This window comes from Tiliqua scincoides, chromosome 4 (genome assembly GCF_035046505.1).
Source record: "Tiliqua scincoides isolate rTilSci1 chromosome 4, rTilSci1.hap2, whole genome shotgun sequence".
Classification (NCBI taxonomy): Eukaryota; Metazoa; Chordata; class Lepidosauria; order Squamata; family Scincidae; genus Tiliqua; species Tiliqua scincoides.
Genome location: NC_089824.1, coordinates 166006365 through 166294722, shown reverse-complemented (window position 1 = coordinate 166294722; position 288358 = coordinate 166006365).

The window sequence follows — 288358 nt, the reverse complement described above, 5'->3', positions numbered from 1 at the left end:
AAGTACATAAGGTTACATAAGTTACAGTAAGGCAGCAAATGCTAGAGGCATAACATCTAGGAAACGTATCAGCAATAAAATAATAAAGCTAGCTAGCTATCTCTATTAATCCCTAACTCTCACCTGGGTCAGCTTCTCTTGTAGATCTTTAGCTCCAGGCTACCTATGAGGCCAGGTGTCCATGTTGGACAATGGAGCTCGCAGTGTGCAGGATGTTGCACTCAGAAAACTCTGTCCAAGAAGGAACCCGCACACCCCTTGGGCACTCATTATTATACTTCTTATGCTAATAGTGCTGAGGTGACTTCATACTTATTTAGACTGTCCAATCAGAAACTTTTGAGGACAGAAGCTTCTTAAAGTTGGCCTGGTGGCTAGCCCCTCATAGTTCTTTACCCCTCCCAAGTGGAGATCCATAGCTGCATTCCATCATACTTGATCAGGCGCCTCTTTGTCTACTAAGGTGTTAAACATTCCAATGGGCTGTAATTCTTGTTATCTGTCCTTTCTGCCAGCAGAGACAACAATCTTTTTATTTACTCACATTCTCACAGCTAGGAACTGCTAGCCACTTCTCCGTTACTGACTTAGTTTGGTTCAGGCTTCACTTGCTAACCTAGGCCTAACATGTACATATTCATGACACTCCCCCTCAGCTACACTACTGTTTTGCTTCCAGTCCCCCTCCTGCCCTTTGGTGTTAGTAAGGGCAGGAAGGGAGTCAGAAAAAAAACAGTTCCAATGAAGCAAGGATGGGAAGTGCCAAACCTGGGAATCAAAGGCTCACAAAGGCTCACAAGGAGGTCACTCTGTCTCCAGGAGATGTGACCCAAAGGCAACAAAGAGGCAGCAACAATGACACAAGGTCAATCTCAAGAAGGATGGTCAACAGCAAAAGAGCATGAAGCATGGCAAGGCTTTGTCCCAGCACACCACTACTGTCCTTTCTGTCCCAGATACTCAACCACCATTTCATGAAGCAGCACTGGCATAACACTGGTGGCCACATGGTGCTGGTTGCTGTGACACCAGTGTGACTTAAGGCCAGAAAACACTGGCAGCCTTCACCACTTTCACCAAGCATTGCGGGGGCAGAGGCTCAGCAAGGGACAGGAACACCCCCGGAATGCTGGGAAGCAGCGTGGTAAGAGAGTCAGCATCCAACAAGCACATGAGTGTTGTGATCCCTATCCATCCATGCCCCTATTGCACTGCACTGTGCAACTGGTTAGGGAAGGTGATGACATATTAACTTTCTTCTAGGACATATGTCAGAATGGCATGCAGGGGCTCCTCAAGTGGTTTGGATGCAGGCTTCTCCAACCTGTGCTGTTATATTAAACTCCTTTCTAGTAGTGGGAGAGAGGATTGCATAGAGGCAATACTGCCTCTTAGAAGCTGGCCAAACCACCCTCTGGAGGCAAAAGCCTGGCTAGCTGATCTCTCTTTTCCCTAATATTTCAAGGGAAAGGCTAGGATCTCCTGTCAGAGGCTTCCAGTGGAGCATCAGAGACAAAGGCCGCATTCAACACGTGCATGGGTGCATAGGTGCATGGGTGCGTGATCCTTATCATGCATGCATGTGTGATCTATCAGAGAAAGAGCAAGTCATGGCATATCTGTCCAGTAGGTTCTTTCCATTAAGAATCTGGAGTATTCTTTTGCAAGGCTTGTAGAATGCTGGGTTTGAGTGCTGCTGTACTCCCTGAGCCCACACTGAAGGAATTTAGGGCAGGGAGAAGGCAGCATTCCCAGCAGCCAAGGATTGGGGCACGTGGTCCCATGCCTGCAATTATTTTAGGACAATATGGCTTCCAAATGGCAGACACCCCTGGGCACCTAAGCTCTAACAGTCACAGTCAAAAACTATGATGAATAATTAAAGCCTCCCCTAGTAGATGCTTCCTGTTGCTTCTTCAGTGTCAGGAGTGATCATGTCTTAAGATGGGAACAAGACATGAAAAAATCACAATGACAAAAAGAGCAAATTAATACTCAGAAAGTCGCATGAGACATCAGCCCTGGTTATAAGAACTTCAGCTATTTCTATGTTCACCAGGACCTTGATCCGGTGGGCAAAAGAACTTGAGGCAACATATCTGGGGAATTCAAAACTTTGCCAACAAACTGGTTGCTATCCAATTCAGCAATAGGACAATAACATCTGGCTTGGTTATACACAGGAACCTAAAGCTGCAAAACTGGAAGGTGGCTTTCAAATCTTGAATCAACCTTGAAGTCAGTCCCTTCAAGGAACACAAACTGTTAGGGGAGCCCACTGATGAAGAGCTCATGAGAAAGTGGGACAAAAAAAAAATGAAGATGCCAAAAAGGAGAGGAAGGGCTTTAAGAGCAACAGTAATTCTTTTAATCCTTGTATGTTCTCCTTTCGAAATAGATGCAAATCAGACAAGACTCTCTGGCAGGGAGGCCAGAATCAAAGCAGAGATGGTGCATCTCCCAAAGTTACATTCAAAGGGGCAGCAAGTGACAACAATCTCAATGACTGTTGCCATCAGACCCCAGTTCTGCTTGCAGATGAACAGAAGATGTCTTCCACCCTACACTGGGTTCTCTCAGCAGTTCATGATGGCTACACCTTGGACCTGATAATGACATTGAACAATTATTTTATTCCATCACCAATCTTTCAAAAGTTGGAGAAGTACAGATGTATCTCCCAAGCTATAGATCACCTGGTTAGCTATACAAGCCTTCAAAACAGTGTTCAGGATGTAAAAGTATTCAGGCAACTGTTCCATTTCGTTTATAGTACCACAAAATTACTGGGAATACAGAGGTGTCCCAGATTTGAAAGAACTAAACCAGTTCATATGCAAGAAAAAATTCCTCATGGAGGATCCTAGGGCCTACAGCAGGGAGATTTCCTATCATCACTTGACCTTACTGGAATATACCTGTACGTGCTCACACAGGTGATACTGATTCTTACCTTTAAAGACCTATGTATTCGGATCTGGATGCCTGAAGACCACCTTTTCCCACATCTGTCCATGCACTTCCTTCCACATTTGAGGCCTTGCTCTGGGTCCTGCCACCTGAGGAAGCATGGCTGATGGGAACAAAAGACAGGGCCTTTTCAGTGGTGGTACCCATTTTGCAGATCTTCCTACCCTGCAGGTACAAATAACTCAGGGTCTAATCCTATACAACTTTCCAGCACCGGTGCAGCCACAATGCAGCCCCCAAATGTTCCCTTACCTTGAGGAGCTTCTGACTTCCCACCAAAGGATGCAGCGCATACCCTATTGGCACCACTGCTCCAGCCCTGGAAAATTTGATAGGATTGAGCCCTCAGTCCCTGATGGTTTCTAAACAGGGAATCAAAATTTATTTATTTCAATTGATCTTTTTGCATCTGAGGCTGCTCATTTTAATACCCACTATTGTTTTTATCTGATGGTAGCATACCTGACACTCCAGCGGTGACCATTTATCCATACCTGGATGATCTGCTGACCAGGCCTCACATAAAGTGGAGCAACAGATGTGAAGACAATTTTGACATGCCTACACTATTCTTGGCCAACAAGCTGAAGAGCTTCCTGCTGACCAAAGTCACAGAGGATCTGCCAACCCAAAGATCTCTATCCCATCCAGATTCAGGGTGGCTGAAGCTGACCATGTGTTGGTTGAGCAGACAATTCTAAATCAACAGGGTTGTACTACTAAGATTCTGGATCCATTGTGAATCTACCAGGGCATTTATCAAGCAACCTAGTCAGTCTTTGCTAAGTGATATTTGTCAAAAAGGATGATGCCCTCAGCAACTAAGGGTGCAATTCAAACCCGCGCTGGAGCAGGCAAGACAGGAGGCTTGCACTGCATCCAACGCTGGTTTGTGGGCAGTAGCGGCTCAGCCAGAGGCAAGGGGAAACTCTTCCCCTTACCCCTGGGTAAGGGCTGCTGGCCCCAATGGGTCTCCTCGGACCTGCGCCACCTCTGGAGGTAGCACAAGTCTGAGGAGAGCGGAGCAGCTTGAAGACGCTCTGTTATCTGCGGGGACGGGGGTTGGGATCCAGCATAACTGCCGGGTCCCAGCCCCACCTCTGGCTCCCTGCACATCTGCCACCAGGGCCACCCATCACCCGCCCTCCCTCCCCCTGCCCAGAAACGCCACCTTCCCTCCTCCTCCCCGCCCCTGCACGCCTACCTTTGCCACTTGTGCCAGCGCAAGCGCACCGACACAACCGGCTGCGGGGAAGCCACGGCGGAGGCTTATGCCAGCCTTGTCAGAGCGCCGGCCTGCCTTCCCTGCGAGGAGGTGCAAACGTGCTTTATGGCATGTTTGCGACCCTCTTATGCCAGCCCAAGGGACTTGGGCTGGCATAACGTGCCCTTTGGATTGCGCCCCAAAGTACAGAACAACCCTGAATTCTCCCAAGATGACTCAGGTCTATACCCCAGTACACTCATGGCCCAATCCTATTTGGACACCACACTGACATCCATCATATCCTAAGCCTATCCTGGCAATTCCACACAGACATTTGGCTAGGGCCAAATGCCAAACATATCCTGGCAAAACTATGCTGGTGCAGCTCTTCCTAGTAACAATCAGTAATAGACACAGGGCCCAATCTTATCCATCTTTCCAGCACCGGTGCAGCCACAATGCAGCCCCCAAATGTTCCCTTACCTTGAGGAGGATTCGTTGACTGCCTCCCCATCATAGTATGCAGTGCGTGCCCCATTGGCACGGCTGCACCAGCATTGGAAAATTGGGTAGGATTGGGCGCATAGCCTGTTATCCATAGAGCAGCACATCATCACCATGACATCAGCATATCATTCGTATGCTACCACTGTGAAGTCATGGTCCATGTGGCATAAGTGTGTGATCAGAGTGTTGTCCAAGGCGCCAATCATTGCATCCCATCAGGTCCAACACTGGAAACCAGAGAAAGACCAATTAACCATTTGAGCCCTTGAGACAGTTATCCTTTAAGTCCCTTTTTGGAAGGTACTGTTCCTTGTAGCAATTGCCTCCACTTCCTAAATTTCTGAACTGGGCACACTGTCCACCTCAGTTTGGCTGTACTTGTCGTAAGAGGCAACTAAACAGCCACCGGGTAGATGGGACTCATTAGCCTGGGAAGGCAGCTCATTTGAGAGAAGGAAAACTCTGATCCCAAACCTCCACTGCCTTGTGGATACATCCAGTTATGGAAAAGGCTTCAGGAGTCAACCTCGAGGCAAAATCTGGAACCGGAGTCCCTGAGGCAGTTCATGGCTGAACACAGTCACGTTCTGGCAACTCCTGCGATGCCGCTGGAACCAACTGTATTGGCCTCTGCCTTTCCATTGGACCATTTCAGCGATGTGGAGAGGGGGGATTTGCTGCATGGGTAACAGTCTATCCTCCATATCTGCTTTACCCAGGCTTCGTGCACTGGAGAGGACACTCTGTTCCAGAACCACCATTCAGAGCGCGATACCATAGTCTTCTGAGACTGAAGGATGCCAACAGTGAAGAGTGTGTCCCTTGATATGGGATATTCAGCTTTTATCCCTAAGATTGAACGGTTTTCCATTACTTCTGGGAACCGGTACTACCAAACTCTTTTTGCAGCCAGTAGGAAAACAAGTGACACAAGCTGGACATGAGGAGAGCTACACACTAAGCCCCTTCTGTTGTCTTTTTTTCACATTCATGTTTTTCTGTCCTTGTTCTTTAGGGAAGAAAGCATCAAGGCCATTTTGGGGAGAGTGGATCCAAGCTTGCATTTCTTTGGACTATGAGACATCTGGGCTCAGGGTGCCTGCAGGTATTACCACACACTCAACCTGTAGTGTGGCAACTTCCACAGCATATGTTTGCCCCTGGCAGACATATGTAGGGTAGCTACATGGTCTTTCATGACTCTTTCTGTTCGCATCCTCAGAGGCATGTGTCCACATCTGTCAGCAGGTTGTGGACACATAAGGACAAGAATTCCTCCCTGAAATGGCACTGTTCTTAAATATCCCATCCATTGATACCCTTCTTCACTGCAGGAGAACAGAACATTGGGACGCACCTGATTAAATTCCTTCTTTACCATAGAATGGAAGGTATCCAAATTGTACATTGGTTATTATCTCATTGTTTTTCATTCCAAAAGTGCGGTTTTATCTCTAGGGGTATCTCCAACTGTTTTAGGTACTTCTCAAGTATTGTATTAGTGCTCTGCAGAGGGGATACCAAGGGGTGGGTAGGAGGATGTGACTAACTTTGCATCTATCCACTGTATTGCTTTAGTCATTATTGTACTGAGGTGAGAGTTGCAGCTGGAGTTTGTGCTTCTGGTAGCCAAAAGACATCTGAAATTGGGGGCTTGGCTGCCTGCTACTGCACCATGGGAAGTATGACGAGTGCAGGACCCTATCTTTGAAGAAGGCGGGAGAAGCACCCTATTCACAGCTATCCTCTGCTTCACCATCTGCTTCACCAGGCAAGTCCCCAAGTTCTGTCTTTGCTTTTCGTCCCCTCTCTCTTGGCAGTCTGCTTACTTGCCTACTGCCAGTACAGCAGCCCCAGAAACTGCTGGACCTGAAAGTCCCCTGTTCACATGTTGCCAGGAAAACGGAGGGAAGACAGCAACCATTCATGAGTGTCAGTATTCATTTTTTCATTATCCAGAAAAAAATGGAGGGGCGGGAGACACATGAATGGTTTCCAATAGCCACTCATGCTGTTTCCTCTGTTCCTCCTGCGAGTTTTATGCCAGCAGGGAAGTGGCAGGCCGCTTTATGCCTGGCAATTCCTTCAGAAGAGAGAAGGAAGAAGAGAGGACCCTGAGTGAGTCACAAGGACAGACACAGTTGCCGTGTGGTTTGCAGATGCTTGTTGCCTTTAAGGTCACAGTGTGCAGCCTGTCAACCCAGTAAGTGGCCCTAGGCAGCCCCCTCGGCTAATCGAGGTACCAACCACTGCCATATGGCAAGCCTCTGTTTTCTTTGCACTTTGTGTGTCTCTGAATTCCCTTGGGGAATAGGGACCTTAAATTACTCCACAGGCCTGCCCTCCTTTTCTTTGGACATTGTTTCTTCTGGGTCCAAGCTGAGTAAGCACTGACAAACAAATAATCAGCGGTTCTTTTGTCTGTGTTACCCTCAGAGAGGTTAAAACAATTTTCTTCTTGACTTAGGGAGGCTCATTATGACATTGTACGAGAACCCCTGCAGTGATGGGATAACTGCAGTATAATTATGTAAGGAGCGCAAAGCTTGCCCAGATTAGATACATTGTTTGGATTGATTTAGTCAGACTGGCTTTCTCCTTTCAGCCCCACACAAGGTTGAATAAGTGTTCTCTGATATTCGGGGAGAGCTAGGAAGCGGGTCAATTTACTGCCAATGAAATACCTCGGAAGCTGTAAAAAAAGGCATCACTTGAAATACACTCAAAGGAGGAATGCAACTGCAAGAGAGAAGATGAGAAGAAATGCCAAAGCACTAAATGAAAGACTGCAGTTGAAAGAAGGCAAAGGCCAAATGGGGGCAGCTGGGTGAAGGACAGTGATGTGGAGGGTGTACAGAGTGAAAAGATGCAGAAATTCAGCGAGGAAGCACGGCAAGGCTAAGGCTGTGAAAAACAAGATCTGAGTGCAGCTGGATAAGGAACTTGGAGAGAAGACAGAAAGAAAACTTGTTGCTTTTATTGGACATTATGATGGAGTAACTCCTTGGTTGTTTCTCCCCACGTTGGTGGCAGGAAAGGCCTGGGGCAGCAAGCGTGTGATGGCACTGTGGGCTCCACATGGGTGGCCTGCACAGATTGCCATGCCTGCATGACAGAATAATTCTATCATTGTTATGAACGTTTGCAGAATACAGCCTCAATGCAAGACGTGTGAACTGGTAGCCTTCATCTCTTCTCCAGTCCCGTCATTCTTTCGCAGTGGAGCACTTACCCCCAACCCAACCCCCTTCAGCACTAGGGGAAAATGCAACTGGCCCTCCTTCCATGCATTCCAGTCTTCTTTGTGTGCCTGTATCTCAGGTTCCATCAAGAATGAAAGGGCCTGAGGCTCAGCTCATTAGTAGGGTTAGACCACAGTGACTGCCCGTGGCACTAATTATACCACTGTGTGCTAGGAGACGCTGCAGCTCAGCTGGACCCAGTTGAGAAGAGGAGAGTGAGGAGCACGGAAAACGCCTGGCTTGCCCTTCTGCAGCTCATTACAGCAACACCATGACAGCCAGGCAGGGAAGGGGGTGGAGACGGCACGACTCTCCACTAGGTCTCCAGGGCACCTGGCTAATCCATGGCACCGAGCTCTGTTGCTTGTAATAGGTAGCAGCCTGTAAATGCCAGCACTCCAATTAGTCCTGCCCCTTGGCCCCATCAGTAAGGAGGATCTCCTTCAAAGCAGCATAAGCTGGAGATCCCTTAGTTCAGAGAAAATCTCACCAACTAGATGACAAGAGATGCCCAGGACCACCTTGTCAGGGACCATCTCTGATCACAAAGTGGCTCTGGAATCCCCCTTCTTGCATGCTTCTGTCAGCCCTGCAGGAACGTTCGCAGCAAGTTCCTTCATGCTCAAAGGCTGCTTTTCATATTCCTTTTATTGAAGCAGTGGTGCTCTCAGAAGCAGAATCTGTGTCTGAAGACGTGTGTAAAAATAATATGAGAAGTACAATACACATTCTGCCTCCAAGGGAACGCCCTTGAAGAGCAAGACTCCACAATTGGTCTGCAATTCCAAATCTGGCTTCTAAAATAGGAGATGTGGACAAGTGTTGAAGCTGTTTCTTTGTATGCGGAGTAGAAACCTGTAGACAGATACGATTTCTTATTTCAAATCACTATTCAGCCCCTTTATTGAGCTTCCTTGCTGCTGCTGACTCACTTGCTTAGCCTTCCCACAAACAGTACAGAGCCCTTTCTGTTCCAGTGCAAAATTTCTCCATGTATCCCTCTTTATCACTGCCCCCAGTTCCTAAATTCCTTGCCTCCTTAGGCTTTCTTCTTTCTGGCTTCTGCGGTTCAACCCACTGTCTTCTCTGGTCTCCTGTGGAGGTTCAACCTCCACTGTCTTCTTTTTTAAAGAAATAAAAATTTCTTTAAAAAATAAAAAGAAACTTCTTAACAGTTTTTGTAAACCACCTTTTCTAGGGAGCGTCAAAGAGATGCCCAAGGCAGCTAACATGCAAACAAAAGTAAAAGAGCCCATATGGGCAAAGAGGCACCTTTTCAAGTGGTGTTCTCTTATATTCAGCAGCAGGAAAGCAACTGTCTCTGTTCACCCCAGCATGGTGTCTTTTCCAGTGGCTGTTGCTGGTGCCTCTTCTGTGACTCTTTTTAGACTGCGAGCCCTTTGGGGACAGGGAACCATTGATCAATTTCTTTTGCTCTGTAAATCATTTGTGAGCTATTTTTTGTTCATAACAGCATTGCAGGCAAAAGGTCTGTCAAAACCTCCCTGCCTCCTCAGTCTCTCCTTCTCCTTAGCCACAGAGAGAGAGAGAGAGAGAGAGAGAGAGAGAGAGAGTTGTTGGGCTTGCATGTTTCTACTAATGAGGTAAATAGCAACCCATTGGGCCTTCCTTTGGCTGTTGTCAGGTGGATAGACTTGCTGGGGCACTGGGGGAACCCACCCCTCTGGGCAAGTCCATCCACCTCACAACAACCACAAGGCCCTGTGGGCAAGTCAACCAGTCCTGTATTGACATGCTTCTCCTGGACCAGAAGGGAACAAGGGAGCTGCAATGAAGTCAATGCTTTCTAGACAGGGCTTATGTCTAGGGAACTGTCTCTGGTTTTGTTTTGTTTTTTGTTACCTCAGATTTTAAGACAGCAATCCTATGCACCCTTTCCTGGGAGCAAAGCCCATTGAAGTCAATGAGACTTACTTCTGAGTAGCCATGCATAGGATTGCTCTGTAAAACCCAAGTTTCTCTTAATTTCAAGATATGTTTTTGTTAAATTCCAGGGACCTGTTTTTATCTGTTTGTGCCTTGCTCATTTCCCTTTGTATTTTTTTCTTAATGAATGCTTGTAAATTTTTACTAATGATCAGAGCCAAGAGCTGCTGCCCCTGGCCCTTGGACAGATTGCTCAGGATAATGGCAGGCAGGGCAAGTATGGGTGCAGAGGAATGGGTTAGTTGGTTTCCCACATCACTCTTCTGGCAGCCAGCTTCCACGCTGAGGGAAGCCTAATAACTGAACTCCCTAAGGTGGGAAGTGGTATGTTTTCCCTTCCTGGTGGCAGCCCTTTTCCAGATGGCTCCAAGTCACCCAGGAGAGTCCCACGAATGTGCAAAAAGGTCAGGTATGGGCTGCAGCAGCGTCACCACTATTGCCACTACTGCATTCACACACCTCCGAAGTCGCATCTATGTTGCTGTTCATTGTGACGGTCTCTAGGAAAGCTGAGAAAATGGCCTCTGACCACCTGGGGGACCATATTCAAAGCGACAAAAGTCAAGCATTTGGCTTGGTAGGCCTCAGCCTGGCCTCCAGGCCTCAGCAAGTGCCCCCACACTGCCAACTGCTCAGAATGGCCAAGCATAGGGCCCGATATGCTATCCAGCACAAATGGGCAGAACCAAGTTCTCTTTACCAAGTCTGGTCCATTAAGGAAAGAACAAACTGCACTGCAAAAATACCTGCCTTTCCACAAAGGGTATTTTTGGCCAGGTGTTGGCCAGATGTATCCAAAGAGGTGTATTAATTAGTTTCCTAGGGAGCTAGTCCATAACGACAGCTCATTAATGGAGGAAGCATTTGCTCTTTTCACTTAGACACTGCATATTTTGTCATAAATGAAATGTCTCAGACTATGCAGACATAAAATGGGTAAATTAATGTCTTTTTTAAAAAAATCCAAGTCTGTTTGCTGTGCAAGTCCGCAAACTTATATGTTATGTAGAACTCTTTATTGGAGAGACTGAAATGTAGTGACGGGTCACCTTTTGTTCTATTGACCTTATGTTGCTATTACTTGTCTAAAAAAAATGTAATCTCAAAATGGCTAGTTCTCATTGGAAAAACACATTAGAGAGTCAAAAACCTGAAGGAAAACATATGCACATTCTATATGTTTTCTTCTGACATGAGTTTTCATATTCATAATGGAAACTGTAATATATCCAGCCCTAATTCCATTTGTGTTGAACACACTTATATTCTAATGCAGATCTGTTTTGTCATGTCAGATCGATGGTGGTCTAATTTCAAATCATTTGAAAGGTCTGACACAACGCTTTGACTGCAGTGGTGATCTCACAAAATGGAGATCTTCCTCATCAGTCATCAAGGATTCCGAAACGTGCAGCTCAATCTTATCCACTGGGCTCTGACAGCGGGACACGCATTCTGCCAGTGGAGCTGGCAGGATCCAGGTGAAAGGAGCTGGATCCTGTGGGGTGTTGTGCAATCTGGCTCCACCTGTGAATGCAATAAGGCCACCATTGCAGTTGCTGGGAGCTGTGTGTGTGGGATGGCAGCAAGGCCTTCGTCTACCAGCACGATTTGTGCATCTTGGGGGCAGGATGGCGAGGGAGTGGGAACTGAGAATGGGAGGGGGGAGGGGTGGATCCAGCAGCAATGGTGCCCACTGGATCTTATCTCCTCCATTTAAAACCTCCCCATCATTTTCCTTTCCTCAGACATGCACAACTAAAATAGGTGATGTATGTCCAAGAAGACCCATTGTCCTTTGGGCAGCCGACTGGGAGTAAGCAGAAAATATACTTACCACCTGCAGGCTCTCCCAGTGCACACGCCCCTAACCCCCCTCCCCCACTATGGGATGGGGTCCATGCCTTTTTGATGCCCAAGCATCGGCACTGGTGGCAGGGAATAAGATTGAGGCATTAATTATTCACTGAATGGCCCTGGGCATTAAAGCAATATTTGACCCACAAATAAACTGGTAATGCTTTGTTAATGCTATTGGTAAATTTCTGTTTTGTCTTCTGTTTATACGCTGAAGCTAACCTCTGCACCAGCCTCCCACACTACATTTCCTTAGGTGATGTTTCAGCTGGAGAGAGTGAGACCAAGGGACAATGCCTATAAACATATAAATAGCTCCAGCTTATTGTCCTTGAACATATAAGACCCCAGAACTCTGTTATCAGTAGAGAAGGAATAAGTCAATGGAAGCAAGAAAATCCTTCTCACTAAGATCCGTAGCCTGAGATTTCAACCTGCCACAATTTCACTCACTTGGTAGAACAGCTTTGTTAATTGGGCAATGAGACTCTTTTTAAAGTGATGCTTTTCTGTCCAATCCTATCCTTGAGGTACACCATAGTATCATTTTCATGTATATCAGTGCAACAATGGCCCTGCCTGTGCAGAAGTCCACTGACTGATGGATCCACCATTGCTGCCAGCACAACACTGGAAAAGCACTGCACTGGCATAACTTGGGTGCCAGCTCAACTCTGCTGGCAGAGAGGTCAAAACAGGGAGGAGATTGGGGTGTAATGCAGGACTGGCATGGGAGGTATTTCCCAACCAATGTTTCTTACTTGAGCTGGCCTCAGGGTGGGATCTCAGGGTCTATAGCATGCTCACTCCATGACCCCTTGGGTGCCAGTGGTGGGGGGACATTGTGGTCATGAGCTCCCTGTCTTCTGCTGCCAGGACCAATAAGGCAGCCAGTTGCAGCAGGACAGGAGGACAGCATACTTGACAGGTGCCAGTAGGATGCCAAGAGCATGAGATATATACATGGTGTGGTTAGCTAGGTGGGCTGCTGCCATAGGAGAGCTTTGTCACATGCCAGCCCAGTGATTGGCACATGCAGTGCTCCCCTGATTGGTCCATGTGCTATAGCCTGCCAGCCAGGTGTTCCTGTTTGTGGTGATGCAGGATGCTAAACGTTCCATAAGATTCTCTTTGCTATTCTCCTGTTGTGGCCAAGTTGTTAGAGAGCATTGTAGAGTGGCCAGAGGTTCTAAACATGCCTCCCCTATTGTTTTGATCCTGTTTCTGGTTAGTCATGGAGAAGGTGAGTGTGTTGCTGGATGAGGCCAGCCTCCTGGGAGGGCTCAAATCTGCCTCACCTGCTCCCAGCCTGCATCTTTTTTTCAATGAGCTACTAGCACCCTTCTTGCCTGAGGACTGTTGAGGCTCCCCTTGTGACTTGCCCCTCCCTGGCAAAAGGGTTCCTTCCAACTGATGAACTCCCCAAAGGGACATCAACCATTGCCATGGAGCAACTTGTGTTTATTTCACCTGGCTGCCCTCTTGCAGCCTCTTTCTACCCTCGCTCTCCTGTAATCAAAAAGGTATTTCTTGAATGTATGTGCTTGTGTGAGGGCGCAATCTCAACCCCTTATGTCAGAGCTTTCCAGCACTGGCATAGCAGTGCCAATGGGACATGTGCTGCATCCTGCAGTTGGGTGTCACTCATGGAGGCCTCCTCAAAGTAAGGGAATGTTTGTTTCCTTACCTCAGAGCTGCATTGCCCTTATGTCAGTGCTGGAAAGCACTGACATGAGGGGTTAGGATTGCACCCTAAGTGGCATAAAGTGACTTGAGCCCTGGGTGCTGGGATTCCTAGAGGTTCTTTGCTGTTGCCCCTTTGCTGCTTGTGCCACAAGAACTCCTATAGGTGCTGGGTGCTATGGCATCTTATGTTGTGTGTTTGCTTGCTGTCTTGGGAGAATCTCCCTATGGTTGTTGCTCATTCCTAGGAACTGCCAGGAAGGGAATCACCTAGCGGTGGTTGCTCATTGGCCCTGTCTTTGCTCCCTGCTTGGTTCGCCCTGGCAGCTGCCTGCACTGGGGCAGGGTGGATAAAGTGAATGGCTCCTTGGATGTCAGACTGACATCTGACTATGTCACACTGATGTCAGTACACTGCTCCATGGTCAACAGGCTGTGTCAGAGTTTCCATAGATGCTGGGGGCATTTAGGAAAAGCTGCACTGGAACTATTGGGAGGGCTGCCCCGAGCATGATGGTGCCCGGATGGGCTTAGGATACAGTGCTCAGTATACTGTCAGTGCGCCATCTGAATTGGGTCATTCTTATATTTGACACAGGGGGAGAACAACTATCAACTGTTATCCTGCAGATGCCCAATCTCATCTGATCTCAGAAGCTAAGCAGGGTCAGGCCTGGTTACTGCTTGGATGGGAGACCGCTTGGGAATACCAGGTGCTGTAGGCCTATACCATAGTCTTTCAGGACTGAAGGTTGCCAACCAACCAGCACAGTGCCTTTTCCGGTGGCTTTTTGCTGATGTTTCTTCTGCTTCTTTTTCAGATTGTCAGCCCTTTGGGGTCAGGGAACCTTTTTTTCCCCTCTATGAACCATTTGTGAATTGCTTTTGATTAAAAAGTGGTGTACAAATTTTCTTAAGAAGAAAAATGGAATGCATGCAACCTGTTTTATGACATCAGTAGTACCAGAAAGGACAATCCTAACACTAGCCTGACATCCTACCAAGAGCAAGCCAAAGAATTCTCTCTATTCTTCACTAAAAAGATCTTTATGAAGAAAACACAATAAAGTACTTGTTTTGATAAGGCTTCTGTGAGGATTTACACATGGCTGGGATGGCCTATCCACCATACCACCACTCTTAAAATGATTTATTCCTCCCTTCACACACAAAAAAGTGCCATCTTCCAGAAGTTGTGTCCAAAGTCATGCTTTCTGCCTGCAAACGTGGGCTCCGGTCAGTAGCCGACCTTTGTGATCCCATCGGCCCATTCCACTGCATAAGCAGTTTTCTGCAGGTGACTGACTCGGGTCAATGCATGCAAGGGGATTAAAAAACAAGCACCAGTGGGCTATCCATTAAAGAGCTGCAACTCAATTAAGGCTATTGATTAATCAATGAGAGCAAGCATGACTCCACTCCTCAGCAATAATAAAAAATCTCGGCCAGTGATGGACAGTTGCAAATTACAGAAAGAAGTGGTAGAAGAAGTGGGGAGTGGGGTGGGCTTGGGGCTGGTGAAGACCACCAAGGGTATACTTAGCAAGACATAAGTGTGTTGATGCCACAACCACTTTGTAAAGCTGAAGCCCAGCACTTTGACATTCCTTTCATCCTCAAACAGTGCCAAACTCCTTAAAAGTCTGGACTTCTTGTGCAGAATGACGAGCTGAAAATGCTCCCTACTTTTTCTCTGTTTTGCAAGGAGTGAACCTGCTGGATGCAGACACTGCACGGGTTCCTGCAGTTTAAAGAGTTACTCATGTGAGGTGTTCAGTGTTAAAAGGGCTGAAGAAGCCACTGCTGGTGGGATTTTCCCTTGCCTGTAGCTCTCAAAGCCTTTTCTGGGTCTGCAAATTAACAAACCTGGTAAGCAAGCAGCTCCTATAGGAAAGGTGACAATGAAGTGCTCCTTCTTACATCTCTCCCTTGGCATTTGGGTTGCCATCCTGTCCCCTAATGGCTGGCAGAAGGAACATTGGCACCCCAGCATTCTCTCTATAGCATTAGAGGAAGTGGTGGGAGTGCTTGAAGCTGAAGCTCCTAGTGGCTGAGAGCTGAGAGCAGGGCTCTAAAATCCTCCTTCTGGGGCACTGTCAGCAGCCTTGAGACAAGCTCTTTGCAGTTGGGTTAGCTCTTGGAGCTAGCCAAGAGAGTCCTTGTCCTTTCTCACTCTGGTTCAACATAAGTCCCCTTTGGCATCAGAACCCAAGGTGGGGAGAGAGTAGCAGTAGCCCTCCTGCTTCTCTCAGGATGTCCTTCTTTGGACCTCAGGATTTCTCCACCTCTCTTGAGGGTCAAATAGTCTATCGGCCTTCTGTCTATCCTCACCTTATCACAGGCTCTTCTGTGGCTTTTAACTCTACCCAAATCTTGCTCTCCCTGCCTCTTCCTGTCCCTCCTCCATTCTTCCATTGTTCCCTTCCTCCTGCATTTCTCCCTATGTCCCTGTTGTGTCTCTCCCCTGTGTTGGAGGCTCTTATACTATTCATCCCTGCTTGGGGGGGGGGGGGAGGGTGAGGCAGGATCCTCTGATGCTGTGTGAGTGGCTCTTCCTTTGAGTGTTGGTACCAGAGGCCACAACACTTGGACCTGATCCTTCTACCACATCCTACACTCTTGCTCTGGCTCAGCATCATGAAAAGGCCTTGCAACAGTACCTGTGATGTGCTGGGCCTCTCTGTTGTCCCTTGTGCTGAATGCAGCTCCCAGTGTCACAAACTGTTGTTGCATGTGGGGTGTGTGGGAGGCCTCCTTCCCCCACAAGTAAGTCCACCAGTGTTCCCTCCACAGCCATGAGAAGAAGCAGAAGCAGCAGCTCTGGATACCAAGGAGAGCTGAAAGTGAAACATTGGGACTAGATCCTATAAGGTGTTTAAATCCGTGGCTTAAAGACTTGAGCAACATGTTAAATTATCCTTTAAACTCATCCAGCCATGAAAGCCTTAGTTTGTGTGCAGAAGTACACTCTCCTTATAGATGGGTGACTGGACCCCCACCTGTGCACACCATGGATCGTGCATGCTGAACGGACGGCAGAAATGGGGGGTTTCAGGCCGCAGTTCAGCACAGACAATTCCTGATACAAAATCTCAAATGCTAAAATATTCAAAATTCAAGTCACAGACAAAATTCAATACTCAGTGAAAAAGTTGCAAGATTGGTGCAATTGACAAGAAAGCTCTAGTATCATTATTTATATTAAATTGATTCTTATTTAAATATATAGGCGGGTTTTCCATTTGAAGGACCGAAGAGCAGCTTACAACATAAAACATCAAGTGCAGTTCAATCCTGTACTGATGCTGCAACTGTCTGGGAGGTGTATGTACACTGTGTTGCAGATGCCGGTGCAACTACAGCTCCACCAGTGCAGCAACTGGCCCATGGACAGATGAGTCTGAATGGAGAGGCAACGACATGCCAGCATATATCCAGCAAGTGGTCAGGCACAAATGGGACAGAGACATGAGCAGCATGGTGAGTATAATGAATGCCATATCCTAAACCCCCTTCAGATTATGGACACACCTCTGATGTTGAAAAAACACTACTCCAGTGCCAGAGCTAACGTAGGAAGGGGGAAACCCATAGGGAACAATGGGAGATTTAAGAAAACCAGAAGTCTTACCTTTTGCCATGCCCTCTGCCCCACCCAATTTCCTACAGTGCAGCATAGAATACAAACTATACCTGGCACTCAAACACAGTATACCAACTCCAGTACCAAACTGGAGTATGCATCAGTACCAAACATCAAGTATGCATCTTGATCCAGAAAACATGTGTTACTAATGCCGAGTCCAATCCTATCCAACTTTCCAGCTCTAGTGTAGCCACAATGCAGCCCCGCGATAAGGGAACAAATTATCCCATACCTTGAGAAGGCCCCGGTGACTGCCCCTCCACCACAGGATGCAGCGCACACCCCACTGGCACAACTGCACCAGCACTGGAAAATTGGATAGGATTGGGCCCTCTGCTTATTCCTTGTTACTCTCTCTGTGTTTCTCCTTGTTCCCTATAGGCCACAAGCAAAGACACCATACTGACTTCAAGGGAAGCCCACAACCTGCTTGTCTGCAGTGACTGAGTGAGCCCAGCTGCTGCTCAGTGAACTTGCTGACCTATTTGTTCCAGGCAGGCCCCTGTGGCTTTGCAAACTCCATGACAGACAGTGCAACCAGCCAGTGTAGCCAGATCTCACAGGCACCTGTTACGTGGCTGCCTGTTAGATTAGATAACTTGTGAGCCCTGCTGGGAGGATATTATGAACAACCCCACTTGCTGATTGTCTTTCAGATGCTGCTGCATCACTGAAACAGTTCAATACAAACATAGAGGGGCTCATACTTGCTGTCTCTTTCTTTGCAGATAAGGGATCCCTTCTCACCCCTGTTGTTTCTCATCAACAACATGAGGGGGGGGGGGTTTGCTCTGCAGGGGAGCAAGGAGAGGCCTCTCTGCTTCCAGGAATCAGGCTCAGCATCATCCTCACTCTCTGGCTCTTTTGGCCTCATCGGTGGAGGGAAGTTCTCAGTGAGGGAAAGCAGATCCTTGTTCTCTGCTGACATCCTGCAAAGGCAGATAATTGTAACAGGAGAAGGGGGAAGCATCCTGAAAGCTATATCAGGGCCACCGCGCAAGCAATGATGCAAAGGGGGTGGTGGTATTAGGTATGGGTGCGGCTAAATGAGAGGTCTGCTCAATAGAAGACCTGTGCCACATGACAGCCCAATGACTGGCACAGTAGCGGTGTGCAAGGGTGCGCGGCAGCTCAACACTAAGTTTTGCAGCTGTTTCAATACACTGTGTAAGTGGCCCCCCTTACTGTTGGAGCCATTCCAGGCAGCAAGAGCAAAGCAGAGGCATGCATGCAGAAGGTGAGTGCACTTCTGGGTAAGGCTAGCCTCTTGGCTGGGCTTAAAGCTGCCTTGCTTGGCTCCCAACTTGTATTTCATTTGCCTTCCCTAGGTACAATGGAAGCTTTGCTTCTGATTGCAGTCCCTCTTGCAGAGAAAAGATTCCATCAAGCTAGCAAATGTTCCCACAGGGTCTCAGTCTTGCTGCAGAGTCTTGTGCAGTTATTTCACCTGACTGCCCTCTTCCAAGGGAGATCTCTTCCATCCCTTACTCTGCTGTACTGAAAAGGGTATTTCCTGGAAGTGTGTGTTTCCATGAGTGCCATAAGAGGACTTGAACACTGGGTGCAGGGATTCCTAGCAGTTCTCTGTATCTTCCCCTTTGCTGCTTATACTACAGTAGCTCTTGTAGTGGTGGGGCTGCCATGGCATTCTTCTGTCCAGAGTGGTGTGTTATTGGGGCATTTGCCTGTGGTTGGCAGTGGTGACTGTTGCTGTGGTACTCATTTCTAGGGGTTGCAGAGGGGGCATTGTCCTAGTAGGGTCTGCTCACTGGACCTGCACTGGCACCACCTCCTGCATGGTTCACCTGGCAGCACTTCTCTGGCCATTGCCATTGGGGCTAAGTAGATGTTGTGATTGGTTCCTTGCCTGTTGAGCTAATGTTGTGCTGACATCAGGCTGCCACTCCATAGATGCTGGGCTGTGTTGGGGCTTCCATGGATGCTGGCAGCATTACTGGGAGGGTTGCACTGGCATGGAGTTGCTTGGACTCTGGTGTTCGTCCTCCTGCTTTGTTCCATATGGTTTGGCTATGGCAGTCATCCCACCAATGCCAGCATAGTGTCAGTATAGGATCAGGCCATATATATATTATGCAAGCAATCAAGAGTCATAAGAAAAATCTTTTAAAAAGCATCTATGTAGATCCAATTGAATGTTTCAAACTAAACGCCTGATTAAACAAATAGCATGTCATAAATTGTCCAAAAAGTCAATCTACATTAGGGATAAATGGCATGCCAATAAACTCAAATTCTAATGATGAAATAGATCCTGTGTCTATTGAATAGCACAGTGTAAAATAGATACAGTTAGAGGATATTATAGTCATTCATTAATTTCTAGTCTGCCTTCCACTATATGGTCCAAAAGCAGCTAAAAATATAAAAACATGAACAATTTACAGTAAAAATGGATTCAGCAATTTAAAATATTCAGAGATAGTGAAAAGTACAGTGCTTCAGCAGCAGAAGATACAGCCTGGCAACTGAAAAGACTGACAGAATAGGTGCATCCTTGCACCTCTTAAAAGGAAAGAGAGAGAGAGGCCTCCCACATTCCCTAAAGCAAAGAATTCCACATCAAGGGGCCTAATCGGGGTGATGTTTCTGTCCTAGTCGCATGCCAATTGAGCGTTGATCAGTGATCTCACACAGAGCAGAGCCACCCCTGAATGTCTTAATGAAAGGGTAGATTTATATGGCAGAAGGCTGAAGTGACTGAAGGCCCAGACCATGTTGGGCTTTAAAGGTAATAGCCAGCACTTGGATCAGGCTGAGACATGAATGCAGCGCAGTCTCTGCAGGATGGCAATAACATGCTTCACTCACGTGGCCCCCCATCAGCAATCTGGCTGTAGCATTCTGAACCAGTAGCAGTTTCTGAATATTTCAAGAGCAGTCCCATGTACAACACATTGTATTAGAGTCCAAGTGCAATTGTGACTGAAGCATGGCCAGATCTGCATTTTCAATGAAGGACCATGGCTGGGCAAAAGCACTCCATGCTGCCACATGCCTCTCTTGGAGCGGGACTATACCCAGAAGCACGCTCGATGTGTGTCTGCTTTTTCAGAGGGAGTGCAAACCCATCAAGAATCAGTTCTCCTCCTGAGGATCAGAACCTCTGTCTTGTCTGGATTAAGTCCAGACTTTTTAGTCCACTTGCAGCCCACCAGGTGCCAGTTCAGATCATCCACTCAGGTCTGGCTCACCTATGTGGCAGTGTGGAATGGCTGCTTCAATCAGCAGGCAGGAAGGGGAGATAAACTGGTGGGAGGGCACCCCTCAGCTGTCCACAGTTTCCCACAGCCCATCAACTCCAGTACCCCATCCTCTCCATCTTCAAGGAAAGTTAGGAAGAGACATTTATCTCAGCCAATCACAGCAGTGGAACTGGAGAAGGGGGAAGGAGCCTTCAATATCCAGTTTGTCATGGCTGGCCTGAAAGCAAAGCTGTCAGGAAGAGGATTGCTGCCTCCTTACCTCCTCCACTTGGCACTTCCAAGCAGGCTGGGCACAGAAGTTCCTGTCCCAAGATCCTCCACCAGTGCTGGTTGGAAGAAGCAATGAGTAGAGAAGGAGGTGAGGTGGTGATGGGCATGGAAGAAGCTCATCATCGCCATAGTCATTGCCTCCACTCCCTACCACTCCTGTTGCCCAGCTCTCCTTCTAAATAGGCATGTGTGAAGGATCTTAGCTGTGGAAGAGGAATCTCTTCTACTCCCAGGAACCCCCCTCACCCAGCTGGTTTCAAAGTGCTGGGAGGCAGAGAAGCTGGGGAAGTGAAGGCAGTGGTGGTAGAAATGGTGATGAAAGGATAGATCACCTGTGTGCTGACACATATGCAAAAAATAGGGGCATGAAATTTGGATACTGCTTCAGAGACCAATCCAGTTTCAGCTCTAGGCCTGCCTCCACTGACTCCTGGGGTTGCATTACACAGTGAGATAGAGCTGTGGGGCTGAGCAGTAGTCCCCTAGTACCACTTTCTGCACTCTCCCCACCAGGCATGACTGGGACCAGCACAATGCTGTGCCTCCCAGTCCCAATCCCAAGAGACAGCCCAGAAAGATTCCATAGGTTATGTTATCCAACACCACTTAGAGGTCCGCAGAACCAACAGTGACACAACATGTCTGTCCTCTTCCATTGCACAGTGTACCACTGTTTTCTAGTCTCTGGATAATCAAACTCAATTTGCTTCAAATTAACCACCCCAGTCTTTGTACCCAGTCAGTGTTCCAACCTTTGTCCTTGTGCATCCCTGTCAATGAGTGAGCGCACTGCCTGTTAATGCCACATGGGGTGACATTTTTGCTATAATCTGGGATCTCCATTTCCTGCAAGGGGCTTGTTTCTACCAGAGGGTTTCTACAAGCTCTCAAACCTCCATGTTTGTTTCTGAGATTCAGATTGTTGCCCAACAGAAGGGAATGGAGCGAGCTGTTATCACCAGAGCCTGATTATTCAGTGAGTCAGCTGCAATGAACAGTACGGGAGCCTGTGCCAGCGAATGCCAGACAGAAATATCAAAGAAAGCCATCAATTTTGTCTACCAGTGTTCCAAGCCATGAACTCCCTCCCTGACTCCTAGCTTACCTCAATCCTTGGCAGACGCTGATTAGTATAGGGTTTGGAAAGTACACATACAGCATTTTCCTAACTGTGTTCCTGTGGAAGCAAGTCTCATTAATTTCAATTTACTTTCAGCTTCAAGTAATTATGTTTAGGATTGCAGCCCAAGTCTGAGTGGTGATTTAGAAATGTAGCATCTCCAGAGCATTCCTGACAACAACCAGAGCAATTTCCGATTGTGTAGCTGAGGGGTTGCCAGGTCCTTACCCAGGGACAGAGCCTGTGCCTTTAAATGGTCAGAGGTACCAAGACTTGATGCAACCACTGTGCTTCCCACCCTGTTCCTCCAAATGTTCTCCTTTTGGCCCTTCCTTCCTCTCCTTCAAGTTGTGTGTTAAGCTGTCGCATAAAATGGATTTAAATGGCCTGACCCCTCATCTGGGGCTATTTACTGCAGAAAAGCTTTCTTTGACAAGTACGGAGTTCACCCTCCCAGAGTGAGTCCTGAAGTTTGTGGGGTTTAATACCCCTCTAAATTGTTGGGACCCTGTCCAGGAGAGATTAATCCAACCGATATCCCGTTCTTGTGTAGAGTCGGGCATGCCATGCCTGGGTTTGCTGAAGGTCTGCTTAATTCTGTACAGGATGAGGCTGCAAGTTTCTGAAAGCATTCACAGGAAATCCACATCTGTAGGTAGGTGAAGATGAATTTGGGAGAGGACCATTGGGTCCAGTGAGGACTTGAGCCAAGAGGACATCTGGAATGCCTCCTGTGCATGCTGTTTTGACTCTTTTGCCAGAGCTACTACTCCTGATTAACTTGCAGTTCCCCTTTCCAGTCCCAGCAGGGCTCCATGGTCCAAGGAACACTGTGAAGCAGGGACTTGCAGCAGACAGATCAAAAGGCCACCTCAGCCTCACTAGTTTTATCTCAGTGACATTTTTTTTTGTTCCAGCCTGTTAATGGAGTAATAAAAAGAGAAGCGCATGGCACAGTACTTGGGGCTCGGAGTCCCAGTGACAGTGAAGCCCAGTTTAGGAGAGACAAGGCAGCTGACTCCGGGTTAATTCTGAGTGCCCCAACCTTTACTGGAAAGACAGAGCTATGATATGCTTTGCTTCCTTTTCTGGTACCTTGACAAGAGGGATGAAGGACACTGCAGGGAGATCAATCTTGTTGTCCTCCATTTTTCTCTTATCTCTCACTATATTTCAAAACACAGCTTTGATCATTTTTTCCTTTCATGCAATGTAATTTAATTTAAATGGACTTTTTGGTGGTCAATAAGTCACAAATTCAGTAAAGCACACTGATGAAAGGCACTGGCAGGGAGGATCTGCAAGCAGGTGCAGAATCCTGCTACATTGGGGGTGGGAAAGGATAGGGTGGGGGAGGTAGAAAGTAGATTAGGTAAATTTCTGGGTGATATGCAATAGATCAGTAGGATTTTTTGACTCTCAGTTGAATCTACAAAAAGGTAGTACTCTTCTTGACATGATTTCTTGCTTGCTGTATGGACAAGGTGTATATTTTGGAGCCCTGTGCCCCATATTTTGTGCCCCACCTGTGAAATGGGACTTTTAAGTTTAAGGGCTCTAAACAGCCCAATATTATCTTACCCACCACTACCGATGCAGCAATACCAAAATGACTTCCATGTCATCTGGGGGGGCAGTTGTGGAGGTCTCCTCTGGGTAAGGGAACATTTATTCCCTTACCCAGGGGTATGCTTCCTTAGTGTGGAGGAATCTACTCAGACCTGTGCTTGCAGAATGTTGGCACGAGTCCATCTGGACCTGGGCTGTGGGATTGGGTCTAAAAATTTGGCTAAGATTCTGCAGCTGCCACAGCTGCTGAACCCACCCAATCCTGGGCCCAATCCACCCTGCCCCATGTTGTTCAACCCTCCCTTGCCCCTGTTCCACCCTCCTGTCAACCCATCTTGCCTCCCCTGCCAACTTACCTGTGTTGGTGGGTCCACAACAGTGTTCCAGTACATGGGGGAAGGCTCTGGCAGTGTGTGACTCCATGGACTGCTAGAGGGGTTTTACAACTGCCGTAAGGCAGTTAATACAGGTGGAATAGGGTTGGGCTCTGACACATCTTGCTAATCCTTAAGACTGCAAGTAAATAAAATATCTGCTCTTTTTGTCCTTATATTAATTGCTTATCAGTTCCTTCACTGCAGAACTGTGAGTATAAATTAGCTGCTTTTGATCAGGCCTTCGGGAAGCTTTGCTGGCCAGTTTGTGTTTTTTGTTAGAATTCCTGATGAGGAGTGTCAGGGAAGGTACTGGAAGAAGGCATGGTTACCAAGGGGAATATTGCCTAATTAGCATGTGCACCCCTTCCTTGCTTTCCTTTTTTTCTGGGTAAGCAGTTGAATGGGAAGATTCTTGGTAGTTTCTATACATGGCCATCATCCCAGGCTACCGAGACCACTAAACTCCAGGGGTTCTTGTTAAAAGTCAAAACCACAGTAACATCTGCAGGGTGATCAGATATGGCAACCCAATGAATTACAAATGAACTTGGACTAGGCAAGCAAAGAATCAAAATGTAACCGGTTTATTAAAAGTCCAAAAGAAAGGGGATTAAACAGACACACACACAAAAACCCACACACGCACCCAGGCAAGCTGATGGAGAATGCCTGAACTTGGCTAGATGGAAACAAAGCAAAAGCTTTATCAAATGGATGTAATAATCAGTAATGTTCAACAGAAGGGGCTAAGAAGGGAGTCATTGATCCCAAAAGTAAGTGGGCGACTTCTGTGTACCAGCATTAGGTTTCCATGGCAGACCATCCGAAAAACACACAAAATTCCCTTGTGCCTGGACTTGAGTAACTGAGGTTTGGTAATGTTATGGGGTGCCTGATTGAAAAAATGGAACCCACCTGGGCCACTCCATCACACCCCTTAACTAGACAGACAGGCTGCCCAATTGGCAGGGCATGTCAATCTCTAGGCAGGTTAGCTACTCCAGACAGGAAAGAATGTTCCGGAATCCACAAACACACAGGTAGAGTGTGGAGTAATGCAAGTAATGGAGTTTGAAACAAAGGACAAAAAAATGCTATAACAGGATGTTCTAGCTGCTTTTAGCTGCTGAACCTGCATAGGAGCTTTTCCAGAGTTAAGTTTCCCAAAACAAGGAAATATAGGCCAAAAAATAATAATAATAAGGGGGGAAAATAGGGCATTCACTACAATGACTCATGGGGTGTAGCTAGATCAATGCCTGCAAGTCTCACTAATAACTTCCAAAAACAGACAGCACTGAAGTAACATTGGGTGCAATCCAAATGCGCCCTTGGGCCAATGCAAGTCCCTTGCGCTCGCCCAGGAGGGTCGCAAATGTGCTGTAAGGCACGTTTGCACCTCCTTGAGAGGACGCCTGGCTGGTCCTCCAAGAAGCGCCGGCCTGCGGAGGTTGACATAAGCCTCCGTGTCAGCTTCCTCCTTGACACTTGTGTCGGCCCGGCTGGGCTAATGCAAGGACAAAAGGTAGATGGGGGGAGAGGCAGGAGGGAGGCATTCCTGGGCGGGGGAGGGCTGTTGGATTGCAGTTACGCCAGATCCCAACCACCCAGATCCCAACCACCGTTCCCAGGGAGAATGGAGCGGCTTAAAGCCTCTCTGCTCTCCTTAGATTTGTGCCACCTCAGGAGGTGGTAGAAGTCCAAGGAGACCCATGGGGGCCAGCAGCCCTTACCCAGGGATAAGGGGAAAAGTTTCCCCTTGCCTCTGACTGAGCCGCTTATGGCCACAATCCTGCGCTGGATACAGCACAAGCCTCTTGGCTTGCCTGTTCCAGTGCAGGATAGGATTGAGCCCATTATTAGGGAATCAATTTGCTTTCAGGTTTGTTTGCATTCACAGAATCATAGAATTGAAAGGGATCTTGGAGATCATCACTCCTGCTCAGTGCAGGGAACTGCTACAGAATCCTGACTGGTGACTATCCAGCCTCTGTTTGAAAATCTCCAGCAAGGGAGAGGCCCCAACTGAATGAGGCAGACTGTTCCCCTGCTGGACTGCTCTCACAGTTAGGAAATTACTCCTGAAGTCTAGCCTGAATCTACTTGCCTGTAGTTTCAACTCAAAGGTTCTAGTTCTGCCCTCAGGAGCCATAGAGAATAAGGCCTTCTGTGTGATAGCTGTGCGAAGAGAGAAGACAGAGATCTCGCTTCTCCACTCTATGCTAAACATACCAAGCACTTTCAACCATTTCTCAAAGAATTTGGTTTCCAGATCCTTCACCAGCTGTGTCGACTGCCTCGAATTAGTCCCAGCTAATCGACATCTTTTTAAAATGTGGTTCCCAAAATTGGGTGCAGTATTCCAAGTGACATCTGACTAGTGCAGCATAATTACCTCTGTGATCTGGACTTGATGCCTCTGTTAATGCTTCGTGACATTGCATTAGCTTTTTTTGCAGCTGCATCACACTGCTGGAACGTTTGACTTACGGCCTGCTAAAACACCAACTTCTTTTTCACATCTGCTGCTGCCGAGTCAGGTCTTCCCCATCTTGTGTCTGTTTTTGTATCTGTGCAGGACTTTACATTTGTCTCTTATTGATACATTCTGAACTGATAAACACTGAAACATCATAAACCCTCAAGAGGCTTGATCTGGAACATGTTCAACAAGAGAGCACTGGCTCTGCCCCCTGAGCCAGCATGTTATTCCTGGCTCCTTGTGCATACACTCTTACACGTGAGCCATTACATTGCACCAACTTCTGATTGGTGAGCTTCAGAGACTGAAGTCTGTGTATCCCCAAATGATAGTGACCAACCCTCTCTCTGGCTTAGCATGAGCATGATGGCTGTTGAATTTCCTAAACTGCTACACCAACACACTATTCATTGTAAGAAACCCTCCAAGCCTACTTCTTTGCTGAAAAGCACCATTGGGAGGGGATGGTTTTCAGCAAATAAATCATAGAAGGAACTTTTATTTTTTCCCAACCTACCATTTTTCTGCTGTAACACATACACACTCTCAACTGCTTTTTCCTCATGGGGCTGCAGACACGTCTTTACAATTGCAAACACACTTCTGAAATTCTGCAGGGATGAGAAGCATCTTGGCAGGACTACAGCTGCAGTGGAAAAGCAGCAGGCATGCACGGAAAGGCACCTCCCCCCCCCGCCCTGTGCCGACCCTCTTCAGTCCCCCTTTTCACTGGGGTTTTCTTACATACAATTATACGTAACATATAGTTTGACCTTTGTGAGAGGCAGTATGCACACATCACCACACTCGCGCACTAAGCCTCAATTGCTTTGGCATTCCCATCTACGTAGCTTGGCTGCAGCTCTCCTAGCAAACTATCACATACTGGAAAGGAGGGGGCAAGGCAAATGGGCATTTCCAGTGCAGGGAGCCCAGTTGTATTGGGTGATGTCACAAGTTCTTCAGGAGCAGAGAAATTGTCTCTATCCTGCTGTGATCCTCCCTCCCTCCTCTTCACTAGTATATCCAGGGTGGCCAAGAGCCTAGCTGACAGAAATGAGGCAGATGGAAGGAGAGCAGAGAGCAAAGGCAAAGAGCAAGTTGCTCTAATCTGCCTGGCACGGTGATGATGGATGCAGTTTTGATAGACCTGAGTTGACCGTTTCTGGAACCAACAAGGCAACTATGTGCCTCCTTGCTGCGGAGAGCAGGGGAAGATTTGCTAGACAGCCTGCCCGGACTTCTTAAAGGAATCGTGCACTCTTCAGTCTGTTCTTGTCAGTGAGAGAAGTGGGCAGGTGAGAGGGGGCAGGGATGAGGGAAGGAAATGATGAAATGAGAGAGCGGAAGGAGTGTTGCTGTACCCATATAACCACTGACCTACCAAGCCCTGACCTCCCTCAAATGACTGAAAACCACTGCTGTAGAGCCATCAAGCATTCTGCATTGAGAGACTCCTTTCTACATTGGCTTGTCTACCAACAAATTTTGTATGTGATGAAGGATTTGAGGTCCTACTTCAGAGCATAGCTCAGATCACAAAGAACATTAGCTGGGCCCCTTGGGGGATCTTACTGTCATCCTGTGTGGACTGAGCATAAGGCAGTATAGACCGTATAAGGCAGTTTTATACATGGCAATAAGAGTTAGACAGGTGGGATTAGGGGTGGTAGTAGTAGTAGCCAGAAGCAGATTTTTTCCCCCCTGCTATCTGAAGATCCTAGTGACACTCTGAACCCTCAAGCTATTGATATTGGGACTATGGCTTCATGCTCTCTTAAGCAGCAAGGAGACATAAATTTGGCTCCGTTCCCTCAGGAAAAAGCAGCAAACATGTGCTGTGCCCTTGGGGCTTGTAAATCATATTTAAGATTTTTAGACTGTGTCAAGTAAAGCCCTCCAGATGGTTCATGGCATTTCAGCAAGACTCCTTAAATCAGATTTCTTGCAAGTATTTGGTTTAATAAGGAGGGCAAAAGACAGGTAGGAACAGAACAAAAGAGAGGCAAAACTGTTTACACAGAAACAAATACGGTAACAATAATGGAAGCTGGCCACTTCTACTGAATAGCCTCATTACTAATGTATTCAAAGACTAAAGTTAGGTCTTTCATGAGTTCCACAGTTCATGTGGGTTCAGCTCCTCCCCAGATGACCCACTGCAGCTTGGAGTGGATACAGACAACCATCTTCCAGTCTTAACTTACCACATTATGCATGTAAGATAAATCAAGCAGATGAGAAAGGTTTCTGGAAGTGAAAAAAGCTCACCTTAGGGCTAGTTTGTCTATAATGCTGTCCAGCGGTAAGGAGAAATTTACCACATCAAGTGGCAATGTGTGGTGGAACATGCCATAAAACTATTGTCTGTATAGGTTTTCTTTAAAGTCCTAGAGTGATGAGAATAATTTTCCCTCAATTCTATCTAGTGAGAAATTGGGGGAAATGCTCCTATCATCATGGCACACATCCTCACAGATTATGTCCTTTGCCTCCAGTGCTGTCTGTGCCACCCTAATTCTCTATGCTTGACTCAGATACAAATCAAATTCAAATCTATGTATAACCTTTAGTATAATGTAGTAACATTTGCATCAGTAGAGCCTATCACAGGTGTGTACCTGCATGGCAGACTTTCTTTAAAGGATTTTTAAGTATGCCTACACTGGTGAACCTCTTTAATCAGGTAATAATAATTCAATTAGGACTATTGCATTCATTAATGCAAATTGTATTTTGATGGTGTTCGATGGAGATAACAGTTGCTCTCAATAAACACTACAAAAAAAAGTTTGTGTTTTGGTAAACCACCTTAAATGCATTGCTGGAATTCAGTAAGATGCAGAGATTGTTTCAAACAATACCACCAGCAATGAAACTTTCCAAGGGGATATAGCAGCAATTAACACTTGATTTTTAAAATCCATGTTTAAACTGCGGTTAATACATTTGATTAATCATATCAATTAATGGAATAATGCTTTCAGCTCTACTTTCAAGTTGTCTCTTTTCTTTTTTTTAACATGGCACCAGAAAGATAAACTTCTAAACCACATTTGAAATTTAAAAATGACTATCATCTGTAGTTTATGATGTAGCTCTCCTGACAGCAGTGTTTTACATTTGGCTGCTTCAGTGAACTTTTATTTTATTACCATAGCTGACTGCTTTAAAAAAAAAAAAGCTTACTATGTAAAACAAGTAGCACTTGAGTGCACCTATCTGACTATATGCAAATTTGCCCTTTTTCCCCCTAGAGGCTGTTGGCCCTAATTTTCCAATGAAAGAAGAGTGAGCTAGGAGCACTTTCCAAATGAAGGTATAACTGATTCTCATTGGCTGCACTGGCCCAGGGCATGATGGGAATGAAGGAACTGGGGCAGATGGTCTTTGATTCTTTCCTGCCAACCACCCCCCCCCCCCACACACACACATAATTTCCCATAGGATTGGAAGAGCTTGAAAGAGGTTTAGCTTGTGTGGGGAGACTTTGCAGGCAGTTGCTTGAAAGTGATTGCGTGGGTAATACAGCCAATATTTGCAATGCTTTTCCATTCAAGAGGAGCCAGCATCATCACATGTGTATAAACAGGAGAAGCTTGGAGCAGGCAAAGCTGGCAATATTATCAAGTATCTTGTTACTTTAAGAATTCATTCATTAAATTAAACTTGAACCCTCTAAGAGTTTCCTAACAGCTCTAAAGCAATATGTGAAAATTGCAAACGGTGCTCATTAGCTCAGTTGGTTGCAAAGAAATCCTCCAGACACACTGCACCAAAAGCCATAACACCTGAGAAACCAATCTGCATAAGAAAAAAAAAGAAAATATAAAGGTGATTATTTTTAAAGGCCTGTTATTTGAGTTCTGCCTTTGAATAGCGGGGGCCTTGGTGACCTTGCAAATATTAAAGTGCACACACACATAACAAATTACTTCCCACTTCACTCCTACACAGAGCCAGGCAGTTTGGTCTCCAAAGGGGAAGAGGAGAACAAGCTGCTTCTTTGCTGAGAGAACAAGGGAATATGTAAACATGGCATGTACCACTAATAGATCATGGAAAAGGAGCCCTGTACATTCTGCATTCTAGAGAGAGGTAAAATCAAGGGTCAGTAAGCAGACGTCTCCAGGAGTCTGCCAGGTGTGTCCAGAAGTTCCATATATCCTGATTCATATTCCTTTATGGCACACAAAAGTGCATACACTCTGCGAATGCAATGAACCCACCAGAAGTCAAGGAGTCTGGTGTGCACAGCAGGGCAGAGAAGAGTGCTCATTAGGTGTCTTTAAAGGGGCCCAAAAGGTCTTTGGCTTCTCAAGCAAACCATGGTCTCATTAAAAAAAAATCATCTGAATGAAACGCAAGCCTCTTTCCCCTCTTTTCTTACAGACTTGCTCACGTCCTTCAACTGCGTCTTTCTTGAGGACTCAAGCAATCTTGGATTGGCTTCTCTAATGTGAAGAAGAGAAGCGGCTACTGCCTGTCTACCTCTCTACATGTGCTACTAACACTGCTTCTAACAGCATAATGCAAAACACCCTAGCGTGCCAGGAAGTGGACAGGGCATAAGTGTTCATGGTGCGCTCGCAGCTGAAATATGTGAAAAGGGGCTGGTGGGCAAAGTATCATTGAAGCCAACCCAAGGCAACTGTGAAACTACTGTATTATGTTTATTAACTGAGATACAGCAACCAGCTAGCTGAAATTAACCACCATCCTCAACCAGGTTCAGACTGCACTGAACTCCCTCCCAAACTGCGGTCATTTGACTTAGGTCTGAGGCCCTGTGGGAGTTGCTCTTAAAGCAACAGACACATATTGTTTTAGCTTTTGCCGTTGCAGTGAGCACACCATAAATCTGCATGCTCTGTCCACTGCCGGGCACGGCAGGGCTCTTCAGCCGAATCTTGTTAAAAGTAGTATGTGCAGATTGGTGATCATCTCGTGGCTTCTCTGCTCCATGTGAGAAAGGCTACTCCAGAACTGCTGAGTCAGAATAGCTCCTCCATTGTTGGCAAGAAACAGAAGATCCAGCCAAAGAAAATTTGCCAGCAGGATTCCAAGTCACAGTGGCCAATGCCTGTTTATTTTCAGACTGTCCTCACAATCAGACGGGCCAGAACTGTTTTTCAGAAGTAGTATCCAGGGTGTTGGGCATATTGAAAATTCAGACACATACATTGTCCTTCTGTTTTTGAAATGGTGCAGAGATAAAAAGCAATAAGGGAGTTCTCTGGGCACAACAGTAGTGATCTCTAGTATAATTTCAATCAGAAAAAAAGATATCTTCCAAGCCAAACTAGATATTACACTCAGAAGCTTGCAACAGTTCCCCGATGGCCCTTTTTAAGAGGGGGGGGGGAGGCAAAAGGAACTGGAGGAGCAGTCACCTCTTGGAAATGGCTTTTTTTCTGTTTAAAAACAACTGCTAGGGTAATATTATACACATTGGTGTGTAGTTTGGTCTTTACGCCTTGCATCTGTTTCAGAGACAGATCATCCAAAATGTTTCCAAACACAAACATCAGTTTCTGCTCTGGTGTTATCATGTTAATAGCTCGAAGACTATAATTTAGCAATCCTCTCATCAAATTTACATAGACGAAGAAGCTTGCATACAAATACATACAATGTAAAGCTCATCCATAACTAGACTAGCAAAAGCACTAAGATTCACCTATCCTACCAAGTTTACTAGCAGTTCTCTAACACTGGACTGTCACAATGGCAAATATAAAGTTGTCCTTGCTTTTTATAGCCTTTTTGGCCTTTACAAGACCCAGATGGCAATGACAGGTTCATGATGCATTGAATAAATGCCACCTAAACCTCTGGCAAATTGAAACAAGATTAGGCAGCAGGCACAGGCGAATATATTAAACTGTAAAGACACACAAGATGCTCTGTCTCATCCACCTACTTAGGTTGTGACACAGTTCAGCATCTTTACTCTGCAGTTTCTCAGCTGAGCTTGCAAGTGCTTCAGAAAGCATCCTGTGCCAGGCACTAGAAGGCAGGTGGCAGGCTGCCAGTCAAGAACAGGAGTAGAGATTGATCACAGGATGCAGCAGCTTCATGGAGTAAATTACTGGAATCTTCAGGGGATGAACACAGCTACAAATTAATAGGAACCTCCCAGCTCACAAACAAGCAACACATGGCTTGCTCCATGGGAGCTCTTGCAAGCAGTGGGAAAGCATTGAACAGCCTTCTCCCTGTGCTTCTTATGGTTCTGAATGTACACCCGATTGCCACCATGCATTGGCAGCAAATGCTTAACAGCCAAGTGCTCATATAGTTCCAGATAAGTATCTTTTGTTAATATCTTTTCCCCAACACATGTGCAGTCTAATTTAACTCAATTTTGGTTTCTCACTGGCATTCCTGGGAGCCAGGCAGGACTTTGCTCTGCAAGGGGTGAGGTCAGACTAATAAAAGGCCATTATGGGGAAGGAAGGCTGTAGCTGAAGACATCTGTGTCTCCTTTCCTCTAAGACAGTGGTTCCTGAACTTACTGGGATCACGATGCCCTTATTTTGTGGCAGTGTACTCTTACCGGTTCTCCCAGGTGCAGCAAAATCCAAGATGGCACTGGGGACGTTATGTAGCACTCCTGTGAATTCACTGTGGCATTTGAAGGTGCCACATGCACAGTTTAGGAACCACTGCTCTATGGTCTTGAAAATTCAGGTGACACATCCTGATAAACATTGCTGCAAAAACAAGTCCTACTGCATACTAGTTTCGAGTTGCCCAGTGACAGGCCACCTGGATAATCTTTTCAGATTCCTATGTGAAGAAGCCTCTCCATCAAGGACAGGAGTCTGGGTGCAACACACCCCCTGCCAAGTCTTTTGTCTCTCAGAAACATAACTGATTGGGGTGCAAAATCAAGCCTTTGTTTGCTCCTGGAAGGACACACTCAGACTCCATCAAGTCTAGGAAACTATGGGTGCATTCCTTACCAACCTTCCAGCACTGACATAGCTGTGCCAATGTGGCATGCACTGCATTCTGCATTGGGGAAGCAGTCAAGGAGGCCTCCTCAATATAAGGGCATGTTTCTTACCTTACCTTGGGGCTGCATTGCAGCTAGGTCAGTGCTGGAAAGTTGGTTAGGATTGTGCCCTAAGCTGCATACCAAAAGAGAAGCTCCAAACTCCTTTTTCCATCTAGAAATACTCTTGTCTACTTTGTGCAAAGTCCTACAACTGTCCCTGCCCTGGAAGCAGAACTTTGTCACTTTTCCATCCCTTGGAGGTGTGCACACTGAGCATTTTATCATCTCTTTCCCCATCAGAGATATCCGTGCTGCTCTTTGAGTTTTCTCTCCCAGTAGAAACCTCCTCCATTTTAGGCCAAACCCTTCAGAAATGTACATGCTACATATTTTGAGGCTTCTTTCTCCATAGGAGCTTCCTTATTTTGGATCATCTCTTTCCCCAGTAGAGGTATCCATGATGAGTGTTTTTCTTCATCTTGCCATTTGCCAAGATGCCCATCCTACTGTGCATTTTGAGGGTTTCTTCTCCACAAAGACCCTCCTCTCCATTTTGGTGGCACTTTCTTCCTTGCTGAAATCCCCCACATTTTTGCTTGGCAATGCACCTTTCTGTGAAAAGTCCTTTATTTTTCTTCCCTGGAACCTAGACTGATGCAGCCCTACCCTTCCTGCTTAGAAAGACCTCGGTACTCAGAACCTGCCCAGCAGAATAGGATTGGTGATCTCTCCCCCCTTTGTTTCCTCACTCTCTTTCCCCCCTCCTACAAGCATTTCTTTCACTTGCAACTATTGAAAGCTTTGTAACGGATCCCTTAAGTAAAGTAGCTGAAAGTAAGCATGCCTTTTGTTGGAGTTGGTACAACTCCGTCTGCTTCCACAGGTGGCAGGATACTGTCCATTGAAAGGGTTAAGCCATAGCCCAGTGACCCTACCTGTCTCCTTTGGATGACCTATGTGGGGACGTGGCCCCAGACCCTATTTAATCTTCCCTTCGCTCCGAGCATACCCTCTTGCTCTCTTCCTCACGACCACTGACCAGACAAGATAGCCGCTCCCAGCAGGGCTCTGCTGGTGATGCCATCTTGACCACATGGCACGCAGGACAAGGCAGCTTCAGGGCCTTGTTATCTTTTAAGTTAGTGTACCTCTTATCTCAATCAGATGCTGTAATCATACTTCTAATGAACCGTGAGTAAATGAATCTCCTTGCAACTTCAACCAGCCAATGTTGTTTGTCTTTCTTGATTAGCAGTCAGCCAGGTGTGGGAGGCTCCCTGGGTTGATTCCCAGCAAGAGGGGGGGTCTGCTGCTGAAGCTACTCTGCTTCCCCCCTAAAGAGGAAACCAGTTTTAAGAGATTCCTCCAACACCTTTTACCTGTTATCTATATTTCTTGAATAAACTCTATCTTCTTTTGAAAAGCTCAGTTTCATGGTACTGGTAGCCTAATTTTGAAGCATTTTGAGGTTGTTTTCACTGCTCTCCCATGTCAATTATCCCAAAACTGTCAGACACTTCTGAATTTGACCTCTTGCACTAGAAGTATTGCTAATTCACCCAATTTGGTTCAATTTGAGTTAGTTACTGTGTGTGCACGCACATGACATGTGTAGAAGCTCTCATGCGCATGTGATTGAGCAGTATTGGCAATACCTTCTCACAGCCAGCCTCTTGAGCAACCATCCCATTGCAGACAGTGAGCTGCAGTCATCCCAGTCCCAAGTACTATATGTCTTGATGCTGTTGCACAAGCACAGGGTAGCCACTGTAAGCTGTAGGTGTATAGTCCCCAAGGTGGGTGAATTGGCTGATCAAACCCATAATTACACTGAATAATGGTAACTTAAGACATCATGAAGTGTGGGTTAAAAGGAATGACAAAAGGATGTCATATGAGAAACACTCTATACAATAAACTCTATAACTCTATAACTCTTTGCCCAAACAAGTCAAAAACAATACTACTAGTAGCATACTAGTATAGTGGCAGATGAAACCCAGTGTTGGTTTTACTAACCTCCTAAGGGAACCCCCTCACCTACATCAGAACTCTGTGGATTTTCAAATGATACCTCATTGGCACAGGTATGTTCAGAGGTCTCAGAACCTTCCAGAGAAAAGGGGCACTTCAATTGCTTATATAAGCAATATGATGGCACATTGGAGATATAATGCTCTGCATAATTATGTGTGCAAAGTGATATGTTGACATAGTTCCTCTCACCCCAGTAAGTTAGCACCGGGAGCCAGCCCAGTTTGGTGATGCATTTAAGGAGTCTCTATGAACACAAAGCATTTGCTAGAGATTATTTCCAGGAGTTTCATGCAATGTGCCATGAGACCCAGAGTTTCCTGATCAAAAGGCTTCTGCTTGCCTTTGTTCACATAACTTCAACCTGGTGTCTGGGTAAAGTAATGTTCCTTTTTGAACTGAAAGAAGTCTGTAGATTCCCCTGAGATATGATCCCTAGTTGAACAGAATAGAAACAGAATGAAATCAGTGGGGAGAGCTGTTCCATCACGTGGGGTAAAGAAACGGCAATTCTCAAGATCAGAGTTATGAAGAGTGCCACTGTAGCCAATCATGAATCCAGAGCCATGCTTTAGAATGCCAATAAGGAATTTAGTCTCAAGAACAGAACTCCAAATGTAAGCTAGGCTTGCATTTTCCTTATGGATAACATTTGCTGTTGTATGAACACTGGAAGCTGCTGAGTTAGATCTTCGGTCCATCTAGCTCACTGTTGTCTATAACAACTGACAGTGGCTCATCCATCCTGATACGGCTTAAGAAGTTTCGGTGCCTGCTCTCATCTCATTCTTTCCAAAACTGCATCAAACAAGGACATGCTTGAAACATCCTGTTCCTGTAACAAGGAACAAGGAGAAAGGCCCAGCAGGCAGAGGTCCGTTGTATCCAGTGCCAGAGCAAGGATTGCTCCACTCTCCAAACAGAACCCAGAGGAAGACATGAAGGAGGCAGGAAGGAGCTAAATCTACATGCAGGGGAAGGTGCCAGGAGGGCTAGCTCTGGAAGGGATTTGAGGGGGAATATAAAAAGCACCTTGCACCTATGATGAGGGGTCCTGGGAATGAGCTACCTCAGGGTACGATCAGAACAAAGAAGAGGACTAGGCCTGGCCAAGCCTGGGGAAGGAGCCCCCAGGGCATGGAGGAGGCAAGTGAGTGCTACAGCCCACTCCCCATGCTAATTTCTGAGGCCCAGGAGGGTGCCACCCCTCTCCTTGTGTGGCCCCAACTGGTAACCTAGCTGACTAGTATAAACCCTTAGGGACCAACCTGCTGGGCATCAGGATCCTTAAAAGGCTTGCACAACCAACATGAGCAGATGGGGCTTACTTCCTTGTTATCTCACAGTCCAACCACCTCCTTGGCAGATTTGCTGCTTCTGAACTCCTTAAATATTTTTTGTTTGTCTTAATGTTTTTATTTCTGGATGCATCGTATTCTTCACCTCCTTTATTGTCAGCTTACTTCTTTGGCCATGCTCCTCCTGTTTACCTCATTTGGGCCAGACTTCCATTTTCTGAAGGAAGTCTTCTTGCCTTTTATAGCTTCCTTGACTCCACTCATGAGCCATGCTGGCATCCTCCTACATCCCGCGGTGTCCTTTGAACTCAGCAATATATAATCTAGTTGAGCTTCCGCTATTATTTTAAACAACCCTCCTGCATTCAGGAGAGATTTGCCCTCTTGACTTTGCCTTTCACCTTCCTTTCTATAAGCTCTTTCTGAGAAGCCTCCTCTTCTGGATTGTGAGAAGTGTCTGGATTGGAAACACTCCAATTGCATATATGTTGAACTGGATAGCACTATGGCAGAGCCAGCCCAGCTATGAAGCAAATGATGGAGGTGGCGGAAGAAGCAGAAGATCTGGGGTGCCCTTGGTGCTGGAACAAGACCTGTGCTGGGGGTGGGGGGTAGAGAAATGACAGCCTGTAAGTCCTATGCACAAGAATAATTTAGCTGTCATGATTGATTGGAATGGCACTCCTGTTCCTGTCTGGCCTCATCTCTGGCCCCAACAAAGGGGTTGTTTGCAGCCTGCTGCTGGGTTGCCAGGGGATTCAAAGCCTGTTCAAACAATCCTGGAGGCTGTGAATGCACATAGCAGCAGCTGCTGATTTCCTGACCAGTGGGCCATGAGAGTCACTGATGGGAGAAGACACCCTGGGTTTTTCTTGGCATGCATGGCTTCTGTGAGGTTGTCATGACATTCCAACTTTCACCATGTGTTAAGCAGTGACTTTCATGCACAGTGTATTTATTGTTGGCAAGTGCCATTGTGACTGGTAGATGGTTGTGGCTGTCAGTGTTGCTATGCAACCCTGGTTTCTGCTGCAATTACTCTACATTCTGCTTTGTGGTTGAGAGTGCATAGGATTGCAACTACTTTTGACATGCTGCTATAAGCTGCTGCCAGCACACTGACCTGAGGATTAGCCTACTTAAATATAAAGTACCCTGTTCAAAATCTCACTGCAGTCAGCTTCTATTTCTCAGCCTCCTCATCTGCAATATGGGGTCAATATCAACCTATTTTACAGGGTTGTTGTCACAATTACTGAGCAAATGTATATAGCAGCATATTGAGCATTCAAATAGAAAAGCTCTGTTTAAAATGCAAAGTATTGTGTTCAGTGACCCATACATTAGTTGGGCTCATTAGAACCAGTACTGTAGGAAGAGATTGGACTCCAGAGGGCTAAAATCAAAAAAATTTCTGCAGCACTGTTCATGCACCCCTGAGTGATTAATGTAGCATTTGCTTTGTACCCTTTTTGCCTAATCCTAGATGACAGTTTAGTGGGGAGGGGTGCTGGTAGATGTGCCTGCAGTGGCTCAGAAATACACATTTCACAACTTGTGACGTTCTGAAACAGACAATGTAGATCAAAATCCAGTTCCTGTATGATTACTTCAACTGCATTTCCTTCACCAAAATACTTTATATGAGTAGATGAAACTTTTCCCAAACTATGGGTAGAATGAGCTCTGGAGCAGCTGCTTTCAATGACCCCCTCCTCCTTCACTGCTTTCTCCCAGTGCCACACAAAGCCCACCATTTCCACTCTCTGTGGTGTGGTTGATGCTTCAGGAAGCCTGCCAACCCCACCATGGGAATGACAGAAGCAGAGGGACGTGCGCATAGGATTGCAGCTTAGCAAGACTAGGCCAGGGTTTGCCAATGGGGAGCCTCAATAACTGACAACAGCTTCTCCAGGACATCAGCCCCTGCAACAAATATGAGACATTAACAAATTCTAGAAATCACTTGATCAGTCTATGTAGGTTGCTAACAACGAACAATGAAGCAGTAAGAAGTGGTTATTGAAATCCCTGCAGAGAGGAAGACATGTTGGATTATTAATTCCTCCTAACTCTTGCTGATTACTACCCATGGGGCTGAGTTTCCTTTCTGCAGTGGAGGAAGTGAGGAAGAGAGTAGAAACCACATCTGTGAAGGAATTATTTCACCTACCCACCATACAAGCTTATTATGACATTCTTGTTTTTGCTGACAGGGGACACTTGGAATTTCTTGTCCTAGAACCTGATTCTCTAGATGAGCTCTAGAGCAGCTGCTTTCAAAGACTCGCCCCCCCCCATTCACTGCATTCTCCCAGCACCACCATCCCCACTCTCTCCAGTGTTGCTGCTGCTTCAGAAAGCCTGCCAACCCCACCAAGGGAATGACAGAAGCAGAGGCACTACTACCTTATCTGCAGCATCAGGACTTTGCTGTCACTACCAGAGCAATTAGCATCTCATTTAGAGTCTTTAGCTGCCATAATCTGTCTCTCATGCTGATTTACTCAGAGCAAGGATAAGAAGGAGTTAGTAATGACCCCAGGGGATAGGAAGGAACTAGGAACCTGAGGGCTCTCCACTCCTAAGGCCAAGAAAACACTGGAGAGAACCACTGCAAATACTAATAAGAATACCTAGCATTTGTATAGTGCTTTGAGTGTTCAGAGTGTTTCTCATATCTTCTTGTACTTAATACTTTCGGTAATGCTGTAAGATGATGATGATGATGATGATGATGATGATGATGCAGGTATTTATATACCGCCTTTCATGGTCTTCAGATTTCTCCTCAGACTTTATTTCAAGGTGGTTTACACAGGCAGGCTATACTAAATCCCTATATGGATTTTTACAATTGGCAAAGGTTCTGTCTTTCAAGAACTACATTTCAGATGGATCCTTTTATGATCTGGTATCACATTCTGGCCTCCAGTTTCCTCCCACGCAAGCAAGATGAGACTTACTTATTATTCCATGTTGTGGATGCAGGGCTGTGACTGGGAGGAAGCAGCTTAGCTAAGGCCATCTAATTGCAACAGAGGTGAGGTTTGGATCAGACACTTTCTGATTTGTAGTTCCATCTCTTAGCCATTGTGCTACACCACCTTTCTCAGCTATCCCAGCTTCCTGTTGCAGAGCCTATAGCTAGAGATAGAAAGGCTATGTGCTATTGAACCCAAAGAGAACTAAGACCTTTGGAGTTCCTTCCTTCCTACATTCAAAGGTAGTTCACAGGAGTTCTGGATCCATCTCCCTCTGCACAATGCAAAAATCTCCCGTTCTGGTTGAGCAGGACCAGTACTTCTGGTGTTCTGTACATTTAATTTCCTAGTGCCCTTTTATTTTAAGGACACAATCACAAACCCTCCATAGATCAGGCAGTAGAATTCCAGAGCATTCTGCATCATTAAAATATACCTAATTCTAATTGTCCTTCTGTATAGGAAGCAAAGTCCCCTGCAAGCTATGCAAGCACGGGGAAGGGGGAGCAAGGGTACAACACGACTGTCTCTCCAGTTCCCCTAGGGAGGTTCAGTGGGAATAGCGATGTGGACTGCAGGAGACCATCTGTTTGCACCAGTAGCCTAAAGCATCCAGGCTGTTGCCACATGCTCTCTCAGCAGCGCTACATTTAGTTTTGCCCTGGAGGACATAGCTAGTTCCCACTATGGAGGCAACCAGCTAGAACCACCAGCACTTATGGGGAGAAAGGATCAAACTCTGTACTCTATTGCAATCCTGCTCTGCGCCAACTGCTGCTTCTCTGTATCATAGATGACACTATTCTGCTTCTTCCCAGAGCTCATTCGCAGCCCAGTTGGTGCAGCTCACAGAAGGCACCCTAGCAGCCTCCATGTATCATGGGCTTGTCACCTAAGTGGGCTTCCCCATAGTTCTGGTAATATGGAGAAAATCCTTCTTCCTATCGTGTTGTCTATCTGGGCCCCAATGCACTTAATTGGCCTGCCTAATGTGCTAAAATACAACAAACATTGTTTTTTCCTGCGTCTTGCAACAAAGCTCTTTCGTTGCAGGAGCAGGCTTCAGGCACATGATGCAACAACACTGCTGAGCAAATCTGATACTTTGATGGATGGCTTCTCTGGAACCCTGTAAGTGCAACTTGTAGTTCAATGATGGAAGAAAGGCAAGATATAAATACAATTCAATAAATAAATGTTGTGTGTGTCCTATACATGAACATAAGTCACGTACCTATATGGTGACTCTCTAGGGCGGTGATGTTCAACATTTTTCATTTTACAGCACACTGACAAGATGCTAAAATTGTCAAGGCACACCATCGGTTTTTTGACAATTAACAGGTGCACTGCTCTGCTGGTGGAGGGCTTATATCCCCCAACGGCCCTGTTAATAAATGACCCTCCCCCAAACTCCCACATCACACTAGCAGACCGTTCATGGCACACTGGTTGAAAATTGCTGCTCTAGGATCATCTCAAAAGTCTACTGAAAGGAACACTTCTTGAAGGGACAGCACCTTCCCCTGCATATCATAGCATCATTTATGAATTATATTTCTTGATCTTCATGTCTACAGAGTACAGGTATATCAAGTGGAAGCTGTTTTCTAGCAGGCAGCTCCCTATCATACACCACTAAAGACCAATTGGGGATGGCAGCCATTTTGAATTCTTCAGAAATCATGCAACAATGCCTAGAAATGTTAACTATCTAATACTAGTAAGATGGGGAGGGGAGGGTCACACTGAGCCTGTGGGTTTCTAGGATGCAGTTCAAAGAAGTCACAGAGCAAAGAAAGCCAGAACTAGGCCCTCGCTCTCCTTACCAGTAAGAGAGAATGCACTTCCGTACACCCTGCTCTTTCAACTTCAAGGGAAGCTCAGCCTTTCTATTTGCAGCCAGTTTTTCCCCCAAAGAGGCAGAGGGTTGTGAGCATTCCATTAAGAACAGAGGCAACATATCCCTCTGTGATTTACGCACAGATGCATTGCTTCTCTGACTCTTGGCTACGTTAAGGCTTCCCATGTGTACAGTCTTTTTGAAAATACTCAAACCTCCTAGAAGACAGAAGGCACACGACCAGCACATATTGCATTGCAATAGCAATGATTTTAAAATATTTGTATCCTGAATTTCTCCTCCCCACTGGAAAATGTCCAAAGCAACTCACAGTATTTTTTCTATACATTAATGCAGAAGTTTTCAGACTGGGGCATCTCGACGCCCCAGCCTGACAGCCCTGGCCTCTTTTCCCTTAAGGGGCGGGGAGGCCAGGAGGCAGGGAGGAAGCAGTGGTGCAATCCCCAGAATCGCACCGCTCAGGGGGCTGCAGGGGCTTGGCTGCACTTACCAGAGCCTCCTGCAGCCTCCTGGGGGTGCAGGGAGCCCAGCACGACAGTCTGCAGGGCTTCCCAAAGCTTTAGAAGTGAAAGCAGGGCAATTGCGCCCCGCCTCCGCAAAACCGGGACTGGAGCGTGATTGCTCCACTTACACTTCTAACAGGGCTACAGGGACTTGGGCACACTCACCGGTCCCTGCAGCAGCCTTCCCTGGGTGTGGGGAGCCCTGTTCAAGGGTCTGCAGGGCTCTCCAGGTCAGCAGAAGTGAAAGTGAAGCAATCACGCTGCAGAGGCTCACGCAGGGCTCCCCACACCCAGGGAAGGCTGCTGCAGGGACCAGTGAGTGTGGCCCAGTCTCTGCAGCCCCCCTGAGCGGCGCGATCCTGGGTATCGCGTCACTGCCTTCCCCCACCACCTCCCCCTACCCCCGCAAGGACTTACTGCGAGTTTCAAACTCCGTGAGAGTTTGAAAACCACAGCATTAGTATAATACAAAAATAGTGATGGAAGGAATAATACCTCTCTGACTTCTCCTCCTTCTCTTCACAGGACAGTGTTTCTTCGGGGGGGGGGGGGCAGGGACACTTCAAAAAGGCATGACCAGGTGGAGGTGGCAGCAGTGACTTGCTGCTTTGCAGCGGTCACCTTGACTCGCTGAAGTCGCCTTGCTGCTTTTCCTTCTTGATAACAGCTATACTTTCCTTCTTCATGAAGAAGACTTGCATTTTTCCAGGTAGAAAATATTGCAATTTTGAACTCAAAAAAAGCATTACCTCTGCAGCAGAAAGTGCTGCTTAAAACAAAGGCATCTGGCTCCTACATGACTACAAATCAGTTACAACTTCTCTGTTTTTTTGGCATGAAACATTGTGTAGAAAGCTCCTATAATTGGACTTTTAAGTGCCATTTGCCTCCTGAGGTGCTGGACTGAGGCAGCCTAATTATTCTCTAGTACCTTGGTTTCTCAAGAGATCTCTAATATTTCTGGTTGCTCTCCAAAGATCCTGGATTTACACTTTGCTGCAGAAGAAATCAAGGCAGAACTAGGGAGAACTCAAGAGGAGCTACTTGCTGCTTAGGAGGTCTTGGTGGAAGGATCACTTGAGTCTGGGATGCAAAAGACATTCTCCATACTATGTGTCCTTGAGAATCAATTCTTTACCTGAGAAGGCATTTCCTTCTATTTTCCAGATCAAGAAGGGTCAGCTGTCTATACCAGGGGTGCCCAAACCCCGGCCCGGGGGCCACTTGCGGCCCTCAAGGCCTCTCTATGTGGCCCTCAGGAAGCCCCTAGCCTCCAATGAGCCTCTGGCCCTCCAGAGATTTGTTGGAGCCCACACTGCTCTCAGCGTGAGGGCAACTGTTTGGCCTCTCGAGTGAGCTGTGGGATGAGGGCTCCCTCCATTGCTTGTTGTTTCACGTCTGTGATGCAGTAGCAGCAGGAAAGGAAAGGCTAGCCTTGCTTTGTGCAAGGCCTTTTATAGGCCTTGAACTACTGCAAGACCTTCATTCATTCATATAAGTTCATCTTTAATATATTCATTTATGTAAATTTATTCAAATTTGAAACATAAATTAATTCGGCCCCCGACACGGTGTCAGAGAGATGATGTGGCCCTCCTGCCAAAAACTTTGGACACCCCTGGTCTATACCAAGAAAGGCATTCCAGATTAACAGTTCTTTCCTGAGAGTGTATGCCCTTCCTTAGCTAACATTTCACTAATGCTAGCAATATCTGGTCTTTACACATCAGCCACATATACAGTACCGTACCTGGCTTTCCTCAGAGAGACAAACCTGAGCACTAGCCAGAAGGAAAGAAAAGTCAGGTGTGGGTACAAAGAAAAGAAAAACATACCATATTCTTAAAAACAAAGAAGAGAAGAGGTTTTTGAAACCTGAGGTGGGGATAGACAGGGGAGGGACCTATACAGAGCTGCCATCCATCAATAGATACTTGTGACACTAGTAGCACAGCCATCTTTCTTTCTGGAGTACTCAAGGGGCGTAACAGAGCATGGTTGAGTTACAGCTAGCCAGTTGAGTTATAGCTATGAAGTCCCTGTGGCAAAGTCATGGTGGCTGGAAAGGCCCAAGGAACCCTAGACAAATGAATAGGCAGCTCTGGCTCTCTTGCTTGGGGGTTGGATGGCTGCAAGCATCCACAGTTCTCTGACCCTACCCACCTGTAGGGTTATCACTAGGTAATCTGTATTTGTTTAACAAGTCTAGAATGAAGTACAGGACTATACACATTTTGCATATATTTACATACATATTATAGTATCTGTACAGTGTTTTCCCCTGAAACATGCCATTCCTCTCCCCCAACAGTAGGAAACATTTAGGGGGCCCCTTGGTGCCTAGGCATCGTGCCAGCCATCAGCTCACCCTTTTGCACAGCAAGAACTGTTTCCTGCACCCATGATGGAGAACTCAGGGCAACCATTTGTATGCACAGGCTCCAGGAAAAGCTGGTAATTACTGAAGCCCCTTTCATTACTCTTACGCAAATGTGATTAATTTCAGCTATGAATATGCAAATATTACAATTATGATCTAATTACCAGCACTTGTGATGGGGAACAGGCAAATGATAAAAAGCAGGCACGGCACCCCAGCAGTGCCAGATGGGCACAGGGGTGTAAGGTGAAGGGCCATCTGATATCTGGCAGAGAGGAACAGAAGAACCAGGAGAGTTAGGCAGGAAGTGGGATGCCTGAACACGACTAGCATGGGGCAGAAAACATATCATTTCACCTTTTATGTCACTTTTGTGTCCTTTGCTGATTTGTCATCTGTCTGAACACATAAAACTCCATGCCAACTTCCAGCTGCATGGTATCTACTAGACACAATGAGAGTGTGGTTTGTTGAAAAGAATGAGCTGCCCTTCGTGGGACTTGAGGTCATACACTAGGGGAGTCACCTTTTCCATTCAGCCCTGTTGTTGCATCTTTAACTGCACCCTGAGATAAAGAAACAACGTTTTTCCTGTCCCCCCCCCCCCCAAATTTACCTCCATGCCTGGAAAAGCTCTGCCTGCCAAACTGCTGTGTGTGAGAATAGGCTGCTGTCAAAGGCACAGTAGCTGGGTCAATGCAAAAAGGTGGCAACTTTCCACAAAAATGAAAGTTCCACCACTCTCATGACCAGCATTACAGGCAGTGGGGCATAATTTGAAGGAAGGCTCAGGAAGATCTTGTTTGGGAGAGCCCAATTCTCCAGCCTTCCTAACAGAGAGCAGGGTCCATTTCTTAGATTGTTCTTCTCTCCCCCCCCCCAATCTTGGTGACCCTATTTATGCAACTTCTGACTGTTTAATTCTGTTGAATTCATGCCACGAGGAGTGACTAAAGCAATCCCATGACAGAACTATTCCCACAGTGCCAGTGGGGCAAGGGAAGAACTGAGTAACAGAGCTAAGTGGGATGGAAGGAGTACAAAGCGGTTATCTTTCCTCCAATCTTAGTAGCTATGTTCCCAGTTCCTTTTAGTTTTATTTCTGGTGCACCAGCATCTCCAGATCTGCCCAGGAGTTGTTCTGCCCTCTCCTAAATTGCTTGGCAATAGGCTCCCTCCCTGGAGAGCCACTTCCACCCCCATGGAACTGCATGTGGGCTGGGTGGAGCAGCACAATCATCTGCCTCCATAGAGTTGCCTGGTATGCACGCCACATGCAGCTACAGAGCAGCAGCCCATATTTTATTTATAGATGCATAATTAGTGTTTTCCCTGAGAGAGGCAGAAGCTAAACATTGCTCATTAGAAGGGCTGAGTCTGGCACAGGCAAGTGCAGCTACATGCTGGCAGAGTTAGGGGCCAATCAGAGAGTTGCTTCCAGAGCAGCCCAGCCTAGACAGCAAGGGCAGCTACAGGACAAGAAAGATGCCCATGCTGAGGGTGAGAGTCCTAGGCTGCTGCTGCTGTTTTTCATAACCAGCAGCCAAGCAAAAGTCCTGAATACTGTATACCATGTGCTGCACTGAGAAGGAGCAAGAGAAACTCCTAGAAAAATCCCTCCCTCCCTTTATCCCTGGCAACACTTTAGGCCATATCACACATTTGGCAGAAGCAAACCTAAGTTTACCACTAAGCCAGTGGTTCCCAAACTGTGAGCCGTGGCTCCACAGGGAGCTACAGAAACCAGCCAGGGAAGCTGTTGAATCCTTGCAACAAACCTGCTGACCTATACAATGTATAGGATTGTTGCCCTAATGGGGAGCCATGGCCAATGGTCCTGTAGGTCAAGCGAGCAGCCAGTCAAAAAAGTTTGGGAACCACTGCACTAAGCATACATTCAACAAGGAGCTGCAGCCAATCACAGCTTCCTGACAAGTGTCCTTATACGGGACACATGCCTCTTCCAATCACACCTTAAGGCATATTCTTAAACTATCTTTAATGTACAACTAAAAATGTAAAGTATGGGGTGGGATCATACTTTATGATCACAGAATCAGGACATCTGTACCAATGTGGTTATGCACTGCTGATTGTATCCGCCCAGCACAGAATTTAGTGGCAACGCAAAAACTATGAGGAGTTCAGTTTCTCTTCAAAACAAAAGCCAATGTTTCTAGGCTTCATGGAGGAGGAGGAAAGCTTGAAAAAAAAATCAGAAAAAATATATAAGCTATGTGGAGTTTTCAGGAAGGAAAACATTATCTACATGTCCTCCTGTCTCTGTAGCCCTTATTACCCTTCATATTTCTAGTACATTCATTATTGCTTGCTGCCATGATGGTGGTGGTAGAGTAGCAGCCTATAATGACCTAAATAATCAAAGGGAGCGGCCATAACTCAGTTGCAGAACACCTGCTTTGCATGCAATACATGCCCAGTTCAATCCCTGGCATCTGCAGGTAGCAGCTGATGGACAAGTCCTCTAGCTCAATAGAACTAATGCTTAGATTTAGCCATGGTTGCACAAGCTGCTACCCAAAAATCTCGAAGTGTTGTTGCACTAATGGACCTGTAGGTGGTGCTCATGCTTCAAAGTCTGCAGAGGTCTAGGCGGGTGCTTAAGGGGTGCTATGAGTCCTCTGGATCTTGACACAGCATGCAGGAGGTTTGTCCCTTTCCCAGAATTAGGAGGCCCACTGCTCATAAGCATATGCAGATCCATTTAAAGTGCAGATTTAAAATTGCCCTCACAGGCCTGCAGTTTTAAAGTTGCTATCTTCAAGGAACCTTTTCCACATCAACTTATCTGAAAAGAACTCCCTGCACATCTACCACGGAACACTACTGCAAAGGTTTCTGGAGCATACACTAAGGTATACACTTAGTTCATATAAGCCAGCATTTGGCCAGGCTTGCTAGACCCCACCACTGCTCTACAAGAAAAGAGGGCAGTCCATATCCATAATGCAGGGGACGAACAGCTATAGTAAAGAAGCAGTCTTCCAAGGAAGTTTTCCACCACTGAGGAATCCCTGCTAAACTTCTGAGGAATGCCAGCTTTAACAGGATTGGCTCTAGTGTAAGAATACAAAGAATTGCAGCCTCAAAACAAGGTGGTTAATAGGACGATAATGAATTGCTCAAGAGCACCCATTAGCCATCTAGTAGCTAGGTGAGCACTGGATCCTGCATCCTTGCAATTCCAAGTCACTGTACCAGACTGCCTTGGGAAAGAGAGCACATTGTACTCGCCTAAACAGTACATAAGAACATAAGAACATAAGAACAGCCCCACTGGATCAGGCCATAGGCCCATCTAGTCCAGCTTCCTGTATCTCACAGCGGCCCACCAAATGCCCCAGGGAGCACACCAGATAACAAGAGACCTCATCCTGGTGCCCTCCCCTGCATCTGGCATTCTGACTTAACCCATTTCCAAAATCAGGAGGCTGCGCATACACATCATGGCTTGTACCCCATAATGGATTTTTCCTCCAGAAACTTGTCCAATCCCCTTTTAAAGGCGTCTAGGCTAGACGCCAGCACCACATCCTGTGGCAAGGAGTTCCACAGACCGACCACACGCTGAGTAAAGAAATGTTTTCTTTTGTCTGTCCTAACCCGCCCAACACTCAATTTTAGTGGATGTCCCCTGGTTCTGGTATTATGTGAGAGTGTAAAGAGCATCTCCCTATCCACTCTGTCCATTCCCTGCATAATTTTGTATGTCTCAATCATGTCCCCCCTCAAGCGTTTCTTTTCTAGGCTGAAGAGGCCCAAACGCCGTAGCCTTTTCTCATAAGGAAGGTGCCCCAGCCCCGTAATCATCTTAGTCGCTCTCTTTACACTCTCACATGTACAGCATGAGAACCTGGAATGACCAATATTCAAATGCTCACTTACTTCACACCATTTCCATGCATAGCACATGCTCTGAGCCAAAAGAACTTTTGCACCAGTCTTGTTGTGCATGTGTCAAGAAACAAATCCCACAACCAGGTCTGTGCTAAAGCTTCCTCCCCAATGGATTCACTGATGCTTGCAAACAGGCAATTGCCCCCTTGATCCTTCACCTTTCTACATGTGCTGAAGCTGTGGGGCAGCTAATCAAGTAACCAATTTCTTTGCTGCTTGGCAAGTAGCCCTTTGTCAGAGAGCAAAAGCCATTACACAAACGCAGAGGTGGAGCAAAGGTGGACTGCTAGTGGGCTAGAGCTGCTTTGGCAAAAATCCCATAATTTCCCCTTAAGCTTTCTTCCACCCACCCTGAATTCTCTTTGTGGCTCAGGGTCTGCCCTCACTTTGTCTTTTTGGCTACACAGCTGCCTAATCCCAGCCAAGAAGCAGCTCCATTTCAATGCTGCCTAGTCCAAGCCATCCCCGCTCTAATGCAAGCCATCCATCTCCATTCCAATTAGACATTACAGGGGAGTCACACGAGACACTCCGACACTCCTATCGGCAGCAGCATCTCAGCTCAAGCAGCTCTGCAGAGCTGGGGAATTAGGTAACCAGGCAACGGAGGAAGATGCAGCACCGCGGTGACACAGAGTTAAACCCAGCAGCACAAAGCACTGTGCAGCCCTATGCACCAACCCCTGCATATGCTCAAACAGGCAGTTGTGTTGGGTCTGCAACTTCGAAGACATCTTGCACGTTGTCTCAGGACAACAGGTATTCAATAATATTCCTCCTGCTACACAAATACACACCCCACACTCTGCCCAGCAAACTTCAACCAGTCTGCCACAGCACATTGGTGTGCCACAAAAAATCCACAGCTTTGCCTCAGGGATTTAGGAGAGGGCCATTGGGTTTGTGAACCCCCCACTGGCAGAACAGTGTGCCTTGTAAATTAAAAAGAAACCAATCATTTCACAACCAAAATCCTTGACAATTTTAGCATCTTGTCAGTGTGCCATGAGATTAAAAAGGCTGAAAATCACTGGCTTAACCCCTCTCAAATCCCATTTTCTAACACCAGAATTTCGCCATGGAACTTAAGGAATAATAAAAAATGAGTGCATGTAAACAGGTGCAAAGTGCCTTTTCTTTAGTACTGAGAAACCACAACCTGCTCCTCACATTTAGGGCTGCTACCTCACAACCTAAGACACATACCTTCAACATTTCTGATGCAGTGGGAAAGAAAGTCATGCAGCTCCTACCTGTCTAGTTCCAGGCACCTGCCCCACCCTTCCCCTGCCATGCAGCACACCTGAAGAACTACTTGCTACAGCAAAGAAGGGAGTGATTGGTAAAAAGACCAAAGAGAGAATAGGCAGAATGAACTGGTGCCTTCCTTCCTGATCTTGCTGCACTGAAAAGATTTAAAGGTACACATCCAGCATCCAACTTAGAAGGTGGTACTTGTTGAAAGGCTGAGGAATCTTGCCAGGAAAAATGTTGATACTACCAGTCTTTCCTCTCATTCAGCTGGAGTGGGTCTACTCCTATTAACTTTTTGAAGCCCACTTTAGTTACTATTTAAGGTACGCTACAAGCGGCATGATTTGGCCAAAATTGGATGGAGGGTAGAGCCTTGAATTTCATTAAAGGTCCCCTCTACCTCCTCCCTCCCCCATAATTTGAGCATTTTATAGGTAATACTGTACAACCCCATAGTTCAGGGATCTACCCTGCCCATTTACTTCAACAGCTCTTGCATACTGTCAGAGGCATAACTAATAGCCCTTGAGCCCAGGGCAGTGACATCATTATGTCATGTTGTTACATGACATCACTTCTGGGTTCACCCAGAGGAGGAGAAGGGGGTGGATACTTCACAATGTGGCTGCCACCTCTCTGTTCCTTCTGTGGGGGCACCCCTTTCAAGTGGGAGCCTCCACAGGTGTAGGAACAGGGACAGCAGCCACACTGTACCTTCTCCAGAGAACCTGGAAGTAACGAAGGAGGAGATGCTGGCAGAGAAAAATAATTGTGTGTTCCCCTTGGCATAGCACCCAGGGCAAATGCCCCTCAGGCTCTGCCCTAGTTACACTGCTACATACTGTGTCATGCCTATGAACAGCCCAATTCTATCCAATTTTACAGTACCGGTGCTGCTGTGCCTATGGGGCATGCACTGCTTCCTATGTTGGGGGTGCAGTCACAGAGGCCTCCTTAAGGTTTGGGAACATTTGTTCCCTTACCCTGGGGCTGCATTGCAGTTGCACCTGTGATGGAAAGTTGGATAGGATTGGGCTGGAAATCTCTTTCAGTCAAAAACTGAATGGTCAGGTACAAATGCAGCAGCCCTGCCATTGGTCCCAATCTCTCACCTTTGAGAGTAAGAAGAAACAACCTAGTTGGGCCACTGAGGTTGAGAAGACTTTCTGCCATTGCTCACACCTTTCCAGCCAAAAAAGGCCACAGGTCATTCAGAATGCTAATTTATGAGGGTCCCATTGCTAAACACAAAACTCTTGGCTAGGCAGGACAGGTGAGCTTGCTCACATTATAGGCACCCCGTTAGTTAGCCAGTAACATGAATCTCTTCCTCTGTGGCTGCTCCTAGCCAGGGCCTTTCTATAAAGGCAATGGGCTGCCTCCTCACCACCACCTGCTTTCATTCAACTCTAATTTGTGCTAATTATTGCCTGCTCTTCTCCCCTCAGGGGGCAGGATGAGAGGATAAACACAGCCATGCAGGCGGGAATTAACTGCCACACACACTTATCCCCCTACCTAAATGCTGGAGGCTTGCAAGGAATGGGCAAGGAAAACCTACCTTGCCAGGGTCACCCTTGCAGGAGCAGTCAAAACAGAGGCTGCCACGCACCCTGGGAGGCTTAGCATATGTGCCATTTCCAAGGCCAGCTCAGGAAATGATGCAGACAGGTTTTACACAAATTGGCGTTTGCAATAACATCCCATGGTAACCAAAGGCATTATGACAGAGGCATCATTACTGCCTCTGTGTCAGGGTGGACTACATTCATTTCTTGACATATGCACGCTCATGTCGCCCTACATGCACACACAGACAAATCCCCACCAAGCTTTATGGCTTTTTTTTATAATGAAGATAATGAGGGGGGGATCCAGCCCTGAATGGGAAGACACAGCAAATTCACCTTTCCAGTCCTGACCTTTCATTCACCCCAGATTACAGAGAGGAAGGATCCATTACAGTTGCCTAGAGGGACTGACAGTTATATCATTAATGTATGAATAAGCTTAACCCATTTCTGCCCAGTCCACAGGTGTACACATTTTGATCCCTGTTGTGTATATGCAACTTTGGGCAGAAATGGCTTAAAGGGTTGCTATAGCTGCAGTCTATGCATACTTACTTCAGAGTAAAACCAGCTGAAGTCAGTGGGACACACTTCCAAATATGGGTTGGGCTGCAAGTATCTCCGCTATACGTTTCAGTGCTAGAGTCAGATAGAAGAATTATAAATCATCATCATCATCATCATCACCACTGTGCATGATGTTCCTCCCATGGGGAGGAACCCAGGGGGTTGGTCACCCCAAGGGACAAGATCAGTCAGCATACCACATGACTTTAGCATTCTCCTATATTGCTCACAACAGAAATGGAGGAGTTGTTTCCTCCCTCCCTCAGGGTTTCTTTCCACCCTTTGTTCCCTGATGGAGGCCTGGTCTGGAGTACCTCACATGGAGGTCCATCTCCTATAATGCAGTCCTGGGTAGGGCCTCCTGGGATATCTCTGTGCCCAGGCTGCCTGTTGCCCCACCGGGGTAGCCAAGTCCCTTGTGAGGATTGGATCAGGCTCCCTGTGGCCTTGTCCCCGGCCCTCCTTTGAGGGTTCAGTGTGAAGGCCAATTGTTTCTATCTCCTACTCATAGCTCTGGAGCTGCATCCGTGCTACTGGGTCATGCAGGCGAACACCCAGCTGACAGGAGGCCCCAGATAGGCTGCTGCCCTGCTAGCTTCTGCTCCACCAGCCAAGGCCCCCTATTCTGGGCCCTGCTGGGGGCTCACACTACTACATACTGGAGAGGCTATTAGTCTTTGGCATTAAAGCCTGTGAACAGAAGCACTTTCCCTTCACTGGATAGTCACACAGAGATTTGGGGTAACCTACTAAAACAGAGCACAGATAAGTTCAGCTCCAGCTTGCCCCTATGAGAAGGACATTTTCTTCCTGTAGTACCACAACATGCTGCTTCATCACAGCCGGGGTGACAAGAAGTCAGTTCCTGTTTACTTTGATGCCAGGAACCAGGACAGGAGGCTTGTTGTGTCAGGCAACTCAACACAAGTCCAAACAAGGTGTATCCATTGGAACATGCCCAAGAACTGTCTGCACTATCAGTACGTTCTTGGGACAGAGAACCATTTTGTCATTCATTTTTCTCTCTCCTTTTACTTTGCAAGCCAGTCTGTGAATTTTTCTGTTGAAAGTGATATATAAATATTATTATTATTATTAGCAGTAGTATTAGATCCAGATAAAATCTTTCTTTTGCTTCCTGAGTTATCAGACTACATCTCCCAGCAAGCAGTGCTTCAGCTCTGTTGTTTACAAGCACTGCTATACATGGCAAGGGCTAGCCAACTTTTTTTCCCCCAGGCAGTGTTCCTGGGCCTTAAACAACTGCCTGACACGCAGAAATTTGGCAGATGTCACTTTATGAAGTGCTCCCATTTTTTCCATACCTGCTGGAAAAACACCACCTGCTAAATTTCTAGTTGTTAAGCAATTGTTAAATGCACAGCAACTCTGCCAGGAAAAAGAAGTTGGTAACCAAGTTTGTAAAAAGACAGTACTCCTGACCTGACTCCTGATCTGTATAGTTTTGGATGGGATATCACTAAAAAAAACTTTTTTTTGCAGTCACTCTTGTCTGAGCACGGAATATGTGCTGACTAAATATTATTTCTCTCCAGCTGCTGACACTACCCTTGTACTCAGGTGGAATCTCTTTCCATTTCCCACCTCTTTATGTGGGACCACCTATCATGGCTGGCATCAACACTCAGGAGGGTCAGGCAGCTGCCCAGGTCCCAGGGAGGTGGAAGAACTGCAAAGCATGATCTCAGCATGATCCCCCTAATCCAGCCCTTCTGCTGCTTTTCCTGCTCTTGGGAAACCACATAGGAATGTGTATTATGGAACCACATGAGCAGAGTAAAGGGAGGATAGCAAAGACCTCTGGCCCAGAATCCTACAAAGAACTGCCCTATTCCAGTTCATTCTCTGAATATTCTATTAAAGAGGAGAAAGCAAGCAAAGTCTGTTATTTGGTTTCCTTTGTCTAGAGTAGACATAGGTACACAGAGATGAGCTCTGGGGCCTCCCAGTACCAGCTAAATGAGGACCTGAAAGTGCAACTCTTTATTTTGGAACAGAAGACATCTGTGTGATTTATGATCATTTCTTGAGTCAGCTTTCAGGGCATATCCCTGCAGTAAGATACTGGCATTATTACTACAGCAAGCTAAGGAAGGTGCAGGGTCAGAGGTTCCATTCTCAGTCTTGTTGAAAGGCTGGAGTAGCTTCTGGGCCCAGCTATCACTCTTCAAATACAGTAGGTCATCACACAGTTGAATTTTTTTTTTCCACTATGGTTTCAATTGCCACCTTTTTCAGTGGCTCTGCTCTTTTACTTTTACTGGCAGCCCAACACACTACCATGCAGCTGATTAAGATTTTCTTACCATTTTTATCCAATTGATAAAAGCTTCACCAGTTGCATGTTATTGTGCCAGGCTCTATTAAAGCAGATTCTGAGGGGGAAGTTGGTAATTTAACCATGAGGCAGTGTAAAACAAAGCTACAATGCTATCCCCTATTATACTGACTTGATCCTGTTCTTTTGTATAGCTCTTTTAAAGAAGAAAGCATCTCAATCGCTGTAAGAATCTGCCTGCCTCTTCAGTGAAATATGGGGCCATGGAGACAGAGGATCTGTGGTGTTGGTTAAACAGAAGCCTGCCTCCTTCCCTAAAGGAACAGCACCAATGCACCCAAAAGTGAAAGCCTAAACATAGGTCTGCAAGCCCAGGAATAGGTCTCATTGCATTCAGTAGTCTTACTCCCTAGAAAGAGAGTTTAGGATTGCAGTTTTAGTTAGCTACAGCCCCCCCTGCAAAACACACAGGCTGTTGCTGCACTGAGCCACCCTGCTGGATGTCTCCTCCTCACCTGCTTTACCCTGACTGAATTGGTCCTGGCTGGCTGGAGAAGGAACAATTCACTGCTGCAATTACTGTCTTCTCTCCGACTGCAAGAAAAGCCGCAATTGAGAGTCTGATGCTATAGGCTCTTTCCAGAGCTATCCTGGGAGCTCATGCACAGGTTTTACAGCCCTGATATTTCTTGTAGAGCGAAATCTATCTATAAATCTGCCATTTTCCCTCATTGGTCTTTCTTCGTGCCAGCCTGCAGGGTCAGGGAAGTACTAATAGCCAGTGTAATGTAGGCTGACACCACAGCCCCAGTGTGTTGGCTCACCTCTCAGAAGACGGGGAGGGGGGGAGAAGAATGAATGCAGGAAATGCAGTAGGAAGATGAATCCTACAGCCTGGCCAACAATGTTATGGAAATACAGGAAGAAACTGTTGCAGCCACATCTGCAGACCAATGTGGCACTACCAAAGAAAGATTATTATTATTATTAACAGTATTTATATACCACTTTTCAACTAAAAGTTCACAAAGCGGTTTACAGAGAAAAATCAAATAACTAAATGGCTCCCTGTCCCAAAAGGGCTCATAATCTAAAAAGATGCAAAAGAATACCAGCAGACAGCCACTAGAACAGACACTGCTGGGGTGAGGTGGGCCAGTTACTCTCCCCCTGCTAAAAAAAAAGGAGCACCCACTTGAAAAAGTGCCTCTTACCCAATTAGCAGGGGGTTTGCTTGGTGCTGAACCCCCTTTAGCTTCTACTCCTGCCTCATTCACAACAGCTCAATCTGAATGCAGTAATGCTTATCTCCATGCAGTAAAAAACTTCCACTGCTGGTTTATGATAAAAGCACATCAGCACTCATTCTATTTATCCTGGTCAGTTGTCCAGGCAGGTCTTTTGAGGGGAGTAGCTATTTTTACAGAAGTCTAATGAAATTTGAAAACAGGAGCTATGCAAGCAGTCTGTCAGGCCTTAAGGCCACAGAACTGCAAGCTGAGCACACAGCTCTCAGAACCAAAGTTTTTTAAAGTGTCAGTTCTAAAACTTCATTCTTTGTCTCTTCCATTTGATCTCTCTCTACAGCATGGGTTCCCAACCCATGGTCCGCGGACCACAGGTGATCCGTGAGACCTTGCTAGGTGGTCCACGAGGTCTCTTAAAAAAAAAATCAGATCGCCTCCCATGGAGCAGAGCAGCAGAGGCGGAGACAAGTCTCTGCATGTTTCCTTCTTTTTTTCTACATGGGGTGATGGAGGGGCAGGCGATCAAACTTGCTGGCACTGATCTGGGCTTTTCCCTTCTCCCTCGTGCTTCTCCCCCTTTAATTGCCTCTTTCCCTTCCCCACTCCAAATTTGGCAAATTTGGCCGTGGCTCTGTTACAGCTGGGTATGTACTGGCTAAGCCCACTTACCCATGAGTAAGCCCAATTGAACACACTGGGACTTCTGAGTAAACATGCATAGGATTGCACTGCAAGTATATGTAAATACCTGCTGTACATTTGTTCATATTTGTGAACAAATATTTGTGAACTGTGAACACATTTCCTCCTTTTGTCTCATTAACTGTCCAAGCTTAGATTGGAAGTTGGCAAGATGCTTCTCATAGGGACCTGCTTTACACTGTGCCCTTTACACTGATGTCACATAACAGCAGCAGCTGTTCTTGTGATTATGGAAAGAGATACTGCAAGGATCTGGACCCAGGGAAAGGAGGACTGCCTGGTCTATATGTCAAAGATTGAGGAGCACTAACTTATTAACATTCTCCTTCCCTGCATGCTAGTTGTATTGTAGCATGCTTCTCAGCACTTGGGAAGTGGATCACAGTGATTATTAATTAATCTTCTCTTATTATTACATATTGTATGCAGGGGTGGGGTTAATTAATTGATTGATCTTATTACAAACTTAATTGTATTTTGGGGGGTGGAGAGTTGCATGTGGTCCCCGATGATTCCAGTTTTTGCTTCAGTGGTCCCTGGGCATCCAAAGGTTGGGAACCACTGCTCTACAGGTACTCGGCCCCTAAACAATGGTCTAGGTAGGAGAATCTCGCCATCATTCTTTCATGTTGCAGCCCAAGTTTGCTCACTCACTTACAGCACAGTTCTAGGCATGTTTACTTAGAAATTCCACTCATCTCACTAGGACTTACTATCAAGTAAATGTGCATAAGATTGTAGCATTAGTGTCTTAACAAACTCTGGACAAAACCTGTATTTTTCCTTTAATATGGTATTTATTCTATCTCCAGTCTAGCAGCATCATATCCAATCCCAGTGTAAGGGGTGGGGGGAAAGTGTAGAAATCCTCATGCTCACGTTCTCCTCTTTTGTTTAAAGCAGCAGAGATATGCACTGCAGCAACTGAAGAGTGGGAAACACAGAGCCTTCAAGGAATTACATTAAAAAGGAAAAGCTCACTGAACAATACAACATTGTTATTAAGCCCTGCTCATGTTCACTTTAAAAAAAAAAAGGAAATTAAAAGGGCTGAGCATTCCAGCACTTCAGCAATACTACAGAGAGACCATTCAAATGCCATGCCACACCCCCAAAATGTTGCAGGAAAACAAAAGAGAGAAAAAACAGCATTGGGCACAGTGGGAAGGGAGTCATTTGTCACTTATAGGCACTGGCTAGTAGGTGCCTGTAACATTTACAAAACCCCATTCCACACAACACTCACAAGTCATCTCCCTACAATTAAAGCTCAAGCCTGAGCTTAAAGGTCAGCATGTGATGAAGCAGCCCCATTTTTGTGTTGTTAAACTAAAAAGGCCTGTTTGCATGCACGCCAGCCAGGGTCAGCCCAAACTGCCTGAGGCAGCATGCCAAATGCTGCCCCCTCTTATCCACCAGCTACACCTCCTGCTCTTCAGTGTTCTAGCTCAGCTCTCCCATCTGCATTTCCCATTCCTCTCTGTGCTTGTCTTCCTTTCCAAATCCAGGGAGTGGGAGGCAAGTAGGCAAACAGGGATAGGTGCCCTTCCCCACACCAATCAGCTGCTTGAGGCAACCACTTCAGTTGTGCTCAAGCTGGCCCCTGATATCAATACACCAGGGCTTCTCAAACTAGGATGTTGCAAGGCTCCAGCCTGAGGGCCCTGGCCTCTGCCCCCTTAAAGAGTGGGGGCAGGGGGGATGCAGCAGCATGATTCCCAGGATCATGTCACTAAGAGGGCTGCAGGGACTGGGAGTCCTGCACGACTGTTCAAAGGGCTCCCCAGCCTTCAAAAAGTTAAAGTGGAGTGATCACGCTCCACTTCCTGTTTTTCAGAGGTGGGGTGTGATTGCTCCACTTTCACTTTCTGAAGCGTGGGGAGCCCTACGGATGGTCAAGCAGGGCTCCCCGCACCCCCAGGAGGCTGCTGCAGAGACTGGTAAGTGAATGCCAGTCCCTGCAGCCCCCTGAGTGACGTGATCCTGGGGATCTCATTGCTGCCTTCCCCCCATCCCTACTGCCTTCCCCGCTCCCATGCAAAGAACCACTGCAATACACCAATGTGACCAGTCCCAGAGGGTTCTGTACTGGGCACGGCCTTTGGGGTGAAATGCCCTGAACAACAACAGAACATGTCTTTGCACTGCAAAAGGACTACAGGGTTTCTCATTTCTTCTACATACTGTTAGGGCAGAAGAAAAACTGCAAAGGGGAAAGGCATTGCTGGTCCTTGTGGCATCTCTCCCAGCAGGCCCTGCTCCAGCCCTGGATAGCCAGGTGGCAGCAAGGCATGGAGAGAAGAGTACAATGAAAAAAAGATACCTGTGTCCAGAATACAGACTTTGTCTCCATAAGTCACAGCATTGTTTCGCACCATTCATTACAGGCAACTGGCCCGTGGCGTCTTCTCTCTACTGAGCCAGCTTTAATTACATCCACTGGAGACATGGCCTGTCAGCAAGGCAGCTTCTGTCCTGCAGCAGAATACCATGAGAAGATGAAATGGAAGGCCAAGAACTGCTTTGTGGAGGGAGGGGAAAGTAATCAGGAATCACTTACATGGGGGAAGAATCACATCACTAGGCCACAAAAGCTTGTGCCACAATAACATTATTACAATGCAATCCTATGCTTGTCTACTCAGAAGTAAGTTCCACTGACTGAGTTCAGTGAGACTTTCTCGCACGTGCATAGGATTGCAGCATTAGGGTCCAATCCTATCCAACTTTCCAGTACCAGTGCAACCTCAATGTAGCCCCGGGGTAAAGGAACAAATGTTCCCATACCTTGAGCAGGCCTCTGTGACTGCCTTCTCATCACAGGAAGCAGTGCATACGCCATTGGCACAGCAGCACTGGCACTGGAAAATTGGATAGGATTGGGCCCTTAGTCTTTAAGGTACCACAGGACTCTTGCTTGTTTTTGCTTCAGGAGTTCCATATGGCTAGTCTTATGAGAATGCATCATCTTTGAAGTATGGAATGCAGCTGAGGACAGTTCTGGTGCAAAGCTAGGAAGCTGGCACACATTGTCTTCATGGCATGTGTACTTATCACTAGATTAAAAGAAAGGGCGCAATCCTAACCCACTTTCCAGCACCGACATAAGGGCAATGCCGCTCTGAGGTAAGGGAACAAACATTCCCTTATTTTTAGGAGACCTCCATGAGTGCCACTCAACTACAGAATGCAGCACATGTCCCATTGGCACCGCTATGCCAGTGCTGGAAAGTGGGTTAGGATTTCGGCCAGAATCATATATCTGTGTCTTTTCCTATAAAGAGATAATATATGGCTAGGAGCAAAATAACTGCTGAAGTTGCTGCCTGAGCAGCAAAACTGGCCACATAAAGTGGACATGATCAACCCAGAATTCACACTCCATGTTTCATAATCCACAATTTTATACACACTCCAAAAAATCCACCCTCAGCAGAAAAAAGATTTGCCTGCTCTTCTGTAAGTCAACAAACGTGGGTATTTTCTAGTCTCTAGCATTTCCAGTTTCCCATTAGCTAGAACAGCCATTTTCAACCACTGTGCCATGGCACATTAGTGTGCTCTGAATGGTCCCCAGGTGTGCCAAGGGAATTTGGGAAAGGGTCGTTTATTAGTAGGGCCATTGGGGATGTGAGCCTCCCAATGGCAGCACAGTGTGCCTTGTCAATTGTCAAAAAACAGATGTTGTGCCTTGAATGGTGTGCCTTGACCATTTTAGTGCCTTGCCAGTGTGCCATGAGATCAAAAAGTTTGGAAATCACTGAGCCTCAGGGTCCTCAAAAATGCTAAGCTAAGAATAATCCAGTCTGCAATATCCAGTCGGGTGTCTCCCACACCAGTACAACAGAAGGGCAAGCCAGAAGCAAGTATATAGGCTCCAAAGCACCACCCAGCCTTGGCACACCGAGGCCTGGCACCTGAGGGCTCCCAAACAACACCCCATTGTCAGATGAGGGCAAAGTCAGTCATGTTCCCTTACTGCATATTATTTTACACACATGAGTAGTGATCTCTTCAGCATAACCGTGTCATAGAGACTGTAACTTAGAAGCATCACCTGACTGGAGCGATGCCCGCTCCCTGCACTACCACAGCATGACTCCCTGACCGAGGCAGCCGAGACTGTTTCTCCAGGGTGACAAGCCTGCCTTTCTTGTCAGCACATCCTCTTGCTGTTGCCATAGTTACCAGTACAGGGTGTCCTTTATCCTATGGAACTTGCCATAATGAGGGGCATAATGAAAGGAACATTTCAAAGAGAAAGGCAACCTTGCATTCAGCCACCACCTTCCTCTGTCCCCAAGGAGTGTGCATGGCTGAGCACCCCACATCTCCATAAGGCAAGATTCCATTCTTCAGCCAACAGAGAAACAGCTCTGTATCACCATTCCATATCATGCCACCAGTCATGGGATTCCACCTTCCACCTTTTCTCCAGCACTTCTGACACTGTTCCCTTCCTGCACTCCAGCATCTTGTTCTTGGAGCTGAGCTGTAGTCCCACACCAGGTTGGGGACTATGTCTGCAGGGCAAAGTAATCTTCCCCCTGCACCCTTTCAACTGCCACTACCTGTGCATAGTTTTTCATTGAGAGAGAGAGAGAGAGAGAGAGAGAGAGAGTTCCTATGACTTCGTCTACTGTATGAAAAGCAGAAATTCAAGAGGTGCTGTTTTCCCACCATGGAGATGAACGCATGGATAAAACTTCTTAATGTGTTTGGTTTGTATCAGGCATGCAGTCAGTGGCATAGCTAATGATCATGCCAAGTTCAAAATTATGCCGGAAGTGACGTCATGCCCAGGCTTTTTTAAAAAGTGAAAATGGAGGAAAATCCGCCTTCTCCCCCACAGCTGCTCACCACTCACTTGCTCTGCCCCTCTCCCCAGGCCCCCCTAGTATCAACACCTTTTTGGTTCCCTGCTATATTATAACAACACCTAACTGGCTCTTGGAACAATCAGTCTCATTGATCAGTTTTGAGTTTTAAAAATCCAGTTTTTGTTACATAATGCAGTTGTGTTTTTATTTTCTGGTTATTTGGCTATAACTTTTAGCAGACTAGAGATATTTTGACATAGTTTGTTTCATTACATTCTGCATGACATTTCACATTGAATGGTATATAATATGATGGTATTATCTGAAAATACCAAGGTTTTCACAATTTTGGCCACTAGTGTCAAGCTCAGGTTGTTGCCCTCCCCCCCAAAGCTTGTTGCCTGGTGCAATTTCCACCCCTGCATCCCCTTAGCTATGCAACTGCTTGCAGTTCTTAAAGGAAGAAGAACCCTGCAAGAAAAAAAGGTGGCTATCTTCCGTCCATCAACGATTTCCCCGTGCCCTGTTCCTGAATGGCAGGCATGAAGATATGAGAGCACAGGTTCCTAAGGTTGCCAGCTTTTTCCTGGCAGGCTTCCTAGGCCTTTAACAGCTTTGTGACAAGAATAATTTCAGCAGATGTCATGATGGGGAAAAGTGTTGCCTTCTAATTTCCTCCTGTGCTAAAGGTGTAAAAAGCAAAAGGAGCCTTGCCAGAAAAAAAGTTTGCAGTACTTCAGGTTCTAGAAGATACATCCAATGCCTTTGCGCCCTGCCAAAATCCTACAGCAGCAGAAAAACCACAAAGAAACTATACAAAAGCCAGCAAAAATCAACATCAGCTAACAAGAAATACAGGAAACCAATGAGAAGCAACAAAACCAATAACACTACAAATTAAAAGCCTGACAACAGAGAAAATGGGCAGCAGCCCAAAGTCGGCTCATTAAGGCCATCAAGAGCCATGAAACCCTCTGAAGGTGCTTGCCTTCTCTTGTCTCAGCTTCCTGAGTAAGGCATTAATTCATATCAACCAGGGGAGTCACTTCATATCAACCAGGGGGAGTCAGTTTTAATTCAGTGAGCATACTTCCTCATTCTTTTGCCTTGATGGCCCTAGTTCAGCACTTCTCAACATTTGTCCCCTGCCATACCACTTCGCGTGGTCCACCTATTGGAAGTACTACCAGAAGTAATGGTGATTATACCATCACCAATTACTTCCAGATTTGGAGGCTAGAAGCAACACAACAACAACAGTACAAGGCTCAGGGCAGACGAGAGGGCATGTGAAAAGTGCACACTAGAGCTCTTCCCACTGAGACGAGTCTCCTACTGCTAGTTCTCATGTTGCATTGCTGGTCTCGCTGCCAGGCGGAGGGGGTCTGGGAGTCCCATGAGTACCACCAGACACCACCTCAAGTATCACTGGTGGTACTAGAACCACTGGTTGAGAAACACTGCCCTAGTTGCATCCTGGTGCCACTTACAGTTGGAATATGGTTCTCATCTCTGACTCACGCATACTTGAATCTAATGTTTCTATTGCCTAGCTAGAGTGCCATGACTGAGGATGGGATGGGGTGGCACTACTGCTTGGGGGAAAATGTAGTGTGGCACAATAATTGAGGAGGGGTGTCAATGCCATAGGCTGACTAACACCATACGAACTAGAAAGCTGCCGTACACCAAATTGGATCATTGGTCTATCTAGCTCAGTAGTGCCTCCTGTGGCCGCACTGTACTGCACTGCCCTGTGCTGTTGCCAGGGATATTGTGATTAGTAGGGATGCCAAACAGCACTATTGCATTTGCAGCACTGTGATTGTGCCTAATAAGGCATTGTCATGCTAGAGCTCTTGTCTGGATGCAGCACTGTGATTAGTGAGGGTGCAGCACTACATGAATGGGAGGGATTGTGAGCATTCTTGCCTTGCACACAGTTGTGACATAGTAGCTGTGTGGAAATTGTGCTGCTACCTGTGCACTGGCTCTTGCCTACCTTGTGCCAGTGTAGACTGCACCAGCGTGGTGGCCATTTTGCTGGAGGTCATAGGCTCAAGCAGCTCATATTTAATTTTCAGATGCATTTGACCCAAAACTAACACCCTTCAGTAATTCACTTTTTGGCACTAGTAACAAGATTAGCAAAAGGATGAACAGGAAAGTGTCTCCTGGCAGGAGGTTAACTAGCTGCACTTAACCCATCCAAAAAGGGCTTCTGAATGATTCAGGTAGTTAATTAAACAGATGGGCAGTTCCTTCACTCAGGAGGAACTATTGAGCATTGGCCAAAGGGGCCACCAGGAAACAGTTCCCACCAAGGAAGAGAATGGGAACAGAATTAGTATTCTCGCACCAGGCATAAGAACATAAGAACAGCCCCACTGGATCAGGCCATAGGCCCATCTAGTCCAGCTTCCTGTATCTCACAGTGGCCCACCAAATGCCCCAAGGAGCACAGCAGATAACAAGAGACCTCATCCTGGTGCCCTCCCTTGCATTGGCATTCTGACATAGCCCATTTCTAAAATCAGGAGGTTGCACATACACATCATGGCTTGTACCCCATAATGGATTTTTCCTCCAGAAACTTGTCCAATCCCCTTTTAAAGGCGTCTAGGCTAGATGAGAGGCAGGCTTCTTGATGAGAGCCACTTGTTAAACTGAATCTGCATGGTGCAAACGTGAATGTCATTTTCCTCACAGTATACACAGGGCCAGCCCCAAACCTCAAGGTACCTGAGGTGCCAGGTAAAATGCTGCTGCCCCTGAAATGCTGCTCTCCCCTTACCTGATGAAGTGCCAGCCTTGGCTCTTCTTCTCCCTTTCTGGGTTGGAAAAGAAAGATGGAGGCAGAGCAGAAGAGGTAGTGTGGAGGAGAGGACAGGGCTAGAGTGTCAAAGACCACTTTCTTTTCTTCCTCTTCTGCTCCGTACCTTCTTCCCATTCAGGGAGTGAGTGGAGGCAGACCAGAGCGGTGGAGGCTGGGCTTGAATAAAACAGGCATGAAGAAGCTGTTGCCAAATGCGGCCTTTCCTTTTCCCAATCCAAGGCACACTTTGCTTCCCTGGCTGTCTTTTTATGAATCAATTTGACTGTGTAAACTGTGCTCAGTTGAGGCTACAGACTGTGAAATAGGAATGGCAGCCAAGACACTGAAGATGATGCTCTGGCTCAGTCCCAGAAAACCGAAAATATAAATCATGGGCTGGCAGCATGGAGATCCAATCCCAGAACTGGTCTCATTGTGAAAGGCTTTTTCTTTTCTTTTTTTCCCCCCCAACACAGTCTGGTTATGGGAATGGATCCATCCCCAGCATGAATAATTCACAAGGCCATCAATCTTTGTATCCAGATATCAATGCTACAGGGGGAGTCAAAGAGCACTTAGGACTAAAAGCTTCACTAAAAGGCTGGTCAGGCAGGGGCGGGGAATGAGTCTGAGGGCTTGCCCAACAGTGTGGGAAAAATTTATATGAAAGGGATCTGGCCACAAGTTCAGTTGCCAGATCAACATTTCAAAAATGAGGGACCAAAGGAATCTGCAAAGTATAGGAAGAGGAAATACAGAGGTGGGAAAGGAAAGGGAATATCTGGACTGATATTTTGGAAATACAGTCCATACAGACAAAGCAGAATTTGCGGGGTCCTGTCAGCCTTCAATGGCAAGAGGTGTTGGCACTGATCACAACACTTGATGTGGTTCTGAGGAACTCCTCCTCCTTCTTGTATGTCTGATCCTTCAATGTCACTCCCAACCTCTCTTACAGCAGAAATTAGTGGGCTTCTGGGAAATTGGATACCCACAAGCCCTAGAGACCATGAAGCCCACATCAAGGCAGAGAATAACATTTATGAGATCAGGGGTGGAGAGGGGGTCCATCTGGTATAAACGGCTTGCACTGTGCAGCCCAAGCCACATGCCTCCATCTGATTCATGGCAGCCTCTTGTGCCACTGGACAGACAAGAGCTGATGCTGTGTTTGCTGCAACATTAGCACGCCAGCATTGCCCCACTTCAGCCTCTGCAAAGAGTGAGGTGACAGAACTGCAAATATAGGCTTCTCTGGTCAGAGATTCCTGTGCCGCAGGGAGCGAATTAATTTGCTTTGTGTATCCGTTACTTTGCTAACTAGATATCAGCTCTTTAAGCTTCAGCCAGTCTACCTAGCTCCCCAGAGCATGGCCCCTGGCAACACTACTACACTCCAGTGTAGATGGGTAAAGAAATACTCACCCAGGGGCCTTGACACAGCCAGGGAGTAACGGACCCATCTGGAATTACCAGATGCTGTGTCCTAGCCACACACACATGAAAGGATCAGAGACATCCTTTTCACAGTCTCTTCTTTCACAGTCTCTACCCTCAGTAGAGGGTAGGCAGAGGCACAGGCGCTAGGCAGTTGCTATCAGCTCCTCCAGCCAACCTGTCCCACCAGAGAGCACTATAGAGGCACACAGACCATGGGTAGAGGTGTTCGAAAATGGTGTTATTTATTTTACTTAGACATATGTTGGCAACCTTCAGTCTCGAAAGACTATGCTTTCGCGCTTTGAATGGTGGTTCTGGCACAGTGTCTAGTGTGGCTGAAAAGGCCTATTCGGGAGTGACAATCCCTTCCACACTGGGAGCAAGTGCAGTCTGTCCCTGGTCTGCCTCCCTGGCTATGGGCCTTCCTTCTTTGCCTCTTTGCCTCAGTCTGTTGGCCAAGTGTCTCTTCAAACTGGGAAAGGCCATGCTGCACAGCCTGCCTCCAAGCGGGCCACTCAGAGGCCAGGGTTTCCCACCTGTTGAGGTCCACTCCTAAGGCCTTCAGATCCCTCTTGCAGATGTCCTTGTATCGCAGCTGTGGTCTACCCTTAGGGCGCTTTCCCTGCACAAGTTCTCCATAGAGGAGATCCTTTGGGATCCAACCATCGCCCATTCTCATGACATGACCGAGCCAACGCAGGCGTCTCTGTTTCAGCAGTGCATACATGCTAGGGATTCCAGCACGTTCCAGGACTGTGTTGTTTGGAACTTTGTCCTGCCAGGTGATACCGAGGATGCGTTGGAGGCAGCGCATGTGGAAAGCGTTCAGCTTCTTCTCCTGTTGTGAGCGAAGAGTCCATGACTCACTGCAGTACAGAAGTGTACTCAAGACGCAAGCTCTGTAGACCTGGATCTTGGTATGTTCCGTCAGCTTCTTGTTAGACCAGACTCTCTTTGTGAGTCTGGAAAATGTGGTAGCTGCTTTACTGATGCGTTTGTTTAGCTCGGTATCCAGAGAAAGTGTCAGAGATCATTGAGCCAAGGTACACAAAGTTATGGACAACCTCCAGCTCAGGGAGGTTGCAGGGAGGTGAGTCCACATCCTGAACCATGACCTGTGTTTTCTTCAAGCTGATTGTCAGTCCAAAGTCTTGGCAGGCCTTGCTAAAACAGTTCATGAGCTGCTGGAGATCTTCGGCAGAGTGGGCGGTGACAGCTGCATCGTCGGCAAAGAGGAAGTCATGCAGACATTTCAGCTGGACTTTGGACTTTGCACTCAGTCTGGAGAGGTTGAAGAGCTTTCTGTCTAATCTGGTCCAGAGATAGATGCCTTCTGTGGCAGTTCCAAAGGCCTGCTTCAGCAGGACAGCGAAGAAAATCCCAGACAAGGTCAGCGCGAGAACACAGCCCTGCTTCACTCTGCTTCGGATGTCAAAGGGGTCTGATGTGGAGCCATCAAAGACTACAGTGCCCTTCATGTCCTTGTGGAAAGACCTGATGATGCTGAAGAGCCTGGGTGGACTTCCGATCTTGGGGAGAATCTTGAAGAGGCCGTCCCTGCTGACCAGGTCGAAAGCCTTCGTGAGATCTATGAAGGCTATAAAGAGTGGCTGTCGCTGTTTTCTGCATTTCTCCTGCAGCTGTCTAAGGGAGAATACCACATCAGTGGTGGACCTGTGGGCTCGGAATCCGCACTGCGATTCTGGATAGATGCTCTCTGCAAGTACCTGGAGCCTCTTCAGTGCAACTTGGGCAAACAGCTTTCCTACAACGCTAAGTGTTCTGTAAGACTTGGGCTGTAATCCTATTTTACTCACTGGAAATAAACACTTCTGTGGGGGAACATCTGGCCAAATATATGTTACATTAAATATATATTTAATATATTTAATTAAATATATATTTAATGTATGTTTAATAACAAATAAATATATTTGTTCCCTTTTGCTCTTGCATTTTCCTTTTTTTATTTTTAAGATGCGGAAAGGAGGAATCAGGATTGGGAGTGCAGCACAGGAGAAGGGGTGATACTCCTTCCAGCCAAGTCATTGTTCCAGTAATAGTCTCTGAAGCTGGTGGTACCCGGAAGCTATTTCCCCCAATGTTAGGGTTACCAATGCTCCAGGACTGGCCTGGAGACTCCAAGAAGTGGCGTTAATCTGCAGGAGATTTGCCTCTTTGATGTAATGAAATTATATGATGTTGGGGGGGGGGGAGAAATTCCAGGAAAAGCTTCAGTCAAAGTTGACAACCCTACCCAGTCAGAAACCTACTACTTGTACCCTGATACTGTGAACACTGAAATGGGACAATGGGGCAACCTATTGCATCTCTGAGGGGTGGAAAATCTTTGGTCAGCTCATGAGGATGCTTGGGGGTAGTCAGGACTGCTTGTAAGAAACTCAATTAAGTTGGAATCTGACCTCTGAGGATATGCTGCCTGGCATTCAGTTCCTGTGGCCCTCTTGTGTTCATTCCTCCAATACCCAAAGGCAGACAACTATAGTACAATTTGTAGCGTATGCACTCTCGGTGGGGTGAGTGAGCACTGCTGTCTCCATAATTACTCCTTGTGCAGATGTAATTGCAGATGCTCCTAGCATAAGCATTAAATAAAAGGTTACAGGAAGGTGAAAAGTTTGCCATGGTGCGTATTGTGTGGAAAAAAAAATTAAGGAGATGGAACCAATCCAGAAAAGAGAGTACACTCACAGAATTGCTTGCAAGCCAATCAGGAAAGAGCGTGGTCCCATATTTTGTCCTGTGTTTATTAACCCTGTTTCTAAAGCACTGTCCAGGACTGCAGTACTGACAAAGCTGTAGACAGGTTCAAAGGCAGGAGCGCAGGTCAATTAGCAGGTCTGATCTGTCCACATCACAAATGAAGAACAGTCCTTCACTGCCTGGTTCTTTCCCATCCCTCTTCAGGAATAAATATGATGACATCAGCGCTGTACCTGTGGAAACACACCGTGAAGCTGGAAGCTCAAGTTTATGAGATCACTCCAACCAGAAAAACTAGCTAGAGGACTTGCCTATATTTGCCTGGATTACCTCCCACTAGACATACAGCTTTGGGTACTAAGAGAAAGTGGGCGGAGAGTAGCTTTTCATTACCAGACAAATTGTGTGATCATGCATGAGAGGCCGTGCCTGAACTAGCTCAAATCCCCAGGACACTTCAGCATTGCTTTCACCTGACATGCAAGTGAACCATGAGAACTGCTGGTTGCACATCAAAGGTGTCCTGTTGCACAAGTCAGCCACATGATCTGCACTGCAGACCAGTACAGCTGACTGGTCTGTGCCACTATTTGTACACTATCTGTCAGGCAGTGCCAGCCAGGACTGGGTCATTCCATGCCACATCATTTCTGGAGATTAATATGCATATAAAAATTTCCTATTACTCCAACTAGACTAAACAGGCAACACAGAGAGAATCAAATTAATCTCGATGAATCAGCACAAAGACTCTCCCTGCTAGCCTTGGTGATCCAATTGTGCAGACTGTAGGGGTTGCGGTCGCTCTACAATCAGCCTTGCCTGCCATGCAGACAGATGTAAGCTGCACTGAACTAGGAGGGACCACTACAAACTTCTATTTGGCATGCGGGGCTTGGGTGCATTGAAGAACTTACCCAAACCTTATAATGACACACACCAACACGCTCCTTTCTCATCTTCCTCCACACCAGCACTGTGGCTCCCAATGCTACACACACAATAAGGGGGAACTAGAAGACAGAGAGCAAACATTGCACCTGCACTAATCTGCATAGAAATGTTCATATTTCTTGGTGTAAATGGCATGATTAGTCAATGCCATTAGTCAATGCTCATGTGTCTTTATTAGGCTCTCTGCATTGAAGGAAGCATTTGATCTGGATTTGTAGAAACAATTATGCAAATAATTTTGTCTGTTCTGCATATGGGCTTACTAAGCTGTGTAAATTCTTAAAATATCAGTGTAGAATGCATTTATTTATAAGCAGCATCAATGTTCATGGCTATTTACAGAACGACATAAGACAGCGCCCCTACCCAAAGGAAAACCTAATCTATGGGCTGGTTCAGATGATATCTCAAACTAGCCCTGAAGTCTATGCAGTCATAGGCCTGAGTGTGCACATTCTGCTCCTCCTCCCCCCTTGCTATTCTCCTTTGCATAATTGTGGGGGTGGTTTGTTCAAACCAACCCCTCACACAAACTTTAAATTCTGCTACTATGGTTAGTCAGGGAGGAAGGAAATGACCTTTCTTTGGCCTTTTTCTATGTCTGTTCCTTCCCTGTGCACCATTCTAGGGGCTTTGTCATATACTGCTAGTGCAATCAGGGCCTGTGGGCTGGGTGCTCAATCTCTTCTCCATCACAGTAATTAATGGGCTTCAGGGCTCACTCTCTGCCTCTGACTTAATTGCTACAAGCTGCAAACGCCAGATAGATGGCTAGGAACATGGACAACAAGCAATAGATTAAGCAGCATTAAGCAGCAAATCACTAGTTCTCCATAGCTCTTGTTCATAGAGCAGTGGTTCCCAAACTGTGGGTCGGGACCCACTGGTGGGCATAATAAGACTTTTGGTGGGTTGCCCAAGGATGATGGAAAGATCAGATAACGAATTGTCTCAGGCCCTGAAGCTATTGAAACATCAGATACTGTAGCTGCTAACTACCCTGCAAACAGCTCAGCTCCTGCAGTTTGCAGTATAGCTGCTAACTGCACATAGATCAGAAATAGCTCCTGAGTTCCTGCAGTTTGCAAGCATGTATAAATATAAATAAAGTTTGAGGGTCTTTCCCTGGTTATTAAATAAATAAATAATTTCTTTTAAAAAAAAATTATTTTCCAAAAACAAATATAAACAAACATACATAACACAAAAACATAACAGACTTCACTACACAAAAAAGGGGGTGCAGGAAATCATATATCATTATCATATATCACTACAGCTAATAAATCATTACATATCTTAATAGTTTCCTCTTCTAAATCTACCTCTTAATATCATTTTTCATTCATCATTCATTTATTATATCATATCATAGTATATATGTAATACAATCATCTAAATGCCCTATCATATATTTCTAAAACTTCATTTTCAGCCAAGCATAAAATAATTTCCATTGCTCAATTTGGTGTTGGTTTTCGTTGTTGATCCAAATTTTCTGAAAACCTGTCCATTTCCGTCACATTCATTATTTTCTCTATTAATTCATTTTTCACTGGTATTTTACAGTCCTTCCAATATCTAACATATAAAATCCTCGCTACAATTAAAATCTTAATACCTAAATACAAATCTTTTTCTTTATCTATAACATCTAAAAATATACTTTTTAAAAAAATGTGTTGCTCTAATAAGTTTTATATTATGCTTCCAGATCTGTTCCCATTTATCTATTATAATATTATGGCCTATATTTTGTGCCCATTTAATCATACGTTGTTTTACTATTTCTTCTTGCATCTCAAAATCCAATATAAATATATACATTTTTCTTTTGTTTCTAGCAATAGTTATCAAATGGCATCTGTTCCATGTAAAAAACTTCTTATTTGACTTCCCCAAATCTTGAATCTAATTATAGGTGTGTCCACCAGCTCATCTCCACACCTTGCCTTGACAATTTTTCTTTTTTCTCTTCTTCCTCACTCTCCATGGAACATGTCTCAAAATTCTAACTTTATTATCATCTACTGTCCATTTCTTTTCCTGTGAAGCCTTCAGTAATTTATCTCTGCAAAAGTTTCTGATGGATTTCACATGAATTTCTCTTGGTAATTCATATTTTCTCATATAAAAAGTGCTCACTCTTCTCACTGAATCCAATTCTTTAGGTATCTTCTCCATCGGTGTATCAATCCATTCTAATATTAATCTGACAATCTGTTGCGACATAACTTCTCCTTTCTCTTCTGGAATATTTTGCATCCTCACCACTCAAGCTGCACTATCCATCTGAGTTTCCATTAACATTGTCTCTGCATCATACTGATTTTCTTCTATCTCTGATATTTTAGCTTGGTCTTTTCTTATCTTTTTCCCAATCTCTCAATCTCTTGTTTGTCTTCTTCTGATGTAATTTTCACATCTATCAGGTGTCCACTAAGTTCATCTAATTGTCTAATTAAAGCATCCACGCTGTCTTGGGTCTGTGCAGATTGATTTATTTGTTGCTGTACCATTGCCAACAGTTTTTCTATGTTATCTTGCATAGTCTGTTTCCAATCTTTCCCTTTCGCTTCCTCTTGTACTAATTTTCCAAATCCCATCTCCAACGGTGGCAAACTTTGTACTTTCTTACCCGCCATCTTCATTCTTCCTTCCTTTGAAACTCAAATATCTTTTGTTTGCAATGCTCTTTAAGACCACTAGATATCCTCAGTGTATTATCTTCCTTGCTCCTTCCTTGATAGACACAAATCTAGTTCTTGCAATGTCTTTTTAAATCCACTAGATGTCACTAGATGTCACTGGTGCACTGTTTTTGTTTCTGTTCTCTTATCTTATTTATAGTTGTAGCCTTGGCAACCACATTATTCTGTTCACAAGAATCTCAAAACATCCAATTGCTCTTTCCGGCAATCCCAAACAATAGTATCAAACCAAGGCAATAAACGCTCCAATGCACAAACTTTATCCAAGGACAGTTAATTTATAATCCACCGAAGTTCACAGTTATAAAGTAGTAATTATACTTTCATATATCCATAACGAGCTTGGCAAATCTCTTCTATGATTTCTCCTCACACCAATAAACAGCTGAGGGGGGGGGGAACCTCCCCCAGTTCTTTCCACAGCAAAAAAGAACCAGATCAGGCAATCAATTACTCAGTCCACGCCAGGCATACACAAATGGAATAACACTTACTCAAGTCTTTCACAGTCTCTCCCTGCTGGGGCCTTCAGCTTGATTCAGCATGAATTCTTCACCATTGCTGCCAGATGGCAAAATCTCCTGGGAAAGCCCCCCTGGCGGGGCTTATCTCCTCAGGAATCGTGCCATCACATGGAGGAATTTGTCTCTCCTGACAAATATCGCCAGGTCACCTTGGATCCGCAGTTTTTGGGAAAAACCAGAGTGCCTTTCAGGAGCTCAAGAAAGGCACGTCTGTTCAGCTGCTGGCTGGCCCCTCCCCCAATAAATAAATAATTTCTTACTAGATCTTCTTTTTAAAAAGTCTGGTAAACCTAGGTGGGTTCCAATAGAAAGTTGTTTTAAAAAGTGGGTCCTGATGTTTAAAAGTTTGGGAACCACTGTCCACCAAAGTTTGGTAGAACTTTGTGCCTACCCTCATGCTCTTTCTCAAATCCAAGTTTGTCACTTTAGGTTTGTCACTTAAAATCAGACTCTTTTTGGCATCAGGGCAACAAGTATCCCTGAATTTGATTGCACCATTTGGAAAATGGTGAGACCCTATTCTAGGGTAAAATTGGGCAAGAAAAGAGCAGCATCAGGGATGAAAGGAGAGGTGCCTGGAGAGTTTTCCCTTCTCTCATCACTGGGGCTTTTCAGGATATTTTGAAAATATTGATTGATTGCTCCTTCTAGAATCACACTGAATGCCAGGCAGGCACACATCCCAATCCTATCCAAACCCCTCCACCCCACACACACACCAGTGTAGCAACAGCACTGCAGGCTCCACTGCACCTTAGGAGTTGTTGGAATGCTGGTGGGATCCTTGAGGTAAGGGGACATTGCTGGCACAAGTCCAAGTGGATCTGGCCTAGGAAGGGGGATAGGCAATGGCAAGCACCACTGCCACTAATCCCGCCCCCTCTTGAGTCCGATCCACCACCCCCTCTTCCTCACCACCCCTACCCATTACACTCCTCCCTGCCTTCCCCTGCCTGGCACAGAGTTTACCTGCTCCAGCATGCATCAAGGCCTGCACTGGTGCCAGCAGGACAGCACAGGTCCTCCCACCAAGTCCTCCCAACTTCTGCGCTGTCGCAACATGCTTTACAGTGCATTTGTGACAGCCTGCACCGGCGGAGCACGCACTCCGCCAGTGCTAACAAAGAATAGGATTATGCCAACAGTGAAACTATGGCTGAACCAATCACTGCTGGACACTGATGAGAGGGGCAGGTCTCTTCTGTGCTCTTTGCTAGAATGGATTTGCAGGCCAAATAAGGAGACAGTCCACTTCCTACTAAAGAATCTGGGGAGAGGGAATTTTACTCTGAGGATGACCAACTGCTTGAGTAAGCAGGCATTTTGAAGCACCCCAGAGGGCTGTTTCTCCTTGCATTCTTCCAGAGAGCAGAGATCTTCACATTCCTTCTAAGCAGGCTCAGCAATAAGAAGGTGCTTGCAGTCCAACTCCACAGTTGCAATGTTACCTAGCCATGGTGGAAATGGAAAGAAAGAAACAGCAAATAAGTCACTTTAATTATGGTGGAGGCATTCATTTCTGGGATGCTGCGGTACGATGGGACAGGAAAGGGTCTTGAAACACACATTGATTAAGAGTGGAACAAAAATTGTCAGCCCTCAGCTACCAGCTTGTTTGGCAGGCAGCCCTCCAGCTCCCAGCTGCTCATTCCTGCTTGGTAAATATGCCAGCATGCACCACTGTGAGCCCCAATGGATAGAGCAAATGGTAAGTTGCCTGTCTGGGACAAATTGCAAATCGCATTATGGGACCAAGTCCAGTTCTCTAACATGCTAATCGTTCCCCAGCTCAATTAGACACTGACATACACACATGCCCTCAGAGGCCCCCAAGCGAAGGCTTAAACTAATATCAGAAGCTGTCACTGGCTGATTTGCATGGGACCAGAACAGGAGGGTGGAGCTCCCAGCTGTGCAATGAAAGGGTAGGAGGATTTTGGCTCTATCAGACCACACCTCTAATTGCCCAAGACAAAAAGCATTGGCATGAGGCCTGAGGAGCAATGCATAACACTTGTGGCAAACAGGACCAGGATTATGGAAATAAGTACTGGTATAGACATGAAAATTGTAAGGATCCAGAGATGCTCTGTATGATCTGATGTATGAAATTAATGTAGAAAACTGTGAAATGGAATTTCCATAACACAAAGCCACATAACAATGTCTCACATCATCAAATTTCAGAGGGAATCTCTGAAGCCAAAAAAATCATAGCATGGAGGAGAATATTAATTGAAATGTAAATGTCATGGAGAAAAGTAGAATTTGTGAGTGTCTAAGACAGAGCTTCTATCCTCAGAATTTGCCCACGGAGGGTCAAACTATGCACTGTGTTAGACATGTAGTTTGGCCTTTGTGTGCTTGTATTGTTGTTGCTACAAATCAGTCACGGGGGGGGGGGTCCAGTCTATATCAAGACCATAGTGGCAGTGGAGGGAGGCTTTTACCCCTTCCTGTTGTCATGGTTCCTATCTGATCAGAAGCCCCCGCAACTGCTATTTCCCCCAGGAAGGAAACTCCTTTTAGAGTGAATGGAATGGAAGCTTCCCTCCCAGGGTAAATAGTGGCTGCAAGGGAGGGGCAATCTGGATTTGGGCTATAGCAGAGGAAAAGGATTAAAGCCTCCCTTCACTGCCACTGCAGTCCTGATCTGGACCAGGCCCTCCCTTCATTTGTGACATGGTGGGAAAGGAGTGTAGCTTAGGAGGAACTCGTGCTCCCTCGGTGGTTGATCCTGACTGCTCCTGCACCAGCAGGAGCAATTAATACAAACAAAACAGTGGTGTAAATAAAAACACTACCAGTGGAGTCACTGAGAGCCCTAGACACCAGCACTAAATATCTACCATCCACACATACCACATCAAAGGAGAGAATTCCAACTCACTCAATAGTCAATCATAGCAAAGAGCTTCAGGAATATCAATGTCTGAACAAGGGAACAAAGCTCATAAAACAAGAAAAATGACAGGAAGTCATACTGTTCTGCACCCATGTCCAGTGGGAACTTGAGAAAGGGAGTAAACTGCACAATGACAAATATCCTAGGGTAACAACAAAGCAGGAAAGACAAACTGGTAAGACTGGTTTTCTCAGATCCTTTAACCCTTATTTGCCCGGCTTACAGATGTACATGTTTGGTCCCTGTTGCAATGTTGGGCAGAAATGGCTTAAGGAAACAGCTCAGGGCTCCACAAACAGACCCACCAAGAACCACAACTTTAGCCGAAGGACATAATATCCCATCTATGTACTTCTGTTAACTGAGCAAAGAGGCACCTTTTAAAGTGCTGTCCTCTTATATTTGCAAGAGTAGAGCAAATGTGCCTTTGAACCCCAGCACTGGCATCTTTTCTAGTGGTTGTTGCTGGTGTCTCTTCTGCATCTTTTTTTTAAGATTGTGAGCACTTTGGGAACAGGGAACCATGTATCAATTTTGCTATGTAAATTGCTCTGTGAAGTCTTGTTAAAAAGTGGCATATTCTTTAAAAAGATGAAGATGATGATGAACACAATGAGGCCCTTGCCAGGAAAGGGGAGGGCAGTCCTCAAATATAACTCCCCAGCTTCCTCCATCCCCCTCATCTAACATCCCAAGATAGGTAGGGCATCAAAACATCCATGACCACAGACATCAATTTGTGGGTGGGGGATGATTTTGATTACAGAAACAGCTGGCAGAAAGGATTTGGAAAACCCTTCCCTAGTACTACTGCTCCACCCCACATTTGGGTGAGGTATGGCTGCTTTTAAGGCTTTTTGTTTGTTAAGTGAGGAGATGCAATTACAGATTTCCCAAGTCATGTGCAGTTTGGCCCACAGAATAGTACTGGGATAGATGGACCAATGCTCTTAAATCAGCATACAACTTTCATCTGAGGACTTATACAGATTGATTTATATGGACATGGGTTGACTGAACCTAATTAATTCTGAAGGAAGAGCATGGCCTTACGGAGCTTCTGCACACTGCACCTAGTCGGACGCAGGAAAGGAAGAATACACAATAGTGGGTCTTTCGTTGGTCTTTTCATTTTATTCCAGCACTTGCCATCTGTGCAGCTGACAGTTTCCCAATATGTTCATGCTAGTGAGTGCTACTATCAGATGTGTCACAGTGTAACAGCAACCACTATTAATATTTTAGCACCAGGCAGAAGCAACCCTCCAACAAAGACTCAGCCCAGACAAGAAAACAGGCCTGACCTTTGGGGGCCACACACTGCTATGGCGGCAGTGGCATCAGTCACAGCTGGCTTCCTCTAATGGAAACAAGAATTCTGGATAACAAAACTGAAAATAAAGACTTCTGAACACTGACTTGGAGTTGGCTGTATCTCTGACTTTTTGAAGCTCTTCTTCCCCTGCCAGAAGCTTAGGGTACAACTAGACTTGATGTGAGAGATTCACGTTTGGCTCTCCTGTGATTAAAAAAACAGCTGAAACAACAAGAGCTGCATGAGAGAGGCACAGGATCAGGAACATGGTGCTGGAAAAGGAAAGATTAGGAGACCAATCCTATCCAACTTTCCAGCACCGGTGCAACCACAATGCAGCTCCCAAGGTAAGGGAACAAATGTTTCTATACCTTGAGGAGCCCTCTGTGACTGCATCCCCAACACAGGAAGCAGTGCAATACCACTTAGGCACAGCAGCACCAGCCCTGGAAAATTGGATGGAATTGGGCCCTAAACCTTTCCCCCTGCACCATTTCTCATTCAAGCCGCTGCCCAAACAGCCCCTCCTGACCAAGGAATTAAGTCAGATAGCAGTTGAAAGAGAAGATGTTTCAGACCTCATTGATAAATTAAAGATCAATAAGTCACCGGGCCCTGATGAAATCCACCCAAGAGTTATTAAGGAATTAAAGAATGAAGTTGCTGATCTCCTGACTAAAATATGCAACTTGTCCCTCAAAATGGCCACAGTGCCAAAGGATTGGAGGTTAGCAAATGTCATACCAATCCTTAAAAAGGGAAAGAGAGGGGACCCAGGAAACTATAGGCCGGTCAGCCTAACATCTATACCGGGTAAGATGGTGGAATGCCTCATCAAAGAATCTCAAAACACATCGACAAACAGGTCTTGCTGAGGGAGAATCAGCATGGCTTCTGTAAGGGTAAGTCTTGCCTCATGAACCTTATAGAATTCTTTGAAAAGGTCAACAGGCATGTGGATGCGGGAGAACCCGTGGACATTATATATCTGGACTTTCAGAAGGCGTTCGACACGGTCCCTCACCAAAGGCTACTGAAAAAAACTTCTCAGTCAGGGAATTAGAGGGCAGGTCCTCTCCTGGATTGAGACCTGGTTGAAGACCAGGAAACAGAGAGTGGGTGTCAATGGGCAATTTTCACAATGGAGAGAGGTGAAAAGTGGTGTGCCCCAAGGATCTGTCCTGGAACCGGTGCTCTTCAACATCTTCATAAATGACCTGGAGACAGGGTTGAGCAGTGAGGTGGCTAAGCTTGCAGACAACACCAAACTTTTGGTGAAGTGGTGAAGACCAGAAGTGATTGTGAGGAACTCCAGAAGGATCTCTCCCAACTGGCAGAATGGGCAGCAAAATGGCAGATGCGTTTCAGTGTCAGTAAGTGTAAAGTCATGCACATTGGGGCAAAAAATCAAAACTTCACAAATAGGCTAATGGGTTCTGAGCTGACTGTGACAGATCAGGAGAGAGATCTTGGGGTGGTGGTGGACAGGTCGATGAAAGTGTCGACCCAGTGTGCGGCGGCAGTAAAGAAGGCCAATTCTATGCTTGGGATCATTAGAAAAGGTATTGAGAACAATACGGCTAATATTATAATGCCGTTGTACAAATCGATAGTAAGGCCACACCTGGAGTATTGTGTCCAGTTCTGGTTGCCACATCTCAAAAAGGACATAGTGGAAATGGAAAAGGTGCAAAAGAGAGCGACTAAGATGATTACGGGGCTGGGGCACCTTCCTTATGAGGAAAGGCTCCAGCGTTTGGACCTCTTCAGCCTAGAAAAGAGATGCCTGAGGGGGGACATGATTGAGACATACAAAACTATGCATGGGAAGGATAAAGTAGATAGAGAGATGCTCTTTACACTCTCACATAACACCAGAACCAGGGAACATCCACTAAAATTGAGTGTTGGGAGAGTTAGGACAGACAAAAGAAAATATTGCTTTACTCAGCGTGTGGTCGGTCTGTGGAACTCTTTGCCACGGGATGTGGTGACGGCATCTGGCCTGGATGCCTTTAAATGGGGATTGGACAAGTGTCTGGAGGAAAAAATCCATTATGGGTTACAAGCCATGATATGTGTGTGTGCAATCTCCTGATTTTAGAAATGGGCTATGTCAGATGCAAGGGAGGGCACCAGGATGCAGGTCTCTTGTTATCTGCTGTGCTCCCTGGGGCATTTGGTGGGCCGCTGTGAGATACAGGAAGCTGGACTAGATGGGCCTATGGCCTGATCCAGTGGGGCTGTTCTTATGTTCTAAGCTCCCCACAATTAGCTGCTATTTGCCTTGTAGATGGAAACTTTCAGGTATAATTCAAGTTTTCCACTGAGGGGCAAATAGAAGCTTTGGAAAAGGCATTTTAATTAGGAAAAGAACATAGGGAAATTGATCAAATCCCCCTCCCTAATACTACAGCCTTACTCCAGTTCACATACATACACACCCCACGTGTGCGGCTACTACTGTATTAATATATTTTTTTAAAACTGCAGGCAATACTAATCACAAGTCTCTCCCATCACATTTAGCTTGGCCCTTAGTACCCAGCATCTTATGACTCCAGGTATGAGCAGAGGAAAAGGTGGGAGAAGGGCAGGCAATTGTTTTCCTCAACTAGCTCATTTTGACCCTACCTGACCAAAGGGCATCTCTCCAAATCTCCAGCTGCCCACACTCAGTGCTTACTTGAAGTGAAACTGGCCTTTGGGCCCCTTTTTGGATTCTAGTGGGGCATAAGGGAGGAAATCTGCACTGAAGTCATCCCCCCTCCCATTTCCTGCCATTGCTGGCTACCAAATCAGACCTTCCTCAGCTGGATGAATGCAAGTGACAGTGACTCATCCTTGCATACGTCGTGGGCTCGAGACGCTTTGTGTTTTGATTGTTCCTTGAATTACTAGTGAATATTTTATTGTAGGGATCAGGAAACTGTCACATTTCTATTATCACTCTCTATTCATTTCCGCGGCATCCTTGGCAAGCATCAGAGCCCATCAAAGAGTGACAAATGACATTAAGTATAGGGATCATTTTGCTGCACCCACTGATGAAATGAAATCCCTCTAGGTGTGGGATGGAGCAGCCACAGAACAACCCACTGTAGGCTCACTGAGCTTCACAGGGTCAAATAGGCATGATGTGGGAGTGCTATGACTGGAACTTCCGATGTCTTTTTCTTTTGCCACACACAGAGGGAGGGGGCTAACTTCCATTAGGACTGCAGTGCAAGGGGAGCAGGGTTTAGCCCCTTGCCCTACATCAGCAATTTTCAACCAATGTGCTGCAGAACATTAGTGTGCCCTGAATGATCCGCAGGTGTGCTGAAGAAGTTTGGGGGAGGGTCATTTATTAGTAGGACCATTGGGGGATGTATGCCCCCTATTGGCAGCATGGTGCGCCTTGCCAATTGTCAAAAAACTGATTGTCTTGACAATTTTAGTGCCTTATCAGTGTGCTGTGAGATGAAAAGGGTTGAAAATAACTGCCCTGCCCCAATTCTCTGTCTTAAATCTCCCTTTGAAGCTTCTTTAAGCCATGGAGAGAAACACTTACAAGAACAATTTTTGTCCAATAAATTGCAGTCTTTGGACTAATAGCAGCTTCAGGGGTTGATCTGAATTAGGGCCGAGACATGGGGAAAGGGGTAGAACCCCCTCCCCGGCGCTATAGCCCCAGTTCAAATGCCCCATCAGTGGCTGCTTTCTGAAAAACCTGCAGCGTTTCAGTCACATAACTCCCATGTTGCATCTAGTTTAGAACTTTGGCTCATTTTGCAAAATGTGTTGAACATTTCATGAATTTCACATGATGAACTCCACCCACAATGTCAGGGCCAGGTCGGGGCTGTGGGTGGTCAAACCTGAATTTAAACCTAGGAAGTGGGTTCTCCAGCACAGAATTCCTGGACTCTATATCTGGAACTGGAAATTGTGTCTGAAGTACAGGAAGTAGCAGCTGCTGATAAAGTGGCTTGCTAGGCAGTACAGTTGGTGACGACTGCATGGCACTCAAGGGGTGCGGAATTCCTGCCCTTTTCTGCTAGGAGATGGTGTTGGAGGCAGACATACCACAGCCAGTGACATGCAAGCCCGTGGTTTCCAACTGGATAGGTGCCTCCGCTGCACCCATATTGGGGCATATATCTGATCAGCAACCATACATTCATAAGATATGACAGTATCCCTCGTCTCCACTGTCACTTCCTAGTGCCAAAAAGTAAGGGCAGCAATTCATTACTGCCCTTGATTGCCATACAGCAGCTGTCAGCAGTTTCCTCTAGCAAACTACCTCACTAGCCACCACTGGCAGAAAGCCTAGGTTGAAGGCCCAATTCTATCCAACCTTCCTGAATCAAAGCAGCCTCACTGCAGCTCCGAGGTAAGGGAACAAAAGATTCCCTTGAGGAGGCCTCCATGACTTTCCCCCACCACCACAGGATGCAGCACAAAACCATTGGCACGGCTGCATCAGCCTGTTGGCATGGCTGGATAGCATTGAGATCCAAGTGTACTGTTCTGTTGACTAGCAGAAGGCAAAAAGCTAGACTTCTAGTAATTATACCAGTACTGGCCAATCCAAAGTCTTTATTCGTCTGCCAACTGTTGGCATCCTTCAGTCTCGGAAGACTATGGTATTACGCTCTGAATGGTGGTTCTGGAACAGTGTCCTCTCCAGTGTGCAAAGCCTGGGTAGATATGGAGGATAGACTGTTACCCATGCAGCAAATCTCCCCTCTCCATGTCGCTGAAATGGTCCAATGGAAAGGCAGAAGCCAATACGGTTGGTTCCAGCAGCGTTGCAGGAGTTGCCAGAACGTGGCTGTGTTCAGCCATGAACTGCCTCAGGGACTCCGGCTCTGGATTTTGCCTCGAGGTTGACTCCTGAAGCCTCTTCCATAACTGGATGTAGCCACAAGGCAGTGGAGGTTTGGGATCAGAGTTTTCCTTTTCTCTCAGCAGCAACTGTTACCCTGCACATGCCCAATCTTGTCTGATCTTAGAAGCTAAGCAGGGTCAGGCCTGGTTAGTATGTGGAAGGGAGACCGCCTGGGAATACCGGGTGCTGTAGGCTTATACCACAGTCTTTCGAGACTGAAGGTTGCCAACCATTTTTTCCCTTCTCTCAGATGAGCTGCCTTCCCAGGCTATCGAGTCCCATCTACCCGGTGGCTGCCAACTAGGGGGACCCATAATGCATACCTTTCTTTTTTATGCTTGAAGAGGCTCCTGAGACCTGAGCACCTGCAGTCCATGATAGCTCACTATACTGGCAGAACCATCATCTAGTGCAGGGGTGCCCCAACCCCGGCCCAAGGGCCACTTGCGGCCCTTGGGGACTCCCAATCCAGTCCGTGGGGAGCCCCCAATCTCCAGTGAGACTCTGGCCCTCCTGAGACTTGCTAGAGCCTGTGCTGGCCTGACGCAACTGCTCTGTGTGTGAGGGCGATTGTTCGACCTCTTGTGTGAGCTGCAGGCTGAGGGTTCCCTCCACTGCTTGCTGTTTCACAGTCTGTGAAACAGACTGTCTGTGATGCAGCAGTGGCAGCAAAGGAAAAGCCTTTTTATAGACCGTGAGCTATTGCAAGACCTTCATTCATTCATATAAGTTCCATCTCTAATATATTCATTTATGTAAATTTATTCAAATTTGAAACGTAAATTAATTCTTTTTTCCCCCCGGCCCCCAACACATTGTGAGAGAGAAGATGTGGCCCTCCAGTCAAAAAGTTTGGACACTCCAAGCTAGTGGAAGAAGGTCTTTGCCACATGATCTTTCTTTTTTATGAGCAATTCACACTGATCTTACCTGTTTCTGGTCTACCATTTGGACATGCAGGGACCAGTAGGAGACCAGTAGGAGATCAGTATTAGATGGAACTATCTCCATGTACTTGTGGATGTCAGGCTGCTTACATGCTGATTTGATATGCTTGACACCTGAAACTTCTCCATCTTGGAAGTACCCCAGGAGACAAAAGAAATTACATCCAGCTGTTGAACAGATACAATTAATGACAGCACTGAAGTTTGTAATTACCTGCTTCAGTATTCACATTTGTCCAACTCAAAATTCTTGGCTCTATTACAAATTGAGAATCATTTCTACAGAGGTTTTCCTCTTCAGCAGACCAGGCATCCAGGCAGCCAACAGAGCCACAGAATGGTAGGCGCATTTAATGTTTACTTAATGTTAAGCCTGTCCTGTCCTGTCAATGAAATTCTTGTTGACTGGTGTGAAGCAAAAAGTTAAACTTTTTTTAATGGTCATGAAGTTCACCAAACAATACCACATGAACAAATGAACAAATAAATTGGGAGAACATTCAAGTGACAGCATTGCAGCATCTGTTCATTACCACTTCAGTCATGCATGCAGGGTTAGCCCACTGATGACATGTCCTGAAGGCCTTATGTTGAGCCGCGAGTTCAATAAGGTGGTGAAATGAGGAGTGGGGTCCTTATGCTACCCCACCCCAGCTTCCCACTGATGGAGGCACTCCAGTCCACACTCTGATCCTTTTCCCACTTTCTCAAAGTTGCAGCCCCGTCTTCCTCTAAGAAGAAAGGGAAGAGAAAAAACCCTGCAAGTGTCTCTCCATCTCCCCATCCCCTGGCTGCTAAAGAAAGGCAGAGCACCCACCCCTTTCCCCGCATGCTCCACTATTCCAAGTCATTTTAAAAAGGCTCTAGGTGGAGCAAAGAGGCTGAATCCAGGGCAGCTGAAACTGGAGGTAAGGGAAAGGGATGGGGAGGGGGGCTCCGCAACTTGGTTCAGGTTCATTCTCCCAAGTTATCAAGAGGGAGAGGCAGGTGTGCACAAGACTTTTCATCTTTCATTTTACTGTTCAGGTCACCCATGAACACCAGCCAGAACTGCATGCATGTGATACCAAACTACAATTCCCAAGGGACAGTGCAATAATGTGCTTATATGCAGCACCAACAGTGAGCCTGCAATAACAACTTAGAGCCAAGGAAAAAACATAACACAGACAAGCTTTTTTCTGAATGCTCCCTAAGAGAAAGCCCTAAATAGTGAGCCAATTCCAAATCAAGCCAAGGAGAACTCACCCATCACTAGATAAATTATGTAAAGAGAAGAAGTATTCAAGCACAGCAACTTTTTCCACCATCTTATTTTAGTACTGGGGCCAGGCAGTGTTGTTGCTGAATTTTTAAGTTAGCTGCTGAGTTCCAAGCCTGTTTGTAAATCAGGGCCAGTCGAAGACTTCCTGATGACTAAGGGCCCAATCCTATCCAACTTTCCAGTACTGATGCAGCCACAGTGCAGCCCCAAGATAACAGAACAAGCATTCCCTTACCTTAAGGGAACCTCTGTGACTGTCTGCCCACCACAGGAAGCAGCGCATGCCCCATTGGCAAAAATTGGATCGGCACTGGCACTGAAAAATTGGATAGGATTGGGCCCTGAGGCAGTGTGCCAAATGCTGCCCCCTCTTACCTGGTGACCTGCCAGCTTCTGCTCCTCCCACTCCCTGGATTAAAAAAGGAAGAGGGGGATGGAGCAGAAGGAGTAGTGTGGAGGAGATGGTCTAGTCCACTATTCTCGTCTCCTCCACACATCCTCTTCCACTTCATTTCTCTCTTCCTGAAATAGAAGAGGAATAGGAGGAAGAGGATCAGTGAATGACAAAACTAAAGGATGGGTAAAAATGTCTCTTACAAACCCTCCTGCAAGCCAGCAAGGAGAGCAAACTCCAAGCTTCTAAGGAGGGGCAGGCCATTCTATGGCCTTAGGGCAATTGCTGGGCATGCTTTGCTTCTGGCTATGACATGTTCACCTCAGAGCACAAGGCAAGGCCTGATCAGCAGTCTGAGATATGGAGGGCCCAGGCTGAATTAATGCCAGTATCCTGAATAGAACCAGAAGTGCACTGGCAGCCAGCAGGGCCAGCCTTACCATGAGGGAGGGTAAAGTACATTGCCTCGGGCAATAGCTCTCTGGAGCAGCACAATAGCGCACCCAGCACCCATGCCACAGACTGCACCACGTTGCTTTTCCTTTTCCTCTTACTAACAAGGAAGGAAGGGAGATTTGAAAGAAGTTAGGAACTAGGAATTGTGGATTTTAATAGGCAGAACGAGAGAAGGAAGGCACGTCATTAGGTACTCTGCTTCAGGCTGCAAAATGTGAACACACTCATGTGAACACACTGTGGCACCCAGTGCAGTTAATAGCATGTAGGCTATGTACATTTTTGTGCCGTGCCATGCTCTCCTTGCTGCAAGGGAGAGAGACAGAAAGACAGACAGACAGACAGACAGACAGAGAAAGAGGAGTACATATCCCCCAGTGCTACATGAAGATCAGTTATATCTGAGAGAGAGACAAGGCTGCCTACCAAGTTCCCATTGATATTTTACCATTTCTTGCATGCTATTCCTAGTGTAGAATGGTATGCAGAATCTCACTGGCACAAAGGTCCATAGATTTTGTCTTGGTTTATGATCCCAGTATAGTCTGTGGTAGTTGCCAACTACTGTCCTCCAATACAGCCCCCTGTGTGTGCCAGAAGATTTGGAGTCGTGTTCTCTCTCACGTCATGCTGGGCTCTGCAAATGACAGACACCACATGAGAAACTTGCACTGCTTCTGCCTGCCACAAAAGCCGCAGGAGTGAAGTTAAACAAGACCTGGCGCTCGCCCACCCCAGTATATACAAGGACTTGGAGAAAGGGTGTGATACTCTCTCACTTCACACCAGTTTGGCAGAGAGAAAGAAGGGTTCAGGAATCCCCCCAGGAATCCTTCCCTCCCCTTTGCCTCTGAGAATCTCTCCAACTGTTTCTGTCTTCTGCAAAGCCAGCACAGTGGAAAAGACTGAGCCTCTTCCTTGAGTTTTCTGCAATTCACAATGAACTCAGGGAGATAGTCACCACATCGGAGAGACTGTTGCCCTTGGCAACCTAGTGAGTGAAATTAACTGTTGACTATTCAGCAAACCTTTCATACTCCCTCTTGTAGCATCAGGTAACTGCAATACCTAGTAACCTTCCACATGATCGAGATTGCTGTGGACTTGGTAACCCAGCATACATTACACAAAAACTCTGTGTAAGGCCCAGGAGTTCACTGGCTTTGTCACAGCTTTCCAGTCCTGAGCTCAAAATCTCACTACCATGGCGGCGGCAGCAGCAGCAGCAGCCACCTTCCAGAGTCAAGAAAGTGTCTGATCTGGGTCCTCAGATGCACTGTCTGCCCAGCCCAAGGCTTCACCCCAATGTGCACATGGTCACTGACTGGCTTTGAGGAGAATCTCTGCCTCTCCAGCACTCCCAGGCACTGGGCATTCACAGACAAATAATACAGTCTCTGCCGCAGTGTATTCAATCAATTGCAGCAGCACCCAAATCATGCCAGATGCCCTGTGCCCTGTTGGAGGGAAGAGACATCATTTCCTAACAGCTGTGGGCCGCAGGGGAATATGCACACTGAACAGTCACTGTAAAAAATAAAGGACAGTCCAGAGCTTTTGTGCCTATGAGGATGGCTGATCTTGATTATTTATATAGGACAATCAGAGCATGCTTTTTATTGAATTTTAAGTTAAGCAGGAAAAGACCCAAGGTACACACAATCTCATTGTTAATAGGGAGACAATAGATAGAGGGGAGAGAAAGGCAAGGATAACAAAAGAACAGAGGAAAAGAATGAGAAAGGCAGGGATGAAGGGTGGATGCAAGGAAATTAAGTGATTGCCACGCACTTGGGCTCTGTTTTGCTTGGGAAATAGAATTGAAGGTTTCAAAGGGAAAAGCATCCTGGAAGGGGAAGTTTTTCAGGAGAGATCCAAGGTATGAGTAGCATGATAAAAGTGTTCTGGGAATGAAATCCAGGCATATGGGGCAGCAAGGGAAAATACATGCAATCCAAAAGCGCCCTTGGGCCGATGCGAGTCCCTTGCGCCAGCCCAGGAAGCTCCGTGAGAGGAAGCTGGGCCGGCACTCCGAGAAGAGCCAGCCTGCGTAGGCTGACGCAAGCCTCTGCACCGGCTTCTTCCTCATGAGTTGTGTCAGCCCAATGGGGCTGACGCAAGGAAGAAAGGTAGGCGGGGGGAGGCATTCCTGGGCGGGGGGAGGGTGGGAGGTGGGCGACCCTGGGGGTGGGCAGACAGAAAGCAGGAGGCGGGGCTGGGATCTGGCAGTTATGCCAGATCCCAACCCCCGTTCCTGGGGAGAATGGAGCTGCTCCAAGGAGACCTATAGGGGCCAGCAGCCCTTACCAAGGGGTAAGAGGAAAAGTTTCCCCTTGCCTCTGGCTGAGCTGCTTATGGCCACTATCCTGTGCTGGATACAGTGTAAGCCTCTTGGCTTGCTTGTTCCAGCGCATGGTAGGTTTGCGCCCTCAGTGACTGAAGAATGCAATCCTATACAATCTTACCTGGGAGTAATACCACAATCTGATTTAAATGCCCCCCTCCCAGCCAGTGCAGCCATGCCACCAGAGTGCATGCTGCATCCTGCGGGGGCAGGGAGTCCCAAAAGTTTCCTCCAGGTAAGGGAGCATTTGTTCCTTTGTCTGGGGGTAAGCCTCCACTGCTGTGAAGCCTCCACTGCTGATGGGTTTACTCAAACCTGCACCAGCGAATTGTTGACACAAGTCCAAGTGGACCTGGGAAGGTAGATTGAAGCTGAGAAGTGAGATAGGATACTGGCAGAGCTGCATCCACCATACTGGTCCCTTCCTGGCCTCGATCCAGGTCTGCCCTGGTCTCCACCTCGTTCCCACTCTTCCCTGGTCCATTCTGCCCATTCTCACCCAACTTACCAGCTCTGAGGCTGTTCAGAAGGCCACTGGTGCACAGCAGCAGCCCAACCATGTGGAATGGTGGGTTGTGCTTTGCAACCACCAGAAAGCATGCTGTAGCACTAGAACATGAGTTCCAGTGGCATAGCGGGCCCATAGGCATAGGGCCCATAAGTCCCACTGAAGTCGTGACTTCCTTCTGAATAGTCATGCATAGGCTTGTGCTGTAAGACAGCTGAAGACCTTTCGATAGCAACGGGTGGTAGAATTAGAGGGGAGGCAGTCATGGACAGATATATCAAGAATGGAGAGTGATGTGCTAACAAAGTGAAAGCCTTAAACCAGTGGTTCTCACACATTTAGCACCAGGACCCACTTTTTAGAATGAGAATCTGTTAGGACCCACTGGAAGTGGTGTCATGAGCGGAAGTGACATCATCTAGCAGGAAAATTTAACAATCCAAGGCTGCAATCCTACCCATACTTACCCAGGAGTAAGTCCCATTTACTAACATTGTTAAAAGAATATACATAGTAGCTTGTTAAAAGTACAGGTCTGTAACATTTCCCCAAATGTAGTCACAGACCATGGGAGAATCAAGTCTAATATATTAAAAATAAAATATTGAAATGAATGGGGACCCACCTGAAATTGGCTCACAACCCACAGTTTGAGAAACACTACATTAAGCCACTTCTACCCAACACTTATACACAACAGGGCACAAATGTGTATATCTGGGGGCTGGGCAAAAATGGGTTAATTCATGAAGCATGCAGTAAAGAAGAAACTTGTGTCAGAATGACTCCTCCAAGAGTGTGGATGGCCCGAGCCAGACTGCAGAAAGACTTTATTCATTTTGCAAAATTGAAGGATGAACTGGCATCCTTTATTTTAGTTCCCTTCATTTAACCTCTTATGTTTCTGACTGACTGATTTGTATTGTTAGCCATCAGACATATGAGTGAGAGAGTGTATGTGTGTAAAAGTGTGAAATAGATGTTTTCTCACATATATTTTGCTCCTACCAGCAGCACTGGCTCCTACTGTTCTTGGGATCAATATTCGTAATCAGTATGGTGCTTTGTCTCTCCCACTAGCTCCCCTTCCCTGCTGCCTATGCCCAAGGAACTCTGGGACTGGTAGTTCTTGCAAGAGCATGTCACATAGAGAAGCACAAATCTCTCTCTCTCTCTCTCTCTCTCACTACAAGTTCTAATTTAACTGTTGCACACACACATGCTCTTTCTGAGAAGGGCCTTGGCCAGCAATTCACTGTTCAGGATGTTGTTTGTTCTGCTTCTTATCTCATGCGAGTTGCACAATAAGTGCTGGAAAAGATGTGGAAAAATGTGTCCACAAATAACCTTAAGTATTTTGGCTGCATTTTTTCCCCATTTGATAATGGGGGGGGGGGGGTTCCCTAGATTTCTGCATCTTGGCAAACTGTACCCTTTAACTCTTTCCCATACTTGGGTCCTGACCCATGGCACCATAATTGGAGGACAGTGATTGCTCCCTCTTGTATCTGCCCAGCAACACTGAGAATCCAGCAAGAATTTATTCCACACATCAGGGTGTTTTCCAGGGACAAAAATTAATAACAGAATAGCTAATTTAAATTTATACAGGGCCATCAATTACAATAGTATCATCTGGGAACTCTGCTGGCAGTGTCAAATTGCCAGTCACGATAGTTTTATTGGAATTTCATAATATCTGGATTATGTTGAAGGCAGGAAATTTCCTTACATTAATTAAAAATTTTTTTAACAAGTTAACACAATTAATCATGTTGACTTTCTTTGCAAGCCTCCAGATGTGTCCTCTTCCAGGTTACAAGGGATTCAACAGCTCTGAACTTATCTCTTTTAAGACATTCAGGACCCACTTATAATGCATGTGTGATGAAGGGAGAAGTGGGATCAATACTTGCTGTGTTCCCACCCCTAACTTCCATGCATTTATTATTCCTTTGTGAACCTAGCCTAGTCTCTCTGCACACAACCAGGGATCCTGCATTTTGTAAAGTCCCAGACCACACATACAGAGCCTAATTTTACAATCCTATGCACATTTACCTAGAACTAAATCCCATTGTCCTCAGTAGGACTAACAATTCAATCCTATTCTTCCCCAACCCCCCACCTATGCAACAACACCAAAATGGCTACTGCTGATTCGGGGGAGGGCAGTTGCAAACATCTCCTCTGGGTCAGTATATTGTGGCATGTGCACTGTGTTACAAATATCCTGCTCTAGTACTTTCCATGCTGCAACATATTTCCAGCTTGTTTTATTCTAAATGCAACAGACTGTCAATCTGAAATTGGAAAATGATGAAGTTGGCGTTTACTCCAAAGGTTGCCTAACACAATTGTCTCTTGTAAGGAAAGATATCTTACATGTAAAACATCCCTGCTGCATCCTTGACCACCCTCACCTTGAAAACCTTGGAAGAATGTACTCCCAAGGCCACCTAATGCAATTGCCTGCTGCAAGGAAAGATACCTTAAATGCAAAACACCCCTGCTGGATCCTTGGCCACCCATATCTTGAAAACCTCCAAGGAGATTCTAAGAAGGCTATTTCATTGCTGGACAGTTTTTGTAGTTTAAAAGATGCTTTTCTAATTACTGTCCTAAATGTATAAACCTAAATTGCATTTCCTGTCCTTTAAATGAATTGCAACTTATGTGCTTCTGTTGCCAATGGACATAATGAATAACTGTATTCCCATTTCCTTCTGATGTCTATTTAGGCAACTCAAAATGCCTTTCCCTATCATTTTCTTCTGTACAGGCTAAACATATCCCACTGCTTCAGCCTTTCCTTGCATGACAAACATTCGAGAGTAGACTCTTCATCGCCCACATATTTTTGTCTGAATCCTTTCCAGTTTGTTGACAACCTTCCTAAGTACTTAATCTAGGTTTGGCTAGCAAGTGGCATTGGCCTTCAGGGTTACAGCATTAAATTGCTTTGAGGCAGGTAAAATTTTGATGCATGGGATGGAAGCAAATTTTGATTGTCTATCATCGGTCGGGCAAACTTGGGAACACCCCTTACCATGGTACCAGCTGCCTTAGTAGCTATCACATGAAATGGCAGGATCTGTGTCTGCCTGATCTCCCCTCAAGGCCAGACCATCCGTGAGGCCAATGAAAGCAGTCACTTCCGGTAGCTGATAAGTGTGTGTGTGGGTGGGGGGCATCTCTGTCTCCCTACTTGCCTCAATTGATCCTACTTCTCCTTCCATTCCTTGGACTGAAAAAGGAAGAAGGGGTCAGAGAGGAAATATGGAGGGGAGGGGAGTGTTGAGCTAAAATTTTGGAGAGTGGGAGGAGCAGAGGCTGGCACATCATCAGGTGAACGGGGGAAGCATATGGCATGCCACTTCAGGCATCAAGATGAATTAGACCAACCCTGTATCTCCCATCACTGGCTGAGCAAGCTAAGAATTAAAAACAGGCACAGAGCATGGGCCTCCTGAATGCTACACAGTCCCACAGCCAAGCCAATACAGAAGGCTGCATCACAAATCTAATTGGGGTTGTTGAACCCCAATTCAACTCACTCTCGGTTCAAAGTTATTAGCAACACTGAGGACAGGAGGGAATGGTAATAGAGGCAACTGCAATGATCTTGTACAAGGGCTACTTGGCTGTTCCTATTCCTTGCTAAAGCCTGGCTGGTTTCAGGAAAATCCTGCTGATGCCTGGGAAAGAGAATCAGCAAGGAGAATTCATCCCTACAGCTCCATTTACAGCCTGCAAGTCTTGTCACAAGGATTTTCAGGAATCATCACCAAACACAGCACCCGTTTTCTGCAATGCCTAGCTGAGCCAGACCATGGGAGCAGAGGCATGGGGCAGCAGCTCCTCTGTTAAGGGCTCTGGGTCCAGCTGCTTTCCCTGGAGGATATCTCTGACCCTCCTCTTCTATCCTGTGGAGAAAACAAGGTCAAAGCATCAACAGTGCCCTGAAGGATTCCACCAGCTGCTAGGGCTGGAAGCACTGGCAGACAGCAGCTAAGGGACAATGTCCCCTCTGTTTAGTTCTGAACAGTCAGCAGTACATTGTGGCAGTCAAGTAGCAGCAAGAAAAAGGAGACTAGCAGCCAGTATGAATACAGGGCTCACACATATTAAGCTGAACCCTGGATATACATGTCCCACAGAATGAATATGCACCCACATGATATCCCATTCCATCATCAAGGCCTGTGCCAGAAAGCAACCTATAGAGCACAGAGAGGACGTTATCCTAGCAAAACTTTCTTTTCAGCAAGTGTTCTCCCTCCCTCCCTCCTCAAACAGCATGATTCTATTTCCCTCCCAGTGCCTAACTCTTCCCTCATACATCTGCATAAGCCATATAAACTACAGCAGGGATCTCCACTCTGTGGCCCACAGTAATGTATAGTGCAGCCCGTGGTCCACAACTGAATTGTCCTTCCCTCTTGGAATTCTCCACCCTGACCCCACACCACGAAGTGAGCAACAAAGTCATAGGCTTACTTCATTTGTCTGCCATGCTACAAGCAAACCAGCTTTAAGTGACAGGAGTTGCTCATGGACTTCCTAGTGGCTCCATAATACAGAAAATGGTGCCCCCTACTTCCATAGCAACAGAGATGCCAAATAACCATGCGGCGGGGGGGGGGGGAGGTGGGACTAGGGAAGGGAGCCTGAGCGGAATGCATCTGTGAGTTTAAAGCAGGGGTCTCCAAACCCCGGCCCAGGGGCCAGATGTGGCCTGCGGCAAGCCTCTATCCAGCCTGCAGCCAGCCTCTTGTCCCCTGAAAGCCTCTGGCCCACTTGGCCAAACACGACTGGAACTATGCTATGGTTGTGTCTGGAGTGTGTTCAAGAGCCACAGAGGTTGAATGAATGAGTCCATTCATTCATTTATTCACTCATCTAAGTTCCATCTCATCTAAGTTCCATTTAAATAAATTTTATATTTAAATTTTTTTTCTGTCCCTCAACACTATGCTAGATATTTGATGCGGCCCTCTGGCCAAAAAGTTTGGAGACCCCTGGTTTAAAGCCTCGACTGCAGCCCAGGATGAGGATGCAGGGCTGCTGAGAGCTGGCATTGGGCCTGAGAGATGCCTGATTGGGCCCTCCTTCTTAAATTTCACTACAAATCAGATGTTACAAAATTTTAAAAGAAGGTTTTAATCAACAGTTTTAACTTAGCATGAGCAAGATTGAAACTATAGCAAATGAAAACTTTTATCAGAATGGGACAACTTTCTTACTTTGAGAAGTGCTACCACATTTCTTTTCTTCTATCTCAGCAAAGTCCTCATTTGCTTTTTCTTCTTCTAATAATGCAGGGGCATCCAAGGACTGGCTTTCACTAGCTCCCTCATTACTATGTGATAATTTCTGAAACAAACCCCAGGTGAAATAAGTTTGCCTGGTCTTTGATTTTTCTTTCCCCCCTCTTTTTTTCTTCTTTTCTGTACTCCAGACTCCATACTGTTAATTTCATCTCCAAATAATGCCAAAACAGATGCATACTTGATCCAAGGTCATGTGTTCTGGGTACACACTAAACTAGAAGAAGGGGTGGAGCTATTGGGGGTCAAGGAATTTAGTGAACTACTTCGAACTACTTCTAGGGTAGTTCTGGTCTGAAGGTGTAAGTTTCACTTTTCCATGTTTGAATTGTACTATGGTGGTACTTATGGAAGTATGTACTATGTATGTATAGTATGTATGTACTATATGTAAGTATGTATGTACTATAGTACTATGTACTATGTGGTACAATGGTGGTACTATGGAAGGCGTTTGACACGGTCCCTCACCAAAGGCTACTGAAAAAACTCCACAGTCACAGAATTAGAGGACAGGTCCTCTCGTGGATTGAGAACTGGTTGGAGGCCAGGAAGCAGAGAGTGGGTGTCAATGGGCAATTTTCACAATGGAGAGAGGTGAAAAGCGGTGTGCCCCAAGAATCTGTCCTGGGACCGGTGCTCTTCAACATCTTCATAAATGACCTGGAGACAGGGTTGAGCAGTGAGGTGGCTAAGTTTGCAGACGACACCAAACTTTTGGTGAAGTGGTGAAGACCAGAAGTGATTGTGAGGAGCTCCAGAAGGATCTCTCCAGACAGGCAGAATGGGCAGCAAAATGGCAGATGCACTTCAATGTCAGTAAGTGTAAAGTCATGCACATTGGGGCAAAAAATCAAAACTTCACATATAGGCTGATGGGTTCTGAGCTGTCTGTGACAGATCAGGAGAGAGATCTTGGGGTGGTGGTGGACAGGTCGATGAAAGTGTCGACCCAATGTGCGGCGGCAGTGAAGAAGGCCAATTCTATGCTTGGGATCATTAGGAAGGGTATTGAGAACAAAACGGCTAGTATTATAATGCCATTGTACAAATCTATGGTAAGGCCACACCTGGAGTATTGTGTCCAGTTCTGGTCGCCGCATCTCAAAAAAGACATAGTGGAAATGGAAAAGGTGCAAAAGAGAGCGACTAAGATGATTATGGGGCTGGGGCACCTTCCTTATGAGGAAAGGCTACGGCGTTTGGGCCTCTTCAGCCTAGAAAAGAGACGACTGAGGCGGGACATGATTGAGACATACAAAATTATGTAGGGGATGGACAGAGTGGATAGGGAGATGCTCTTTACACTCTCACATAATACCAGAACCAGGGGACATCCACTAAAATTGAGTGTTGGGCGGGTTAGGACAGACAAAAGAAAATATTTCTTTACTCAGCGTGTGGTCGGTCTGTGGAACTCCTTGCCACAGGATGTGGTGCTGGCGTCTGGCCTGGACGCCTTTAAAAGGGGATTGGACAAGTTTCTGGAGGAAAAATCCATTATGGGGTACAAGCCATGATGTGTATGCGCAACCTCCTGATTTTAGAAATGGGTTATGTCAGAATGCCAGATGCAAGGGAGGGCACCAGGATGAGGTCTCTTGTTATCTGGTGTGCTCCCTGGGGCATTTGGTGGGCCGCTGTGAGATACAGGAAGCTGGACTAGATGGGCCTATGGCCTGATCCAGTGGGGCTGTTCTTATGTTCTTATGTACTTATGGAGAAGACCTGATTGCATTTCCAATACAGCTTTAATCCACTTTCAATGCACTTCCCCTAATGCAGGGCTCCTCAAACTAGGGCATCTTGATGTCCCAGCCTGAGGACCCCGGCCTCTGTCCCCTTAAGGTGCAACACCCCGGCACTCACTGGAAATGACATGCGGTGCCTGGAAGTGTTTTAGTTGTGGCACAATTACGTTATTGCATCATTTTGTGCGCTGCAAGTTGCTTCTGGTATGGTCATTTTTGGCCATTTGGAGCCTCAGGGGGTGGGAGGGCACATCCAGTGCCAAACATGGCACAGGCCTCTGCTCACCCAGCACACCCTTCACTCCTCAAGGGCATGTCACCCAACCCCCGCTTTCAGTTTCATTTGCTGCATCTTCTCTCCTTGGGCTTGTGGCTTCAATGTCACTCAGCACAAACATGGAGGAAAGGCTCCTGAATTGGTCCAACCAAATCCATCACCTTTCTGTGAAGTTCAGACCCCATCCCATTCTTTTGCCTCAAAATGGCACTCCCATTGACATCTTAATGACCTTGTTGCTTGAGCTTGAGAGCAAAAGCCTTTACTGTGTGCAAAAAGTTAAAGGATTACTGGGGGATTTCCAATCTGCTGCCTTTCTTCCCTGTTTGATGGCACTCTTCCCTTTTTCCTCTCTGAGAGTTGGATTATGAAGACAGCAAAGTGAACTCACTTTATATTATACCTATGAGTCTCAAAATGACTGCATTTGGGTAAATGTCACAGATCTGTACTTTTAAAAGGCTTCTTTGAAGATGCTTTTAATAATGACAGTAAATGGGACTTACTCCTGGGTAAGTGTGGGTAGAATTTCAGCCTAGGATTGTTAAAAATTTTCCTCCTTGATGATCTCACTTCCTGTCATGACATCACTTCCAGTGGGTCCTGACAGAATCTCATTCTCAAAAGTGGGTCCCGGTGCTAAAGGAGTGAGAACCACTGTCCTAGTCTCTTGGATAACCAAGGCAATTATGTATGCAGATGTTCAATTCCAAAGTTCCAGTATGTGTAGATGGTATTAGCTGTTTCTGCAGAAAATGTCACCTGTTGCTATTTGCACTGTTACTGCCAGAAACCACTTTAGTTAAATCTCTTCTGCACAAGAAGGCCAAGCCAGGCATTAATGATGATCCCTAAACGTGCTCCTGCAAGTCTTAGGTAAATACTCTCTGTGTATGCAAGGACAGTCTCAGAGTCTTGCTCAGCATGGCATAACTTGACTTCTACAGATGAGAAGAAAGTTGCTTTCATCTATTCAGTGGGATTCTGCATCCCTCTTTTAGCTAAACTCAGCAAGCCAAGGGGACTCCTTAAGGGCTATTGCGCAAACTTTAGAAATCACTTTACCACACATGATGGGGACAGTACCATCTGTCAGAATGTGGGTGGGCTTCACAGCTGTAAAACATTGTGTGAGATTTAAAGTGAAGGAGAATGACTGCTGAACCTTTCCCCTGCCAAGCACTTTTGCTCCTGCAAATGTTCCACCCTAAGATTGGAAACAAGACCAGCCAGAAGAAATGCAGCTATGGGGAAGCAGTTTGGGGATGAGGCAGCAAGTTCTAGAAGGATTCTATTCCTCTTTCCCGCCCATAGCTCTTCCACTTTAAATTGCTTCATTCTGCATTACAGTTGTGCAGCAGAAGCACTCACGTTCCAAGACATAAGCTGTGCCATGGCCACTTCTCATTAGGTACTTAGCCAGAAGGTACTTCACCTGCTAAGTCTCTGGTGTTAGGCTGCTGTTAAAGGCACAGAAGCAGAACCAGTGAAAACAAAAAAGAACCAACCCCTGCACTCATGAGTCTGCTGAGTAGAAAAAGTGGCAACCCAGATGAGGGCATCGTTTCATAAGTTGATGTGTCCCTTGTGGCAGTTTATCATGTCACATCTCACTGATGTGCTGCTCTTCCAATGTGTCCCTGGCATGGTTGATGCACATGCAGACCAAAGGCAGGGCAGTTCTGCGCCTCGTCTGTATGCTGGGCAGACAGGAAGCTCTTAGCTAAGTGTTGATGGACGATGCTGCCAGTCCAGAAGAAGATCTCTGCCCTGTTGCTCTGGGTAGCTGCTTGCTGTAAAGCAAAGTTCTGTAAGGCATAAATAGTTGCATCTGTGCAAAAACAAGACAGAAATGGCATTGGGATGTGGAATTTGTGTTGCTTCCATGCTCATATGCACAGTACAGATGCACCATGCCATAGTCCCAGCTGGCTGAGGCAGCAAATGCTGCCTGGTGCAAGCATGCTGGGTGAGATTGCTTTGACCTCAGCAGGTGTGTCATGTTGTCACTCTGCTTCATGGAGCAGATGCCTTCTGGTCAGGCTCCTCTGAACATGACAGGTGACTTGTATGAGAATCAGTGCTCTGCCACGCAGAACATGTATCAAAATGAGTACGAACAATGCGCTCTTGTAGACAAGCTTGCTATCTTTTGTTGCACTGCACATCCATCCTGAGCTCTACTTCAGTGTCGAAACGCACAGAGCACATTTGCTAGAGAGGTAAGAGTGTTATGGTGTGGAACGGATTCTCAGTTATTGCCAGATGAGGAATGAACCAGCCAGTGATGAAAGTGAATTACACATTTTTCTGGAACTCCCATAATACTACTGTATATCAGCATTCTACCTTATGATCAAACTAGATGCAGCAGGGATGCACATGTATAAAGCAACTTATATGGGGATTTTTTTTTTTAACATGGAAAGAAGCATATGGATGAGGACATAAAACTTTCCCCCTTGCCTGCAGTAGCATACCAAGGGCAGACTGGAGGGTGGTCCACTCTGGGTGCTTGCCAGCATGCCTATCCCTTCAGATATCAAGTAGATTTGGTCTCCTCTGTGGGGAATCTTGAGGCAGTGGCCAGGTCTACCCAGCATTTGAATACTGGATAGACCTGGCCTTTCCCTGGGGATCTTGAGATGGAGTCCAGGTGTACCTGCTGCTTCAAATTCCAGGTCGACCTGGCCTTCTCTGGGGATCTCAAGGCAAAGGCCAGGTTTACCCATGGCTTTGAGCAGCCAAGGGTGGGACGGTGGAAGCAGTCTGCCCTTGATCCCAGTGCCAAACCCTACCCAGCCATACTTCCTCACTGTGCTCCGTTGCCTTGGGCACTTTTCTCTCCAGCTCAGCTTGCCTCCAGTACCAGAGGCAGGCTGGAAGAAAAGTGCTCCAAGTAACGGAGTGCAGTAAGGTAGGCTGGAAAGGGTTTAGCTCCCCTCACTTTCATGCTCCTTTCTGCATAATGCATGCAGCGCTTCATGCACAAATACCTGTGTCCGTCTTTTCATTATTAACTTGGCTTTTACTGAAGAACTTGAATGAATTTTTGCCAGTACTTCATGCTGTCTATTTCCACTTTGTCCCCTGGAACAGGCTCAGATAAGTCACTGGTGCAGAGAAGCCATAGCACCTGTGACTCTGATGAGTATGGATGCCATAATGGCAGCCATAATACGCAATTAGATCTGGTGTTTCCAAGGTTACAAAGTCTTTAGAAAGGCATGCTGTCCTTCCTCATTGATCTCTAGATTTTCATTCTTACTTTTACCAGGACTTGTCTGATTGAGATTGCACTTCTCAGAACTCCCTCCATGGCATCATTTTGTGGACTTCTTTCCTCCTTTACAGCCTTGGAGCCTAAATCTCTTCTCCCAACTTTGCACTTGGGCAATAACTGTGGGTTGTTTTTTTTCCTGCTATCCTGCTGCCACTCAAACCTCCTGCCACAACTTCAGTATAGCATGGTCCTTCTTCAGAAGACTGTTCTGTAATGCCTACAAAGTTCTGAAGCTCCTAGATGAAGGTAGTGGCAGCAACACTTGGGTAGCCCAATCTCATGCACATTCTGCTGGTGCTGGCTACTATAAAGCAGCGGTAAAGTACGCTCCAGCAGCAAATGCATTGGGATGTGCTGGCTGTGCAGCAAATGCTGCTGGAGTACCCACAGGAAGACCAGAGCCTTCCTGTATGCAAAGGTGGATCAATGGAGACCTTCTTTGTGTGGTTCCTTTAAACCTATCAGGAAAAATGGAATGTGCTGGAAGCACTCCCAGCACATCCTGCACTTCCTGGTTTGTTTACTGCTCAAGGAAAGAACATGTGGAGGTAGAGGGCTGGATCTCCAAAAACAGATTGGAGCAGCTTCATCTGCAGCAGGGTGAAGCTGCAACAGATTAATCATGAAAGGCACCCAAGCCTGCTTGCCCCTCTCCATAACCTGCCACTTGATGAGAGCCACATAGTTTGTGTCATGCTGGGCCAGCCATATGATAGAGGCTTCCCTCCCCCCCCCTTAAGGTTCAGCATGTGCATGCATGTTTGTCGACCTACCTTGCCTCCCTCAGACAGCACAATTTACCTAGTACCAACTAAGTCTGGCTCAGCAACTTACATAATTATCCTGTGCATACTTACCTGGGAGTAAGCCCCACTGAGCAAAGAGGGGCTTCCTGCTAAGTAAACATGCAGAGGATTAGGCAGTTGGATTACAAGCCTGCTTTATTTCCAAAGGTGAGGATAGTCTGTAAATGGATCTGATATTCAGCCATTTAAATTCATGAGGGATTCCAACTGTACTGAAAAGACACCAGTGACAATATTGTCAAATGACAGAGAAACAAGGAGATGACTGTTAGGACTCGACCTATGAACCTCAGTGCTTGCTCTTCCTCTAACCTCAGATAAATTCTCAGTTTGGCAGCTTCCTACAGAGTTCTTCTCCGGAACCATAGCTAGCAAAGCCTTGTAGTTGGCAGTTGAGTCATAAAGAACAGGTATCACTTTCCCTTCTCTATTATCAATTGGTATTGACAAAGCAAAAATATTTTCTTCTCATCCTTGGGAAGGGCCCAGTCCCCAAGTAATCACTGGGGAGGCTACAGCCCCTCTGCTCCTACCATACTTGGCTCTCATGATGAGAGGGGCAGTCATGTTAGCCTGTTGTAGCAAAAACAATGAATAATCATGTGGCAAGTCAAACAGATTCATTGTGGCATAAGCTATAGTGGACCAAGCCCATCAGATGCATGATGTGTATTTTCAGCTGCAGGTAGGTAAGTAGGGGTGTGATTGAGTGAGATGAAAGTAAGGAGCAGGCTTTGCCCACCCAGTTGGTGCTGGAGGAAAACTGATTGAAAGCAGTTCAGTGAGTGACAGGGCAGGGGGCAAAGCAGGCAGGCACAGGGTGTGGGGTACTCCTCATCAGTTCACCATTCCCCCCAACTTGCCACTTGAAAGCAACCACTTCAGTCAGCCCTGACCAGGTCCTTTCACCACTCCAAACCACATGACCCTGGAGACCAGGATAGTGTAATGGTTCTGGAGTTGGACTTAGATCTGGAAGATCCAGGTTCAAATCTCTGCTCAGTCATGAAATGTCAGGGTGACCTTAAGCCAGTCGCTATCCCTATCAGCCTTGCCTATCTCACAGAGTTGTTGTGGGTACAAAAGGAGGAACTATGTATACCACTCTGATCTCCTGAGGAAGGGTGGTATAAAAAAATTAAAAGAATACACTGGCTTCCTGAGTAAAAGATACCTAAGTTACAGAAAGCTGCATTGTCACTTTTGCACAGTACCAAAGAACATTCTTTATGGCGGTTTCTCATAGCCATGATAGCGATGGGCTGGCAAGAGCTAGCTGTTTCAAGCTATCTACATTGTGATTTCATATAGACCTCTGGAATGGAACTAGTATATACACTGGTGTCTGAGCATATGTAAATGCATCAGATGAGGGCAGAACTACACATTCCAATCAGAGTTATTTTAGGGGAGAAAAAAAGTGTTAACACAATCCAGTTGGGGGGAATTTGCATGAGGAATTGTTTTGCCAGATTCCCAGTCCAAGCTCTGCCTAGAGAATTATGCCCATTTTATGCTAATTAGCTCCCCTTCTTTCCCCCAAAACTACCCTAGTTCTGCCTTGCAGCACTGCTGGACCCCACCACCAGGGTAGCACACCTGTTTAGCCTGCAGAGGTCCTCCCCTCTCTTACTAGCAGCTTCTCCAGCCACTACAGCAGCACTTTGGTCCTCAGCAGGCCTTGGGCAGGGCAGCCAAACACAATCTCAGTGTCTCCAAAGTTGATTCCCAATCTATCACCAGCAGTCCATTAATTCAGTCTCCTTTCCTCCTGCTACCCCCCCCCCTTCATCATGTGCTTTCATGCCTGAGGGCCCTATTGCCTTCAAGTGGCTGCAGCTGTGCAGCACACCCTCTGCTAATGCCTTAACCCTCTGCCTTAGCCCTTAAAGGGGCCACTGCTGACACTGCATCCCATCTCCTCTTAAGTATCTTGCGCATTTCCATTACAGGAATCACTAGACAGGGTAATGGTTAAGAACTTTGATCCTCCTCAGCCCCTATTCATACTTGTGCTAGAAGGCGAATGTGGGGTTGGGAAAGCCATGCCTGCCTAATAACATACATTCCTCCCAAACAACAGCATATTACATGATTCTAGCAGCTTATGGTGTGCTTCAGGTAAATAATTCTCTGCTCAGATTTTATCTTAGCCAGGAGCTCAGCAGGTAGACTCAGACATGTCATTCTTTCAGGAGTCAGCCAGATCAGAGAGTAGCCACAGCCCCCCCCCCCCATCAGACAGCCCACCTGGCTGGGCTCACTCCTGGACCCTCAGTACTGGTAGCAGAGGCAGAACCCAGTGCATCATTGGAGGGGCAGGGGGAGAACCAGGGGAGCCTAGTGCAGGGCTTTTCCTCAGCCTCCCTTCAGCAATGTGGGAACTAAACTCGTCTACCTTTTAGTACTGATAAAAAAAGACAGATAAAAAAGATCAGTAGAATAAAAACAATACTTAGAATTCATACAGCTTTTAAAGTGCTTCCAATAGATGGGCTCAGTGAGTAATCTATAGGAAACACTTTAAGCACTTTAAAGAGCGCTATGAATGCTAAGTATTGTTTTTGTTCATATCCTTTATTATTTTCCACTTCTCCCTCAAGGCTCTGGCTCCTTTCTGGGACAGCAAATGGGGAGGGGGAAGCGTAATCAGAGGCACAGGCTGCTCCCCCCTCACAGGTGCTCCCTGGGAGTCTCTTTCCTGGACCCCCTCCTCATTAGTCACTGTCTTGTTTAATGAGAGATGGGGGGAAGTGTCCCCAGGCTGACCCTTGGTCAGGAACTAGCCCCAGGCCAAGAACAGCCCTCCCACTGAAGGCTGGGAATGGCATGTGAAGGGGAGGAGGAGGGAGGGGCAGCGATAAGCACCCTGGAATGCAGACACTCCTGACAACAGCACCAGCATCCCAGCAGCCTGTGCAAATTCCTGCAGAGCCTTCTCTGGAGGAATGTTTGCTGTACCATCAAGAGCACTCAAGCTGTGAGGAGCCCAAGGGGGAAAACTATCCTCCTGATGGTATCATTGCACCTAAGCACTGAACAAAGGCAGAAAATCACAGTCATTCTGCCAACACAGAAACTGGGGAAGGACAGATGCCAAGAACCCAAGGATATTTGTGTGGCTCTGCACTCACCAACTAGCAGTGCCACCTGAGCTGTCCTGATGGGCTTTTACCTGTGATCCTTTACTGTCCCACACCACCAAAATAGGACAAGCTGCACACAAAGGCTCAGCAAAGTCGCCTCCATCGTCTCCTTCCACGATGGAGATATCTCCAGTAGCTTAAGCAGCTTGGATAAAGTGCAGGTGGCTGGCTGAAGGATGAAGACTGTTGTCCAGTGTGCTCACCAGGCCTGGCTCATGAGTCCCATTCAACCATCAAATATGATCAGGCAACACGTAGAGGAGGAGTGGGATCGTGCCTGCTGTCTACATAAACACACACAACTTCTGCCTATTCAGCAGAAAGTGCAGGAAAGGCTTCTATGAACATACACCTGTACGCTCACAGACTTTTCCATATGCAAGGTCCCCAGTCATATAGAAGAGCCTACACACGTACAGCTGCACATACACAGAAGTTCCTTCACAGAACAAGAATTCAGGGCAGACCAGCCAGCAAGTGTGATCCTACTCCCTCATCCATACCTCTTGAGTGTTTGTGTGTACTGAGGATGTGAAAAAGGTGATTGTGTTAATGGGGTGTGGTTCTCCATGGGATGTTATTCTCCTTCACTTCTAAGATGGTATTTCATATGGCTTTCCCAAAAGAAATGAGCAATCCAGAACTGTATTTACAAATATTGTACAGTTATTAAGGATTATGAAAACAAACTCTGTAATAAATCAAAAACATATGGTATGTATATAAGAAAATTAAGCAGAAAGGCCCTTCCTCCAAATTTCACTAAAACCTATTAGGAAAATCATTAGCAATCCTGCCCTCAAGGTACTCCTGTTGGTTGAGATGGGATTTTTACAAATCCCCTTGTACCAGTGAAATACTGGCACGACAGTGAAATGAACTGATGCCAGTGAGGTGATATCATTATGTTGGCAGTAGCATACTGCCAGCAAAACCTTACAGAAGAGGGACACCACCAGCACACAGGGAAAACATCCAATGGAGTCAGAGTGTGCCAGGAGAGGAATAAAGCTTAATAGGAATCCTTTGCTCCCTCAAGCTTGTTTTCTGCCTTCTGTGCTAGCATCATGTTATGCCAACAAAATAACTAGCATAAGTCAATACACAGTCATTGGAATCAATGAAGAACCCCAGACACCAACACCTACCTTTCTCTTTATCACATCTGAAGGATTCCAACTCACTCAAAAACCAATCTTGGCACAGTGCTAGGAGTACAAAAGCCCCAGCAAAAAAACAAAGTTCCCTATAACAGAATGCCTGGCATGGATCTGCAGCACACTCTGCCTTCATGCTTATTGAGCTGTTTGCTAGCAGGTGGCAACTTGGGTGATGGAGAATGAGGTGAAAGGGCACCTAGTACAAAGGGAATGTTTTGCATATACACCCAATAAAGAAGGCCAATTCTATGCTTGGGATCATTAGAAAAGGTATTGAGAACAAAACGGCTGATATTATAATGCCCTTGTACAAATCGATGGTAAGGCCACACCTGGAGTATTGTGTCCAGTTCTGGTCGACACATCTCAAAAAGGATATAGTGGAAATGGAAAAGGTGCAAAAGAGAGCAACTAAGATGATTAAGGCCTCATGATTAAGAGATTTGCAGCTTTGAAAGTGAAAGTGGAGCGATCGCGCCTCACCTCCGCTAAAGCAGAAGTGGAGCGTGATCACTCCACTTTCACTTCTGAAGCTGCGTGGAGCCCTGCAGAAGGTTGCACAGGGCTCCCTGCACCCCCAGGATGCTGCAGGAGGCTTGGGTAAGTGTACCCAAGCCCCTGCAGCCCCCTGAGTGGCATGATCCTGAGGATCCGTCCCCCCACCCTTGCTGCCTGCCCCCCAGCCTGCAAGAACTTAGAGCGGCTCAAACTCTCCCCAAGAGTTTGAAAACCAAGAGTATTGGAACGGCAGCATCCTGCACTTAATTTGATGCAAAACTTGGGAGAATGGAGGACAGACAGTACCCAGATTGAGGGGGGTGGGAAGTATAGTGTTCAATGTGGTTTGTTTTTGTAAAACCTGGCAGGGATGCACCCTTAATTAGTATGGTCTTGGTTGGGAGGAATTCTTATTCAGAGCCTTCTGCTATCACAGAGGGGCTTCAACCCAATATTGGGACTTCTGCTGCCATTCTGATTCAAAAACACCATGAGCCACATTTTCCCTCTCAATAACCTGGGGAAATCACCAACTATTTACCGTATATCTGCTATTCTTCATCCTCACCAAAAAGTATTTAGTATGTGGTTCTTCCATTTGTCTTTACATGGAGATGTTAATCTGTGTGAATGAAATGCATCTCTCCCAACTGCACCAAAACATTTCATTTCCCTCCCTGTAAAACATTATATTTTATACAGTCATTGTGAGGCCAACTGGATCCCCAGCTGACTGCCTTTGTATTCCAGCCCAGTTTTTCCTTGCTGTTGCTAATCTGGTATTCAGTTTGTCCATGAAAGACTCAGGCTAAAATCTGCTCAGGTTAAAAACTCACTGGATGGCCTTGGTTTTTGATGTAAACTGGGCCTAGTTTACATGTAAAATGTAAGACCCAACAAAAGCACAGCTTTCTCACAGGCACATTCTTCAGTAATGAATACACCCATCCCCAACAGGTTACCCTCCATCTCCTGCAGGGCCAGAGATTTACTCTTAAACTTACCACATCCTTATCTCACCAGACAGAGTTGTGAGAATATGTTTATTTTATTTTTATTGTTTGGATTTTTATACCACCAATCCAGAGTCTTGAGGTTGAGAGATATAAAGCACTTGTCTATGGGAAACAGCTTTAGAAATAAGAAAGAACAGTCTCAGGGACAGTCTGGAGAGTGCAGCTGTAACAACCCTGATTACCTGTAACACTAACAATAGGGAGGACAGGGTTGGAAGTTGGTCTTACTCCAAAGTGGTATGATACCTCCAGGGTGCAGGATGGCCAAGACTTTGACCTTCAATTGCCCTTTTTCAGATGCTGAAGTATCCAGAAGGAAGTGTGATGAAAGAGAGCTGTTAGGTTCACCAGCTAAAGCCAAGGAGCTTTGAGTTGCTTCAGTTTTTACTTTCTGTCTCCTTTGTCATTATCTTTGGCTCCAAAGCCATTTCACTGGTGAGCAACTGTTACCCATGAGCCAGGAGATCACAAATTTCAGCCATGGCAACTCTAATGACCTGGAAAGTACATTTTGGACAATTAGGGCATTAGACATTTTTGAATCTGACGTTTAAAAAGCTAGATCTCACAGACAGACACTCAAGCTTACACTCACAGATTGAGAGAGAGAGACAGAGAGAGAATCTGTACTGGAGCATTTTTTCCACTTACCCTTTTTCTGTTCCTCCCCCCCCCCAAAGGGGGGCAGTGGGAGACTCAGTTGCCTGAAGCGACTGCTTCAGTTTGCTTCATGATGAGGATGGCTCTAATTTTGGAGCTTCCAAGAGGACAGAAGCAGCTATAGCTGAATTTTGTGAGTTCCTGGGTCAAACTGCATACTGACTCCATGCACCTGATGAACATGGCTATAAGTAACATGAATCCTCAGAGGAAAGTGAGACAAACCATTTGAAGAGCCTAATTAGGAGTTTGTGGTGGATTCCTAGAGAGAGAAGGTCAGGCAGCTGTGCACAGAGGTGTTTTGGGTGAGGTATAGAAACAGAACTAGTTCAGATTTGGCCATGAGTTGTCTCAGCTTCAAGGAAGTTTCACTCCACACCAGAAGCAAAATGAATTCATGGCCTATCTCATTTCTGTGCTCCAGTCACAAACCAGTTTTTTCAGCACTCTGCTCAACTTTGCTCTAGGTGTATTTTGAAATGGCCCAGTTCCTATGCAGAGAACAGCTTTATCCCTGTTCTTGTTTTGGAAGTCACTCAGATCATGTCTATAAGGATGTCTGCAACAGACAGAATCTAGGAAAGCAGAAACTTGGCAGCTACTGGGTAACAAATTACTCCCAAGTACAGCCAGTTCACACCTTTTGGTACATTCCAGTTCCCCCATTTGCTCCTACCTCCCTGCTGCTGACACCAACCCCACTACCTCTCTCCTACAATCTCTGCAACCCAGGTAGGTTGACTCAGTAAGAATGTTTGCTATACAATTTTCTTGGTGGTCACAAGCCAATTCGCACTGTGCTGCACTCCCTGCTCAACACATTATAATAGTCACAGCCAAGCACAGTGTTGGAGCAGCAGGAGCTGCTGGGACAGAGTGATCGATGTCTGTGGCAAGTCTTCATTGACAGAACTTTTTTCCTGTGCAGAGTTGCCAGGTCTCCAGAGATGTCGGAGGCAAATTCTGTGGTAGCTCTTTGAGAAGAGCAAAGCCTGGAGGCAAGTGTGATTTAAAAAAACAAAATTCTATCTGATTTTATCCCTCCATCTGATCTCCAGTGCAGAATTATCATCCTTTTTCCCTATGTGTTTTCAAAATACCTGTAAATGTTTTATGCATACACACTGGTGTTCATCTTTCAGTCCCTGCTCCCACTAGAAGAGAAAGATCTAACACTGGAAAAACCTACAAGGAAAGGGGAGTGGTTTAAATGAAGAGGAAAATTTCTCCTTGTGGAAAAATGCCTTTCTCCTTTGATTCTGGCTTCTTATTCTATATAACAGTGGTTCCCAAACTTTTTCAGTTGGTGGTTCCTTTGACATACTGGGCCATTGGCTGTGGCTCCTCATTAGGGCTACAATCCTAGACTGTATAGGGTGGTGGGTTTTTTGTGAGCATTCTGGAAACCAGCTCTCCTGGCTGGTTTCCATGGCTCACAGTTTGGGAACCACTGCTATATAAGATATCCCACCACTGACCATGAGAATGAGGTGAATAGTTCAATCCTATACCAATGCCACACCAGTCTGAGCAGTGTAAGCCATGGCATATGTCATTGGATACTAGCACAGCTCCACCAATGCAGCAGCTAATCTGCTGGAGGACAGGCCCCACACGCTGGTGCAATGACACACTCAGATGCTGGAACAACTCCCTTTTGGGGGAGTGGCCAAAATGGGGAAGAGAAATGGGCAGGACAAGAGAAGAGGACATAAGCCATATCCTAAACCCCCTTCAGACAATGGCCCCTGACAGCAAAAACCACAATGACAACAACAACCCTGAGGGGGCCCATAAAGAACAATGGGAAAGGAAGAAACACCAGAAAATGCCAATTGCTGCCACCCTCTCCATTCTGCTCCTTTCCTGTGGTAGAGCATAGGATACAGATGTTGCACCATCACTGCTGCATCACTGGCAGTGTCAAGATAGAATTGGGCTGTTTGAAGCTTCGCATTAAACCCGGATATTAGGTAACCCTGTTCGTGTGTGATTATTCCTCCCTCTTGAAGCTGAAACAGGAATGGAACAATGCACATTCGCTTGCAGAAACTGAACCCATTGGTACAGAGATGTCAATTTTTTAATTTCAAAATGACTACCCCCAGGTAGGGCTAAGGGTGGGACAGAACAGAACCTTTTGGAATGGGGCAGCACGACTATGGAATTGAGTGGAAGGGCAGAGGTGGCGCTAGGAGAGACTCCTGATAGGTCATTCAGTGGGAGTGTGAAAACCAGGAGATGACTGAGCCTGCTGTCTCTTCAGGCGATAATATTGGTTACTTGGGTGAACACAGTTTCTCTGATTAGACCAGTAAAATACCAGCTGCTTGACTGTGGCATTCCCAGAGGAGGCACCGTGCTACATTTTGCAGGGTGCCTCAACACACTATGTAAGCGGTGTGCCTCCCTTGCCTTCAGAGCCATTTCGGGTGGCGAGAGCAACACAGAGACATCTCCTCTGCATTGCTCTTACTGCCTCTGGCTCTGATGGCAGGGGAGAGGCAACACCCTGCAAAACTCAGTGCTGTGCCCCCCTGGGAACACCACTGCTGCTTGGCAAATCTGCTACAGGCATCTTTGTTAGCCCTGCAGATCCTTCAAGTGAGACTTCAGAAGGTCAGGCTCCTGTGTGATATGAGAGAGATGACAGGGGCAGAGCTCAGAAAAAAACAATTTAGTGGCCCACATTACATTTTTAGCACAATGTTTTTGCTGGCCCCAAGTATGGATACCTTTGTCGCATTGGTACATGCATAAACCTGATCTTCCTGTCAATCTGCACTTTTCAAATTGTGCTGAGGTATTTCCTGGCTGCCTGGGTGCCAGAGTGCCTGGATCTTGAGGACCTCACCAATGACAGTGGCAAAGTACCTTGTGTTGTAAGCTCGAAGGCCAGAGTTGCACTTGAAATACAGCAATGGATGCAAATGATACTATCTTTTGCTGCCTACAAGAAAAGAGTGTATTAAAAATTTGTAGAGTGAGACAAGGGTAGATGTAGGTCCCTTGCATGGAATAATTTACACTTCATCTTTTACTATATAGGTTCCTGTGACTTTAAACAACTGTGGGCACAATCCTACCTTGCGCTGGAACAGGCAAGCCAAGAGCTTGGATAGGGGCCCAAAACGGTTCAGCCAGAGGGAAGGGGAAACTTTTCCTTTTACCTCCAGGTAAGGCATCCTTGCGCCTATGGGTCACCTTGGACTTGAACTTGGACAAGTTCGAGGAGAGCGGAGTGGCTTGAAGCAACTCCGAACTCCCCAGGAACAGAGGTTGGAATCCAGCATAACTTCCGGATCCCAGCCCCACCTCCCACTCCCTGCCTGCCCCCAGGGGCGGCCCACTGCCTGCCTTCCCCTGGCCCAGGAACGCCTCCCTCCCACCTCCTCCCCGCCCGCCCCAGAGCCTTGCATTGGCCCAGCTGGGCTGACGCAAGGCTAACCGCACAATCCACCATGTAGGCTGAATTCAGCCTCCGTGTGCCAGCACAGCTTACTCCTGAGGAGGCACAAATGTGCTTTATGGCACATTTGTGACCCGCCTAGGCCGACGCAAGGGACTTGCGCCAGCCCAAGTCGTCCTCTGGATTACGCCCTGTCTGATTGACAGATATGTAGTAAATTAATATTTCTATCACTGGATGTCCATGCTGGCAAAGGGTTCCACTGTGGCATTTCTGCCTCTTATGTACAAGGCACAGAAAAAGGTAGCAGTCCTACAATGAACGATAGTGTCTAACTTGACTTTATATCTCCTTTCCTCTGCTTTTTTTTGAGGAGGAGGGTTTCCAGTGTGTCTTAGGTTTGTTCTTACTCTTTGATTCCAAAACAACAAACAGAGGAAATAGGAGAAGATGAAACAAGGAAATGAATGAATGAATATGCAATACACATCGTTATTAGTATTAGTTTACATAAACTATATAAATGCAAATAAACATTTGTAATTTCAATAATACTGGCATGAAAGGATAAGTTCACAATGTTGAAATTTTTTAATGTAGTGCAAAAGAAAGGGGAAAAAAGAAGGGAAATGTATAAACACTGATACAATATCTTGAAAGTGCCCCCCCCCCCACAACACAGGCATAAATGGGAAAAGAAGTTGTGTTTCTCATCTCCAGTGTTGCCAAAGGACTATCGAATAGGTGATCTTCCTCACAGCAGTGGTACTAGTTTCAAAGAAGACATCAGGAATCACACACCACTGAATAACAGCTGTTCAATTATTGCACTAAAAGAAAATCATCCAAAAGGTTCCAAAAGGGTCCACTGACCTAGGCACAGCTGAACTGATCAGACAGCAATAGCAGCATCTGCAGAATGGGTGACCAAGCTGTGAGACATTCTCAGATCTGTTGACAGCATATCAGATTTGTTGATGGCATACATCAGTGCCATCTTATTCCAGCTTCCACAGACCAAATTGTTGATATGGCAACACTCTTCCATCCAGCAGCGCTCTCACCCCTTCCAATTCTTCACTGTACGCACTGCAGAGAAGGGGCAGGGGTCACCACCCAGGAGATCTGATGGTGTTGCACCTAGTAACGCCTGCCTGTGTCAACCAGATTATTTACTCAGGGATTTGTTGAACAACTTACCGACGATAGCTCCTCCCTCCAAAGAACACCCAACTGGCTGTGGAATAGGAAAACTCTGACTTTTGTTATAAACCAACAGGAGTTTGTTTTGTTGGTCTGAGAACACACTGATTAGTAAGGAAGTCAAAGTAAAGGAGAAGCCCCTCCAAGCTCCAGCAAATCCAGGTCTTCGAGGGTCTGGAGGGCCCTGTCATTCAACATTATTGTATTGCATGCCTGGGGAGGTTTGCTGGGGACACCCAAGGTCTGAGAGCAGAGCTAGCTGTCAGCACTTTAGATAACACTTTGGGAGCCTGCATGGAGCCGCCTGCACAATTGTTTGGGAACATTCAGGATTTGTTAAAGAAATGAATAGCTAACACAGCTTGACGTGGCACGAGGGAGCAGTGGAGTCTGTATTGCCAAGAAGGGAGATACTGCTAATTCAGAGGGAGCGCTCGCAGATCCAGGCACCAGGTGCATTTGGCCCTGGTCTGGCAGAAAGCCTGCAGAACACATGCCTCCTGCATGCAGCCCACCCTGCTATGTGGTTGGCACAAAGACGTTCCTATACTTCACCTTACATTCTCCCAGCAACTGCTGAGGCCTTCAGGCATCAGATGAGCTCCCTCCCCAGGAATGAGAGGTTGGGGGAATCAGTTGTTTCCCTCCCACCACTGGTACAGCCTCGTGCCAGTATGAAAGAATGCATCTTCCATGCCAGCAAGAGTCAGGATGGAAGCTGAAGCGAGAGCAGAGCTCCATCATTTCAATTACTTCAGAACAGGAAGGGGAGAAGTGGGGAAGTCAGCAGCCTAATAGCAGACTTTTAGCTCTCAATCATTTGCTTCTAAAAAGCTGCATTTGTACTCTATTCTGAGTGTCTCGCGGCAGCAGGCTCCAGCTCTTTAAACTCAAATGGTGCTTAAAATTAATTCTGTTAACTGATGGAAAGAATTCTGACTGATGAATTAAATCTCTCAGTTTGCTACACTTGGCAATGCCTTCCCCTGCGATGTCGGCACCTGTCTTGTGTGGTGACCTCATCATTTATGCTCTTCACAGGAGTGTGTGATGATGTCAGGGAGGACACCAATGGGAGCTCCCAGGGCAAAGGGAGGCAAGTTGGAGGAACAGGAACTTGTCTCAGAGACACAGAGAGATGCCTCGATTAAATCACTAGTAATAGTGAGGATAACAATGGTGAACATAATCCCAGAAGCAAAGCATGTCCCTGCAACTCAGATCATGAGAGGCTAAAGATCCTGTAGATCTTCTGAGAGCCGTACTGGTTGGGATTTGGGATTATTCTCCTTCCGACTCTGCTTTCTATATGGAATACTTTGTCACCGAGATTCTCCAAGTGGAAGGTCTGGGTCTGGGTCTCACCCAAATTTTTCCTAGTTGCTGCAGTCCTACATCTTAAGTATTTATAGTGAGTTACAGGAATTATTTAGGGACATTCGGAGTTTTGTATGGATTCCTTTCATTTCTCACTGTCTTCTTGGATCTGCATTTACAGAAAGACTCACAAGTGTGAAGTATCACTTGCAAACATCTTGGTGATTGTGTGCCTTGATAATTGATCTTCCTTGCTGACAAGAAATTGAATTGAGAAGTACTTGGCCATTTTAAAGTTTCATTAAAATTACATTTCATTTGATTTAAATAAATTCATATGTTGTAGGGGCCCCAGCCCCTCATGCTCTTCCCAGACAGAGGTTGATGTCATATGGTGAGGGGAAAGTCATGCTGTTCACTTACCTGAGCCCTAAGCACAAACAGAGAGGTGGGAGATGTTGATGCTGATGTCACCCCCTTTTTTATTTGCACTCTTACACTGGCAACTTGGGAATGGGGTCCCAGATACTTCTCTGGACTCCACATCTTTACATTGTCTTGCTGCCTTTCTGCTCCAGTCACCAGTTCCTCTACCCTGCAAGGCCCCTTCACCAAGTGTACTTCTCCAGACCTCCCCACAGCCTCTTCTGAGCAGTACCAATGTTCAGCACGTGGGCAGTGGCTTGGTGGCCCAGGCCCACTGAGCACCCATAGCCATAGAACAGGGACCTTGTCTCCTGTCCCCACAAGCGTAGCTCAGGAAGTTCCTCCTCTCTCCTTGCCTTGTCTCTTGCTTTTTCTCTTTCTTATTCTTTTCACCTACCTCTTCAGGTCTTCTGAGCTTTCCTCTTCTCTTTCCTCCCTACTTCAGCCTTCTCCTTTCTTGGGGTTACCTTGTCTCTCATTCCCATCTCACTGTGTTCCTTTTCACTTCCTTTTCACTTGCTCCACCTCACCTTCTGCCTTCCTTCCAGCCTTTCCTTTCTCCTCTAAATTCCTTGTTCCATCACAACTTGGCCCCCTCCAACTACAGAGTCCAAGAAGCATCCCTCCTTCCACTGTGTCCGGTGATGACATCATTGCCAGGCAACTCAGAGCACAATAGCCAGCCCTCTGGAGTGTTTCCTGTCCTTTGGGAATGCTGTGGGGCCTCAGATAACCACATACTGTATGGTTACTTAGATTTTTGCTGTTTCACACTGACTTACAATGGCATCCCTGTATACCCATAGGCTCCCACTACCATATGGTTTCTGGCTATGGGTCTCATGTGAGGCACTTATGAGTGCCTTACTCCACTAAGTAAAACTTCCTCACTCATAACTCTGTTGTTGGCATCCTTCAGTCTCGGAAGACTATGGTGTCACGCTCTGAATGCTGGTTCTGGAACAGAGTGTCCTCTCCAGTGCGCGAAGCCTGGGTAAAGTAGGTATGGAGGATAGGCTGTTACCCATGCAGCAAATCCCCCCTCTCCACGTCGCTGAAATGGTCCAACGGAAAGGCAGAGGCCAATACGGTTGGTTCCAGCGGCGTTGCAGGAGTTGCCAGAACGTGACTGTGTTCAGCCATGAACTGCCTCAGGGACTCCGGCTCCGGATTTTGCCTCGAGGTTGACTCCTGAAGCCTTTTCCACAACTGGATGTAGCCACAAGGCAGTGGAGGTTTGGGATCAGAGTTTTCCTTCTCTCAGATGAGCTGCCTTCCCAGGCTGACGAGTCCCATCTACCCGGTGGCTGTTTAGTCGCCTCTTACGACAAGTACAGCCAAACTGAGGGCCTATTCTTAAGCCAGCAGACAAAAAATGACAGCAGGGGAGAGTACAGGAGGAATTTTAGGAGGACTATTAGCACTTCTTATAGAATGCAGGACACGAGAGTGGTATAAGAGCAGACAAGTTAAGATGCTGCCCTTTCTGCTACCTAACAGCAAAGAGGAGGAGGCAAAGAGAAACTACCATGGAACTAGCCTAAAAAGCTGGTACCAGCATTGGCACTTTGGCAGTCCTGGGCTCTAAGGCAACTACCTAAAAGCCCACCAGCAACTTCCAGGAAGGCCTCTTCCTCTGCACCTTCTGATAAGACTTATGCAATATAAGGAGTCTGGTACAACACCAAGGTACTTACCAGAAATGTAGTCACTGCTTTCATGCCACATGTGCCAGTTTGGGTCCCAGCCCCAGCAACTGTTGTGGGAACCTCCTGAAGAACTATAACAGGAGGAAGAATGTTTTTCTTCAGCCCTTCAGTGTTTTGGTGTGTGTTCAGATTGCTAAGTGTTTCCTTTGAGAGCCATGGCATCTGTCCAGCTGAGCAGGAGAGTATACTTTTTCATGTGGGGGTGCAGGGCTGTGTATTCCTCCAATCGCTCTCACTGCCATAATAACAAAAATGCTTTTCAAAAGTGCAAGTGTTCTCCTTCTGCTTAGAAAGGTATCGTCTCCAGCCACAACTGTGGTTCCCTAATGGCTCTATCCAAATCTGGGGCACTAGCCTCCCTGATTCAATTAAACAGCATGTCACTCAGCTCCCATTCCATGGTATGTCATTTGTGCCATTTAGCTGTGTGCCTCTTGGTGTCATTGGTGAGATAAATGCTTCAAGCATGCCCCCCCCCCCGAAGAGCATTTCTGGGACATTGTTCCTCAGCAACAATCAGCTTAGCACGCAGCAGCTCACACTGTGGTCGAGGGACAGGGCAACCCAAGAAAGAGAATACAAGCTGTCACTTCTATAACTTGGTTGAGTTTGCAGTGAGACATAGTTGGAATGAATCCTCTCAGCGATTACATCCTAAGTTGAAACCAAAGGACAATGATCCTACAGCAAGATCCATTACACACTCTTGCTAATTCTTCCTGCTTGCATTTTCAGGCTGCAAAATAAATGGTGTGTGCATGTCCTAAACCTGGAAGGATAAACTCTTACAGAGCACTGAATTCCAATCACATTGCCACAGGATTGCCCTGTCTAAACAAAGGAGTGTGGCCTCAACTCAGTCCACAGTCATTCACTCATATACAAGTTCTAAGTAACCAGGTGGTTTCTTTGTCTCCTCTCTGCTTTGAATTCTGCTGCTTGCCTGCTTAACTCTTGGAGGTAGCCAGGCAAAGGCAATAGTCACCTTTCCTTGACCTGAATTACCAGTGTACCTGGTTCATACATTAACAACAACAACAACAGTATTTATATACCGCTTTTCACAAAAAGTTCACAAAGCGGTTTACAGAGAAAATCAAATATCTAATGGCTCCCTGTCCCAAAAGGGCTCACAATCTAAAAAGATGCAACACCAGCAGACAGCCACTAGAAAAGACACTGCTGGGGTGAGGTGGGCCAGTTACTCTCCCCCTGCTAAATAAAAGATGAGCACCCACTTGAAAAAGTGCCTCTTAACCAGTTAGCAGGGGTTAAACATTACTTGACTGATTCTCTTTTGTCTTGGTACTAACAACATGCAATTGACAACTGACCATAGACAGCAGTCTGAATAATCAGAAGGCCCTTAACATAAGAACGTAAGAGGAGCCCTGCTGGATTGGGCCAAAGGCCCTTCAAGTCAGCTTCCTGTATCTCAAGATGGTCCACCACCTTGCCCCAGTGTCTCTTCAAAACATTTGCAATCCTTTCCCTTCTGGTCCCAACTTCTTTCTTTCTTTCTTTCTTTCTTTCTTTCTTTCTTTCTTTCTTTCAGTAATCCATATGGTGATGTCTAATAAATTTTGAGGCAAGGAAGCTTTGCTGTTTCCTACCAACATGCTCAGGGAGTTAAAGCAACAGTGAAAATAGTTACAGGGCACCAACAGGCATTCCTCCTTGGGGACATGTGAGATGGAGCTAGAAATCATTTGAGCTCACCAGCAGCCAGCCCCATACCTAGAATGGATTGGCAGGACTTAACTCTGCAACATGTGTTACAAAAATGGAAATGATGGTCTCTGAACATATGCAGAATATCTTTCTTTCACCATTGAGGGATTAGGAGGTAGAATTTCCAAGCTTTTTGTTTCAGTGCTTCTGGCCCCCATAGGCAAGATGAGTGTGGTGTTTCTGCAGTTGCTGGCTTCCTACCAATCTGTATAGTCATAGGGAGTGGCACACACATTGCAATTCACATTACTACTTCATGCAATGTGCACAAGAGCATCTCAGGGGAAAAGGAACCTTTTTTTGTTCCTGGGACAATATGTGTGCTCCAAACTCTACTCTACAAACGGTCAGCCATGTGGTCTTCTTCCAGCACAGCAGTTTTCTTCTCTGTATATAGATATTCCCATTCAAAATGCTAATTTCCCATAAAAATCATTACAGGTTTTTCAGTTTGTACCGAAATTATTTGGCATCTGCCCTTCGTTGTAGAACATCCCCCTGAAATGTGCAAATTGACCAGATGTGCCTGTCAAAGATATAGACAGACTGACAGATGCCTTGCATTCTGAATTAGGTGGTGCCAACAGCTCTTGCCTACCCTGACGAAAATGCCGAGTTGGCTCGTTTTGAAAAAAGCCCTTGATTGACAGAAACACATATACAGCTCACACCTGGAGAAGTAGGTTCTCGCTCAGCTAGGCACCAGCTTAGGATATACTGTAAGTAACAGGCAGACTGCCTCAGGGTATAAAACAGGAGCAATCAAGCCAAAGCCTACCCCCTTATCTCCCACAGCCTCACTGTCACTCCACCATGAGCTCTCTCTCTGTGTCAGGTGGTAACTTTTGAGAACATAGTCCCATGTTGCTCAGTGAGACATGACAGAAGCCCATCCTCACTGTGACCAAACAAATAAAAAAAGGCAAATTTGCTTATCGGCAAGATGAAAGAACAGGCTTATAAGGATCTAAGCCTGCTATCTGCTAATGTGGCCAGCTAGAGGAGATGCAGTTAGCTAGACTAACTGCACAGGGGGCGTGTGTGTGCACAGGGGGCCCTCCTTTTCCATGGCCCTGTAAACATAGGAGCCAACTCCAGTTGTACTATGCAATTTTATTGGGAGCAGGAAACACAGGACATAAGCACAATATATGCTTTTTAACTGTGACATCATGACCTGCAGATCCTAGTGGATGAGGACGAATGCTAGAAAACAGCACATTTACTGAAGCCATAGCCATCTCTTCCCTGCACTATGTGTATATCCAGAGGCGGCCCTGACTTGAGGCCCACCAAAGCACTTGCTTCAGCAGTGGACTGGGGCATATAACAAACTAGCAACCACCTGCATCTGCCTGCCTCATCCACGGTCCCATCCTCTACTTGCTTGCTTGCTTGCTTGCTTGGGGGTGATAGTATCATACTTCCCCTTCCACAGGCACTTCATCTATGGTTCCGGTACCTAACTCTTTAAGTAGCTAATAGTCCAGAAGTCTGCCAGGCCTGTTTTCAACTGTAATTGGATGAGTTTTTCCAGACTGCTATTTGTCAGACTCCTGTTCTTCATTCTGTTTACTCTTTACCCCAGGATTGTCTGTCTCTCATTCCTGGCCCAGCACTCTGATCATAGCATAGCCAGAACAACATGCCTAACTGGCATGATTTTGAGGCACTTCCACTGCTGCTGCTCCTGCTGCTGCTACACCAGGGGAGATAAATAGAGGAGTAGACTGACTAAGGACACAATCCTAACCCCTTATGTCAGTACTTTCCAGCACTGGCATAGCGGTGCCAATGGGATCTGTGCTGCATCCTGCAGTTGGGTGTCACTCACGGAGACCTCCTCAATGTTTATTCCCTTAGCTCAGAGCTGCATTGCCGTTATGTCAGTGCTGGAAAGCACTGACATAAGGGGTTAGGATTGCGCCCATAGTAGGGTGGTTAACACAACTAGAGATTTTTAAATGACTTTGTTCCTGTTTCTGTGATATTTAGGGCGCAATCCTAACCAACTTTCCAGCACCAAGGTAAGGGCAATGCAGGTCCAAGGTGAGGGAACAAACATTCTCTTACCTTGAGAGGCCTCTGTGACTGCCACCCAACTGCAGGATGCAGCACATGCCCTACTGGCACAGCTATTTCAGTGTGGGAAAGTTGGTTAGGATTTGGGCCTTAGGAACCCAAGAGACTTCCACCTGGATTCGCCATAATGGCCAAGCAATTACTGTTCTTGGCTTGCTCCATTACATCATTAAAAAAAATACAAGGGGGAATAACCAACAAGCCTCAGACACACTTATCTAGGATGCATTTTTCTCACTGGCAAGATTATGTTTTCCAATAGAACAAGGCCCCCTGTCACAGAAAGCAGATAAGGACTAGAGAAGCCCATGAAACATTCATAGATATAATCAAGCATTAGGAAAAATGCTCAAAGTCCTCAGTAGTGTTTAGGATTTTCCTAGCTTAAAAGCTGTCAGATCAGGTAGTAGAATTCAAAGTATTATATGCTACTTGACTTACAAATGTCTGGATTAACCAATAAACTGACAAAGTAATACCATGCTTGTGCTCATTAATAGGTATGTACCAATAAAACATGTAGATGTAGATACCAATAAAAAACAAAAGTATTGCCTTTTAGACGTCAGAGAATTAAGCTGCTACTCAAACACAAAGCTTTATAAGTGGTCCTGGACAAGATTCAGTCTCTCAGTCTATCCCTACGTCAAAGGATGGTTGTAAGAACTTCTGACAGAAATAATATGTAGCAGCAGCAGAGGCAGCATCAGGGGCATAACATCATCCAGGTCTCTGTCATACATAAGTGCTTGAGGCTGGACGCATTAACTCTCTTGCAGCTCACTCTCCTCAAAGCATTCTCTCCTGTTGCTCTTCACAAGGAAGGAAAGGTGGATCAGCTCAGCTTCTAATAGAGATGTCTCATTGGCACTGGCTTTGTCCTATCCCTGCTGTAAGTACTTAGGTCTTGAGCCTGAAGAATATTTGAAGAAATTATAAAGGCAGGACACACGGACATGTGCAGAATATCTTTTCCTCTCCAATAAATAACCACTACAAGCTGCAACACATGAATTAAATGAGCTTCGCTTTCATTGGTTATTATGTGGCATATTTTATTTATGACCGTTTTACTGAGGTTTTATGGTTGATTGTTTTGATATCTTCTAAGCTACTTTGAGCCATTGAGAGAAGTGGGGCAAATATCTAAATCACAAAGCAACATCAATCTGGGATTGGGGCAAAAGGCTACCAACTCAAGAGGATAAAACTTCCAAACAAGCTTGAGGTTCTCTTTTTAGATATTAACTGCTAATTAATGATGAGGGGATGAAGGAGATGGCACAGAAGAGCCTGGCACACACAGCTATGAGGATGTTGCTGAAACCCTCAATGGAGCAGACAAGAAAAGCTCAACCTAAAGCCTTGAAAAGAGTTTGGCAATGTTATCCTAGAGACGTACCTCATGCAAAATTGCATTTGTTTTCAATCTGCTTCTCTAATATTTGCGGGTTTCCCTCATTTTCAATTTCAGTAAACAGTGCTCCTCTACTCCCCTCACTGTGTACTGTATGTGGCACAGCCCCAGAGCTATTTATATGGTAATTGATTTGTCCTGCCAGCCTGTGTTTCATGACCCCAAGGTCAAGTCATTATTTGCATTATCCCAGGTGGGACATGACTGAAGGTCTGTTCTCATGACCTCCAAGTGCCTGATTTTCAGGCAGTTCCTGCTGACCTTAGCTATGCTGCTCTGAACTGAGCTGTTCGTATGAATGCTGACACAGCGTGCAAAATCTGGCAGAGACTGGCATTGGAATGAGTGGTTTAGTGAAGCTGAAAGCTAGCAAGGATTAGCTGCTGCAGTGCTGAGCCCTCTGCTGAAAAGGTTGTGAGAACAGGCCTGATGGAATGTTGTGCCTAAATTTGGGTAAGGCCCAAAGGGGAGATTCTAAGCAGCAGAGGCCTGCTTGCTCAAGTCTCGGAGGCCAATTTTTCTGCTCCTGAAGGGGATGCCAGTGTGTCAGACTGTGCATGGATGAATCACATGTTGGAATGCAGACCCACGCCAGAGTCTCCCTGCACGCATGTAGTTAGGTTGGAACTTTCACCCTTCACCACAATGTGTCATTTTTGCACATGAAGGAAATTTTGATTTGTGGCCACTTTCAGACTTGCACTCCCCATCAAGGACTGTACTGTATAACTTTGGTAAACATTTGAATAGGCTCTCTGCAGCCTTTTCCCACTCTTTTTCAATAGGCAAAATTGAAGTTTAGGGCATCAGTATTCAAGACAAGGTCCACAGTTACTTTTGTTGTACCCCTCCAGGGGGGCTAACAGATGCCTTTCCTCATCAGGGGTTCTTTTCTTCCCCTTCCTCCCACCCTTCAAGTAACAATGTTCTGTCCTGTCTGTCTCCCCTCCATCCCCTTCCACTTTAATCCTCTTTCCCCAATTCCCTTTACTCCCATGTGCAACTCTCAGCAGAGTGGGAAATTATCTCCTAGCCACCACAGTAGCAGGGAGTAAAGAAAAGGCAGTGCTGCTGTAGCCTTGAAGGATTCCAATGACAGCAGGACTGCAGCCAGGGAAGGACATGCCACTGACTGATAATCAACACACCATCCACAAGTGTAGGGATGGCATGAGGTCAAGCGGAGGGTCTTGGCAATTGGACACTGGAACTGGAACTGAAGGAGACAATGAGGAAAAGCACTGGGAAGGTGATTTCTAATTTTAATTTAATTTTTTAAAAAAAGCAGGAAAGGAAGAGAAGGGCTATGAGCATGATGCGGTTTCACAAGACACACCATTCCTCTAACTTGCAGTGTTTTAGCTTCACAGTGATCTTGTGAGGCACATTAACCATGAGACTGAAATACAGCAACTTGCTCAATGTTGCCCAGTGACCATAACATTTTATCCTGAGTTTTCTGCTTCCAAACCTTACAATTTGCCACCACACTACACTGGCTGTATGTGTCACCACTATTCATTGCCTCCCTGTCTTACATCTATTAAAGGAGGCCTTCTCCCTGCCCCTAAGTGCTAAACTTATTCCGAGAATACCCACAAAGGTGGAGATTAGAACAGTAAGGTCAAGGTGCAGAGTGCTTTCCAGGAACAGTGATTTGGTGAGGACAAACAAGTTGAACAGCATAGCTAAGCAGAAAGCAAAGGAGAGTGTATCAGAGTCAGACTTACAAAAGGTCAGTGTGACACCTGTCTCTCACTGCCCTGTAGGAGGAACATTGGCCTCAACATTTTGAGCAAGCTGATTATAGTAGGTAGGGTTACCACTTGATTCTGACATATTCTTTGTGACTTTAATAACCGCATGGCAGGCAGAAATTCAACGTGCTACTTGTGTTATCATTGCATACCCTGCCAAGAAGGACAGACATCTGTGGATTTTCTACATGTCATGCCAATGTTGAAGGTAGGGAGCTGTTTTCTGGGGCAGAAGAACACTCTGATAGCAACACAAAGCCCAAATGGATAGCAAGCCGATGACTGGAGCAAAGTGGCAATGTGAAGAGGATAAAACACTACTAAATGAGTCAGGATTATCATTGTTTGAATAGATGGCTGTGTATGGCAATGTTGCAGGCAGACCTCTGGGTGTACTCAGACAAAGCAGAAGCTTTTGCTTTACAAATCTTCTTGGGAACCTGGGAAGGAATATTTGGCCAATCAGGGAAATAGAGGCAGCATAAAAAACAGTCTGCAGCTGCCAATTTCTGTGCAAGATCTAAAATAAGCAGGGTTTGTATATATGTAGTCCGTGGTCTTGGAAATATGGTTAGATGGTGCTCAAAAGATATGCCAAAATTATAACACCATAAGAATTATTAGCATTATTCTATCACAAAGCTTCTAGGAAAGGGAATTTCTAGTCCTGCAACTCAGGGTGGCAGTCTGGGCAGGGATAGGGCAGAGTACCTGGTGGCAGGAAGGGTTTCTGCAATTTGCAAAACTGCCTGGTCAAGGGCATCCCTCAGAATTTTCCTCTCAACTTTGGCTGCGGCTTGATAACCGGACAGTGGTCTGAGGAACAATATCTGGGCTATCTGAAAATACTAAAACTAAGGGGAATTTGAGCTAAAAGATAGTGCTGTTACAAGTGAAATAACCCAAACTAGAGATTGAAAGCTAACTTAAAGCTAAAACCCAGTGAAGAATTGCTGGCATCTTTTTACAGCAAAAGCACTGAATGACAGATGAGGGACTAAGGTGCTATGATCCTGTTCTGCTCTGCTCATTTGCATCTAGATTTTATATTTATCTCCTATCAAAATCCTTCTTGCCAATGCAGCTCACCACCAGAGCACATTCTGCATCCTGCAGCAGGGGGGCAATCCTGTAGGTCTCTGGATAAAGGAAAATTTGTTCCCTTCCACACCCAAGTCTCTTCCCTTTTCTTCCCCTTCCCTGTCCAGTCCTGCTCACTCCTTGCCTCCCTCCTGCTCCTTGTGTTGACTTACTAGTGCCAGGGGTTGTGGGTTCACTGCTGGTGTGTGGCCATGGCTACTTACCATTTACTGCAGCAGCCCAGCTGCACTGAATGCTATGTCACATTTTGCAACAGCATAAACTTGCACTGCCAGAACACTAGTTCCCATAGTGCAAGGCCCTCACAGGATTGAATCATAAAACATTTACAGGGGACCCCCATATCCATGGATCCCATACCCACGGTTTCACTTACCCACAGATGTAGGAGGGCATCCTGTCCCCCCCCCACGCCCTCCAGAGGCAAGGGGAGCTGTACTCACTTCTGGAGGGTCTTCTGAGCCCCACAGAGGCTGCATACATCTGCCCACAGCTTCTGTGGGCCTCAGAATGGTTGTTTAGACAAAAGCAAATCACTTCTTTTTTTGTAAAACCAGAAGAGACATTTTTATGCCTTTTAAAGGCATAAAAACATCACTTCCAGTTTGATGAAAAAACCAGAAGTGACTTTTTTTGCCCTAAACAGCCCTTTGGAAGCCCAAAGAGGGCAGATTTAGGTATCTGCGGAGGGTTCCGGAACAGAACTAATGATTAAATGCACTACTCATAAAAAAAAGCCAGAAAAGATTTTTTTTTTAATTGTTGTTGGCAACCTTCAGTCTCAAAAGACTATGGTATCGCGCTCTGAAAGGTGGTTCTGGAACAGCGTCTAGTGTGGCTGAAAAGGCCAATTCGGGAGTGACAATCCCTTCCACACTGGGAGCAAGTGCAGTCTGTCCCTGGTCTGCCTCCCTGGCTATGGGCCTTCCTTCTTTGCCTCTTTGCCTCAGACTGTTGGCCAAATGTCTCTTCAAACTGGGAAAGGCCATGCACAGCCTGCCTCCAAGCAGAACACTCAGAGGCCAAGGTTTCCCATCTGTTGAGGTTCATTCCTAAGGCTTTCAGATCCCTCTTGCAGATCTCCTTGTAGCGCAGCTGTGGTCTACCCTTAGGGCGCTTTCCCTGCACAAGTTCTCCATAGAGGAGATCCTTTGGGATCCAACCATAGCCCATTCTCATGACATGACCAAGCCAACGCAGGCGTCTCTGTTTCAGCAGTGCATACATGCTAGGGATTCCAGCACGTTCCAGGACTGTGTTGTTTGGAACTTTGTCCTGCCAGGTGATACCGAGGATGCATTGGAGGCAGCGCATGTGGAAAGCGTTCAGCTTCTTCTCCTGTTGTGAGCGAAGAGTCCATGACTCGCTGCAGTACAGAAGTGTACTCAAGACGCAAGCTCTGTCTCTTCAAACAGTTGGCCAACTGTCTCTTCAAACTGGGAAAGGCCATGCTGCACAGCCTGCCTCCAAGCGGGCCGCTCAGAGGCCAGGGTTTCCCACTTGTTGAGGTCCATCCGTAAGGCCTTCAGATCCCTCTTGCAGATGTCCTTGTATCACAGCTGTGGTCTACCTGTAGGGCGCTTTCCTTGCACGAGTTCTCCATAGAGGAGATCCTTTGGGATCCGGCCATCATCCATTCTCACGACATGACTGAGCCAACGCAGGCGTCTCTGTTTCAGCAGTGAATACATGCTAGGGATTCCAGCACATTCCTGTGTTGTTTGGAACTTTGTCCTGCCGGGTGATGCTGAGAATGCGTTGGAGGCAGCGCATGTGGAAAGCGTTCAGTTTCCTCTCCTGTTGTGAGCGAAGAGTCCATGACTCGCAGTACAGAAGTGTACTCAGGACACAAGCTCTGTAGACCTGGATCTTGGTATGTTCCATCAGCTTCTTGTTGGACCAGACTCTCTTTGTGAGTCTGGAAAATGTGGTAGCTGCTTTACCGATGCGTTTGTTTAGCTCAGTATCGAGAGAAAGAGTGTCAGAGATCGTTGAGCCAAGGTACACAAAGTCATGGACAACCTCCAGTTCATGTGCAGAGATTGTAATGCAGGGAGGTGAGTCCACATCCTGAACCATGACCTGTGTTTTCTTCAGGCTGATCGTCAGTCCAAAATCTTGGCAGGCCTTGCTAAAATGATCTATGAGCTGCTGGAGATCTTTGGCAGAGTGGGTAGTGACAGCTGCATCGTCGGCAAAGAGGAAGTCACGTAGACATTTCAGTTGGACTTTGGACATTGCTGCCCCTCCCCCCTGCATCCCGTTTGTCTCAGAAAAGATACATTGTGCATAAAAACCAACAAATTAAATGCTGTCCAAAACTGGGTCAAACATAGGCAGAATGACTAAAGACAGTCATGTAGGTGTCTGATTATCATACCTAGGGACAGTATTTCATAACATGGGTGCCATCACAGAATTGACCCTGTTGACATTAGCTACCGAAGAGTCAAAAAGTGTCCCGTCTGTGAAGGCAGGGAGATTGCTTTAGGGTGTTAAGAGGCAGACAAAATGTGGTGAGGAACTTTAAAGGAACAGCCCTGAAAAGGGACTTTCAGCTAGCCAGTGGGGTGGACTCCTGTTTGGCTGGCTTACTTCTTACCTGCTGCCCACCTTCTGGCTCACTCAGGTCGCAATCCTAACTTGTGCTGGAACAGGCAAGCCAGGAGGCTTGCGCTCTAAATTTCAAAAACCAGAAAGAAACTGACAGGCAGTGGAGATCTTTTAAGCTTGGAGAGAGAGAGAGAGAGAGAGAGATTATATATATATATATATATATATATATATATATATATATATATATATATATATATATATATATATATATATATTCACAATGCAATTCCTCTGGAAAACTGCAGCTATTCTTCAACTAAAGAACAAGGCAGCTTTTAACTGGTGCAAAATAAGAACAGGAACATTTTGATTTTGTTTTCCAGAAGGAAGTAAAAGAAAGAAAAGAAAGTCAGACACATGATACTTGCACAATTATCATGTGCAAAATAAGAACAGGAACATTTTGATTTTGTTTTCCAGAAGGAAGTAAAAGAAAGAAAAGAAAGTCAGACACATGATACTTGCAAATTTGACTCTAAAATTTAGTTTTTAACATTTAAAAAATCTGCTGGGGGTGGTGGCTGAACTGTTCCTCCCCACACAGAGGCCAAAAATGTCAAGTCTCTGGAGGAGCAGAGAGGAAGAAGTCCACAAGGCCAAGTGTCATTATCACCAACTCCTTGAAGAGGCCATTTGAAGGACAAAAACTGCCCTTTTACTATTTTAAATTGTTATTGTTTTTATGTAAGCCACTCTAGGAGCTTCGATGTCTGAAAAGCAGGATAAGTATAAATATGAGTAAAATAAATTCAGCTGTAACATATTCATCAATACAAACAGAATAAAACATTTCCTATGAATGCAAATTCTTTAGTGCTTTTGCCTTTTTGTGTGAATACTTATGTGGAAACTAACAGCCAAACTTTGCCCTGTCCAAGAAAAAAATAAAAAGGAAGACAATAATTGGAAAAAAATTCATTTCATTTACTACTTAGGCTGCCATTATTACAGGGGAGTATGTTCCATTGAACATAATTGAGACCTAATTGTGAACCTTGCACAACACCTCCCCCCCAGACAATTAAATATACAGTACTGAAAAGGTAAAAACAAGGACACAAATTTTTCCAGGAACAGGAACTGAAAGATAGGAACAGTTGGACTGGATGTGCTGGTACTTTTTTAAAATACGCACACTCCAAGTTATGGGTTTCTGAGAATGTGAGATTCAAGTCTCATCTATTGAGACAGCATGCTTTGAGGGAATAATTTTAATAACTGGAATAGAAGTTTATTTTAGTCCTAAAGAAGCTGGTACTCTAAAACTTGGTGGGCTTGATGTGTACTACTCACCAATAAACTTTTAGTCTTCTTTTTTTAATGTTCTGCCTCCTTTTCTTTTTCATGGCCATGTCACTCATGAGGCAGCCACTGCTTTTGGAAAGATTGGTTTAAAAGAAATCAAACCTATGTTGCAAGAGTTGCCTTCAAGTTGGATTTCTCTCATCTTTTGTGGGATGGAATAGGGAGGGGCCTGAAATATGTTTCAGCCATTAGTTGAAGCAAGATAGCATAAAGAAAATAAAAACCAGATGTGTGTTCGTGTCCTTGTGTCCTGTTTCCGTATCATTAAAAAAGGTGGACAACAAGAGTAACTATAACCCACTTCCTGTGTGAGAGTAATCAAAGAGCAAAGGCTGAGGAAAGCATACTTCTCCCCTGCTGCCTGGTTGCCCTGGGCAAAGTTCCTTGTTCAATACTTCTCTGTTCCCCAACTGCTTCAGAAGAGGGAATCAGTCACACAATGCCAGCTGCTGCTGCCATCACCAAGCAATTTAGCAGTTGCATCATAGCGAATTACTCCACACCTGCTGCCAATCAACTGCCTGTGCAATTGCTTTGCAGCCAGGGCTTGCATAATCAGCAGCTCTGCAAGGTGAGGGGACAAGGTACTAATGAGCCCCACCAGGTACTAATAAGGCAGCACTGCCAAAGTATCCCTTTGGCCTTAGGACAGCACTTAATGGTCTGGGCTCTGATTGGAAGGGGTTGGCACGTATTAAAGTCGTGGCCATCCATCCAGCTAGGGGGCACCACATGGCTATACAACAGCAAATGAGAGGGTTCCCTCATCTATTTGTAGTGTCTCAGGTGCATCCTTCTATGTGGCTATCTGGCCGTTAGTGCAAGTGCCAGCTTGCACAGCTTCTCTTTCTTTCATTCTTTTTGCATCATGAGTGTCTATGCATGAGTGGGTAAAAATATCCCCACTGGAAGCTTATGTTCAAGATTGTGTAGAACTTCCAGTGCTTCAGATTTAATTTTTTTCCAGGCATATTTCAAATGTTTCCTAATATGCATGTTTATTCATGACAGTTTGTGCAATTATAAGACAGCCTTTTAAAGCTCAGTAGGGAAACACCTTTTTTCCCCTAAGAGCACACTGAGAAATAAAACTCATCTAATCAGTTAAGCAAGTTTTCTAGGAACAACCAATGTTCCCAATGCAGCATGCAAGCTTATGAGTTTAACTAAAACAAGGTGATAGTCAAGACTAATAGCACAATCCTATCAATGCTTTATCAGAAATAAGTATTGTGTTGTGTTAGGTAAGTGATGCATAGAACTACAGCCATATTCTATACATGATTACTCAAAAGTAAATCTCACAGAATATTCAATGGTGTTTATTCCCTACGCATAGGATCACAGCCACAGTATGCAGAACTGAATTTTCAACTAACAATCCCTTATGTTACATCCCAGAACCAGGGTTCTTCCCAGCAATTATAAGACAGTCTGGTTCTTCCTTTATATTCCTTTTCCATCAAAACCTCTTACAGTCAAAGGATATTACTATTAAGAGGAAGAAGGGGTGGCTGAATCAGCTGCACCCTCGCTGTTGCAGGGCAATGGATTTATCAGAGGGCACTGTGTACTTGACAGTGTTCATTTCTGACCTGTTCCGTTAGTGGGGCTGACAAAGGCTGGAGACCAAGGGAAAGGAAAAAGCAGAATGCACTTTCCCAAGTAAGGAGAGACACAGGAAATTAGAAAAGACTGCAGATACAAAGTGAGCCATGACCCATTCATTAATGTGTCAAGAACAATGCAGCACTGAACAACATAGAGATCAGCAGGTGACAATATAATTCTGGATGTTGAGATATAATCATAAGCTCCAGCATGCAGCTCCTGGGCTGTTTCCTTGCTATTCGTGTGCGCAAACAGACTCCCACTAGTTCACAGTTTATCAGGATTATATTTCAATTAAAGCAACAGAACAGCATAACAGAAACAGCATTACAAAAAAAATAACAAGCGCATGGAAGGGGGAAGAAGGGAGACTGCCAGGATTCCAACATGAAATTGAGTTTAGCAAACCATTGTTGTTCATTGCTCACTGGTAATAAGAACAAGAGGGAAACTAGTACCAACAGCCAAAAATTTATTAGGCAGCAGCTGGAGAGGCCAAGAGCAATGGGGTGAAGAACAAAATGATAAAGGAACATCTGTCAAAACTCACCCAACCTCTTGTCTAGGTAGAGAGGCCTGGGGTAAAAGTGCCTGAGAGTTTCAAAAGGAACTTTGAAAGGTGATCCCTCAATTCCCACAAGCACCTGGGTGGGCACAGGAATGAGGAACAACTCCCTTCCCTATTAAAAAGACTGGGAAGGGCAGGCTGGGAGTCTACAAATCAGTCCATTAAACTATTCAGCCACATTTCTCACACTTTCCAAAATAATGCTCTTTCTGAACTCCAGAGAAATGCAGATTGGCCTCAGGCCAGTCAGTTCTGTATTTTAGATGAGACGGGTTAGACATGGCGTATCCATTTTTCCACTAGCATGTTTTAAAGTCTCATTGTGTTTTCTCTTGATTTGCTGCTCATAAAAAGATTTTTTTAAAAACCCAAATAGTTTTTTGCTGCATATCTCAAAGTGAACTCAATAATGAAGTCATTTCTTAGTTATGAAAATATAGTTCCCAAAAGATGATGTTCTCAAGATAGTGTTTTGTGTAGTTAATTTCTGTCTCTCCCTCGCCCTAGTCAAATGTTATGTACCTGGTTACTCTGTCAAAGATTACTGGGGGCCTAGGCAAATCCCTGCTGCTGCTACCATCTAATCCTCTGATGGTGCATTAGGTGCACTGCCACTGGTACTAAGGGCATAGGGATATATCCTATGATAGACATGCACCACTGCCCAGTCTAGCTAAGAGCTGATGTGCTCCATAGCTACGCCCCCCCCCACTCTTTCCAGGTATAGTTTATGAATGAAGAGGGCAGCCCCAAACCCAGGGTCACTTTTCCCCCATAATTTGGAACAATTTGCCAGCATTTCAAATTGGGGGAAGAAAATTCAGTACTGCTCTCCTAAGACCAATACTGTACCTGGGGAATGTACCAGAGGGAATGGCTATGATGAAGCACATCAGCACAAATTAGTTTGGCTAAGCATGCATTCCCAATCCCTCTATACCTGTGGGACTTGTTCTCGCTTCTGTATGGCTCTCTCTTGCCTAAGAGATTGTGAGACCTTTTTGGGCAGGGCCTGTTTTCAGTGTTATTGTTACAATCTAGAGCCCAGTTATGTCTAACTCAGTGCTGGATTGCAGCCAATGTTTGCACAGTGGTAGACTATGAACTACTAGTACTCTCGATATAGATAAGAAAACTATATGTTTTTGACACTGAATGCCACGATTTGACCTTTGGACTTTATGATTAATAAACGCTGTTTCGAGCAGCATTGAAAGTTCTCTTTCTTGCAGGGTTCCTGCACTTTGAAGAGCTTGATTACCAGCAGAAATTCATCAAGTTAGTGCTTTCCCAAATCTCCAGGCTGAGAAAAGCTGTTTGTGTTTTGAAGATAGAGGAATCCCAAGATAACTGCATCCAGTATGTAATATAGTAGAAGGAAACTGCAGGGAACTGATGTGTGTTCCATATTTAAAGTATCTCTGGAGTAATTTAGGAACAGAGTGCCAACTCAAACTAAAGTGGCTCTAGCACCCAGAACGGCAAGTTCCTATTTCTCAGAAAATTATGACCATTAGGTTGTTATGAAACCAGCAACCATGACGAAGTTGGAGGAGTAGTTAGACACTTTCCACCTCTCATTAGAAGACTAAGCCCATTAGGCAGTTGAGTGCATGGCTGCCTGCTCAAGGGAGCATCTTAGAGGCAAATTCATTTGAAAAGCTGCAGAAAAACTAAGTAGGTACCAGTATCTGTCAATGATGTCAAATAATTATCAGGTGTGCTGATAATTCAAGAATGTGAACAGAAAGTCATACCTTTAGCAGCAGAGCTTCCCAAGCGGGAAACATTCCAGGGAAGATACTGGGAGAGTTAGCACTAAGGTGATGCAAGATGTGTTGTCCAGTCATTTCTCCCCTGGAATACTTATAACAGCACTGAATCAAACATCAGCATGATGATCTTCTGTGCTGATGTATAAAATGCGCAAATCAAATGGAAAGAGTAATTGTATATGGAAAGTAATATGCTTAAGGCTGTTTCTGCACCTTCCCTCTCAGTTGCTGTGATGTGATAGGAAGGTAAAATTGCTGTGAGACCATATAGGCAAGAAGTAGCTTACTGTGTGATGACCCAAGACTATCTCTATAACCATTCAAACCCAGTGAATACAAACATACAAATCAATAATAATTGTCCCAGACTGCAGCATATCCTGCCTGACAATGAGAGATGCCTGAAACCTTGAACACTAATCTCAGATGCATGGGGAGGGTTGAGGGAGAGGAAGGGAACAGCAGCAAACACTGGCTGAACAGGCTCAAAGGGCACTTTTTAGTTATATAGAATGACAATAATGGTGATCCTATAGGGCAGTGGTTCTCACACATTTAGCACCAGGACCCACTTTTTAGAATGAGAATCTTTTAGGACCCACCGGAAGTGACATCATCAAGCAGGAAAATGTTAATAATCCTAGGCTGCAATCCTACCCACACTTATCCAGGAGTAAGTCCCATTGACTATCATTGTTAAAAGAATATACAGAGTAGCTTGTTAAAAGTACAGGTCTGTAACATTTCCCCAAATGCAATCACATACCATGGGAGAAAAGGAAGCAGTTCCAGTTGTACCTTCAGAGCATACATTTGCATGCTTGTGTGGGTTGGTACTTAGTATGGTTGATCACTCTGTAACTAGGTTTTTCACATCAAGCATAGGACTTTAAGGGCACAATCCTAACTAACTTTTCAGCACTGATATAGCTGTGCCAATGTGGTGTGCACTACATCCTGCAGTGCGGAGGCAGTCAAGGAGGCCTGCTCAAGAAGGCATGTTTGTTACCTTACCTTGGGGCTGCATTGCAGTTAGGTCTGTGCTGGAAAGTTGGTTAGGATGCTCCCTAAATCTCTCAATGCAGTGGGAGAAAAAGCAATTGCTACTAGTCATTTACTTACTGATCCTGTCATATGTAGGGTCCTGCTGGATCAAACCTCCTATCTAGCCTTTACAGCCTGGAATCAGGGTACCTCAGAAACCATCTGCTCCTGTATATTCCAGCTCATGCCCTAAGGTCATCTGAGGAAGCCCTGCTTCAGGTGTTGCCATTAGTAGAATTTTGAGTGGTGGCAGCAAGAAGCAGGGACTTTTCTGTGCTGGCATCACAGCAGTGAAACTTCCTCTCTTATGGGTTAAGAACAGCCCCTTCTACCAGAATAACTCTAATGGAGCTTTCTTTTCAGCTAACATTTGAGGGAGGTGCAGGGTGAGTTGTTTTTATTCTTGCTGCCACTGGTGTTATGGTTTTTATAGTTTTAATGCTGTTTTGACTTGTCTTATTTTGGAGGCTTGTTTTAATACTTATATTATTAATTTATGTTCTGCTCTACACTGCTGTGGTGATTTATGGGGTATGCACTGATGCGCTGGAATTTTATTGATGACCTGTTGTGCTTTATTACATACTTCAGGGTGTTTTATGACTGTGTTTTATTGAATGTGAATTTATTAGCCGCCTCGAGCTCTAGAAAGGCAGGATATAAAAAAGCAAACAACCTGAGATAGCCCTGTTTCTCCAGCAGATGGGTGGCACAGCTTAATTTTGCTGCTGGGCCACATGCTTTTGCAGCTGGACTTTCTCCCAGAACCAACATTCCTCCCCCCCATTTTGACACTCAGTGACATCAGCACACCCCTCCTCAGAAATCTGAGGTAAAGATGCATCTGAGCAGACAACCTGAAACTAGTCCAGCATTCCATTTCCTGCAGTGGTCACAGGCTTCGAAGCAGCCCACAGGCAGGAAATCTAGGCCTACCCCTCTCTGGCAGCCGCTCCCTTGAGGTCTATCTTTCTTCTTCCACCTGCTGTGTGAAAAGTGAAACCTGCTTGCCAGAGCAGGTGACAGAAGAAGATGGAGAATAGGACCAGGGAGCAAGTGTGCAGGAACAGCCACAGCTTGAGATTGAACATTTCTGTCCCTTTTGTGCAATTCATGCTGTGGAGAACATAAGGAGAAAATCTAGGGCTAGGGACTTTATTTTTTAAATATGTGTAAAGGCCCCTAGTTTCCATATACTACTGTAGCCAAACCTAAATGGCAGCCAATGGGTCCAATTTGCTTTAAAATTGAATCTCGACAAATCTGAATTTTGGACATACACACTCCCACGTACTCACAATGAGTCAAGCAACTCAAGAGATTAGCCTTTGTACCTAATAGCTGGTGATTAATCATTAATCAGATTAATTCAGAAATGGATATTCATTACTTGAGCTCACAAAGAGCAGAAAATGTAGTTTCAAGTATATAAATAACTGGAGGGGTGGGGAGTGGGGCTGCAGGGAGAAGAAAAACTGCATATAATATTATTCTGGAACTGGGACTGCTGAAGAGATTGAAGCAAGTCAATTGCAAGCCAATGCACAACCCTGCAGTATTTTGCGATAGTGCAGGCATCCTGTGTTCATCTCTCCTGTATATTGGGGGTGGGGGTGGAATGGGATTGCCTGTGTAACTAACTAAAGTGACCTAATTTAGAATGCTTGGGTGAAGCTCATATTCTGAAATATGTTGAAAATGCCAAAGAAAGCAGTGGCCGGGAGGGAGGGGGACAGACCTATTCAGGGACTTAAGCACAAGCTATGTAAAGAGAAACTTGAAGGATCTAGATTTATAATTTAGCTAGGGGAAGAGTCAGAGGGGACAGCCTCTCTGTCTATAAATACCTTCAAGGTAACCATATAAATGAAGGAAGGGAATTAATTCACAGGCTTAGAAGATGTCAGGACAAAGAATAATCGCCTGGAGTTCAGTATGAAATGTTTAGGCTAAGTATTAGGAAAATCTGTTATCAGAAAGAGCAGTCAGGCAGAACTGTGGATTCCCAAGAGGCGAAGATCCCAAGAGGCAAGAAGTAAAGTTGTACTGAAGTAAGGCCCCAACTAGTATTGGCAACCTTCAGTCTCGAAAGACTATGGTATCGCGCTCTGAAAGGTGGTTCTGGCACAGCGTCTAGTGTGGCTGAAAAGGCCAATCCGGGAGTGACAATCCCTTCCACACCGGGAGCAAGTGCAGTCTGTCCCTGGTCTGTCTCCCTGGCTATGGGCCTTCCTTCTTTGCCTCTTAGCCTCAGACTGTTGGCAAAGTGTCTCTTCAAACTGGGAAAGGCCATGCTGCACAGCCTGCCTCCAAGCGGGCCGCTCAGAGGCCAGGGTTTCCCACTTGTTGAGGTCCATCCCTAAGGCCTTCAGATCCCTCTTGCAGATGTCCTTGTATCGCAGCTGTGGTCTACCTGTAGGGCGCTTTCCTTGCACGAGTTCTCCATAGAGGAGATCCTTTGGGATCCGGCCATCATCCATTCTCACGACATGACCAAGCCAACGCAGGCGTCTCTGTTTCAGCAGTGAATACATGCTAGGGATTCCAGCACGTTCCAGGACTGTGTTGTTTGGAACTTTGTCCTGCCAGGTGATGCCGAGGATGCGTCGGAGGCAGCGCATGTGGAAAGCGCTCAGTTTCCTCTCCTGTTGTGAGCGAAGAGTCCATGACTCGCTGCAGTACAGAAGTGTACTCAGGACGCAAGCTCTGTAGACCTGGATCTTGGTATGGTCCGTCAGCTTCTTGTTGGACCAGACTCTCTTTGTGAGTCTGGAAAACGTGGTAGCTGCTTTACCGATGCGCTTGTTTAGCTCGGTATCGAGAGAAAGAGTGTCGGAGATCGTTGAGCCAAGGTACACAAAGTCATGGACAACCTCCAGTTCATGTGCAGAGATTGTAATGCAGGGAGGTGAGTCCACATCCTGAACCATGACCTGTGTTTTCTTCAGGCTGATTGTCAGTCCAAAATCTTGGCAGACCTTGCTAAAACGATCCATGAGCTGCTGGAGATCTTTGGCAGAGTGGGTAGTGACAGCTGCATCGTCAGCAAAGAGGAAGTCACGCAGACATTTCAGCTGGACTTTGGATTTTGCTCTCAGTCTGGAGAGGTTGAAGAGCTTTCCGTCTGATCTGGTCCGGAGATAGATGCCTTCTGTTGCAGTTCCAAAGGCCTGCTTCAGCAGGACAGCGAAGAAAATCCCAAACAAGGTTGGTGCAAGAACACAGCCCTGCTTCACTCCGCTTCGGATGTCAAAAGGGTCTGATGTGGAGCCATCGAAGACAACAGTGCCCTTCATGTCCTTGTGGAAAGATCTGATGATGCTGAGGAGCCTGGGTGGACATCCAATCTTGGGGAGAATCTTGAAGAGGCCGTCTCTGCTGACCAGGTCGAAAGCCTTTGTGAGATCTATGAAGGCTATAAAGAGTGGCTGTCGTTGTTCCCTGCATTTCTCCTGCAGTTGTCTAAGGGAGAATACCATATCAGTGGTGGACCTGTTGGCTCGGAATCCACACTGCGATTCTGGATAGACGCTCTCTGCAAGTACCTGGAGCCTCTTTAGTACAACTCGGGCAAACAGCTTTCCTACAACGCTAAGGAGAGAGATGCCGCGGTAGTTGTTGCAGTCACCCCTGTCACCTTTGTTCTTGTACAGCGTGATGATGTTTGCATCCCTCATGTCTTGAGGTACTCCACCTTCTCTCCAGCAGAGACAGAGGATTTCATGCAGCTCAGTGACGATGATCTCTTTGCAGCATTTTAGGACTTCAGCAGGGATGCTGTCTTTTCCAGGTGCCTTGCCAAAGGCAAGGGAGTCCAGGGCCACGTGAAGTTCTTCTAGGGTTGGTTCACTGTCAAGCTCTTCCAGCACAGGCAGGCACTCAATGTTGTTCAGTGCTTCTTCGGTGACTACATTTTCTCTGGAATATAGCTCAGAGTAGTGCTGCACCCAGCGTTCCATCTGCTGCGTCCGATCCTGGATGACCTCGCCTGTGGCAGACTTCAGAGGGGCAATTTTCTTCTGTGTTGGACCTAGGGCCTGCTTGATACCATCATACATCCCCTTGATGTTGCCCGTGTCAGCTGCTATCTGTATCTCGGAACAGAGCTGGAGCCAGTAGTCGTTAGCACATCTCCTGGCAGTCTGTTGGACTTTGCTGCGAGCAGTTCGGAGGACCTGCAGGTTGCGCTCACTGGGACAGGCCTTGTATGCTGCTTGAGCTCTCCTCTTTTCCTCAATGACTGGTGTCAACTCCTCAGAGTGGGCTTCAAACCAGTCTGCCGCCTTGTTGGTCTTCTTGCCGAATATGGACAAGGCGGTGTTGTAAACGGTATTCTTGAAATGTTCCCATCTGTTGGATGCGTTTGCGTCGGCCGGGCCTGGAAGAGATTCCTCAAGCGCTCGTGCAAATTCCTCCACTTTTCTCTGATCCCGGGTCTTGCTGGTATCAATGCGAGGTCTTCCTTCCTTTTTCGTGTGATACAGTCGCTTTGTTTGCAGTTTCACTCTGCTGCACACCAGGGAGTGGTCAGTGTCGCAGGCAGCACCATGATAACTGCGTGTGATCTTGATGCTGGGAAGGCTGGAGCGTCTGGTGAGGATCAGGTCGAGCTGGTGCCAGTGCTTTGATCTTGGATGTCTCCAAGAGACTCTATGTTGAGGCTTTGTGTTGAAGAACGTGTTGCTGACACAGAGACCGTGATGACAGCAAAACTCTAGCAGGCGCTGGCCATTTTCGTTCATCCTCCCAGTGCCAAACTGACCTAAGCAAGTGGGCCATGAACTGTTATCAGCACCAACTCTAGCATTGAAATCGCCGAGGATGAACAATGGCTCTTTTACAGGGATTTTCTTGACAGTGGTGGCCAGGTCATCATAGAATTTGTCTTTGGCTTCTGCTGGAGACGACAGAGTCGGTGCATAAGCACTGATGAGAGTGATAGGTCCTGCTGATGACTGGAGCTGCAGGGACAAAATTCTTTCACTTCCCACAGTAGGTGGGATGATGGATTTCAGCAGGGTATTTCTGACCGCAAAGCCAACGCCATGTTCCCTGGTTTCGTTTGGTGGTTTTCCCTGCCAGAAAAATGAGAAATTTCTCTCCTTGACAGATCCGGAATCTGGCAGCCTAGTCTCTTGAAGGGCGACAATGTCCATCTGCAGTCTGCTCAGCTCCATGTCGATGACAGCTGTTTTGCGTGCGTCGTCTATTTCTTGCAGGTCATCAGAGAAGCCAGGTGTCATTGTCCTAACGTTCCAGGTGCCCAGCTTTAGGGCAGTAGTTTTCTGTTTTCTGTTGCATGGTGCAGAGTTGTCGATCCGCTTGTCGGTTTTCACCCTAAACCCCACGCACCCCATGAGGTTAACGGACCGTGGCGAGGCAACACCTTACTGGCTGGGGACTGCCCAGCTTAAGGCGGGCGGTAGCTGCCCAATGAGATGCAATGATCTCTCCCACCGTCGGAAGCAGCCCCTGGCGTCATGCTCTACGCCAATCGAGCAAAGACTTATAACCGGTAAACTGCTGCTTCCCGTGTTGTGCCGACGCCGTATGGCGAAGTTGGAGTGTCCTCTCCAGTGCGCGAAGCCTGGGTAAAGAAGGTATGGAGGATAGGCTGTTACCCATGCAGCAAATCCCCCCTCTCCACGTCGCTGGAATGGTCCAATGGAAAGGCAGAAGCCAATACGGTTGGTTCCAGCGGCGTCGCAGGAGTTGCCAGAACGTGACTGTGTTCAGCCATGAACTGCCTAAGGGACTCCGGCTCCTGATTTTGCCTCGAGGATGACTCCTGAAGCCTTTTCCAGAACTGGATGTAGCCACAAGGCAGTGGAGGTTTGAGGTCAGAGTTTCCTTCTCTTAGATGAGCTGCCTTCCTAGGCTGACGAGTCCCATCTACCCGGTGGCTGTTTAGTCGCCTCTTACGACAAGTACAGCCATTCACACAGAATAGGCTGTAATAGCCATTCACACAGAAAGGCCCCAACTACAGGTTAGAAAATACCTGACTAATTAGTAAAAAGAGAGGCTCTTCTGACCCAAACAACATGCCCCTGACTTGAAGGGCTTGCCCACAATCCCCAGGGCATAGAAGCTGACTGTAGTTATTCAGTGCAGAGTGCAAACCACTCTGAACAAATTCAGAGGAACTCCCTTCTTGCATTCTTCTTTCATATGTTCCAAGTTTAAATATTGGCTTTGAGGACCAGCTGCAAAAGCAGATAGGGCTCCTGCATCTTTAATAGTCATATAGCAACAGGAATTTCAGCAGGTGCTGTGCAAAGGTGGACAAAGATGCACCTGCTGAAATTTCTTTCTTCTACATGACTCATAAAGGTACAGGAGCCCTCTCGCCCTTTGAAGCTGGTAGCCCTAGTGTTGGCTCAAATTATACCCCCAAGGGTAAAAAAAATTGACCTGCCTAATACTGGATTCAAGGCTGCAGCATACCAAGTTAGCAGACAGCACAGATTGCTGGGAAATAAAAGCAGAGAGGTTTTTTTCTGTGCTAGCTAAGAATTCATAATGTAGATAGAGTCAGGCTCTGCTGCCCATGACAGGTTTATTTGTTTTATTTATCGCTACTGAAAGGTACTCTCTTGGCAGACCCTGAAGCCTCTTTGGAGGAACAGGAGCTGCATAGGCAGTGGACGTGAATGCTGGCCTGTTAGTGGATCTGCAGGGAGGGGAGAGTACAATTTCTGCACATGTTCACGTCCTGCTTGTGGTAGTGATTTCACCTGGGTAACCCTATGAGTCATCTGGGCCTGAAGAGAGAGCAGCCTGGCTTTGAGTTTGGCCTCGGAGGACTATTCCATCTTGTGCACTGGATACTGCCAGTGTGTCCAGGATCTCTGGCAATCATGTTGCTGTCAGTGCAACCAGATCAACTTACTGTGGACAGTGCTGTGTGGTACAGAAGTAGTGGCTGTGAGTGTCTGTGCCACTTGGTCTTGCTTAAAAGATGCTCTCTGCAGCTGTTGGAGGCTGGTATTCCTTTGGATAGGTTAATTGTAGGCCTTAAAAAAGATAAGTTTCTACAATTCTATTTTAGGGGAAGTTTTTTGTCCTTATAGTCCTTTTTCTCTCTAAAGAAAACTAAATTAAATAAAACCAGAAAGAACATGGGGCGGGGAGGAGTGGGTGTGAGAGAGAGAGAGATGTAACACTATCAGGATTGGCAATGCTTAGAAGCTCACTTAGCCCTCTTAACTTTTCCAGTTGGGCTACGTGCAGAAGATAAGGTGCCACACACAACCTAACCTTTTTCCCATCTCTTCCTGCAACATTCTGCTTCATCTGCATGTCTTTGGACTTGGAGATTACAGTGTTGTAAACATAGTGTTTACCATGTCATTGTCACTTGTGGTTGTGGAGTACTGTATGTTCACTGTTTGACCTATAGGGCTGTGTGCTGGGTGAATACAGACAGACCTACTGATAGTGTGTGTGTTTTGGCTACAATGTTGTTGTTTTCTCCAGAACGTACCTTCCCTCACCCTTCTTCCTCAGATGATACAGGTGCTTGGCTCTGAAACCAGTGCTGATTTTTATTTCTCTACCATAGACAATTGTTTGGCTTCTTTATTTTATTTTATTTTTTTCCATACACCTGGTCCATTTATCCAGTTAAATGTCTATTGGTTGCTGTGAAAAAAAAAAAAGTCAATCCATTTTTTAATTAATTTGAAACATTGATCCAAGTGGTAGGGAGTGGTTTTGTGACTGTCAAAAGGGCCAACCAATCAGCACTCTGCGCAGCCACCTTCTCCTGGAAACAGAAGAAAATGATTAGCCCTAAACTCATTGGTCTGAGGAAGGTTGTATGCCCAGCCAGAAAGGAGTGAATGTGGATCCACAATGGTCTTGCCATTCAAACTACAGGTGTGCACCACTTAATGACAGGGATACATTCTCCAATCCCTGTTTTTATGTGATTAGGTTGTTAAGTGAACATTCAACCCAATCTAGTGCCTTTGTGTAAACAGGCACTAGCTGACTGTACAGGCTACTGGAGATAGATTGCCTCTTCTTTGCATTAAGGGCCTCTTTATTGTGTAAACAGACACTGTGCTGCAGGCTATGGGAGTCCTGACTGCCTCATTAAGAGCCTCTTTGTTGTGCTTTGTCCACCATCATATATACAGTCTGTTGTTAAGCAGAAAGTTGTTAAGCAGCAGATCTGTACACAGCCTTAAGTTAATATTCATATTTCCTCTGCAAAGTGTTCTCTAAGAACCAAATCCCAGTTCTGTCAGTCCACACTCTACTGCCTACTTCTCTGTTCCATGAGGCCTTGCAGAATAAATGCAGTTGTATACAGTAATAGCCATGATCTCTGGCTGCCTGAGTTCAAAGCAGGAGCTTGTTTGTGCCCTCTGCCTCTACTGCTAATGTAACCAATCATTTCAGTGGCTACTGTTCCTGTTCTTTAACAGGAGTTTCATGTGGCAATAATGCTTATCTCATGCCTTGAAAAATTTTACCTGCTAATTATGGTAAATCAAGCTTCTCCTGATGGTATAGGACAGTGATGGCAAACATTTTAGAGACCGAATGCCCAAACCGCAACCCAAAACCCACTTTTTTTATCACAAAGTGCCAACACGGCAATTTAACCTGAATACTGTTGTTTTAGTTTAGAAAAAACAACTCATACATTAGCATCTTTTACCTACTATTACTTGCAACCCATAATGAACTTTTCCTCTAGAAATTTGTCCAATCCCTTCTTAAAGGCATCTAGGCAAGTTGTCATCACTGCTTCCTGTGGCAAAGAGTTCCACAGACTCATTACATGCTGGGTAAAGAAATATTGGCAGGGAGGGGGTGACTGCAAGACCTTGCCTCCCAGCCACTCTTTCCTAGGAGCAAGCCTCATTTACTCTAATGGGGATTACTTCTGAGTAGACACGCACAGGAGCAGGCTCCAAGGCTGCAAGGTCAGCCACCCTTTCCTGGGAGCAAGCCTCATCCACTGTAATGGGGTTTACTTCTGAGTAGATACACAGAGGAGCAGGCTCCAAGGCTCCAATCCCAGTCACTCTTTCCTGGGAGTAAGCCTCATCCACTGTAATGGGGCTTACTTCTGAGTAGACATGCAGGACTTGTCTCTGGCTGCGCTGCTCACTCCCAGCTGCGCCTGTGCTGTGGAGGAAAAGCCTCTCCTGGTGCTGAGTGGGGAGCTGCTCACGGAAAGGCTTGCAATGGCTGAGGAGGAGGGCAGCTCAGGATTGGCTGGTGGTCTGCCAGTGAAGGGCCCTGAGCCATTCCAACAGAAAAAGCCAGGAGCCTGCTGGATGCTGATTGGCTGAGCCTGCTGGAGAGTTGGGGAAGGGAAAAACAGGGACCTTAAGCCTCCAGAGCGGGCAAAAATGAAAAGGGCAAAAATGAAAAGGGAAACAAACTCGGGGCAGGTGGAGGTGAAGAGAGAGGAGGGCAGTGAGTTCAGGGGGCGGAGGAAAGCAGCCCGCCCTCCCTGCCCACACAGGGAGTCTTGGAGAGAACCTCCATTTTCTTTAGAGCGACAGCAGCTTCAGCACCCCTCTCCAGGCTGCCTGGCTCAGCGCGCGTGCCCACAGAGATGGCTCAGAGTGCCCTCTCTGGCACGCATGCCATAGGTTCGCCAACACTGGTATAGGAGGTGGCCAGATCCATGGGCAACCATATCAAAATCTGAATGTAAAAGCAAGTATCTCTCCCTTTAGGGCAGCTTTTTAACTTTATCCTAGAGGCAGATTGAGAGATGGTAGCTTGCCCAGAATTTCTTAGCTCATTTGAAATTTGAGCCTAGTTTTCCCACATCCAAAATACTGTAGCCCCTACAGTGAAATGATTTCTACTCCTTTGCCAATATAATGATGATTGCAATATTTATGAGTGCCTTAGTAATAAGTGCTGTTCCTTTATAGTAGTCCAGATTTTAGAAGACCCTGTTGCTGTGTCCCAGCTTCTCTTTTGGCTGGGCAAGTAGGTCAGAGAGTAGTAAGAAGAAGAACCAGGGAATGTTTTTGCTGTATATCTGTATGGATCTGAAGGAAATAACCTTCCAGTGCTTGCTTTTTAAGGCTAACAAACTTTGGTGTCTGTTGTTTCTGAGGGTCCCAGTGCAACCATACAACATTGACCTTTTTCCTTTTGCTCATACATCTCTCTTTCTATCATTTGGACTTTTATTCTTAGCTAAGATGTGATTTGAGAAAGAAATTCAAAAACAAAATGGAAGTAAGCAAATAAAAATGTGCCACAACTCGCAATTTTAGTGCTTGGGGCAACACTGTTGACACCTGGAATCAGGATTCTTTTGGTCTGACCCAGTTTTCAGAACTGTTGAGACCCTGGTAGAAGTCTCTACTGTGCTTCTACAGATCTACCTCCTCCCATCTGAAACCAGCCCTCACACCTTGAAAAAGCAATAACAGAGTGTGAGTATTTAGTATAACTCTGACACCATAGCACTTGATTTAGCAGTCTTCTTGTTACATTGATAGTAACTTTTGGCATAGAATTAGTGTACTAAATAATGTATTGACATTCATAATTCTCAGCATGCTGCAATTAGCACTCATCCTACTGTGTAAGCAGGTTTCCTTAAAGTGTACAGTTGTGCTTGCAGATTCAGCAGGGGAGTGATAAATGGGGTGGCCAGGCAAGTGAAATCACACTAACTTAGAGAAAGATCCATGTCAGGAGCCTACCCATCGCTGTTTAACAAGCAAGAGCCACGTTAATGGACATCTTTGGTTCCAGTTATGAATGGCAAAGTCTGGATATAGAAATGAAGTCATTATTTTAAATGTCAAATGTAAATGCACCCCTCGTTTGACAAAGAACACTGGATTCTGCTTTAGCCCTCCCACCTCTTCTCTTGACAGAGGAGAAAAGCAGCATGGCTGATGAAAATTCAAGTGAAACGCTTTCTCATTACTGCATTTTTTTTGCTGAAAAATACTTCACTGGTTGAATTTCTGCCTGTCATGTAGTCATTAAAAGCACTTGGCCTCTCTCAAGTAAAGAGTTCCCAGGTTGATTCTGCTTTCTTTAACAGAGTAAATAAATCAGCACACAGGTAATACTGTTGCTGTGTGTGTGTGTGTGTGTGTGTGTGTGTGTGTGTGTGTGTGTGTACACATAGTACAAGACAGCATCCTGTGAGTTAAGGCTGGAGGTCTGGCCCTCCTTACTTCTCTCTGCATATTATGTAACTGATGTGATTTAAAGAGGCAGTGCCAAAGTCACAAGGTTTGCCACAGTTCCCCAGACTACTGCTTGACAGGTTGTGGGCATTTCTTGAATTTTCGTTTTCTTTCCCCACATGTCTCCATGTTTTTTGTTCTGCTATCAACAACACAGATGCTGGTGCCTGTAACATCAGCAGATCCTCGGCATCCCTCCAACAGCAAGCCAGCCTGTTCATCCAAATCACGGTGTCTGTTAAATTACCATGTGCTATTTGGTGATCCATAACCCAGCCAGTGAAGAACCCCTAAAATCTAATGATCATGACATGAACAGTCCAACAATGAAACTATCCTCCCCTGTCCGGATCCTTGCAGGGGCTGGGCAGGATGTGATGTTTGTCCTCTAAAGAGAGCTGCCTGGGATATATAGTACTGCAAACAAATAGGGAGAAAGAGAGAGAGTTCCAGAAAAAAGGAAAGCTACAGATGACAGGTTTCAGGATAAACCAGATGTTATTGCATGTAAAGTCCCCAAACCCATACTGTCTAAGGCAGTGTTTCTCAAACTGTGGGCTGGGACAAACTAGGTGGGTTGCAAGCCAATTTCAGGTGGGTCCCCATTCATTTCAATATTTTATTTTTAATATATTAGACCAGATGTTACCATGGTATGTGACTGCATTTGGGGAAATGTTACAGACCTGTACTTTTAACAAGCTACGGTACTCTGTATATTCTTTTAACAATGATAGTAAATGGGACTTCCTGCTGAGTAAGTGTGGGTAGGATTGCAGCCTAGGATTGCAAATTTTTTCCCCTTCTTTATGACATCACTTCCGGTCATGACATCACTTCCAGTGGGTCCTGACAGATTCTCATTCTAAAAAGTGGGTCCCGGTGCTAAATGTGCGAGAACCACTGGTCTAAGGAGATGTTCAAAAACAAGCCAGTCTTTAAACTCACTTGCTGGTATAAAACACTGTTATTTTGGAGCAGCCTTAATATCAAGCTTGACTCCAAAGCACTGAGAAGGTGTGAACTAATTTTGCAATGTGTAAAAATTACAACCTTGAAGCTCCATACTGTACATAAGTAAGCTTATTGAATTCTGTTTATGAGCAACTGCAAAGCAAAAAAACCAAATTCTTCAGCTTCAAATCTGCATATATACTGTGATTAAACCCACTGCACTCATGCACTCTCTTGCATAAAGTAAGCACCGAGTTGAGCCATTAAAGAATCATTTAAATCAGGGGTGCCCAAACCCTGGCCCTGGGGCCACTTGCAGCCCTTAAGGCCTCTCTATGAGGCCCTCAGGGAGCCCCTGGTCTCCAATGAGCCTCTGACCCTCTGGAGATTTGTTGGAGCCCACACTGGCCTGACGCAACTACTCTCAGCGTGAGGGCAGCTGTTTGGCCTCTCGAGTGAGCTGTGGGATGAGGGCTTCCTCCACTGCTTGTTGTTTCATGTCTGTGATGCAGTAGCAGCAGCAAAGGAAAGGCCAGCCTTGCTTTGTGCAAGGCCTTTTATAGGCCTTGAGCTATTGCAAGACCTTCATTCATTCATATAAGTTCATCTTTAATATATTAATTTATGTAAATTTATTCAAATTAGAGAGATGATGTGGCCCTTCTGCCAAAAACTTTGGACACCCCTGATTTAAATGAAAGATGCATGTGTGTATGTACCTGTATGTACACACACACACCCCTTCCCCAAACTGGGGCTGGGGAGAGGTATCTAGCTCCAGAATTACTGAAAATCCCTAAATAACATGCTTTTGAGTTGCCAGTCTTTTACACCTTGTATTGTTTTGTGTGTGTGTTTAATGGTTATGTAATTTGCTGCTGGTTTTGGTCTCCTGGGTAAATAGAAGAGCAGGCAAATTTGCAAAATACGTTTGCATGCCAAGGTGACTCTAAAGGTTCCTTCTATCAGGTAAACACATAATTAGCATGTTTGCAAATAAATTGATTACGCACATGATTGAAGCTGGTTCAGGCTGCTATATAAATATCATCTTGGGTTTTTTTTAAGTTGCATAATGAGTTATTTACCCATCAAGCCCTTTTGTCTGTTGGGTTTCTGCTTACATGCTACCACTGCCAATATCCTATTGTACACAGGTGGCTCTGTTACACAGGCTGCAATGCAGGTTCGCTGCACACATGACACCTCTAGAATTGACGTTAACCTGCACAAACTTTTTTGCTCTTTGCTGCAAGCCAAACCTGTTTCATCTTTCCTCTCTGTTTGTTTTGCCTGTTTCTCATATAGGTCTTGCGTTGTTTAAACTATCTGGGACTGAAAATCAACATCAGGTAATGTTGCTGGTTTTCTCATACACTAACATTTAAGTAAGAGTTTATTCTTTAGCATTTAGTTTTGTAATAACAGAATTGTATACTTATTCTTGTGACTGACTAGAGCAGGGCTGGGTGAACCCCTGGCCACGGGCCAGATCCAGTGTTTGGCTGACTCCTTCCTTCCTGTGACTGGAACGTTCAGTTCTAGAGCACCGCGCAAGTGCAAGTTCCAAGATTGCGATGATGTGACACTCTAGCCTGTTGCATTGTTGCAGAAATCCAGGACACTGTGGGCCAGAGCATCACATTGTCCCAATCTCGGGACTAGCAGTTGCGCGGTGCTCCGGAACCAAAAGCAGCTCCTGGAGCTTAGCAGTTGGCACTTTGGGCACTGCTGGGTTAGAGCACCATTAGCTCAATTTCACCTGGGGCTGAATGTGAAAGGGTGCAAGTATTTTGTGCAAAACCGTCTTTGTCTCAGATAAGAGGTGACTACTGCAACCATGTTATTTACAATGTAATCCTGTACCAAGGTTGATTCACTAAACAGGAGAAGAGGTCTCCTGGATGTTAAATATTTTTGCAGAAGAGGGGCTTTCAGCAGGAATAGTTTGTCATTCAGGGCCAAAATTTCCTCTTCTATACAATATCATTGATGGTTCAGGAGCCCTGCCTCCCTTTGCATCTGCTCACCCTTCTTATCAGTGCTGGCTCCAGGTATGAGTTGGCCCTCAGCACAGGGACTTCTGGTGGGCTCCACTACATGGGGCATGAGAGGAAACAGAGGCTGCAGTCCTATGCACAATTACATGGGAGTAAATCACATTGAACTAAGATGGGGCTTACTTCTGAGTAAACATGCATAGGCTTGTGTTCATAGTGGGCAGCATCAGCTGGCTAGAATGCTACTGTTGGCCCAATGAGAGTGAAAGAAACTCACATCTGCAGGTAAGAGAAGGAAGGTCCAGCCAGGAGGGGCCCAGGAAAGACATCAGTTTCCACCCCCCAGGACTGGGGCCTTAGCAGCTTCTCAATGGTAGCTTGTGCTAATACTGGCCCTGCTCTTCTTATCTCTCCAAGTAGGAGTCTCCCATCAGTGTCATGTGCATTGTGTTAGTGACTGAAAGGTCCAGTACTAAAGAAGCAGCAGCAGCTGGCATTGTTTCAATGATTCCCTACTCCTAACAGCCCCTTTCCCAGTATCCTGGGAGCTGGTTTTGGAAAACTTGGTGCAACCATGAGCCAGTCTCAGCTATGTGAAATGACAGGAGGAGTATTTGCTTCATAAATAGCCAGAGACTCTTTTTCTCTACTTAAGCTATAACTCACAAACAAAAGAGTTTATTATAATTAAGCTATAAGTCAGCCTGAACAAATGATTACTTAGCAGGGCCGAACTATCCATAAGGCCAACTGAAGCTATTGCCAGCAAATTGGTGAGGGCACCCGGTACTTCTGCCCACTCACTTGCCTCCCCACTCCTTGGATTGGGAAACAATAAGCAGGACAGCTGAAGAGGGAGTCTGGAAGTGACCATCTCTAATGCATTACAACCCACAAATCTCCTACTCTACATTTCCACTCACCCCCCCCCCCCCGTTCCTTTTCTAATCTAGGAATTGCAAGGAGGAAAGTGTGGAGCATCACCAGGTAAGGAGGATCAGCATTTGGCACACTGCTTCAGGCTCCCGGAAGTCCTGTGCTGGCACTGAATTTTGTCCAGTAGAAGCCACTGTTGTAATAAATACACATGGTAACAAATGAGACGCCTGGTGGTAGATCATTCCAATGTGACAAATCAATATCTATAAAGTCATAAGTGCTGGTGCTTAATATCATCTGAAAAAGCGATGCAGTAGAAAAAGTAGAGTAGTGCAATTCAGTGTATGCTGCATTATGGAGCATCCTTCATATAGAATGTTCCAAAATACATCAGGGAGAATTCATCATGAACTAGACAGGCAGAGACAAATAAGGTTTGAGGGTGACATTTGGACAGAGAAAGCAACTTGGAAAGATTAATATGCAGAGCATGTCAAACAGATGAGTGGGGGAAAGATAATGTAGAAGGAAAGTCCTTCCTCATCGCTTGGGGAGTGAGAAAGTGGAGAAAAGTTCTAAATATTGGAGCAGTGCAGTCAGAGAAGTGGGGGCTGGAGACCCCTGAAATCTTTGGTGAACAACATTGACATGTTTGATGGTGCCATGTTGTAGCCAGATCCAAACCAGCAGGAGCTTCCTGGCACTAGCAATTTATCACAGTAACTATTTCTTATCATAGGAGGGTTTAGACCTCTATGGTGGTAGTTCCATGTTAAAATGAATTTATGTAACAATGGAAGACCCACAGCATTTCCACACGCCCAAGATAAAATGGACAGTATGACTAGTGCAGGGACAAATAGAACTGCATCGAAAGAAATAGCTGGTAAGAACTGCCAAGAAACAGGAACACTTTTCTTGCACTAAAAAGGACTAAAATAAAAGGATGAGAAAGGGAAGGAGAAGAAAAGGCAATACTCTTAGCCAGCTCTAAAACTTTCCAAAGTTCAATATTTCGTAATGGAAAACAGTAAGTGCTTTTAGGCATGTACTAAGTGTCTTTATCTCTGTACTGAATAACTGTCAGCACCCATATATGAGATTGGGGGCAATGGCTTCCAGAGAAAGTGGCATGCCTTCCTAAACAGCCTCAAGTCCTGATTATTTTCATGTTAAAAATGAGGAACTAGGACTGTACATGCATGCTGGTCCCAGGGAAGTGAGGCTAGTCCCTTACCTCAGTTCACATAACTGACTTATACTTCTCTAGATGTCCCTTTCAATGGGGTCCATTGCCTGTTCTTAGTAGTTAGCTGGTCCCAAAGTCCTGGGGTTGTGTGTGTGTGTGTGTGTGATGCATGCACTGCGTGGAAAAAATGGGTAGCTTGCACCCTTACTATCCTGTTGTTTAGTGATCTCATGAATACCCCATTGTTCTTTGCTACGACACTTTCAAGATAAGAAAGGCAAGCATACTCCTGGCCATAATTCAGTTCAGGTCCACCCTGAAGGAAAAGAAAGCAAGCAAGAAGCAATTATGAACACACCCAGGAAGACAGGACCTGGCTAGGTAAATGCTGTATGAGCAATGTATTACAAGTGTATAATTGCATGCTGTGCCTGGACACCTAAATGCCCTAGTTAAGATGATGCTTGGTCCTAGTGCACCTAGCAACCCCACAATGACCACATGTGCAATAGAGCCAACCTTAGGGGAGCTGCTCTTTTTCCTAAAAAGGCTGCTAAACTGGAGCCAGTCATTAATTTTGGTTCATTTTTATTCCCATAAAGTCTCGTGTCTGTACAGCCCTTGGTGTACAGTACTCCTGTTTTCCAAGCACTTGATTATGTGCCTGCTTTGGGTAACTCTGCAGACAGTCATTGGTTACATTAGGTCGCACTGTGGTATGTTAGTGTTGGCACAAGAGGAAGCCAGCTGCCTAAGGAGAGGTCCATGCCTACTGAAAATGTTCACATTCTCTCACCCATAGTAGCTGATTCAATGAAGGATATCAGCTTTCCTTATATTGGCTCCTTTGTTCTTTGCCAGCACTGCAGCAACATTCTAAACAAATAAAAAGCTTATGAGTTAACAAAAGCCAAAGACTTTTTTATTAGTGGCAGCACCATAAACACAACAGCACTCTGAACACCATACTTGGCATCCCAGTGAACTACAAAAGCTCCCAAGTGTGGTATAATTGGGGATACACAGATTGCACCCCACGTCTCAAAAATTGTTAGTGTTACGGTGGGATTTGCTGCTGCCAGTCTAGTCAAAGCAATTTGCCTCTCTGGTGATACAATCAGCAAACAAATTCATGACATGGATACAGATGTTTAGAACAGCTGTTTCCAGAGGAATTCAAGAAGCCAGGCACAAATGTGGATGAAACTGCTATTGTGACATTTTTTTCTCAACCTAACTTCTGAAATGTGGACTTATTTTGAATGGAAAGACTTTTCATGCAAAGTTTCTCATGTTATAATTTGACAGCACATGACACAAGAGAGAAATCAAGGTTTGTAGTAATGCAGAAATGATGGAGAAATGCAGTCACCTTTGTAGTAACCCACAGCCTTTTGCACGTGGAACTTCTTGTATACTATTCCCACAGTCATTGGGATGCTTCAGCAACAAAAAAGTATTACAAGAGTGTATGAATGTGACATAAGGGCTATATTAATGTGCTAAAGCCCAAGAATGGTCAATGTATTTGGGATAGGCATTTAACCCAAAACAGGCAGAGAGGGGCACAGCAAAACTGCCATTGTCTCCAAAAGGAAACAAATTGGCTAGATCTCATTTGAAAAGGGTGATTCATTTAACCCATTTTTGTCCGGCTCACAGGTGTACACGTTTGGTCCCTGTTGCATACATGCAATGTTGGGCAGAAATGGCTTGAACTATCCATTACCTATTTTACTTGCTTCAGAGCAAAAGTAATTAAAATATGTACATCACAGCTGGAATGCAAGTGTATTGGCAATTTCAGAATCATATTCACTTGAAGAGTGCATCCTTTACACTATGTTCAGCTCTAATGATGCCCAGTTATGAGGCAGTAAAAGTCCCCAACATCCAAGAGGTTGGATGAATATTACAAATTCCTTTATGCCAATACCAAATGTTTAAGTACCAGCTTTCCCCAAGACTGATACCTACATTTCTATTTCATCAACTGTCCAAGCACCCAAGAGACTGGGAGCACTGGGATTTTTCCAGCTTTGACAAGATCCAACTGTCAGTCAACTTTGTCACTGTTAGTCTAGGTGGAGATACTTCTTTCTATCCTGCATTGTCTTCTGTCCCAGAAGCATTTTCTTGTCACTTCAGTATCTCACTACGTTCAGTAGTAAAGGTCCCCTTGGACTTGGCTTCTTTCTGCTACCAGTTAACATGTATTCCAAAAGTGAGTTAAGTACTGTCCAGTGTCTGAAAGCTTATATTGTCTTCTCTCCCAGGACTAAATGAAAGCATTGACTTCTTTATTACATTTCTATATCAGTCTTCATCCATGGAGATCGGAATAGCAGATGTAGATTTCCCAGGTAGTTTTCCAGCCAGGTATTAGCAAAGGTTGGACTGCTTAGCTTAAGCCAGGGTGTCCAAACTTTTTGGCATGGGGACTGCATCATATACCTGGCACGGTGTTGAGGGCTGGAAAAATAAATTAATAAATTGAAATGTATTAAAATTAATAAATTTAAATAGATTTAGATAAATACACCAAGGACTTCTAATACTTTTACAGATAGGAAAGGGAGACCCAGAATGAAGCCATGCTGCCCACCCCATCAGAGACAGCAGAATAAAAAATAAAAGCAGATATATCTGAGGGATGAAATGAGCATCACCATGGGGAACTAAGGGTTTGCTACGGACCATATTGGGGCTCACCAAAGGTTGTATCTGGTCTGTGGGCTGGGGTTTGGGCACCCCTGGCTTAAGCAACGGAATGACATTAGGGGCCTTTAGTCAATTCTTTAGTCCAAAAGCACATTCCGGATACAGTCAGATACTCTGTGTAGAATGCTGCTGGCTGCAATGGGTCTCCTCGGATCAGGGCCAGCTCCTGAGCTGGCGCAAAACTGAGATTTGTGTAGGGCTCCACAGCTCAGTTGGGGGGATAGGATTTGGCAGCAGCCTCTGTTGCCGTCCCTGCTCCCCCCAGGCCCAATCCACCCTTGGGCTTGCCCTCCCTCTGCCCAATTTTGCCTGCTCCCTGCCTTCTCCCAGCCCCAAAAAGCTTCCCCACTGCCCAGTGGGGAAACTCACTGGCTGGTACTCCTCATCTATGTCATCCCGGGCAGAGGTCCAGCACCAATTGGCATAGGCCTCTCCGGTGGCACTGGGGAGCATAGGATCAGGCCAGAAAAGATTGTGCTGTAAATAGATGTGATCCGTCTAAGCAACAAGCAGTACTTCTAAGCAACCACCATTATTTTCAATAGGATTTGTATGGGAGCCCTTGAAATGTGTCACAACATTATGGACAAAGTTTAGTTTGTTCCAAAAAGGGTTCCTGATGGTTTGAAGGTCTGGTGAGCCATAGACATTTCTTGCAATAAGTGACGCTCACCGGAGTCACTTTTTAAAATATAAAATTATTTCATTTTACTAAAGCAAAATTTGGGCAAGTTCTGGTTTCTCTTCTATCCTGGTTAACTGATTAACTCTGAACTCTTTTCTTCCCATTCACCTCAATTTTTTATTTAATATTTTTACTCCTCTCTCTCTCTCTCTCTCTCGCTGTAGAACTTTATTGTTCGTTTTCTGCTGAGAATTGATAGAAGTGGCAACATGTAGATGTCTCCAACTGGTTTTGTATCTGATAATTGCATTGTTTCTTTTCAATAACTTTTTTTTATTGTCGAATTCCTATTGTAATTAAAACATACAGTGGAACGAAAAAAGGCCCAGATGCTGTCTTCATGCATATATCTCATGTAATTAAAAATGGGGGAAGAAAAACAAATAGAAAATGTAGGACAGGCTAGTTTTCATTCTGAATACTAATTTCGGTGCAAGGGTATGATAAGAATGCATTCATCAGTACTAAAGGGGAAGCCAGAGCCAGGGCTGTATTAACCACGAAACTAAATAATGCATAGCAAGAGGCCTCAGCCAAATCGGGTGGTGGGGGTGTTATTATAGGATAATTATTCTGGATCTCTCCTTTGCAGAAAGCTTTACTGTGTATGGGGCTACTTTAAAATTGCCTAGAGTGGACAAAATGGCAGCTGTTCCCACAGTTGTGACATACAAGTTGTGACCTTGCTACCAGATATGGAAAAACCGAACATGCCAATCACCGACCCAACTCAAGGAGCAAAATGCCAGTCTTTCTATACTGCAGCATATTTCATGTTGAGGTGCAGATAAGAGGAAGGTTGCTGCTGCTGAGTACTGGCAGATGAAAGATGACTAAAAGGAACCTAAGGGCAGGTTAAGCTCAGGCATTCCAAGCCAGGTCCATGATTTCTTATATAGGGGTCCAAATGTTACATTTCAGCAATTCTGCTCAGTGCTATTCATATGGGAAGAGTACATCAGCATAATAATATTCAGCATTTATATAGTGCTTTTTCTAAGTGCTTAGACTGCTTCTCTGGCATTATCTCAGGAATCCTCAGAACAAACCTCTAAGGGAGTGCAACGTTATCTCCATTTTACAAACGGAGCAGCTGTCTGATAGTGGCTTGCCCAAGGCCCAAACGATACATTCGGTGTGAGATCTACAACTGGATCTGCTAACATTTTTATTTTTACTTTGAAGCAGTTGCAGGACTCTATATTATTGGAGCAGTGATGCAGGGGAAGGATACTTTAAACCTTTCGTCTGTGCCACTTTTCTTTCCTAAATTCCTCCTCCCTGAAGCTGCCATTTGCCTTGTATGGAGAAAAGTATAATAATATAATAATAATATACAGTATTTATATACCGCCTTTCTTGGTCTTTATTCAAGACTTTATTCAAGGCGGTTTACACAGGCAGGCTTATTAAATCCACGCAGGGATTTTTACAAATTGAAAGAAGGTTCTCTCTTTCAAGAACCACCACATTCAAGATGTTACACTCCGATCTGGTTTAACATGCTGGCCTCCATCCTCCCACGCTCCGAGCAGATGGAACAGCTCAGCTGCAGCTTGCCAGCTGCTTCAAGGTCGCACAGTGCCGGTGGCCTCGAACTGGCGACCTTGTGGATGTTAATCTTCAGGCAAATGGAGGCTCTACCCTCTAGACCAGACCTCCTGCCCTTGAAGCATTGTGGGGGGGGGGGGGCAAACTTGAACTGGAAAAACAATATGGGGGAAGGGTTAAGTACCTCTTCCCTTTCTGCTGCTCTGATGAAATGCAGAGGTCCTTACAGCTGTTTTAAAGCTAAAATACATGGAATTCCCGTCATGGGTCTCTTGCATAAACTATAGTTTGGCCCTAGGACTACCCAGTGAATTTATGGGGATTCAAACTGTGGAGTGTGGTTTCCAACTCACACACTAACAGGGCAATCCTATACATATTTACCTGAGAGTAAGCCTCATTGAACAGAGTGGAACTTCTGAGTCAGCTCAGCATAGGATTGCAGTGAAATCTACTATGCTACACTAGCTCTCAAGCATGGGATACCTTCTAGATGTGCTGCTAAACTGATTCCAAGTATGATAAATTTTTAAGCAAAGAAATATAAGCAGAAGCAGAAGGAATAAGGGGCCTTCAAGGATGGTGATCTTTGAACGTTTTTGAACAATTAACTGAAAGTACAAATTATGACTTCAGTGCTTAAGGAATTCAGGCAGTGGATACTGCCTGATGACAAAGGTCACAGTTATGGGAGAAGTAAAGCTCGGGGCTTTCTAAACAGAAACTGCACTCGGGAGAGTTGGTAAGCTCTTTTCATTTCTGCAGCATGGGAAAGAAGAAGAGGAATTTAGAAACAGGGAGTCTTTCACTACTCTTATCATTCCCTTTACTGAGACGCCAAGAATTTCAATTTGGGAGAGAAGTCACCTCCAGTTGCCCTGATATCAACAACCAAATAGCACAACTGTCTTGAGTGTTTGCAGAACAGCCACTCCTGTTGGTACTGTCTGCCAATAATGCTCTAACCTGTCTACCATGCAATTTGACCGCTCCCTGTCTCATTTTTAAAGCTCTTTCCTTCCTCTTGCTATTATTGATTTTATTTCCATTCTGTATCAAAATTGTATTCTGTGTTGTCGCTATGCTAGGTGTCATACTATCCTTTGTGCAACTCCGCATGGTTGACTCAGTTTCTACACTTCAAATGCAAGAATAGCAGCACATCGCAGATCTTTTCGAATAACCGAACTAGGGATTGATTGCAGCAAACTCACCAGAAAGGCCCAGGACACAAAAGTAACAGATTAGTGGGGGGAAAGCAAACCCTGAGCAAATCCTAGAAGATGTACTGGACTTACCGTGTTATTAGAACTGAGAAAGAGCATTGTTAGGATAAGTCCAATTATCTCCTGAATGCAATCAGTGTAGAATAAAAATCAAACTGTCCCCTGTGAAAAGGAGTTCAGCATTGATGGTGCAGAAGTGAACTGTTCAGCTGTGGAGAGAGGCATTGACCTGTTTCTGCGAGCTCCTGCACCAAGGCAATGGCTAATAGGATCAGTTTTACAGGTTTGGACAACCAGCAATGTAGTCAGCCTGGAGTATGGGGGAGTGCCACTCCAGTACTTTTGAATAGGCTGGAGCACCATCAGAGGACCCCAGTCATGCCAGACCTAGCTGTGTGCACCTGGTGGAAGCAAATGGAGCAAGAGCCAGGTATCAGTGACACTGTCTCTGTGCTCCTTGTGCTACTGCATGGTACTGTAGTACAAGGCACACAGAAAACAACCAGCAGCAGAGGTACGGAGGAGCATTCTGTGCTAAGGGACAGAAGCCCTTTGCCTCCTCTGAATCTGGCAACTGGGTTTGTCCATGCTGAATTAGGGCGCAATCCAAACCTTGCATTCGGCTGGCCCAAGTCCCTTTGGCCCAAGCCCATTGGTCCCTTGGGCCAGCCTGGTAGGGTCACAAACGTGCCGTAAAGCATGTTCGCGCCTCCATGGGAGGACGCCAGGCTGCTGCTCTGAGAAGCGCCGGCCTGTGGAGGCTGACAGAGGCCTCTGCGCTGGCTTCCTCATGGCTTCTTGGGTCAGTTTGGATGAGCCAATGCAACGGTGACAGGTAGGTGTGGGGGAAGCAGGCAGGGGGAGGGAGAGAGGCGTTCCTGAGTGGGGGGAGGGAGGACGATGGGCGGCCCCAGGGGCAGGTGCATGGGGAACAGGAGGTGGGGCTGGGATCCGGCAGTTATGCCAGATCCCAACCCCCATCCCCAGGGAGAACAGAGCGGCTTCAAGCCGCTCTGCTCTCCTCTGACTTGCGCCACCTCAGGAGGTGGCGCAAGTCAGAGGAGACCCATTAGGGCCAGCAGCCCTTACCCTGGGGTAAGAGGAAAAGTTTCCCCTTGCCTCTGGCTAAGCCGCTGCTGGCCACAATCCTGCACTGGATACAGCTCAAGCCTCCTGTCTTGCCTATTCCAGCACAAGTTAGGATTGCGCTCTTAGTGTCTGAACCCACTCCCCAAACCACTTCCCAATTTGCTGAACCCACTTTCCAAACCAACCACCCATTCCCTTTCAGCACACACACACACCACAACATAGATCCCCAAGGAGCACACCATATCATGTATGTTCTCTCTCTCACACACACATACACCATTGAAGGTATGTGCTGGAGGCGCATGTCTATCTGCCACCTCTTTGGCTCTATTCTCTTCACACACACTCATGCAAAGAGGATGAGGAAAGGCTACCTTCTCCAACATCATTAAGACACATGGAGACTATAAAAGGCCTTGTTCTAACTCGGCCCACAGCTTGCATCTGGTGATCGCGGCCAGCAGATGCAGGCCAGCGCAGGCTCCAACAGACTCCGACGGGCCAGAGGCTCATTGGAGGCTGGAGGCTCGCTGCAGGCCAGATTGGTGGACACTGAGGGCTGCAAATGACCCCCAGTTGGGGTTTGCCCACCCCTGCACTGGAAGAAGCAGTGATGGCACTGGCATGGGACATCAGAGGACGTAAGCTGCCACCACTACCATTAGGGGAAGTGATGCAGATTGCATCAGCAGCAGATTGGAGGGGGGAGAAGGCAGCAGACTAGGGCTGACCATCATGCCCTTAACTCCAAGCCTGCCACTGCTTCCCTCCAGCTGTTGCAAATGCAACCCCCACTGATTCACATTCCACCTGCTAAAAACGAGCAGAAAGAGGTTCACCTTGCCTTATTCCTTGTGCAATTTCTTCAGAAAGGAAAAGCAGGATTTCCACTTTGATTTACATGGATTGTGTGAATGACAGAACACCTTAATTTGTGCATTCTCTTTAAATCAAACAAAAGTCCTGCACTTCTGTAACTGTAGAAACCACAAGAGGAACACGGTAAACAGTTGCATTTTTTGTTGTGCAGGGGAAGTGGACCCGAGGGGGTATCAGGCAGCACTCCTTGTCAACCACCACTGTTTTTAGCTCTACTTACCTCCTCCTCCAAAGTCCAACTCTGCCACTGCTTCTATTTGCAAAAGCCAATTTGCTACTTGGGCTGCTTGGTGAATTCTGTATTAGACTGCTATAATGCACTTGACTTGAAAATGCCTTTGAAAAGTGGATAGAAACAGCAGTTGATGCAGAATGTGGCTACCAAACTGCTAACAGGGGCAAACTCCATGAAGCATATTACTGCAATTTCAGAAGCACTGACTTCCAGTGCATTTCGAATCCCACAGAACTCCCTCCCCAAGGAGACTTGCCTTGTTCCTTCTTTGTTAATTTTTAGACATCAGAACAGTTTTATTTCAGAGGACCTCTGGGATCAATGGAGTTAAGAAAACTGTTTAAATGCTGGTGCTTTGTTTGGCCTTTTTGGCATTATTACGGGTTATTATATTGTTCATTATTATATTGATCCTGTGTAAGCCTCTTTGTAGGCCCATTTTGGGTGAAAAAGCAGGGTGATAAGATGGGTACTTGCAGGCTGCTATAGTGGTTCAGCTGGCTACGATCAGGGTGCAAATGCCTTTAAACAAATTGATATGCCTAACTTGATACAGTATTTGTTCATACTTCAGAACAAACCTACAAACAAATCCCATTGGGAGCTGAAACAGTCTGGTGGATGTATTTGATGGATAAAATGCTGCTTACTGGACAAAAGCATACCTTTTAAAGTGGTGGCCCTTTTATATTTAGCAGGGCAAGAGTAACAGGCTCTGTTCACCCCAGCATAGTGTCTTTCCAGTGGCTCTTTGCTGCTGTTTCTTCAACTTTTTTTAGCTTGTGAGCCCTCTTGGAACAGAACCAGTTATTAATTAAGCATTGCTCCAAGTATCTATCTTAGTGACTCTTCAGATATCACCCATACATCCTTGATTGTCAAAACAATGCACTTATTGCAACAAGTATAGTAAAATGTCACAGCCAGTGACTTACATGAAACCTAGAGGTGCCAGCACTGAGTAACAGCATAACCAATTACTGACCCCAAATTAATAAAGCATAAAATGTATATACTATTATTAAAGGTCAAAGCACAAGGCCGTTAGCACCTGTAATTCATGCTTAGCAATAAGAGCTGAATTAAATATGAAGAACTCAGTGCTGGATAGCTTCACCTTCACTGCAGATGTAGAAAACTGGGTGAAAAATTCTGTAAGGCAGCGTTTAGCCCCTATCTCACATACATTATTTAGGTTAATGGAGAACAAGAGCATGAGAACCAGTGGATTTAAACTGTCCATTAATAAAGCTAAGTTGGAAACTACACAATATGTTTTTTTAATCACAAAAGAACTGGAATTCTGGAATAGCCTCCATTGTGCAATTCGAATAGGAAGCCAAGCTGGAGAAGTCTGTGGAATTCAAAACTGTAAAATACTTTTAACTGGAGTAATAATAAGTATGGAGTGTTTATTGTATTTTGTTGAAATTTTGTAATATTGACCATAAAAATCCCAATGGCTAAAAATAACAAATTAATAATAATAAACCAATAAAAGACAGCAAAGCAGTAAAAACAATAAAAACCAGCAGCAAATAATGAAAAACATAGCCACCATTAATAATACAAAAATGAAAGTTAAAAACAGTGAGAAAGGCTTACCAAGGGAATGCCAAGAGAAAAAAGAATGTCTTTAGCTCCTGCTGGAAGGCTAACAGGGAGACTGTCTATCTTAATTCAAATGGGAGTTCTAAGGTTGAGGCCCCACTAGAGAGACTCTGATGGCCTCAGCCAAAGTCAACACATGCAGCAGGTCCCCCACTGATTGCCTCAGCCAGTTGATATGGAAGAAGTTGGTCCTTTAGATGCTTTGGTCCCAAATTGGATAGGGCTTAATGTTTTCTCTGTTTTACCTACCAGCAAGGTAAACCCAGGTTCCAATTACTGGTTAAAAGGTAGGGATCAAATTGCATTTCTTTGTGTTGATTTGAATGATCACAAGTGGGCAAGCCAGTGCAGCTTCAGTCAAGAATTTGAAAGTGATCCTCAACCAACCCATCAGCCAGTGATTAACTTGCAGCACAGATGGCTAGTCTGTATTTGGTGGGTGTGTTGGGCCCTGGTCGACCCTGCTCTCTGGTTCTGTGACAACAGATCTGCATTTATCTGCTTGACAGGAAAACTGTTGACAAATTGAGTACCTTGCTTTGATGCAGAGAATGGGTTCTAAATACATTTACTTGTGAAGCAAATGGACTTGACTTCCTTTTACCTGTACTTAGTACTACAGCCTTTCTAGCCTTCAGTATTTCATGATTGTATTACTCTAGTCCTGCAGTCAATAAAAGACCCTTTGACCTGGAAAGGACTTCTAGTAAGAATGATGGAAGTAACAATTAAGCTAGCGAGCAGTATAAGAATTATGCTAGATACTGTCATTATGCATGACAGGCAGACAGATGCACAGAAATAATTAAAATCTACAAACAGTCATGCCAAGTTGGAAGAATAGTCTTTCTACTCCAGTATCTGATCTCCAGAATCAGTGATGCTACCTTACTTCTTAAAAGTATATACAGGTTGAGTCTCATTATTTGCCAGGGTTCCCTTCCAATAACTCACATGGATGGCAAAAAATGCACTATAGTAAATCAATTTAAAAAAAGAATGTCTCTCTGCCCTGGTGATTTAATAACAGCCTTGCTGACCTTTGTAGTGCACACAGAGTCAATCAGTCTCTTTCTAGGAGCTTACACTTCAATCCCTCCCTTTACCAGGAGTCCCAGCAAGGGAGAAAGAATTGAGGTGATATTCGCTGCCATTTAGCCTTCTTTCACATGCTGGGGAAGGGAGGGGTGAAGCTTGCAGAGAGAATGATTGATGGATTGCCAGCCGGCTGCCCTCTCTGGCATTATTAAACTACTGTTTTCCTTTACTTTAAAGGGCCCTTCTCAACAGCTTTGAGATAGAAAAAACTGTGGATGCTTAGGTTATACCTGTAACCACTTGTATGACTGTCTCTCTGCAACAGTAAAAAGCAGTTTTTTAAACTGTGATTTTAAAGGGGTGCATTTTTCCCCTTCTCCAGGGATCAGTACATTCCTTCTCATTTGCAGTGGCCATTCGTATTGAGTCAAATCCATGTATAAAAAATCTGTATATAACAAGATTTGGCTGGACCTGTAATAGTACAGATTCCAAACCAGTCTGTTATCTACTTTCCAAAGTCTAAAATCTAAGGATACCCCATATATGAGAATACATGCCAAAATACTGATGGTTAATATATTTTGCAACATTTTACAGACAAAACCAAAGATGCGGTGCTTACACCAGGTTCTTACACCAAACTGAATACTCCAGTTCTTACACCAAGGATTACTGCCTGAGGTTCCCCCCTCCAGCATATGCATTTCTAAACTGTATTCCATCTTCTGAATGCAGTTTTCATTTCTTGATTTAAAGCACAAGAAGGTGTTTGTTCTTTTGGTTTAAAGATATATCTCAAAAATGTGATTGTTCTATGATAAGTCATCAGCCATTCAAAACATACTTTAGCAACTGCAAAGTGTAAAAGGGCAGGTTGCAGTGTGTGATACTGAGACAAAAAATAATCCGCTCACTCCCTACCTTGAGATTTACTCTGGGGAAGAAACTGAACCCTGAATAATGATAATTATAGCAACTCTCATTAGCCAATTCCAACAGGGCATTTCTAAAAAAAGCAAAAATAGGAGCAGTAGTTTCCCAGGTTCAGTGAAGCATATGTAATATTACTACAAAATAAATAAATAAATAAATCCTAATACAGGTCCAACCTTGTTATACATTGATTTTTTATACACGAATTTGACTCAACACTAATGGCCACTGCAAATGAAAAGGAATGTGCTGATCCCTGGAGAAGGGGAAAAATGCACCCCTTTAAAAGCTTTTCTTACTGTTGTAGAGATTTTTATCTCAACATGATGAGAAGGGCCCTTTAAATTAAGGAAAACAGTTTACAATAGCTAGAGAGAGGGTAGCCAGCTGACAAGCCATCAATCATTCTCTCTCCAAGTGACCCCCTCCCTTCCCCCTAAACATGTGAAAGAAGAAAATCCTTTCTAAGCACCTGGAGAGAGAATGATTGTTGGATTGTTGTCTTAATGACTCTATCTTAACATCACAAAGGTCAGCAAGGCTGTTTTTAAATCATCTGAGCAAAAGGACTTTGTTTTTTAAATTGATTTGCCATAGTGTGATTTTTGCATTCCATGAAAGTTCTGGGAACCCACTTGAATAATGAGGCTCAACCTGTATATCTACATTAACACTTGCCAGATGTCAATAATGTGCACAGTGAATGCACATGGGGGAGGAACAGGATCATCATAGCAAGAGCTACTGCACAACCTATACATATTCACTAGTCCAGTGATTTTCAACCTTTTTCATCTCAGAGGGTACACTGACAAGGCACTAAAATTGACAAGGCATGCCATCAGTTTTTGGACAATTGACAAGGTACACCACACTGACAGCAGGGGCTCCTATTCCCCAGTGGCCCTACTAACAAATGATCCTTCCCCAATCTCCCACAGCACATCTGTTGACCATCCACAGCACACCAGTGTGCCATGATGGCACAGTGGTTGAAAATGGCTGCACTAGTCTGTCTATACACTTCCACAAATGGTACAGATGTAAGCTTGTATGTTTGGTTGGGGATCCTGCCTTCTGTTATCCTAGACTGCACATGCAGAGCCTATGTGTGTACAGTTTGTATGAGCATGACGATAATGATAGTGAACACGCATAGACTTGCTACCACGATCCTTTCCCTCTGTATATACATCTGGGGGGAAAAAATGCCACTGCAGAGGTTGAATTGGCTATGGCTATGCAAGAACAATTTTGGGGTTGTGATGGAAAGCTCACTGAAAATGCCAACGCATGTTGATGCAGTGAAATGCAGGCAAGTTAAATATTGGGTGTCATTAGAAAAGAGATTGAAAATAAAACAGCAAATACAATATAAAGCACTTACATTAACCTTTACATTTAGAATGCAGTATATAGTTTTGGTTGCTCCATTTCATAAAGTACATTATGGAGCGGGAAAGGATATAGAAGAGCGCAACTAAAATAATATAGGAATTTGAGCACATTTCTAATAAGGGAAGACTAAAGTACCTGGGGAGGCTACAGAGGATATTTTAAAAATATCCTAACAATGTGGAAAGAGCACAAAAAAAGCAGTGGCATAGGTAGTGTGGACAGGAGCAGGTTGCACTAGATGGTTGCCAGATGGCCGCCACCACCACCTCTTTTATGTTTGCAGAAGAAGCTTCTCAGTCCATCAATGTGCAGCTGTTTCTTTGCTTCTTTGTGATCCCCTTCTGGCTGTGCTATTCTGAGTTTGGCCAAGTGGCTTCTTTGTGTTGTTGGAGCAGCTCAGCCAGAAGGGAGTGTTCAAAGAAGCAGCTGCTGCCAGCTTCCTCCTCCTTTGGAAGCTCTGAGTTCACAGTGGCTTCCAGGCTGACTCTTGGCTTCTGCCGAGTTGCTGCAGACCTCCAAGCACAGGGCCTTGCAGAGGCTTCACAGAAACCAGAAGTTGGCTGGGAAGCTGCTAAAGAAGGAATGGGGGGCAGCAACCACATCATGAAGCTGCCGCTGCCTCCATCCCCTTCCTAACTTGGAAGTGATGTCATGACATCACCACCCCAGGTGGCACTGCCCATGGCACACCAGTGCATTAGAGGAAACATATTTTCCCTCTCTTGAATTACTAGAATTTAAAGGTCACTCAATGATGTTGATTGTCAGAAGACTCAGAACAGACAAAAGCAGAGTGTTTCTTCCCAGAAGGTTTAATTTAACTTCTGAAATTCATCACTGCAAAATATAGCCGTGGCCACGAGCGTAGAAGATGTTTTAAAAGGATTGGACAACTTCATGGAGGAGAAGTCTATATGCAGTTATAAGCCGTGATAGCTACGTGGAACCCTATGTACAGAAACGGAATGCTGTGATGGCCATCACTTTCATGCCCAGTTTGCAAGTCTCCAGAGACATCTGGCTGGCAGCTGTTAGAATGCTGAACTGGATAGGACTTTGTCTGACCCAGTGGTATTATAAGTCAGCACATTCCATACATTTCTGTGGTCATTTTTAAATCCTGTTCTTCTGTTAACTCATCACTGTAGTGAACATAGAACATCATCTGTGTGCCTATAGGGGAAACAAAACCTCTTTTATCAGTTTTAAAGGTGTAAAGGTTAATTTCACCAAGGACCTACCCCTTTTGTAACCAGTCTTATGGGAAAAGCCTTCCTGACTTCATAGGATGGAGGTCTATCTTACAGAACTCCACCCCTCCACTGTCCCATCCTTGCAGTATTTAAATTCCTTTACATCTCCCTTTGAGCAGAATAACATTGACCTTTATGTGTTTGGGGCTGCTATGACCTTTTTAGCCTCAGGATGAAAAGCTATAGCCATACTGGAATTCAAGAAAAGATGTCTGCATGCAAGAGGTCTGAGATACGGTTGCTGTGGGAACAGTAACTGAGATTCTTTTAGGTCCCTGTAATTAAAATGTGAACAGAAAACTCAAAGTGCATTTCCACTCTGAAAAGTGAGTTCTGTAAATATATTGTTTTGTCTGTTCTATATTTGTTAGGTCTCTAGAATTTTTGAGTCACGTTTATTCACATTTACATTTACACATTGAAGTTCTACTAGCCAGCAGCCCTATTAAATTAGTCTTGAGATCTGAAATAAAAACTGGAGGCTTTCTGATCAACAGCAATAAGTAGAGCTCCATAGGACAAATTCTTCTCAATGATTCTTGCTTTATTTCAATGACTATTCACCACAGAAACTCACCTATATGTTGATCCCACAGATAAGTCGAGGGCAGGGTTTGAGCCAACAAGCATGGAATTTTTTATGACCCTCGGATAAGTCAGGGGTTAAACTTAGGGGGGTGTCTGACTATAGTTTTGTCTGATTTTACCTAAGGCCAGATCCTGAAAAATAACCCACCACTAATTGTTACCTAAGAACTGTAGTCTCTAATTTATTAAAAACATAGTAAAAGATCATAAGATACATTTTTATTCTTTTTAAATTCTGGTCTTCATCACCTTTTTGTAAACACTATCAGAGTAAGTGCACTGTAAACGACATACCAGTAAAACAGTGGTTCCCAACCTGGTATTCATGTACTCCCAGGGACACTCAACAGGACCTTTAGGGGTACTTGAAAAAGAATGGAATAATGGTAGAAAAAGGCAGATCAGGCTCCAGAATGCCTTGCAAGGACCAGCAAGGCAGGAAGGGAGGTAGCTAGTTGGCTGTGAAAGCCCCCCCAATAGCTAGTTTTTGGTCATCAATTCATGTATGAAACAGTGATTGAAAACCATCACAGTAAAAAACCTGAAACATAATAGGGAAAGTGATCAATCACCCAGAATTTCTCAGCACACTTCTGGTGCAAAACAGTGCAAAGGCAGAGTCTTCTGTTCTTCAAACAGATAAAAAGAGAAAACTGTGTGATAAATACATGATGTCTGGGCTTTCATATAGAGGAGATGAGGGCTTGTATTATTAATTACAAACATTTTGCTAATATGAAGGGTACAATTTATGGAAATGGGCTGCCAAGGGAAAAAGGTTGGGAACCACTGCAGCAGAACCATGAATCAAATCCACCTTTAAGGTGTCTGGTGTGTTAAGCTCTATGTACAACATACAACCCATCACACATCTGGGAGTGTGCAATTCAATTCACAGCAGAGAGATGCAGCTGCATGTATTTGCAACCCTTTTAACTCAGAAGTAGACCCACTGCTTTTCATGGGTGTTATTCTTAAGTAAGGGTGCATTGAATTGTAGCCTGCTTCAAATGAAAAGGAGGATTCCCATCCTGGTGTTTCAAAAAACAGACCTGCTTTGCAAGCATTTGCAAAGCAGAACCAGGCTGCAACAGAAGGAAGGAGAATAAAAGGTTAACAAATTGCTTCTAAGGAGCTGCCTGCTGCTTGAGAAACTTGGTGCCTGTCTGTAGCTTGAGAAAGGAAACTTATCAGAGTTGAAAGGCTTTGCCCTCTGATTGACCCAGAGATAAGGCTCAAGTGATAATTTGAGCTTGATTACTTGGCAAAAATTTCAGGTACTATAGGTGAGTATCTATGGTACTTCTAATTATATCAAAAGTTGCACCTATTGTTCAAAAAAGAAATCACATGGCTGTAACAGGGACACAATCAAGCCCTGAAATTAGAACCTATTTATTGATGCAGGGAAAGAATAGAAAGTTAACACTAGTGAGCCAAAAAAATATGCAAATCATCGGGATGGCTGACACAGGCAGGGCAAAGAAAAGTGTGAGTGAGGAGTAAATGCTGTTTCATTAGACTCACTTTTTAAACAAGTGTGTGTGTGGAAGTAGCTCCTTTTGCATTAAAAGAGAAAGTTGTAATACTGCATTTGCTGTATATATGTTAATAACTGTGGATGATTTTTATTGTAGATGGAGACTGGAGAGTTTTTCCAGAGTAAAGGTACAAGCAGAAGTGTTTGCTGTGCATATGCAGCTTCTCTCATCATAGCTGGCTATTTCTTGCATTTTGGAAGTAGGCATCATATTTAAAGAAAGCATACCGAATCAGTGCACTTATGCCCGTTTAGATTTGTGCAATAATTTCCATAACTAACAATGTGAACTTACTCTTCAGAAGCTTGTACTATTTTTCTAATTAATTTGGCATGGGTCAAAGGTGACAGATCAACAGTTCTGGGGCTTCTTATTCTCATACAGGTACTTGCCTACAGAAGGGGGAATGCACCCAAAGTAAGAAGGAGTAATTATTCATCTCAGTGCTGCTTCTTGAAAGATAACTGGGATGGAATTTCTACTCTAGTGGCAGGAATGCTTCATGCAATGTGTGCTGATTAATAATTAGAAGTCTCTAACGATGGTTTAACAATTAACTGGCTCTTTATTGAGTACAAGTATTTACAGAGCTATTCTGCATCAACTTGTCCCCACGCAGCACACGTAGGATCTCAGCTGATGTGTCCTTCAAGTTCTAATTGTCCCTCCAATAATATAGGCCTTTCTAGCAAAGCACTGTGCTGGTTGCTGTAAATTTAATTTAAACAGAGTAGTAGTATTTGTGTTGCTCTTGTATTACAGTGATCCAAAAACTATCTATAGGTCATCTGCTGCAGGCATTTACCAGACTACTCATTCATGGGCATATGGCATTTATGGCAACCCCTGCTAACTGGACAAAGACGCACCTTTTAAAGTTATGTCCTCGTGTATTTAGTAGGGGTAAAGCAACTGCCCCTTTGCACCCGGATGTGACTACTTTCCCATACCGTACTGTGAAGCAGAGCAGTGGCATCACTAGGATTCACATCACCCCATCTGGTGGGCAGGGCAAAACCCCAGGTGGTGGGCGTGGTGATGTAGCATCGCCCTGCTCCCACTGGTTTTTCGGCTGTACCTTTTGTTGTAACACAGATATTTCAATGTGGTTTGTTTCATTGCATTCTGTATGAAATTATGCATTGATTGATATATAACATGATGATACTATTCCTCCAAATTCTGATTTTAGTGATTTTGAAAACTTGTAGAGTCGCACACACCACTGTGTCAACTTACTAACACCTTATTGCAGCAGTTCTCAAACTTTTAGCACTGTGACCCACTTTTTAGAATGACAATCTGTCCAGGGCCCATTGGAAGTGATATCATGGCCAGAAGGGACATCATCAAGCAAATTAAAATAAATAATTATAAATAATTAAATTAAAAGAAATAATTAAATGGGGAGCCAGTCCTGTTCCACCAAGTGAATCTACTCTGACGTATGTCCTATTGTGGTCAATGAGGCTTACTCTCAGGAAAGTGTGGGTAGGATTGCAGCCTGTGAGCCCAATCCTATGCATGTCTACTCTGAAGTAAGTCCCATAGTGGTCAATGGGGCTTACTCTGTAGTCTGCCTGCAATAACAACCCCCAAAAAGAATCAGTGAGATTTCCAGCCCTCCCCAGTGCCCAGTTTAAAGTTCTTCTCTTTCCAGTATATCAATATAAAGACCCACCTGGCTTTACAAGTGCAAAATAGAAAACTTCCCCTTACTAGCTCAAGCCTCTTTTTTTGTCCTTTTGAGTGGGGGGGAGGCTACCTTCTGGAGCATTTGTTGCACTCCAGCTCCATAGGATCAGGACCATTCTGGTGTCCTCATATTCCCCTTTGCCTGGCCTGACCACCAGCCAAGGCATGTCTGCCTACTCATGAGTAAACACAACCGTGAGGCTGCTTTACTTTCCATAGGGCTCAATAGACTGCAGCTGGGAGAGAGGGAGGGACCTCCTTCTCCCTTTTGTGTTTTTGGGCGCTGCTTTCATTGGATCAGGACCATTCTGATGTTGTTGTTCTCTCAGCCTGCCCTTTCCAATAGACTAATGCAAGTTTGCCTACTCATGAGTAAATGCGGCAGCGTGGGTTCGTTTCGGGCTCAATAGACTCAGCAGGGAGGGAGGGACATTCTCGGGTGCTTTTGGGGGGCTGCATTCATTGGATCAGGACCATTCTGGTGTCATTGGCTTCCTCTCAGCCTGTCCTTTCTGATGGACTATGGCAAGTATGCCTAATTGTGAGTAAATGTGTGATACGGCTCACTTTCACTTTCCATAGAGATCTATTCATTTTTTCTTTCCAACTTTTTGGCCATAACTTTTGAAGGAAAGGAGCTATTTCACTCTGGTTTTTGCATTGCATTCCGCTGGCCATTCTTCATCCAACGGTGTATGGCATGACATGGTAACTCCTAAAGCTGTGATTTTAGCACATCCCACCAGCGCATCACCCACCGGCGTGTCATCCAGTGCGTCCTGCAACCCCTGCACCCCCCTAGCAATGCCACTGAAGCTGAGTATTTAACTTTCTAACTTAGAACTATTTGCAGGTCTTCTGAACTGTAGCTTATTTCTCCAGCTCTGCACACGCAGCCTAATGCCTGGTGTGTCCTTCAAATATGTCTGGTAAGTCATGCTTCACTCTCTGAGTTTCAGTACAGGTTGGTACAAGTCAGACAAACTCCCCTAACTCCTTAACAGAAGTCGTATTTCAAATGATATCTCATTCTAGCTGCCATTGCCTCAGGAGGTTCATGGAGAGCAGTCTCTTGTCAGGAAGCAGTAAACTCCCCCCATAGTAATTGTAGACTCATAAGGTTGGAAGGGACCTTATTTTCTCCAACCCCTTGTAGGATTCTTTATAAATGAAACCACTGCAAAAAGGTGCTTAGCGAGCCTGTTTTTTTAAGTCCAACAAAGGAAATGCAACAACTTTCCTAGCCAAACTAGTGACATTGCTAGTTACTCCCTCTGCAAAAGTTACTAATGTAACCTTTACCTGCAACATAAATCCATTATCTCATGATGTATAGCTACTTCTCATGATTTTCATTGTTAAAGTGGCCATATAAATATTTGAAGGTTAGTAATTTATTATAATCGTTTTTTAACTTTTCATTGAATCAGTAATGATTTATCTAAATTTTATCACAGCATTGGGCTCTAGGCAGACACAGTTTTTAAGTTGAGGTACACCAGTGTCAACTAAAATAATACTGTACTACTATTCACTTTTGGGGGGGATTATAAGTTTTTGCTAATGCAATCTACATTTCAAGCTTCCATCTGTGTAGCATTAACATACTCCAAACACATGTTCATCTTGTGATTCACTACTGGATCCTTCTCATCTACTGCTGACTTTATTCCTTCATTTTAAATTTGAGCATTTAATTATGTGACACAATACAATTTTACTTAATTACATTTTATTGTTTTCAGCTCAAGTTTCTAATTTATCATGATAATTTTAATTGTAAACCTATCTTTCAAACCATATGAGGTTCACCCCAGTTTTGTTTCATTAGCAAATAATTGGTATTTATATTTGTTTTATCAAACGATCAATCAAAAAGGGACTCAGGAATGTAAAGTCCCATTTTATAGGCTTTGCCCTAATCCAGGTTGCTTTTCTAGACACAAACTTAGGAAGAAGAATCACACACGAGCTATTTCTACTGGTTAATATAGCCTGGATTCTCATATTTAGGGTTACTCTTGCAAATTTGCAGCTTCTTTGGGCTCAGAGGATCAAATATCAGCTACACTAGGCCTTTTAATGAAACCCAGGAGAAGTAAAGAGATTTCCCAAAATCTCATCTACAGCAGGAGGTGGGAGAGTTGCAGGAAAACATTGAAAAGGTGCTGAAATGCCAAATACAGCCATATGGTTCCCAAGATGTACTGCAACGTGGAACTACAGATGGAAGCATTCCCTTGCATCAGCATGAATGAATACAAATATTGGATCTAACACTTGTGGTACAGTCCAGAAAACTTTGCTAACCATTCTAAAAGCAGATGGAAAACTCTACTACAAGAAATATTCTCATCAACTAGAAAAAAATTGTACCGAGGAACTCCATGTTATGGTGGCTCTGGTTTTTCCTGGAGGAGCAGTACCAGAAGGTTGTGCTCAGATACTACTGCTCTGAGCTTAGCCTTAAGGTTATGGTGTCCTGCAGGGTTTCACCTTTTCCAAAGCTTTTTAATGTCTACATGAAACCACTGGAAGAGGTTACCCAGGATGAGGCGCTCTCCAGAGTAGCACCAGAACTATGTTGTTACTAAGAAATACCCCCCTACCTTGATATCACATCCAAACCAGTGATGTGCAGTCAGGGGAGGCAGAGTCTCACCAGACTCGGGGCACAATCCTAACCAGGTCTACTCAGAAGTAATTCCTATTTTGTTCAATGGGGTTTACTCTCAGGAAAGTGTGGTTAGGATTGCAGCCTCAATAAGTAAAAAAAAAAAAGCACAGTAAGTAAAAAGAAAAAGTTCCTTACCTTTCCGTGCTTTTTCCAGCACAGTCAGTGAGTTAAGCAGAACACACATACACATTACAATATACAGGGAAGCAGCCAGCAGCCTGTGTCAGCAATATCTGGAGAGGCAGCATGCAGAGCTGCCTCTAGCAGGTTAGGCTGTAATCATAGCTGGTTTCCAATTAAAAAAAAAAAAAAAAGGAGAGCAACTGGCTTCTAACAAAAATAACAACAACAACCAAGATGCCTCATCAACAAGCTCTGAGGAGGCAGCAGGAAGAGTTGTCTCCATTCTGTTTTTTTGTGTTTTTTTTTTAAAGGCCTGGTCCTCACTGATCAAAACCACGCATACAGTCATGTCCTGGATGTTCACATGAGGAAGGTTCCAGTTGCCAGCAGGAACACAAGATCAGGTTTGTCTGCCAACTGACAGGGCTTCATGCTGAGTTACCTGAGGACAAAAGAAGGACAGGGAACATCTTGACTGATGTTTTGCAAAAAGCAAAAGTTACTTTGCTTTTTGCCCTCTAGCATCCACACATCCCCATATAATCTCTCTCTCTTTCTCTCTTTCTCTCACTCAAGTCTTTTTTCAGTAGCACATAAAACTAAGCAAGGCATCAGACATGGAAGCCAAATGTTCTGTGGGTTAAAGCACTAGGTAGGATGGTTTTATCTGAATCAAAAGAAAAAATTTATTGGGGATTAAAATGGAACACAGAAAAAACAGTCAAATTTATACTTGAGATTAAGAGGCAAAATTCAAAATAAAGTAAAAACAGAATCTAACTACGACTTCCTTGACATACAGCATCCATCAACTCTTTACTAGATGGAAAGCATCATGGCTTTCTTCTTGGTTTGGCTGGCATCTTGCAAAGCCCAACTTATATCTTGCCTCTCCCACACACATCTTGCTTTACCAACCCAGCTGGTATATCTCCTTTATCCCATTTTAGGGAGCCTAGTATCCCCCCCCCCCAAAAAAAAAAAAAAAACTCTGATAGGATGATTTGAAATGGACAGAATTTCACATTTCTTACCCCCAAGTCAGGTGAGCTAACAGGACCAATAGACAGGCATCAGCTAGGTTTCAGTCAAGGCTATTTATCCAGAGATCTGCTTGAAATGGAGAATGTAACATGCTGCTTTCAAGTTAGCCTCAGTGTCCATAGCGAGCTATTGTTGTAGGGGAAAAATTAATTTTCTCAGGAGAGGGGTGCTTGCTCATGACACAGGGATTTGACACGGGGCATCACCAATATGTGGACGACACTCAGCTGTACATGTCATTGCCTTTCCCAGTTGGTGAAACGGTGACTACTCTGAATCAGTGTTTGAAGGTGGTGAAGAACTGGGTGAGGGCAAGCAAGCTGAAATTAAACCTGGACAAGATAGAGATTGTTCGGGTTCAGAGACCTGCTGATATGGTGACGGTGTGCTGTGCTGTCCTTGATGGGATTACACTCCCTTTGGGTGATTTGGTCCACAGCTTGGAAGTAATGTTGGACTCGATATTGTCTCTGAATGTTCAGATGATGACTATAGTCTGCAGAAACTTTGTCAGTTTTGACTGGTGTGCCAGCTGCACACATTTCTGTTTCAAGCAGATCTTGCCAAGGTTGCTCATGCCTTCATCACCTCTTGATTAGACTACTGTAAAATGGTCTACATGGGGCTTCCTTTGAAGACATTTTAGAAACTTCAGAAACAAGATGCAGTTGCAAGTGTGCTAATGGGAGAGCAAGGTGTTTACAATCATACCAAGCCTTTTTTTTTTTTTTTTTAACTCTAGATCCATTAGTTTCTTTCTGGACACAATGCAAAGTTCTGGTATTACTTTTAAAACTCTAATGGCTTGGGGCCAGGATAACTGGTCATCTGTGGGTATCTTCTGCCTCAAAGGAGTCTTTCTTTCAGGTTCTTGCACCATCAGAAGTTCATGAGAGAGGTGAATCCTGAATTATGGAACTCCTTTTCTCTGCCTGGTGCACTATTTGCAAACCTTTGGCACTAGCTGAAGATTTGGCTTTTTCATCAGGCTTTTTCATCATGTGACTCTTACAGCACAATCTTATTGTCTTCTTATGCCAGTTTAGCAATTACTGCACCAGCACATGCTGTCACAAATGTGCCGTAAAGCATGTTGTGACAGTGCAGAAGATGGGGTGTCAGCAGGAAGGCCTGCACTGTCCTGCTGGTGCCAGTGTAAGGAGTGCTGTGCACCGCAGTAGTTAAGAGCTGCTCAAGCAGTACATGGGCTGGGGAAGGGGAAGGGGAGAACATATAATTGGGCAGGGAGAGGGTGGAGACAGGAGGAGGACACAGGAGCAGTGCCGGCATGCGTTCTGTCCTATCCTCCTTCCCAGACCAGATCTATAAGACTGCACTTGGATTTGCGCCAGCAAATTAGCAGGTAAAGGTCTGTGCAGACCCCTTGTGGCTGCCAGGGTTGTGTGCCCTGGGGCAAGGGGGTAGATATCCCCTTACCTTTTGGTGACCTCCAACCGCTCAATTCACATACAGGATGCAGTATTGCCATGCTGGGCCTGCTGCACTGGCGCAGTGAGGATTGGGCTGTTAATTTTTTTTTAAGTTGGTTGTTCTTACTCCTGTGATGTTTTTATTGTACTGCTGTCTTTATATTCTGTTTTTATACTTACCGAATATTGATACCAATTTCAATATTATTGTTACCGCCCTGAATCATTATGAGAAGGGTAGGATACAGATTTTAGAAATAGATAATCATTAGAACAAGTCAAATGTACCTGTGGAAGGTTCTTGGGCAATGAACTTATTCAAATAAAAGCATGATTTTAAAGAAATAATCCAATTCTGTATTTGCAAAATCATATCCATGTGCAAACTTCTTCCTGCCAATTGCTGAAGAACAAAGAAAAGTTTCCAATGACTATTACTAATTGTGTGTCATCACTCTACTACATTTCACCATTAATATCTTTCCCCATTTCTGATTTTTAAAACCTCTGTATTTCTACTCAGAGAATCTCCTCAGGAGTCTCTTCCCTAATTCTACTGTAAAAGTTTTGTAACACGTTATTGTTGCAATTGCCACTTCTTTGTCTAGGCATTGCTTTCCCCAACCACCGTGCAAATATGGTTTCTTGAGATTCAAGTACATAGAAATATATGTTCAATTTCAATTTCTTCAGATCTATACATCACTTGTGTCCCTATAGTTGGGAAACTAAGTACTGTATTCACAAAGCCATCTCCTGATAAGTCACAGTTTGAAAGGTGAAAAGAACAGAAGATCGTGGGGGTCCGGAAGGTCTTTAGCTCACATATTAATAATACATGATGAGATAGCATTCCTGGTCCACACTGGGAAAGGGAGGACAAAGTGAAAAGACCTCTTCTTTGAAAACTCATGATTTGTTAGGATTTTTTTTTTAACTGTTGAAGTTTAAGGATCAATCAGGTGGAGACTTAGCTGTTTTCATAAAATGAAGGCGTGAAGTGATTCATTAAATTTCACAAAGGGTAGGTAGGCTGTCTCCATCACAGCGCCAATATTATAGAACTCCCTCCCAGATGCACTGAGAACCATGACCTCCCTGGAATTCTTTCAGTAGGGACTAAAAACCCATATTTTCCAGTTGACATTCCCACCTTAGTTTTTTGTTTTTATATTGCTGCCCTTGGTGTTTTGAGATGCTTTAATTATTATTAGCTGCTGTTGTATTACATATTGTTTATATGCTTTTGTATGGTATCTGTACACGTGTACGTTCTTGGATGCCTGTTAGGTGATTAGGTCGTTCAGTTAACATTCAGCCCAATCTACTGCCTTTGTTGCGTAAACAGACACTCCACTCCCCACTCACTGGCTGCTGGAGACAGATTGCCTCTTCTTTGCATTAAGAGCCTCTTTGTGGTGTAAACAGACACTGTTCTGCAGACTATGGGAGACCCAATTGCCTCATTAAGAGCCTCTTTGTTGTGCTTTGACCACAGTCTGTCAAGCTGAAGGTTGTTAAGCGATGCATGCCTGTATATACAGTACTTTCATGCTTTTGAGATTAATGTTTTATGCTGGCTTTTGTTTGGTCTTTCATTTTTTTTAACCTTTTTATTTGCATTTTAATGTATATTGTAAGCTGCTTTGGATGCCATGTTGTTTGAAGGAAAGGGCAGGGTATAAATCTTTAAATAAAATTAAAAATAAATACACCCGTTCCAAGAAATAAAAGGCAGCACCTCAAACACACCTTTTATAGTCATGACTGAGCTGTCCAGTGTGCTGCTGAATCTCTCGCAGTTGTCTCTGATATAGTATCTTGCTCGTCTTGTCCCGATGTCCTTAATATGACACACTTTGCCTCTATATTCTGAATAATTGCTCCTAGGTTTTTTTTTTCTTTTAAAAATCATAATTCTCTCTCTACCAGTCATGCTTAATTGTTTGGATCATGTGTCTCACACACCTTGTGAAATTGCTGACTTGAATAGAAATGACACTTCTGCTATGGTGTCAACCTGCAAGACAAACTCACTTCTCTCTCTCATCTGGCCCACTGTTAATTACTTTGTGAACATTATTTTCAGTAATTGTCACAGAAAATACAAGAAATAAAACCAAGCAATCTTATCTTCATACGTAATTCATTGCTGAAAAAAGGCTAGGGTGGGAAACTTGACAAGTAGCAGGTGCTGACGAAAGTGTGTTCTTTAAAAGAAGTATACCAAGGTGCTTCAAGATAATAACTGTTAGCAGCACCAAACTGGAAGGAAAGGCAGAAGTAACTCCAAAAGGAAGTAGCAACCAGGACAAAAGTTTGGTGCTGCCATAGTTGTTTTGATACAATGGCTGCTATGTTAACTGAACACTAATCTATTTAATCTACCTGGATTAGCAATGACATGAAAATCAGGTGTTTGGTCAGCTGGCCAAACAATGACTTGGGGGAAAAAATACAGTGAAACTGCCTTGATGCAATGTGTACCTGAAAAATATTTGTTCCAATTTTTCACACAAGTATTACCCAATAAAGAAGAAAAGGGGAGATAGAGTCCATATGAAATGTCTCAAAGATTTCCTCATCCTGTATGAGTCTGTTCAAGTTCTTCATTGGATATTTGTTTGTTGTCTTCTCCCTATCCCCTCCCCCCCACCTTTGCCCTCTGAAGATCAGACAGTGGAAACACAAGGCAGGGCTTTGAATGTTCAACTATAGGGTTTAGATGGTGAAGCATTCCCCCAGTTAGTTATCTCATTGCTCTCCATGTATTTATTTTTTGCAGGCCCTTCAAAAGAGCTTTTGTCTTGATTTAGTTACTTGTGTGTAACTGTTTTTTTTCTGAGATTGATCTAAATTGTTTAAACATTGTTCCTGTGAGCTGCCTTGAAGTTCTTTGAAAGAAAGGTAGGGTATAAAGATTTGATGAGTACATTAACTCATGCAAAGGAATTCTGCAATTGTCCATGTGGCTGGAATGTCACTTGTGTATTCAAACTAGCAAGTATATAAGTAGACCTTGATTAATAACTACCTGAAAAGCAGTGCCAACCTATTTATAAGACTGACTGAGGTGGTTGTCTCAGGCAGCAGTTGGGTGGAGGGCATCTATTGCTCTTCTTCCTTCCATTCCCTAGATTGGAAAAGGAAGAGGGGAACAGAGTGGAAGAGGAAGTGTGAATGGAGAGTAGTGGACTTCTGCAAAGAGTAGAGACTGGCATATCACTAGGAAAGGTGATAGTATTTGGCTACTGCCAAATGGCTACTGGTATGGAGGTATTTGGTATGCCACCTCAGGGGGTAGCATTTGGTGTGACACCTCAGGCCCCAGGAGGTCTTGGCCCTGGTGAAAAGCAGAATGATGCTTTTGTTGTATTAAAACCCTCAGCACTTGTTAAGATACAATTGCAAAGGGGATTCTAGTTACTTTAAAAACATGCAGGTAGGCATCTTCAGTTGCACAGGTGAAAAGCACCAAGGTTTTGAATGCTCCAACTGAATGGGGAAAGATGGGAAATAAATATAATTAACAAACAAACTTATCAGAAATTGAACTTTGAATGAAAGTGAAAGAAGAGCTTTAGAATTCAAGAGACTGTGTTTTCCTCTAATACTCCAGTAATGAAGTTCAACCTAATTCTAAAAAGCCGGCTTCTAAATGTATGGACATCAGTGTCTCTGGACCATGCTGTCATCTGTCTTCCATATGAGATGCCCAGGGTTATCCCCAGAGCGCAGGATGTGAATATTTCCTAATTAAGAATTTGGATGAACTCACAAGCTCATTTATTATAAATATGTAACCTATTCATCAGAGTGCAATAGCTTTTGGTTACTGCTGACCGGAGACAGGGCCAAACCAATAGCCTCCACAATATTCCCAGTTCCTCAAAGCCATCCACTTTTATTATTCAATTTTCAAACAGTTATGCTATTAATATTGAGGAACTGAATCCTGAGCACGCACTAAAATCTCCTCGTTCATTTATTTGGATTAAAGTTGTGGTAGCTTCATGCTATGGATCTATGACAAAATTAATAGAATATCCGTGATAAAGTCTGCTACTTTTTAAAAGGCAAATTAAAGTAGGCTCTGACATTAACATACCAGCATTTCCTTTTTATCTTATCTTTTACAGAGGAACAACAGTATTGCTTATAAAAATCTGACCATGGTCAGGCAGCTGATATGCTGAGCCAGCCTGCTGTTAGGCCATCAGTATTAAAACACTGTTTTCTTGTGCTCCTATTTGTCTGTCATGTCTGTCTGTTGCTTCTTATTTATACAGCCAGACATTTAGCAGGGCCTTTTAGTTGTGTTCAGCGAGGACATTGCCTGTGACTACTGAGCTTACCTATAACTACTGTGAATTTAATTGATGGACAGCCCAATCTCATCCTGTTCTGGAATAAGCAGTTCAACTGGCATGCGCTATATCCAGTGCAGGGTTTGGACTGGCAGTGATGCAACCAAGGGCAAGGGGAATTGACTCCCCTTCCTCCTGGTAATATGGCAGTAACCCGAACAGGGCTACTTGGCTCTGCGCCACCTTTTTAGGTGGTGCAGATCTGAGCAACCTGGCACTAGGCCAGACCACGTGGGAGGGGGATTAGGATCCAGCCTAAATGCCAGATCCTGGCTCCATTTCCTTCCTGGGCTCAGTCTGCCCATGGGCTCGCCCACCACCCACCCTAGAACAACCCTGTGCCTGCCCCCACTCTCCCCAGACCCCTGCGTCATCAGCCCATAGCCAGCGTAAACTCACCCTCTGCCAAGGCTTCTGTAAGGGTAAGTCTTGCCTCACAAATCTTTTAGAATTCTTTGAAAAGATCAACAAGCATGTGGATGCGGGAGAACCCGTGGACATTATATATCTGGACTTTCAGAAGGCGTTCGACATGGTCCCTCACCAAAGGCTACTGAAAAAAACTCCACAGTCAGGGAATTAGAGGGCAGGTCCTCTCCTGGACTGAGAACTGTTTGAAGACCAGGAAACAGAGAGTGGGTGTCAATGGACAATTTTCACAATGGGGAGAGGTGAAAAAGCAGTGTGCCCCAAGGATCTGACCTGGGACCGGTGCTCTTCAACCTCTTCATAAATGACCTGGAGACAGGTTTGAGCAGTGAGGTGGCTAAGTTTGCAGATGACACCAAACTTTTCCAAGTGGTGATGACCAGAAGTGATTGTGAGGAGCTCCAGAAGGATCTCTCCAAACTGGCAGAATGGGCAGCAAAATGGCAGATGCGTTTCAATGTCAGTAAGTGTAAAGTCATGCACATTGGGCCAAAAAAACAAAACTTCACACATAGGCTAATGGGTTCTGAGCTGTCTGTGACGGATCAGGACAAAGATCTTGGGGTGGTGGTGGACAAGTCGATGAAAGTGTTGACCCAATGTGCGGCAGCAGTAAAGAAGGCCAATTCTATGCTTGGGATCATTAGAAAAGGTCTTGAGAACAAAATGGCTAATATTATAATGCCGTTGTACAAATCGATAGTAAGGCCACACCTGGAGTATTGTGTCCAGTTCTGATTGCCACATCTCAAAAAGGACATAGTGGAAATGGAAAAGGTGCAAAAGAGAGCGACTAAGATGTTTACTGGGCTGGGGCACCATCCGTATGAGGAAAGGCTACAGCGTTTGGGCCTCTTCAGCCTAGAAAAGAGACGCCTGAGGGGAGACATGATTGAGACATACAAAATTATGTATGGGAAGGATAAAGTGGATAGAGAGATGCTCTTTACAGTCTCACATAACACCAGAACCAGGGGACATCCACTAAAATTGAGTGTTGGGAGAGTTAGGACAGACAAAAGAAAATATTGCTTTACTCAGCGTGTGGTCGGTCTGTGGAACTCCTTGCCACAGGATGTAGTGACGGCATCTGGCCTGGATGCCTTTAAAAGGGGATTGGACAAGTTTCTGGAGGAAAAATCCATTATGGGTTACAAGCCATGATGTGTATGTGCAACCTCCTGATTTTAGAAATGGACTATGTCAGAATGCCAGATGCAAGGGAGGGCACCAGGATGCAGGTCTCTTGTAATCTGGTGTGCTCCCTGGGGCATTTGGTGGGCTGCTGTGAGATACAGGAAACTGGACTCAGGGTGGGCCTATGGCCTGATCCAGTGGGGCTGTTCTTATGTTCTTATGTTAGGAAGCATGCCTGTTCCTTCAAATGCCAGGTAGCCTTGGTCTCCCCTGGGGGATCTCAAGGTGGAAGCTCAGTCTACCCATAGCTTTGAGCACCAAGGGCGTCAGTGGGAGCAAATTGCCCCAGGTATCAGTGGTGCTAGGTATGCCACCTGCGGAAGTAAGTGGCTGCATGCCTTCCACAGATGGTGCTGTAGATGAATGATTCTCTATTATGATAGGCATATTTTACTTCCCTAGAGACATTAGTTTCTGTGGTTTTCGTCATTCATTTTCTTGTTGACACAACAAGGCTACACTATTGATCCCAAGTGGGCATCACAATGTAATTTTTTTTTGTTTTATCCTAGTTAAATTTGATCAGGCTTCTAATCCTGTTTGCCAAATGAAATGTCCAAAACGAAAGGAAACCACTACATTAGACTCCTTACTGTAATTTTATAACTCTGTGTGTGACATTAAAATGTAGTGCATGACGTTAAAATGTAATGCTTCCATCACCATTAAAACAAGACATTCACAGATATTTTTGCTCCTTACTTTTAATGAGTAGACAGTATCCAGATGGCACAATCTCGTTTTCCATTTGTTGCTGTGACCAACTACTTCTGCAAATGTAGGAACTAGACTAATTAATGGAGAATAGGAATACCAACAGCTGTTAGTTAAGGGCCACTTCACACACTACTATTTTTCTACATAGAGATCATCCTTGTTTCAGAAAAAATTAGTTTACCAGGCTGGCTGTTCTCATGGTCTCACTATGTTAGAGGCTGCTACACAAGGGCAAATGCCAGTAAAACATAGCCATGATCTTACACATGCCCAGCAGCAAAATTAAAAGCACAATAACTGCAGAAGGAAGCATCAATATAACACTGACAGGTATTCACATAGCACCCCTGGTAACTCTGCTACTACCTGCCAATCACAAGGTTGCTTACTGCACCCCCATGATTGCTGTGTAGGGAAGTTAATGGTAATGACTGAACAAACTACACTACTACATGACCCAACCTAGTACAAACACCTTGCGCAATGCACAAGCAGCCAGTCATAAAGAGCTCACAGTTCCTTTCCTCATGGTACAATATGCAGGCAGCAACTGACATCATAGTCACAAATACCAGGCTTCTCTGTAGCCTGAATCAGCATAAACTAGGCAGCTTGCAAACAACCATCATTGAACCTGCCCAGTGGGTAAAATACTCAGAGAATCAATAGGTTTCCAAGACTAAGGATTTAGATCCCTTTGTTGGAATAATACTCGGGTGAGATTAGGATTCCCTTGCTAGGATTTATATAATCCTGTTGGTGTGCTCCAGTTGGCTATGAGGAAGGAGTTCTAGCTCAGCAACAGAGAACATACAGAAGTCCCTAAGGTCAAATCCTAGTATCTCCAGGTAGCATTAAGACCACTGTCTGAAATCCTGGGAAACCAATTGCCAGTCAATATAAACAATACAGGGCTAAGTGGATTAATTGTAAGGCAGTTTAATCTGTTGTTTGGAATTTTATACTCTATTGCTGCTGCTGTTGGGGTAGAGAGGGAGGTAGTAATCTGGGGCTGTCCATTGATTTTAGTAGAATTTTTAAATCTTGAAGCCATCATTGACGTAATGCTAGGGATCCTGAACCAGTCCTGAACAGTTATAGATTTCTGCTTTAGTTGCTGTCTGTTGCTGCAGGTGGTCCATTCTCCTCCCTCTCTGGTGGTCCATGAGGGAGCATCTCCTGAGCAAGCGCTCCCCCATGGACTACCGGAGAGGTCAGAGAACAGACTGCCCATAGCTGCAGCGAATACTTCAGTGCTGGCTGTGACTGCAGGCAGTCTATTCTCTGCCCTCTCTGGTGGTCTATGGGGGAGCAGACCAACAAAAGTAGCAACCCACAAATCTATAAAAAATAAATCTAACAAATCTCTAATAAAGCCTCTCTAATTATTACAAACTTAATTGTATTTTTTGTGTGCAGGGGAGTGAGGGTTGCATGTGGTCTACGACAATTCCAATTTTTTCTCAGTGGACCACAGGATCCTAAAGGTTGAGAATTACTGCCCAAAGGAATAGACTCAAGGCTTGAGTGACTTAGTTATGTGACCCAGCCTTCACCTGACTCCACTACCTGTCATTGACAGACTTGGAAAAATACACACCAGAAAAAAGACACTCAAACATTTATCTCCCTGTATTTACACAAGCTTCCAAGCTGCAGGAACTCAGCTTCTTGCAGGGCAGTCAGCAGCTATCTGATTTCTGAATAGCCTCAGGACTTGAGGCAATTACAGTGCAATCCTAAGCATGTCTACTCAGAAATAAACCTGTTTATGTGCAATGGAACTTACTTTCAGGAAAGTGTGTAAAGGATTGCAGACTTAGGGCACAATCCTAACCAGGTCTACTCAGAAGTAAGTCCTATTTTGTTCAATTGAGCTTACTCTCAAGAAAGTGTGGTTAGGATTGCAGCCTTAGGACCCAATCCTATCCAATTTTCCAGTGCCGGTGCTCCTGTGCCTATGGGGTATGCACCGCTTCCTGTATTGGGGATGCAGTCACAGAGGCCTCCTTAAAGTATGGGAACATTTGTTCCCTTACCCCAGGAATGCATTGCAGTTGCACTGGTGCTGGAAAGTTGGACAGGATTGGGCTGTTAGTTATATTTCCATCACCCACGTTTTCATTCAAAGCTCTGTGGGATCCAACAAAAATTGGGTCACAACCCACCAAGTGGGTCCCAACCCATAGTTTGAGAAATGCTGCCTTAGGGCTGCTTCATTACAAGGCCTGGTTGGCCGTGGTTGGAGGTGAACTATCTGATTCATGTATCTCTCCATCCAATCTTTTGTTTTATACTGCTTGGATTTTAAATAAAGGTTTCTTGTATCTTGTACAAGAAATAGATAGTTTTTTGCAAATAATTACTTGTAAATGAATACAAATAATATTTCTTTCTAAATCACCTTTTTAAAAGTCTCGTAAAGCTGGATGGATCCTGATAAGAGTATCATTTTAAAAAGTGGATCCTGGTGCTGAAAATTTTGAGAACCACGGCACCAGTCCTCCTTCTCCCAATCTCTGCCACTTGTTAAGTGGGACAGACCCAATTCTAACCAGTTCAATTCAAATACATAAATGGGAAATCAGTGATTATACAGTCTAAACTTACAGAAGGGACTAGGTAAAAGTTGATAGACAGAGGTGTTTCTGGTAAGATAGAATTATAGCCTAAGTCTTGCTGAACACAATGGGTTTATTTCTGAGTAAAATAGAGGTGTGCCCCTGTATCCTTGAGGGACCTGTTCCATCAATCCCCGTGGATATGGAAACTGCAGATATGGGGAAACCCCTATGTGCCCATTAAAGTGTTTTAAAGTCTTAACATGGTGAAAAATTTAATTCTGAGAAATTTATATCTTGCCTTTCTCATGCCGAAGCAAATGCCCAAGGCGGTTTACAAAACTCCATAGTAGAGTACAAATGAGCTTTTACAATAATTGTTCTATGGGCAGCTCATAGAACCCTTTTCTTCCAGATGGAATCCTTCATGACATGGTCATTACATCTGGCATCTGGGTATGCCTTCCGAGCTTCCAGCAGCAAGAAAAATGTGCTTGGTTATACAGATTCTTACAAGCCTACAGGCTTACAGCGCCTTGCAGGCTGCCTCCTGGCAGCCAGCATGCTTGAAAAAACTCCAGTGAGGTCAACAGGAAGCTGTAACCGGCTGGGACTCTGTAGCACATGGCCCAATCAAAAGGAGCACTGCATTAAGCTTGCATGTTACACAGAGCCCCTATTATGGTAAACCACCTATTTAGCCACATATATGCATGTCCTGTGCACTTTGTGTCATCTATGCATGCTGCACAATAATTCCAGCATAGCTTTCATTTACCGCAGAAACACGCCTATAAGCCGATCCCACAGATAAGCTGAGGGCAAGGTTTGAGCCAACAATCATGGAATTTTCTATGACCCTCGGATAAGTTGGGGGTTAAACTTAGGGGGGTGTCTGACTATAGTTTTGTCTGATTTTACCCAAGGCCAGATCCTGAAAAATAACCCACCACTAATTGTTACCTAAGAACTGTAGTCTCTAATTTATTAAAAACATAGTAAAAGATCATAAGATACATTTTTATTCTTTTTAAATTCTGGTCTTCATCACCTTTTTGTAAGCACTATCAGAGTAAGTGCACTGTAAACAACATACCAGTAAAACAGTGGTTCCCAACCTGGTATTCATGTACTCCCAGGGACACTCAACAGGACCTTTAGGGGTACTTGAAAAAGAATGGAATAATGGTAGAAAAAGGCAGATCAGGCTCCAGAATGCCTTGCAAGGACCAGCAAGGCAGGAAGGGAGGTAGCTAGTTGGCTGTGAAAGCCCCCCCCAATAGCTAGTTTTTGGTCATCAATTCATGTATGAAACAGTGATTGAAAACCATCACAATAAAAAACCTGAAACATAATAGGGAAAGTGAGCAATCACCCAGAATTTCTCAGCACACTTCTGGTGCAAAACAGTGCAAAGGCAGAGTCTTCTGTTCTTCAAACAGATAAAAAGAGAAAACTGTGTGATAAATACATGATGTCTGGGCTTTCATATAGAGGAAATGAGAGCTTGTATTATTAATTACAAACATTTTGCTAATATGAAGGGTACAATTTATGGAAATGGGCTGCCAAGGGAAAAAGGTTGGGAACCACTGCAGCAGAACCATGAATCAAATCCACCTTTAAGGTGTCTGGTGTGTTAAGCTCTATGTACAACATACAACCCATCACACATAACTGGGAGTGTGCAATTCAATTCACAGCAGAGAGATGCAGCTGCATGTATTTGCAACCCTTTTAACTCAGAAGTAGACCCACTGCTTTCCATGGGTGTTATTCTTAAGTAAGGATGCATTGAATTGTAGCCTGCTTCAAATGAAAAGGAGGATTCCCATCCTGGTGTTTCAAAAAACAGACCTGCTTTGCAAGCATTTGCAAAGCAGAACCAGGCTGCAGCAGAAGGAAGGAGAATAAAAGGTTAACAAATTGCTTCTAAGGAGCTGCCTGCTGCTTGAGAAACTTGGTGCCTGTCTGTAGCTTGAGAAAGGAAACTTATCAGAGTTGAAAGGCTTTGCCCTCTGATTGACCCAGAGATAAGGCTCAAGTGATAATTTGAGCTTGATTACTTGGCAAAAATTTCAGGTACTATAGGTGAGTATCTATGGTAATTGCTGTCCCTCTTTCCCTGCAACTCTCTGCCTTATATACTATGGCAGCAGAGAAAAGATGACTTGTGAACAATAAGGAGATTCCCTGCCCCCTCTGGAGCCCAAGGAGTCAGAGAACAAAGATGCTGCAGACCCTGAGTATTGGTAGCAGACTCCTCTTCTTTCTCCCCTAAAGAGTCCCACCCTGGAGCCAGCTTAGGTAAGAAGCACTTGGATGGGGGAAGGGATCTCTGTGAACAAAGTGATAACAATTGTGATCTCCACAAAGTTTTAATAGCATAGTCTCAAAGACAAGAGCATCATTCCAAAGAGAAACACACAAGTGGGGTTACCATCAGTCACATCCCAATAGAGCTCCTGTGCATCTGAAAGTTATCTGACAGCAAAAGTAGCAAAGTAAAGTAGCAGGTGTCAGCAGGTGACAGCACAGTAGCAGGTGTCAATGAGGTCTCTTTGCACAAGTTATAAACACTATCTGTCATAAGTTTGCCAAATGAGAAGGGCCTGTCTGGAACAAGAAGGCCAGCAACCCATTGAGTAACAATTGGAATTACAATGGTTACTGCTGTCAGGCATGCTGTGGGCTTCTTGAGATATGCATGAATGGTCATGTGGAGAGTCCTCTGTCCTCTGTTGAATCTGCCTGTGAAGAGCAAAGAAAATCATAGAGACCATAGCAAAAGACAGCAGCTTCAGCAATACAAGGTCTTTGAATCAGAAAAGTATGCTCAGTGTTTATGAAGAAAAGTGGTGCTACCTGGGTGCACATGTAGCAGTGACCTGTTGGGTGTGAGAACACAGCGACTCTGAACATTACTCTTCCTTGATGGGGGTTGCTGTGGAACTCTGAAAAATGACTTGTTCTGCCCCATGTGGTAGTGCTGCACCTCTGGAAAATAAAAGGGCTCCAGATGAATGCTTGGTCAACAGCAGCAATAGTGTGAATACCTAGCATTTACCAAGGAAGACAATGATATTAGCTGTTGCAAAAGGAAGGTATTATTAGGCTACACAGTCTATAGCAAAGACACATTTGACAATGATGAATGGAGGAGTTGAGATATAATGCAGAGATGCAGCATCAATGTGTGGTGGCATGGGATTCTCCCGTTCTTTGCTTACGTGCATTGAACTCTCCCTGTTGAGGTGGTGGAGTAGAGGTTCCACTTTGGTATTTGTATGTGGAGTCTTTTTGGGACAGAGTCCCTGCAAAAAGAATTCTGAGAAGATAAGTGTCAATAAAGTATCTTGCTACACATATGAGGGTCAGCAGGTTGTTAGTACAAAGTCCTCCCTTTTTGTGCCCTTTCTCTAGTTCCCATTTTTGTGTGATCTACGTGTGCACAACATGAGAACAGAGAAGTATAGCTCTGTGCTGTGCATCCCATCATCCAAGTCCTTGTCTCCTTGGCAGGGGTGTAAGTGCTGGGATTGGAGCACTGTGATTGGCTGCAAATTGTAGTCTGTATCCTATGCTCTGCTGTAGGAAAGCGTGTGCAGGGGGTGGCAGGAGTTGCAATTTTCTTGTGTTTTCTTTCCCCAGACTTTCATATGAGTTTTTTAATTCCTATGGTAGCTCTAACATTGGCATAAAGTTTCAACATTTGGGCATGCCCATGATCTGGAGAGATTTAGGATATGGTACAGCTGATTCACCTCATCCCATCCATGTCTCTCATTTGTCTCCACCCCACTTGGACGTTTACCATGGTGGTAGTTATGTTGGTGTCAAAAGTACATTGGCACAGTGTTGCTCGGGAGCCTGTGGCGATTCTGTCAGTGGAACTGGTGCTAGGATGCTGGGACTATTAGAGGGCATGCATCATATCTTATGCCACTCAGACTGGTGTTTCAGAAGTATAGGAGTGCACCGTTATTCAGTGTGTGGTGTGTTCAATGCCAACACACTTTCTTCTTGTTTTCCATTCATCACTTTACTTCAGCACTTTACCTAGTCACTTATCCTGCAATTGAGAAAGAACTGTGTTCCAAGGCTCTCTGTCTTGCTATCTAAGGGTCCAATCTTATCCAACTTTCAAGCGCCACTATGGCCAGAATGCAGCCCTGAGGTAAGATAGTTCCCTTACCTTGAGGAGGCCTCCACCCCCCCCCCAATAGCAGGATGCAGCACACACCTCATTGGCACAACTGCATCAGTGCTGGAAAATTGGATAGGATTTGTGCCCAGGTCTCAGGTTTCTAGGTGGGGACTCAAGTAAGTGTTGGTGAGACCTGTTCCTTTACTATGCTTATATTGGCAGAAGGTTTATTATAACTACTTTGGTGTATAGAGAGCTTTCAAGGGCTAGCTTTGACCCTGTTCACATCTTTCTACAGAGTATGTCAGTAAAAAAAGTGGTATAATGTGTGTCCAAATCTTGAATAACCTAGTGAATCTTGAATAGATTAGTGCAGTTAATCTCTTAGAAAAACTGGAAAATACACATCAAAAGGACAATATACTGTATGCACATACAGTATGGAACAAGTTGCACAGAAGGAGAGTTGAGCAGGATCAGAAATTTCCAGTCTTCAAAAAAATACTGCTGAGGAACAAAGATCATGAATGTATGAAGAGTGAAAAGAAAACTGTAATTTATGGTGCCGTTTCCTGACACAAAATGTCACAATGGACAAACATAAGGATTTAAAAAAATGTATAGGCATCAGAATTACCTAACACAAAATTAAATACACATACATACTTCCATAACTTTTTCTGCACAGTACACAAACATTCCAGATTTAAACTACAATGAAATAAGAGTTTTGCAGTGAGTAGGACATGTGGGCCTGGTTTAGGGAACTGGAAATGGGACAAAAAATTATTTGGATTCCCAAATAAGCTTTGGTGGAGATCAATGGATAAACAAAAGACAGACAAGTGGCAAGGGGACTGAGCAAAAGAAGCCATAGAAGCCTCACAAAATCAAGGACAGAATTAAAGAAAAGTGAATATCTTATTTGGTTTTTAGCTGCTCCTCAAATTGTGCAGGTTCTTGTCTGTTCTTCATCCCACTCTTTTCTTGTCTCCAGCTCCTTCATTTCAGAAGCAGTTAAGATGTGGCTCTCCAAGTACAGTACTGTATATATATACACGCCTGCCAATATCTTTTGGCCTGAAGGCTAGGCATGCCCCACCAAGCACAAACGTGTAGAGCGCAGTTCAAGGAAGCTTGCATTTTTAAGACTTGGTTACAAATGCAGAAGACTGCAGTTTTTGATTAATGATGGATGTTTTAATTATTTATTTCGTACAGCACAAAATGGGGGGAGTGGAAGGGGCACAGAGTGGTAAGCTCACATGCTAAGCAAAGGTTCAGGGGAAACACTCTCTCTTTTTCAGAAACCTCCACAAAGCTGCCTTACCTGTCTCAGCTGGACCAGGCTCTGCAGGTAAGACCCAGCGTTCAGGCGGCGGCAGCAGCAACCAGTGAGAGTGCAGCCCCACCTCCAGCCTTTGTGGTGAAGGAGGAGTTGCTGCTGAGCCTCACTCCAGGCTGGGAAGGGAGTGCTGCTGCTGCTGCTGGTGTGCCCGGCTTTGGTTCCTTGTACAGATTTGCTAACCTTTAGCCCTGGGGCCTCTAAGCAGTTCACACCTAATGCTGACGAAAGAAGCATGACTCAGTGGAGCAGGGATGTGACCCACTGAGAGAAGAAAACAAACCAGAACCTGTGCGTTTGTGGATTGACCTCCCTAAGCCGATGGTTTGGCAGTGGGGCGAGATATCCAGCCCCAGCGTGCAAATAAGCCCTCCCCACTCCCTGGAGGAGAGAGGACGGAGCAGAGACGGTGCAAGTGCAATGAAACAGAAAAGCCGAAACGAGGATTCCGTGGAAGGGGGGAGGGGCGGGCACGCAATGGAGATACTCACACAGGCGGCTGCGGAGGGGGATTCGCAGGAGAGAGGATCATTCAGTGGGAACGCGGGGAGAAGGGCAGGCAGGTTCTGGAGGAGGAACCCAGGCTGCAGTCCTAGCCGCGCTTACCTGGGAGGAAGCCCCATTGACTACAGTGGGACTTGCTTCTGAATAGACATGCAAAGGAATAGGCTCTAAGGCTGCAATCCCATGCACACCTTCCTGGGAATAAGCCCCATTGGCTAGAATAAGACTTACTTCTGAGTAGACATGCCTAGGATTGGGCTGTAAGGCTGCAACCTATCCACACTTAGCTGGGAGTAAGCCCCATTGACAATAATGAGACTTACTTCCGAGTAGACATGCATAGGATCGCGCTTTTAGGCTGCAACCTATCCACACTTACCTGGGAGTAAGCCCTATTGACAATAATGAGACTTACTTCTGGGTAGACATGCATAGGATTGGACTGCTAGTCACGGAAAATGGGAAGGGATTGCAAAGTGCATCCTGGAGTGCGTGTGTGTATTTTGATCCCAGATAAACCCATTCCAAGTAGGCTTCCTCGGAAGTAAGTCCCAGCAGTTTCAAGCAGCGTAAAGGCACGCAGTCACAAGGGAGAAATGATAGGGGTACGACTCTGGGGGCTGAGGGTCGGAGACCGCATGCCGTGGAGGAGACTAATGGGGCGCATCAGGCTGCAATCCTAGCCACACTTTCCAGGGAGTGAGCCCCATTGACTCTAATGGGACTTACTTCTGAGTAGACAGGAATAGGATTGGGCTGTGAGGCTGCAGTCCTGCCCACGCTTTCCTGGGAGTAAGCTCCACTGACTAGAATGGGACTGACTTCTGAGTAGACCGGCACAGGGTTGGGCTCAGTCCCCAGCTGGGCATCTCTCAGCAAGCGGGAGAAGAAGGGAGGGTTGAATGGAATCCTACGCGGGGCTACTCAGAAGTAAGTCCCATTCTAGTCCAGGGTGGACGGGATTGCAGCCTCTGGGGAGGGCTGCGAGGAATGCGGAGGGGCGGGCGACAGCGCGTGCAGAGCGGGCGGCGCAGCGACCCAACCTTCCAGGGGTGTGCGGGCGCGCGCTCGAGAGAGCGAGGAGAAGGAGGGGTCGAGCCGAGCGGGCGCGAGGCGCTCCCGGCTCTGCGGGCGAGCTGGTTGGCTGGCTGGCGCTGAGCACGCGCGGCGCGCGCTGGCTGGCTGGCTGGTGGCAGTCCGTGCGCGCGGCCCCGCGACGGAGCGTGTGAGGGGAAGACAGGGAGCCGAGGGGACCCGGGAGCCGCCGGTGGGCGCGAGCGAGTGCCTGCCCGTGCGCGCGCGCGCGCGCTGGGAGAAAGCGAGGGAGAGACACGGTGGCGGAGCCCGACGCCAGCGGTCGTTCGGCTGGTCGGAGCAGAGGCAGCATGCGGGTGGCGGCGCCCGGGCGCGAGTGGTGAGTAGCTTCTTGGCGCCTTCTCGGCCACCCGCCGCCTGTTGAGTGGCGGACGGTCCTCCCTCCGGTCGGGGCAGAAGAAGCCTTCCAAGTTGCTTCGCGAGGAGAGGGAGCGCTCCGGAGCCGCCTGGCTCCCTTCCCGGGGGGAGGAGGGTGCCGCCTCGCCTGCAGGCTCTCCCCGGGACCGTCCTTCGCCCTCCGCGGAGAGGGAGCCGCTTGGAACCCCCCGCGGTGCGCGCCCTGCCCTGCGTGCTGGTGGGTGCCGGGTGCCCGCTCAGCCCGTCGGCTCTTCTCTACCTGCGACCGCCGCCATCCTTCCTTTTATTCCTGCTCGGCGGAGGCTCTTCGCTCCTCTCCACCTGCAGACTCTGCGCTCTGTGTGTGTTGTGTGTATGCATGCGCGCGCCCCGTGTGTTGTGTGTGTGGGGCGGCTTTTTCTTTCGTCGGAGACTTGGGTTGGAACTGTTGCATGACCGGGCATGTGTTGTGATCTCCTTTCTCTCCGTCGCCTCGGCGATCTGTGAGTATGGCTGGTATGCACTTCAAGCACAGAAAGCCTCTGTTGCACGATGCTAAGGTGGTGTGGGTTGCAGCCCCACCGACTGTAATGGGACTTAGTTCTGAGTAGACATGCACAGGATTGGGCTCCCAGGCTGCAATCCTGGCTACACTTTCCTGGGAGTAAGCCCTACTGACTGTAATGGGACTTCTGAGTATAGGATTGGGCCCCCAGTGAGTTATTTCCCCCCAGCCCCAGAATTTCCCTACAGCTTGAAAGAAATGAAGAAGGAAAGCATCAAGCGTTGTAATGTAGCCTGGAAAGATGCGATATATTTTTCACTGTTAATGAAAGTGATCTGGTGACCTTTCCCACTGGAAGACGTAATATACCAGAGTCACAGCGGCTGTAAGAAAATCGGTCTCAGTGTATATTTTTCCTCCCCCCAATGGCGTTTTGAAAAGGTGAAGAATAGACATGATCAGACTGCCTGACTTCACCTGCGGTGCTTACAAACCCAAGACTTTCACAGTCAGGAATGTTGCCTTGCCTGCTTCTCCACCCTGAGACAAATGTTTAGAAACAAAATCTTTGGATTTCTCCCAGGTTGAAACGTACAAGTCTGGAAAAGAGGCAGTGACACCACTCTAGTAAATAGCTCTGAAACCAGATGCTCTCAGAATGCTGCTTTCAAATGGCAACCAAGAGTGTTAGGCTTTTTATCTCTCTAGCTTTGTTCTTTTTAACTGTAGATTGATGGAAAGAAATGAGAAACAATGAATTTTCTGGCTTTGGTTAGATGGTTTGTGGTTTTGCAGCCCCAGACAGCATTAGAAAGGTGCCTTCTTGATTCTGAGTCTGTGCTTAGTGCTCCAAGCTAAATATGGGGTAATTGGAAAACTACCTGAAACACATTTTTGCTCTGACAGTTGTTTATTATCATTATAAACGAATTCTTCAAAGGTGTTTAAAAACAATGGAGAGCTTTGTGTGTTCTTGATTTGCCTATTTTGTTTCTGTGAAGCAGGTTTCTTGAAATAACACTCACAGACTAAAAGGAGGCAATATAGTTTGTGTTCTCTATATTTAAATAACGTGCTGCATACTTGGCAATGATCACTAAATACTGAATGAAGTTCCTCTCTGTGTCAGCATGTTAGGTACTGGGGACAAAGCAACTTTGGTATTTCTCAGAGCCCTAATATAAAAGGAAACTATACTCTTAAACTATACTGTATACCTAAACTCACTCAGTTAGGTGTAAGATAGAACACCCCACCATAATAAATTCCTCTTTTTAAAATTTAGTTGCCATTCCTTGTCAGAGGTCCTCCAATATGCTTGTGTGTAAGATTTAAACTTTTGCCCCCTATTGGACTGGCAGGAGTACTTTTTGCTTGAGAAGAAAAGGACCCTTTTAAAATGCAAATGGTGTAGGCACTTTGTCAGCCAGCTCCCACTCAACCTGTTGGTTTCTTTTTAACTGAAGCAGTGACTGGCAGATTGTATGAAATCCCAAAAGTACTTCTGAGTAACATTTTCAGTGTTGCGCTTGCCAGCTTTTTTTAATCCTCACATGCTGGTTTTACATGGCTGTGCAAGAACTTGAAACTGTGGAATTGCAGTAATGAATTTCAGTTTAGCATTGTGCATGGTAGTGCAGGTGGCCGAAGTGGAGAAATATTAATAGAATGAAGGGAAATTAGTGCATACAGTTGGGGTTATTTCTTATAGCTTTTGTTTTTATAAAGCAGTTTCAGCTCTTTTTATTCTAGCTTAAAGGATTTAAATTCAAGGTAAATATTTAAGGATTTCCACTCTGAGAAATATGCATTCATGTAGATAACTTGTGTACATAGAAGCAGACTAAAACAGCTGCTGTGAAAATTGCTGAAAAAATGTTTTAGCTATCATAGCTAAAATGTTCAACTACAATTGATTACATATATCAAAATCATCACTTGTCAAGAAGAGAATTGAACTGTGCAGTGTGATTTGTTGTAGGCATAGCTGTGCAGTGTAATTTACACAGAAATTAGTTGTCTCAGTGTTTGAAGTGTTTTGAAATTCTAGGGTAAAGAACCTTGTGTTTAAAACATTTAGGGGAGGGTATTCACCCTGTGTTCCATTCATTTGATCTAGTCTCTACTACTTTCATCCTGTCCTGTTGCACTTCCAGAAGACAGGTTCAGTTCCTTGGGACAAGCAGCTGGTCATTTGCAGTATGTTTCCATGGATGCTCCCTACACCTGGAAAGGAAAATATCTTCTTTGCAATTTCTATAACTTAGCTCTGTATTAAACATGGCTGCTTTATAGAGGCATTGCCCAAGGCTGTCTTTCTGTCCTGTATAACTTTGAAGAGCTTAAGTAGTAAGAATACTTTAAGTTTGTGTAGTGCTTTCTTAATACTTGCATTTGTATAGTGCTTTCTGAGTGCACAGAGCTGTTCACCTATTATCTTGATATAATCCTTCCAGCAGTCCCTTGGTAAGTATTATTATTTCCATATCTCAATTGCAGAACTGAGGCTGAAAGGGAATGATTTCATGAGTTAATGGTGGAGAAAGTTTTGCTTTCTTTTTTGCAGCCCAAGGAAGTTTTGATTTGCAACTTGTTCTCTTAGGCCCAAATCATAATCAACTTTCCAGCACTGACACAGTGCCAGTGGGGCATGTGCTGCATCTGGGTGGCAGTCACAGAGGTCTCTCAAGGTAAGGGAATGTTTGTTCCCTTACCTCAGAGTTGCATTGCCTTTACCTTGTTGCTGGAAAGTTGGTTAGGATTGTGCCCTTAGCCACTTTGCTAAAAGACTGGGCTCTTTAAAAAAACAAACAAAAAACCCCAAAAAGTGCTTGCTCACCATTGATGAACAGGTAAGTGCTTAACTACACACCTGAAATAAATTCAGTGAGAAAAATTGATAATAGGAGGTAATCTTCCATGGTTGTTTTCTGCTGAATCTTTGTTCTAATAAGAATTCAGGAGCTCAGCACTCATGTCTGCAACTCCAGCTAATCTCTGTGAAGCTTGAGCAGTGTCTTGTTAAATATTCTTCTATTTGTTTTTATTAATTACCATATATGCTGATTTTATAAGAGGAAATGTTACACAATGGTTTTAGTTTGTCAGCGCTGCAGGCTGTTGAACATGTGAGGCTTTCTTTATACTGAGGTAGACCAGTGGTCCATCTAACCCACAGTGGCTTCTCCAGGGTTTTATATGGGGGTCTTTCCCAGTCCTGCCTGCATGTTCCAGGATTGGATCTGGGATCTTCAGCATGTGAAGGTTTTCTGTCACTGAGCTATTGTTCTTCCCTAGGTGACAAGGTGCTTCTTTTTGCTAGCAGTCCTGGAATGGTATTATCTTCATTTAGAAACTGCTTTAAAAAATCATATACATTACAGTCATCACCTTGAAGCCTGATTCACAGAAACCAGTTTTATGCTGCTGTCAGTATACTTAAATCTTTATTTTAATGCTTGAAAATTCTTCAATTGAAGAATATGATCAGCAAACTCAGGGCCCAGTCCTATCCAACTTTCCAGTGTCAATGCAGTCATGCCAAAGGGGCACATGCTGCATCCTGAAAGGGGGGGCAGTTCTGGAGACCTTCTTAAGATTAGGGAACATTTGTTCCATTACTTTGGGGCTATATTGTTGGCTGCATTGGTGCTGGAAAGTTTTATAGGATTGGGCCCACAGTTAGGCTACTTTTTATTTGCCATTCTCCAAAATAGTGAATCTGGGGATTTAAATAGGAGAAATTTATTACTAATAAAACAGTTGTAGTATATTTTAGTTTCCATTGGAATGCTTTTCACCCACTAACTTGGAGTATGTGTGCTGGCATACGTCCCACTTCTGGAATAGGCATTTATAACAAGGAGTTAAAAGAGCTTATGACCAAAGAGCTAATGCATCCATTTGGCTCAAAAGATTTATATAATTCTTCATGGTTACAAATATTGCCATCTACCCTTTTTGTTTTTTTTTTGTGTTGCCTGTCCATAAAAGTGTGTTGATTCTTGACAGAATTAATATAAGAAGCGATGGTTTTCCTGTTTGTCCTGCTGAAAATGTGGGGCAAAAATATTTGTAAAACAACTTAGGAATGTTTCTGGATTGATTCCTTTGGTCAGTGGTTCTCGAACTTTTCAGGCTAGCGCCTCCCCTGATCCTTGTAGCCATTGCCACAGCTCCCCATTGCAACACCTCACCTCAGTTACCCCCAAAATGGGGATGAAGGTGTTATAATTATACACTAGAAACAAGGCTGCCAGCACTCTGAGGCTGCAATCCTAACCACACTTACCTGAGAGTAAGCCCCATTGAACAAAATAGGACTTACTTCTGAGCAGACCTGGTTAGGATTGTGCCTTTTGTCTTACAATAGCAGCCAACAAAGTACCCCCGCCCCCCAAAAGGAGGCAGGAGGAAAAAGGGGAATAGCTAAAAAGGAATGGGGATTTTTGTTTTTAATCAATTTTTGGAGACAAAGCCATCAAGAGTGGCTTTTTTTTCTTTTTTGAAGGGGGAGAAAAGAGAAAGGTGAAGATCCTAGGTTAAGCTGACACGGACCCCAAGTCTATGTAGGTCTACTCAGAAGTAAGCCCCTTTTGATTCAATGGGGCTTACTCCCAGGAAAGTGTGGAAAGGATTGCAGCCACTTACAGCAAGATTACAACTCACCCCAAAGTGAGTTGGGGTGCTGCTCACACACATACACCCAGCATGCAGATGCCACTCCTGTTCCCCCAGGCAAGATGGAGGGATGAAGGCTGGGGCATTTGGACACCCCCCCCCACTAGGAGCAGAGGAAAGTGCTGCACTGCCTGTACTTATGCTTCCCTCTCAGTTTGAAGCCTGCCAGGAGCGCCCCTGTGCTGATGAGATGCAGCACCTCAGCACTGTTCTCTCCTCCTGCCTTGACTAATCCCAGGATGCCCGGAGCGAGGGGCACACTGGGAAATGTAGTCCTTGGGGCGAGGTTGCACATGGAGAGAGCTCCATGATGAGATGCAGCACCTCTGTCTGCCCAACCAGCATTCTCTCCCACCCCCCCACCATGTTTCATGCTGCCCCACCCACCTTGTTCTGGGAAAGCAGCAAGTCAGGAGGCAGCCAGTGCAGCTGAGCAGAGCAGAGCAGCTGCAGCTACCTCTCTCCCTGAGATACCTGGCAACACCTCCGGAGGCTAGCCATGCCTCACTAGGGAGGTGGGACGCACAGATTGAGTACCTCCGCCTTTGGTTGACACTGGTTGGAGGAGTGGAGTGGAGCTAACTCCCCCCCCCTTTACTTGATAATGGTGGTGCTCCTGAGAAGGTTTGACCAACATCAGTGTGTCTGCCAATACAGTTGTTGAAGCTTGCATTTCTGAGAAAGTCAGAAGATCTAAACTTGTGTAATGGGGAGAAATTTTCTTTTTTGTGTCATGCAGCTGGTAGGTGCTTTTTTATAATGCTAGGGAGGCCTTCTCTGTGAGAAGAGATGGTTAATGAAGGAAATTATTGCTGAGTTCTTGGCCTTCTAGAAATCTACTTTCTATAAGATCTATAAATTCTTTCATACATTTTCTTTGGCATCTGTATCCTTAAATCTGCACATGGTAATGATGGAGTTGGCTAATAGCATTCAAGGAAGCACAGTTCTTTGGGTACTATCCCATTATACATCTCCATTTTACAGTTACTTTTGCCAGAAAATGTTTTTAAAAGCTAGAGAGAAATTTCTGTAAGGAACATTTTATTGCTGACTGTATTATAAAGACAGTTCTAAGCATGGGACTTTTATTTTCTCTGTTGATGGGAGTTGGTGAGGTACAGACTTATAATTAACAGGGGAAAGCTTGCTTGCCTAGAATTTTCTTCCTTTGATTTGGGAGGCTCACCCTTGGAAGTGTTGGTGGGAGCATGGTGTGTATGTTTTCTGTTTAGTTCTATTTTTTCATCACATCTCTGGTGTTAGCAGTAGCTTCAACAACACTTCAAGCATAGATAGCCTTCCTGTTGGCTGGCTTCTGTCAATTGCTGTCTTTTTTCCTCTAGAATGCAGCAGGGCATGACATACATCATGCCAGAAAAAAGGGGGAAAATATGAATATCTTTTGTGGCAGTGGCAGGAGCTGGACACTGGGAACTCTCAGTGTTTTAATTCATTGCTGTCTACAGAGGTGTGGCAAAAAATAAGAGAAGTCTGGTGCTGTTACTTGCCCATCAGAACTTCCAGGTCACTAATAGTGACCAAATCTGAATCTCCCTGCTCTTAGCCCATATTCCCATTGATCCATGAAGGTTTCTGGGTGACCTCAAGCTGGGGAGGGGGAGAAGAACCTTGTGTGACATCCTGGACTGAGGGTGGGATAGAAGTGAGGAAATTTTCTTATCCTGCATGTGTCTGAGCATAGCCTTCCATGGAAATTAAACTCTTCAGATATTCTCTCAATATAAATTATACCTCCAAATCCCTAACAGATACTCTAATACAAAGAGAATTTAGTGAACTATTTCAGTAGTGTGCATAGTTCATAGCTGCATAGTTTCTAATTGAGACTTTTGTCTAACATGCCTCCTGTGATTATGTAAAGGTTGAGATACATATTTTATATGATAATAGCATTGTAAACTTACAAGTCCATCAAGTATTTGTTGGATCAGCTAAATATCACTAGGCAGCAGTTTTCTGAGCTTGTTAGTACATTATGAAGGGCAAACCTTTTTGCATTCCAATTTTACAATGGTTTCTAAAGTGCTTTTTAGAAGAGGCTAAGAGTTAAACTACATAGTTCCCATTATGCAACACACTAATAATATTAAATCTCTATTCAAGACATCAGGCCAAAATACTGATGTGTAATGCTAATGCAACACAGAAATATTAAGTATCTCTTCTGAAGGGCAGAGTAAGAGAGTCACACTTACAACATAACAGTACAGTAAATGTTATATTGGATGTGTCTAAAAACTGCAGTGTTTTGTACAATTAATACAAAAAAAATTGTGTAAGACTTGCAGTATAATGCTGTGCATGGTTACTCAGAAGTAAATCCCATGGAGTTCAGTGACACTAAGGATCGAATCCTGTCCATCTTTCCAGTGCTGGTGCAGCTGAATTTAGCCCCAATGTTAGATCAACAATTTTCAACCACTGTATGGAATGGTACGCAGTTGTACCATGGGAGATTGGGGAATGGTCTTTTATTAGTAGGGCCATTGGGAATGTGAGCCCCCCTCACACTGGCAGTGTGGTGTGCCTTATCAGTTGTGAAAAAACTGATAGTGTTTTGACCATTTTAACACCTTAGTGTGTTGTGAGATGAAAAAGGTTGAAAACGCTGCTTTAGATCATAAGTTTCTTCTAGGGCTCACAATGCTGAATGGTTAGTGGCCCTTGTGCTGGAGTATAATTTCATCATTTTATCTAATGGAGTATTGTTAACAAATGGTTGTTGAATATGGACTTCTTATTCATGATGTGAATTAACATAATTTTTTTAAATTTAAAACAAATTATATAATCTTTATAAATGTTGTAGTTATTTCTGTTGTCCATGCAGTTGGACACCTCCTATTAGCAGGAAATTGGCAAATTGTTGACCTTGTGGAAGACACATTGGTCACAGTAGTGCCATCAATGTGGCTTTTCAGAGGTGGGTTGCAAAATGTATCTCATGGAATAAAATGATTTTGTGAATTGACCTCCACTAAAAATCTGTTCTTTAAAGTATTTGTATTTCTTCATCACAAAAATGTGTTTACTGTTGACTTTAATAACTGCTGATGCTTTGCCTTCTTGTTTAGTACTAAGTTTTCACTTCTTCTAAAGCATCAGTGTCATTTAAAACAAGTAACTAAGTAGTAATGGTTATTACTTGTTTTAGTATTGTCCAGACTTTTGTGGTTACAATTCTCAAGTTATATTATCTGAATCGCTGATTACATTCAACAGGGAAGAGGGAAATAGCTGCAGTTTACAGTGAAGGAATAATTGCTTCATTGAATTCCAGCTGTAGATTTTGTGTTTAAATTATCGATATGCCTTATTTATCAGAACTTTAATGGATTTGTATCAGGCTTAAGCCATTCTGCCCAACGTTGCATATACACAACAATGTCCAAATGTGTACACCTGTGGGCTGGGCAAAAATGAATTCTCAAGAAGAGGAACCAACCAGACTGTGCAGGATGTGGTGAAAAAAATGCTTGACTAAGATGTGGAAGTGGCAACATACATCAAAATGGTGTTGGGTTCCAGTACAATAGAACTGGCAGAATGGCAGAATCTGTGTGTAAATTAATTCCACATTGTTTCTTCTAAGGAATTCTCAGCAGTATATTTAGCTTCTCTTGTCTAATTCTCCAAACAACACTCTGAGGGAGGTTAGGTTGGGTAGAGGGGCAGTCACTGGTCCAAGGTCTGACTGGGTAGGGATTTGAACCCAGGCCTCTCCAAAGTCCGACACTTGATTTACTGTCCTTTACTGGCTTCCAAAATGAAATAGCCTCATGTTGGCCGCAAGTCAAACATAGGTATCCTGCATGGTAAGTGAGAATTTTGTAACTGAATCACTATATGCTTTGATTAGCATGTGCGTGGTAGACAATAGCTATAGAAGTTGTTTGTGTTGCTGCAAGGTTTTGCTTTCTTTGGTGGTACTTTTTCTCTCTTTACTAATGATATCTCTTAGCATTTCTGAAAGGTAGTGGAGTGTGAATCAGAAAGTTCATGATTCAAATCTTGTCCTTGCTTTGAGTCCATTAGTTGACCCTAAGACATAATTAAGTCTCAACTTTATATCTGAAATATGGAGATGAAAATAATGTTGATAATGAGACATCATTTTGCATCTCAGCCTCTGAGAGCAGCTGATGGTGGCCCCGGGAGAACCCAATTATCGTGCAGGCCAAATAAAGAGCTTCTGCAAGCTGTATCCAGCTCATAGATCTTACATTGGACTTTCTTGGTTTAAGTGTGCAAAAAACTCCTTTTCCTGATGAAAGCAGTGAACCATCTGGAAAGCTATCCACTTTCTGGAAAGCTCTTGCTCCATTGGTTCAGTTAAACCTGCTGTCACTTTCTCAATTACCTACCTGTTTTGTTGTTTACCCTTGTATTTAGCTAGACACAAAAGCAAACAAAATCCTCTATAAGTGGCTTCCTTTCTAACCCCTCCATTTTCTTGTGCATTTTTTTCTTGCTTTGGAGAGGGGAACTTCCCCTTGCAACCCCAGAGGATGAAAGAGGAGGAGGAGGTTGTCTGCCCTTTCTCATTTGTAGTGGCCCTCATAGAAATCCTGGGGAACAACCCAATTGTTGGGGGACGAACAGGGAAAGAAGTGTCTGTGCATATCTCATGCTTACACTTCCTTCACAGCCAATCACCATGTGCAGCCAATACTATTTTTTCTCTTTTGCCACTGTGTGAGCTGCTAGCAGCCTCATACTTAAGGAGATTCAGTTACTTGTTGAGTCACATGGTGTGGGAATAATGCTCTATAACTTGGGCTCTGGTACTTGAAGAATCCAACTGTCTGGAAATCAACTAATTTCTGTGAGGATGTCACTGTATTGGAATTGAGGAAGATCTGGTGAGGAGGTAGATGTGGTGTCAGCAGTGACCCCTTTAAGGGTAAGGCCTGGGCATCCAGCAGAGTGTGCTGCATAGCTGCAGCCACTTGAAGGCAATAGGGCCTTTAGGGATATAAGAAGCACCTGAGGCAGAAAGGGTTTGTAGAAGGAGTGCAGGTTGGAGGTAGGAGAAGAGACTGACTTAGCTTATTGACTTTGGAATCTGACCTTGGACTGGGACTTGGCTTATTGACTTTGGACTTTGACTTGGATACACTGACTGATTTGACTGGCTTCTTGACTTTGGAATCTGACCTCGGACTGTGACTTGGCTTATTGGCTCTGGACTCTTATTTGGCTACTCTCATTGATCGAGAGAGCTGTGGAGGGCTGTGGAGAGCTGGAGAGCGGAGGTGTGCTGCTATACTGGGAAGGACTGCTGCCTCAGGAACTGGGTCCCTGCAGGTTGAACAGGCGAGCTACCCTGGTGGTGGAGTCTAGTAGTGCTGCTGTAGAGAACTGGGGCCATTGTTGGGGAAGGAAAGGGGAACTAATTAGCTTAGAGTGGGCATAAGTTCCCTAAGTGAGGCTTGGAGTGGGAATCTGGCAGAACAGTCACATAATGCTCCCTCTAATTTTTCCCCCATTCTGTGGAACAGTTAATGACCTGAGCAATCTCTAACCACTGTAAAGGTCAATGGTCAGTCTGGCCACAGGTTCTCAAACTTGTTGGATATACAACTTCCAAGGTAAGTTCTTGCGGGGGAATGCAGTGACACAATTCCCAGGATTGTGCTGCTGTGGGGGGGGCAGGGTCTTTCTCTTGCTTACAGGAACAAGCACCAGCATCCCAGGATTGCGGGGAGTCCTGCGGATGGCTCCCCAACACATGGCGATTGAAAATAGAACAATTGTGACCCACTTTCGATTGTGGTGCCTTAGTTTGAGAACCTCTGCACTAGGCAGTAAGTGAGTTCCTATTCAAAAATTCTATCTAGGATGAATGGGGCCATGTTAACATGTTGATCAGGCATGATAAAGAATGGTGGTGGTGATGAAATATGGTACCATTTACCATTGTAGTAGGTTTACCATTATTAGTATATATTGAACTTGTATGAAGGAGCCAGAAGTTTTGCATACTGACTACAGCCCTGCTAATGAGTACCATGTTTATTTAATGGGCTAGTAATGATGATCTCAAAGTTTACTTTTTTGATTTATAGCCCACTCATTTTAATAGCTTGTGGTGCATAAAAACATTTATTTAAAAATTACAAAAATAATTTCAACCCATTTGTCATCTCATCACTAGTTTCCAAAGGTGAACTGAAATTAACCATTACAAACACTGTTTCCAGCAAATGCTCAGGCTTTGACTTAGATGTCTATGGAAGTGTGCTCCGTCATTAAAGGGAAGTCATTGGGAATAAGTCTCTGTACACTCCTTATAGCTGTACTTGGCATTTGGATAGTAAACTTAACTGGGCACTTTATGTAGCATTTCCAGTTGGTTTGCAGTTTGGGTAGTGCCCTGACCGGATTAGAGAAATGTTACTTTATTGGTACCTTGATGATTTTTAGCACAATGTAAGTTTTAGAAGCTGCTTAGCTTAACACATAAGCATACTAAAAGAGCAGTAGGATTTTTCCATCTTAAAAAAATAACAGAGAATTACATCTTTTTACAGAAATGTACAGTACATTGTTACAACTGTTGCTATGGTCTTGTGTGGTACTTTATAAAAATTGACTGGAACAATAAGTAACCAGAAATACCTGATCTTATTATTGACCAAGCAGTGAAATACAAACAGTGTGATCAGCAAATGTGCATTAGAAGTGAAATCACATAGGCAAACAAATTAGCTCTGGTAGTTTAGTAGTTCTCCTCAAGTAAAATTTCCTGCAAGTGGCTAAATAGTTGCATTGTCAGCACTTAAAATATTATATCAGTGTTTCCAAACTGTGGGTCTGGGACACACCAGTGTGACCCAATTTTTAGTGGTTTGTGAATCTGAAAGGGCAGGTTAGGTGACGTGCATCAAGGGTTAAAAAGCTACTATGGGGGGAGGGAGCACTGCTGCCCAGTCACCATTGTAGCTACAGCCCATGAACTTAGAAATCAAGCAGCAGCCTCCTGAAATGTTTGGACACAACCATTTTAACTCCTACATTTATTATTGACCTTTGATTGTTGTTTTTTAAATTTGAGTTTGACCTGATAGAAGCAGAAGTTATATTTTATAAAAACTTTTATGACTAACTGGTTCATGTCACCTCAGATACACTTATTTATTTGAACATTTTTGTCTTTCCCTTTCTTGCTTGATTTTTAATGATATATTTGACTACCTAGCATTGAAACAAGTAAATGAATTGACTGTTTGAATATCTATGTGGTTTTTTAAAAGGAGATTTGAACGTGGGAAGTTTTGATTTGCAACTCAGTCACTATGCTGTGCCAGCTTTTGCCACATTAATGCTTTCTTGGACCTCCCAGAGGGTATTTGGTCCATAGTTTTTTAGCCACTGACTTAAAATCAAACCAGTATACTTGTGTTGGCAAGATATTAAACACAAATGCACATGACTTTTCTGGATTTGCTGAAGAAATGTAGATTTATTAGCAAAAATTATAGTTGGATTATAGTTTTGAAAGCTGTCCTGCAAAGCTAGTAATTAACATGGCTGTCCATCCCACATGATTCATTGGGTCCATCATAGGATAAATATTTACCATCTTCCAGAACTTATTTGGAAAGATTAGTAGACAAAAGGGACCAGAATTCAACAAATCTAGCTCTGTAGGATGGTTTTGAAACTTTGGTGTCTTAAGTGAAGGAACAACTTAATGAAGAGATAGAAAATGAATGCCTTTTAAAAAATACTTCAAAAAGTTGTTGTCTGAGGCAACCTTCTAATTGTTTCCATGTTGAATCTTTGAACTGGGTTACTTGCAGCTCCCTAAATATTTGTTTTTCTGAGATGCATATTTGAAATGAATAAGGGTTACTTTACATGTTTTCTATACATGGCGTATACATGTTATTTATCTCAGCGTTTCATTTGCATATCACAGAATGCATTTGTGGATGCTCCTTTATTTGATATGGGTATCTTTCTGTTTGTGAGGTATTTGGAGTTGGGTCAAAGGTCATTTTTTGCTGTTGGCATTGGTGGATTCATCGTAAATGACAGTTTTACCCAGAAGCAAATACAGTTGTGTGTTGCTTATTGACAGGGATACGGGCTGGCACCCCTGTTGTCAAGCGAGGTTTGACACTATGCGAAGCCTCCAAAGATGAGGGGAAGCTCCCCTTGCCTCTGGAGGCTCAGAATGCTCAAATCTTGCAAGAGATGCAACTTCTGGTGTCCTGAGGAAACGGAAAGTCACGTCTCTTGCGTGATTTGGGCATTCTGGGCCTTGCAGCAGCAGTGTGCATCTGCTCAGAAAAGCCTCCAAAGGTGAGGGGAGCAAAGTTTGCCTTGGCTTTAGAGGCTTGGGTGTGTGTACAGGAACCAGCGACAATGTTGCATATGTTGCTGGCTGGAACGTCACAAAGCGACGCTCACCTATGCTATATAGTCTCATTCTGGAATAAGCAGTACTAGTTTTGATAAGTCATGAAATGTTCTGACTTAAAATATGGGTGGACACCTGAATGTACCTGAAGTGTTCCTGGATAATGGTTCTACAAAGATCTGTACAAACTTGTAATGATCCAAGGACAGTAATCCTATTCTGGTTTCAGATTTTCTCTTTTTTGTTGGAATTTGTTCCCAGTGAAAGTGGTTGTAGGGGTGTCGGACAGGGATATACTTTGGAATTTCAGAGTGGAGAAGGAAGAAGGAAAAATTAACACAACAAAGTAGAAGAAAAAATTGGCACAGTTGCCTAGGGGTTTTAGGCCCTTCTGGAGTGGTGCAAGCTGCTCACCATTTCCAACCAAAATAATGTTTTTGTTTTTGATGTTCAATTTTTCTCTTCTAATTGGCTGTAGCACTGTAGAAGCTAATTTCTGGAGGAAGAGATTATCTGAGGGTGCACTCCTGACTACGCATTGGAATGGTCCCAGAAGGGTCATAAATGTATTTGTTCCTCCTCAAAAGTCGGCTGGGCTGGCACAGGGACGTATGCTGATTTGGGAAGGGAGGGTTGTGCTGGCTGAACTTGGCTGATGCAGGGTTCTGGGGTAGGCGGGGAGCAGGAGGTAGATCTGGGACCCAGCTGTTATGCTGGATCCCAACCCCGTTCCCTGAGCAGCACGGAGTGGCTGCAGGTAACTCTGCGCTCCTTGGACTTATGCTGGCTCCGAAGGTAGTGCAAGTCTGAGGAAACACCTTGGGGCTGTGGTGGCTTACCTGGGTAAAGGGAAGAGTTTCCCCTTGTCTCTGGCTGAGCCACTTCAGGCCCCAGTCTTGCTCTGGAAACAGCACAGGCTTCCTGGCCTGCCTGGTCTAGCGCAAGCTGGGATTGTACTGTGAATTAACTAAAAACTGATAATTAGAAAATGGTGTTATTTTACTCAGAAGTAAACCTGTTGTGTTCAGTAAGACTTTGGCTGCAATTCTATCTTATGTACCAGAAACAAGCATCTCTACTGAGAACCTTTGGGCTTCCTTAGCAGCATTGGAACCACACGTGTACTGCTTCTGTCTTTACTACTACTACTACTAACTACTAATAGTATTTATATACTGCTTTTCAACAAAAAGTTCACAAAGTGGTTTACAGAGAAAATAATGTGAGACGTCTGGATTCCTTACTGCAGTATGAGCTTCTGTGGTCTGTTTTGGGGCATCCTTTGTTAACTAGATGGTGTGACAAGGAATGACACTTTGGGGGCTCTCACACTGTTAAAGTACTTTAATGCAGTCTTATAGCCCAATCCTGTCCGTGATTGAGCTGTTGACTGCAGTGCATTGTGCCACCAGAACATACTTCCACTGTTGCAAAATGGCTACCAAAAGTTCACAGAGTGCTCTGTTGACAGCTATTTTTGGAGTACTTCTGCAAGAGGTGGTAGCACTCCCCAGCCACCCTGGTTCCCACCCACTGGAGCAACTAAGGCAGTGGGAAGGGGCAAAACTGGATTTGGGATAAATGGAATGGATCCAGCAATGGCGCATGTTGGATCCTAGCTCCTCATTTTTCAGCCTCCCTGTTTGTTTCTTCTCCTTAGACTTACCCCAGGTACAGAGCTGGCACAGGTCTGACTCGTGGAGTGGGTGGCTCCATAGCTTCCTAGTCTGCTCTCTGCACTGAATATACTGTGCCCATTTTTTGGCACAGCTGCATCAGTGCAGGGGTGGGAGGAGGATAGGATTGGGCCTTTAGTGATCTTGAGATATATCAGAATTACAAGTGGGTTTTCAGTGGCTTTTGCTTTGGAGATCTGTGTATGCGCAAATGCACACACAACAATACAGATTCTTTGTTCGCAAACAAGAAGGCCAGAACTGAACTGGGTTGCCACGAACTAGCTTTTCATGTTGTGCTCTAGCAAAGATGCTTGTATTTAGATGTCATCAGAATGGGAAATTGTTTAGCTTGTGGGTGACCAAGTGTTACCTTGGCTGAGAGTTGGCTGACATAATCATGTCTGTAGCAAATGAGGGGCAGGTTTTCTAAGTGGAGCTCAATGTTTTGAAATTATTGGTTTTCTCCATATTTGGAATGATTTGACAGCCTGTTGGATTCTAATTGCAGAGTGTAATTAAAATAAACACCATAATGCTAATCATTTATGTGTTTTGCCTGTGGCTGAAGTTTAAATTGGGCACTGTGATAGTTCAGTGAAAGTGTTTTTATTACTATTTCTATTATTGTGCATGTTTTCAGTCCAGTAGTATTTTTGAAAGTGGATAAAATATTGCTGCACAGTGTCATTCTAGCTTTTCATTACTTAATTGTATATTCTAGTAATAATGTAATTACTGCTTTTAACAAAATCTGCCTGACTTGAGTGTTTAATTCTATCAGACTTGAGCAGTTGCTGATGAGGGGAATAAATGACAGGTTATGCATGGATATAAATGTACAATTATTAGCTGCTTTGGGGAGAAATGTTTTTCGTCTGTCCAATGACTAGTGTTGCAAATCAAAGCAATACACCAGATGTTTTTATTAATGACTGAAGTTCATAGTCTTTTTTGGATATAGGAAGATTTGAAAGGAAATTTTGACTTCTTATCTTCTGTTGTTAGTTGTGCAGTGCTGTTCTAATTCTCTTCTGCTCCTTCCTTTTTTTGCAAGGCAAATTTTCTTCAGGATTTTGTTGCTCCTGTAAGAATTCTTAACCAGTGCGCATTGGGTTAATGAACCAGTTTTTTAATGTAAAATACTGCTGATATCCTTAACTGAATCGGATATGATTTGTGCTTTTGGTTTTGTGATTTAGGCTGAAATTCATAAGAACATAAGAACAGCCCCACTGGATCAGGCCATAGGCCCATCTAGTCCAGCTTCCTGTATCTCACAGCGGCCCACCAAATGCCCCAGGGAGCACACCAGATAACAAGAGACCTCATCCTGGTGCCCTCCCCTGCATCTGGCATTCTGACATAACCCATTTCTAAAATTAGGAGGTAGCGCATACACATCATGGCTTGTACCCCATAATGGATTTTTCCTCCAGAAACTTGTCCAATCCCCTTTTAAAGGCGTCTAGGCTAGACGCCAGCACCACATCCTGTGGCAAGGAGTTCCACAGACCGACCACACGCTGAGTAAAGAAATATTTTCTTTTGTCTGTCCTAACCTGCCCAACACTCAATTTTAGTGGATGTCCCCTGGTTCTGGTATTATGTGAGAAAGTAAAGAGCATCTCCATATCCACTCTGTCCATTCCCTGCATAATTTTGTATGTCTCAATCATGTCCCCCCTCAAGCGTCTCTTTTCTAGGCTGAAGAGGCCCAAATGCCGTAGCCTTTCCTCATAAGGAAAGTGCCCCAGCCCCGTAATCATCTTAGTCGCTCTCTTTTGCACCTTTTCCATTTCCACTATGTCTTTTTTATATTTAAATTCTATACTTCCTTTCCTCTGAGTAAGCCCAGTTGAACACAGTGGGGATTACTTCTGAGTAGACATGTTTAGGATTGTGCTATTGATAATTTTCCACATCTAAGTCAAACTCCAGAACCATTGTTTTCTGAAAAACTTTAATGAAAAATCTGCTTTTCCCCCACCAGTGGAAGAATGAAGGAGCAGGGGTTACAGCAGATATTGAAAATAGTGAATGGTCTCAAGAATACGGTAACCTTATGAAGCATTGACAATACTGAAAAGCAGAAAATGGCATCCTTTAAAAAAAAATTCCAGAAAAAAACCAACAAGATAAGGGGGATTGCCCCAAATCAATCAGAGAGAAACAGAAAGGCTTTCAAGCATCACTGAAAGACATACAGAGAAGGGTCAACACAAGTTAAGGAGAGAGTGAATTCAGTATTTATTTATTATTTATTTGCAGAATTTATATCCTGCCTTTCCACTCCACAAAAGAGCACTCAAGGCGGCTATGTGGGATGCCACCAGTGAGCAGGGCATTCCTCATGTCATTATTGGCTGAATTTCTGGCAGTGGTAGCACTGGGTCCAGGAGAAGTTCAAAACTCTGGACCTGCTCATTCAAGCATAGTGCAATCTGATCCAAAAGGTGTCAGCAGTCCATCATTTGCATAGAAATTTTCCTGTTCAACCCCATCTCTGTATTTTCCATATTTAATTTTAGCTTGTTTACTCTAACCCAACCCCTTACTGACCCCAGACAGTGATTCATTACCTCATCCAGCTCTATAATCTCCACTGCTGGGATCATATACACATTGGTGACATGTATCTGATCTCCCTGATGACATGTTCCAGAAATTTCATGTAGATGTTGAATGGCATGGGAGATAGTATAGATCCCTATTGCATGTCATAGGCCAGTGGTTCCCAACATTTTTTCACTTGCATACCCCTTGGCAGCCCATTTCCATAAATTGTACCCTTCATATTGGCAAGTCATTCTAGTGTCAACCCGGCAAGGTATTCTAATACATACCTGTGGGCACAATCCTAACCCCTTATGTCAGTGCTTTCCAGCACTGATATAAGGGCAATGTAGCTCTGAGGTAACAAGCATTCCCTTACTTTGAGGAGACCTCCATGAGTGACACCCAACTGCAGGATGCTGCACACATCCCATTGGCACTGCTATGCCAGTGCTGGAAAGTACTGAAATAAGGGGTTAGGATTGTGCCTGTAGGTTGTGAAGTATGATTTGAAAGAAGGAAGAGCAACATATATGTGTTCAAGGAGGCAGATCTACATGCTGGAAAGCACTGACATAAGGCTGAGGTATTCAATCTGTGCGTCCCGCCTCCCTAGTGAGGCGTGGCTAGCCTCCAGGGGCATTACCAGGCATCTCAGGGAGAGAGGTGGCCAGCAGCTGCTCTGCTGCTGAGCTCAGTTACATAAGAACATAAGAACAGCCCCACTGGATCAGGCCATAGGCCCACCTAGTCCACCTTCCTGTATCTCACAGCGGCCCACCAAATGCCCCAGGGAGCACACCAGATAACAAGAGACCTCATCCTGGTGCCCTCCCTTGCATCTGGCATTCTGACATAACCCATTTCTAAAATCAGGAGGTTGCGCATACACATCATGGCTTGTACCCCATAATGGATTTTTCCTCCAGAAACTTGTCCAATCCCCTTTTAAAGGTGTCTAGGCTAGACACCAGCACCACATCCTGTGGCAAGGAGTTCCACAGACCGACCACACTTTGGTTGCACTGGCTGCCTCCTGACTTGCTGCTTTTCTGCAGCTGTGAACGAGATGGTTGGGGCAGCGTGAGGCTGGGAGGGTGTGTGAAACATGGTGGGGGGAGGTGGGAGAGAAGGCTGACTGGGCAGGCAGAAGTGCCACATCTCATCATGGAGCTCTCTCCATGTGCAACCTCGCCCCAAGTCCTACATTTCCCAGTATGCCCCTCGCCCAGGGCATCCAAATGCTCTAGCCTGCATACCTCCATCTTGCCTGGGGGAACAGAGGTGGCATCTGCATGCTGGGTGTATGTATGTGAGCAGCCCCCATCTACTTTGGGGTGAGTTGTAATCTTGCTGGGTGTGGCTGCAATCCTTTCCACACTTTCCTGGGAGTAAGCCCCATTGACTCAAATGGGGCTTACTTCTGAGTAGACCTACATAGGCTTGAGGTCTGTGTCAGCTTAACTCAGGATCCTCACCTTTCTCTTTTCTCCCTTCTCCCCCTTCAGAAAAGAAAAAAAGACACTCTTGATGGCTTTGTCTCCAAAAATTGATTAAAAATAAAAATCCCCATTCCTTTTTAGCTATTCCCCTTTTTCCTCCTGCCTCCTTTTGGGGGAGGGGCTACTCTGTTGGCTGCTATTGTAAGTCAAAAAGCAGAATCCTAGCTAGGTCTACTGAGAAGTAGTAGTACTCATTGTGTTCAATGGGACTTATTCCCAGGAAAGTGGGGTTAGGCTTCCATCCAAACAGTCCCTAAGTCTCAGTTTGCATCAGTTTGCAATTAGCAGATGCACACAAAACAAAGTCTTCCCCTCTTCCAGCAGATTCATCACTTCCCGCTCCCTTTCCAAAACCCTCCAAGTGTGCTGCTAACAAACTCAGGGCACAGTTCTAACCAGGTATACTCAGAAGTAAGTCCTATTTTGTTCAATTGGGCTTACTCTCAGGTAAGTGTGGTTAGGATTGCAGCCCTCAGAGTGCTGGCAGCCTTGTTTCTAGTGTATAATTATAACACCTTGTAATGGAAGGTCAGAAGATCATCAGGTGGATGATGTGGTGTTGACAGTGATCCCATGTTTTGACAGCTGTTTGTTAGCTCTGGGAACGCAGGGCTGGCTTCACAGCTGTAATCAATCAAGGCCAATGGAGACCTGGTTGGACACCTGAGCTTCATTTGACCTTGATGGGGCTTTGAATGAGCTAAGGAGGTAGCTCACAGCTGAGCTGCATTTGCACTTAATGGAACTCAAAGGATAAAAGGCAGCTTCAGAAGGACCAAAGGAGCTGGATGCTGACCCAGAGGGAGATGCTACCTGACCCGGAGGGAACCAGACGACTGGACTGTGCTTAGGAGACTGGATTGGACTTGAATTGGAGGCTTCAGACCTTTACCCACTGAGTTAAGTGGAGTTTTGGGGAGGGAAAGCCTCTGGACAAGGGGACTTGCAGGGAGTGTCTGTATTCATAGCAATAAATTTGGGTAGTTGCTACAGATGAGTTCTGTGTTCATTCCTCTGCACACCACAGCGGTTGTTCTAGAGATAAAAAGGGTGTTAATTAGCCAAAAAGCAGGCATTAGAAGGGAGTTGAGATAATTGGACTGGACAAATTGGCGTAGTTGGCAGCATTTGAAAATTAGGATAGGACACACCTTCATCCCCATTTTGGGGGTAACTGAGGTGAGGTGTTGTAATGGGGAGCCGTGGCCAATGGCTACAAGGATCAGGGGAGGCGCGAGCCGGAAAAGTTCAAGAACCACTGGACATAAGAGGTTAGGATTGTGCCCTACCTTTTTTACCATTCTTCAATTCTTTTTCAAGTAACCCTAAAGAACCTGGCAAGTACCCCTGGGGATACACGTACCCCAGGTTGGGAACCACTGTGATAGGCCAAAAAAAAAAGCAGGAATTTTCAAATACCACCCTCTGAAATCTACTCATTAGGAAAAATTGGGTCTGCTATAGAACTGTGCCCCTTGGTCACAAACCAACCAAGCAATTCAGAAGGATACCATGGTTGATGGTATTGAAAGCTGCTGAGAAGTCCAACAGGGATTTTCCCCCCCCCCCCCCCGTTCAGTTCCTGATATTACTAGGGCAGCCAAATCTCTTTCCATCCAAAATGCTAACTGGAAGCTCGACTAAAAGGGGTCCTTATAATCAGTTTCATCCAGAAATCACTGGAATTGTGTTACCTCTATCTGTTTGAGTACCTTGCCCCAAAATGGGAGGATGAAACTGGCCAATACTTTTCAGGCCAGATGTGATCACAGGAGGGCTTTTCAAAAGTCCATAGACAGTTGCAAACTTTAAAGGGGCTGGTGCTGCTCCCACATTGAAGGATATATCCATAATCTTTCCTGCCCATTCAGCCAGCTCTTCTCTAGGTAGCTCTTATTAGTTATGTAGGCTGAGCGTCCAGTAAGAATTTGGTTTCACGCTTCCAAGAATCCTGTCCTCAGGATGTATAAGGTGAAAAAAATGTATAGTGGGACAAACAGGTACTGAGGATACATCTGTGGAAGCTGTCAGCATGGAGACCAAATTTCACCCACATGATTGGAATCATTTTCTTCATGAAAAGTAAACGTTACATCAGAATAAAAAAAAATTCCTTTAAGATCAATGGATGTAGGAGACTAAATTTCTGATGGGTACTTCTATTATAGTTTGCCCTCAGTCTAGGATTTTGGACCATGGTTGGATTCTGGTTTGAGATTAAACTATGACTTGCTGCAAATTAGAAGTGTAAGAATCTAAGTTCCTCCCCATGTGCCCTGAGGAAGGATCAAGAGAACCTCTGAGGAAGGCAGCACACCTACATGCCTTGGAATTTCAACCTTATTTTACAATAAACTGCATTTTCTGCACTTGTTTGGAGGTTCTCTTCCCCCATGTGTGTTTGCTGATCTGTTGCCTTTTTCTGTTCTTGAAGTGACTTAAATAACTGTAAGACTATGAAGGGAGGCACTCTGGCTATCTAGCATTGAAGTTCACTACCAAAATTATCTTCCCTACGTCTGGTGACAAGAAGTCTTTGAATTTGCTTGAGGTGGGCAAAATGTTCTGAGTAATAAAAGCAATTATTGCCTTTTAGCAGTAATTATTGGATGTAAACAAGACCTCAAAGAAGCAGAAGGGCAAAAGACTTGTGAGTGTGTGAAGCACAGGGCTTTTTTTTCTAATGGAACGTGGGGGGACGGAGTTCCGGCACCTTTTTGCAGGGGCCCCTCCCCTTTGGAGGCATTCTGGGGGGGAGCAAAACAGAGGTATTAGCTGGGTAGGTGCTGGTGGGTGCAGGGTGGGCGGGCACCTGGCCCCTGCCTGACTGCACAATGACCCCCTCCTGCCCCAGCCCGCCTCCCCTCCCCCTGCGTTCCACTTCCCTGCGCAGCTTCCAAGCCGGTGGAGGGCGCGGGGGACACACGCCGATGCCGAGAAGGAGGATGGACAGCCAGCCAGGGAGACGGGCTGGTGCAGCCCGAGCCTAGGCATGTCTACTCAGAAGTAAGTCTCATTGTGTTCAATGGGGCTTACTCCCAGGAAAGTGTCATAGCCTTGCAGCCTGAGTAGACAGGCAGAGGAAGGGCTCTGAGGCTGCAGTCCTCTCCACACTTTCCTGGGAGGAAGCCCCATTGAACTCAATGGGACTGACTTCTGAGGAGACAGGCACAGGATCAGGCCCTGAGGCTGCCATCCTATCCACAGTAAGCCCCATTCACTAAAGTGGACTTCTGAGTAGACATGCATAGGATTGGGCTCTTAGGCTGCAGTCCTAGGCACTTTCCTGGGAGTAAGCTCCATTGACTAGAATGAGACTTACTCCAGAGTAGACATACCTAGGATTGGGCTCTTAATCCTGGCAGAGATATATCTGCACCTGTTTTCACATGCTAAGGGCAGGTGAAAAGGGATTCTGTGTGTACAACATGCTGTCCAGCCTTGCCAGAGATCCTCCTCACCCTTCCTCAGCCAGCCAGCATTTGCAGCTCCTCTCCAGCAATGCACAGCAGCTGCTCAGGGCAGCAGAGAACATACAATTGCATGCTAAGCGCCTTTCCAAAGGGACAGTATTCTGATACCTGAATTAAACCATATTTAATCACTTGTTTGCAAACATAGCTGTTTCTATGTGCACCTAAGGACCCCTCTGGTGCAAGAATTCCTTTTTTGTTCTTACTCCCACAGTTGCTTACAGTAATCTTACTACATGCTACAAGTGCACCTGTACAGTATTTTCCCCCCTGTGTAGAAAAAGTAGCTAGGGGGAAGGGGATGTGGAGATTGACAGCCCAATCCTATGCATGTCTACTCAGAAGTAAGTTCATCTTTAGGGGGGAAGCACATAAAAATTTTTATTTCTCCAATAAAAAATGGTTTAAAAATAAAAAAAGATTAACAAGTTGTGAGTTCCTGCACCTTTTCTTTTACAAAAAAAGCACTGGTGAAGCACATATGTCATAAACTTATAAACCCAACCCAAATAAAAAAAAACCCACTGGCTGAAATTTTTCAAGGTCTCAAAGCAATATAAAAACATAAAATAAGCCTATGTAAGGAATCTATTAAAATATTACTTGGTTCACTGAACATTCAGTGCAAGCTCCTTCTTGAAATCCATTACATTCCTTTTAGAAAGATGTTTTTAAAAGCCTTAGCAACCTTGCCTGGACAGGTGAGCAGCAGGGAATTTTGAAGCTTTATTTTTATTAAGAAGTTTTCCAGAATTAATATTGACTTAGCATAGCAGCTTGCTCATGCCACTGTATCAAAAAGTCACTTTCCAGCTCTGCTTTTAAAGCCACTCCCTCCATGACTTCAGTTTAGGTGTGTTTTTACCAAAGGCAAGGGAATAAGGGGGCATACATTCTTCTTAAAAATTCAGTTTTTAAGATTTTATTGCTTAACTTAAGTTGCTATGATACTAGAATTTGGTGCATAAATTCTATACAGTTGTATGTTGTTGGATGTCTGATATGTTCATTTATTTGCTTTCCATTCTTTTTCTTATACATCTTATTAGTTGTACAGCTTCTGCTTGTGTAGATGAGCAAATCTGAGCTTGAGTTCTTCTGTTAAAGGCTGATATGAATGAAAATATCTATTATCATACAGAAAATATCATACATGTGTGCCACATGTATTCTGTGAGGAATCATGTGTGCTTCAGGTAATCAGCTTAAGCCATTTCTGCTCAACACTGCATATGTGCAACACAGATCAGACCTATGGACTGGGCAGAAATGGGTTAAGGAAGGTTTGAATGTTGTCGTCTTGGTTTTTATATTGTTTAGCTTGTTTCTGTTCTGTTAAAATGGTATTGAAATACATGTACTTTGGTAGTAGTAATGATGTCAAATTGGATGGCAAATGCTGACCTTGTATTTGCTTCCAATATTGAAAAGTGGAGGTGGATCAGTGTTGTCTTCAGACATAGATCCTAAGGGTGAAGATCCCAGTGACCATTTCTGTGTGACAGGTAGTTAATCTGATCTTGGCAGGGAGAGCAATTTTTCTAGTCTGTGAGTAATCGAGCAAATTGTTTTATTTATCACAATATTGCAGAAGTTGAACAAGTGGCTTTTGCACATGATTATCCTAAAACTTTGCTAAATACTGTTTAAAACACATAGAAAGGTTGTGTGCAAACTGCTAACTCAGCAACAGCCGCAGTGACAACTGAACATGATTATTGCACACTAAGTTTTCCAAATTGAATAATTGCTTAAAAACTCAAACAGTATGCATTGTGAAGATGCAAAATACTGTTGCCAAATTTCCATTCTAACACTGGTGTTGCTACTGGCAGAATTGTCAAAAACATTTTTTAAAACTTGGCCAGTTGACTGACCACAAGCTTTAGGAATGAGGATAAAACATCAAATCAGATGACATGTGAACAGGGAATGCTGCCAGCTGTTACTGGCTGCTACTGAGCTGCAGTATCAGTTTTTATATATTTCTAATACAATTATATATAAATCTATGTGGATTTATCTAACCCCTGCTAATTGGGTAAGAGGCACTTTTTCAAGTGGGTGCTCCTTTTTTTTAGCAGGGGGAGAGTAACTGGCCCACCTCACCCCAGCAGTGTCTGTTCTAGTGGCTGTCTGCTGGTATTCTTTTGCATCTTTTTTGACTAAATGGCTCCCTGTCCCAAAAGGGCTCACGATGGCCCACCTCACCCCAGCAGTGTCTGTTTTAGTGGCTGTCTGCTGGTATTCTTTTGCATCTTTTTAGATTGTGAGCCCTTTTGGGACAGGGAGCCATTTAGTTATTTGATTTTTCTCTGTAAACTGCTTTGTGAACTTTCAGTTGAAAAGCGGTATATAAATACTGTTAATATTAATAATTCAAATAATCCCTTTTCATTTCTGATTAAATAGTACAGTTGTGAGAGTGGATAAAACCAACTGAGGCTGCAATCCTAACCACACTTTTCTGAGAGTAAGCCCCATTGAACAAAATAGGACTTATTTCTGAGCAGACCTGGTTAGGATTGTGCCCTGAGACTTCTATAATTTGTGTTCCCTGTGTATATGGAAATGTTGGTAGGAAAAGTGTGGCATGATCTTTTTTTCTTCCAAATTTACTTGCTATTCTTCAGATACATATTTTGGTTTGTTCAGACCTTTTTCCATTTGTGGAAAATGTAGCAATTTGTGTTTATTTTTGTTCTAAGTTCCCTCTTAAAAGTCAAATGTGACTTTAAAACTAAAGATTTAACAAGCAGCCCTCTGCTGAACCCTGGCAGTATCTTATTTTAAGAGGTAGTAGTTGGAAAATAATTCCAGAGTTGTAGTCATGCTAGTTGGTTGCAGCAAAGCAACAAGAATTTTGTGCTGTAACTGATTTATTCTAATATAGTTTGTGCACAGAAACATGCTAATTTGAATGATCTCTCTGTTCTTATTGCATCAGGCATTTCATGGCCTCTTGGACCTACTATTTACTGAATGTGTGCGTGCATGAACATATGTGCCCTGCCAACTGAGGTTAACTGTATGGGGTCTAGTTCACAAAGCTCATGGCACGATAAATCTTGGTCTTTATGGTGCTATTTGTTGTTTTTTGGTTAGAGAATTAGTTCTTAAGTTGAGTTGTTGACATAACTGGGCTTTGAAGTGCAATATCCCTGTTGGCTTCTGTTTTCTGACTGTAAAATGAGACTCTTATCTACATATAACTGTATAACTTTCAGGAGTGTCATGAGACCTAATGAGATGATTGTAAAATGTTCAGTATATTTGCATCACTCTTTATTTGCAGTATTTCTGTACTATGTCAGGGCAGTTTTCAATACAAAAATGAAACAAAACAATAAAAATGCAGTAAGGCAAACACAAATAAAAACAGCATAGCAACATAGAAAACTTCTATTAGAGCTAAACTCTAATAGAAGGGGCCGGGGCGGAGGGCGGAGAAAGGGCGGCCAGGCCGTTTCCAACCCGCAGTTGTTGTTGTTGTTTTTGCAGTATTTGCTCCATAAGACGCACACACTCCCCCCCCCACTTTTGGGGGGGGGAAAGTGTGTCTTATGGAGCGAAAAATACAGCATTTAGAAAGACGGTAGGGAGCTTTACATACCTTCTTATGGAACCAGTGCAGAATTCTGGAGCTACTACATAAGACACTGCTTTTTGTGAAGGGTAACCTTTCTGCTACACAGGATGGTATTTTTAAGAAGACCTTGCTGGAAGGTCTCAAATTTTAATAGAGTTCATAGTGGAAAGGGCATTCTGTGAAGTATTCGGAAACAAAGTGTTTAGAGATTTATAGGTCAAAACCAGCAGCTTGATCTGAGCCTGGAAGCAAATGTGGCAGCCACTGAAGATTTTCTAAAATAGGTGTATTATTAATGTGCACCTGTCACCAGTTCTAGCATTCTACTAATTGAAGTTTCAGGATTATGTTCAAAGGCAGTGCATGATTCACTGTTTTAATCAAATATGGAAGTTACCAAAGCATGATTAGCAGTAACCAACTCACTCTCTTCTAGCAATAGGAGACACTGAAGCTGATAGAAAGCTCACCAGGATGTAGTTGCAATCTTGGGTGTCAAGATGAACTCCAGATTTTGACCCTGTAACTTTAAGGAAAGTGCAGTGTCATTCATGGTATTTCCTTAGCTCAGTGGTTCTCAAAAATTTTAGCACTGGGATCCACTTTTAAAAATGGTCCTGAGAGACCTCCCTAGCTTCACAAGACTTAGAAAAGGGTGATTACAAAGAAATTATTTATTAACTTATAAGTAATATTTATTTGCCATAAACCTCAATACAGGTTGATTCTCATTATTCAAGAGGGTTCCAAAGTACTCACTGCACTATAGCAAATCAATTTAAAAAACAAAGTCTCTTTGTTCTGGTGATTTAGAAACAGCCTTGCTGACCTTTGTAATGCACACAGAGACAATCAGTGTCTCTTCAGGCACTCAGGCTTCACTAGGAGTTAGCAATCCCTCCCTTCACCAGGAGCCCCAGCAAGGGGGAAAGAATGGAGAAGGTGATAATAGCTGCCATTTAGCCTTCTTTCATGTGCTCAGGGGAAGGGAGGAGTGAAGCCTGCAGAGAATGATTGATGGATTGTCAGCCTTCTGCCCTCTCTGGCATTAATGAAGGACTGTTTTCCTTTAATTTAAAGGGTGCTTCTCATCAGCTTTGAGATAGAAATATCTGTGGAACCCTTGCAGATACCCAAGTCCATGGATGATGAAATCCATGGGTCTTGGGGCCCTCTAATAATCCAGAGATGGTGGGAGCTCTGCACACTGCTTCCCCAGTCCTCAGAATGCCTTTACACATCATGTCTGGTGTTTCCTGAAAACAAGAAATGAACTTCTAAGGTCTCCTGAAGGTCCTTAGAAGGCACATGTGTGCAACCTCCATGGTCCTCAAAACACCTCCAAAGGTGACCAGAACACAGCCCTGTGGTTTCAGAACCTGTGTATAGTGAAATCAGTGGATCCTGAATCGGTGGATACAGCAGGCCCACTCTATTTACATAAGCTCTCAAACTGCAGGAGCCCAACTGTTTGCAGGGCAGTAGCAGCTATCTGATTTTTGAACAGCCTCAGGGTTTGAGGCAATTAGTTATCTTATATTTCCATCACCTGTGTTTTCATTGGGGACTCTGCAGACCCAATAGAAATTAGGTCATGACCCTTCAAGTGGGTCCTGACCCACTGTTTGAGAAATACTGCCATAGATAATCTGAGTGCTCCACCATCAGCAACTCTTTTCTCCAGTAGTTTTATTTTTCACATTTTTATACCACACTTTCTCCAAGGAGCTCAGGTTGGTGTACATGGTTCCTTCTCTCTTTGTCTTCACAACAGCCCTGTGAGGTACATGAGACTGAGAGATAATGAATGGACCAAGATCACCCAGGATGCTTCATAGCTGAGCAGGGATTTTTACTTGAAACTTCAACACCAGAACCACTACACCATCCTGGCATCCCTGAATTCTAGGGTGATTTATTCTTAAGCATGCAGGAAACTCCTCTTCTTGGAAGCAGGCAGGTCAGATGATCCTAAGTCTTCCAAGGGGAGGGGCCATCTCTTGCTTCCCCATTGATTTTTCCTTGCTGGAAGTGTTTCGCAAAATTATGGTTCGAACCTTGGTCTGAGTAGAGTCTTCTGCTACAGGCTGCTCACCTCTCTCTCCTTCAGTGGCAACTTGGCAGTGTGTGACCTCCTGTTGGAGTGAGCCATGCTGGCTCTGTGCTTTTTCCAGGGAGTTCCCAGTGTTTGGCCCTTTTCTACTTGGCCATGTCCCATCCACTTGTGGTCTGTGGCATTGTAACTGCCCCAGGGTTGTGATTATTTCCCTCACTTGTACTGAATCAAGTGGCTTGCAAAGTGGCTTTATGATATTTTGTCCAGATGAGCATTGCCACTGTGTGCATAGCTCTGAGTATTGACTGATGGTTTCATTTAGCTGCTGTGACTGCCTTTCCCTTGCCACATCTTCTAAGAATTTCTGAAGAGATCTCTTCTGCCTTTCTCTGTACTAGGGAAAATGCAAGACATATAGCATGAAATGTATTCCTGCCCTCTTCTCTCAAGTCAGGAGCAAACCACCCACAGACTAGGGGTTGGTTTTCTGTTTTTTCCCCAAATTTTATTTTTATGCAAAAAAGAAAACAAGTTTCAGCTCCTTTGAGCAAGAAGCTGTGGTGTTCTGCTGGTTGCTAGCACTGATTTCAGTTCACATTTCCCAAAGAAAGATCAGCAACAGCAATACTAGTGATGAAGAAGGAGCTGACTGAAAATTCAGTGTGACAAAAAAAAGCAATTAATCAGGCAGAATTGGGGGTGGTGGGTGGGAAAAGAGTAAAAGAACACAGCTACTTGATGGTGAGAATGGCTGGAACATTTGATGGTGGTTGGAAAAAAATGGTGGTGTCCTCCGGGACAGAAGGAGTTAAACTTTGGGGATCTAAATGCCACTGCACACATAGAAAACTACTCAAAGCTGGATTTCATTCTTTTCAGAAATTTGAATTTTCTGACTCAAATTTTATATTCATTCCAAGGATAATACAGGCTAACAGGATGTGAATGGTGTCGTGGGGTGCCCCGTAAATGTGTTAGCAATCAGTTGTTATTCCAGAGTAACAGTTTTAATAATTTGATTCACTAGATCAGGGGTGCCCAAACCCTGGCCCTGGGGGCCACTTGCGGCCCTCGAGGCCTCTCAATGCGGCCCTTAGGAAGCCTCAGTCTCCAATGAGCCTCTGGCCCTCCAGAGATTTGTTGGAGCCCACACTGGCCCAATGCAACTGCTCTCAGCTTGAGGGCAACTGTTTGACCTCTTGCGTGAGCTGTGGGATGAGGGCTCCCTCCACTGTTTGCTGTTTCACGTCTGTGATGCAGTAGCAGCAGCAAAGGAAAGGCCTGCCTTACTTTGTGCAAAGCCCTTTTATAAACCTTGAGCTATTGCAAGACTTTCTTTCATTCATATAAGTTCATCTTTAATGTATTCATTTATGTAAACTTATGTAAATTTATTCAAATTTTAAATGCAAATTAATTCTTTTTTTCCCCGGCCCCTGACACAATGTCAGAGAGCTGATGTGGCCCTCCTGCCAAAAACTTGGACACCCCTGCGCTAGATTTACAGCATTTCCATGAGGGCCACCTTTAAACAGAGAGAAACTACACCTAGGAGCATTCATGTGAAGTGAACAGGCGAGCTAAATCTGTCAATGAAAAGGAGATCAATTTAATGCTTCCCTGCCACAGATCACCCTCTTGTCCAGTATTAAAAAAACAAACTGATTAAGCATGTGACCAGCTAAATGCATTGGACCAGCAATACTTTGGGACAGCTCCATGATGGCCTTGAAGTTATATTGGATAATATGGTTGCAGCATGTTGAAAACTCCCAGTTACAGAGCCAAAAGGGAAGTGTGGTCTAGAGTGTAGAGCCTCTGTTAGCCCGAAGATAACATTTGAAGGTCGCCAGTTTGAGGCCACTGGCAGCTCCATCAGTGGCGAGACCTTGAAGCAACTGATCTGAGTTATTCCACCTGCTCTTTGGTGTGAGCAAAGAAGCGTCTTGGCTGCCCTTCCAGTGAGAGATGAAGGAGCTGCTTGTCAGCCAGCGTGGGAGGCAACTGGGGACCAGAAGTGATACCAGACCGTGAAAGATCCATCTGAAGTATTGTTGGCATCCTTCAGTCTCGGAAGACTATGGTATTGCGCTCTGAATGGTGGTTCTGGAACACAGTGCCCTCTCCAGTGCGCAAAGCCTGGGTAATGTAGATATGGAGGATAGACTGTTACCCATGCAGCAAATCCTCCCTCTCCACGTCGCTGAAATGGTCCAATGGAAAGGCAGAAGCCAATAAGGTTGGTTCCAGCGGCGTCGCAGGAGTTGCCAGAGTGTGACTGTATACAACGACGTACTGCCTCAGGGACTCCGGCTCCAGATTTTGCCTCGAGGTTGTCTCCTGAAGCCTTTTCCATAACTGGATGTAGCCACAAGGCAGTGGAGGTTTGGGATCAGAGTTTTCCTTCTTTCAGATGAGCTGCCTTCCCAGGCTAACTAGTCCCATCTACCTGTTTAGTCACCTCTTATGACAAGTACAGCCAAACTAAGGGCCTGTTCTTGTCCCCAGCCCCCAGGGGTTATTGTGCAGCATTGAAGTATTGTGCGGTTCTTGAAAGATAGAACCTTTCTGTTATTGTAAAAATCCCCTTGGGGATTTAGAGACAGCCTGCCTATATGAACCGGCTTGAATAAAGTCAGAGGAGTAATCCAGTGACCAGAAAGGTGGTATATAAATATTATTATTATTATTATTACTGCTACTGCTACTTGTGGCTGTCTCTGTGAGCTCATTCAGGGAGTCTGTTGTGCAGTAGGGTGGGTAGTAAACCAGTAGAATCCCTAAGCTGTCCTTGGTGACAGTCACATATATTGGACACAGTGCCTGGTAAGCGAGATTGCTTTGGCTTGTGGCCTGCTCACCATCCATATGTGGACATTGCACCAAGTACAGAGACAGCTGAACTTATACAGGGACTGCTGCCTCATTAGCCAAGTCCCTTTGATATAAACAAATTGGCTTTCTCTTTGAAAGTCAAGTCCTTTTTCATTTGCAGACCAACCTGGCATTAACTAGTATCAGCTTTGGGGAGGTTGGGAAGCTAATATCTGTGATTGGTGGAAAAGTACATAAGGACAAGGGAAAGCAATTGACTAATCTCCTCGCTACATAAGTCTAAAACCATATGTTCCTGTCCGCAGTATAATCAGTTATAGTCCTGAATCTGCCCTGGGCACCCCCCTGCAATTATACCCAAAGACATAATACACCTTGAAAAAGACCAAATGCAGAAGAAAACATATTCATTTGTGGAGAAAATAGAGCAGTTACTCCTTCATAAAACCTTCTTCCATTCTTACTGAGGGAGTGATAAAAGAATAGGATGAGTAGTTCCATTAACCTGTATCCTAATACTGAGAAAGGGCATTTTCTTCTTTGCTTTCAACCATACCAAAAATCAAATATTTAAATAGAACAATTTTGTAGAATAAGATTCTGGAGAGCTTTTGCTAACAAAGAAATTGCCTTCTTTAAGGATAGACAAACTTTTGATCTTCTGTAATAGTTGAAACTAGCTATCTGTTTTGATTGCTTTCATCCACAGCAATCAGTTAGTTTGTTTATCTGTGTCTGTTATCTGAAACAAGGAATGCACTGATTTTCTAATTACAACATATACATACAAACGGCTCTGTGGCACCTTATGGATGGAGAATGACACTGGTGTAATTGAATTATATTTTTTCCCACCATTGAACTTTGGTTACAATGTTCTCCTGTTCTAAAAGTCTTAATTGTTAACCCTTGGACAAATGAATGTGGTAATGACGCTGACTGCTGAAATATTGGTCATTTTTTGTATTGGCAACCTTCAGTCTCAAAAGACTATGATATCGCGCTCTGAAAGGTGGTTCTGGCACAGCGTCTAGTGTGGCTGAAAAGGCCAATCCGGGAGTGACAATCCCTTCCACACCGGGAGCAAGTGCAGTCTGTCCCTGGTCTGCCTCCCTGGCTATGGGCCTTCCTTCTTTGCCTCTTAGCCTCAGACTGTTGGCAAAGTGTCTCTTCAAACTGGGAAAGGCCATGCTGCACAGCCTGCCTCCAAGCGGGCCGCTCAGAGGCCAGGGTTTCCCACTTGTTGAGGTCCATCCCTAAGGCCTTCAGATCCCTCTTGCAGATGTCCTTGTATCGCAGCTGTGGTCTACCTGTAGGGCGCTTTCCTTGCACGAGTTCTCCATAGAGGAGATCCTTTGGGATCCGGCCATCATCCATTCTCACGACATGACCGAGCCAACGCAGGCGTCTCTGTTTCAGCAGTGAATACATGCTAGGGATTCCAGCATGTTCCAGGACTGTGTTGTTTGGAACTTTGTCCTGCCAGGTGATGCCGAGGATGCGTCGGAGGCAGCGCATGTGGAAAGCATTCAGTTTCCTCTCCTGTTGTGAGCGAAGAGTCCATGACTCACTGCAGTACAGGAGTGTACTCAGGACGCAAGCTCTGTAGACCTGGATCTTGGTATGTTCCGTCAGCTTCTTGTTGGACCAGACTCTCTTTGTGAGTCTGGAAAATGTGGTAGCTGCTTTACCGATGCGCTTGTTTAGCTCGGTATTGAGAGAAAGAGTGTCGGAGATCGTTGAGCCAAGGTACACAAAGTCATGGACAACCTCCAGTTCATGTGCAGAGATTGTAATGCAGGGAGGTGAGTCCACATCCTGAACCATGACCTGTGTTTTCTTCAGGCTGATTGTCAGTCCAAAATCTTGGCAGGCCTTGCTAAAACGATCCATGAGCTGCTGGAGATCTTTGGCAGAGTGGGATCTATTGGTCATAGTGAGTTCAGAAAGGAAGCATCCTACCAAAGCTCCTCCCACGTTTCATATTGTGTTGAAACTATATTTGTCTTTGCTTTACACATTGCAAAACCTTAAGGCAGTGATTTTCAATCTTTTTTATCTCATGGCATACTGACAAGATGCTAACTTTGTCAAAGCACACCATCAGTTTTTTGATAATTGAGAAGGCACACCATACTGGTGGGGAGGGCTCACATCCCCTAATGGCCCAGTTAATAAAAGAATCCTCCCCAATTTCTGCAACACATCTGTGAACCATTTTTAGCACACTAACATGCCATGGCACAGTGGTTGGAAATCAGTGCATTAAGGAATGTAAAGCAAGAAATATGCTTGCCAGATATCACATTCTATAGATTTTAGGACTACATTTATGCTAGTCCAGTGGTTCTCAAATATTTTAGCACTGGGACTCACTTTTTCAAATGACAATCTGTGGGGACCCACTGGAAGTAATGTCATTAATCTGAAAGTGTCATGGTCAAGAATGTCATGGTCAGAAGTGACATAGAGCAGGAAAAATGTTAACATCCCCATAGGACAAAATTAAGTAAAAGTATAAGTTTACAATAAATTTGTTTGAAATTTATTTAAATTAAAGAAAAGCCTCCTAAACTGTACTAATCTGTTTAAAAAAAAAAATTCCCCAAACACCCCAAAGGCTACAATCTTACCCACTCTTACCCAGGAGTAAGCCCCATTAACCATCATTGTTAAAAGCATATGCATAGTAGCTTGTTAAAAGTACAGATCTGTAATGCAGTCATATGACATGGTAACATCAAGTCTAATATATTAAAAATAAAATACACTTTGAAATGAATGGGAACCCACCTGGAATTGACTTGCAACCCACCTAGTGAGTCCAGACCACAGTTTGAGAAACACTGTCCTTGTCTAAAGAGGTCATGAAAAACTGCAGATTTCTCTGTTTGTGAGCAATGGTGCAAACCCAGCCTTATAGAAAAGGATGTACCTGATCATCTTTCCGAAGCTATGCTAACCTCAGTGGTTGATTGGAATGACTTGCCCTAACACATTCAGTGAGATTCAATCATATGGAGATTTCTATATGGAAATTTGATCCCTGATCCACACTTTAAATGAGTCATTTAACTGTTATTGTACTTACCTAGGAGGATGCAGCAGAGGATGATCACTTTCTACTGTTGTGATCTAGCTTATGTTCTTGTTAGGTAGAATTTTTTGGGGGGGATCCTCTTTATCTGCAGGGGTTCTATTTCTGGACCCCCTGCAGATACTGAAAAGTGTGGATAATGAAATCAGCTGTTTTTGGAGCCCACCTAAGTTCTGGACACTACCAGAGCAAGGTTCTGGTCACGTCTGGGAGGTCTTCAGTAGGGTTGTCTGGGGGATTCGGTATCTGCAGTGAGATAAATCCATGGCTCCTGAATCTGCAGATAAAGAGTCCGCACCATTAATTGAGTGATTGTATAATTTTTCCCACACAATAGCTTCTTCTTTGATTGGAGGAACCATTTTTATCAGTCTCTCCTTAGTTGTGCATCCCACTATATCCAGTGTGGTCCTGTTCCCCTGATCCCTCAGAGTGGGTTTTCAGGCTACCCATAGGGCTACTGATCCAAAGAGGCAGTGGGGAAACTGGGACTGTGAGCATCCTTCTGCATGTTCTTAGAAAACAAGTTGCAGTGGCTTGGAGTCTTTGGAGAACTTTTAGTGGGGCCTTAAGACCTTTTTATTGAGGATGGTGTTCTTGGTCAGTGGTCCTCAAACTAGTGGGTTGCAACCCACCAATATGAGAATTCCTTCCCTTTTCCCTTTAAGGGTCAAGGGCATGGGGAAAGCAGCAACACGATACTCAGGATGGGGGGCTATTTTTAAACTTAATGTACCTGCTGCTGGGGTGGGGGGGTGCAGGATGCCCCATCCAGTGCTCTGTAGCGCTTCTCCTGGCTTGTAGAAAGTGAAAGTAGTGATTGTGACCCACTTCCAGTTTCGCGATCACAACCCAGAAGTGAGTCACGATTGCTACTTTCACTTTCTACAAGCCGTGGGGAACCTTGCAAAGCACTCTGTGGGGTTCCCTGTAACCCCAGGACCCTGGCAGCAGATATGTTAAGTTAAAAAATATTCCCCCTTCCCCTCCAGCTGCGTAATCCTGTTACTACCTTTCCCACAAAAACTTATGTCAGGAGATTTACTCCCAAGAAGTTTGAGTACCAGTGCTATAGGTGATGTGATGGGTTGGTGTTAATCAAATGTGTTTCAGTGTTGTATCTGACCCATTGGGCTTTATCTTGTTTTAATTGTTTAATTGTTTTTAATGTTTTGTTATTGTTTAGTTCTGTAAGCAGCCTTGATTGCCCTTACTAAAAGAAAGGTGGGGTATAAATTCTTTAAATAAATAATATAATCTGAATCTGAATCTCCTTGTCACCAAGTTTTGTTTAATTTCAAGCAATATTTTGTGCATATATAGCAAAGGAACATGGATTTGAATCTAAAGATTCTGCTGTTTTCAAATCATGAGGTGTGAGGGATTTTTGTTTTGCTAATTTCCACAGCCTGTTTTTGGAGAGCTGTGGGCAAGGGAATTGTTGAATTGTACCCCCCCCCCCAATGCTACTGGAAGTACCTTTAAGCTCTCACATGGTGTGATCTTTTGGATACAACAAATATTGCATTCCTAAACTAACATGTAAAATGTACTATTGAAGCAGAGTGTTGTGGAAGCTGAAATATCTCAGTCATTGTTGATAAAGGATGTTCAAGATAATAGAACCAGCTTTTCAAGGTGTAGGAATAATACTTTTTGTAGATTAAATAGCCCAAAGTAGATACTTAATTCTTTGCACACCTTGTGACTAACCATGTCAACACTCCCCTAACTACCCACCCACCACAATAAAATGAACTTTAAATGGTGAGAAATGGCTAGAGGTTAAATCTAGAGAATTTTAGTTGAACCTGATTTTGCATTCCTTAGGCACACAACTAGTAATAATTAAAGTAGTGTATGTTGCTACTCAGCAAGGCAAGGATTGCAGCCAGACTCCTTGGCTCCTGCTGATTTTTAAAGAGAGCTTTGTATAAAGATTGCTTATAATCCTCAAAGCATTTTAGCCACCAACAGTCTCATCCTCAGAATGTTTGAAGATTGAATTGTAATTGCATATTCAAAGTAGAGTAAAACATTACTTAAAAAACTATGGTTGAAAGAACATGGTTCATATGCTTGTTTAGCTTATGGTTGCACATAAAGCAGAAATGTTGAAGTCTGTGGATCTTTAAAATAATTTAAAGATGGGTGCAATGTTTGTAATGGTGTTTTGGTTTATCCTAAGCACTGGCAAAAAGTTAAGAGCTACAGTTATATAATAAATGAAGACTCATCTTTGTGAATTCTGGAGACTGGCAAATATGTTGCCAGTTCTGCTTTTCTGTGGGTCAGCAGTTAAGAGGCTAGCAGCATGGAAGCTGTTGGGACAGTACTACTGGGTTAAGAAATGAAGATTCCTCCTTTCTAACTGCCATCTTGCCCAGTATGCTGTGGGTGGGAAGGGTTGGGGGGGGAGAATTAGCTCCTGGAATATTTACAAAATGTAGTCTAGCTTGCGGTGGGTTGTGTTTATCACTTCTTGGTGGAGATGTGGGTGAAGATAGATTGTGGATTTGTACATTTATTTCATATTTTTATTTGTACGCTTTATCTCTTCACATTCTACAAAATAATTTTGGTCAACCACTTGCTGAACCTTCACCACTCGTACAACCCAGATCTCAAAAGTGCCACAGTTGGAAAGCAGGATCACAATAGCAAATAGATCCAGTTAAGCAACTGAGCCATATATCTAGCTAATCTGATGTAGGGAGAGAGCTCTTCTTGACACAAATATGGCAATATTTGAGTTGTTTATATGCCTATGCATGCTGCTGCTGTTGTATGTGTGTGCAGCACACTGCGTAGTTGTGTTACTAATGGAATGTGCAAGTGTTGACTGACTTGCACATCAATCTTAACTGACTGAACCAATGCACCTAAATGGCTTATTCAATTGGTAAGAAAGTATAAGAAGGTTAAGCAGCTACAAACTGCGCAATTCAAGTTTCAGAACAAATTTGACTATTGTTTACTTTAGAATTTTGTGTACAGTTGAGCATTGCAGTTCTATATATATTTCAATTAAGGGTACAATCCTAACCAAATTAACAGCACTGGCATAGCTGTGCCAGTGGGGCATATTCTGCATCCCGCAGTTGGGGGGCAGTCATGGAGGCTTCCTCAAGGTAAGGCAATATTTGTTCCCTTACCTCAGAGTTGCATTGCCCTTACCTCGGTACTGGAAAGTTGATTAGGATTGCTCCCTAAATGGGATAGGGAGAATTTAGTATTTGGTTTTTAGCATGTTTACTATAAGGTCTTTCAGACTGTTGGCTTTTGAAATTTGAAAAATGATGTCTAGGATCATGCCCAAAGTGGTGTGTGGTATTATTAGTCATAAGAGTAGAGATATTCAGTGTGTTTTTAGACAAGCTTACTGTTGTAATGTGTGTGGTTGTCTTTGATTCTAAACAAACTTATGGTTATTTTTAAAATGTATAAAAGATCTTTCAACTTGCATTTCCAGCTAAATATCTTATGGAAAGCTGTGTAATCTTGCTAATTAAATTAAATTGGATTTTGCATGATTAAGGCATTTCTGAGCAGTAGTTTTTTTTTTTTTATGGGCCAGCATACTTGAGTGAATAACAAAAAATATGGTGGTACAAAATACAGTTGGACTTGTAGCATCTTGTAGCTCTGTTTAGTCATCAATCAGAGAGAAAAACAAGTGATCCTGCAAGTATTGGGTGTACTATAATATGTAATTATATAGATGAAGTGATATGTAGAGAGCAGTTGCCTTTAATTTTATAGCAATTCATGTGAATGAAAGAGCATCGTATTCCAGTTGTATATTTTAATCTCCTGGTTTAGTGCATGGGTTGCATAATGAGGTTTAATATTAAAAGTGTCCCCAAAGTACAAAGGCTCCTGTTCCCATCATGATTGTGTTAGTACCCTTCTTGCTGTTTGTAAATAAAACAACCTTTCCCAATCTGGTCACGTGTATTTTAACTTTAAAATAGTATGGAAGTGCCCTTGGACTCAGAACTGCAGTAGGGGCAAAATACTAAAGCCCCTCCCCTCCCCCGTTTAACAAAAGAATTGAAATTGGGCCCAAATGTAATCTGTAGTTTGACCTTTAAGGGTTGGGAGCATAGTACATAGGAGTGATAGTCCTATTATGTCTTTTCTGTCCCAGAGCTTCCTGTGGCATAAGCTTTCATTATCGGTGAATCCAGCTACTTAGATGCGAGAAAACGCAGGGTAACAGCATGGCAGTCAATGAGAAATGAGAGAAATAGGAGTGGTGTAGAAGTAGCTGCAGTAGTCTTATAATTCTGTTATAGGGCTGCAGTTCTCCACTTCCAGTGCCTGTAGTTCTACAGGTGGCTACTTAGCTGTTTTGCCCAGCAAGGGATTCCTGTTTTATTATATGAAGAAATGAAAAGTGAAGCTACGGAGTAAGTTTTCCCAACAAATTTTCTTAAGGAGTTCTTGTGCTGGATAGTTGTGATAGCAGATGTCCTCAACTGAGCAGTCCTATGTATCCATCAATGATTCATTACAGGGAGTCTCCAGAACAGGACTGCATAGGCCACAGAAACATGCAGGAATTAAGAGCTCAGTGAAAATCACCCTCCCTTTGCACCTTCTGTTTCCAGAAGAAAAATTTAGGATATGAGAAAAATAATTTTCCCCCCCATTTGTATCCCTTAAGGTAAGAGTGAGTGCCAAATGAGTATTTTTGGAAAAAGTATTTTACAGTTAAGGCATCACCATATAGATGGATCTGTCTCTGGTTGTGACTTAGTGAACAGGCAGGTTCATACAATAGAAGGCAGTGCTCTAGATATTCTTATCTCAGGCTGTGTTACAAGTCAAAAAAATCACTTTGAATTGCACTTAGAAGCAAACCAGAAGCCAGTGAAGATCTCCTGACACTGGTGAAATGCGTTATTTCAGTGACTACCAGATGACAACAGGCCTTCCATATTCACAACTATTTGAAATTTCCTAATGTTCTTGAAGGGCAGCCCCTTAATCTAGTTTATGGTAGTTGGATCTCTGTGCAAGAGGTGGTGCAGGTGCCATACCAACCAAAGTTAACAAAAGGTGCTTTATGCCACAGATGTTGTGGAACAGCCAAAGTCAGAACTGGATTGTAGCATCCCCAAACTGTGCTCCTGCTTCTTAAGGATAAGTGTAAACTCCATCAAGCATAACCAAATACCCCCTGACATGGCAGATGGGTCATTTCCCAGCAGCAAGCACCTGCTGTTCTCTGCTGCCTGGTACTTTCTGATCAGGAGATGAGAGATTGCATCAGAAGTCCCTGCATGACTCTATGACTCATTCTTCTGGTCTTCAGTCTGAAGGAGCAGACAACTCCCAAGTGCTAGAGATTCCTGTTCTGCACACCAGGAAATAGGAGATCACCCCAAATCTCTGAGAAATTCCTCAAAATTCCTGAGAAATTCCTCAAAATTTCAAATTGTGGAAATTCCAACAAATTTCCTGGCATGCAGGACAGTGGCAGTGTGTGGCTTAGCAATAAAGCAACAAAAAACTAAAGGCCATTTGGAACTGTAACAGAGTTCCAATTTGGATCTGTTACCCAGTTATGGGCTCTCATCTATGTAAAAAAGTTTGATTAGTCAATTTAATGTTGCAGCCATACTTCATAGATATTTCCTTTATGTAAAAGATATTTCTGGACACCTGGGAAAAAGTACAAAAAGATAAATTGAAGGATTTCAGATATGGTGCTTTTTAAAAGATAGCAAGCACACAGTGGAAATGCAGGATATTGTTATCTACAAAGTAAAATATAGCTTACTTTATAGTATGTATTTTTTTTTGTCAGCAGTTGCTTTCATGTAGTTCATTATAATATTTGTCTCTCCATTGACAGGAAAACTTGTGGGCCCAAGTGCTGCATTGGGATATGGAAATTGTGCAGAGAGTATAATGCTGGTTGTTATAACTGCCATCATAACTTTTGATTCCAGGAAAAAACTTTTCTATTCCTTTCTTTTTGAACATATGACTTTCACTGTCTACTTTTTCATTCTTTTGAGCTCTCATCTTTGAATTGAAGTACTTCTGGGGAAGAAAAGTAGTAATCTTCCTTTCTTTCTCTCCCTCTTGTATCCTTTGTGTTCTTTTAGCTCTTCACTTCTGCCAGACAGGGGATGTGTGTGTGCATGCTCAGTCCTGGCACAATAGTTGATCAGCATGCCTGTGTGCCCTTATGTGTTGCCTTTTGTGTGCACACACTGTTGTGATGTCTGGCAATGAGGCTGCTACTTTTGGGCGGGCAGTGCCATCATTGTAGTGGGTGGATGTGTCTACATAGAAGAGTTTGAGACCTGGATTTTTAACCATGATGGTTAAGACGCTTACAGACTTTATCTGGCCCCTAAGACTTTGCTCACCTCTGCTGTACTCTCAGATTCCATCTTCAGAACCATCAACACCTTCGGAGGCTCTGTTTTCCTATCATTATAGACAGGAGTGTGTGCAAGAATCCCAAATGTGCTTGCCGTGGTTACTATGGCAACTGTTCCTCCCCTCTCTGGGGAGCATCCCTTTACCCTCCTCTCTCACTTGAGCAAATTAACCAGTAATAATAGGTTCAGGCAGACTTTAAAATTGGGCAAGTCACTCTGCAGGAGCATTTGGGGAATGAAACCAGTTACCTTATCTTGCTAATTGAAGTGAGCTGGAATTCCAGACTAAAAACAAATGGAGGGGATGGTGGTCTGAATTTGATTTCTTTGCCACTATTTGGTTTGAAAGTGCTTTACTGTTCAGATTGAGCAAATGCTTTCACTTCTAATGTTTCAAACTACTAGAAGAATAGTGAAGGATCAAATACAAACAGAAAAAGAGAGGAAGGGGGAGAGCATGGGACATGCTCTTTCCCTTTCTTTGATGTGGCTCCTACCTCAGATTAGCAGTTCAAGAATTTTGAGAAATAGGTATTTGGAAAAGGCAATACTTTTTTTGTAAGGTTATTTGGTTTGTTAGACGTACAAAGGTTGCAGTTCATCTGGCACAAGAGCCTTTGCTAAGCAAATAAGCAATGTGTTTTGAAGTCTGATTCTAGGCTAGCTTACTTAAATGTAAGCCCCACTGAATGCAGTGGTGATTGATTCCACAGTAGCATATACCTTAGTCTTCAATCCTATTGCACTTTCTTGTGAGTAAGCTCCATTTAAAATAATGAGGCTTACTTCTGGGTAAACGTGCCTAGAATTGCTCTGTTAGAATATGGCAGAAGTTTTAGATTGAGAAAAAGATCTCAGTTTGAATTTAGCAGTTGTTTCTTTTCCTGAGTGCTTTACAGAGTTTTTAAAAGAGATTATCTGAAAGCCCTAAATGAAGGGTATTACTGTGCCAAAAATGTGGTTTGATCATGAAATCAAATTAAAAATCAAACCCCAGAGTAACTGTCAGAACCTCTGGGCAGAGGCTTTCAGTGATCTATCTTGAAAAACTGCATCTAAGAAGTAAATTGCATCTATGAAAACTCATTTTACAAAAGAGCTGTTCTTAAGAGGACAACTACTTGTCATTCATTATTAATCTTTGAATTTATATATATACATATTCTACTTTTTGTTTTTGATTAGAAAATGTGAATGTTGTGTAGTACTTGAATGTTTTGTTAAAATTAAATATTTACAGGAATTGTGGAAGTAGTTTTGAAAATTCAAAAAAAAAAATTCTCCCCCCCCCCCTTTTTGGGCAGAGAATGATTTATTTGCTTATGAAACCCGTGCAGTTATTAGGTTAAGAGGCATACACAGCCTATAGGCTTCTGTTCTGTGATTTTGATTACCTTGGCATGGAATAGAGTGCTCATTGCTTGGACTGCTCATTGTAGCTTTCTGTCTTCTGTGTTTACAGCTAGCAGTTTGGTGTTCCCTACTCCAGTCTGTTGTCATGTTCCTTTGCCCTACATGTCCATTATATGCCTGTCAGGCAGGGATGGCACCTGTGTAGTATAACTTCCCATTGGTACTAATTACCTGCAATAATCCCAGCCACCACCCTGGCACTGGAGCTGAAGAAGTGAGTAAATCATTTATCTCACTTTAGGTAATTGAAAGTTATTTCACTTTTGTCACAATATGTAATTGTCATGGATAAGACACCTTTTTGATTTCTGGCAGTGTGTCATTTTCCTAGCAGATTCCCTTCTACTTTGTTCTAAGCTGGCTAATAATTTTGAGAGCTCCTGTGTGGTTTCCTGGATATAAGTGAACTCACAGAAGGAATATTATACCGACAAGTATCTTCATGAAAGTAAAGCCAGGCAACCAGCCCAGCTTGGATGTGACGGGTTCAGGTTTCAAAGCAACTGCCATGACCTTCACTGCACAGACAAGCTATGTGTGGTACTGAGGAGTTGCAAGGTTCTCTGAATGCTTGCTGTAGTTATTAGGAGATTTTATTATTGGTCTAGCAGTTCCTAGCAGCCACATTTTTTTCAGATATGTATTTGAAAGTGTTTTAAACCAGGAACATAAGAGACTGAGATACAAAGAAACCTTTTGAAGTTGAAAGTGGGCCAGCATGAAAATTAACTGCTCGTCTGTGAAAGGAGTCAAGTGTGAAAGAATAGGATAGTTTCACTAAATGAATCTGATAGTCTGAATAAGATACTGTAACAAGGCAGAGACGAAAAATTTGTAAAGGTCAGAATTGATCACATGATCTGAAACTCGGTGGTAGAAATACATGAAAGAAATTGAGTAGAAATGCTTCAGTTTACATTTTTCTCTTGGCAGACGTTTTTGTTAAGAAGGAATGCTAGAAAAATAATAAAAGCTGTGAATCTGATTCCTTTGGGATCTTGTCCTCCTTTCATTCAGCTCTTCTTTAGTTTCAAACCTTTTGAGATCAGAGAGAAAGAGTTCTTCATTACATGCAACATCTCATTAGAAAGACAATTCTGAGACTGCGTACTTCATTTGGCCAACACTCTTGTGCACATTTTTCTTCAAATTACCATTTTAAAATATTCCAAATAGAGGAGTTCTTTTCAGTGTTTCTTTTTTTGATAATTTAGTAATCAACATAATTTACAGGTTCTCGTACTATAAAACTGAATTACTTAGAACAGAAGTAATTTGAGTTATGGAATGTCTTCTGAATACCAAATGCTACGGTGACAACCAACATCTAGGACTAAGGTATTTGCATCATACTGCTTTTACCTATTTTTGTTAGTAATATATCTAAAACCAGCAAATGTATGCTCTCTCTCTCTATGGAGATCAGTTGGATCACAGTTGGCCTCCTCAGCGTTAAAGCTTCTTCTATTTATCTTTTTTCTTTTTTAAACCTCTGCAGTCTCTGCTATTGGCAGTAAATAACTATTGTTGGACAAAGACTTTTAAAGCTTGTCCGGGACTAACTTGCTTGCATGTAAAGGACCCCATAAACTAGCAGTAGGCTGCTTTCAGTCTTCTGTGGTCAGTTCTTAAAAAACTAGAATTGCTGTTGCCTCACTTGTAAGCTTTACATTTACAAAACAAGAGTTCATACTCTCAATAGTTAAGAGATAACTAATCTGTTTAGTGCTCTTGTGTATTCTTTCTTGCTTCAGAGTAGAAGTGTCATACTGGATCAGCTGAAACCTACCTGGTTCAGCATTCTTTGCAAGAAACCACTGCTTGGCGAGTCCTTTGGAGTACCACAACATACCTTTTGCCCTCCCCTTCTATAAACCATTAAGTTGATTTATCTTGGGAATGTTGTAACTATCATAGTTCAGTCACCCGTTTTATGTGCGTTTGCATAGCTCCTAAGTTTGGTTGGTGGAATCTAGCAGCAACAGTTATTGATATTCTGAAAATGATATAAAAAGGGGAAAAACTTAGGTTAGAAATGAGAGTTTTTTGTTCACAATAAACTATGGAAAGGGAGAGATTGTGTTTGTTTGTGGAGTGTCTTTTAAAGTATGTGTTATGCTGAGCAGGCCTCATTTTGGAAAAGGGGGAGAGTTTTCCCTCCTTTTCTGAACTTACTCATGAAGGTTGCATTTATAAAGGATTGGCAGCTGCTGTATCACACACCAATCCAAAACGCTAATCAAGCATACATATCTTTGTTGTCAGTCTTCTCCAGTGTGTGTGTTCTCATCTGATGTCCATAGCATTTTGACATCCACCTGCTTCTCTTTCTGTGATAGGAAGACTAGAAGACTAGGCATCTCTGCAGTTGTGCCCTGCAATGTGGTATATGACTTCTAAGCACTCATGCTTGTAGATCATGCAGAGGTAAATTTGAAGATGTGCTGAGATTTCTCTGCCGGGGGAGGGGGAATCTCTTGGCACTTGGTGACACTCTTTCTCTCTCAGTTGTGGAAGGACATGAAGTCTCTGGAATTTGAAGACCGGGAATGGGATGCATTGTACGTATTGCAGTGGGCTTTCTCCATAGGCAAGGGAGGAAAGAGTGGTTTCTCAAGTTGTGCTGGTGAATTTTGGTCCATGCAGGAACACAATGAGTACTCAGAGCTCCCCAAGCCTCTAAAAAGCTAAATTGTGATCAGAAACCACTACTGGTTTGCAATCAGAAATTGGAAGTGGTTTCTGATTGCCAGTTTTAGCTTTTTAGAGGCTTGGGGAGCCCTGTGGATGCATCTGCAGGACTCCCCGCACTCCGGAGGCTGGCACTCGCTTCAGTAAGTAAAAAATCCTTTCTGCCCCCAGCAGTGGTGCAGTCTTAGGGATCACATAGCTGACATTCCCCTGCCCCCACAGAGACTTACTGCAGTCCAAAAGTCCAAGTAGGATTTTTGGAACTGCAGATCTAAAGCATCTTGCAGCATCTGGAAGTCATTTTGTGTAGTGATGTTTCTGATTTACACTAACAAATTATTTATATTTTCTACACAGCTCTGTGAATACCCAACTGTGTGGAGAAAATTTAAGGTTAACCAGCTGCTTACATGGGGGACAGTTGTATGCATTTCTATGAACAGTGTTTTGAAGGAGAGCAGCCATAATTTTTGGAAATGGCTGTTGTTGGTTCATACCCATGTGTCTTCGTGCAATCATGTACTGAGTACATGGCTGTGCAGAGAAAATAAGCATCACATTTTTGTGTGGATTGTCCTTAAGGAAAAATTCCTTTGTGCCAAGTTACGTAATATATAAAGGTCCTATCTCCTTTTGCCTGCCAAATAAATACTGTTAAAGGAAAAAAAGTTAATTGACTTGTAAGCAAGAAATCTGTGTACTATTTAATCTTGAAGGAATTACCCAATTAACATGTTCCCAAAAGTCTGCCCTAATGTATTGCTCAGCTAGCAATATTTTTAGCAAACTTGGTCTCCAAGGCATTGCATCCAAATCTTTCCCTTTAGTAATTCTTTCAGCAAAAGCTTGCTTGGCTTGGTTCAATGCAATTAGAATAATTCACTGCAGAGTTCTAGGTTCTTGCCCAAAGGCTCCTGGGCTTTTTTTTTTTCCAGAAGAAAATATTTAGCCTTATATGTAGCATTGAGGGGGGTGTAGACTGTCGATCTCTTCACCCATTCATACCAAATAGTACTAAACAATGATAAAAAGATACGGATGCAGGTCACTCATTGTGATTGCATATTTGTACATTGTGGTTGTATATTTAAGCATGTACTGAGATTACACTGGGACTTACCCACATATCTTTCAGTCTTAACTTCATAATGATAAAGACTAGAAGTTTCATTTTTTATAAATAAAGGCTTTATAAATTTTTTATAAATTCCTGTGGGTGGTGGCAAGTTTCTCTTCTGTTATGTTTCCTATCTTAGTCAACATCTACATGAAACCACTAAATATAAAGTGTACTGATGACACCCAGCTCTAGCTGTGCTTTTCATTTGATCCTGGGGAGGCAGTGGGAACACCAAACTGGTGTTCAACAGTTGTGTGCAACTAGATAGGGGACAATAAACTGAAATTCAGACCAAGGTGGAGGTGCTGCTAGTTGGGTATGTTAGCAATCTGGGGCATACTTGGAATCTCCTTGACAGTGTTGCGCTCCCCTTAAAGAACAGGTTTGCAGTTTTGACATATTCCTTGTCTTGGGGCTTCTCCTGGACTTCCAGGTGGCCTTGATGATGAGGAGCACCTTTTATCACCTGTGGCTGATTCAGGAGTTGCAGCCTTTTCAGGAGATACTCTGATCTTGCTATATTTTCTTGTGATCTCCAAGTTCTGAAAAACATTCAAACTTTTGATGCAGCCAAGCTGTTAATTGGGAGCCTATCTCCCTAATTTTACGTGACCTGCATTGACTACTTATCTGTTTCTGGCTGCAGAAGGGTATTGGTTATAATCTATTAAAACCTTAACCAGTTTAGGATCTGGGCATTTTAAGTATGTATCAATATTAACCCATATGTGCCTTCTTATGTGCTCTGATCATCTTCTGAGAACTAGCTCACATCTGATGTGCAGCAGGCATCAACTAGGAGCAGCCCTTTTTGATGTTGGTGCCAACTCTGTGGAATGCCCACTGTATGAAGTCCTGGTTGACCACCCATACTCTACACTTTCAGATGCATTGTTAAAATCTGACTTTTGAAGGTCTGTGATGGTGGGGTGGAATGATTTTTTTTCTAGTTGTGAGCGATGTGATTTTTTGCTGCCTTTTGTTTTTATGATTTGCTTTCCTTTGTGGTCTGTTTCTATTGGAAGACATCTTGGGTCCCCTCTGGCAAGAGAGATGGTGTACGTATGGATATTTAATATGGATATTTGTCTCCAGTATTGCTTCTGTGCTTGCATGGTACAGAATATTCACAGCACAGATATTAGTCACAGTATTCAAGTAAGAGATAGAGTTGTATTATGGCTAATGCAGTCCAGCAATATTAAATCAACCATGCCAGGGAAGCAGAGGTGTTTGTACAGTTATAGCTAAATGGCTTTATGTTGTACTTGAGCAAAAACTGTGTTGACAAGGCCTGGATGAGGTCTTGGTACTTTTCATCTATGTCACTTTTGATTGTAGTAACCCAGATGTGATGACCTAGCTATACTAAAACTTTAGGTTTGAAATATCTGATCAACTAAACGTTTTCTTGCAGTTTTGTAGGTAGTGCTACTGCTGGAAGATTAATTCTGGAGTGAAAGAGGGAGAGACTCAAAGGGGATGTTTTCAAGTAGGTCATTGGAATCTGGTGCGAGGACAAGGGTGTGTGTAAGGAACTATGGTAGAACTGGTGGGAATGTATCTGGGGTGTGGTGAATTCTTAAGGATACAAGGAATTTGTTGGGGTGATGGTGTGGGAGAGGCTTAACACATAAACTTTTCAAGAGCTATAGATTACAGAATTGCAGGGGGGAATATCAGTATAATTATAGTTCAGATGTATAGTAATTTATAGTTCAGCTGTCAGAAAAGAAGTTATGAAATGTGATTCAGCATGCTTTTGTTTGGAACTCTTGTATTTTGTGGCATTCTGAACTTGAATTTTCTTTAGCTTTTGAAACATGCTCTCTGAATAATATATTCTTCTAAGTATGATCCCTGTTGTAGACATAAAAGCAACGTTCCACATATAGCTCACAACTTATCCAGTTTATGATTTGGGCACTTTAAGTATTAATATTAACCCATATGTGCCTTCTAATTTGTTCTGATATTTGTTTAATATCCTTGAGTTAGGGATGACTTTAGATGGTGGTGCTGTTAGGCATTTACTCTAGCCACAAGACTGCAAAGGACTGACCACCCAAAGGCACTGAAATTCTCACTGTATACAGAGCCCACAAGAAGCAGGATAAGAGAGTTTGCACATTTCAACTTTTTCCTTTCTTTGCCATTGTCCCAATTGAAGTCTCCCCCCTCCCCCAGCATTGCCTCTGAATGTTTCTGGCTTCGTTTGTATGTCTTCACTGTGCAAGAGGTGTGTGGCAAACAGTTTGTAGTTCTCAGGTGATTCAGCATGCCTGTATTATAGTTCTTATGTGTATTATAAATAAGCTCAGTTAAATTCATTCATTCATATAAGTTCTGTCTGATGCATTCATTTATGTAAATTTATTCAAATTTGAAATGTTAGTTAATTCTTTTTTTTTCCCCAACACAGTGTCAGAGAGATAATGTGGCCCTCCTCCCAAAATGTTTGCCCACCCCTGGTCTATGCAAATGTTAAGTTTCCTGATGGTTTACTTTTCTGAGAGTGAAACTTTGTGTGGAGACAGCAGAAAGCCCACAAGTCTTGCGTTTGTTTCATCAAAATATTTATTTTTAAAATTTATATCTGGAGAAACTTTCCCAGGTGAGGAGCAGTAAATGAAAAATAACTTATCACCCTCTAGAGTTCCAAATTTTTTCCTAAACTGGCCTTGAAAAGTCTTCAGTATCTAGCCAAGAGAATCTTCTTGGGTAGGGAATTCCAGAGACAGGGAGTCAGAAGAGAGAAGGTCCTTATTTTATAGCCACTGTCCATGTCTTTGTCCGCAAAAGGACACAAGAGTTGGGTCTCTTCCATAGATCCTAAGATGCAAGAACAGCATTTCTCTATGAATGTTGGGCTGTGATGGAGAAATGAAAAAGTTATATTTTAGATCAGTGTTCTCCAAACTATGACCCAGGGGCCAAATCTGGCCCACAGCGACTTGCTTTTTGGTCAGAGCATTTACTAATGCTTGAAATTTCTACTTATTACTGGGTTTCTCAAACTGTGGGTCACAAGCCAATTTCACTAAGTGGGTCATGAACCAAAAATGAATGGGGTCCCCATTCATTTCAATATTTTTATTTTTAATATATTAGACTTGATGCTTCCATGGTACGTGACTGCATTTGGGGAAAAATTACACATCTGTACTTTTAACAAACTACTATGTATATGCTTTTAACAATGTTAGTCAATGGGACTTACTCCTGGGTAAGTGTGGGTAGGATTACAGCCTAGGATGGTTAAAAATTGTGCTGCTTGATGATGTCACTTCCGGTCATGACATCTCTTCTGGTGGGTCCTGACAAATTCTCATTCTAAAAAGTGGGTCCCAGTGCTAAATGTGTGAGAACCACTGATATATCGTTTCTCAGTTTAAGTATAGTATGGTTTTTTTTGTAATTGTCACATTTCTATTTTGTTTTGAATCATATAATGCTGATTACAAAAAAGATCCAAGTAAAGCTTATCCATTCATTTAAATTTCCTTCATTCATTTATAAAACTGATTTTTTTTGACCCACAAAAATGGGTAAAATGTGCAGTGTGATCCTCATTCTGAAAAGTTTGGAGACCCGTTGTAGTAGTAACAGCTGTAATGTAAGTTTGTCCACATTACCTGTATAGTGAGAAGAATTAAGGTTTCATGGGTATAGTTGACTGTTCATGGCCAGCAAATTTGTTGTGTTTTTGCTTTTGTATACAGCAGTGGTTCTCAAACTTTGAGAGAGCTTTACTACCTCAGTAAGTTCTTGCGGGGGAGGGGCTAGGGCTAAGGGGGGTGAGGGGGGTGCTTTGCACTTACTTTCAGAAGGCAGGGCTGCAGCAGGCTACAGGAGGTGTAGCAGCCCTGCACAACACTCCCCGAGGCTTGGAATGTTCACTAAAAGCGGGCACAAAGCACCTCCTGCAAAATGGAAGTGCTTTGTGCCTGCTTTTAGTGAAAGCTCCAAGCCTCGGGGAGCGCTGCGCAGGGCTCTCCGCACCTCCTGTAGCCTGCTGCACCCTTGCCTTCTGAAAGTAAGTGCAAAGTACCCCCCTTGCTCCCCTTAGCGATGCAATCCTGGGGATCACGTCGCTGCCTCCCTCCCCCCCTTCCCCTGCCCCTTAAAGGAAGAGGGGAAGTGTTACACGAACTGGTGGGTTGTGACCCACCAGTTTGAGAACCACTGGTATACAGTAAACAGGATGGCAGTAAATGGAATGGTAACATTATTGGCTGTTGCAATAACTATGGAAGCATTAAGTGTATTTTCATTCTTGTAGGAATGTAGATTGAGAAGTAGTGAGCTGTGCACAGTGTCAACTAGTGTAATGACATGCTAGGTAATCTGTGAATTTATAATGAAACAGCAGCAAGCAAGGCCAGAGAAGCTTTCTCAGTTTTCCTACTTTTGGCAAAATAGTCTGTTACTAGATCTTTCGTTTAACTGACAGTTAACTACAGTTTCATATGCTTGCACATTAATGAACAATCCTGTTCATATTGTAATGTCAAGAAGTAGTGGTTCTTGGATTTTATTCCAGGATATATGCCTATGATGCTATTGTTATCATATTTTGATGCCTTAATTATCTCCTAACTGTTCAACCATATCTTTATTTTCCTTATTGTGTTTTAAAAGGTCAAGTTCCTTAGTTTACTTGTCTTTTAATTTCAGTAGTTTTTTGTTCAGGGTTGGTTTGATACATTTCCCACAGTCTTTATTATTCCTCCAAACCTCCTTGGCAGTATTTGCATTTGAGTATGCTTATCTTTTCCTTCAAGATTTAGTTGAGTTGTATGTACTGATTGTTTAGTTGCCTCCCATTTTCTGTTTTCAGTTCAGGTTTGGTTTAATAAATTGCCTTTCTGAGCAGCCTCTCCGGAATCCATGTTGGGTACCAACACTGTCTTGAGGCCTTTTGGGTTATCTGAGAGCTATTCTTTAATTAGAAGCCTGTTGGGTTTTTCTCCAGATTTGTTTCATAGCTGTGGATTTTAATAATTCCTTTCCACTGCCTTCAGGATTCTTTAAATTCTACCAAGTTTGAATTTTTGAACTAAATTATCCTTGAATGGTTCATTTGCTGTAAATGCACACACTGCTCTTGGTGTCAGTTTATTTCTTGATTAATGCTCTCTGACACCAAGCTTATGGTGATTGCAACTACTGTTTGGCATTTCTGGTGTATCAGTGTGCTAGGCACTGTACAGAACACAGATATTAGGGCTGTGCCCAAGGCCTTAGAAAGTACGCCTTTTTCTTTTTACATCATTGCTCTTTTCATTGTTGAAGGCGATGATCTGGATAGATGGTTCTCATCTCATGTTGATAGGTGCGGATGTACCTATTCCTCTGCTGCCTTGACCCTGTATTTTCAAGTGGTTATTTAAACCATAAGAACTTAAGAACAGCCCTGCTGGATCAGGCCATAGGCCCATCTAGTCCAACTTCCTGTATCTCACAGCGGCCCACCAAATGCCTCAGGGAGCACACCAGATAACAAGAGACCTGCATCCCGGTGCCCTCCCTTGCACCTGACATTCTGACATAGCGCTTGTAACCCGTAATGGATTTTTCCTCCAGAAATTTGTCCAATTGCCTTTTAAAGGAATCTAGGCCAGATGCCATCACCACATCCTGTGGCAAGGAGTTCCACAGACCAATCACAACTAGCTGAGTTCTTTCTTTTGTCTGTCCTAACCCTCCCAACATTCAATTTTAGTGGATGTCCCCTGCTTCTGATGTTATGTACAAGTGTAAAGAGCATCTCTCTATCCACTCTATCCTTCCTGTGTATAATTTTGTATGTCTCAATCATGTCTCCCGTCAGGCTCCTTTTTTCTAGGTTGAAGAGCCCCAGACACTGTAGCGTGTCCTCGTAAGGAAGGTGCCTCAGCCCTGTAATCATTTTAGTCATTCTCTTTTGCAACTTTTCCATTTCCACTATGTCCTTTTTGATGTGGCGACCAGAACTGGATGCAGTACTCCAGGTGTGGCCTTACCATCGATTTGTACAACAGCGTTATATTAGCCATTTTGTTCTCATTACCTTTCCTAATGATCCCTAGGATAGAGTTGACCTTCTTCACTGCTGCTGCACATTGGATCGACACTTTCATCAAGCTGTCCACCACCACCCCAAGATCTGCTCTGTCACAGACAGCTCAGAACCCATTAGCCCATATGTTAAGTTTTGATTTTTTGCCCCAGTTTGCATGACTTTACACTTGCTTACACTGAAATGCATCTGCCATTTTGCTGCCCATTCTGCCAGTCTGGAGAGAACCTTCTGGAGCTCCTCACAATCACTTCTGGTCTTCACTGCTTGGAAAAGTTTGGTGCCTTCTGCAAACTTAGGCCCAAATCCTAACCAACTTTCCAGCTCTGTCATAGCTCTGCCAATGGGGCATGTGCTACATCCTGCAGTTGGGAGGGCAGTCATGAAGGCCTCCTCAAGGTAAGGGAATGTTTGTACCCTTACCTTGAAACTGTATTGCCTTTATCGGTGCTGGAAAGTTGGTTAGGATTGTGCTCATAGCCACCTCGCTGCTCAACCCTGTCTCCAGGTCTTTTATAAACAGGTTGAAAAGCACCAGTCCCAGGACAGATCCTTGGGACGCACTGCTTTTCACCTCTCTCCATTGTGAAAATTGTCCATTGACACCCACTTTCTGTTTCCTGGTCTTCATCCAGTTCCCAGTCCATGAGAGGACCTACGCTATAATTCCCTGACTATGGAGTTGTTTCAGTAGCTGCTCTGCCACCTTTTTAATGTTATGCGCCAGCTGTCTGGTTCCATTCTGGTTCAAGTGAAGCCTGTCCTCTTGTACAGGCCGTGCTTGTCCCAAAACGTTCCCCAGTGCCTAACAAATCGAAACCCCTCCTTCCTACACCACAGTTTCATTCATTCATTGAGACTCCTGATTTCTGCCTGCTTAGCTCACCCTGCGTGTGGAATAGATAGCACTTCTGAGAATGCTACCTTTGGGATCCTTGCTTTCAGCTTCCTACCTAATAGCCTAAATTTGGCCTCCAGGACCTCCCTGCTACACTTCCCCACATCGTTGGTGCCAACATGCACCACAACCGCTACCTCCTCCCCAACACTTTCTACCAGCCTGTCTAGATAAGAAGTGATGTTCGCAACCTTCGCACCAGGCAGGCAAGTTGCCATGAGGTCCTCACATCTGTCGCAAACCCCTGTCTCTATGTTTCTGATAATCGAATCCCCCACTGCAAGAAGCCCCTGACCCCACTCCTGCCGAGGAGTATCCTGAGTGTGTTTGGATACGGGCCCCTCTCCTGAAGAAAGGATTCCCCCTAGGGGATTGTTTCACTCTTCAGTCCTCCAGCCCCAAGACTTCCCACCCAGGCAACTGAGGAGTTGCACGCCTGAGGGTGGGACGAAGCCTGATTGTCTTTGGATGTCTCGCCATGTTCCTTTTCTGCCTTATCCAGGTTGGCCACCAAGGCTTCAAGGGAGCAGATGCATTCCCTGAGTGCCTGGAGCTCCTTGCACCGAGAACACACCCCATGACTTATGCCCCAGAGGCATATAATCATACATGTGGGACTCGATGCAAAACATTGGATAGCCCTCACACTGCTGCTGGCTGCCTGACTGCATTGTTTTTTTGTTTGTATAGTGGCACTTAAAAACCACTTGAAAATAGTGTAGCCTGAAGTCCCCAGCGTACGAGAATGTTGTCTTTTGCACTTAGCTTTCTTCTGTTTTGGGTCGTCTGCAGGAGGGTTTCAATGTGTTCTTAATTTCCTGGGCTCTATCAATTAACCAATTGCACCATTGCATTTTCTCTATTTTCCTTAAGTATTCTTTGTACTGTTACTATGGAGATTTGAAGTTGCTTTTTCCTGCATAACATCATACAGCACAATCCTATCTTGCCATTCCACAGGCTTGGCCGCCACTCCGCCAGGCCAGATTGTTGCAGATGCTCTGCATTTGCAGCTACTCAGGAGTTGGCTGCACTGGGGGGATGGGACAGCCCATTCCGTCCGACCAGTGCCACATCCCATTCCAGGGCTGCAGATGGAGGTAGGTACGCCACCAAGCAGCTCAGGGACTGGGAGAGGATGCCTGGAGAAACATTTATTATAGGTAGGGAGGGGTAGGCAGGTAGGTGTGGAAAGGGTGGGGCAGATTGGGCCCAGGTGGGGTGGGATCACTGGAGGCCTCCTCTGCCATATCCTAACCCCCCTCCTGGTCCAGCAGACATTACACCAGGCTGCTCAGACTTCCACCAGCTGTATAGCCCCCATAGAGCTGGTTGACTGGGAAAAAGAGCTCTGTACCCTAAGGAGATCTCCAGTCACGTCTTAACTTGTGTTCGATACATCGCAGGCCATGCAGCTGCTTGGGCTGCTTAGAATTATTTTTTTCTAGTTTGTATTTTTTCAGATTAAATCACATTTTAACTCCCTGCCTCAGCTCTCAACCGCAGACACTTGTCTATAAGTCGAGATCACAGATAAGTCGAGGGCAGGCTTTGAACCCCAATTTTACCCGAGGCCAGATCCTGAAAAATAACCTTCCAGTAATTGTTACTTAAAAACTGTACAGTTTCTAATTTATTAAAAATACAATAAAAGATCATAAGATGCATTTTTGTTCATTAACTTTTAAAATTCTGGTCTTCACAACATTTCTGTAAACACTGCAAGAGTAAGTGTTGTGCCTGTAAACAACATACCAGTAGAACCATTAGTCAAATCCTTCTTTAAGATGCCTGGTGTGTTAAGCCAGAGGTGCTACATATAACATGTAACATAAAACATGCAGTTGGGAGTGTGCAGTTCAGTTCACAGCAGGGAGACAAGCAACAAGATTGAGCTGCACACAGTTGCAGTCCTTTTTACTCAGAAGCAGACCCACTGATTTCCATGGGTGTTACTCTTAAGTACTGGTGCATTGCAGCCTGGGACCTTGTTTCAAATGCAAATGAGGATCCCATCCTGGGGTTTTAAAAATCAGACCCCTAAACTTGGGGTCTGTGAAATTCTTTGCAAATGACTTGACAGGAATGTTCAGAGGCAGCAGCAAAAGGAGGTGACATTTTCCTTCTTCAAACTGGAAGGGAGACAAAGGGGCTTCTGGGAGTTGTGGGGAGACTTTTTGGAAGCATGTGCTGCATGCCATAGCAGCAGCTCATACAGACTACAGTTCCCAGAAGCGCTTTTACTTCTCTTCCTGTCTGGAGAAGAGGTTAAAATGGCTGTCTCTGAATACCGTAATTACTGGTAAAAATTATCCTTTTTCTCCACCTGCTTCCTGCTTCTCAGCCCATTTCCACACACACACCCTTCACCAGACAGCTGCTGAGCCTCCATAAGCTTCCCAGAAGCTCTCAGAGGACCCCGCCTCACTCACTGCACTGACCCGGGTATAAGTCGACCCAGGATCTCAGGCTCCATTTTTAGGCATAAATTTTCGAAGTATAGGCGAGTATATACGGTAATTAAGGTGTTTATTCCATCCTTCTGTTATTAATGGAGTTATTAAATGAAGTTGAACTGGTCCCTGTGTCGTCATAGCTAATGCCATTCCCCAGTAATACATCCTGTAGTTTCAGTTTTCCATCAGCTGCTCTTTTGAGCATACAAGAGATGTAAGGTGCAACTCTGTTGGAATGCATGTTTTAATTTTGTTAGAGAAATACAGTATGTGCACACATGTTCTACATGTGAGAAACATTGCCCAATGGCTAAAATGCACCTTAATGGCCCTTTTATCAAACTGGTTTGAAGATGAGGTGTATTCATTTTTCTAATTGGATGCATTTCAGTCAAAAATTGGTGTTTTCAAAATTAGGCAGTTTTTCCCAGTGTTTTTGGTGGCAAAAATTTCAACAGAATATGATATAACTCAAATTTTAGCTAATGGCTGTTACTGCAATCTGACTTTCTTCAGTAGAGAATGTACTGGGTCCTCAATTTTTCTGTTGTAAAAATAATTCCCAAGTGCCTCACTTAAAGAATCACATCTGTAAGAAACCAGTTGGCTTCTTTTCCAATCTAAGTACATAATGCTGCAACCAGGCGGCTAAGTGGGTCTGCTATAGTGAACAGTCTTCACCAGTTTTGAAATGGCTTGAATGTGCTGGTCCACTTGTGGGCACAATTCAGAGTGCTAGTGTTTACTTATAAAGCTTTTGAAGGACCACTAACACATGAACCTGTCCAAATACTCTGTTATCAGAGATGTCCTTCTCCTTACTTGGTGTTTAGGAGGGTGATGACCAGGGAGAGAACTTTCTTGGTCTTGACACTGAAATGTCCTTTCCAAGTTGGCTTGTCGGACACTCACATTTGTGTCCTTTCAACACCTGGCATAATTTTTACTTGCCCAAGCCTTTGGGTGAACTGTAGAAGTGCCCCTGTTTACGAACATGTTAGGGTTCAGAGGTCTGTTTGTAAGTTGTTCTATTTGTTGCTGTAGCTTTTAGTTTCAGTTCAGTTGTCAGATTTACTCCAGTGCTGTCAGTGTTGTCAGTTTCACTCTGGACTTTTCCCTTTTATACCTCACCTTCCTCAGATTCACTCTTCTGTCAGTGTTGTCAGTTTCACTGTGGAGCCTTAGGAATACTCCTGAGCAGCTTCCCAGGGTTGAAAGTATTGTTCCTAAGTTGAAGATTTGTAAGTAGGTAAGCTTTTGTGTATGATTTTTATCCTCACTTTGGAAATGGTAGTGATGTCACTATGCTCTTGGCTATTTTTACTACTCTACTATATCCATAGTTTCTTTTTTAACTTCATATGCCATTCTGATAGATGGGCAGTTCTTCGATATTAAGTAAATAAAATCTGCACACCAGCATCTCTTACAGATCGTTAAGACCCAGGCCCCCTGCTTCCCCACAAAATTATCTGTGTAACTGTGGTAGCAGAACAAATAGGTTTCCCTTTGTCCCTTTCCTCCACTCTCCAGCAGAGGGAAATACTTGTGTTTAGAGCAGTGATTTTCTATCTTTTTTGTCTGATTGCACACTGAAAAAGTACTAAAATTGTCAAGGCACACCATCGGTTTTTTGACAATTGACAAGACACACTGTGCTGTTGGTGGGAAGCTCACATCCCCATTGGCCCTATTAACAAATGACCCTCCCCAAAACGCTCGCGGCACACCTGCAGACAATTCCCGGCACACCAGTGTGCCATGGCACAGTGGTTGAAAATGACTGGTTTAGAGAGTAATTATGTTGGTTCATTCTTGCTGGTCATCTTTTGTCACAACTAAGCAAATGGGCCAATAAAACCTGTATAGCAATTGTTTATATACTACTTTTCCACAAAAGTTTTCAAAGTGGTTTATATAGCAAATAAATGTGAAAATAACTCATCCCACAATTTTTAAAAGGGAAAAAAAGGAGCAAGGGAATTACCAACAATAGCCACTGAAAAAGTTGCTATCCTGACATGAATAGTTGCAATATTCCTGTGAAATAGGACAGCCACTTTAAAAGGTGCATCCTTCTTACCAAGTTAGCAGGGGATTTGGGTTTCATTAAAAAGTAAGTTAATCAGCTATTTACTTATGACCATTTAATTTGAGCTATGAGCTGAGGTTTTGAAGATAGCTGAGACTGTGGTAAAATTTCTCCAGATTTAGAACCTCATAGAGTGGTGGTTGTTTCAGAAAATCACTAGAGAAATGCTGATGAAAGCATACTGGTAGATTCACATGCATAGAGCTGTGAGATCAGCACTGTGACGGCTAAAAGGATTAGTACTTTGTTAACACTGTAGACTTATAGTCTTTTTTTTTTTTTTAGATGCTACACTAAGCATATACAATGTAGAGTACACAGACTGTACAGTTGGCTAGGTTTCTGTTCAGTTACATTTTTTCCTTGTAGATGAACAAATTTTTCTGCTTTTAAGAAGGATTTTGGTCATTTCAGAATTCCTGCATTTTTTCTCTGAGTTTATCAATGGAGAGAAATTAACATATAAAAAACTACCACTGCCCTCCCACCATAGTTTGTAGTATTTGGTATGAAATTGGGATCCAGAGCACATTTGGTGTTGAAGAAGGGAGAAGTAATAGCACTGTGCATTTGTTAGAGGAAAACACATTGCGGTTACTGTAGTTAAAACATCAGATTCATGCCACAGTAGAGAAAGTAATGTGGAAGATAATAAAACATCTTAGCACAGTAGTATTGAAGTGTGGAAATTGCTAGCTTTACTGTAGTATTTCGCTTCTAAAGGATTTGAATTGTTCTTTATTCATAAACTGGGGCATGTATTTTTGTGCACACTCCTAAGTTACCTGTGCAGTAAAATATTGATAAACCTTTGTCACCTCTCTAAATATTCTCATCTTGCGGAAGCTCCTCCCTCTACCTCTTGCCTTTTTCAGACATGCTTATCTGTTTCCTTATGAATGAAAACAAAGAAAATTCCGAGTGTCTGTTTAAGCAGCTCAACCTCATTTTCTTTATTCCCATTGCTGTTGCCATAGCCACCCTCTAGTTGAGCTTTATACTGTCAACTATGCAGCAGAGAGGTCATCAAAACCTTGATGCATTTTAAATAAAACTGCAGATAAATCAGCCTCTTATTAGAAATATCTTTCCTCCACAAAACTCTGCACCTTATTTTATTTGTTTTCTGTAGAAGGGGTAACCAAACATGCATTACATTAATACTTAAGCAAATTATTGCAATAACAGTAACAGATATGCATGATTAAATACGATGCTACACTGCAGTACTCTGCTGGTAATCATTTGCAATAGAAATGATTTAGAGTTGGCAACAGTAAGGCATGTGAATATTTAGTAATTCTTATAGCCCAATCCAATTGAGGTCCTGCGCTGGTGGGATGCATATTCTACTGGTGTGCACTGCCGTGAAAATGCCATACAGTGCTTTGTGGCAGTGCAAAGCCCAGGTGTACAAGTGGAAGGGTGAACCATTCCACTGATGCCAGCAGAGTGACAGAAGTGCCCCCCCTCACAAGCATGTAAGTCCAGTGCAAGAACGAGGATGGTACTGAGTTGGGGGAGAGGGAAGAAATAGGGTGGGGGTGGTTGAATTGGGCCCAGAAACAGGACAGGATTGGTAGTGCTGACGCACCCAGAACCCCAGGACTGTTCCTGGGCCTAATCTGCCTGCATGGATCAGTGTGTACCTGCAGCAGTGATATCGCTGGTGCAGGTCAGATTTGACCTGTTGCAGCTTCTGGGGCTTATCCTGGGACAAATGTCCCCTACCATGAGGAGACCTCCAGCAGCAAAAAATCCCCAGCAAGATGCAGCATTGCCTGCACTGGTGCCACTGCATTGCAGTGTGGGGATTTAGGTAGGATTGGGCTAAATATGTTTGATAAATGATACTGAGCGTTTTCTTGCCCACAAAGTAAGCAAATCATCTGTAACACTTCTATACCTTTTCTAGGAAAGATCAGAATATTCTGTAACCATGATCTGTAACAAATAGTTTGAACATTAAAAGACAATATTTTACTTCAGTTTTAATTATTTACTGTAGTGTTAATTGTTACTATATGTCAAGTGCAAGTATATTTTCTTGATACTTTATTAAGTAGCATTTGAATTATATGCAAGGTAAGATGAGCTTTCCAAGCATCTCTTAGCCAAACTTTTTAAAACCTTTTCAGAATGGCCACGCAAAATAAGAACCTAAATAAGATACACTGGGTAGCGCGGCAGGGATATAGAGAGACCCAAGATCTCAGTCCCAGACCAAGACAGGAAGGGATGGGGCTGGCAGAGGGAGGATGGCTCATAAGAAGCCTGGCCATGGGTCGAAGGGGAGCCACCTCTCTGGGCTCCAGAGCAAGGGGGGGTGGAGGGAGAGGCAGCTGGCAGTCTTGAGGCTATTCTGGGGCTGCCTCCCCACCTCCAGTGGGTGGGCGATCAGCTTGCCCCTGGGTCAGCCAAGAAACCAGTGGGACCGGCAACAGTCTCCACTACCCAGGCAGCCAGAGATCTGGGGAGAACAGTGGCACCAACCCAGGAACAGCAGCCTGAGAATGAGCCCCAGGAAACCCAAGGGGCATACTAGCCTCTGATGTCTTGTGGGTACTCCAGTGGGCCTCCAGTCTGACCCCAACCCATCTCCCAGGGACTGTCCTGCAGGGGAACACATGGTGGCCTACACCAGACGCCAATAGCAACCCCGTCAGATCTGGCATCCAGCTCCCAGGCGCTGGGGACCTCTACAAGCCCAGACTCCAGCAGGAAGACAGGAGGAATTTCCAGCATACCTGCCACGTTCGAGACTGAGGCACAGTTTGTGCTGAGGGACACTTTGGAGGGGTTGCTGTGAGAAAACAGGACTCCTAATGAATGTAATATGTATTACTAGATTAAATCGTGTCAGCAAACCACTCTTTTCAGCTCCTTGTGATGTGCACTGTTGGGGTAAGTTTCCAACTGCCTGCGCCTTGACAGTGGAAGCTCCTCCCCTTGGCTCCACAGTCTCACAGAGCCTCCAATGAAAACATGAGTGATGGAAAGATCACATAACTACGTAATTGCCTCAAGCCCCAGAGGCCATTCAAAAATCAGATAGCTGCTAACTGTCCTGCAAAGAGCTGAGCTCCAGCAGTTTGCAAGATAGCTCCTAATTGTACTGCAAATAACTGAGCTCCTGCAGTCTGCAAGCTTGTGCAAATGATATAAATGTTTGAGTGTCTTTCTTTCTGGTGTGTTTTTCCCCCCAAGTCAGGTAGTAGGGGCAGATGAAGGCTGGGTCACATAAGTTCTTCAAGCCTTGAGGCTATTAAGGTTGCCTCATTTTGAGAAATGGATGGGGTTTTTTGTTTTTTTTTTGCAAATAAAAAATATTACTTGTAAGTAAATAAAAATATTTCTTTCTAGGTCACTTTTTTGAAGTCTATTAAAGCTAGGTGCGTCCTGATAGTGTCATTTTAAAAAGTGGGTCCTGGTGCTAAAAAGTTTGGGAATCAATGCCCTATAGGGATCCTTCAGTCTAGCATTTGAAGTATGTTTGTATTGTGATTAGCTCTAGGGGAGATGCAGAAAGACCTCATGGTTTTCTCTCTTGACAATACATTTGAACCAGGAAGGGCAGGAAGAAGAATCCAGAAAGAATGTACCCTGACTTATAGTACATGACTACACTTCAGAGTTGATCTGGTTTAATGGTTTTTCCCTTTCCTAGTAAACCTTGTAGGTTTCCTAGTAAACCTTGTAGGTTGTACAGTGGTTCCCAACTGGGAATGTGTGGTGGGGATGGAGGGGGTTGCATATGGTCCATGACAATTCCAATTTTTGCCTCAGTGGTCTGCGGGCTCCTAAAGGTTGGGAACCACTGTCTTAGAAAGGCATGTGGAATGGAACTCAAGATCTTTTAACAGTGAATTCTCATAATCTTGTCAAACTACAGTTCTAAGGATTACTTGCAGGAAATCATGTTAACTAGTATAAAACCAATTGGCTTGTAGTGTAGATAGGCGTTTTAAATCTCCTATCTTGGGGACTCCATTAATCTTGGGGACCCCAGAGGAGATGGGAAATAGTAAATATTTAATAGTTCCAAATACGTGGTTTGTAGAAGCATTGTGCTCCTGGGATGCAATTTGTTCAGGAGTTCTGTAGCTAGTTTTACTTTAAAGTGTTTTCGACTTATGGTGATAGGAGGCCACTTTCTCCCACTTCTTGAAAATGAAAAGCTGGACTGCTGGAGCATTGTTTCTTGATATATTTTGTCTGCAGGGAAAATAGAGCTGAAGGTTATAGAAGCAAATGGCTGTTTTTAGGAGAGGATGAATAATTTTATGCTAAATAATGATTTAGTAAATCCCTAGCTTCTGTTGCAAAAGTAAATCGGATGTAATGATGAGACTTCACTGTGTTCGGTTTCTAATAACATCTTTGCTGAACAGCAGGGATGATATGTCACTTCTTTAATTACTTTTAAAATGCCGATTATAAGGTGTGTGTATTAGTGATGATCTGCTGCTGTTGCAGGTCAATAAGTGCCCTATTTCAATTTATTCTAAATTGATTCTTTACAGACTTAAGGAAAATTGTAATAAGGCCTCAGTCTACAATAATGATGTCCACCCCAGGGTGGTTTATCTATAATTAACTATTGGTAGTCAGTTTAGCTAGAACAGTGCTAAAACTGTGTGAAGGCCATCTCAGCAAGATCACTTAATGCTACTGGAAATGAAGAAAACCTTTATTAACTACCCTCTGGGTGGTATAAGACTTAAAGATCATTGGAACATCAGCAACATATTCAAAAATTTCATTTTCTTAATTTATTTTCACTATAAAATGGTGCATGGTTAACTGTATTCCTTTTCAAATTGAACTTAAAGAGGTAACTTACTGAAATGGAAGGGAGATTGATGGGTGTGACAGCCTTGGGTTTCTTACTTAATTATGCTAAAATGTGCGTATTGTACACGTAAATGTCTTCTCATGATACTTCTGATAAACATCAGTTTTCAGCTGATCAACCACTGGAATAAATCTTTTTATGGTTTTGTTTTGGACTTAAACATACAATTTAAGTTCAAGTGGTGGCTAGATTTACAGAGCAATCTTATGCATGTCTACTTAGAAATAAGCCCAAATGAATTCAGTTCAGGGATTTCCATGTAAATGTATATAGCAGGGCTTTTCAAACTGGAGCGTCATGACCCCCCCCAGCCTTTGGGCCCTGGCCTCTACCCCTTAAGGGGCGGGGGCAGCCTGGAGGTGGGGAGGAGGCAGCGGTGCGATCCCCAGGATTGTGCTGCTCAGGGGGCTGCAGGGGCTTGGGAGCACTTACCCAATCCTCCTTCAGCCTCTCCGGGGTGTGGGGAGCCCTGTGTGACCTTCAGCAGGGCTCCCCGCAGCATTGAAAGTAAAAGTGGAGGAGGAGGATCCAAGAGTGGATGAACAGACATGTCTCCAGGGGCTCCTGAGAGACAGTCTGTTTTCCCCCCAAAAACTGCAAGTCTGAAGAGGATCTGAAGATCTTTATCAGGAGAGATAAGATCTTTCCATGGTGCAGGTACCAGAGATTTTGACAGCCTGACGGGGGGGGGGGGGGCTTCTCAGAAGCCTAATAGTCAGGGACAGTATTGGGGGAGTTGCAGTTTATGCAATCAAGCTGCTGGCTCTGTGCTAAGATACCATATGGAGGAAAAAGCATTAAGCGTAAAGTTTAAGCTGGAAATTTAAGATAAGTATATGTTAATATTGTCCCCGGCTTTGATTGACTGATTTGTCTAAAAGCCCTGGATACACTGAAGGTGTTGATGAGAAATTTTTTAAGGGTGTTGAAAGTGCTTTTATCTTTGTAGTGGAATAAATTGGTCGTGGATTATAATTATAAATATAATTTGGTCTGTGGACTAAAATCCAGAATTACTTGTGGACATAATTTTTATTAGACTTGAAAGAGTTTTGTCTCCTTGAGATTGTTTCTTTCGTTTTGTTTTTCTCCATTAATCACACTGTTATCTCTAAGAAAAATTCGAAAAATGCCTGACTGAAAAAACATGTGATGGAAGTAAGGAGAATGAAATGCTGTGGACATCTTGTGGATCAGAGAGAATTGCAAGATGGAGCCTGTTAGATATCTGGACTCAAATGATCCTCAAAAATTTGGAAAAATTGCTCACAATGAGAAGACAGCAGTTGAGTTGGTCCTTGCAGATTCAAGCCAGTTTAAAGACACTCTCTCAACAGATAGATGTGTGCAAGGAGCAATTGGAAGATGTGAAGAAAACAGAAGATAAACAGAAGGAGAAAGTGGAAAAGATGATGGTGAGGGATGAAATCAACATCAGAAGAGTGGTTACAGAAATTAGAAGAGTGGAAAATCAACAGGATCTAGAGGGGACTTTGATTGAAATAGAGAAGATGGACAGAGTAACATAGGTGCACAAAATACAAAATTTGTTGGAACAAGAAGAAGAAAACATATCCCAGTTAATTGGAAGAATGAACATACTTTATACAAGAAAGTGTGGGCTTATTGGATTCTGTTATGGAAATAAATTCTGTTATGGAAATAAATGGAAATAAATTCTGTTATGGAAATAAATGGATATTACAGGAGAGAAAATGGAAAGAAAGAAAAAGAAACCTGAGGGTTAACGAAAATTGGAGGATTTTATTTAGTTAATAACTGGTTTAAATTTACTTTACTTTTTTTTCCAATTTACTTTAAAAATAAATATATACGAAATTGATATATATGAATTAGAATGAATTAGAAAAAATAGTGGAAAATGTTAGCGTGTGGATGAATTGTTTTATAGGTAGTTATGTTAAAGAAAAAAATGTAATCAGATTGGAGAATTAGATTGCTGGTTTTATTATAATTTGGAAATTAGGTTATTATTATTTGATATTAATGAGTAATTGAACTAGTTGAGATGATAAAAAGTGAATATTTAGAAAATATATTATAGATTACTATGTATATTCTTTTAACAATAGTAAATGAGACTTTTAACAAGCTACTATGCTTACTCTTTTAACGATAGTAAATGCAGTGGCAGTGGCATCACTAGGATTCGCGTCACCTGGTGCGGGAGGCCTGCATGTCACCCCATGCAGTGGGTGGGGCAGCGCCCCATGTGGTGGGCATGGTGATGTACCATCACCCTTCCCCAACTGGTTTTTTAGCTGTAACTTTTGTTAGAACACAGGTATTTCAATGTGGTTTGTTTCATTGCATTCTGCATGAAATTATACATTGATTGAAATATAACATGATGGTATTATTTCTCCAAATTCTGATTTTAGTGATTTTGAAAACTTGTAGAGTCACACGCACATACACTCCTGTCAACTTAGTAACACCTTATTTTAGCAGTCCTCAAACTTGTAGCACTGGGACCCACTTTTTAGAATGACATTCTGTCCAGGACCCATTGGAAGTGATGTCATGGCCAGAAGTGACATCATCAAGCAAATTAAAATAAATAATTAAATTAAAATAAAAAATTAATTAAATAAGAGGGAGCCCGTCCTGTTCCACCAAGTGAATCTACTCTGAAGTAAGTCCCATAGTGGTCAATGAGGCTTACTCTCAGGAAGGTGTAGGTAGGATTGCAGCCTGTGAGCCCAAGCCTATGCATGTCTACTCTGAAGTAAGTCCCATAGTAGTCAATGGGGCTTACTCTGTAGTCTGCCTGCAATAACACCCCCCAAAAGAATCAGTGAGATTTCCAGCCCTCCCCAATGGGGAGTGCCCCAGTTAAAGTTCTTCTGTTTCAAGGAGATCAAGATAAAGACCCACCTGGCTTTGCAAGTACAAACTGGGGAGTTCCCAGTTAAAGTTCTTCTGTTTGAAGCAGATAAAGATAAAGACCCACCTGGGTTTGCAAGTACAAAATAGAAAACTTTCCCTTACCAGTTGAAGCCTATTTTTTGTTCTTTTTAGTGGAGGGGGGCTGCTGTCTGGAGCTGCCTTCTGGAGCAGCTCCATCGGATTGGGACCATTCTGGTGTCCTCATATTCACCTTTGCCTGACCTGACCAGCAGCCAAGGCACGTCTGCCTACTCATGAGTAAACATGACCGTGAGGCAGCTTTGCTTTCCATAGGGCTCAATAGTGAGGCAGGGACCTCCCTCTCTGGTGTTTTTGGGGGCTGCGTTCATTGGATCAGGACCATTCTGACATCCTTGGAGTCCTCTCCGCCTGCCCTTTCCGAGGACTAAGGCAAGTCTGCCTACTCATGAGTAAACATGACCACGTGGCTTTGTTTCAATAGACTCACAGATGGGGGGAGGGACTTCGTCATGTTTTTTGGGGCTGCATTCATTGGATTGGGACCATTCAAGTGTTGTTGGATTCCTCTCAGCCTGCCCTTCCGGATGGACTATGGCAAGCTTGCCTACTCGCGAGTAAACGCGTGATACGGCTCACTTTCACTTTCCTTAGGGATCCATTCATTTTTTCTTTCTGGTTTTTGGCCATAACTTTTGAATGAAAGGAGCTATTTCAATTCTGCTTTTGCATTGCACTCCGCTGGACATTCTGCATCCAACGGTGTATGACATGACGGGGTAGCTCCTAATGCCGCGATGTTAGCGCATCACCCACCCAGGGCGTGTCACCTGTGCGGCCCACACCCCCTGCACCCCGCTAGCGACGCCACTGTGGCTAAGTGTGGTAGCATTGCAGTCTAGGATTGTTAAAAATGTTCCTACTTGATGATGTCACTTCTGGTCATGGCATCACTTCCAGTGGGTCCTGGCAGATTCTCATTCTAAAAAGTGGGTCCCGGTACTAGATGTGTGAGAACCACTGTCTATCTCTAAACATCTTTATTGCTCAGTTAAAAGGTATAGAAAATGTGAGATTTTGTAGAAGAAATGTGTGGCACATAATGACTGCATTTGACATGCTAAGATATACAAACATGGGAAACCACCTCTTGAAGTGTCTGGACTAAAATATTTGATGCATGTTCTTTAGATTTTGTTTCATTAAGCAGTAACTAAATACATGACTATAAAGACCAGATCATTAAAAAAAATAGAGTTGATGTAGCTAGATTGATGAGGACAGGCACTAGAAGAGAGTTGTTATTACTTTTGAATTATAATGGTCTCATAATATGTGAATCTAAGCACTCTGTTGGTTGGTTTGTGTGGGAAGGTGTCATGGCAGCAAAAACAAAAACGGTGTACTCTGTTCATAAAATCAGATAGGTCTTAAATTACGCAGCTGAAACCCCAACACTTTACTTGGATAAGGAATTAATATATACTTTGACATGTTTGCAAAGAAACATGGTAAATGCTTACCATAAAGCACTAGAAATGCATCATCTCCCACTTTGTTAGGCTTTCAATCTCTATTCTGTACATGTTTTTCTTTGAACCATTTAGGAAAAGGAGACATCACTGTGTCTTCTTCATGCCATTGCAAGCTTACTGTTCTGAATAGCTGTCTGCTTGAAGATGATCTTGAAGCAAGTGATATTTGAAATATGACTACATCTAGGACACATGGAAATAGTGTAATAATTTTTGTGTGCACAAGTGGGGGGAGAGCAGGGACAGTACTGGGAGCAACATCCAACGGTAGATGTAAATAATTTTTGAGGAAGCATAGTGTAAGGCAGGAAGGTGAAAGTTGATACCTGCTGACCATAACCATTGTCTATGGACTTTTGTCTGTGAATATTTATTAACTAATTCTGTAACTGGGATGTGTTTGGGTGTCTCAATTCCCTGAAGCCTCTGAAGGAGACACACACCTGAGCTTTGTAATAGGACATATGACTTTCTTCTGAGATTCTGTTTCCTAGTATTTCTTGGTTAATTGGTTCTGCTTTGTAGTTTGATATTGATGATGGTGGCATCATCTGACTTTCACCTATGATTTCTGACTTTCTTCAAATTGCTTGGGGTCTCAGTGCTTGTCACTACTTGTTACTATTTAGCTGGGCTTCAGGGAAATATGAAAGCTGCAGTTACATAGTGCGGTATTATAGGTTTTCTGCTGTGGAATCGGGAATGGATTGTGTTAGCTGTGGATCTTTGACTTGCAGGTGTTAGCCACTATCAGCCAAATATGAGAGAAAGCTGAAGAATTTCTCAACTTAAATTCAACCTGTTAACTATCATGCACCACTTATATCACAGGGACTATATACCCTCTTTTGTCACCTTGATCATGTTTGCTGCATTTTTGTGGGGTGTGCTAATTTTACTACTCTGTACTTTGCTCTGTGAACGTTTGTGCATGTGCCTGAGTAAAGAAACTATTGATTAGTGCTGGTCAGGCTATAGCAGCTTCACTCTGCTGCTTACAGAGAATTTCACTCCACTGTAAAGGGCTGCACTGTGCTAATCCTCCTTACACTGCAGCACTTGTCACCTACCTGATAGGTGTTAAATACTGCATTTGAAGGGGATTATCACCAGCTCCTCTGCTCTGGCAGTGGAAGAGAAAAGAAAGCAGGCTGTTTCTTGCTGTTCTCTCAGGAAAGAGTAACAGGGAATCCCAAAGACATGCTTGTAGCATTTGTATAAAGCAGCTTGGGATCCTTAGGGATAAATTGCTATACGAATGCAGGGATTAATAATGCATTTATGGATGGCTTTTAGTTTAAAAGCTGTGTGCTGGTGGTTCAAGGTTGGTTTTTGGGTTTTTTTTAATGTCACTTCAGCTAAAGAGTGTCTCTCTGAAATCTGTATAATTTGTGACTTAGAAGAGTTACAAAATTTGCACGTTTGTTCATTCTGGCTCTGCAACACATTTGCTTACATTTGGTACATAGCTATAAGATATTATGAAAGGCACAACTGAAATTCTAATTTGAGGTGGCTTTTCTTGATGATGATAATGATTGGAATTCACAATAAAGCAGTTGAGCAGTATTTATCAGTTGCTTTGTCTTTTGCTGTACATTAGTTCAAATCTGTTAACATCTGCATTGCGTTACAGAAGTAGAAGGCTGGGATGTACATAGGCAAAATACTTAACATGGCATACTAGTCTGATGTATACTATTCTAACTTGTTGCAAAGACAAGCAAAGAGAACAGCAAATAGCAATTCTCTTTTCCTTGTTACAGAAAGTAAATGATCAATTCAGCATTGCTATTCTGAGAATATTCTCCGGCAAGCCCTAGTTGGTTTCTGTAGCCGGTTTTTAGTTTGTGTACATTGAGTTTCTTGTGAAAGCATGATTTTTAAACATATATTCAAGATTAAAGCCTATTTTGATTGGGTTATAACAATATTCAGTCCAGTAACAAACTCTCATGAAGAAAATATGAAGTAGTGTAGGTTATATTCTTCCTCAAAGCATCTTGTGCCTAAGAGCATGCGCTATGTTTGTCCCTGGGAGCAGCAATGGCTTCTGAAGTGTTCTGTTAAGCATGTGTTGCCTACTCAGTGGTGAGGAAAGCAAGGGTAATTTAAGCTGTAGGGTGTACGTTATGCATCTGTACAGTTTTATTTTTATGTTGTATACTTACACACATGTGAACTTTTGCAGTTTAATTGTGAAGGTCTCTATCACTTTGAGAGTGCAAAAAGGCAAAATAATGTTAAGGATAAATCTGTGTCATAAATCTGCTGCATATCTGCTCATTCTCAAATGACAACCTTCAGGCACTTATTTCACTAAGGAATTGGTGCCTCCTCTTAAAAATTGTTTTGAAACTAGATCTGGCTTGCAGGTGATAACAAAACATTAGAGGACTTGAGCTATCTTGATTATAGGCGTCATATATTCTGAATGATTCATCCTGCTTTTTTGTTGTCTAGAACAGTTGTTAAAAATTACCGTATTCTTTAAGTACATTGAGGAAGGTTTACCATAAAAGTGTGAAAATATGTAACAAAAGTTCAAATTTTGTGTTTTTTAAAAAACAAGTCTGTTTTTGGAATCAAGCAACAAAGATTGGCCTGCTGTCTTAGGATGGAGTTCCTGTCTCTTTCAGTGGAGCTCGCAGTCTAGACTTAACAGCTATTTATGCAAGAAGAATGGGCGAACTTATAAGCCAATTCTGAGAACTGGCCAACTTTTTGAATAAAAAGTTACATACGAAGCGGATTGTGCAAGGTACCATAAATTTACTACTGTACCAGGAAGCTGGTATTAATACAGAACTACTTTTCAGTTTTCTAAATCATCCCAGATGGTCAGTGTCTGTCCTTAAAAAGCAGTAGGCTTAAGGACATGGGTTCCCAACCCATGGCATTTGCTAGTTCTGAAAGGAGTAGAGGCTGGAGCATGGGGGCAGGACAGAGAGCTCAGAAAGTGGCTCAGAAGCACCAAGATGCAAGGCAGAGCAGCAGGCATAACCTCCACTTCTGTGTTCCTGCTGCCAATCTGTGCATTGTGTGGAAATCCCTGACCAATTCCTGCTTCTGTGTCTTTCACACCGCTTTAAAAAGTTGTGCCACTTTCAAGGGAGGCTTGCACCTTGCGGTGAGGCATCTAGCTCCCCAGGCCAAAGGGTGTCTTTTCAGCCTCGTCCCTGCCCCTTGGTGGAGGGTGCTGTCACACGCTGCTTGCTTGTTCCATCAGGCAGAGCTGATTTAGGCTGCTTCTGAGCCAGACATTGGGGTAATGGAAAGGTAGGTGGCCAGCACTGTGCAGCAGCAGCAGGCAGCTGAACCTGCTGGCAGAGAGCAGCAGGGGGATGAAGTGCATTCAGAAGTTGAGCGTCTCCCTCCAGCTCCTGCAGTCGCTGCTTACTGCTGGGAACTTCAGCTACAATCCTATGCATACTTTCCTGGGAGTAAGCCCCATTGAATTCATTGGGGCTTACTTCTGAGTAGGCATGCATAGTATTGGGCTCTTTCAACTGTTGAAAAGTTCGGTATTGCAAGTCTAGTGCCCAGACTTGCTTAGGGGCATTTCTCAGGAAGGGGAAGGCAGGGCAGCACAGCATGGGCTCTTTTTTGACCTGGAAGTGTGAGTCTTTGGAGAGGGGATTGGCAAATTTGACTTTGTTGGAGTTTGCTGGCACCAATCTGGGCTCCTCCTCCCTTCTGCTCCCTACCTTTCTTGTCTCTTTTCTTGCCCCCACCCCAAGTTTCACAAATTTGGCTGAGTCTGTTTATAGCTGGATTTGTACTGGCTAAGCACACTTACCCAAGAGTAAGCCCAATTGAACACACTGGAACTTACTTCTCAGTAAACATGTGTAGGATTGCACCGCAAGTATATGTAAATACCTGTGTGTACATTTGTTCATATTTGTGACCCTCACTGTGTTTCTTTCCTTTCTTCTTCCTTTTATCTCATTAACTGTCCAAGCTTACACATTTTTACATTGATGTCACATAATAAGCATTAGCTGTTCTTGTGATTGTGGAAAGTGATGCTGCTAGGATCTGGACCTGGAAGGAGGATTGGCTGGTCTATATGTCAAAGATTGAGGATCACTAACTTATTAACATTCTCCTTCCCTGCATGCTGGTTGTACTGTTGCATGCTTCTCATGACTTGGGAAGTAGAACTATTATATTAATTATTCATCTTCTCTTGTTATTACATATTTAATTGTATTTTTTGTGTGCAGGGCTGGGGTTAATTAATTAATTTTTTCTTATTACAAATTGTATTTTGGGGGGTGGGGTGGGGTTGGCTGCATGTGGTCCATGACAATTCCAGTTTTTGCTTCAGTTGTCCCTGGGCTCCTGAAGATAGGGAACCACTGCTTAAGGACTTGCATAGATGATATGGTGCAGGATCATATACTGTTAAACTAGATGGCTTGCGTAACTCAATAGTTTTGTAAATGGTTCAAAATTTATAGATAGCTGCTATGCACCCCTCTTTTCTGTCCCTACTGTATGCAAATGGCTTCAAGATATACCTGACCTTGGCAGTTTCTTGGGGACCTTGGGAAAAATTCTTGCTTTTCCTGGGCCTTTATAGTGTTTTCACCTCATAGTGGCCTATGCATCAGGTGCATTGGGTAGAGCCCAATGCCCCTGATGGTGCACTGGGCACTACCATTGCTGCTGGTACTGAGGCTGCCCATTCAGGAGCCTACTTCTGCTGAGGCTTTGCAGAGCACCTCTCAGCACCAACTTTTCAGCTCAGCTGCTTCTGCTGAGGCAACACCTCACACATTAAAGGCCACTTCACACATTCCATTTTCTAGGTGTACCCTTAAAATATTTTAAATGTTCATTTAAAGATGTAGTGAGCGAATTCAAGAAAATGTGTTTAGGTAAATCTGACAGCCTTTTGATTAGCTGTAGTTTCCTGACTCTTTTGCAAACCTAGCAAGGCTTTAATTCTTGGATTGTAAAGGAGAGAACAGTTCTGGAAGGTGCAGACTCTCATTTGCCTGCTTTCTGTGAACAGTGCTCTTGCTCTCTTGAAGAAATTAAAAGATGTCAGTTTCTCTTCCTTGCTTGGTGCAAAATGGTACATACAATTTCATTTGTGAAGCATATAGTGAATCTTTTTGATGCCAGGTCCTATGAGCATATGAAGTTGCCTTCTACAGAGTCAGACCATTGAACATGGACCTTCTGCCTGAAACCCCATCCCATTAGTGAAACTAAAGTGTCCAACCATTCACCAGTGGATTCTGGTGAGCTTGTCAAACTCCAGTGGCCAAGGAGTTTTTTAAAAAAAGAAAAGAAAAAGAAAAGAGAGAGGTTTATCCTCTAGGTCAGGAAGGGGCCTCCAAACCCCAGCCTATGGACTGGATCCAGTGTCTCTGAATTACCTGTCTGGGTGCAGCTGTGGCGAAGGTTTTCTGTGATGTGCCACAACCCTCAGTTTTCGCAACTGATTGTCTCAGTCTTGTGCCAGGCAGCTGCTTCACCTGGGAAATTGGAGCGACAGGCAGCAGCAGCTGCCTGGTGCGAGTTTCAAGAACATAAGAGTCCTGCTGGATCAGGCCAAAGGCCCATTAAACCAGCTTCCTGTATCTCACAGTGGCCCACCAGATGCCTCTAAGAGCACAGAAGACAACAAGATGCCTGCATCCTGTTGCTATTCTCTTGCACCTGGCCTTCTAGGGTAGCTTATTTCTAAAATAATTAGGTTTCACAAACCTATTATCTGTGATGGACTTTTCTTCTAGAAATCTGTTGAATCCTTTTTTAAAGATATCTTGGCCAAATACCATCATAACATCCTGTGGCAAGGATTTCCACAATCTGATTATACTCTGGGTAAAGAAGTATTTTCTCTTGTCTGTCCTAACTCTCCTGACACTCAGTTTTAGTGGATATCCTCTGGTTCTTGTGTTGTGTGTGAGAGAGAACATCTCTTCACTGCATCCTTCCCCTGAATAATTTTTTATGTCTTAATCATGTCCCCCCTCAGGTGCCTTCTTTCTAGACTGAAGAGCCCCAAATGCTGCAGACTTTCCTCATCAGAGAGGTGCTCCAGCCCAGTAATAATCTTGGTTGCTCTCTTCTGCACCTTTTCCAGTTTCACTATATCTTTTTTGAGATGTAGTGACCAGAACTGGATGCAATACTCCAGATGTGACCTTACCATCAATTTGTAAGTTTCTGAGATAATTGGCTGCAAAAACTGTGGTGTGGAACAGAAAACCTTCGCCACCACCATGGTGCACCACGACAGGTAATTTGAAGATGCAGTGGGCTGCGATTTGGAGACAGCTGCTCTAGATTCTACAAATGCTCGGGATACATGGTGATAAGGGTGAAGCGCTTAAGTCTTTGTTCTTTTGTTATAATCACTGTTGCTTACAGTGGTCATGTGAACATAGAACTCAAGTCTTGTTCTCAGAGCAAGAAAGAAGAGAGATTTTTTTTTTGTTATGAAGGGGAAGCACCTGACATGTGAAATCATCCCCTTGTCCTTCATTGTTTTGATATCTCTAGTAAGCCTCCTCTCTTTCACCTCCTTCCTTAAAATGAAGAGCCCTAATCTCTTAAATCTTTCCCCATGTGTAAGCCTCTCCAGGCTTCTAATCGCTTTTGTCACCTGTCTCTGGACCCCTTCTGTTTTTGCTCTATCTTTTTTGGAGATAAGGTGACTCAAAATGAAACTTTAAAAAATAGAGATCATGCTATTTATAAACAGTCTTGCTCCTGTTTATGCAGCATCCTCTATGAACAGATGTCTGGATTGCCATTCTGCCCTTGCTTCTGGGTGGGTCAGAAGTATGAAATAAAAAGAAATGAGCTTATTTCTGTGACTGGCAAGTAATGGAGGAGAGTTTAATGGAAGGAGTATAATATGCTTCTGGATAATCCTTGGAGCAAGGGGACAAGGAGTTGGATAATATTGCAAAGTTGCTTAACTGCTAAATTAATAGTACTAAGGTGATTTCTTAGCCTTTTTATTAAACCATAAAGGCTATTACCATCTTATGAATATTGTGTAAATTCTTGGGAAAAGAGTTTGTGGTTTGGAAAGCAATTTAGTATCCACTTTTGAGAGCAATCTATCCACTTGTTTTTAAAGAGAACTTTAAGGCTGTTCCACAATGGCCTTTGAATTGCCTCTCCACCCCCAAAAAACTGGCAGGCTTGGTGAACAAAATTGAATGACGATAAGGCCTCTATGGGAAACCTAGGGCCCAATCCTATCCAATTTTCCAGCACCAGTGCAGCTGCAATGCAGCCCCAAGGTGAGGGAACAAATGTTCCCATATCTTAAGGAGACCTCTGTGACTACCTCCTCACCACAAGATGCAGTGCATGCCTCATTGGCACAGCTGCACCAACACTGGAAAATTGGATAGGATTGGGCCCTCAGTCTGCTATTTTATATTTATAATATCTTTGTTGTCCTGAATGTTTTGGATACCATTCACTTATCTAAAAAAATAATATTCTGCCTCTACCCAATATTCTGTTGCCCAAACCATTTACTTCTCTCATCACTCTGATACCATGACATTCCTCCTTAAGTCTTTGCACTAATTTCTTGTCTGTTCTTGGATCCATCACAAATGCATGGCCTTCCTTTTCTTTCCTCTTAGTTCTCTGATTCCATTACATTCCTGACCATGACCTTGGCTGCTCTGACTCGGCCATCTGAAAGTCTCTCACTTGAACAACTCAACCCCTTCTCTTTTATTGCCACTTATGCCTAGAATTCTCTTCATAATCATTTCTGGGATGCCCCTTCTCTTACCTCCTCTAAAACATCTGCTCAAACCCACCTTTTTCATGGCAGTGGGTGATAGTGCCCCTTTGACAGTGCCCTTTAGTCATCTCTGCATTATTGCAATGTAACCTAAATGCAGGGTATCTTTAAAATACACACACACACACACACACACACACACACACACACACACACACACACACACACACTTTAATGAGCTCTAATTCATACATACCTGTCAAAAACATGCAGCACTTAAACATCCAAGGGAAGAGATTGATGAGATGTGTGGAACCATCCCAGCCTGCAGATCCTTTAGTCAAAAAAAGGAACACAGCTAATGTGTACTTCATTTAGATTGCCTCTTCATTATGGTCCTTGCCAGTGGCGTAGCTAAGGGAGTGCAGGGGTAGCAGGCCCCCTGCCCCTCATCCCCCGCCGTCCAGGGACGCCCTGCCAGGGCACAGCCTCTGGGAAGTCTGGCAGTCTCCTCTGTCGCCCCTTGTGCTGCAGCCCAGCAGGTCCTGTCAATGTCCCTCTCTCTCACTTGTGCTAGAGCTGCTGCAGCAGTGGGTTGCTGGTGGCGGCAAAGCTGTGGCTCTCCGGATGCCGTAGAGCACGCTTTCTCTCTCACAGACACACACGCTGCCCCTTTCTCTATCACACGCAGACCCATGCCCTCTTTCCCCACACACACACAGCCACACACAAATGCTCACTCAGAGACACACCCATCCCAATCCTATCCACACTTTCCTGGGAGTAAGCCCTATTGATTCAAATGGGACTTACTTCTAAGTAGACATGCATAGTATTGGACTGACACACACTGCCCCTTTCTCTCTCTCTCTCACAGAGACACATGCCCCCTTCTTTCTCTCACACACACACTGCCCCCCTTTCTCACACACAGACACATGCTCTCTCCCCCCCCCCCCACTCTCTCACACAAGGGGCACCTTCACTCATATCTTTGCTTTGCAAAGACTGGAATCCTATACACACTTTCCTGGAAGTAAGCCTCATTGGACACAATGGGACTTACTTCTGAATAGACAGGACTTACTTCTGAATAGACATGAATAGGATTGCGCTCTAAATGTGCAACAAGTGCTTACTATTTCAAAATACATAAATGTATTAACTAACATTTCTCACTTTAATAAATAAAAAGACCCAATTTAATTAAATTGGATGTCATTACAGGGGAGGGGAACTACAGAATCTGCTTTGCACGGGGCAGCAACTGGGTTAGCTACGCCACTGGTCCTTGCTTTTCTTTGGTATTTCACATTTCCTGTGAAGTTTCTTTTGTTTTGTATTTGCTTCTATTTAAACAAGAGGACTGAAGTTTTAGCCACATATTAAAATATGCTATTATAACAAAAACTAAAGGCCATACTTGGTGTGGCAGTATTTTAATGTAAAGTGTTCAGCATCTGTCAGAATAATATCCTTCCTTTATCACCTCATTGAATTTGCTAGAGGATGGCTGATAGTAATTTGCACAGCATCATTTAATCTCCTTTGTCAAATTATGAAGTTATTATTGATTTCAAGCTGCTGGTTAGCTTTGCAGAGTTCTTTGCATCTTATTTCTAAAGATTTTCTTGCTATGTTACTTAGTGCAGAAGCTGTCAATAGATAGAATAGAGGTCTTGAACAGTGGAAAACAAATGTGTTCATTCTAGAAGTTTGTCTTCACTGTATTTAAGCAGAAAGTTGTCTAGCTAAGGGTTCAAGTAAATAGTGGCTTATAAATGATACTGTCCAGGAAATTAAAGCTTGGAAAACTTTGAGCTGTTCATTGCTTTGGCTCTAATGGAAAAGTTGCTAGTTTCAACTTCAGAATTCCACAGATACAGGCTTCCTGAGCTCAGACACTTGTGCCTTTTGTTTCAGGACCATATATTGTTTCCTCATAATTGTAGACAAACCTGTGTAATAACATAATTTTAGGTTCTTTGCATCCTAGTTCTTGATGTTCTTGTATTTTTAATAAATCAGATAAAAAATGTAACGAAGGGAAAGCATGAAGACATAGTTTATGCGGTCCGTGTGCTAAGCTAAAATGCCATTGTACTACATGCTTTCTGCCTGAAAGTTATATCCTGGGAAGATTATGTCTAATGATGTTAAGTGATGTTTAAAAGAATCTTTGGACTAAATTTTATCTATATCTTTCTGGGTATTCACACACATGCACACGATCTATTTATTTTGTATTTTTGTGTGTTTTTACACATGCATGCTCCTGCACTTGCAGTCTTTAATTATGGCCTATTATGGCATCTGATATGATCTCTCAGCTTTAGTTAAGGCAGAGATTCTCAACCTTTTTCATCTCATGGCACACCGACAAGGCACAAAAATTATCAAGGCATGCCATCAGGTTTTTGGCAATTGACAAGGCACACCATGCTGCCAGTGGGGGGCTCACATCTCCCATTGGCCCTACTAATAAATGACCCTCCCCCTGCTATGGCGCTTCTGTGGAACAATCAGAGCACATCAATGTGCCATGGCACAGTGATTGAAAATGCCATGGCTGAGTTAAGAAAACTGGAACAAGTGACAGGGTCCTGCAATCTCTCCCTTTCTTGGATATGAATTTTGCTGGTTATACCACAGTGAATGTTGGCATTGACTGTAACTAGCATTATTTTGACTTGATGGAATTATAATAATGAAATTTAGCTGTGGCTTCCAAGCATAAGTGTATCTTGTTTTTGTGCAGTTTTTCTTCCTTTTTTATACATTTTGATTCCCTAAAATGTACTTGTACTAGCAGCTTACTAGATTCTTGCAAACCAAAAACGAGTCAGTGCTGTACTATCTTCAGTTGATCATTAAGCATTATTTTGTGTGTGTTTCGTTTTTGAATCTCAGTTTAACAGAGAGGTTGTTCTGTTCAAGTATTGTGGAAGTTTGAGCCACGTAAGCAAAATTATATGGTTGGTTGTATATTCAATATCTTGAGTTTTCAGTAGACATTTAGGTATGAATCATGTCTGTCTGTTTGGTGATTCATAACTATAATTGTATCCTAAGGAGCCTACATGAAAGAAAGCTTGCAGAAGTGGACTTCCTTACTGAAAAAAATTGTTCCAGGAGACCTCATTGAACAGCAATGTATGGGATGCAGCATTAAATGGAGATCAGCATAAATTCAGCAGTGCCTTCTATTTATGGAAGAGAAATTTAGAATTCAAGTACTGGGTTTTCTCCTTTCTTTAGAGGACAGTCCAAATGAAAATCAAAAGTGAGATTTATTCAGAAACTTAGCAAAGATTGTTTAAAATATGTACTCAATTCTAAGTGCTTGGCTGCCTTGGCTGACCTAATTTCCTCAGTTTAAAAAAAAAAGAAATCTTAAACATGCTTTTTATTTATTCTAAAAACATCAGAAGTGGGAATCCTTTTTCTGTAAATGAGCTCACCCATTGTGATAGAGAGTAAGGAACATTTTAAATGCTGTATTGTATGCTAACTTTCTTGATAATTTGACTATTGTAGGATTGCATGTAAAAGCAAACTTGCCATGTATTTTTCCAGCTTCCAGAATCCATTTGCAAACCCCAGAGAGCATTAAAATATGCTATATCATCTCACTGTTTCTGCCTAAGGGGAGCATTGTCCTCCAATAAATAACATTGTCTGCAGCTCATAAACTAGCATTATACCATTAGCCAGCAGGTGATTCTGAAATGTCAGGTAAAGGTGCACAATCATTCCCAGGTTTTTGTTGTAGTCTATAGCTACCATCATGTTGTAGTAGGCAAAAATTTGTAGGAATGGAAAATTGACCTTTCTTAAATTTTTCCTCCATCAAAAATGTGTGCTTTAATTAGCTGGGTCATTGAAAATACAAGATGTTTAGACCTGTGGTATGTAGTAGAAATAAATAAGAACAAATACAATTGAAAATATCATTAGGAATCCTTGATGTTAATTCTGGGTTTGATCTTCCCAAGTGATAATACATATAAGTAACTGAGAGCTTGATTTGCTTCCTTGTAACAAATCTGAAATCACAAATTTAGATTAATAAATGTCCTTGTTGGAATTAAGATGCTACAATATAGTCATGGATTTATGCTGAGGAAGATGGATGTAAATAATGTGAAGACTTTTCAAGGAAGTGCACTACAATTTGGGGCTTTAAAGTAAACAAATTAATGTCAGCAAATGCTTGTTTTAGGGTTGTTTTTTTTGAGGTTGCAAAGTTTATTACTGGTATGGCCTCTGATAGAGGCAGGGGTACATTCCTGATCCTTTGGGAATGCCCCTACCACTATTAGGAGGCAGGGCAAAGTCAATGGGGCTTACTCCCAGGAAGGTGTGGATGGGATAGCACTGCCAGAGCCCTATGCATGCCTGCTCAGAAGTAAGCCCCATTATAGCAAATTACTCCCAGGAAAGTGTAGATAGGATTGTGGCCCAGCACCCTTCCTCTAAAAGCCCCAAAGTGCAGGGAGGGTCGCTTTGGGGAGTTGCAGGCAAAACTGGCAAGGAAAAGGGACTTTCAGGGACCCTGAAACCTTAGGTTGGGGGCCTCAGCAGACTCACTCGCTATGTACCTGCTTGCCTGCTTCTGGCTCCCTCTTCTCACTCACTCCAAAGCTCTCACCTCCTGGCTCCTCCAGGCTTCTCTTGTTGGCCAATCAGCATGCAGGCAGGCAACAACCTCCTTTGTGCCCAACCCTATGCATGTCTACTCAAAAGTAAGCCCCATAGTAGCCAATGGGGCTTACTCCCAGGGAAGTGAGGATCAGGTTGCAGCCTGAGTTGTGCTCAGTAGCAGGAGCAAGCTCCAAGCAGACTCTTCAGCTGCTGTGTGCAACCAACCCCTTCCCTGGCTGCTCCCTTGCTTGTGCTGCCTGCTGAGGAAGGTTCAAAGCAGCCGCTTCTCCTGCATGCGGGCACGCAGGTGCTGCCTGCCTCCTTTGATCCTGCGGCACACCTGAGGCAGCCTCGCGGCACACCAGTGTACCGCATCACAGCGGTTGAAAACCACTGTTCTGGAGGCTTCTGAGAAAGATTGTTGTATACTGCTTATAGTTTTTTTCCCCCCAGGCATGCACTAGCTGTGTTTAGGGAATTGTCTCTGGTAATGTTAATGGTGTTCTGTGAACTGGTAGAATATAGAATTGTCTTTGTGAATTACTTCTTAGTGTATACTAAAACTTTCCTTTATATTTTGCAGGGTACCACCTGAATGGGTCTGATCAGTGTGAATAGAACCTACTATTTCTGCTTACAGACGAGCTGCACAGAGGTTTGCTGCAGTCAGGTCTGTATAAGTATGTACCTTATGGTATATATGGAATGAATGTCATCATTACAGCTTTTTGTTAGTTGAAAAATATATTACTTTCATTTAAAAAACTATTCTAAAACCACAGACGTGTGAAACCTTGGTAAAAGAGTAAGGAGAAAGAGTTGTGGAAAAGGTAAGGAAAATAAAGGGACTCATTTATGAATTTTACACACACAATCTTGGCAAATTCTGAAAGTGTAAAAATTGCTTGGAAGGGACACTGTTGCTGCAAATCGCCTCCACCCTTTGAAAATGAGTCCATAATCCAATTTATATGTCCCATGTCTGTGTTCTGTGGTGAAGAGTTGAACTTAAAATATTTTAAGTTGCTGCTTGTGGCTTCCTGTAGATTTTTAAAGGCCTATGTCAACAAGAAAACTACGCTTTTTTGTTTCTTTTTAAATGTGCAAATTCACAGCTTTTGTATCTTGAGTGTCCATCAGTTAAACCCAAAAGCTAATATGAAGTCAAGGTCAGTAACTAAATAAACACTTTTAGTACTAGTGATATAGCCTAGCCAAGTGACTTTCTGTCATCTCATGGCACACAGACAAGATAATAAAATTATCAAGGCACACCATCAGATTTTGACAACTGACAAGGCATACCATGCTATTGGTGGGGGCTCACATCCTCTAATGGTGCTACTAATAAATGACCCTTCCCCATACTCCCGTGGCACATCTACAGACCATTTGCAGTGTACTAGTTGAAAATCACTGACCTAGGTTTTCTGATCAGAAGTATATTTTGCATGTGCAAAGAGTCTATAATTTGATAGCATGTCTAAATCAGGCCTGCCCAGTGGGTTGATTTCCATCCCCTCTTTGACTGCCTTACAGAATTAAAAGTGCTCATTGTTTGTGGCCTTCTCCCCCCACTTCTCAGAACATCTACAGCAAGCGCAGGGCCATCAATGATGCAGGGTGGGATTGAGTTAGGATGGAAGATGCATCACTGCATCTGCATTGCTTTTCCTGTCTTTAGAGTCAGTGTTTCATGGTATAGTTTGTGGCAGTTTTCCCGGCCTGTTGCACACAGCCTGGCCATGTTACGCAGTCTTGCTATATCTGAGACACTCTCACTGTGTGGATTGTGAATGCCTCATGTGTTGTAGTTGCTGAGAAGGAGTTACAGATACAGTGTAGAGGTCAGAAAGTGAGTACAAGGAGAAGTTTAGGGAAGAGAAAGGTGGGAGTAGTAGTTGGGCTGGGAAACTTCTGTAGGGTGGGGGGATGTTGGGGAACAGAAGCTAGGTTTTTGAAAAACCTGTGCTTCTGCAGGGAGAGAAGAGATTGTTAATAGACAATAGGTTTAAAATAAACCAGAGAAAATTGTAAAAAAGCATGTTTTCCCCACAAATGTAGTGTTGTGGCTCTCTTGAGTTAATTAAAATGTAAAACTGATCCATAGATTGTGTTGTTCACACCAGTATGTTTGGAGAACTTTCCCAACTGTTTCCTGTTTTAAGAGAAGGATAACTTTGAAATAAATGTGTGTTTAAAATAATTTCAAGCTGGTATAGGGACCATTCCTAGGAGGCATGACCCCTTGTTGCTGGCTACTGGCTTCATTAATGAAAATGGAATACCTTTCTTCCCAAAAATCTCTTGAAAGGATTCCTATTTTGTACTGGACATTGATAACTGAGCAAATTTGGAATGGGGCTCCTATTTATATTACATTGCTTAGGATAGGATAGCTTGGAACGTCTTTTAAAAAAAGAAAAAGGCATCACTGCAACTTTTGCAAGCTATTTGGGATCAATTGGACTAAGTTTCCATTTTTAAGATCTCTCTCATCATCTAGTTTGCCTGGCTTAATGCTAGCCCTGTGGGGCTTGCTTTTGATAGACACATATAGGATTACCCTGTTAGATTGCTTCTTGATTTCAGCTTGTCTGTCTTCTACTATTGGTGCTATGCTTGCTTTAAAAAATGATTAAATTGCTGTCTTTTTTTTGCAGCATGAAATGCACTTAACAGAGAATAAGTCTAATCTCTCTCAAATATTTAATGTTTACATTGTCGAATTGCAGTTTAGGTGCCATTGAAGTGCCTGGGAAGAAAAGTGTGTATCTGCCATTTGAAGCATTGATTTTCTCACATGCATTGAAAATCTAAAATACATTGCATAGCAATATATGTTATATCTATATATAATATAATATATTTAATATAATATAATTTATTTATAATAAAATGTATTGCATAGCATGAGATAACTGCACTTTCATTGGGCCCCAGCCCTTCATTTTGTCAGCTCTTGCATCTTAAGTGTAGGCATGTGTGTGTCTTCTCTGACACTGCATGATACTGTGCCTTCTCTGCTTTACCTCTTGTTGGGCTCACCAAATTAATAATTAATAATACAGGTATTTATATACCGCCTTTCTTGGTCTTTATTCAAGACTTTATTCAAGGCGGTTTACATAGGCAGGCTGATTAAATCCCCGTAGGGATTTTTACAATTGAAAGAAGGTTCTATCTTTCAAGAACCACAACAGTCCAGGTGTTTCACTCTGATCTGGTTTCACATTCTGGCCTCCATCCTCCATGCTCAGAGCAGATGGAATCGCTCGGCTTCAGCTTGTCAGCTGCTTCAAGGTCGCATGATGCCGGTGGCCTCGAACTGGCGACCTTGTGGATGTTATCTTCAGGCAAATGGAGGCTCTACCCTCTAGACCAGACCTCCTGCCCTAGAAACAACCCAGGCATGTTTGGGTCCACTGTCCTTTACCTTGTAGCTTCCCTGTGCAGCTTCTGGTGCCTCCTTTGAACTACTGCTAATCAGAAAAAGTGCTGAAAATTCAGCTCATAGCACTGTTTTTGTAACCTCCTAGCAAGAGTGTGTGGGGTTAGGTAGGAAGAGTGCAAGCCCCACAATTCTGTCTTCTCCATGCCTTGGGTCTTGCATTTAATACAGGTATACCTTTCAGTTTGGTTTGGTTAGGGACCAGAGCATGGATGAAAGTAAAAAATGAATGAATGTCAAAGCATAACCTTATTTAGCTTACAAACTTATTTTGACTGGTGTAAAAATTAAATAACTGTATGACACATGCAGATGTGTGCAAAACCTAGATAAACAGAATTAAAAGAAAAATAAACATAAGAACATTGATGAATGCTGTGGAAGGTTGGATGAAATAAGATGAAAGAAGAAAGCATGTGGACAAAATTTGAAATGTGCTTATAATTGAAAACTGTTTAAAGAGCAATGAAAGTCAAGTAGATGAAAGCCAAGGTATTGCTGTATTGTCTTGGTTGAATACCAGATTATGTTCTCCCCCACATGACACTTCTGCTGAGTCAGGTCAATGGTCTGTCTAGCTGCCTACTCTGTCTTCTCTGGTGTGGTGTCAGTGTTCGATGGTGCTTAATGTTTTACCATTGCTGCAAGTAAGAGGAGTATCTTTGAATCTTTATGTCTAGCCAGAAAGCATATCTTTTGTATTTCAGCTATTTGGTATTTCTAGTAAATGTCTTAGATATGATGCGGTAGATCCTCTTAAGTACAAATGCTATGTAGCAGGTGACAGAACATAATGAAAACATAAACTGTTACACAAATAAACCTGTCAGATACATAACATTGCTGCTATAAACACCTACAGAGATTGCACACTGGGTTAGGGTGCTGCTTTTGGGGTTGGCTTTGAGTGACATAGTGAAGACTGCGGAAAAATCAGTTCCTTGAAGTAACTTTTGAAGTACTTCCTTGAAGTAACCTTTGGTGTAAGCTGTGGATTATGTCAGGAGTTGTAATGGCCATGTAGTAGAAAGCTGCTGGAGTAGATGGAAGCAAGGTAGAGGTTGAAATTTTAAGGTTGATCCTTGGTTTGTCATGTTGCAGCAAATACCCTAAAGCAGTCTGGTTCCCAAACTCATCTGACCTATGACACCCATGTTGAATTTGTACCTGGAAATGAATGCTGGTGATGTAATGTCGGTGACACTTCCAGGTTATGCCACAAAAAAATGGCTTCTACGTGAAATGGTCCAGGGAAAGCGGGTGGGCCCTTCTCCAGCTCTGCAGAGAGCCCAGCCCCACTGCTCCAAACCTCCACATGCTGCTCCAGCATGTTGTGTTGCACGCACATTACTGTGAGCAGCTCAGCCAGTGCAGGTTCTGCAAAGCTCCTGGAAATGTGTTGCAATACCCCAGTGCATCACGGCACCCAGTTTTGGAATCTATGCCCCAACGCATCCTACTGGAGAAAGTTATGTTGTTTTCTCTTAAATTAGTAGGGAAAAAACCCACCTAGATTACGTTATTACCCTGATTACTTCAGATCTTGTCATCTTTATCTCTGGGTATGTTCAGCACACTTTCATTGATCTTTGGCCTACGTCACCCTAACCTAACAGAGCCTTCATCGCCTGTGACATAGATTTGTGTTATATGTTAAGTTAAAGCATCTAATTCATTTTGTAGAGCATCTAAAATGCACTGCAGTATTCTAAGCTGTTTGCATAATTCAAGCAAGGTAATTTCACCCCAGCGAGGTCACCATACTGTGAAACTTCAAATAATTTGGATGATTTCTGAATGCATGTAGTTCATATTTTGCATAATGCTGAGTTTTCAGGTCACTCACTGTGTGACCCAGCATTCTCTTTTCCTGGTAGTTCTGCAATGGTAGGTAGTGCAGATTTGCTATGCTGGGCATGCTTTCAGCATTCCCGTGCAAAGGATCTTCTCTGCAGAACAGCAGAAGCTTCATTCAACTTTATTACATAATTACTGACAAGGCTATTTCATCAGTGCTTGTACAATATGACAAACAACATTTTGAAAGCTCGGTGGTAAAAGACTGTAAAATACATATGAGAAACCAATTGTAATGGACCAGATAGAATACTGTGCAACAGGGGGATCTGATTGGAGCAAGTTTGGGAAAGGATGGGTGATCATCTCACTTCTGGTATGGTGGCTTCCTTACTTACCTAAATGTGAAGCTCCTCATCTATTCAGTCAGAAACAGTTGATTTGTCTCTTTCCCCTCAATAATGTATGATGCTTGTCAGAATTTGAGCCAGGCCTTCTTACCATATTTTGGAGTATGTGTTTCATAACTCCAGCTAGCTTATATTAAATGATGGACCACCAGACCTCAATCAGCTATGTTGAGGAGGCTTCACTTCGTTAACTGAGCCAACATGGTTGATGCAGCTGACCATCCTTGCCCACAATGCAAGGCGAAATGGTCTTGCCCCACTTTGCTTTGCAGTCTACTTTCCCAAAGACTCACAACTGTGAGAGGGGTGTTCTTCAAGGATTGTGAGACCACTCAGGTGGCCCAGCATGGCTATTAGCTTATGTGAAAAACAGCTCTTGTTGGTTCATGTCAGCATTACACATGTGTCATAGAACTAGTTACCTATGTGGTTTGGAGTACCCTTTGGTGTACACACAGATAAAACTTGCTTCTCTGGGCCCTGTGTCAAGGTTTGTAAGCTGCCTGCCACCATTCCTCTGTGTTCTGCTTCTGTTTTTCCTGCCACAGTAGAAGGTGATGGAGTTTATGAGCAGATTCTTTAAATGCAAGAGTTCTCTCAACTTTTCCTAGGTTCCTATCATAGATCAGTAATGTTACAGAACATTTTGGCACATAAAGTGGTTTTGAGATTGCAGTATGCATCTAGAGCTTTTAGAAGATATTTTTATTGATAAACACACACACTGAAAGATATCATAAAACACGGCACATTATAAGCAAGAAAATAAAAGGGCGGAAATGTTTTTACCTTCACTGTCACATTGGTGGTGAGCTGGTTTTAAGCCTTAAAGTTGCTAGATTAGGATTCACACATACACATTTTAATGCAAGGGATTGGAAATCTTCAGCAACCAACATTTCATAGGGAAGATTTTGAAAATGGAAGCTGCTTGTCTTTAAAAACAGTTAGCACTCATCCATTGTTGAGGATTTGCTTTCTTGGCAACTGGAGAAAGAGGGAAGAGTTTAGATTTTTGTGTTGGCCCAGTCAGACTCCAGGAGGTCTGAGCTAATTTAAGATGATAATTTGGGATCAGCTAGTGTGAACAGAACTTGATCAGGTGGGCAGTGATACTGCAATTCATTTTACAAGAGAACAATAGTGGATAAAAATAAGTCTTCAAATCAGGTGGCAGGATGGGCCAGTAAGATAATGGCTAATGTTTTGACAAAAAATTAATTTACATTTGAAAAACACTGCAAAGTGGTTTGAAGGAAAGAAAGATAATTAGTCCAAATCCATATTCCTTATGATTGGCACTGAGCAGGGCATGATTGCAAAACAAAGATGCTGTGTAGATGCTTGTTGTCATACCATTATTCAGTTTCCATATTATGGCACCCAAAGATGCATTCAGGGTTATACTTACAGATGGAATTGTACCAAGATGGATAGAGGAATTGCTTGCCTGTAGTGACTTCTTTGCCTTTTTTCTCCCTTACTAGTTTATCTGATATTTTGTTAACTGCCTGGGAGGACTTGTCCAGAAGGGTGGGTTGTAAGTACTTTTAAATAAAATAATAAATGAACATATTTTTTTCTTTATCAAATAGATAATAAGCTACGTATTTAGCAGAGCTAAGAATTTTTGGATATTCACATGTTAAAATGTCTGTTCTGGGGATGTTATAAACATCTACTCTTAGAATGTGTCTAAGCAGTATAGCGGTAAGGCATGCTCTGCTATATAGGTATGAGAGAAGTAACTTATGCTCTTATATTTATATGAACCCTGTGTCAGATCATTGAGCTATGAACTTAAAAAGAAACTCCTTGGAAATCTCCCAGTGTGTCATAAAGCGGGAAGTGGTAGTAGTGTACTGGCAGATGTTTCAAAGGAAAACTACCTCTTTACAATTCATAGATCTTCCCTTTTGGTCTAATAATTTATGGAGGCCACTTGTTTGCTGTCCCCCTCCCCCTTCTGTTCAGCAAGGAGGGAATTTTCCCTGAAGCCGCTAGCAATGGAATTATATTTTCATGTATGGCTTTGAATTATCAAAATCAATTTTGGGAATCGTTATTAATTTCATTTCCAAAGTTAATAAGTTATTGCTACCAGTTATAAAGGAAGATCAGCTTTTCCGCAGCACATATTAGTTGTAACATTGATTTTTGTCTTGAAAGTGTCTAAAAAGATTTAGAACAAATAAAACAGGTGTGAAGGTACATGTTTTGCTTGTATTCATAAAATAATACTTTAAGGATTTATATGAGGAAGAAAACCTTCTGCAGTTTTGTATGAAATGTAGTAATTTGTGTCTTAAAAACATCCCCAGTTTGACTATAAAGGTCTTGCTTCACCTGGGTAAAATGTTTGTTCATAAATGCATATTTTATATTTTGCCTTTTGTCATCTTTCTCTTTCTTTATACTCTTTCATAAATGCATTTATGTTTTCTTTTTGAAGCTACAAATAATGTGCATTGCATTTGATGTTACTACTTTAACTACTCTTGGTTTACAAAGGAGAACTGAAGAAAGAACGGATTAGAACAGTGTGTGCGAAGATGAGAAAACAAGTGGAATGCTAGAGTGTGTGCATGCGCTTAGTTCTTTTACTTGCAATTAGCTTGAACATTTTACTAGTCATATTCATTTCAGGTTTTTATTTTTTGTTTTATGACACCCACCCTTTGCTAACTCTAGCACTTCTGTAAACTCCAATAATCTCTTGTTAAGATTTAAAGATAATAACATTGCCTATCTGTGCAATGTGACAAGCATGACTGATTGACATACCTTGCACTGGGATATGCTGTTTCCAATGCTGAGAAGTTGGGAAATACCAGGACTATTATGAAAATAATTAGAAGAATACATCAGAGAGTGGAAAACTCACTTGACAGTAAGTTTTTAGTGATGTTTGCTTGACTTGAATTTCAGGAGCCAGATTTAATTGCTAGGATTGACTTTGGGGCTCCCTGGCTCAGCCTTTCTCCATGATGTTACACTAGCTTTGTTTAATAGCTTTATGTCAAGATCAAATACATTTTTATTTAGGATTTAATACTGAAATCATGTGAAGCAATTTGAACATTTGAAATACACTAAATAAATGCTAATTATTACTTTATGATGACAGCTATTGCTTATGTCTTTGGTGATATCAGTGGTGGTGTTAATTTTTAGTATTACTGTTCTCAAATACTGAGTTCAGATTAAATGGTGGCAGTACTTCCTTTCTTGCTTAAAATTCTGTCTCCTTCTCCAATTGAAGGGCACAGGAGCTGGAAATAATGACCATTCCCCAACTGCAGTGGCTTAAGTCACCAGTGTGCAGAGAAAGTGCTTTTAGAAATAAGTTCTGTATTTAATTGGAAGAAGTGAGTTCCACATTTTTAGCAGTCTGCTGAGAGAGTGAGACAGGGAGAGAGAGTGTGTGTGTGTCGAACAGTGTGTACTGTCAAGATTCAGAAGAGCAATTGCCTTAGGCTTTTGTGGGAATGGAAGAATGAACCTCCCCAAAAATATGGTAGAAAACAAATTGTACTAATAGGTATGTATAATGTATTTGAGGGACTGTAGCCCCATGGTACAGCACATGCTTTTCTGCAGAAGTTTCAGGTTCTATCACTGCATCTCCAGGTAGGGCTGGGGAATGACTTGAGTCTGAAACCCAGGTGATCTAGTCAGTGCAAGTGGTGCTAGACTAAATGTAGCAGTTGTCTAACTTGCTATAAGGCAGCTCCGTATGTTCATGTGATTACAGCCATGTTAATGTTTGCTTAACATAATTAGGGAAAACCACCTACAATATTATGCAATTAAGAAGTACAGAAGACAAAACAAATACTCAGTTTGGCCTATGTAAATAGCAAATGAGCATTGTTGATTGGTAATGGTAGAACAATCATGATGGAAAAAGTGCATGACTTGATAGTGATGATAAATTCCATGATAGTGTTGCCAAATAGAAATGTATGGACAGTGAGCACTGAGGTCTGTTTTATGCTTGGTTTCTGGGTCCTTGTATACCTTATCTGCTGGTAGCAAGTGGCTATATATGGTTAATGGAGCTGCCTGTAGGCAAGGTTAATTTGCAAGTATTGGAGAGGGGTTAGCAGTGGGCTCTGGGGAAAATGGAATGTGCATGTTGTGTCATCAGTGAATGTTATGTGACCTGTGCAATGGTGGGCCAGGGCAAGGAGGGGCAAACACCCAGGGTGCAGCACTTGCTGTGCACTCACTGTGCCTCCACATGCCGCACTGCCCTGCCTACCTGTCTGAGTTATTCTGTAGGCAGGTGTAAAACTTCACAGACCTGACCAGGATCGCAGGTCTGCTACTGCATTTGTGTTACAAAGAACTATGTTCAGAGCTTAGACACATGACTTGGTACTCGATTATCACCTCAGATTCAGTACAAACATGCATGATTTCCACATGGAAATCAGCATTTATCAAAGATATAGGACATGTTTTGATGCAAAAGCTCTGTGGGTTTGACACCATAAACTCTTCTGCCTTGACTCTCTCTACATGGAGTTGCCCCAGGGATTGAACTGGGACTTTTTGCATACTCTGCCACCGAGATACCCTTCTCCTATAGTTGTATGATGTGGAACTGACTGTTTAATGCATATGATGAAATAGAGTGCTATCTGTAAAAGTCATGCAACAAGAAGTTTGTCAGTCTTCAACATGCCTCAGAACTATTTGGTTTTCCTGCAATAGACTAAAATAAGAACTCTTCTGAAAAACACAGAGTGACATTATCTTATTGTTCTATAACACAGATACAGGTTGAATCTCAGTATCCACAAGGGTTCCTTTTCCATGGATACCAAAAATTGCGATAAAGGAAATTCGTTTAAAAAACAATGTAGGTTTGCTCAGCAATTTAAAAACAGCCTTGCTGACCTTTGTAGTGCATGACAGAGGCATCAGGCAATCAATCATTCTTGCTCCTGACTCTTAGAAAGGCTTACTCTGAGGTAGCGACCCCTCCCTTCACTGGGAGCACAGCACAGAGAAAGAAGAGATGATAATCACTTGCATTCTTTCACTGCACAGGGGGAAGGGAGGGGTTGCTTGCCTTGGAGTGAAGCTGTTCTAAACACCTGGAGACAGAATGATTGATGGATTGTGGTCAGCTGCCCTCTCCCGCACTGATGAGACTATTGTTAAATTTTTCCTTTAAATTAAAGGCCCTTCTCATCTTGTTGAGGTAAAACTACTTGTGAAAAATCCATGGGTAATTAGATTATATCTGTATATCTTTTTTTTATCCTAACCTTGTGCCTGAAATTTAAGGTGAAAATAGCTTATGGGAAATGCTGCAAAAAAGAAATGCTGCACTGCTTTGCTGATTTGGACCATTTCTGTATATTCCTTTGCTCAGTCCATTGCTTCTAACCATGTTACTATCTAGTTACTATCTAGCATTCTCTTTGAACTTTCATTGCCTGTGATTTTGTGTTTGCTTTACCCAATTTGCACAGTCTGGCTTTGCACGTTTATCAGAAAAGCTTCTGCACAATTCTTCAGGCTCATTCTTCTAGTAAAATGCATGAGAAACACTTGGCAATTGGTGAAAAATAAATTTTAAAAATTTACAGAACGTTTTACATAAAGCAGTTGTTTCAGGCCTTGTGCCATTGCTATGGGATTTTTCTGTCTGTTTCAAGCATCGCATACAGTCATACCACTGTAACCCTGCCTGAAGCTTGGGAGTAGAGATGGGGGAGAGGAAATTGGAGCCATTCATTATATCAAGAAAATACTATTTGAATACTTTCACTACTTCCTTTCTGAAAGAACATTATTTTATTCTTCAGGCTTTCTAAACAGTAAAAGCTTTTCACTGTAAATTTATTCTGTTTCCATTTCATTTAAGACTTTTAGGAGCTGGATTCTAAGTCTAAAATATTGAATTCTTTCCTATTAGTGTTATACTCTCCAAATAATTTGTTTAGCAGCAAATTGGGTGAGGCAGCATAGGCCATGGAGAATGCAGTAGGTGGCAATGAGTAATTTCTATTTGACTGAAATATATGTCAATATTATAGAAAGCAAAATATCTGGTTATTGTAAACTCTCATTGAATTTCCAATGAATGGGGAAGTATAATTACTCATCCTAACTCATCCTAAGTTCTAGATATTGGCATGCCAGGTTCTTAGGTCAGAAGCTTATTTAAGTTTGGTTGCTAGAAGTTAAAGGAAAACTATCATTAACTTGAATTAAAACAACTGCTAAAGCTTGTCAGAACTTTATGCCTGGTATCTCACTGAAGATAAATGCTATATGTTCTCTTCCCTAATAACTTGCTGTCATTGTCTACCTTTAGGTTGGACCCAATTTAAAATGTGATCGGGCCCCTTGTAGAACTACGAGGATAAGAAAGGCAGTACTATACAGTCTTTAAGGAGACAACAAAATTCCATATGTTTTAATCAAATTAACATAAATATTGATTGGTTTTAGAGTTATTTGCACATCAATCTGTGGGAGTTTATAAGTCCAGCAGAATAATTTGCAAGCTCATTGAGTTAATCTAATTTTTTTTTTTGCAGTGGGAAGTTTTAATTTGGGTGACATTCTACTGGTGCTAGAACAGCAGCTTGAACTTGTCTAGATGCAAACTTGTAATGGAATATGTGCATTTGGGCTGCTAGTGATGTATTTTGACACGCAAATTCTGGGATATAGCTTTTCAGCCACTGCATCTCCTGTGTGGTGAAGCAGTGTAATAACTGCCTAAAAACACAGCACATCTTTAAATCAATCTGCATCTAGAGTAGTTACTGGCAAGGGATAAAAGCCTATTCAGATAGCTGCAGCCACAGAGTTTAATGCTAATGTTTTCATAGGGCACACAGAAGTCATTACATATATTTCATCAGAAGACATAAATCATTAGGGTTTGAGAGAACAGCTGGAGATGGATTGTCAGAAACTCCAATTAAATGTCTGCTCTGAAAGCGGGTAATGATGTAATGCTTAACCTACAAGTTATGAGAAAATTTGTGGCCAAGAAGCAAGACAGCCAATTTTCAGCAATTAGGCAATGACTTTCTGCTTAAGTCCAAGATGCAGTGTCATAAATAACTACAGGGGGTTTCTCCAGCTGCCCAGGATTAATTCTATACCATGCAAAGTTGATTGCAAGTATTAGAGACAGGTTAATGAGAATGCTCTGCTGAAAATTCTCTTCTTGATCAGAGCAGTAGGTTTATAGTTCTTAATTAGTTCAGATTACAGTTTGATTTGCAGGCAGGTAAAGAGATAATTCTTGTTGTTCTGGAGGTTTGAACAATATACTACTGTTTGCTCTTGGACCTTTTCAAAAATTAGGCTTACATTTCTGTATCCTGACTGAAACATCTTACTTACTCATGGGTAATCCTTTGCCTGGACTATTGACTCCATAATCTGGTAAGTGAATACTTCTCTATGCAGGAAATAGATTAAATTCTCCCCCCCCCCCATTAAAAACTATATTGAGGGAAGCTGGGCTAGAACTTTCACTGACATCTACATGGAAAGGTTTTTTCTTTATAGGATAAGCATTAATCATGTGAGCCCTCACCCATAGTTTGAAATGTTGCAATTCAGTCATAGCTTTAATACTTCAGTGAGAATCAGGGCTGACAGTAAGCTTGGGAAAACAAGATGTTTAAAGTTTATTTTCTGAATGTCTGTGCTTCTGCAGCAATTTAACCTTGGAATGTTTCAGGACAAATATATTCAGCTAAAGTGTGTGTTTAATTTGAATTATTTTTGAACACAAACAGTTTCGAATATATATTTAATGTGTCTAATCAAGAATTTTAGAGACGTGTCCATTTTCTTCTCCCTAATCAAGATTATGTATGTGCTGAATAATTTTAATGCACAGTGAAAGATAACACGCCTTGGAATTTCTTAATGTGTCTTTGATTTGAAAACTGTTCTCTAAATTCAGATGTTTTTAGATATGAGACTTTCTTTCAGAATGGTGCATATTATATATTCAGTTTTAGCTAGGAGACTTTCAGAGAGTAACTCAACATTAATTATATTAACATCAAAGGAGCTTACTGAAATGAATTCACTAGATAACTTGCCACAATAGTAACTGCCTTAAGAGTGTTTGTTGAAAGATGTTGTATAAATAATGTGCTAAATAGTGTAGTGTTCATAACAAGAGGTGAAATGTCTGTGACCTTGAGCACCCTTCTCATCTGCCCAAAGAAGTGCAAAAATATAATGTGATGGTTGTTCCTTGATGGAATCAATTGTGTCACTAGGGGTGTATGATCTGTACCAGGTGACACAACTAGTGGCCAAAATTATGAAAATCCTGGTTGTTAGGAATAATACCATCATGTTATATATCGGGTTGTCAATCTCATTTCATACAGCAGGCTGAATATTGTTCATGGCACCTGCTGAGGACTGGAAGTGACATCATTAAGCAGGAAGTGATATCATTAAGATGTCCAGGAATAAGCACTTTGTTCTCAAGTAGGAATTCATTAGCTGCAAATGACAGAAGAGAAAATGTGCAAATCTTGATAGTATTTTTAAGAGCTTGGCTACCTTTTCAGCAGTGCTGCTTCAGCGGAGGCATCACTTTGCAACTTAGCAGCTGAGAGGTGCTCTGTGGAATGATGTCTCGGCAGAAGTGGTACAGTAGAAAGGGTGGCTCTGGGAAAGCCCAACTATAACAGGGGCCAGATAAAGAATTTCCAGGGGCCAAATTTGGCCTGTGGGCCTTATGCATAACACCCCTGTTGTATATAATTGGAAAGGTAATTTCTTGCAGAATGTTATGAAACAAACTGTGTTGATCTGGTCATACTCTGGTCATATGGAAAAGAGTGCAGTGGGCAGAACTGCATGAGTTAACTGTCCAGTTGCATGCTTGGGGGAAAAATATTTTAAGTTGCTGAGGGCCAGATAAAATCTTGTTTCAGGCTGGATGTGGTCCCTGGGCTGTAGTTTGGAGTTCCCTGTCCTAAACACTTAATTGTTTAGATAATGGGAAGAAGTCTTAAATTTGTATATCTCCAGAGACTTGATACAACTCTCTTCCCCCCCCCCCCCGCTTTGTCAGTAGTTCCCAAACATGCTGAGTTCATGGCACCCTTCTTTCTCAGTGCCCTGTCATGGTAGAGCTGCATTGCAGAATAACACAATTTCAGCTTGAACAAGATGACATTGCCCACATGAGCCAAGAAGGCCACTGGGGACATCCCATGGCACCCCCTATGGGATAGATGTGGCACCCTCAGGTGCTGCTGTGCACAGTTTGGGAACCACTGCCTTCCCTTTATATGTGAATCTCACTTCCCCACCCCATTCATTTTTGGAACTTAACCATGGTACACTGTTAATGTTTGAAATAGTATTTCACTTATATTTGACCATAGACAAAAACACAGCTTACAAATATGGTTAGCAGTAGGTTTGCAAACTATAATCTGAGCTAACTCTGGCAAATTATATGCTTGCATAGACATAACCCTGCACTGTGGCTAACTGTAAAAATGAAAGTGAGGGGGAAAATTCATGTGCAGAGCAGGAGAGTGAGAGAAGTGTATGAGCCTACAGAACACAAATTTGGGCTCTAAGCCTGGTTAAGAAACCAGGCAGCATCTGCATCAAAGCTTAAGCATGAAGAGTGCCTATATTCTAAAATTTTGTTCCACTTATATTACCATCCTAATTCTTCTCAGAAGTAAGTCCCATTGAGTTCAAGTGCTTATAGAATTGGAGCTTTAGTTTTCTTGGGGACTTGCCCAGATTGCCTTGGTTTAATACAGGGGTGCCCAAACCCCGACCCTAGGGCCACATGCGGCCCTCGAGGTCTCTCAATGCGGCCCTCAGGGAGCCCCCAGTCTCCAGTGAGCCTCTGGCCCTCCAGAGATTTGTTGGAGCCCACACTGGCCCAATGCAACTGCTCTCAGCATGAGGGTGACTGTTTGACCTCTTGCGTGAGCTGTGGGATGAGGGCTTCCTACACTGCTTGCTGTTTCACGTCTGTGATGCAGTAGCGGCAGCAAAGGAAAGGCCAACCTTACTTTGTGCAAGGCCTTTTATAGGTCTTGAGCTATTACAAGACCTTCATTCATTCATATAAGTTCATCTTTAATATATTCATTTATGTAAACTTATGTAAATTTATTCAAATTTTAAATGTAAATTAATTATTTTTTCCCCCGGCCCCTGACCGCGTCAGAGAGATGATGTAGCCCTCCTGCCAAAAACTTTGGACACCCCTGGTTTAATATATTGCTTACATTAAGGTTGTAGGGATTGCCAGCCAAACCTTAAAGTTGCTATCAAGTCTTGAAAATGAAATCAATAATTCAAGGAGCTGAAACTCCTTATCAAAAATAAAATCCTGTATGGTGCCCAAGATCAATCATGGACTCAAGTGAGACACACATTTTGCTGATCTTACTATGTGTTAGTTCCAGTGTGTGGGAGATGGTGAGGCTCATGCAAAGAATGACCTTTTCTATTGCAGAAGATGCGATCATATATGTCTGGCAGTTGGGCCTACTTTATCAGGACGGTTTCTGGACAATTATCTTAGAAATAGAATTAATATTCTATGATTACATTTTCTTACCCTGTCTCTTTAATATTCTGGATTTATTATTTTTTATGATATTGCACAAAATTTATTCCTCAATGTAGAAATTTGTTTTCAATGTTAATACAATAAAAATATTGTGCAAATTTCCTTCCAGGCTTGTGCATTTCAGTAAGAGAAATTGGATCATTTTTTCATTACATTTAACATCGTTATTTGATGATGGTCAGTTAATTTGTCCATTTCTATGATGTCCAAAGACTTTGTTATATATTCTTTTATCTACTGCCTAGTAAGATTAGGACAGAAGCCATAACTCAAGTGGTAGACCTGCAAAAAGTTCCAGGTTCAGTCCCTAGCATCTCTGGGTAGGGCAGGAAAGACTCCTCTTTGAAAGGAGAGAGACTGTCAGACAGCACTGAACCAGTGGTCTTACTCCCATAGCTTCATATGTGTTTTTCTAGTAATGGGCCCAACCAACTTTAAAGACTTGATGCAGAAATGAGTGAAACACACCAGAGTACAAACATTCAGAAAAATTCCCTCTGTGCCATCTCTCCCTGTGGAAGAAAACAGCAGAGGGAAAGCAGTATGATGCTAATGTCTTAAGAAGAATTTTAGATACATCTGTTTGTACTGAGTTTTGCCTAGTGTTGGAGTACATGAATATTCATAAAATTTGAAATGGCAGAGCTTCTGCTTAAGTATCCTCTGCTTAAACTGTTCCACTTAGATCCCTCAACTTTTAGATCCTAGTTTCTATAGCATTTTTTATTATATAAAATAGTTTATTACTCTTATTTATCTTCGCAACACTCTTTTCAAGTAGGTTATGCTGGCGAGCAATGACTTGTTTAGGACCAGTAATATAATTTGAATTTGTGTGTTTAGAAATGTAAACTCTTTTCATAGCATATCTTTTTTTAAAAAGTCAGGTGAAATAAGTACAGGTTGAGTCTCATTATTCGCGATACTATGTATATTCTTTTAACAATGATAACCAATGGGACTTACTCCTGGGTCAGTGTGGGTAAGCTTGCAGCCTAGGATAGTTTAAAATGTTCCTGCTCGATGATGTCACATCATCAAGCAGGAAAATTTTTAACAATCCTAGGCTGCAATCCTGCCTGCACTTACCCAGGAGTAAGTCCTGTTCTATCATTGTTAAAAGTGTATACATAGTAACCTGTTAAAAGTACAGAGCTGTAACATTTCCCCAGATGCAGCCACATACCACGATAGCATCAAGTCTAATATATTAATATAAAGTATTGAAATGAATGGGGACCCACATGAAATTGGCTTGCGTGGGGCCTGACCCACAGTTTGAGAAACACTGGAGTAGATAGAGAGATGCTCTTTTCCCTTTCACACACCACCAGAACCAGGGGACAGCCATTAAAATTGAGTTGGGAGTTAGGACAGATAAAAGAAAATATTTCTTTACTCAGCGTGTAGTTAGTCTCTGGAACTCCTTGCCACAGGATGTGGTGATGGCATCTGGCCTTGATGCCTTTAAAAGGAGCTTGGACAAATATCTGGAGGAAAAGTCCATCACGGGTTATAAGCCATGATGTGTATATGCAACCTCCTGATTTTAGAAATGGGTTATGTCAGAATGCCAGATGCAAGGGAGGGCACCAGGATGCAGGTCTCTTGTTATCTGGTGTGCTCCCTGGGGCATTTGGTGGGCCACTGTGAGATATAGGAAGCTGGAAGCTTATGGCCTGATCCAGCAGGGCTGTTCTTATGATCTTATGTCTTTTTGCTCAGTGATTTAAAAACAACCTTGCTGACCTTTGTAATGCGTCAGACAATCAGTCTCTTTCCAGGCGTTTAGAATGGCTTCAGTCAGAGGCAGCAATCCCTCCCTTTCTCCCTTCACCAGTACCCACAGTGCTGGGAATGAATGCAAAGTGATTATCTTTCTTTCATGTACTTGGGGAAGGTAGGCGTTGCTTGTCTTGGAGTGCAGCTGTTCTAAGTGCCTGGAGAGAGAATGACTGATGGATTGTCAGCCGGCTGCCCTCTCTTGTATTAATGAGGCTGTTACAGGACTTTTTTCCTTTAATTTAAAGGGCCCTTCTCATTGCGTTGAGATAAAACTGTGGGTGACAAATCCCCAAAATACGCATACCTGTCTGGAGAACTATTTTCCAGGAATTCAATTGCATAGAAGACTTGTGTTCACCTACATCCTTCTTAAAGAACTTCTAATAGTACTGATATTTAAAATCATTCTTCTGACTTTCTTTGTGATTTGAAGTGAGCAGTGTTGACGGTGTAAATTGCATTGTGAAGTTGCATTGTGTGTGTTTGGTGGCATTGCATTTAGGGTCTTCAGGAGTACTTTAAGAATGCAATCCTATACACTTACCTGGGAATAAGTTCCACGCTTATTGTGGGACACGCTTCTTAGTAGTCATATATAGGATTGTGCTGTGGTTATTGCACCCAGTGTAGATTTTAATGACTATACCTGCCAATTTGTGAATTCAGTCTCCTGTCCAAGTCATTTGATACTCAGTACAAAATGGTAGAGACTGCTAGTCTAGGCAACTGAATCCCAAATTGCTGAGTTTTCAGTTCTAAATGTATCAGGCCAGAGAACTAAACATATATTTTGTGTACGAGGTCATTAAATGACATGACTGACAATGTGAATAAATGACTTACACAATCTCCATTTTCATTGACCTAGGAAAACCTTTGTAAACACAACTTTAATATATTTAGCCAAAACAAAGGTTGATATTAGTTAGCACCCTAAAAATGTAAATTGTCATTACAACTAAATTACAGCTAATGTTGGTATTTGAACTCATGCTGCTTTGGAGTTAATTCTCTATTTGTGTTTTTAAATCTTTACAAATGGATTCAGTAGCGGACAGTAGAATTAAGGTAGAATTCAGTAGAATTAAGGTAAAACCGTAGGATAAATTGGATGAAATAATGCAAATAAGATTCGAGCAATTCTTACTCTTGAGAGTCAGCAATGAATTTTAATCACATCTTTGTTCTCCAGCCCACTCTCCAAAACAATGTAAGGCATTGTAACACACATGATGTTGGAAAGCATTCAAGTTCATAGATTATCAGTAAAATAATATCAGGGTTGCAGCTTTTCATCCATGTTCAATAAATAGCACCTTCCATCAGCCATTCTCAAGTCTGGTGGTAAAAGCTACATGAGCTGCTCTATATGCTTTTCCCAGGTTCTGGCTTTCGTCTCCTCCTCTACTGTAGTTTCCAGTTCTGAAGGTTCCCCTTCCTATATCTGTGTATATGCCTTTGAACTTTATTGATATATATTCCTTATGTAAAAATAAGCCAAGTGGTAGCCATTGATTCTCTTCAGTTTTTCAGAAATAGCTTATGGCAATGTCCATAGTTCAGGGATGGAGAACCCTTTTTTATTGGAAGGCCATCCATCTGCCTGCCGTCTGTCTGTCCATCCATCCATCCATCCTCCCTCCTTAACTAGTAAAGGCATATGTTTTTAGTTAACACGTTCTTTACCTAAGAAGCTTTCAGGCTTATGGCGCAAGTTGTTTGGGCAGTTGACAGTTCTCCAATTACTGAGTTTCCACTGGCAGGAAAGAATAAATAAGTTACCAAAATAAAACCCCTTAGTTTGGTGTTATATCATGAAGTAAACAGCAGATTTAGTTTTTGTGGATAAATACACAAAAGTCAGCAACTGGTACCCCAAAAGACTGCATGCGCCTTTACAGCTACAGGTTTCCCACTGCTGCCCCAGTCAATGGTTGTATGCCTCTCTAAAGCCTTGATGTGGGGAGAATTGCAAGACAGCTGTGAACCTTCTGTTGAACTTGACTTTTTTTTTAAAGTGCAAGAGAATGGATTGATTATCTTTGTTAGGATGGAAAGCAATATTTACATGGAGTAGGAATAGAGTGATGACAAAAACAAATCACAACTGGTAGTGCATTGCAAGGATGATAATATCCCTTGAGCAGAGCTTAGCAGCTGGATGTGGTTTAAACCAATGCTCTTTGAGTAATGCTGCTTTGCTGCTGGTGTTGTTGGAGGGGGTCTGTTTCTTTTTAACCTTGGATAATTCCTGCTATTTTGCCAAACTAGTTTTCCTTAAATTTGACTTGCAGCCCAATTCTATGGGTTGTTAGTGCTGGGAGGGCATGGAGGCAATGGGGGCAGGGAAAGGGTGGAATGGGTCTGCGGATGGGGTGGGTTTGGTGGCAGTGGTGACCACCAAATCTTAACCCCTTCCCAAATCCAGTCCCGTGGGGCGGGTCCATGTGGACCTGCACCAGCAAATTCATTAGCACAGGTTCATGTAGATCTCTTCATGTTGCACAGGCTTACTACCAGCTAAGGGAGTGAGTGTTCCCTTACCTGGAGGATGCCTCTTTAACTGCCCCCCCCCAATGCAGCAGTAGCCTTTTTGGTGCCGCTGCATGGGTGGAGGGTAATAGATGGGATTGGATCAACCTAAATGTTACTAGAAGCATACTTCGTTCTGTGTGTGTGTGTGTGTGTGTGTGTGTGTGTGTGTGTGTGTGTGTGTGTGTGTGTGTGTGTGTGTGTGTGTGTGTGTGTGTGTTTAAACACAACCAAACTGTAATCAAAAGCTGGGGGCAAGGATTAAATCAGGACCCCAAGTCATGAGAGATGGAACTTTAATTCTTGCCTCCTACCCACTGTGTTACTGATTGGGCCAATCTGCAGCTGCTGTTCCTTCTGTGATGCAAATTCTTCTCCAATGAAAACTCTCATTGGTATAATGGGCTTTCCTTTCAGGGAAAAGAATTGCTGCAGAGATCCTTGATCTGGATTGGGTCATAGTATGGTAAAAGGGTCAAAACCTATCTCCCCTCTGTCACAGTCCTGATTCAAAATTTCCTCTGCACGACTCTTTACAATTTCGAAGGCAAGTGTTAGAAAAACGTCTGAGGAACCTATTCTTGCACTAGTGCCTTGCTGAAAAATGGAGAATTTCAAATCATTACCAGGCACTACAGGAAAACCAAAAATGTGAATTGGTTGATTATGTTACCTGCTTCTGTTTAGCACAGAATTTAAGACTTCATGTTCACAAACCAAAAAATAGTATACAGTTAGTTCTGTATTCACCCAGTGACACTTTGGTTGTGTTTCCCGAGTAGCACATGCTCTGGCCAGACTGCAGTTTGCTTCTGGGAACCTTCCAAGTGCAGTGTGTTGAACCATGGGAAAAATTTATCTTATATGAGACCATGGTTACATCTAAAGTAACTTTCTGGAATGTGACCCTATTTTGTGGCTCTTACCACTAAATTCCTTTTTCTAGCTGCAATAAGAACTTTCTACTATATTCTAGAATAACTTTGCACTATAATTTATTCTGCTACAAAATGGGGGTAGTCTTTTTAAAAATTGATTGTTTGCCAGCTCTGGAGTTTGAGACTATGATCTGTGTGTGCTCTCTAGCAATCTGTCTGGGTGGCCCACAGAGCTGCTTTTGTTACGCGTTAACAAGGAATCAATTCTCCAATCTGTGACACTTCTGTTTGCTGTGCTCACCTCCAGGATAATCCCTGGGATTCTTGTTGGATGGTGGAAGAGAGTAGGGAGCTTTCCCCTGTTATAACTCTTCCTTGTCAGCAGGGATGGATGTGTTGGAATACCATTTAAAATTATACTTTCAGACATAGCAAAAATATGTATAGGTGGAGCCTGTTTATCCACTGATTTTTCATTCACGTATCTGGCTCAATGCGGGTCCCTTGGACCCTCATTGAGTCAGACTCTGCTCCACCTGAGCCCTCCAAAGAGGACCAGAGCTGTGTTCTGGTTGCCTCCAGAGGTTTCTGAAGCCTGCGGAAGCAGTGTGTGCCTCCAGAATGGCCTGGTGAGGTGAAAAAAATGCCATTTTGGGTTTCCCCCGAGGGAAACTGGCTTTTTTTTGGGGGGGGGGCATATTAGGCATTCTGAAGCCTGGGGAAACCCTCCAGAACATGCGCTTTATCTGTGGGTTTCAGAAAGCTCTTTGGAGGGGACTGGAGCTCAGCTCCAGTCCTCTTCGGAAGGTGAAAGGGGCTGAAAATTGCAAATTTGAATATCCAGGATTTTCGGTATCAGCTAGAGGACTGAGAATGGATCTCCTGCAGGTACCAAGGCTCCACCTGTAGTAGAAATAGTTACTATTGATGGATATGGTATATCATAGAATGGAATCTAGAGAAAGGGATATAGTCAGGTGGTTGATTTTATGAGAAAAATATGTAAACTTTTGTATTTACAGTGAAGTGAGAGGCAACATGGAACTAGTTGCTGGTTTTTCCCCACTGGGTTAAAAAGCGATTTTGCAAAAGAATATAGGAGCAAACTGGCAACAGATAGCTTAAAGTAAGCCTCTTTTCAGTTGATTCCACCCATTAACTATGACTAGGTGCAGGTTACTAAAAATATACAGGAATTGGTTGAGTGTCTGGAAGCTGGTAGGATGATACTCTCCCTTTGATAGTCCACACAACATGAAGAGATTGACAGCTTTTTAACACCCCTTGACATATTCTGTTAAGTATGGAAGAATGCTGTCAGGTAGCTTTTAGAATGCTATTAGGTACCTCTTTTTCATGTGCATAATTTGGAAAAATG